Raw genomic sequence first — 273,075 nt, 5'->3', positions numbered from 1 at the left:
ATCTTCTTGACATTTTAACCCCCTCTTGAGCTTAATGCGATTTGAAAAAGAGACGAGACAGCAAGAGAACTCGAAGCAGACAACAGGTGAGTTCTCATGGGATACAGGCAGCACCTGACTTCCACTAAGGTCTACTCATAGAGGGGGGCATAGTGAGGGGCATGGTGCTGTTGTATGTCGAGGTGATAGTGACTAAGTGTCATTTACGGAGCACTTCCATTGTACTCCTGGCTTTATAGGCATCGTCTTATTAATCCTCGCATCAACTCTGTGAAATAGGTGCTGTTGCTACCCTCTTCTGCAGATGAAGCAGTCAAGCATTAGATTGGGTAACTTGTTCAGAGTCACTGAGCTAATGAGTAACAGAGCAGAGACAACCGCAGCAGGCTGACCCCACAGCTTACATTCTTAACTCCCACGCTATCCCCAGTCAAGAAGGTGTCAGCAGCTCCTGCCCTCAGATGTCCTTAACTTCTCTCACCCCAGGGAGTGTTTTCTGTTTTTGCCCCTTTGGCGTCCAATACCCCTTCTTTCCTCTGGGGACCATGGAGTTGGGTTCCATGAGTTTGGGTGGCCTGGCATCAACCCTTAATCCAGTGGTGAACTGGTGGCCCTGTTCTGGTCCATGAGATCATCAAATCCACCCAGCCAAAGTGATTGGTTGGTTAAGGAACGGGCACGGGGCCTGGTTAAGTCCACACCGCCAGGACTTTGTCCTGGGGCAAGGTATACAGGTCACAGCTGGGTCACACAGATATTTATAGTATCAGGGAAGCATGATAAGTACCATTCCCTGGCCCTCGGATGACATTTTAACATGAACTCTGTCTGCCACTCGTCTTTACGTGAGAGTCCTCATACTTATATGTTAAGTATACGTTGAGATTTTAATAGTGTACCTCCTAGGAAAGTTGCTTTGGAGAACAAGCAGAAGATCTGAAATATTAATTGCAATATAAAATTGGCAAACGCTGTTCTAATTTGACCAGTTCTGGAATGAGTTCACCAAGAGAAGTCTTGATGCCAGAACTCAGCAAGAACAGCTTTTTTTTTCCCCAGAGAGAGCGGTCACATGAGTTGGGGAGGGGCAGAGAGAGAGAGAGAATGCTAAGCAGGCTCCATGCCCAGCACAGACCCCAAAACAGGGCTAGATTTTATGATCATGAGATCATGACCTGAGCCAAAATCAAGAGTCGGACACTTAACCAACTGAACCACCCAGGCGCCCCAAGCACAGCTTATTTTTTAAATTCTGATGTCTGCTCTCTGTTCTGGACCAGAAGAAGCCGTGACTGGATCTCATGAGAACAAGGAAAGACCTCTGACAACACTCTTCCAACCCTAGCTGATTCAAGTCGTTACTTGGCCCATCCCAATGGTGCATTAGTGTTTAGACATTTTACCCCAGGATTCTCATGAACGACCCCCCAGTCAGTTGTAATAATTAAAAAATGGCAGTAAATCGTGCTTAATCATGAAGTAGAATTGGATGGTATAAAGTACTCCTCAGTTCAGAAAGATGTTCACATGCCTGGGGGGCCGCACCCAGACCTGTTCAACCATCCCATGAATGTGAGTCTGAGAAACTCCAGAGTCACCGAGTTCAGACCTCAGACCTTCACCTCCATTTGGGGTAGGGCTACATAGTTGGAGGCCCTGAAAGGGAGTGTGGGTGTATCTAATCAGACTCAGACACCTTGCTGCTGCTCTTTCTCCAGGATGTGCACACAGGTTTCTTGTCTCAGGGACTTCCAGATAAAGTGATTCCAGATCTTACAGGACAACCTTCATAGGCAAAGAGAGCACTCTTGGTCCACAAAAGATGATGTATTCATTTATGTATAACATTTAAAAATGTTCAAGGTTTTTTTCTCCTCCAAATTTTGACCATGGCACACCCCTGATCAAAAAACTTCAGAAGCTGTCGTGGCCTAATACAAAAAAGCACCCTGGCATTCGCGGTGTTTCCCAGTATGGCCCCAGGATCTTTTCTCCAATGTTCCTTTATGGATCTGTTGCCCCAGAGGCCCCAGCTCTTGATCATCTACGGTTATGTCCACATCCAGGTGCTAGGGGGCTCTCTGCTTGTGCTTCTGAGGTTAACTCAGGTTCAGGTGCCCTTTGCTTTTCCCACCCCAAGATGAATAGCTGTTGAGTTTGCCTGTTGGCTATCACTCCTTATTCTCCTTATTAGGATAGCAGCACCTTATTTTTTCGCTGGGAAGCCACTCCTCCCCTGCCCTCATGTTCCATGGGTTTGGATGGTTTGGCATCAAGCCTACATCCAGTGGAGGAACTGTGACCCTGGCCAGACTAGATCATCATCAAATGCACCCAGCCTAAATAACTGGTTGATTGAGGAGTAAGCCAGGACCTAATTAAGTCCAAGAACAACCAATTTCTGGATTTTGTAGACTGTTGTGATAAGATTCTTCTTTCTCCATCTGAAGCCATGAGGACTGTGGCCATCTCGTCTCCTTAGAGGGGGAGTCTGACTCGGAACTGGGCAGCCCAAGTGTGCGTGAAGAATGACCAAGAAAAGCAACATCCCATGTCGTAGGGCTAGATGCACTTGAGGTTTTCTGTTACATAAGCCAATAAATTCTCACTGTGCTCAAAACAGTTTGAGTTGAATTCTTTCACTCACAACTGAAGTTCTGAGTTCTAGATAAAGCTTCAGAGTGATTTCTTTGCATTCCTGTCTCCCACTTGATTATCTGATCCTTTCTCAGGAAGAAAGTGCCCTGGACTTGGAGTCAGAAGATCTGACATTAAATCTGGTTCTGCTGTTTCCCACCTTTGGGACCTTAAGGTAATCCTTATCTTCTCTGAGTATTAGTTTCTTCATCTTTAAAATGGATCTGAGAATGCATACCTTCTAAGGTTGTTTCCCTTCAATGAAATGACATTTTTTAATGTACTTGATAAAATTTCCTGTCCTCAGAAATCATCTAGACATTTGTTACATTGTTCCATAGCCATTACTGCATTAGGCTGACTAGTCCTGGGACAGCGTCTTCTGGCCCTGAGCTTCTGTCCATCACCCCTGTGAAGGACATCTTTACATATCATATATTCCTCCCCTCTTGCTTCTTCAGTCATGGCCATAAGAACTCCACGTGGGCGGGCACCTAAGCCAAAGTTGTCATAATGCAGTGTCCTATGACTCAGCTTGGCTCAAACACATGATGTAGGCCAATCGGAATTTCGCCCCTGTGAATTTGACCTCCAAGGCTAGTTGCCCTTAGAGATGTGTTCAGGAGAGGAGACATCCTGATGTCAAGCTGTGACCCGTGGCTGTGTTGTCCTGGGTACAGATTTAAAGACACCAGGAGACCTGTCTTCAGAGGGAGAGAATCGGTGCAGGGAGAAAAGCTGCCTCAATCCTGAACAGGTTTTTATCTTCCTGCAGCACCTGAATGTACCTTATGCCATTATAGAATCCCACATGATCCCTACGTCCTTGCAATGAACACATTGTGGTATTTGGATCAGTTTGCCTCTTTTCTGTTCCTGGCTACCAGTAAACCACCCCCCCCACCCCCCCGCTTCGAACCATGATGGGTCCCAGCTGGCACTGGGCATGACCAGAGGTTCTGGCAGTTAAATGAGTAGGCCCCATGTCACATGGTGATACAGAGTTTACAGCCACTGGGCTTTTACTCAGTCTGCAGCTCTTGGACCAGGGAACCCACTCAGATTTCTTCACAGCAGGAGAGAGGGTGGTGTGTGTACCCATTTCCCATTCCAGCAAGGGTTAGAAAGGATGGTTGAGAGCCTGGCATGAGCTGCTAATTCCACAGGCAAACTTAATATCTTGTTATTGTTCGCATTTCCTATCGCTTGTAAAACGCACACATAAAGCACTTGTGTTTCGGGGAGAGCCCAAAAGAAACTGCGACTTTCTACCTCCTGTGCCCACTTGTTCCCTCCACCAGTGTTCCCTCCGTTGGCTTTCTCCTCGGGGCAAACCTGAGGCCCCCGGAACGTCTGTGAAGAATCTCAAGCCCTCTGCCATGTTGACTTTCTCAGACACTAAGGCTACAGTGGACAAATCTTGAGCAGCAGGGGGACAGGGATTTCCTCAGAGGTTTGGGCTGACCATCCAGCACCAACTTGTCCTTTCTCTCTGTCATCCTTGTGGTGCCCACCCCTCCCTGCACAAGCACCCACTAAAGCTCATGAAATCTTATGCTCACGATTGTTGCTTGCTGCCGCCGGCTCTTCCCAGCTCACAGGAGCAATCGTTAGACATACAGGAATCCTGTGAACTGGCTGTTCAACTGCTGGTAGCTGGAAATGGGTCATGATGGGAGCATTCCCACCATGGAAATCTCCAAAGCTCCCAATCAGCATGTCCCCTGAAGAGCTGGTAATGAAACCTTGATTAGCACACCACTGCTTGGTCTCCTAAGAGGTGACATCGGTGATAGGTGACATCTGTATGTGGCTTCGCCTGCAGCCTAGACCGTCTTTCAGCCTGAGGAGGGGTGACGAGCATAGAGCTAGGGAGAAGCGACCAATACCCCATGTGGAGTTAAGTCAGTAACTTCGCAGTGATTTTGGTTTCGGGATACAGTAACGGTTCCTAAGTGCAGGCAGTGCTTGGTGAGTCAACAGCTGTTTTTTGTTTATTTGCACTGGTTTTAGCCAGAGCCTGGAAAAGGGGTTGGTTCCCTACCCCCTCAAAGATGCTTCTCAGAAGTTGGCTCATGGCTGCCAAGAACTATGTACAGATTGTGTATATCAGAATATCTGGTTCATTCCTTCTGCTGCCGGCTTCTTGCCAGGAGGAGGAGACAGGAGCCCACCCCAGGCTCATTCCTGAGGGCAGTGCAACTGGTGAATCCCACTTCCTGTGGTGACTGCTGAGGGCAAGAGGCAAGGCAAGGGTCAAGTGGCCCTGAGGCTGACATTGTTGCTTTGAAGCCAATATTGTCATGAGCCGCAGGAACAAAGCTTGGCCAGAGGCCTTGGCTCATCCATTCCTACTTCAGAGAGCCTCAGGGACATCTAGGAAGTTTGTCAAATCCAAAGGATTCTGATTTGGTGAGTCTAGGGCCAGACTCTGTGTTTCTAATGGCCACCTGTACGATGGTCAACCCAAGCACAGTGATGGAAAAAACCTATATTATGCAGACGATCAACTAGAGGGTGACTGTATAATGAAAGATCTCACCACAGTTTTCCTTTAAATGCTGGAATGAATGCATTCGGTTTAAGAGATTCAATTTTCGGGGCGCCTGGGTGGCGCAGTCGGTTAAGCGTCCGACTTCGGCCAGGTCACGATCTCGCGGTCCGTGAGTTCGAGCCCCGCGTCGGGCTCTGGGCTGATGGCTCAGAGCCTGGAGCCTGTTTCCGATTCTGTGTCTCCCTCTCTCTCTGCCCCTCGCCCGTTCATGCTCTGTCTCTCTCTGTCCCAAAAATAAATAAAACGTAGAAAATCTTATTAAAAAAAAAAAAAAAAAAGAGATTCAATTTTCAGTCACTCAATTACCATAAACCAAGAACAGCAGGGATTCTGATAAGATGTAAACCTCTAGGACTTCCCTGCTTTGGTGCTGGTTAGAATCAGGGTGGCTTTCGGCCACAACAAAAATTGTTACAAATATAGGGTGTTAGCAAAAAAAAAAAAAAAAAAAAAAAAAAAGAATGCCAGTGTCTCCTTTGACTACCTCTGACCTAAATAGATTTGAACAAATGGCAAAAAGACTAGATGCTTAAGTATCCCTCTTGCAGAAGGAAAAACAGCATAAAGAGGCAATGTGGTCAATGAAAACCAAGATGGGATTACAAACAGGCCTTCGAATGCTCATGACAGCTTCTGTGACAGGGCACCTAACCTCTCTGAGCCTGTTTTCTCATCTTCAAATAGGAAGGGAGGAGATAACTCTTAACTCCTACATGGCAAAAACATCAGGATGAGTAGGAGGGAAATATATATACATGTATATGTACATGTATACCAGGCATGTGACACAGAAAGTTTGGAGACCCCACCGATTAAATGCTGGAATTCATTTCTCAGAGCTTCAACTGCTTTGTCTGCAAAATAGTGGTCATAATAATCCCCACTGCATAGAGTTGTTTTAAGAATTCAGTGAGTACCTGACAAACATCTGGGACAGTTTGAGTATTGAAATACATACTGATAGTAAAGAATTCTAAAAACTGAATGAAGGAAGAATTCATGAGTCCATGCTGATATAAACAAATAAGACATATAAGAAAGTTCTTTTTTGTAGTTGAAAGCCAAGTAAGAATTGTAGAAGGAATGGCAGAATTAGAATGTAACCATTTGGCAACCATAACAATAATATTTGAGTCAGCCGAGAATCATCAATGGATGATTCATCATAGAGCTTTTGTATAATCTCATGGTATCTTAGGACAAAATAGTGACTTTACAGTGGAGAAACCCGGCAGACACTCCCTTTTACTGGGACTATTTGATAGCCTGTCCTTTCTATGAGGCATTAGGAAGAACTCATCATGTCTTCTGTGGAACTCCGAAAAAAGCGTGTAATCTGGATCTTGCCGTGAGAAAGACAAACCAAACTGAGGGGTGTTCTACAGAATAAGCTAGGCTGTTCATTTCAACAATATCAATGTCATGAAATAGAAAGAAAGATTCAGGAACTACTCCAGATGTCCAGAGACATGTCGAGTGAATGCAACACCTAGCTGCGGATTTTCTTTAGCTGGAAAGGACAATCTTGGAACAATTGGCAAAATCTGAGTAAGGGCTATCGATTAAGTAACTATATCGCATCAATGTTAATATGATTTACATAATTGCAGTATGGTTGTGAGAAACAGAATTTTTAGGCAGGCTTTTAGGAAATATACACAAATATTTAGTGATAAAGGGCATGACATCTATGGCATCTTAAATGATACAGAAAAAACGATTGATAGATCTAGAATGATAGATCATTCTAGATCAGGTTTAGAAAGCAAATACAGTAAATTGCTACCATTTGAGGTAACAGGGTGAATGGTGTCCAGAGATTGACTATTTTAGCAACCTTTCTGTAAGTCTGAATTATGTTTTTTAAAAAGGTGCCCAGCATGTAATAAATGATGAGTAGCTCTTACAGTTGTTATATCAGTTAACAATATTAATGGAACCCTGAATCTGTTTTGATGAGTTTAGAAGCCAAAAAGAAAATGTATACAAAAGCAACATGAGGATTTGCTAGAAAGCACTTTCTGGTCTTACAGTACAAAATGTAACTGCCCACCCGCCTTCTGTGATTCACTTCGTTTCAGTTCCTCTTGGCAGTGGTGGTCTAAGGATCGGGGTCCATGTGCGGTCTTAGAGGAAATGTAGGCTTCACGAAGTGCATCCTGCATGAGGTAGAGGCCAGTGGGGTATTCTCTAAGACCATGTCTTAGGCTCATAACCCCAGAAGGGACTGCAGTGTCCCAGATGTTGGGTCTACCTTCCAGCCCCAGAGAACTCTGTAGAAAGCCATTTCAGGTTAAAGGTTTAGTATTGGCCTCGTTTCTGTCAATTTGGAGACGTAAATGTAAGAGAGTGTTTTTAGCAGTACAAAGGGCCATAAAATACATCAATCTTACACATGTGCTGGGGAGCCTGTGGCTTTATGGTTAAGAGGGCAGCCTCTGGAGTCAGACAGACGGGTTCCAAATTCCAGATAAACCACTCACCAGATAGGCAATTTGGGGGCAGGTCAGTTAACCACTCTGCCCCCAATTTTCCTCATCCATAAAATGGGGATAATAACTGTAATACAGAACCAGACTCATAGGGATGGCATTCAGTAAATAAGAGAGTGCAAATGGCAGAGGTTTTATGTCCAAGCAAATGAAAGCATCTTCAGGTGCAAAATAATGAAGTTATTATGAAATTATTTAGGGGCACCTGGGTGGCTTAGTCGTTTAAGCATCCAACTCTTGATTTCAGCTCAGGTCATGATCTCACGGTTCATGAGACTGAGCCCCCATTTGGGCTCTGCTGACACCACAGAGCCTACTTGGGATTCTCTGTCTCCCTCTCTCTCTTTCTGCCCCTCCCTGGTTCTCTGTCTCTCAAAAGAAATGAATAATATTTTTTAAAGAAATTATCCAGGGGTGCCTGGGTGGCTCAGTCAGTTGAGCGTCTGACTTGGGCTCAGGTCATGATCTCGCATTTCGTGAGTTCGAGCCCCGCGTGGGGCTCTGTGCTGACAGCTCGGAGCCTGGAGCCTGCTTCAGTTCTGTGTCTCCCTCTCTCTGACCCTTCCCCGTTCATGCTCTGTCTCTCTCCGTCTCAAAAACAAAAATAAACATTAAAAAACAAGAAATGATCTAGAATCGGAACAGTTCTGATAAGGTTTGCTGGAGCCTCTCTCCTCCTCCGTTAGCTCTCCTGGCCGGCCTATCTTCTGATGATACCAGTCACCAGTAGTTTTCAGTGGTGATTTTCATGATGCCAGTAGGCCCTGGGGGCAGGGGGCTGCCTCCTCCCCTTCCTCTCCCACCTCATGCTTCCAGTTTGCTAGCTCAACCCAGGGCCCTTAAGACTTGTGTGATGTGCAGGAATTCATCCCGTGTGAGCAGCTCACCTGGAAAACATGGTTGCAGAGGGAAGTGCTGTGGGAAGGCCCCAGAGGTGTGAAACGTGTTTTCCCTTCACCTTCTGCCAGGGGCACTGGCCTGTGCAAATCCTGACCCCCACACGGAGTGAGGGGAAGAGAGCTGCCCCGCTGTGCAGACCGTGAGACCACACCCAGGGTGTCAGAACGGCACTTCCCCACAGGACTGTGTCATCAGAAAGATATTCCAGCAGCTCTCTGTCCCAAGCTCCACACCCGTGTTTCTGACTGCCCTTTGGACCTCTCTAGTCAGATGACCCACAGGCATCTCAGACTCAGCCTTTCCTAAACAGTACCTCACCCCTACTGTCTCCCCTCTCTTTGGGGGGGGGGGGAGGGATGGCATGAGCCAAGTCAGATACCTCACCGTCATTTTCCTACAAACCCTACCAAATAGGAGGTCCTATCCATTCCACATGCCGCGTCACTCCCTCTGATCTTCCTCATCATGCCCTCCCTGCTGATGCTCCGGCTTTGTGAGCTCGCAGGGGCGCTGTGTCAGCAGCACCCTGGTTAGTCTCCTTTCACCACCTCCCCCACCCACTTCACTCTGCTTCACTCTTTAAGGGCAAGGTTACCTCTGAGGCAGGAAACAGGATTACTCTCCCACATGGTGAGAGCTTGGGTCGGCCTCCCAATGCCTCAGGAGTGGCACCTGCACCTGTTACCACACAATCCCTGCTCACCCCTCCAGATTCATCTTGCCCTGAACACCGTGCCCTTGAGCATCTCAAAGTGCTCACCGGTGCCCTGCCTGGTCCTAACTCCTTCCCTGGAGGGCCTTTGAGCAAGGTCTTGTCCTGGCAGGCACTGTCCTTTCTCCTCCTTTTCACACTGTAAGATTCCTACCCACCCTTCACATTCAGCTCAGACATCTCCCTGTCTGCTCTCTCTTCGAGACTCCCAGAGCATGTCTTCTATGCCTTCATTATTATAACTTACAAGTCTGTCTTGTAGTTGTTTCTGTATTTACATGGTATGCTTTTCAAGATCCAGGATTCTGTCCTGGTGATCTGTGCTGCCAGCACTGAACTTGGCCATGGTGGGAAGGGATGGATATGATGTACCGGTAGTACCACAGAGTACCAGTGTGCCTGGGAAGCATTGCCCTTTGCTAGAGCTTTATAATTTTGCCTAAGTACTTGAATGTTGATTCTATGAAAGGGGGAGTTCAAGGTTCCAAATTCACCTTTGTCTCAAATGTCTTTCAGTTGAACTTGTATTGTTTCTTCACCTGTTTTCCTGGTCCCCTGCCTTCTCAGCAGATCTCTGAAGGGAGTCTCTCTCTCTCTCTCTCTCTCTCTCTCTCTCTCTCTCTCTCTCTCTCTCTCTCTCTCTCTCACACAGACACACACACACACACACACATTGTATTTTGGGTTCACTGACTGGGGAAATATACTTCCCAATGGGATCAAAGAGCTGATCTTGTTTAAAAGGCTTTACCTATTATCCTTCAGAGAGAAGATCCACTCAATAGAACAGTACGGTAAACACTATAAAATGCTGACATCTCAGGTGTGGATTTCCACACGTGGTCATGTTTTCTTATGACATTTAGAAGCAGGGTTAGGCTGACCCTGGCACTTACCAGCCTTCGTTCTAATTTCTTCCACGTTGCGTATTGTTCCAAGTTTCTGATCATTTCTACTTTGGAAGGTGACCAAGATCCTGGCAGTGCCCACGGTCACACCAACTCTCTGTGCCTCCTCTGCCATGGGGGCTTAGACTGCCTCCTGGTAGCTATGTTTTCTGGCAGGTGCGGCACATGCAGGGGTCAGACCCCACCGTTTGAGAAGATGGGAGCCTCCTGCACGGGACCTCATTTTTCTCCATCTGCACAGCCATTTGGGGCCTCAGGCTTCGTGACTCACACAGTGACTATCCATCTGCCCATTTACTTCAGAAAGGAAAAAGGATTTCTTCTCACACAGTTGGCCCAGATTCAGGCATGAGCTGAGTCATCATCTCACATGATGGTGGGAGCCACCTGTCTGACCCTAGATTGTAGCAAAGCTCCATCATAATGGGGCTCCCTATTACATGAAGGTGAATATTACTTGCAAACTAACCCCTGCACCCCCAAACCAACCTGAAATCCCAACCATGGGTCAGAGATGGCAGACGCTTGAAATTCCTGCCCCTAGATTTCCTCCCTGCTCCTTGTGGACATTCTCATTGACTGATGAACTCTTCTGCACTGAGCCCAGTGGCATCATCATCCAAGACAGCACCCCCAGTGACGGACAGCCCCTCACAATCCATCAGACTTGGCACCAGACAACGAAGCATACTGATACCTTAAGTTAGATCAGGAAGATGCGAATGTTTTCTGGATGAAGAGCGGAGTCTCTAGAAGGCTACTTTTATTTACCTGTATATATAGTTATTTTTTTAAATGTTTATTTTTGAAAGAAGGAGAAAGAGCATGCATGTGAGCAGGGGAGAGGCAGAGAGAGAGGGGGACAGAGGATCTGAAGCTGGCTCTGTGCTGACAGCAGAGAGCCTGATGCAGGGCTTGAACACACAGAATGTGAGATCATGACCTGAGCTGAAGTCGGATGCTCAACTGACTGAGCCACCCAGGCTCCCCTGTATATATAAGTACATATTTTGGGAGTGTGGGGGAAGTGGGAAGAAGAAAGTATACACACACACACACACGCCATTAGTTAATAGGGCTGTCAAAGTCTAGGAGTCTGGGATCAAAGGGTCAGCAGGGTGGTTTCTTTTGAAGGCTCTGAGGGACAGTATGTTCCATGCCTCTCTCCTGGCTTCTGGTGGCTTGCTGGCAATCTTTGGCATTCTGTCACTTTTAGAGGCATCACTCCAATGCCTGCCTTCTTGTCCACAAGGCGTTCTCCCTCTGTGCACGTCTGTGTCCACATTTCCCCTTGTTATATAAGGACACATCATATTTAATTAGGGCTCAACCTAATGACCTTATATTATCTTGATTAGCTCCATAAAGACCTTATTTCCAAGTAAGGTACTGGGGGTTTAGGACTTCATATGAATTTGGGGATGACACACTTCACCACTCATGTCACACAGGCATTCAAGTGTATTATCATTTTTCAGCAAATTTTTAAGCACAGTCTAAACATTCATCGGGATCTTTCTTAAAATTTTTTTAATGTTTTATTTATTTTTGAGACAGAGGGAGACAGAGCGTGAGCAGGGGAGGGGCAGAGAGAGAGCAAGACACAGAATCCAAAGCAGGCTCCAGGTTCTGAGCTGTCAGCACAGAGCCCAACGCGGGGCTAGAACTCACAAACCGCGAGATCATGTCCTGAGCTGAAGTTGGACGCTTAACCGACTGAGCCACCCAGGCGCCCCTGGATATTGATTTCTTAACTTGAATATTCTTGGGAATTTTTCTATATCAGTAAATACAGACATACCTGTCTCAGTCTTCTTAATGGCTACTTAGAACGGCATCATATGGGTTATTTATTTAACTTGTCTCCTGGTGATGGACATTTAAGCTCCTTTCAATCTTTTGCTGTTACAACAAATTTTCACTGGATGTCCTTGAACATGTTATTTCACACCTCAACTGCAAGTGTAGTTGCAATGGAGATCCTTAAACATGGACTTGCTTGTTCATAGGGTAAGTGCATTTTGATTTCATTATCTATGTAAACTGCTCTTAATTGCTGGAAGAAAGGGCAGAGGATTTAGGCTTATCAGTTTAGCTAATTGCCACCATGGATCCCTTTCAGGTTAAAATAAAGGACTTAAAAGAGCCCACAGAAGAAAGGAGGAGGATCTTTCTAAAATCGGTACTTGTTAAACACAATTTGAAATGACGCCCTTAGTCTGTGCCACCCAAAGTCACTTCTCTGCCTCTGCTGTAAGACTGTCTCCTCCCTCTGAGCACAAAGACTGGGGCTGGGTCCAGGGACTCCTGACCTGCCTGAGCCTTGAGCTCAGAATCCAGAGGAACACAGGCCGGGACAATGAGGGGGCACTGGAGGGTGGTGGGCAGAGCCCCTTCACGTCCCCTGAAGACCAGGCCCAGTGTGGATGCAATGGACATTATTGTTCCTCCCTGATACCCTTCCTAGGGAATATCTGTTCAGCTGTTGTGAAATGCTCAACCTCCAGTTGGGTTTTGGCCAGGAACCCTCCCCATTCCGGGTGGAGGGCTGTAACCCTCCTGGGGGTGTGAGGGCATCTGAAGTCAGTCACATAGATAACAGCATGGCACAATCTTGTAACATAACTGCCAGCTGGATACTTGGAAGCCTTCCCCTTTTGCTTACATGTGAAAGCCTGTCTTGTGGAGGTTAACTTGCTGTGGCCCATTCCTCATGGAGTCACAGGGCGTTAGCACTGTAAGGGAACACAGAAGCTTGGTCTTTAACCCTGGGGAAACTGACGCGCAAAGAAGTGAAGTGACTGACCCAAGTTTCTCTAAGCAGAAGCAGCAGAAAGTGGGTTATATATCCACCCACCCACCCAGACTTTCATGCACACAACCCATCCACACCTACCCGGCATTACTGCTGTCATTAAGCAGACCCTACCCCTGCTATCTTAAGAGAGCATAGCCCTGGAGACAAAGCAGCCGTGAACAAATGATTTGCATTCGTAAAGTGTGCACAAATACAGAAGTTAAATGAACAGAAATGAAAGCTTTGAGGGCTGGGAAGGAGACCTTCATGGTGCCAGGAGGGTGTGGGCATTGGAGACCGCTCCAAGGAGCTTTGGCCCAGAGGGGCTTTACGTATGAAGAACAGAGCTGCTGAGGGGCCTTGTCTCCATCATTCTGTCAGAACCAGCAAAGCACGACAGAAGCATTTCTTCTCAGGCCACTCCAGACTTAAAACACGAAGGAGAAAATTGCCCCAGAAGTCAGTCTCCAACTGCAGAAGCCTGTGCTGGCCCAGGAATACAGAGTCTTCCAGGTTGTGTAAAGGATGGTTTGCTGCAGAGGGCAGCTCTCCTGCCTCCCATCTGGGAAGGGAGTCAGAATACTTTGCTTCTATTGTTAAAAAAAAAAAAAAAAAAGAAAGCAGGTTTGTGTGGAGTTGGGGATACCAGCCTGCAGAAAGCTGCTAAGCACTCAGGCCTAACCAGTGCTTCCCACCTGCAGAGGGGAGGCCTGCCGGCCTCCTCCCCAGCCGGGGCAAGGGCAGTGCTGGGGGAGTTGTTCTCTGTGTTCTTCAGCCTGATCTTCTACGAGCCCTGTTTTGTGCCAGGCATAATAATTTATGCCTTTCCGGTAAATTTAAATGTAGCTCAGAGCCATGAAAAACGTTAGTACAGGTCCGAGACTTGGGATATCTGAAGTTGAGCCCAAGCATTACTGCTGACCAGGTCAGTGATCCAGCGAGTACCCCTTAGGCCTTGGTTGCTGGTTGGGGTAATTGTGAAGATGTAGGACAGGAACTTTGCCAAGAGTAATCTGGCTTTCTGATAACTGCAGTCCATGGACACTAACAAGAGAACCAGCCTCCATTTCACTTGGACTCCACATGAGGCTATGAGCTCCATTTTACAGATGAGAAAAGTAAGGCACAGAGTTACTTGACCAAGCTTACAAAGCCTGTAACTCCATTAAGAGCAGGGATGTGAACCCATATCTTTCAGATGCTGGACCTTGCTAGGTCCAAATGGCTCAACAGAAAAGAGATCTTAATAACAGTACTTTGCTCCATTCCTACCCACTCCTTATCATGCAAGGTAAGTCATTTCAGTAGTTCATTGCCCAGCAAGACACAAGGAAGGGCATTGGAAGAAATAGAAAGAGTAGCCTTTCTGTTTGGTTTGCAAGTAACCAAGGGTAAGAGTGACTAAGGGGAAAGATGTTTTGGGGGGATGGGAAATGCAGTGGGGATTTTACTGTTTCAAAAACAGTCATCTAATTTTGTGATCCAGGAGGGGTGAGTCTAGGGTCTAAGTCTTACCCTCATCAGCTTATGTGAAACGATAGCTGCTGGTGGTCCCCTAATTCAGAGACATCTGTGCACTGTCTTAGGAACAGTCCATGTAGCTTTTCAACCAAAAAAGCCCCTCTGGAAACACCCGATCTGAAGCTGGTACGTGCCAGTGTGAAGAGGCACCAGCCATTCTACGAGGTTTCTCCTTCTCCAACCCAGCTGTTTAGTTGTGTTTGAGACAAGGACCTGGTCTAAGTGCCACTATCTGTCTGGATAAAAATAGATGAGTCCTTTCAGCTGATTGATGTGGCTGAATCCTTAAAACATGAAAGCAGTAGACGGAAAAAAAATTCCCCACCTATATCCACAGCCAGCAGATAGCGGAGGACGTGGCAACAGAAATGCACAGGCCCACTGAGGGTTTTTCTTTCATGTTGGTCATCCATTTCACAGCTCACCCAGGCACTCTGCTTCTTATTCTTCTTGCCTCTCTGGACCATTGCAAAGCAGCTCTTGGCCAAATGTATTCTCTTCTCCAAGTCTCAGTTCCTTATGGATACATGGATTGACTGGATTGAGTCTCTCTGGGATCATATGCAGTCCAAAATCTATGGATGCTCTTCATCTCCTGTGTTTGCAGACTAAACCAAGGGGTGGAGAGTGGGGAGAGGGGGAGGGGACAGTGGGAGCAGTGTGCCCCGGGGCCCTGACACGGACATTGACGTGCACTGTCTATAGGAAATTTAAACGATAATAAAACCAACTAAAAACTGGTGTGCTTTTTTGTTATGATCTGGCACTTACACACAAAGTCCTGATAAAAAGCTCCTCTCTGCAGGGTGGTTTGTGGTACTCTCCTCCTCTTGGTATGCACCTGAGTGAGACTCTTGTCCGGTAGCGGTAGCAGCTCAATTCAGAAAAGGTTAAAAGAAGACTTTGTTGGCCTGCGTAAGTGAAAACACCAGGAGATACAATCACACCTTATAAGTAAATAAACTTAAAAAACATTTTTTAAGTATAATACATCCTTTACGTAACATATACACACACACAAGTCAACTCAAAGAGTTTTTTACAAACTGAACACACCCATGTTACCAGCACCCAGAACTGAGAAGTAGAACATTACCAACATCCCAGAAACCACCCCACCACCTTGCTCCTTCTAATCACTACTGCTCCCCAAGAGTAACAGCATAGATTAGTTTTGCCTGTTTTCAAACTTTATGTAAATCATACACCGTTTTAAAAAACGTATGATCGCTTGTTATTTCAAGTGATGGCAAAAGCATTGCTGTTTTTTAAGCATTTTGTAAATATCCTTTTGATGGCTGCAGAATCCCAAATCAGGGAGGTACTGTAGTTTACTTAACCATTCTCTTCTTGCTGCAAATTAATATTTGCTAGACCCAGGGTTTTCCTGCTGGCTAAGCAGATCTGGAATCTACAGAGCAGGCTTAACATGTAGCTTTTGATGTCCCCAAAAGTTAACTACTAATAGCCTACCATTGACCGGAAGTCTTAATGACAGATAACACAAAGAGTTGATTAACACATATATCGTATGCTATCTATGTTATGTACTATATTCTTGCAGTGAAGTTATGTAGAGAAAAGAAAATGTTATTAGGAAAATCAAAGGAAGATAAAATACATTTACATACTGAACTGCATTTATGAGAAAAATCCATGTACAGAGCAGGCCACCAGGAAAGCAGGCTGGAAATCTCGGGCAGGAACTGTCGGTCCACGGGTGGAATTTGTTCAGAGAAGCTTCTGTTCTGGTCTGCAGGCTTTTCAAACAATTCAGTCAGGTGCACACACCCCCACCTTCCCCAGCCATCTAGGATAGTTTCCTTAAAGCTAACTGGTTGTAGATCTTAATCGCGTCTACAAAATGCCTTCACAGCAACACCTAGATTACTATTTGATTGAATAATAATGAGACTACAGCCTCCCCACGATGACACGTAAAACTGACCATCACAAGGACACACAATCGATCCGATAAGTTGTTTAATTAATTCAAAGGTCCATCCTTGTCTCCTCCTCTGCAGTTGTCACCTTTAGCGTTAATCAAATACATTTTCTTACTGTCGTCATCTGTTTCTGGAATCTCATTTGCCTGTTCATCCATCCTTCTGCCAGTACCACACTATCAATATATTTTTTGGTTTTGAGAGACAGAGCATGAGAGCATAAGCCACATACAAGCTAGGAAGGGGCAGACGGAGGGAGAGAATCTTAAGCAGGCTCCACATCCAGCATGAGCCCGATATCGGGCTCGATCTCACAACAAGGAGAGCATGATCTCAGCCAAAATCAAAAGTCAGACACTTAATCGACTGCGCCAGCCAGGTACCCCAAGTATAGCTTTTATAATAAGTCTACACATCTGAGAGAGCAAGTCCTTCCATATTATTTTCGAGTACAGTTGACCTTTGAACAAAATAGGTTTGAACTGCATGGGTCCACTTTTACATGGATTTTTTTTCATAAATGCAGTTCAGTATGTAAATGTATCTTCGCTTCCTTTGATTTTCCTAATAACATTTTCTTTTCTCTAGATAACTTCACTGCAAGAATACGGTACATAACATAGATAGCATACGATATATGTGTTAATCAACTCTTTGTGTTATCTGTCGTTAAGGCTTCCAGTCAATGCTAGGCTATTAGTAGTAAAGTTTTGGGGAAGTCAAAAGTTATATGTTAAGTTTTAACTGCAGGGTAGGAGGAACCACTGGCACCTATAGCCCCCACGTTGTTTAAGGGTCAACTGTGTCATGTACAAATTATTTTTGAAGAACGATGTGCATCTTTTCAAGTATTCCATATTGAATTTTGAGACAAAATAAAACACCTCTGTGGTAATTTAGGCATCAGACTAACTGATTTGCATGTGCTCCTTGGATTAAAACTTCTATTATTATTATTATACATGTACTAGAAATTTTTTCCTTGGTCTTTTAAAAAACTGAGGGGTGCGCATCTTTGCAAATGTAAAATTATGCAAGCAAGTATATACTTGTATATATACAAGCAAGTATACTACCATGGCTCATATGTACCTTAATTAAAGATTGGTTAAGTTTGAGACAGGGTTAATCCCACTGCTCAGTGCATGCTGTCTGAACATTATATCTTGGAATGATATTCAGTGAAGTGATTAAAACTAGTCAGCTTTTCACAGTGGCAGTAATGTTATTATTGTAGTGTCAGTGTACATTTGAAATGCTCTGTCTCTGCTTTTTATATTAGTTACAAGAAATGGAAACCATAGGGTGGATATTCATTCCAATTCACTAAATTAGGGGTATTTTTAGGATTCAGTCTTTATTTTTTAAATTAAGATCCAGCTTCACATTATTTTGTTCTCTCCTAAGTTTCTGGGCCAGTGTAATAGAAGAGTAGCTTGAGGTTGGTCAGCAAGCTGTTGAAGAGAAACTATTATCACTTCACACATTTCTTTGTGTGTGTTGATTATTTTTGTTGAATTGGAACCTGAAGTTGATATGGAATAGAAGGTATCATCCCAAACTTACAAATGAAGATTTTTAAAATATGTTCATCCATTTTTGAGAAAGGGACAGGGGGCACCAGTGGGGGAGGGGCAGAGAGAGAGGGAGAGGGAAAGAATCCCAAGCAGGCTCCTGCTGTCAGCGTAGAGCCCCATGTGGGGTTTAGTCTCACCAACCTCGAGGTCATGACCTGAGCCAAAACCAAGAGTCCCATGCTTAACCAACTGAGCCACCGAGGCGTCCCATGTGAAACAAATGTAAACTTGAACTGAATGTAAACTAATAAAATACTATGCAAGTAGTTTTAATTTTGTATTATATATATATATATATATATATATTTACGTACATATATATACATATATATGTATGTATATATATATATACATATATATGTATGTATATTATATTTAAGACTTTTCATGACTTTGAAAAAAAGGGTCTGCTTGGGGCATCTGGGAGGCTCAGTCAGTTAGGTGTCTGACTGTTGATCTCAGCTTAGGTCTTTATGTCAGGGTTGTGAGTTCAAGCCCCACATTGGGCTGCATGCTGGGTGTGAAGCCTACTTAAAAAAACCGGGTGGCTCAGTCGGTTGGGCGGCCGACTTTGGCTCAGGTCATGATCTCGCGGTCCGTGAGTTCGAGCCCCGCGTCGGGCTCTGTGCTGACAGAGCCTGGAGCCTGTTTCGCATTCTGTGTCTCCCTCTCTCTGACCCTCCCCCGTTCATGCTCTGTCTCTCTCTGTCTCAAAAATAAATAAACGTTAAAAAAAATTAAAAAAAAAAAATACAAATAAAAAAGGGATCTGCTCCTAAAAAACCTAGGTATCTTTTACACTAGTAAAATTATTACTTAAATGGATAAGATACCATATGAGTTATTTCATTACTGTTTTTATTTTTTTATTTACTTAAAAACATTTTGAGTATAGTTGATACACAATATTATATTAGTTTCAGGTGTACAATTATATTTCCACTTTTAAACTGCAGAAGTAATGCCCAATCATTGTGGGAAAATTAGGAAATTAAAACCTCCAGACATTCTGCCACTTAATAAAGAAATGCTATTAGCACCGTGGGTTAATGTTTCCATATACACGTTTTGCACGTACTTGTGTGTGTCACATGGAAACAATACAACACAGTGTTAAAATCATGGGATCTAGAGACAGACTGTCTCAGCACTGCCACCTAACAGTTTTGTGATCTTGGGAGTGTTCGTTTTTCAATGCCTCATTATTCTAATCCATAAAATGGCAATAATAAAGGTACTTATTTCAGAGATTGTTGTAAGAATCAAATGCAAAGCACTCAGAATAATCCCCAGAGTATAATAAATGCTAAATAAAACTTTGTGATTTTGTAGTATTTCAGTATATATATGCATAGATCTACTGTTTAAAAAATCTGTTCAAACAGAGAGCCCAGAAATAAATCCATGCATTTATAGTCAATTGATCTTCCAGAAAAGTGCCAGAAACACACAATGAGGAAAGGATTGTGTCTCTAATAAGTGATGTTGGGGAAACTGGAGATCCACAGGCAAAAGAAGGAAATTGGACCCTTATCTTATACCTTATACAAAAAGACAAAAACCAACTCAAAATGGATTAAAGAGTTCAATGTTAAGCCCTGAAACTGAAGAAAACATAGGGAGAAACCTCCTTGACATTAATCTTGGCAATGATTTTTTTTTTTTTTTTGGATATGGACCCAAAAGTACCAGCAACAAAAGCAAAAATAGACAAATGGGACTGCATCAAACTACAAAGCTTCTGTACAGCCAAGGAAATAATCAACAGAAAGATAATCTACAGAATGGGAGAAAATCTTTGCAAACTTTGTATCTGATAAGGGGTTGATTTCTAAAATAGATAAGGAAGTCCCAGAACTCAATAGCAAAAAAAAATTAATAGCCTGATTTGAAAATGAGCAAGGACCTGAATAGACATTTCTCAAAAGAAGACACACAAATGGCTAACAAGTATATAAGAAGATGCTTAACGTTGTTAAGGGAACATCGTTATCAGGGAAATGCAAGTCAAAACCACAATGAGATATCACCTTACACCCATTAGAACCACTATTATAAAAAGTCAGAAGATAGTTGGCGTTGGTAGGAATGTGGAGAAAAGGGAACCCTCCCTCACGCACTGTTTGTGGAATGCACATTTGTACAGTTACTATGGAAAACAGTATGGAGGTTCCTCAAAACCTTAAAAATAGAACTACCATATGATCCAGCAATCCCACTTCTGGGTGTATATTCAAAGGAAATGAAATTACTATCAAGACATAATTTGCAGTCCTATGTTTATTGCAGGATTATTCACAACAGTTAAGATATGGAAACGAGCTAAGTGTTAACAATGGATGAATGCATAAAGAAAACGTAATATACATATACAATGGAATGTTATTCAGTCTTTTAAAAAGAAGGAAATTTTGTCATTTGTGACAACATGGATAAACTTGGAGTACATTATGCTAAGTGAGATAAGCCAGACACAGAAAGACAAATACTGCATGATCTCATTTAAATGTGGAAACTAAAAAAGTCTGTTAGAGGCAGAAAGTAGAGGAAATGAGGAAATGTTGGTCAAAGGGTATAAGGTTTCAGAGATGCAGGATGAATAAATTCTGGAGATCTAAACAGTAAGGTGATTATTGGCAACATTGTATTATAGTTTGAAATTTACTAAGATTACTTGAAGTTTACCAAGAGAATAAGTTTTATTCTCACAAAAAAAACAAAAACAAAAACAAAAAACAAAAAAACCCACTGTGAGGTGATGGATATGATAATTAGTTTGATTGTAGTAATCATTTCACAAAATATATGCATAATAAAACATATTGTACATCTTAAATATATATAGTTTTTACTGGTCAATTATACTTCAGTTAAGTAGGAAATTATATATATATATATATAAATTTATATAAGTATATATACACACCAGGGTCATCTATAGGTTAGATTTTTCTCATTGGTTTTTTAAAAAATCAACTCTATTGAGGTATAATTTACATGCAATAGAATGTACCCATTTTAGGGACCCAGCTTGATGAGTTTTGAAATAAATATATATATTCTTGTAACCACTACCACCACCACCACCCCAGTCAAGATATAGAGCATTTCCATCACCCCTGAAAATTCCCTCTTGCCTCACCCCACTTTCCACCACCCCGAATTCCTGGCCCCAGGAAACCACTCATCTGCTTTTTGTTAGTATAAATCAGTTTCCCTTTTATAAGATTTCAAATAAATGGAATTATATAGTATGTGTTTTTTGTGCCTGGATTCTTTCACTCAACATGTTTTTGGGATTTGTCCATGTTGTTGCATGTATCAGAGTTGATTCTTTTTATCACTAAGTAGTATTTCATTTTCTGAGTGTATTACAGTTTGCTTCCCCATTCACGGTTATTTCGTTTCCAATTTTCGACTATGATGAATAAAAGCTACTACGAATATGTATGTGCCGCCTTTATGAGGGCATATCTTTTCATTTCTTTTGGGTAAATAGGTAGATTTTGAACCCAGAACCCAGTAATAACTTGCTTCGTTGGGGGCTTCCAGGGAGGTACTGTCACAGAAGGGACCTGGTTCCAAAGTGGGCAGCCTCTACCTTAGACGGGAGCAGCCTGCCCACCTACGTCCTATTGGCTAATAAGAGGACTGTTTTAACCGTTGTCTTTCCGTTTGTTGAGCTGTACATTAACCAGAGAGCAGGTGCCCTTCCTCTTCTAGGTTCATGTACAGTTCACATGAAGCTAAAGGTGATTCAGGATGGATTTATTATGAAGGATTATAAGGGCTAACATTCATTAAACATTCTGTTTGCTCATCATCTCAGGTATGTTTTATTGAGCCCTCAAAACCACACCGTGAGATGGGAGCTGCCATTTCTCCATTAGGCAGATGAGAAAACTGAGGCCTGGAGAGGTTAAGCAACTTATCCCAGGTTACCTACCCAGTAAGTAGTAGAGACAGAATTTGAACACGGGTCAGTCTCAGTCCACATCCTATGCTCTTAACCCAAGTTACGCTCCATATAGTGTCTGACTCATATTACTAGCTTAGTCATATTATTGGTGGTCAATGCCTAATTGACGATAGGTTTCCCGTAAAGTCATTTTAGGTACATTGAGATGACTCTCTCTATTTGATTATGTGGAACCTAAATCAAAGGCAGCCTCACACCCCAAAGAAGAAAAAGCCGTCTAAAAAAGTGCACATATTCCATTATATTGTGGATTCAGCCATGCATTCATTACTCCAGCCATCCCTTCACCGACCATTTCTTTACCTAGCTCTTAGTGATAGACACTGTGATTGACTCTCCTTTCTTCCACCTGTAGAGTGGGCTTCTGCTCAGTCATGATTAGTGTGCTCTTCCTCCCCGCTTTCTGGTGGAGGGGTGGACGCTTGCACCCCAGTTTTTGAGTTCCTGCCCCAGTGCGTCGGGCACCTGCCCCACCCTGGCAAAGCGCATGTTGAGCCACAGCTGGGTCTGCCCACTTTCAGCCCTTCTGGGAGCTCCCAGCACCCATCCCCCTGCTGGACTGTAGGCTCCTCGAATACAGGGACACTCTCTCATGCATCTTCCCTTCCTTTGGACTCACCCAGCTGGATGCATGTGCTGAAAAATTGCTGGGGATGAAGGGCACCCTTCGGCAGTGTTCCGTGTGTGTACTTCCAAGGAGGGGGTTTACATTTTTGACTGGCTGCTCTCTGGGCTGGGTGTTTTATATGCATAAACTATTTGCACCCTTGCAACAATCCTAAGAGCCAGCAGTGTGAGTCCATCTGTTAGTCACAAAGAGGGAAGCCTAGATGAGTTGCAGGAGCTCGCACAGCCTGTAAGTGGTGGAGGGGGGCGGGGGGAGGCCCTCTCTGTGAACACTGTGCGATTATAACGGGGTGTGGTAGTGCTCCTTACACAGCACCTTCGTTATCAGAAAGTGGGTGCCACAAGCCACAGGAATCCCACTCCGCTAGACGCACGATCTGCGACTAAACAGCATTTGTCCTCTGCAGTCCTGCCTTGTGTTACTACTGTGTTTTTTGTTCTCGTGACAGTTAAGGTTGTAAACATATTTGCCCGGCTTGTCCATTGAGCCTGAGGACACCTGACTTCATCTCAGCCCTTTATCCTCGGGTGAAGAGTATAAGCAGCCCCTTCCTGCAGGTGGCAGCTAATAAAGCGTTTCATTTATCCCAGCTCATCCTTTGCCCTAGATGTTAGGGTTTCTATCATGTTGCTTTGTAGTTATTTAATTTGCTCTTGGAAGAGTGACTGTCAGATGGAAATGCTTGAGAATGGAGCTTGTGAAATGTGTATGAAAGTTCTCTCTCTATGCAACTCTTGAAGGTAGTCAGGCAAGATAGATAGGCAACATTGTCTTGAATTCCTGGTTTATGGTGGTGGAGGGTCAGTATTTCAGATGGTGGTTTTTTCAACATTAATTTAAGACATATTACTGGTAAAATGCTAATCATGGTGCTAAGCCCTGGGGATGGGTGACCAACCCACACGTAGGCCTTCACTCAGAAGTGCATGGTACAAGTGTCATCCATAAAGAGCCCCTGCTGTCATCCTAGATTTTGAATTTGGGGTGTAAGTAGTAAAGAAACAATCTTTTTTCTTTAAAGATGGAATGCTGGAGGGGCTCCTGGCTGGCTCAGCCAGTTAAGCATCTGACTTTCGGCTCAGGTCACAATCTCATGGTTCACAGGTTCGAGCCCCTCGTCGGGCTCTGTGCTGACGGCTCCGAGCCTGGAGCCTGCTTCGGATTCTGTGTTTTCCTCTGTCTGCCCCTCCCCTGCCCATGCGCTGTCTCTCTTTCTCTCAAAAATAAATACACATTAAAAAAAAAAAAAAAGATGGAAAGCTGAAAACATTCTGAGTGAATTTTAGGGTTCTGGCTACTTGGCCCTTTGTTGGCTCTCATTGTAGTTAGAGTTTTACCTCTCCCCTGAAGTCAGCAGTTCTTTTCCAGACAATCGAGCATTCTTGGTAATATTAATTACTATTCTTGAAACAGATTTCTTCCCAACTACCCATAACTGACAGAGGAAATCAAGAGCCCTTTTAGGATCATATTTATTGCAGTGCCTTTTCCCATGTTGCAGACACAGAACAAAATCTCTTACACAATACCTCACTGTGTCAGGAAATCTATATTCTGGAAACATTTAATTCAAGGTAAAAATAATGTTGAGATTTTCTTCCTGTGGTGCTGAAGGCCCAAAGGGAGATCTGTCTCCAGCAAAGAGTACTTGAGAAAAATGTTTTCTCAGCTCTTTACTTAAATATATATTTTTTGATGAATTCTTGGGACACATCGATCCTAAAGGAGATTTCAATAGATCCAATCTTTCAACTGAATCCCTGGCAGCTTTGTTTTGTTGTTGTTGTTGTTTTTTTTTAGAGAGAGAGAGAGAGAGCATGAGCAAGGGAGAGGGGCAGAGAGAGGGAGACACAGAATCCAAAGCAGGCTCCATGGTCAGCACAGAGACTGATGTGAGGCTCGATCCCATGACCCTGAGATCATGACCTGAGTTGAAGTCAAGAGTCAGACACTTAACTGACTGAGCCACCCAGGCACCCTGTGGCCACTTTGTTTTTGATAGGCGATGTCATAGCACCTTTCTCATTCAGTTTGTGATGTCTCAGTCAGTGTATCTTTGACTCGTGGCCACAAGAAGGTGTGTAATTTGCAGTCTAACATATTTAGGATACAGCTAAACTGTTCATGGCCTTCAGGTCACAAAGATTGTGCCTTGGTTAATCACATGGATTGCTCTGTTCTGACATTCTGTATTTTTAAAAATTGAGATATAATTCAACCTTTCAAAGTGTGTAATTCAGTGGTTTGTAGTATAGTCACAAAATTGTGCACCCATTACCACTGTCTAATTCCGGAACATATTCATCACCTGAAAAAAAGAGACTTTGTACCCATTAACACTCACTTCCCCATTCCCCCCTTCCCTCAGCCCCTGGCAACCACTAATCTACTTTCTGTCTCTATGGATTTATCTATTTCAGACATCTCTTATAAATACAGTCATGTAATATGTCATCTGTTGTGACTGGCTTCCTTCACTTTGCATAATATTTTCAAGATTCATTCATGTTGTAGCATGTCATAGTACCTCCTTCCTTTTTGTAGGTGAATAATATTCCATTGTATGGATGTACCACATTTTATTATCCAATCATCAGTTGATGGACATTTGGGTTTTGTCTACCTTTTGGCTATTGTGAATGCTGCAGCTATGAACATTCATGGACAAGTTTTTGTGTAACCATATTTTTTCTCTTCTCTTGGATATATGCCCAGGAGTGGTATTGCAGGGACATATGGTAATTCTGTGTTTAACTTGTTTTAACACTGTGTAAAACTCAACTGTTTTACACAGTGACTGCACCATTTCACATCCCCACCAGCAATGTATGGCCATACCAGTTACTCTACATCCTTGCCAACGCTCTTTATTGTCTTTTTTATTTTAACAATCCTACTGGATGCTGATATACTGTATTTGGCTGGTGGAAAAGGATAGCCCCCATATTTTTGCTCTTTCAGGATTAGAGGCCCATTCAACACAAATTGAGTGTTTCAGTCTAAATCTTTGTTTTATCTTTGACCTCCTGAAGGCTGCAATTAGAATAATTCTACTCTTGTATTTATTTATAGGTTAATCTTTGAGAATTCTTAATTATGGCTTGAGCTTTTGCCAGCTCTCAGTGGATTTTATTGAAAGTTCCAGCTATAGCTGTAAAAGCTCATTATTTATGTAGAATTTAAAAATTATCTTTAATTCCTTGATTATATTCCCCTGCCCCAGATTGTGTTTAATGCCCCAGACTCCTGAATAATATTACTGAAAAACCTGCTAACCACAGATTTTCAAAGGCTTTCCTAAACTCATGCTGTGGTGGAGGTCTCTGCTCTACTTTGTGAGCCAGAAAAACAGGAATATTTTTCTACGTTCTTGACAAAATTTTAAGCGTACATGTAGCCTTGTTAACTAGGCACAATGCTGTTCAGCAGATGTCTAGAAAATACTCGTCTTGCATAGTTGAAAATGTATGGCTGTTGAGTATCAAGTCCCATTTCCCCCTTCCCCCAACCCGTGGCAGCCACCATTCCTCTCTCTTACTCTATAACTATTTGAGATATGTAAGTGGAATCATGCAATATTGGTGCTTCAATGATTGGCTTATTTCCTTGAGTCTAATATTCTCCAGGTTCACCTATATTATTACATATTGCAGAATTTCCTCCTTTTTAAAGACTGAATAATATTCTGTTTTATGTATGTACCACATTTTCTTTCCCATTCATGTCCTCATGGACACACTGGTTGTTTCCACACAGGCTATCATGAGTTGTGCTGCTCTGAACATAGGAGTGAAGATACCTCTTCAAGGTTCTTATTTCAATTCTTTTGAAAATATATCCAGTAGTGGGGTTGCTGGTTCATAGGGTATTTCTATTTTTGATTTTTTGAGGAACCTCCATAATGTTTTTTACAGCAACTGTCCCATTTTGCATTCCTTCCAACAGCATTCAAGGATTCCAACTTCTCAACATCCTCCCCAACATCTGCGGTCTTTTGACTTTTTGACAATAGCCACCCTGACAGGTATAATAGAATATCTAATTATGGGTTTTATTGTCATTTACCTCATTACTGAAGCTAAGCATCTTTTCATATTCTTGTTGGCCATTTATCTATCTTCTTTGGAGAAATTCAAGTTGTTAGCCTTTTTTTTTTAAAAACTATTTAGAGTTATAGGGGTTTTTTATGTATTTCAGAAATTAACCCCTTCTGAGATAAATGGCTTACAAATATTTTCTCCCATTCCCTAGGTTGCCTTTTCACTCTGTTGATTGTTTCTTTTGCTGTGCAGAAGCTTTTTAGTTAGACATAGTCACGCTTGAATATTTTTTGCTTTTATTGTGTGTGCTTTTGGTGTCATATCCATCAAAGAGTTGCCAAGACAATTATCATGAAGATTTCCCCTAAGTTTTCTTCTAAGAGTTTTACAGTTTGGGGTCTGTTGAAACATCTAATCCATTTTGAGTTGATTTCTGTATAAGGTATGAGATAAAAATACAATTGCATTCTTTTGCATGTGGATATCCAACTTTCCCAGTACATTTGTTGAAGAAAAACCATCCTTTACCTGATGTATTCTCTTGGCACTCTTGTTTAAGATCAGTTGACCATGCATGTATGCATGGTTTTATTTCTGGGCTCCTTATTCTGTATGTCTGTCTTTATGCCATTGCTATATTATATTAATAACTATCTTTGTAATTCAAGAATACCTCATTTTGTTGCGCTTTGAAGTTAGGGTGTTTTGTTTGTTTGTGTTTTACAAATTGAAGGTTTGGTGAAACTGTTGAGCAAGTCTATTAATGCCATTTTTCTAAAGGCATTTTGCTCAGTTCATGTTTTTCTGTCACATTTTGTAATTCTTACAGTATTTCAAACTTCTCATTATATTTCTTTTTTTATAATTAAAAAAAATTTTTATGTTTATTTTTGAGACACAGAGAGACAGAGCATGAGCAAGAGAGAGAGAGAGAGAGAGACGCAGAATCTGAAGCAGACTCCAGGCTCTGAGCTGTCAGCACAGAGCCCGACGTGGGGCTTGAACCCAGAAACGGTGAGATCATGACCTGAGCCGAAGTTGGACACTCAACCGACTGAGCCACACAGGCGCTCCAAACTTTTTCATTATTTTTCTTATGATCTTTGATCTTTAATATTATTATTGTAATTGTTTTGGGGCACCATCAACCATATAAGATGCTTGTATAAGATTAGCAAACTTAATTGATTAACGGCTTGCATGTCCTAATGGTTCTCCTTCCAACCATTACCCACCTCTCTCCCTCTCCTCCAGCCTCCCTCTTCTTGACACACAACAATATTGAAATTAGGCCAATGAATAATACTCTGGCAGCCTCTAAGTATTCAAGTGAAAGGAAAAGTTACACATCTCTCACTTTAGATCAAAAGCTAGAAATGATTAAGCTTAGAAAGACATGTGAAAAGCTGAGATAGCCTGAAAGCCAGGCCTGTTGTGCCAAACAGCCAAGGAATGCAAAGGAAAAGTTCTCGAAGGAAATGAAAGTGCTCCTGCAGTGAACACAAGAATGATAAGGAATTGAAACAGCTTTATTGTTGATATGGAGAAAAATAAAGTGGTCTGGAGAGATCAAATCAGTCACAACATTCCCTTAAGCCAAAGCCTAATCCAGAGCAAGGCCCTAACTCTCCTCAATTCTATGAAGGCTGGGAGATGTAAGGAGGCTGCAGAAGAAAAGTCAGAAGCTAGCAGATGTTGGTTCATCAGGTTTAAGGAACGAAACCAGCTCCGTAACGGGAAAGTGCAAGGTTGAAGCAGCAGGTGCTGATGGAGAACCTGTAGCAAGTTTCTGGAAGACCCAGCTGCGGAAATTAATGAAGGTGGCTACACCAAACAGCAGATTTTCAGTGTAGATGAAACAGCCTTCTAGTGAAAGAAGATGCCGTCTATGACTTTTATAACTAGAGAGGACAGGTGTGCCTTCAAAGCATCAAGCTGACTTTCTTGGTAGGAGCTAATGCAGCTGGTGACTTTAGGTTGAAGCCAATGTTCCTTCACCATTCTGAAAATCCCAGTAATGTTAAGAATGATAGGAAAGCTACTCTGCCTGTGGTCTGTATACCAATAACATCATATCTGGTTACAATGTGGTTTACTGAATATTTTAAGCCCACTGTTGAAACCTGCTCAGAAAAAAAGATTGCTTTCAAAATATTACCGCTCATTGACAGTGCACCTGGTCACCCAAGAGCTCTGATGAAGATATACAATGAGATTAATGTTGTTTTCAACATTAACACAATACCCATTCTATAGTCCATGAACTAACGAGTCATTTTGACTTTGAAGTCCTGTTATTGAAGAAAGACATTCCATGAGCCTATTTAGCTGCAATCAATAGTGATATTTTGGGTGGATCTAGGCAAAGTAAATGGAAAACCTTCTGGAAAGGATTCAATATTCTATAAGCCATTGAGAACTTTCATGATTCATGGGAAGAGATCAAAATATCAACATTCACAGGAGTTTGGAATAAGTTGATTCCAACCCTCATAGATGACTTGGAGAGGTTCCAGACTTCATTGGAGGAAGTAACTGCAGATTTGGTCGAAATAGCAGGAGAACTAGAATGATGTGACTGATGAGCTGCTCTCTCATGATAGAACTTTAACAGATAAGAACTTGCTTCTTATGGATGAGCAGAGAAAGTGGCTTCTTTAGGTGGAATCTCCTCCTGGTGAAGATGCTGTGAAATGTTGAAATGGCACCAAAGGATTTGGAATATTCCGTGAACTTAGTTGGTAAAGCAGTGGCAGGGTTTGAGAGGATTGCCTGCAATTTTGGAAGTGGGTAGAATGCTATCAAATGATATTGCATGCTACAGAGAAATCATTTGTGAAAAGAAGAGTCCATTGATGTAGCAGACCTACTGTTTTATTTTAAGGTGTTGCCACAGCCACTACAGTCTTCAGCAGCTGCCACGATGGTTAGTCAGCAACCATCGTTGTAGAGATAAGACCCCCACCAGCAAAAAGATATGACTCGCTGATAGCTCTGATAATGGTTGGCATTTTTTGGCAATAATGTATTTTTACAGTGTGTGCACTATATTTTTAGCTATAATGCCATTGCACATTTAGTAGACTACAGTACAAACATAACTTTATATACACTGGGAAACCAAAAAACTAATTTGACTTGCTTTATTGCAGCGGTCTGGAATTGAATCCATTTTTTTTTTTTTTTGAATCAACAATATCTTTAAGGTATGCCTGTATATTTTAAAATCAGGAAGTATGATGCCTCAGCTTTGTTCTTTGTTTAGATTGTTTGGGCTGTTTGGGGTCATTTATGTTTCCCTGTGAATTTTAGAATTGTTTTCTCTTCCTTCCTCCCTCCCTTCCTTCCTTGGCTCAATATCCTCAGTGAACATATTAAAGAAAAATTTTTTTAACATTTATTCATTTTTGAGAGACAGAGACAGAGCACCAGCCAGGGACGGGCAGAGAGAGAGAGGGAGGCATAGAATCTGAAGCAGTCTCCAGGCCCTGAGCTGTCAGCACAAAACTCCATGTGGGGCTCAAACTCATGAACTGCAAGATCATGACCTGAGCTGAAGTCAGACACTCAACTGACTGAACCACCCAGGTGCCCGTATTTCTCCCTCTCCTTTTTTTTTTAAGTTTATTTTTGAGAGAGAGAGGGCATGAGAGCAGGGAGGGGCAGAGAGAGAGAGGGAGGCAGAGGATCTGAAGTGGGCTCTGTGTTGAAAGCAGAAAGCCCAACATGGGGTTCACACTCACAAACTGTTAAGATAATGACCTGAGCTGAAGTCAGATGCTTAACTGAGCGAGCCACACAGGTGCTCCTGTTTTTTCTCTATTTCTATAAAGAAAAATTGCCATTGGCATTTTGATAGGGATTCCTTTGATCTAGAGCATTTTGGGTTGGTATAGGCATTTTAACAGTATATAGTCTTCTAATCCAGCAGTCCGCTTTTCTTTTTTTTTTTTCCAATTTCTTTGTAGTTTCCAGTGTACAAATTTTTCACCTCCATAGTTAAGTTGATTCATAAGTATTTTATTATTTTTGCTACAATTTTAAATGGGATTATTAACCTAATTTCCTTTTCAGATTGTATGTTGTTAGGGAGTAGAAATGCAGTTGATTTTTGTATATTGATTTTGTGTCCTGCAACCTTACTGAATTTGCTTAGTCTGACAGGTTTTTTTTTGGTGGTGGAATCTTTAGGGTTTTCTATATACAAGATCATATCATTTGCAAATAATGGTAGTTTCACTTCCTTTTCAATTTGGACGGCTTTTATTTATTTTTCTTGCCTACTTGCTCTGGCTAGAACTTGTAATACTATAGTCCAATAGTAGGACTAGAAGTGACTAAAGTGAGTGTCCTTGACTTGTTCCTGATTTTAAAGGAAAAACTTTGTTTTTTCATCATTGAGTATGATGTTAGTTGTGGGATTTTTATATATGGACTTTATTATGTTAGAGTAACTTCCTTCTATTCCTAGCTTGTTGAGTGTTTTATCATGAAAGAGTGTTGAATTTTTGTCAAATGCACTTGTGGATAAGACTGTGTGATTTTTTTTTTTTTTCTGTTAATGTGGTATATTGCATTGGTTTTCATGTGGTTGAACCATCCTTGCATTCCAGGGATAAATCTGCTTGGTCATAATGTATGATCCTTTTAGTGACCTATTAATTTTTTAAATATTTATTTATTTTTGAGAGAGAGAGAGATTGAGTGGGTAGGGGCAGAGAGAGCGGGAGATATAGAATCAAAAGCAGGCTCCAGGCTCTGAGCTGTCAGCATAGAGCCCAACGTGGGTCTCAAACTCACAGACCTCGAGATCATGACCTGAGCTGAAGTTGGACGCTTAACTGACTGAAACACCCCAGTGCCCCTTAGTGACGTTTTGGATTTGATTTGCTAGTATTTTGTTGAGGATTTTTGCATTTGTATGCATCAAGGATATTGGCCTGTAGTTTTTGTGTTGTTCTGTTTCCCTTTCCTTGGGGTGTCTTTGGCTTTGATATCATCATCCTGATGGCCTTATAAAATGAGTTTGGAATTATTTCCTATCCTTTATTTATTTATTTTTTAAAGTTTGAGAAGGATGGACTTCAATTGTTCTTAATGCTTTTAATTCTTCTTAAATTCTTCTTAAACGATTGATAGACTTTATATTTGAAGCCATCTGGTCCTGGGCTTTTCTTTGTCAGGAGGTTTTTGTTTGCTGATTTAGTCTCCAAACTAATTATAGTTCTGTTCAGATTTTCTATATCTTTATGATTTGGTTTTGGTAAGCTTCCAGGAATGTATCCATTTTTTTAGGTTGTCCAGTTTGATGGTTTATAATTGTTCAAAGTAATCTCAGATATTTTTAATATCTGTGACATGATTTGTCACGTCTTTTATTTCCGATTTTGAGTTTTCTCTTTTTTCTTAGCCTAGCTGAAGATTTGTCATTTTTGTTTATGTTAAAAAAATGAGTCTATGGATTTCTTACAAGGGAATTTTTCCATGAATTATTAGTGTTTGTGGAGGTATGGAGGAGGATCCAGAGCTTTCTCTTCTGTCGTCTTGCTGACTTCGTAAAAATAGTAATTTTTCTTTATTACTACAAAAATTTATATAGCCCTTTAACAGTTCACAAAAATTCTTCCATAAGGTGTTATCACATTATGGTGTTTACATTACCCCTGTGAAAACAGATATTGTTAATTTTGTATATCTGGAAAGTATATGCCAAAAGATTAACAATTACCCAAGGTAATACAGCTAACGAGTAGCTCATATAGGCTTTATGATTTCACTTACTGATTTTTTTTTCCTTTGACAATACTCTGTTTTAAATATAGCATGATGTTTTAACAAAAACAAATGATACTTATGATGTTCTTAACAGTTGTTTTTCCTACTGCTTTAGTGATAAGAAAAAAAAGCATTTTATTGAATAAGAAGTTCTCGACAACGACTGTATTTACAAGTCTCTGACCCACCAAAGCATGCATCCACTTAGAGTGGAGCTAAGACCCTGGAGAATCAGAGCCAAATCAAGACATGGTACCTGTCCTTGAGGATATCTCAATTTAGGGAGTGTGAACAAGTGAACAGATTGTAACAACATGTGCTGAATGCTGTAAAGGAGGTGTGTGCTGAGGGAACAGGCTGCGAAGTCTTCCTAAGATGATATTTTATAGAAGAATCTGAGGAGAGAGGGCAGTTCAGGCAGAGGGAATTCTGTGAGGCAGATAGTACAGAGGCTTAGAGGAGATAGCAAGTAGAAATTTCAAGTGGTCTAGGTGATCTGATTTTTTTTAATGTTTATTTATTTATTTTGAGAGAGGGAGGGGGGTGGGGAGGAGTAGGGGGAGAGGGAGAGAGAGAATCCCAAGCAGGCTCCATGCTCAACATTCAGTCCAATGTGGGGCTTGATCCCATGATCCTATGATCATGACCTGATCTGAAATCAAGAGGCGGACGCTTAGCTGACTGAGCCACCCAGGAGCCTGTGGATGATGTGATGTTTCCGTGTGTTTCTATATATTTGGTTAAAAGTTTGTGTTGGAGAGAAAGAACAGAAAGTGGGCCTAAAGCAGAAGTTATGACTAATCTGAGAAGGGCCTTGCTTGACTTTGGGGTATTTTTTGCTTTTGTTACTGTTTAAGTTTTAATTTAAATTCCAATTAGTTAACATACAGTGTAATATTAGTTTCAGGAGTAGAATTCAGTGATTCATCACTTACATACAACACCCGGTGCTCATTACAAGAAGTTTAAAATTTATTCTATGGGGAAGCATCAGAAGCTTTTCAATGGGAGGCCTATGTGGCCAGATTTGGTTTAGGAAGATTATGTGGAAAGCAATGTGGAGGCTGGTTTGCAGTGCAGCGATACAGGGAGATCCATTAGAAGATTTTTGCTGTAATTCATATGAGGCGTAATTAGGGCCTGGATAGCAGTGTCACTGAGACTTAAAAAAAGGGTTTTTTTAATGTCTGTTTATTTTTGGGAGAGAATGAGACAGAACACAAGCATGGGAGGGGCAGAGTAAGGGAGACACAGGATCCGAAGCAGGCTCCAGGCTTCGAGCTGTCAGCACAGAGCCCTGCCGGGGGCTTGAACTCATGGACTGCAAGATCATGACCTGGGCTGAAATTGGAGGCTTAACTGACTGAGCCACCTGAGCGCCCCTAAAACAGGACTTTTGGAAAGGACTTCAAACCAGGTGTTTTAGTTAAAGAGAATATACATATGTTAGTGATGCTCATAGTTTCTAATCTGAGAACCTTTGTATGAACACTTTTACAGTGCCTAATGTTGTTTAAGAAATAATTTAAGTCTGTGTTTTACTTCCAGGGGCAGTTACATCTGTTTCTATAAGTTAAAGTTTTTTTTTCTTGTTTTTAAACTTTATGTTTATTGAGGCATCATTTACGTACAGTAAAATTCACCCTAGTTAGCGTACAGGTGAGAGTTTTGACAGACTCACACCGTGATGTAAGTGTATGTCAGTGCCATAGCCATCAAGGTATCACTCCATTAAGTTCTCCCCTTTGTTGTGTGGTCGTTTCCCTCTTCTTCCCAGCTCCTGGCAACCACTAATCTGATTTCTGTTGCTGTGGATTTGCCTTTACAGAATGCCCTATAAATGCAGTCATACTGTATGAAGTCTTTTGTGTTTGGTTTCTTTCCGTGCTTTTGAGATTCATCCAAGCTAGTGTATTTACTAATCGTTCATTCATTTTTATTGCTGAGCAGTAAGCCATTGTATGACTTAACATGATTTATTTTTTCATTTATTGATGGACTTTTTTTTATTGTGTCTAGTTTTTGACTTAACAGGTAAAGCTGCTATGAATGTTAATGTACAGATGAACGAATCTTTGGACATATACTTCTTTTCTTTGGGGTAAGTAGCTAGAAGTTGAATGTGTAGATCATATGGTAGGTATATATTTAAATTTTTAAGAAACTACTGTACTATTTTCCTTACTGTTTGTACTATTGTACATTCTCATCAGCAGTGTACGAGAGTTCTAGTTCCTCCACATCCTCACCAACATTTGGTACAGTAAGTCTTTTTAATTTTAATATTCTACTAGGTGTGTAATATTATTGTGGTTTATTTTATATTTCCGTAATACATATTGATGATCATCTTTTTATATGCCTATTTTCCATCTTTTTTTTGGTGAAGCATTTATTCAAATATTTGGCATTTAAAAAATGCCTATTGTTGAGGTTTGAAGAGCTCTTTACATATATATAAAAAAATCGGTCTCTGTGTAAATGTGGGTTTATTTGACTGTCTAGTCTGTTCCAGTGGACCGTTTGCTTCTTTTTATGCCAGTACCATGCTGTTGTGATGACTATAGTTTTATAATAATTTTTGGAATCAGATGCATTTAGTCCTGTTTGGTTTTTTTTTTTAATTCATAGATTTTTTTTTTATTATTCTAGGTCCTTTTTATTTATACATGATCTTAGAATGTGCTTGTAAATATCTGCAGAAACCTACTGGGATTTTTATTGTGGTCACATTGAATCAGTGGGTCAATGAGAATTGGTATCTTAAGGATATTAAGTCTTTTATCACACAGATATATCTCTATATGTTTTTAAGTATTAACTTTTATCAGCAACATTTTGTAGATTTCAGTGTATAGGTTTTTCGCATACTTTGGTTTGTCTCTTAAGTATTTAATTAATTGTTTGGATCTATTGGAAATGGTATCTTAAAAAACTATCAGTTTCTAATTGTTTGTTGCTGGTACCTAGAAATAAAATTAATTTTTGTATAGAGGTCTGGTATCCCAGGCATCAGAAAACTTCTGTGAAGGACTAGGTAGCAAATATTTTAGGCTTTGCAGGCCATATGTCTCTGTCACAAGTACTCACCTCTGCCGTTGCAGTATGACAGCAACATAGTTCGCCTATAAAAATGGGTAAGTGTATGTATTTCAAAACATTTTATTTACAAAAACAGGCAGTGGACTGGGTTTGGCCGTAAGCCGTGATTTGCTGACCCCTGTTGTATTCTGCAAACTTGCTAAGTTTACTTATTAGTTCTTGTAGCTTTTTTTTACTTATTTTTACTTTTATTTTTTTAATTGAAGTAGAGTTGAAACACAATGTGACATTAGTTTGAGGTGTACAACATAATGATTCCCCAGTTTTATGCTATGCTGTATAGTCACTGCAAGTGTAGCTACCATCTGTCACCATAGGGCACTATTCCAGTCCCATAGACTATATTCTCTGTGCTGTGCTTTTCATCCCAGTGACATATACGTTCTATAACTGAAAGCCTGTACCTCCCACTCCCTGTCACTCATTTTGCCCCCCCCCCCCACCCTCCGGTAACCACTAGTTTGCTCTCTGTATTTATGGGACTGTTTCTGATTTTTTGGTTTTGTTTTCATTTTTAAATTCCACAGAAAGTGAAATCATACACTGTCTGTCTGGTTTGTTTCACTTAGCATTATGCCCTCTAGATTCATCCATGTTGGCGCAAATGGCAATTTTTCATTCTTTTTTTTTATGGCTGTGTAGTACTCCTCTGTGTGTGAACCACATCTTCTTTATCCATTCACTCTTAGTGGACGCTGGGGCTGCTTCCAAATCTCCATATGGCTTTCCACTTTTTTCTTTTTACTACAAGTGGCTGCACCAATTTTGATTCTCACCAAAAGTGAAGAAGGATTCTTTTTCTCCGCATCCAGGCCAGCAGTTATTTCTTGTCTTTTTGATAATAGCCATTCTGACAGGTGTGAAGTGACATCTCATTGTGGTTTACGTTTGCATTTTCCTTACGTTTTGTGATGTTGAGCATCTCTTCATGTGTACAGTCATCTGAATGTCTTCTTTGGGGACATAGTGTTTTTTTTAATCCCCTGGTCATTTTTAATTGGATTATTATTATATTTTTTGGTGTTGAGTTGTCTAAGTTTTTTACATACTTTGGATATAAACCCCTTATTAGATATATTATTTGTAAATATTTCCCCCCATTTAGTGGGCTGGATTTTTGTTTGGTTAATGGTTTCCCTTTGTTGTGAAAAAACTTTTTATTTTGATATATTCCCAATAGTTTATTTTGCTTGTTGCCCTTGCCTGCAGAAGCATCCATAGCAAATGTTGCTAGGACCAATATCAAAGACATTAGTACCTGTGTTTTCTTCTAAGACTTTTATGGTTTCAGGTCTCACATTTAGGTCTTTAATCCATTTTGAGTTTGTTTCATGCATGGTGCGAGAAAGTGTTCTAGTTTCATTTTCTTGCCTGTAGCTGTCCAGTTTTCCCAGTACCATTTATTGAAGAGACTGTCTTTTCCCCATTGTATATTCTTGCCTCCTTTGTTGTAAATTAATTGATCATATAAACATGGTATTATTTCTGGGCTCTCTATTTTGTTCCATTTATCTTTGTGTCTATTTTTTGTGCCAGTACCATACTGTTTTGAACACGACAGCTTTGGAGTACATCCTGAAATCTGGGATTGTGACATTTGGAGCTTTGTGTCTCTCAAGAGTGCTTTCAAGAGTGCTATTCAGGGTCTTGTGTGGTCCACACAAATTTTAGGATTAGTTGTTCTAGTTCTGTGAAAAATACTGTTGACATTTTGATAAAGATCGAATTGAATCTGTAGATTGCTTTGGGTAGTATGGACATTTTAATAATAATCTTCCAGGCCACGTGTAGGGACTATCTATCCATTTGTTTGCATCATCTTCAATTTCTTTCATCAGTGTTGGATAGCTTTCAGAGTCTTTCACCTAGTTAGTTAAGTTTATTCCTAGGTTTGTGGTGGTTGTTGTTGTTTTTGGTTCAGTTGTAAATAGAACTGTTTTCTTTGTTTCTGCTATTTGTCATTAGTGCCTAGAAATGCAACAGATTTATGTGTATTAATTATTTGTACTGCAACTTTAAATTCATTGATTACTTTAATAGTACTTTGGTAGCGTCTTTAGGATTTGTTATGTATAATATGATGTCATCAGCAAATAGTGATAGTTGTTCTTTATCCTTACTGATATGGATGCTTGTATTTCTGTTTCTTGTCTGATTGCTGTGGCTGGAGCTTTCAGTACTGTCAAATAAAAGCAGCAGGACTGGACATCCTTGTCTTGTTCCTGATTTAGAGGGAAATCTCTCAGTTTTTCACCACTCTGTATGATGCTAACTGTCATCTGTGGCCTTTATTGTGTTGAGGTACACTCTGTCTAACCCCACTTTGTTGAGAGTTTTTCATTTTTAATCATGAATGGGTGTTGAATTTTGTCAAATGCTTTTTCTGCATCTGATGAAATGATCATATATTTATCCCTCGTTTTGTTAATATGGTATATATCATTTTGAATGATTATTGACCCACTGTAGGAATACTTTGAGGAGAATAGGTAGTAATTCTTCTTTAAGTGTTTGATAGAATTCCCCTGTGGATCCATCTGGTCTTGGACTTTTGTTTTCTGGGAGTTGTTGGAGTATGGATTCAATTTTGTTCTAGTAATAAGTCTGTCCACATTTCCTATTCTTCCTTATTCTGCTTTGGAAGATTATATATTTCTAAGAATTTATTGATTGCTTCTAGGTTGTCCAATTTGTTGGAATATAATTTTTCATAGTAGTCTCTTGTAATTCTTTGTATTTCCGTGGTGTAGGTTGTTAATTCTCCTCTTTTATTTCTCATTTTATTTTGGCCCTTTCTTTTTTTATTGATGAATCTAGCTAATGGTTTATAAATTTTGTTTATCTTTTCAAAGAACCAGTTCTCTTTGTTTTAATGATCTTTTTTATTTAATTTTTTTGTAGCCTCTATTTCATTTATTTCCACTCTCGTCTTTATTATTTCCTGCCATCTACCAACTCTGGGTTTTGTTCTCATTTTTTCAGTTCCCTTAGGCATAAGGTTATGTTGTTTGAGATTTTTGTTGGTTTCTTGAAGGAGGCCTGTTTGCCATAAATTTCCCTCGTAGAACTGCTTTTGCTGCACCCCAAACATTTTGGACCATTTTGATTTTATTTGGATTTGTCTCCATGTATTTTTTTAATTTCCTCTTTGATATCCTCACTGGCCCATTCGTTGCTTAGTAGCCTGGTGTTTAGCCTCCATGTGTTTGTGATTTTTATTTTTTTCTTGTTATTTTTAGTTTCATACCATTGTGGTTGGAAAAGATAACTTGCTATAATTTCATTCTTCTTAAATTTATTGGGATTTATTTTGTGGCCCAACATGTCATCTGTCCTGGAGAATGTCCCATGTGTGCTTTAAAAGAATGCATATTTTGTAGTTTGTGTATAGAATGTTCTGTATAGATCTGTTAAGTCTATTTGGTATAATATGCCAGTTAAGGCAGTGTTTCCTGACAGACTTTCTGTCTGGATGTTCTATTCATTAACATGCTTTTTTAAAAAATGAGAACAATTATTTTCTGTACGTTGAAGCAATGGTCTTGTGTATGGTTATCCACTGTGTAGACTATGTGCCTGGTGACTTTGACTCTGCTGGGTGGCTGGAGCTTGGTTGGCATGGGCTGGGATTTCCCGGGTACTCTGTGATGGGGATGCACTGTTGGGATGGCTGGAGCTGAAGTGGTTGTGGGCTGGCGTGATTCCAGGGTTCTCCATGCAAGAGGCCTCCTGGCCAGACAGCTGAAGCTGAAGTGGGTACAAACAGGGACCCCAGAATTCTTCATGTAAGGGGCACCTTAGTGGCTGGAGCCCAGGTGGGTTCAGGCTGGGGTGCTCTGTGCAAGGGATGCTCCATGCAGGAGTGCTTCTGGTGAGTCATCCAGAGCTGAGGCAGGCATGGGCTGGGAGGTTCTGGGCACTCTGTGCTGGGGTGCCCTAGTAAGTCATCTGGAGGTGAAGTGGTATGGACCTGGAATGATCTGGGGTGTGCTCTGTGCCTTATCATCTTGGTGACATGGCTGAAGCTATAATGAATGCTGGCCAGGAGTGTCCTTGTGTACACCATGCTGGGGCTGCCTTGGGATAGCACGGGATGGTATAGGCTAGTGGCCTCAGTCTCACTGAGGTGGCTGGCCAGCCGTGGTACCAGGCGTGTCCTCTGGTTTACACTATTAAGGTGGAGAGGGAGAGTAAACCATGGTGTTCGCCAGCGCCTCCCACTAGGAGAGAGTTCAAGCAGCATCCCTGACCTTTTGCAGGGTTCTGAGGCTGAATCTTTTATATTCTAGTTGCTCTTTTAGGCCGTGACTTTTTTTTCCTGTGCCCCAGAGTGTGCACATCTGCTCATGGTCCCTCTGTACTCTTTCTTTCCACTCTTTCTTTCCACTTACTATGTCTCCATCACTCTGTCTCTCTTGCCAGTCTCTGTGTGATTTATCTTTTATTGTACAGAAGCTGTTCAGTCAGCCCTCAATTATTCTTTAGGAAGAATTATTCTATAAATAGAAGTCGATTTGGTGTGTCTGTGGAGGAGGTGAATTCAGGGTCTTCTTATGTCGCCATCTTGGACCCTCTTCTCTAGTAGCTTTTTAAAAATTAACTTTTTGAGATGAAGTTAATATTACATAAATTTAACCATTCAAAAATAAAATATGGTGGCATCCAGTATAGTCATGGTGTTGTGCAACCACCAGTTCCCAAACATTTCCATAACCCCAAAGTAAAACTCTTATCCACAAAGTAATTTCTCATTATCCCCTTTCCTCAGCCCCTGGAAACAGTCAATATATTTCCTGTATTTGTAGATTTATCTATAATAAGTATTTCATATAAATGGAGTCATACAGTTTGTGACATTTTGTGACTCCTTTTTTTCATTTAGCGTAATGTTTTGGAAGTTCATCCATGTCGTAGCATAAATTAGTACTTCATTCCTTTTTGTGGCTGAGTAATATCTCATTACTTATATGTACTACAGCTTACTTATCCATTCATCCCTTGATGGGCATATGGGTTGTTTCTACTGTTGTGGACGGTTCTGCTGTGATGAACATGTGTGTATTGCCTGAGGACCTGTTTTCAGTTCTTTTGTGTAGATACCTAGGAAAGGTCCTAAGGTAATTCTGTACTGAACATTTTTGAAGCCTAGTTGCATTTTTGTACATTCCACAAATTTTTTTTGTGCATAGATGTCTATGAATAAAAATAGTTTTCTTTCTTTCTAATTTAAATGCTTTTTATTTCTTTCTTGTCTGATTGCATTGGGTAGAGCCTCCAGTGCAATGTTAAATGGAAATGGTAAGAGTGGGCATTCTTGTTTAGTTAGTAAAATTAGAAGGGAAATATTCAGTCTTTTCCCATTAAGTATGGTGCTAACAGAAAGTGTCTTCTAGATGCCCTTTATTATGTTGAGGAAGTTCCATTTTATTCTTACTTTACTGAGAGTTTGTTGGTTTTATTTTTCTTAAGGTTATTTATTTTAAGAGGGAGCACAAGCGGGGGGGGGGTGGTGGAGAGCAGAGAGAGGATGACAGAGGATCCCTAGCAGGCTCTGCACTGTCAGCACAGAGCCAAACACGAGGCTTAAAACTCACAAAATTGTGAGATCATGACCCAAAAGGAAATCAAGAGTCGAAAGCTCAACCGTCTGAGTCACCCAGGCACCCCAAGCGTTTGTTAGTTTTTAATTAGGAGTGTCTATTGGGTGTTACGCTTTGTCTGCATCTGTTTGGATAATCATTTGGATTTTTAGCTTTCTACTATCATCAGTTTTACTGGTTGATCTTGAAATGTGAATCCAACTTGGTCGTGGTGTCATCCTTTTAATGTATTGATAGATTTTATTTGGTAAAGTTTTAGGTAGAAAATTGTATCTATGCTCATGAGGGATAGTCTGTGTAGTTTTCTTAAATGTGGGGTAGAAGAGTAACAGGCTGGTTGCCTTTTTCTGTCAGCCTCCTTACTGACCAGGAAACACTCTGGATAGACCTCAATCTACACCTTCACCCTTCTCCTCTGGTCTTGACCGCCTTGGCAGCACTCTCCTGTTGGAAGTGGAAGACCCTTTCTGAAAGAATGGTCGCGTCTTCTGGGTCACATCTGTCAGGGGCTGATAGTTGGGAGCATGTGGCATAATGAAAATGCAGGCCGGTATCCTAACAGTCTCCCCTTGCCCTGTGTGTGACCCTTCTTTATTAGCGATATGCGAGGTTATGTGCATTTCTGGCGTTCCCATCATTCGTCATTCACTTTGACTTTTTCTGTACATTTTTGAGGAGAGCGTTAACAAATTCCCTTTTTAGATTTCCTTGAGGATTTAAAAACCAGCTACCATGTCTTGAGTGCTGATCGGACTGTAGGAATTGAGCTAAACACATTTAAGATTGTATCTCTGGGCGCCTGGGGGGCTTAGTCGGTTAAGTGACTCTTGATATTAGCTCAGGTCATGATCTCATGGTTTATGGGTTCAAGCCCTGCAACGGGCTCTGTGCTGACAGTGCTGAGCCTGCTTGGGATTCTCTCTCTCTGCCCTTGCTCATGCTTTCTTTCTCAGATAAACATTACAACAAACGAATATGGTACCTCATTTACTTCTCTCTTCCTTCAAGATGTTACTCCATTTTTCACATGGACCTAGAGTGCCTCTACAACTTCCCCAAGGTCTCAGATTTAGTAAATGACAGAAGCAAAACTTGATCCCAGACTTGTCTTATTATAAAGTTGTAGCTACATACAGCATTTATGCCACACTTTCATTTGTATTTGAAATGAGCATGTGTGCGCTTTGAGTTCTATTTTTACTTGCTATGTTTGCGATGTCTTTGCACATGGTGGCTATCTCAGGGTAAGTACAATGTATAATAAATTAAGCATTAGGGGGAAATCTATTACTATTAAATGAGTAACCCCTTGTTTGCACTGTTAACTTCAACTGATCCTTTAACACCCAGCACGGTGAAAACCTCTTCTGCTGGAAGGTGAAAAAACTGCTGCATCTGTCTTTATCCAAAGGACTTTGTATTGGCTTCTGATGACAGTTGATGCATTTGCTTCTCTGCATCTCACATATTTAAACTTGTTTAAACATATGTTTAACATATCACAAAGTTTACTCACTTTAAGTGTATAATCGATAATTTTTATTAAATTTACTGAGTTGTACAACCATCAGTATAATCCAGTGGTAGGACATTTCCATCTCCCCGTAAAGGTCCCCCGTGTCTGTTGTCAACGTAAGCCGTGTTGCCAACCCCAACCATAGGCAACCACTGATGTGCTTCTTGATCTGTGGATGTGCCTTTTCTGGACATCTCATAAATAACCTGTGGTCTTTTGTGTCTGACTTTTTACTCAGCATAATGGTTTTGAGGTTCACCCATGTTATAGCACGCGTGTCACATTTTTATTGCTGTCTGGTACCCTATTGTATGGATATGCCGCAATTTGGTTATGTATTCGTCAGTTGACCAACGTTGGGGTCTTTGGGCTTGGTTATTATGAATACTGCTATGAACATTTGCACGAAAGTCATCGTGTGTTCCTTTTGAGCAGACACAGGAATGGAATTGATGAGCCAGGTGGCTTTCACCTTTGACTCCCTGGGGGCAGAAACCTTCTCTTGAAGTTTTAGTATTTCCTTTGTGGTCTGTCTTCACATTGGCTCATCTAGCATGCCTGCCACATAGCAGGAAAGAAACTCATCAGAAGATAATTATGACACAGTCTTACCTTGTACGAACCTTTCTTTGCAATGCTAGTAAATGATCCTAATGGTTTTCGCTGGCCTAGATTCTTATTTCCAGCATAGCTGCACATGTACTGAGATGGTACTTTAAATTTTTTTTTTTTCAATGTTTATTTATTTTTGGGACAGAGAGAGACAGAGCATGAATGGGGGAGGGGCAGAGAGAGAGGGAGACACAGAATCGGAAACAGGCTCCAGGCTCTGAGCCATCAGCCCAGAGCCTGACGCGGGGCTCGAACTCACGGACCGCGAGATCGTGACGTGGCTGAAGTTGGACGCTTAACCGACTGCGCCACCCAGGCGCCCCTGAGATGGTACTTTATAAGACACGGACGCATTGGGGCACCTGGGTGGCTCAGTGGGTTAAAACCTCCAACCTCGGCTCAGGTCATGATCTCATGGTTCGTGAGTTCCAGTCCCACATCGGGCTCTCTGCTGACAGCACAGAGCCCACTTCAGATCTTCTGTCCCCCTCTTTCTGTTCCCCTGCCACACACGCGCGTGTGCACACACACACTCTCTCTCAAAAATATTTAAAAGAAAGAAAAAGACACATCATAATAGGAAAGCTTATGGCTAATTTACACTGTGTACACATTACTGATCTGCATCAGTTTTCATTTGTAAACAACTTTTTTCTTCGGTTTGAATGTAGTCTGTATGTTCCACATCCCTTGAAGAAATGTTTGTTGATTTTCCTGTGGCTGTTGATGAGACAGATTCTTTGTTGTGTATTTGACAAACTAAGGGGTAGTGTCATCTCTGGGCAGCCAGTGTTTTTTTTTTTTACCATCAACATCCCTGGGGGATAGGACACATGTTTTTAAGAGAAGGAAATGTCATTGTTAAATGTTTAAGTCAAAATTGATATGGTAGCAAGAGGGATTAGATTAAAATGAGATCATGTCACAAGGCCTGACACATAATACTCGGTATGGGTTCTTTTAATCTAGTTAGGAGCTTCATATTAATAATTTCTCCGTAGTGCTTAAGAGCATGAACCCTAGAGCCAGATGCCCATTTTTTTTTTTTTTAAGGTTCTATTTAACCACTTCAAAGCTTTGTGACCCTAGGCAAGTTACTCAATTCCGTAAGCCCCAGTTTCCTCCTATAAATGCAACGAAGTTAATAGTAATGCTTTGTAGTGTTTGAAAGCAATATTTCATAGCACGGCTATGAGCACTCCTATAAGGTTTGCTAAGCTTAAATGAGGTAATATATTGAAACATGCCTGGCATTCGGTTAAGTGCTCAGTAAATGTAAAACATTAATTTAAAAACATAACCAGTTCCCTGGGAGGCTTTTGGACAAGAGACGTGTTCTCTGACATGTGATAAATGGCCTTGCAGAGACTTTCCATTCAGATCTCAGTAAAAGGGGCGTTAGTAGCTATGAACCAGTTGCTTAAACTCTGAGCCTGTCTGCTGTTTTATAAATGGAGTTATTATTTTCCTCTGCATTTGTTCTCATTTCATGCATTCATTGGGTAAGGATAACCGGTATCATGTCAGCAACGGTGTTCTGCAACTTTAATAGTTCAAGTGGACGGTAAAGCAGTAATGTGTTTGCCTCCTAGTGCTGTACCTGGTGTCTTTTGCGTTGTAAAGCACGGGGAAAGTCTGGTAGACACACTTTTCCAATCACATATTTCCTTTTTTTTTTTTTTTTTTAATTTTTTTTTTCAACGTTTATTTATTTTTGGGACAGAGAGAGACAGAGCATGAACGGGGGAGGGGCAGAGAGAGAGGGAGACACAGAATCGGAAACAGGCTCCAGGCTCCGAGCCATCAGCCCAGAGCCCGACGCGGGGCTCGAACTCACGGACCGCGAGATCGTGACCTGGCTGAAGTCGGACGCTTAACCGACTGCGCCACCCAGGCGCCCCTCCAATCACATATTTCCAATGACTGAGGTGATGGTATTTTTCTTACTTCTCTTGTATCTGCGGTATTTATCACCTAGTGAAGTAGGTAGCAAATGCTTGGTATACTGAGGATGGCGAAAGCAAACTTGGTTTTTAAGGACAACAAATGATAAACTTTTTTTCTTAGTGAAGGAAGTCAGTGGTAAAGAAAAGAGTATTTCTAGGAAAACTGTGACATCATCCAGTTGATGGCTGGATCTGACCTCAAAACAAGACATTTTCGGAAAATACCCAACAGGTTGTTGAGAGGAGCTGGTTTACCGCTTTAGCCCCTTCTGTCTTTATTGTCAAGACTGTGCCACGTTGCTGTGAAATTTACCAAGTATTTATGCCCTTTTCTGGGAGAAAGAATTGGTTTTAAAATACGTAAGGCAAGAATTTTGACTAGATAACTTGGTTTCCACAAAACATTGCTTTTCCTGAGGAAGACTGTTCTAGAGCACGAAACCTCAGGCGTGGGTTCTTCCTTGCCTTAGCACCCTTTGCAGTAATGGGCGTAGGACCATTTGAGGCACGAGTGGGATAGTCTTTGGGTCTTTGGCGCCAGGGTTAAGCTCCCTTTGGACTTATGCCATGATTGCATGCAGACAGGTCCACACTGACCTGTAAATGCCCATTTCAGCGTCCTAGGTTTCCTGACGTGATGACGCTACCTTCTGTAGAGGAAGGAGAAAAAAAAAATAGGAAATCTGGGAGTGCATGAGTTCTACAAACGCATATTGGAGTCACATAATGAAAAAGCAGATTTTTTTATTATGATGTTTCTCCATATTTGGCATTGCTGTAAATGGCTAACTAACATTTACTGCCAATTCCATACAAATGTGTGGTTTGGTAATACCAGAACAGCAAATTTAAATGAAAAATAAAAGTTAAACATTTCCACACGAGATTTTACAGTCTGACATTTCACTGTGTAGGTAAAAAGACATTTTTTTTCTTTTACTACAGATTATTCAGCATGAATAAAAAACTACAACTTTTATTTTTAAACAGGAGTCACTGGTTTTAATTTTTACACATTTTTAAAATTACTGTGATAAAAAATAATGAAAAAGCTTCTTAATAATGCCATACACAGTATAATATAGATTTGTCCCCATTATATAGCATTTGTTTAATATACAAAATAGAATATTGACACACTTGAATCTATATGTAGTTAAGCAAGTTATTGGAGGAGGGTATTTTCATACAGCCTTTCATCAGAAAATAGAATCCTTTTTTCAGGCATTTTCTAGAGAGAAGCTAATCCTTTCCTGAAAACCTGGTCACTAATCCCTGGGGGACCAGGCTGACTGATCATAGTCTGGAAAATGATGAAACTTGCATTCAAAGTGGTTAAAGCATCCTGCTTACACTCCTATTCTCCCATCCAACTCTCAAACCAGGCACATGAAAACACATTCATTTACCGCTACAGCCTTGACGGCAACGGGTTAAGACTGAAATCTCACTGAGGGCTGCCATGGTTCTTGAATTTCGACAGATCAGAGTATAGTAATCTTGTTCATTCCACAGTGATGTGGTTTTAGGGTGTTTGACACAAAACGAAGATAAGGCTTATCAATAATAGTAAAATTATACAGAAGTAAAATCGGAATTGCCCCTCCCCTCCCACCCACCCACCCACCCACCAGTTCTGAAATGAGGCTGGCTTTCCTTTGCATGCACATCCCGAGCTCTCTGATGCTAATTATCAAGCTCTTCACAGACCCTGGTCATGTCGGTCTTCCCACTGGTGTGTCCATTTCTTTTTCTCTCCAGGAGAAGGCAGATATCTTTTAGGTTCCCTTCTCCTAGTTTTAGACAGTTGGCTATATGTACCCCACAGGCTACTTGTAAGGTCTCCCACGGCAAGGCCTTAAAACACTGAGAAGGTCCTATTTTTCTACCGCTAATGAAAAATACTTTTCAGGATCTGCGGTGGCCAGTTCTCACTGAAGTTAGTACAAACTTAATCTGGGATGGCAAGATACCACATACACAGAAAATGAAGTTGCTTTCAAATAGCACCATATCTTTTCTCCCTTAAATTGTTAATTGTACTCAAAGGTAGTTAAGATAACCTTCTTCTTTCCCACTTACTCTAAAAGGGCACAACTTCTTTTTCCATTTAAGGTACAGCCTCCTACTTCCACGGATGCCAGTTGATTTTTCTTTTCACAAAGTGTACATACCTTTTTTTTCACTGAGTTCTATTTTTTGAGAACCGAGATTGGGACTGAAATAAGATTAATGTGTGATGTGCTTTCTGGTTTTAACCATATAATATTCTATATTATATGAATAATTTACCTTTCATAAGCTCTTTTTGAAACTTAACACTGTCATTGATAATAATATCCAAGCGGTATTTCTTAGGCACCAAAAATTTCACATCCATCTGGGTTACAAACCATCTTAAAATACTCTGAGCTCAATTTAAACCATTACAAAAGGAACATTCCCTTTTAGAGAGCATTCAAAAAGCAAATGATTACACTTGTTTATTAAATAATTTCTCCAAATACTGAAAAATAACAAGTAACATTCAAAAAAAGCATTCAAAGAAAACACAGACGTGTACTCATTCTGTTTGGAAATGAACTCTTGTAGGATAGAAAGGAATTAGTGTATTATTTGGCAACCTAGGAGATTCTGCACTATTTACATATTGCTGGTACCTCTACGCATATTATTGCCAAACTTCTGAGGCCTCTGTGTTCATGACACCGCTGGAGAGGCTGTCTGGGAAAGGAACCGTGCGATCACGTGGTGCTCGGACTCGCGCGGGCACCACCTTTCTGTCCCGTTCGCTCGCACGCCTGTCCGCCAGGGGCCAGGGGAGACTTGGCAAACCGAACCGGCACTGACCGACAGGCTCCCTGCTGGAATGAGAAGGGCGGTGGTTGCGGGAGGCAGAGGATCCGAATGGGACGGAGCCTCGGCCACCTCCCCCGCACACAGGGCCGGTTTCCATCCCCCTCTTCCCCTAGAGCAAACCCGTTTGGTTTCTGAGACCACTGCTGCCTGTATGAATGCTCACCCACACTAGAAATCATATAGGTTATCCGTCGACATTTCTTTGACCCCTACAAAAAATATATAGCATGTCGTGATAAAACAATCTCATCTAAAAATCGTTCTTATTTTACACTATACAAGCTATTTTACAATCATTTTAATAAATTGCATGTAAAGCTGCAGTAGCCCTTCCCTTCCCAGATTAGTGAATACCAATATGATATATATCTGAAACTATAACTAAATATAAAAATATATTAGAAGTTTCGTATGTTTAATATTAGATTTTCAGTTTTCTATTACACAAATAATTTGGCCACTCTGAATAGAAATCAGCTTTCTTGTGGCTTAGTAAATAGAAGTTGAGTTTACAGAAAGTTGGTAAGGTGCACACAGAAAGGGCTACTACAGCTCCTACTTTGTTTAAAATGATCTTTCTCAACAGCGAGGAGAAGTGCACAAGACTTGTGTTAAACTCTATGGCACACGGAGGGATGTGAGGCATGTGGAGTTGCAAGAACATGGAAGTCTGACAGACGGTTCTAAATCACAAAAGTCAGTAGCTGAACTTTCCTGTACCGCCAGGAAAGGTAGACCAATTGGTGACGGATGGGAATGTGAAAATGGGTGTCTGGCTACTTTTTCCACATTGGAGATTTATTTTGGGGGTGAAGTTTAGTGACCGGAAATACCTGGTCTGATTCCAATCTCTCAGTTGTGTCTCAGCTGGTTCTTTGGAATCATCACTTTTAAGAAGGTATACAAACGACAGCGAAAGGTCCTGAAAGACAGTTTACCGACTTTCTTGCCATCTAACCATTGCAGAGACAGGCCCTTAAGTACAAACAGGGCCTCTTGGTAGTTTTCGTGTTTGGTTGTTTTTAATTTCTTTTGCAACCATCATCCACGGTTTAAGGAGCAGGTCACCGGACTAGGTGCTCTACGCCAGTTAGGACGGTTAATTTGCACAACCTATATATAATTCTCCACTGAAGCAGATATATACAAAATATGAGCTTTTTTTTGACGAGAATACTGGAGATAGGAGTCAATTTTTGTGGTCTTCTGATAGCTAAGTGCCATCAGGTTAGAAGCACCAACCCATTTTCACACAGATGATTAATGTTTAGAGTTTATTTTGGAAAGCTATGAACTAGCTGCCCATCTTAAACAGCTGTACAATAACTTGAATACAAAAATTATGTAAGAAAAAATGAGCAAGCGTAGTTCACTGGATATAAAGGAAATTGTTAAAACCAGACAGTAATAGCTATAAAAGGCACAGCTTCCCTTTTCTGATAGACACTTGTAAACTTTTTTTCAGGTTTCCATGCATAAATCAAAAAATGCTATCCTAACTATACAGGGGAAAATACACCAACAAAAAGTCTAGGAAATTTTGTCCAGCCAACTGTGAAAAGTATGAGCAGAAAGTTTGTCACGCAGACTTCGGGCACTGGCGGTTTAGGCGCCGTCCTTCTCTGGCAGGTGGGGGCTCCCCCACTGCGACCGCTGCTGATTCCCGGGACCCACCAACCATCACTCTCTACTTGGCCCACCACTGAAGAGTGATGGCCAAGGGCCTCTGTTGCCAAGTCTTGGCCCCTCTATAAACCACATGTAGTGCGTATTTAAAACAAAACAGAACAAAACCAAGGACCAGACGAAAACAAAAGAGAAAAAAATAAAACAGCAAAACTGCTACAGGACAAATTGATAGTTTGTACAACAAAAGCTATAAATTCAACTTTCTTTAAGGCAACCTTTCTTATTAAGGCAGTCACTTTTGATGAAACAGAAGTTTTTTGATATTTCCACTTGAATATTTTGGTATCTGATTGGTGATGATTTCAGCTAACATCTCTGGGAATTCAATACTCATGGTCTTATTCAAAAATGTTTGGAAGCAAAAGTTAAGGAGATTTTCAACCACCTGCAAGAGAAAACAGATTAACAGTTATTCTTCAACATTACTAGCAAGATCTCATGCTTGTTGGCTTCTAATTTTAAAAAACATATCTGACCTAGAGTATACCTGTCTTTGCTGGAATCCGCCAGATAAAGAAGTTCAGTTGGATAAAGTGAGCATTCAGGTTACCAAAGACATTTTGGGGTCTTTAAAACTGTATCTAGAATCATACGGCCTTTAGCGCATCACCGTGACCCACACAGCACCGTGACATGTGAAGGACACATGCTGGTTTAATTGATTAGTCATATAAAAGAGAATTTGACTTAAAAGAATAGTGCCATTCTGTACTGGCATCATGCTGTTCTATGCACGTGACTAGATGAAATATTTCATAACTGGCATGAGGAGAGATGTGTGCCAAAGTGAAGCTGTCACAACGGGAACTCAAACCATCACCCAAATCCACCAACAGAAAGAACAAAAACAAAAACAAACAATTGGCGTATAATTACATACACTAATCAGAAGTCCCAGAAAATGTTTCGGATATCTGGATTTCAGTTTGACACTTACATCATGCATGGAGTCCAAGAGTTTTGTCAGTTGATAAAACCGCTGCCAGTTCTGACTGGAGTTTCCTTCCCTCTTGACAATGGCTTTTCCTAGCTCTTTGATGTAGGTCATTCTAATTTCATCAAATAGCTCTTGGCTCTTCAAACCTTCCTTAGGAACTAAAAGGTAAAGATGTTGTCACATAAAGAATTTTCTTACGGTGACTCTGCCATAGGTGCCAGCAGGGCCTTTTATGATTAATAGCACGCTTCTTGACATGACATACATCGTATATACACTCTGAATATATTCCATGTAATTACAAGCATTTCACAGGATCACGAGAGTGCGGCCAAGAGAGGTTAGGGGATAATAGAAAATTGGAGGATTTAACCTGGAGTTATAAGCCTTACTGGGGAGCAGGTATCTGCCTTCCCTTAGGCACTTAGAAAATATGTCACGGATGCTATAAAATCAGTTGTTTTTTTATTACTCTTCAAAATGTTACTAGTAGGAAGGACTGTGAACAGAAGGTTAATCATGCTTTCCATTAATCTTGTAGAGATAGACTTTTGTACACTGCTCAATTTTCTCAAAATGTGCACCTAGGAACTCTGGTTCTGTGTGAATGGTTAGGGAAAAAAGGATTTGGTCAACATTGAAGCAAACCTAAAGGTTAATACAAAGTTAAGGAGATTTCTGGATTTCAGGATGTTTCAGAGCCAAAATTAAGCACTTTCTAGGGAGGGGGGTGTGTTGTTTCCCAAACTTAACTTCATTGTTGCTGGTATCTTAGAAAATGCTGGAATTCAGGAAGAGCAGTGGCTTTAGGAGCAAGAAGTTTTAATTTTTACTTGCCCTGTGGATTTGAGTATAACCTGCCTGAGCTGTGTTTCCTACTCGTTCTCACTGAACTGTTTAAAATTGGTTTACAAATTTAGATATAATTGACATATTAGTTTCAGGTTGTACAACATAATGATGAAATATTTGTATATATTGCAAAATGATCACAATAAATCTATAGTTAACATCCATCACCATATGTTACCATTGTTTTGGTTTGTGATGAAAACTTGTAAAATTTACTCTCTGCAACTTTCAGATATATAATATAGTATGAATAACGATAACCACCATGCTGTACATGAGATCCACATGACTTACTCATTTTATACCTGGCAGTTTGTACTTTTTAACCTCCTTTACCCATTTCTCCCACTCCCCACCCTCCCACCTCTGGAGACCACTAGTCTGTTCTCTGTGTACGTGAGCTTGTCTTTGTTGGGTTTCCACATTCCACAGAGAAGTGAGATTACATGTTTATTTGTACTTGTCTTTCTCGGTCTGACTAATGCCTTCTAGGTTGATCCATGTTGTTGCAAGTGGCAAGATTTCACGATCTTTAATGGTGGAATAATATCCCATTGAATATATACACACCACGACTTCTTTATTCATCCATCCATAAAGGGACACTTAGGTTGCTTCCACATCTTGGCTACTGTAAATAATTATGCAATGACTATGGGGCTACATACATTTTTTTATGTCGTGTTTTCATTTTCTGTGGACAAAAACCCAGAAGTGGAATTGCAGGGTAATGTACTAGTTCTATTTTTAATTTTCTGAGGAATCTCCATGCTTTTTTCACAGTGGCCGCACCAGTTTGCACTCCTACCAGCCGTGCACAGGGTTGCCTCTTTTCCACATCCTTGTCAACACTTGTCTTGTTTTTTATTATTACATATTCTTTAATGTTTGTTTATTTTTGAGAGAGAGAAAGACAAAGCATGAGCAGGGGAGGGGCAGAGAGAGGGAGCCACAGAATCCGAAGCAGGTTCCAGACTCTGAGCTGTCAGCACAGAGCTGGACGTGGGAGTCGAACCCACGAACTGTGAGATCATGACGGGAGCTGAAGTTAGACGCTTTCCCGCCTGAGCCAACCAGGAGCCCTTTATTTCCTGTCTTTTTGACAACAGACATTCTAACAAAGATGAGGTGATCTCTCATGTGGTTTTGATGTGCATTTCCCTGTTGATTTGTGATGACAAGCACCTTTTGATGTGCCTGTTGGCCAGACAACTTGCAAGTATTTTCTCTCATTCTGTAGGTTGCTTTTTCATTTGATCGTTTCCTTCTGTGCATAGTTTTATAGTTAGACATGCTGCCATTTTTATTTTTACTTTTCTTGCTTTTGCTTTCGGTGCCAGATTAAGAAAATCCCCGCCAAGACTGATGTCAGGGTGCTAACTGCTTATGTTTTCTTCTAGGATTTCTATGGTTTCAGGTGTTACGTTCAAGTCTTTGATTCATTTTGGGGTTAATTCCTTTGTATGGTGTGAGATAATGGTCCAGTTTTTTGCATATGTCTGTCCAGTTTTCTCAGGGTTGTTTACTGAAGAGACTGTTCTTTCTCCATTATATGTTTTTTGGCTCCGTCATAAATTAATGCTCTCCTATCTCTCATTCATCTATGTGTCTCTTTTCTTGCCCATACCATGTTGTTTACAGGACTACAGCTTTGTAATAGAGTTTTAAGCCAGGGAGTATGATGCCTCCAGGTTTGTTCGCCATTCTCTAGATTTCTGTGGTTTTTCTGGGTCTTTTATAGTTCCGTACAGAATTTAGGATTATTTGTTCTGTGAAAAATGCCATTGAAATTTTAACAGGGATTACAGTGAATCTGTAGATTGCTTTTGGTAATAGGGAAATTCTAACGATATTCTTCCAGTCCATGAGTATGGAGTATTTTTTATATATGTCTTCTTTAATTTCTTTCACCAGTGTCTTACAGTTTTCAATGTACAGGTCTTTTGCCTCCTTGGATACATTTATTAATTTTTCTGCTAGCTTGTTACTGGTATCTAGAACTGCAACAGATTTTAAATAGTGATTTTGTATCCTGCAACTTTACTAAATTTGTTTATTAATTCTAACAGTCCTTTTGTGGAATCTTTAAGGTTTTCTATATATAAAATCATGTCATCTGCAGTGAGTGTTTTATTTAGTCCTTTTAGATTTGGAAGCCTTTTATTTCTTGTCTAATTGCTCTGGCCAGAACCTCAATAGTGTGTTGAATAAAAGTGATGATAGTGGATATCCTTGTGTTACTCCTGATCATGAAGGACAAGTTTGTAGCTTTTTCACTACTGACTATGACGTTAGCTGTGGATGTGTCATATATAGCCTTTATTTTGAGACATATTCCCTCTATCCTAATTTTACAAGTTTTTTTCATAAATAGACATTGAATTTTGTCAGTGCTTTTTCTGCATCTGTTGAGATTATTATAGGATTTTTTACCTTTCTTTTGTTAATGTGCTATATCACTCTCCCTGGATTTTGATTAGGGTTAGGCCAAAGAACACATACGAAAACGTTCTGATTCTAGAAAGCACTACTTGGTACTTCTAAGATGTCAGTATTACTGTGAAAACAAAGACTACTTAAACAGGAGTGGTAAGAGCCTACCATGTTACAAATGGGCCTACGTCAATATATTACACATAACCTAATTATTGCTAATTTTTTAAATATTGAAATTTAATATTTTCATTGATTGCTTATCTTTAACTTTATCCTGCATGTTACCCAAATTCTAAAAGTAATTGTGGGTGGAGCCCTATTCACTGCTTATGTTTAAAAGAATCTCATCCATCTCAAATTACCCCTAATTATCTTTGTAGCTCCATCTATTTGCTTTATGTGGTTGGGCCATATATTTAGAATTACTTTCCTGATAAATAAAATGTTTTATTTAAAGAGTATCTTTACATAAAGAACTGTTTTTCTTTCTGCTTTACAGTCTGTGCTGACAGCAACGTAGCTGCTACCAATTCCTTTTAGTTTAAGCAGTGGTCAGCAAACCATGACCAGCAGCCTGTGTTTGTAAATAAAGTTTTATTGGCACACGGCCCTGCCTTCTCTCCTTACCTTGTTGAGGACCCTGTTCATGCTGCAGGGAGCAGGGCTGATTAGCTATGACAGGGAGTGTAGGCAAAGCTGAAAACATTTACCATCTGACACTGTCCTGCACAACTTTGCCATCACCGGGTTACTCTATGCATAGGATAGATGGCCTTGTATTTCAGCCACTCAGTATCTTTATTCAGGTACTCTCATGTAAACAGCATAACATTGGATTATTATTTTTTTAATCCAGCCTTGCACTTTTTTGTGTGTCTTTTCACCTTGGAGCCTTGTAGCTTTTATCCCCTCTTGATGTAACGAAATTGCTAATACATTTATTGGTACGATTTGTTACTTTCCCTTACCATGCTTATGCTCCCCCGCCCCCCTCCCTCCTCCTCATTCCATTTTTTTGTATTGCTTTTCCTTCCCATGTTTTCCTCAGCTGCTGCCACCCTGCGACTCAGGGCTTTGGTCCTTTGTGTAGTTTTTCCGTCTTTAACCATCATTACTGAAATGTAAACACTCATTCTTATCAAACTCCCCTTCTTGTTTATATGTAATTATTGTGTCCTTTGGTTCTGTTTTTTCAACCCTCCAAATTGCTGTTATTTTATACAGTAAATGTTAGCTTAAATGTATCTACATATTTTCCACTTTCTTTGTTCTTTTTTCCTTCTTAGAGATGGGATTACTTTCACTTATCCTACGTATATCCTTTAATTACTTCATTCAGGATCTATGATGGCAAACTTTCCTTTAAAAAATAGATTATTGGTACATTTAGACTACTGAAATGTAAGGTGATGTGTGGATTAATAGCTACCCTGTTTGTAACCGTTTTCTACTCAGGGCACTTGTTCTTTTTTTCTTTCGTAAGCTTCCCTTTTTTTTCTACTTTCTCTGGTTTTCACTGAGTATTTCATATGATTCTATATTCTTTCTTATCAATTAATACTCATTTTTAAAAGCTGTTTTCAGGGGCACCTGGGTGGCTCAGTCGGTGAAGCGTCTGACTCTGGATTTCGGCTCAGGTCATGGTTCGTAAGTTTGAGACCCGTGCCAGGCTCTGCGCTGACAGCACAGAGCCTGCTTGGGATTCTTTCTCTACTCTCTCTGCCCTTCCCTCATTCGTGCTGTCTGAAAATAATTTAAAAAAAAAACAACCACCAAAAAACTTTTCAGTGGTTGCCCTACCCTTCCCCCATACATAGACGACCAATCTACATCTCCTTTACATCACACTATTGTACTCGATAGGGAGGGCAGGTACCTGCCAGCAGTATTCCTAGCCCCTCCCTCCCACTGGTTTGAACCCTGCTGCCATTCATTTCACCAGTATACCTTACACCCATCCCGTGCACGGCTGCTGTAATTACTCCACAGTTGTGTTAAGTTACATCAGCGAAGAAGAAAAAGGAAATCTTATCTTCGTTGCTTCCTTCTCTGATGCTCTTCTTTCCTTTATGGAGATCCATGTTTCTGGCCTGTGTCATTTTCAATTCCTCTGAAGAACTGCCTTAAATGTTTTATGCAAGGCAGGTGTTCTAGTGACTAATTGTTGGTTTTCGTTTGAGACTCGCTGTTTCGCTCTCAATTTGGAAGGATAATTTCCCTGGATATATAATTCTAGATTTTTACTTTTTTAAGCACTAAATATTTCACTCGACTCCCTTCCTGCTTGCATGGCTCCTCTGTGGGTAAGCTGCTTTTTTTCCTCCTCGGGCTTCTTTCAAGATTTCTTCTTGATTTGGTTTTCTGCATTTTGAGTAAAACATGTCTAGATGTAGATGTTGTGGTATTTATCTTTCTTGGAGTTTGGGAGTTTCCTGGGTCCATGTTTTGGTGTTTGTCATTAATTTTGGAAATTTCTCAGTCGTTATCACTTCATATATTTCTTCAATTCCTTTCTTTTACTTTGGATATCCCCATTACTTGTATGTTACACATGTTGTTATGGTCCCCCCCCAGTTCTTGAATACTCTGTTGCATGTTTTTTTTTCACTCTTCTCTTTGCATTTGAGTTTGGGAGTTTGCCACTTCCGGTTTACTGATGAGCTAAATATCCCATTCCGTTACAGTAATTCTCATCTTTATAATCTCTCCATCATATAATACTTTTGTTTCTTTCCTAGAGTTTCCACTTCTCTGCTTACATTACCCAGGTGTTGTCACATGTTGCTAACTTTTTCCATTACAGCCCTTACCATATATTAATCATTGTTATCTTAAATTCTCTGATAATGACAACATCTGTGTCATGGCTGAGCTGGATGTGAAGCTTGACTCTTCAGACTATTTTTTCTTGCCTTTTAGTTTGCTTTTTTTTTTTTTTTGCTGTTGTCAGAACTGAGGTAATTATGCTTTTAGCATGAGGTTTGATGTTCATCTGGCTAGGAGCTGAGCTGTGTTTCATGCTAGCCATAGGTGTTTAATGGAAACTAAACCTGTTTCCTTGTTTTTCCCCTCTTGTCTTCGGGTTTCCCTAAGAACTCCTTCTCAGATGGCTGTGTTCTACAGTTCTAATCCAGTGGAGCCCTACTGATATGGTGGTAAGGTATTGGTGATGTGGGGTGTCTGATCCTTTTTGATTAAATCTGTTTTGTCCTGAACTTTAGAAGTGTTTCCGAACCACAACCTCCACCTTATATTCCTGTTTCCCTTGCCAGAGATACAGGAAGGAAAAGGGGGCTGCCCTGACCTATTTGCCCTTTTCCTCAGGTCAGATAAATTTCTTTTACAGAGGCTTCCCTCAGAGGGCAACAAACAGAGGGGATCTTCACTGTGAAAACCTGGTGGGGCTTATGCAGGTAAACCCCCAAAAAGTGTGGGGAGGCAACCCCCTTAGTTTTTAATTCTCAAGCTCTTCCTAGGTCTCCAGCAATTCATCAAAATTACAAGTATTCCTAACCAGGTACTGGCTCTAGAAGTTTCTTTTCCCAGTAAGCTGATCATGGCTGTGCTTCTCTATATCTGTCTCTACAGATTTTGACATGGTCATTTGCCTTGTGACCTCAATTCATTGATGGCTCCAAGAAAAGTTAACTGATTTTTAGTTCAGCTTCTTACTGTTGACGATGGGAATGGCAGTGTCCAAGCTGTTTACTTGTCAGAGATGAATGGAAGTCCACCTTCGTTTTTCAATATTTTTCCTTAGCATTACGAAAAAATCCTCCCATTGTCTTCACTCCTGCTACATAGGTTATTAAGTTGCTTCTCCTTTGAGGGTTTTTTTTTTTTTCAGTCAGTTGGATTTTACTTGTATATTAGGTAGAATTCATCGAACTGCCTGGATAGGGCAGGAGAGTTTTCAGCCATTCTTTGCATAGTTCCCTTCCCTATTCTCACTCCCTTTCATTTTGGATCTCTGGTGATTATGTGCCACCAGAACTTTTGTCAACTGGCATACCATGAATGGTCACCCATGTGTCAGGATACACATTTCATTTACTCTCAGTCTGCTTTACTGTAGAAATGCTCCTTTTTATGTTCATTAAAGCACTCTTTCAGCCCTCCTCCCTCAGTCACGCCTCTTGTTACTTATGTACGTGATACACACATATACATATCTATGCATTTAAAAACTTGTATTCTGGCTAATTTCTTCTCTCTCCAAATGGGTCTGATCTGCTTTTAGAGACATCCCTTATTTAAAAAATTTCACTTAGGTTTCCAACCCCTGTCTTTAAACTTATTAAATATACCCTCTTAGTACGGCTGACTTCTTTGGGTTCCTGCCTGCACTTAGTTTTTCCTGCTTTTAGTCTAGCGTTTTCAGTGGGAGGTTAGGGTACCTCTCCTGGTATTCTGATAGGCTAGAAGTCTGACTGTATCTTATGGTATCTATTTTATTCCTTGTGATTCTATTCCTTTTTTAAAAAAGAACCAGTGTAAGGCGCCTGGGTGGTTCAGTCGATTTAGTGTCATGATCTCAAGGTTCATGGGATCAAGCCCTGTGTCAGGCTCTGGGCTGACAGCGTGGAACATGCTTTGGATTCCTTCCCTCTGTTCCCTCCTCAGTTTGCACTCTCTGTCAAAATAAACATTTTTTAAAAATTGAAAAAAAAAAGGACCAGTGATATGTACTAGTTCAGTTTACTTTTTGTATTCTCTGCAATGAAGGATCTGGTATGTATAAAACTTAAATCACCAGTGTTTACAAATAGGATTGCTTAGTGTTTGGTGCTGATCTGTACCTGGAATTATGATCAGAACTTCAACAGTTTACTGAAATAACGTCAAGCTCATTTCTTTAACACATGTGCTGCATTAGGTAACGTCAAAAAGTCTCTAGCAAATGAGTTGTGGAAAATTCCTGTCTTGACTAAAATGTTAATGGATTTAAATATTAATAATATAAAAGAACTTTCTGTAGAACAAGGTAGTATGAAAGCATTAATGATAGAGGTGTCTTGGAAAAGCTGAAACAGATACAGTCACATGCAACATCCATCACTTCGAGTTACTTGGCAGCTTTGAAACCAGAATTACTCATGGAAAGACTTTTTGAAACCCTCAACTTTATTTGTATATGAAAGAAGGGTTCAGTCATCAACTTAGTAAACACTACCTTCATATGGGATTTTTATTGGTATTATACAATTTTAGCCTATTCCAACTATTCACACACCTTCTACTGGTTGTTGAAAATGCCACCTTTTTACGAATCAGATACGTTGTATTTTTCACAAGCTTTCTAGGTTTACTGAGTAGTGCCTTTGCCAGTCAAAAGTAGTCTCACTCAAGTTGACATACCAGTAACTTTATCTAAACTTTGAAGACGGTTTCATAAACTCTTGCTGCTGTTTTCCAGATAGAACACCTCTGTCCAACAGTCTGGCAACCGTGCTGCATCATGGGATGTTCTAACGGTAAGCGCGATGTACTTTTGTCTCAATTTCTTAGACATAGGAGTATTCCTTGGGTAACTAAGTTGACCAGGTTACAACAGAGCACAGAAACTAAAATCATTCTAGCTGGCTTTGTTTCTCCCTGTTTCCCCCGGGGAAGGAGGTGTGTACACATTCCAGACCCACAGAGGCTCCTGCGTAGCTCATGTACTTCTCTGTTTCCCAATGGTACCCAACTGTCTTCCTAATCTTAGCATCACTGGCTGGGCCTTTATAAAATGTTACATTTATGAACAGGCTCAACTATTTGAGTAGCAGGAAATAACCGTGGACTTGGTGCTATGTACACAAACAAACCTTTGTTTCTATATTTCCTATTTTTGACATACTTAGAAGTGAATTTTAAACGCAAATAGGTGTTCTACCAACCTGAAGAGAGAAGCAGTAAGGTTTTCATACAGAGATACTCTTCATAAGATACCTGAAGCCTGTGTAACTCAGAGGAAACATACATCATATGTTTACATTGTTCATACATGCAGGGTAGAGTCATTCTATGCCTGTGAAAGACAAATATCAGTGTTTGAGTTAGGAAAGAAATAGTGCTTGTTCCCCTGCCCGAAGGTAGACTTCTTTGTTTTTATTTTGAAAAACTATGAACTTAAAAAGGAAAAGCTAACTGTTGCTATTAATGCTAATTCCCTACAGTTAAGAACCACGACAGCACCTAAAGAGACTGCGGAACAATCTACACTGGAGAAATTATTCTTCTGTTGTGCATGCCACTTACTAAGTGTTTAGAATTGATTTATGCAGAACTTTACCAGTTGCTCCTTTAATTCAATGTTTCTTTTAATCCAAAGTTTTATGGCAGCATTTGCATTCAGGCCAGTTACACAAGACGGTTTTTCAAAAAGTTTTTTTTTTTTTTCACAGCATCACATCCTGAAAACAGTTATGTGTGATTCTGTTTATAGTTTTGCAGAGGGTCAGAAGTACACTAGAACTCAACTCTGGGATTTCTGAAGTTTCTTAACTTTTTTTCTTTTTTTAAAAAAACTTATTTTGAGAGAGACAATCTCAAGCAAGCTCTGCAGTATAGCTCCAACCCACAACCCTGAGATCATGACCTGAGCCGAAATCAAGAGTCAGACACCTGACTGACTGAGCCACCCAGGCGTCCCTGAAGTTTCTTAACTACTTTACTGTGCTTGGTTCATGGTTTTTACAATACCTCAAGATTTTTGTTTGTTTGTTTCTGACAGAGAGTGATCTTGGATTTAGATTAAAAAAAGGTCACTATTTTTTTCTACTGAAGATACAGTTTGTTTCTTTATAGGATAAAATAACTCTGACAGGAATGGTATGCTGTGACAGTGATGACACAGGAGCTCACAGGACTCTTCAAATTTAAAATCTTCTCTTCCCAAAGAGGTACCTTCCCAATTTCCCAACAGGAATTAAGCATAAAATCATTCAGTAGGCTGTTAAAAACTATTTTTTACAACGGTGAGACTACCTGATAGCTACACAGGCAGATTTGGGGTGACAGTGTACCTTCAAATTGTGCCTGTCAGACGATACACCAGGATGGAAACCAGCGGGCAGAGGGAACAGAGCAGCACAGACCCCAGAATGGGGAATAGTAAGAACGCCCTCTACAAAACCACTCTTCCCGTCTGCTGTCTGTCCTCCAGCATGGCGGAACCCTGAGAAAAAGTCTGCAATTCCCACCTCGTGTAACAAATGCATGCGGCACTCTTCAGGTTATGCTGTGACTGCTTACCTCTAACTTTGAGTGCCCCCCAAATAAAAACCCTGAATTAATTTCCTAAAATAGAAGGATAAGTTGGTGTTTCATAGAAGTCTCAGTTCACAGTTTTAAGCCCAATACTATGAGTTCAAATTACTTTTTTTGGGAAGGGACCGTAAATAGCAAATGTTGCCAACATGATGTTTTTAAATAACTGTGGTTGGATTCCCGAAATGTGCAACCAGTACTCATGGAGTTTTGGTGTCTGAGTTAACTCACAAGATTTCATGTATTCATTTGCTAATTAAATATCTGATCAAACAACCAAAACCTTGTTCATGAACAGCCCTCTTGCTGGCAATTGAAGGTGACGTCCTTCTCTGACACAGATTCCTAGGAGTGTGGATCTGTCCAGGTCTGATAGGGCCAGGGGAGGGGACATCTGGCCCCTTCTGGGAATACGAAGAGGTGGGTCACTGCATGTACATTCCCCATGCCTCCTGTCCTGTTGCTTCTCAGTGTGAAGCCTTGTCCTTCCCCTTTAGGTTTAACTCACCTCTAATTACACTTCCTCCCAGAAGCCATTAGCCACTTTATCTGAAATAGACCCCTCCAGTATAAACTATCCCAATCTGAAATTATTTTATTTGGTAGTTACCTGTATGGAGGATATAAGCAATACAGGTCGGGAAAGCTTGTCTGTCTTGTTGTCAGCTACTCTGTCCCAGGCTTATTAGGAATGAGGAGTCAGTGGTGTTCCCTCTCATCCATCCTCCACCATGTTATCCTGTTTGAAAGCCTCCGCTGGCCGCGGCTTCTCCTAGAATAACATCTAAACTCTGTTTCATGGCCTACAAGCCTCTGTTCTAGACTCATATGGTATTTCCAGCCTTTGCCCTCACTTCTTCTGTCTGCAGGGCCCCACCTTTCACACAGCTTGTGCTTCTGTACTGTGTGATGTCCACTCCCTGGACCGGTCTTCTATGGTCCCTAAATCTAAAGTAGCAGGTGCCTGTCACTGCTCCCTTTGCCCAGGCACACTTTTATACCATGGTTCTCTAAAGTAATTTTGGTTATCTATTTCATTTTCCCCATTGGAATGTGAGCGGGTGCCACATCTATTGTGCTCTCTATTACAGCTCAAGCTCCTAAAAGAGAGTCTGGCACTTGGTAAGGACTCCTATCACTGAGAGAATACTGTGCTGGAAAATAAGTATCACCAATAGAGAAAGAACACCAACTTTAACTCAGGATTCATTTCAGCCAGGATTTCTAGACTGGTTTTCTATGCACCTAGCTAGCCTGACGGCAGAAACGTGAAATCTCTGCTTTAGAGATTTCTGTCACAACACCCAAGAATATCTTCAAAACTACCTGGAGCTAGTGTCATCCAGTCTCCTCTAAAACACTTAAAATAATGTGAGCTCACCACATTGTAAGGCAGGCTCTCCCACTGAGTGCTGCTCAAATAGAGGTTTTTCTTGAGCTCCTACCCATTATTTCTGTGCCTGGCACACCCATAAGGCAAAACAGTATGTCTGTAGGCTGCCCTCCTCCATACCCTCCCTGTTCACTGACCAATGTCAATTTCCATTCTCCTTGCCCTCCTGGACATATTTAAAGTTGTCACTCCCAATTTTAATATGGCATCCAGTTCTTAACACAAACTGCTCACGATGGGTTGACTCATATAGGGTGCAATGGAATTATTCTAATAACAGGGTTTAAGGTTTACATTGATTCGTCTGACCCCTGGTCAAAAGCACCCAGAGCTCACAATTAAAGAAATCTTCATTTCTTACTCTGCTCTGACCATAGGTATGTGTGGGAGAACTCCCTGTTTTCATTCTCATAAAAGAGAGAGGCTGTAGGCACAAAAATTGTACTACAAGGTGGACAGTGATAAGAACTAGGGACATATAGCACAGAGGTCTTATAAGGTGCTAAGAACATCATGAGTTAAGGGTATGCTTGAGGAGCAGATCATCTGAGTGGGGATGCCGTGTCCATGAAAGAGAACAGTGAGAGAAAAGAAGCCAGGTTCTGGAAAGCCAGTAACCATGCTGAACATGCATGGCGTGGGCAGGGAGGACATCTGGGTGTTGCGGAAGTATGTGATGTGATCAAACTGTACCGTAGGAAGAAAAAAATCAGAACATGATGGAGGGCACATCAGAGGCAGAAAACTAGTCAGGAAAAACTGCAATGAGGTCAACAGAACAGACACCCGAAATATTTCACAGATAGAAGCATAGGCCTAGAAAAGCATAGGTGGCTGATTTATCAAATCCTACAAGTCCTAAACATGGAGTAGGCCTTGCCCTGGCAAGACAGTCCCCTTGCTTCTGGGTCTGTACCTCCCACCTCCTCGGCCAAGATGTCCTCATCTATAGTCGTCCCTATTGAATGTGAGATCAACTGACCCCAGAGATGCTCACTGTATTAAAAAGTACCCTTACATGTGTCCTGCCCCATGTACATCTGGTCTGCCAAAATGTACTGATAAACCGCTCTCTTTCAAGTGTGCCCTGTTCCAAGAAACCTGATAGAATGGATTCAGTTCTCAATGATCATGATAGCAATCCATCAGGAAAACATCAGCGGGATAAAAAAAAAAAAAACACAAAAAAACAGACTCCCAAATAACTTACTCATTAATAACCAGATCAGGAGCAAAACACAGCATGTTTGCACTTGATTGTCTATATGATCTCCACCCCAGGGCAAATGCCATGAGGAACATCCATGAATATTGCAGTAGGGTCATTTGGTCATCCAGGTGTAAGTTCCTGAATCCTGAATTAAGAGAAGTAAAGGTTATGAGGAAACACTCGGTGCTGAAGATCATCTCTTTGGGAACTGCCACAGACCAGAACCCCTAGGAGACAGAGGAAATGAAGTAACACCAAGGGGGCACAGTTCTCCTTTGTCATCCAACATGTCAAGACCAAAGCCTTTGGTGCTTTTTAACAGCATCCGGTACAATGTAACTTACTGTCACTTTTTCCCTATTTAAACAATATGAACTAAATAGTAAAACAGAAAGCCCAGAGTCCTGACTTGGTACATTACACAGTCAATGAATTCAATTTTAAAAATTCCCCCTGACAGTAACACCTCTTTCCCTCTTGACAGAGTAGAGATGATGGAGGTCAGGTGACTTCATTCTTGTCCTGTCTCTTTTCTGTGTGAACATAAGCTTATTGATTCTCCTCTAGCTGTAAAGTCTGGGCTGACACTAATGTTGACCTCTTATGTCCCATCTACATCAAGTTCCCATAGGGGGACTTTTATCTCATATGATCCTAAAAATGAGACTAATGAAGATTTACATTCAACATATATCATGTTACATAGTTAAGAGTTAAAAATCATTCTACTTTACCTTGAGAAAGGGTCACGACACCGGATTTTTACAGATTTTACAAATAACCTGATTTTTTAAAGTGACACACTGAAGGAAAAGCAACTGAGTTCTTACAAGTACGCATTTCCCCCCCCCCCACTAGACCTGGGTGTAAAAGGAATTTCTGAGTAAGTCCTGTGCCCCTAGTTCTGATATTACACCATCCTGCTTGAAACTGCTGTGAGTTGGGGCGCCTGGGTGGCGCAGTCGGTTAAGAGTCTGACTTCAGCCAGGTCACGATCTCACGGTCCGTGAGTTCGAGCTCCGCGTCGGGCTCTGGGCTGATGGCTCAGAGCCTGGAGCCTGTTTCCGATTCTGTGTCTCCCTCTCTCTCTGCCCCTCCCCCGTTCATGCTCTGTCTCTCTCTGTCCCAAAAATAAATAAATGTTGAAAAAAAAAAAATTAAAAAAAAAAAAAAAAAAAAGAAACTGCTGTGAGCAACAGTGTGAAGAAGCTGGGAGGAGCATACAAGTTTTATTATAAACTCTCCACTCCCAGCTTTTCCAGCCTCTCCCCTCGTTAGGCCCCAGAACTGAGGAAGCAGGACGCACAGTGGGAGCTGGCTGACAAACAGCCAGAGCGCTGCGTCTGTTTAAGACAATGCAAAGCTTTATACCTCAGCTGTGTCCTCCCCTGCATCTTACCTGGTATCGCCTTGGCCCATTTCACTGCTGCAATCACTTGCCTCCCGCCTAACATGTTGAGTGTGGTCATGATCCGCCAAGTCGAATCTGGCATTGAGCTATCATACCCTGCGTATAACACCTCGGGTTCGATGACCTCCAGCAGGGACACCAGGGTAGGGGTGAGCTGTGGTAATGTTGCAGGAACTACCGTTTTGTTAGCAGGGTTTTCAGAAGTTTCTTGGGACACTCCTGGGGTGGCCTGCTGAATTCCTTTTATCTTTTTCTTTGTTTTTCGAGCTGTGGGTGTTTAAAAAATATATACACAGAGTGAGTTTTACTGGGAAGGTCTGGGTGACAGAGTTTATTCAATAAGTATTTTAATTTCTGAAACTATTCAGCAATTATAAAGTGAAATAGAAGAGGAAAAAGCAGAGTCAAGAGGAACCCATTTGTATATGAAGCCACGTCATACCGGATACAAAATTGTCTTTTGGGGTGCCTGGGTGGCTCAGTCGGTTGAGCACCTGACTTCGGCTCAGATCATGATCTCGCAGTTTGTGAGTTTGAGCCCCACGTCTGGCTCTGTGCTGACAGCTCGGAGCCTGAAACAGATTCTGTGTCTCCCTCTCTCTCTGCCCCTCCCCCACTCACACTCTGTGTCTCCCTCTCTCTCTCAAAAATAAATAAACATTAAAAAAATTAAAAATTGGGGCGCCTGGGTGGTTCAGTTGGTTTAGCGTCCGACTTTGGTTCAGGTCATGATCTCCCAGCTTGTGAGTTTGAGCCCTGCGCCGGGCTCTGTGCTGACAGCTCAGAGCCTGGAGCTTGCTTTGGATTCTGTGTCTCCCTCTCTCTGTACCTAACCCACTCGCATTCTGTCTCTGTCTCTCTCAAAAATAAACAAACATCATAATTAAGTGTCTTTCAATGTTATGTGAAAACAATCTAAACAAATCGCTTATATGGATTCTTATATGAATTAATTTCTCACTCTCACTCCTAAGTGGAAATTCTCATCAGTTTAATAAGGCAATACTTTTACTAGCAGTTGAAAGAAAAATCCTAAGTTCCTAACAGCAGACTAGAAACTGTGGCTAAGGGTTCATCTACATGATGGTATCTATAATGAAGACAGGCATACTAAAACCTAGCATAAATTCCCCTTCTTCTCAAGGTAGTATTAAGATGACACTGCAGGTCATATGCTAGAAGCACTATTAATTTCAATAGCAGAAAAGTCCAGTTTTTACATTTATATGATGGATACTGCTTAGGTCTAACAACATCTGGGAGATGAAGAAAATAACTTTATATTTCTTTACATAAATTATCGGGGGGGGGGGATTTCCCTTTTGTAAGAGATTTATATTGATGACCTGATAAACCTAAAGCATCTACTTTGATATGATTACAAAGTATATACAAAGTAAAGATATCTTTCCATCTTTGACTTAGTCTGGAATAGTGCAATCAAATTACAACATGGATTCCATAGATTATTTAGTAAACATATACGTACTCTTAAACTTACATGTTGTATGAAATTACGTGTTTTAGTAACAAATAAGAATTTCTTTTTTGGTGCACCTGCTGCTGAAGGGAACACAGTATCGTTCAAAAGGAAGGTCTCAGAGATCCAAGGAAGGGCAATGAATATAATTCATATGAAAGAAGAAATGTACCTGCCTCACTTATCAGGGATACAAAACATTTTTGCTCAGAGAAAAGTAAATACTAATCACCTTTTGAAATAATCAGTAGATTCTTTGCCCTTAAAATGATAGAATGGTCTCATTATTGTGCATTGTGTTGAATATGCTAGTGAGAAATTAGAAATTTTTGTGTCACATCTCAAAACAGAGAAGGGACTGGGACAGGTCCATTCTTATTTTACCACGCTCTGTTGAAACACACTATGGTGTAGTAGTAAACAGCATAAATCTGAAACAATCATGGCTGAGTTTAAACCCTGGCTCTGCCATGCAGTAGCTGGGATCTCACAGTTACTCCCTGGGCCTTAGTTTTCCTCTTCTACAAAATGAGGGTAATATTGGTACCTTGCTCTGAGGGTGGTTGAGAATTCAATCAGTTAAGACACGTACAATGCTTAGAACAGGTGGTGGCACACACCAAGTGCTACGGAAGGACTATCATTACCTCAACTGGTGGCAGAATATGGCTTTAGAGTATTCTCAATGTAGACAGTAAAAGTACACAGAGGAGCAGTACAGTTTAAAAAAGCAAGTGCTACAATACATAAGGAAACACGTGAAACAACCAAAGGTTTAGGAAACCCACATTTCAAAATCCTGGCAAGTACTCCATTGAGAAGATAATGACAGAGAACATCCTTTCCCAAACCACACTGAAACAATAAGCTGAAGACCTCAATTAACCATGGCTCAGAACCTACACTCCAGAGAACAGGAGAAAGGACAGTGACAAACTGGTGGATTTTTAAAAATCTTCTGTGCTCAGTTGATAATTTCTTCCTGTTTAGCTATTGCCCGAAATGAGAGAACTAAGGCTTTTGAATAAAGCTCAAAATATTGACTAGAGCAAGAATGCGTGCTAATATGTTTTCATAGAACTTTAGCAAGAAGTTGTTAATTGAATTAGTTAAGCAACCACTATTTTCAAGCACTTTGCTAAGTTTGACTCCTTGGAATATATAGATTATCAGTCAATTTCTGATCTCTACAGAAGTGTTCAGAAGTCTGTGACAGTTGAAAACTTAGCTTAAGTTTTAAGTTTGGGAACATGTGGGTGGCTCAGCTGGTGAAGCATCCAAACTCTTGATTTTCGCTCACATCATGAATTGAGCCCCATGCTAAGTGTAGAGCCTGCTTACGATTTTCTCACATGAGCTCTCTCTCAAAAAGAAAAAAAAAGGTATGAAATCTGATAATGTCACAAACCTCCTTGCCTGTTAAGTTCCACCTGACTCTTCATACCAAAAATAAAACTAGGGGCGCCTGGGTGGCTCAGTTGAGCGTCTGACTCTTGGTTTTGGCTCAGGTCATGATCTCAGGGTTAGTGGGATCGAGCCCCATGTGGGGCTCTGCATAGGCTCTGTGGAGCCTGCTTGGGATTCCCTGTCCCTCTCTGTCTACCCCTTTCCCTGGTCACACTATCTTTCAAAATGGATAAACTTAAACAAAAAAAAAAGACAACTATAATTTGGAATGATTACGATATACTTTAAAATGAAGTTAAGAAAACATTAAGGATTACCCTTAAAAAACTTATCTGTACTCAAATGCCAGGAACTTTAAGCACCGAAGAAGGCTGCTTTATAGCAAATCTTGAGAATTACTTGGTATAGGAACAACAGTACCAAAATACACCACTTCTGGTATTAGGTTACATTTACGAATTTCATCTTTTTGCTACTGAAGTGCTATGAAAAAGTGAAGATGATGCTGTGTATGTGAGGTGAGGAATTAAGACTCTTCATAGCCATACCCATGAATCTACTTCATATTTAAAAACAGGTGCACACACGGCTTGTGCAGATCGTGCCAACGGTCAGTCCCTCTTTTACCAAAAGAGCCACACACTTGCTGTTCTCCCTCCAACATCGCAGTGTATTATTTGGATTACTTCTACAGTCATTCAATTGGTCTCTCTCTCTCTGAGATCAGTCTTTCTAAAATGTGAATCTGATTGTGTCCCACTTTGGTTTATACATAACTCCTTCTAACTCAGCTTTTCTAGATTGAATTTTGCTTCTTCCAAGGAACCGTTCTCAGCTTTCCAGGACAGAAGGAGGTGACCCTCCTCTTGCTCCTGCTCCAGTTCCTTCTGTAGTGTGCCACACCATTTTGTGATGGACTCTGCAACCTAAGTCGACAGTGACTCCTTAAAACAGGCACCACTTTATTTGACTGATATGCACCGCCTGCCTCCTTGGCAGGTTTGAGCAGGAAAGTGCTACTGTCACAGCAAATACGAAGCACATGTGTGATTCTGGCACCACCACTACCTTCATGGAGTTTGCCCTGTCAACTCAAGGAGAATTCCAAACGTTTTTCAAAGGGAAGTTTTCAAATGCTGAGACCAATGTTAATCATACAACTTTATATAAACAGGGCTATGAAACTCAAACTTACAACTAGCTTCAGGTTTCTTCTTTACTTGAAAAACAAAACAAACAAAACCCATCCAATACCTCCTTGAGGAGTTTCCCTCATCTGTCTAGCTATAGAGCCAAGTAAAAGGTAAATGATACAAAACGCACATGTAAGTACATCTGACAGAGACACATTTTCAACTCTAGGGAACAGTTTTGAGGCCGAAGAAAGGGAGGAGAGAAAGCTGTAAGTAATGTTGCTTCACGTGTTTAAGTTTCATTTTTTTACCTAATTTACTTGCTCAGTGGACAGTCTGGCTATAATGAATTCCGTGTGTGTAGTACGAGCTGGTGAAAAAACTCAAGTGGAATATGAAATATTCACAAAAATCCTACTTAATAAAGCAGTAATATAAAATGATGTTAGCCAAGCACATATATATTGCAACGACTAAATTATTACTTTTGCTCACTTATATCTTAAAAAGGAAAATGACAAATTTTTATATGATGCATAGACATTTCCTTTCAGGCGTTTACATTACCTTCCAGGTTCATTCCAGCCTGAAGACATTTTCGATAGCGGCATGCTGGACAGTTTTTTCTTCGAATCTTATCAATGATACAATCATTTCTTCCAGCACAAAGATAATTGTGCTGTCCTACACAGAAAACAAAGGCACTGTTAACATTTCCCAGGTTATAAGGGATCTTTTTATGGCGAGACTCATTGCCCTTTTGTTTTGGGCTGACCACGGGCAGGGACCACAGGCAGTGATGAAGAAAGATGTACTTGCTTCCACTCCCATTACAGAGTTGTGAGGTCACCTTAAAAATGTCTCTTTCTTATTCTGCTCAACAAATAAACATAGTTCATGAAAAATACTGCAGTATCCATACAGAAAAGTGCACAGATTGTTAAGTGTAGCATCTCCTATGTTTTCACAAACTCAACACCGCCATGTAATCGGCTCTCTGGTCAAGAAAAACAGTACCCCACCAGTAGTCCTCTAGGCCCTTTCCAGTCACTACCCTCCTCCAGGGTAACCCTGTTCTGCATTACAGGAGAAACTGTTTAAAGTACAGTTTGACAGGATGTCTGAAGTCACTACTTCATTATGACTTCTGACTTAATGCTAAGGAAGGTTAAACAAACAGGAAACTGCTTTCAAAATACTCAAAGAACCCCACACGGAAAATGACTTTCCCTCAACATTATGCCACCATATGCAAATGGAGCGTGCTCCCCCTTCAAGTCTAAGTGACAGGGAACAAACTTCATCTTGAATGTTAAGATTGCCAACAACTAGTTAGGGAAATCACACACCTAGCAAACTAACTACCGTATATAGATCTTACAGATATTAGTCCATTACGTCACATGCACTGTAGAATGTAAGTGTTTAAATCCACCACCGACTCCAGATATTAGACTGTCACTGTCCATACAATCTTCTGGCACCTAGTATTTAATAATGTGTGGTAAGAGGTACAAAGTGCAGTTTTCACCAGGCAAAAAAAATTAAAATGGAAAGACTGATACCCTTAACCACCCCAAAAAGCACATTCTTGTAGTTGTCTCTTAATCTGGCTATTGAATGTCAAAGAAAATATCTCAGGATCTGCTGGCCCGGCAGAAACTGAAAAGATCCCCCTGCACAACACCACTGTGGCTATGCACAGGACCACAACAGGGCATTTCTCTTCTCAAAAGAAATCGCATTCAGAGAAAAGAGAAAAATCATCCGCTCACTAGGTTGAATGTATCTTGTTCTGATTTCTGGGAAAAGATCCCTTCTGCACAGGACTGCCTACTACTTGGATGGAAGCAAACCGTATTCCCTTCTTCATAAGAGGATAAATCACAGTGCTATGAGGCGTGCATTTTGAGTAGATGGTTAGCTATATCAGGTTCAGTTCTTTGTGAGGAGTAGGCCACCGGGCTGACCGATGGCCTACAGTTGAGCTTTGTTCCGGAGCTGCTCCGCTCTCCAATGCCCAATGTCTTATACCAGCTGTTACTGCCCCTGGAATCCCAGCTCTACCACTTGAACTCTGAGCCTCAGTTTCTTTGATCAAATAGGATCAGAACAGCATTTAAGAGCTCATAGAGCCCTTAATTCAATGGTATGATGTACATAAAACATAATGCTTGGTCTATGGGACATTAAAGGTAATGGATGCCTATCATCATTATGACCCATCAACAAAGATTACATGTACTTTTGTGTACAGGAGATATAAGTAAAAGGGACTTGGTGGAAGGGGGGACATCACTGAACTAGTATACATGAAAAGACATGAAGCTACCCAAAGTTTTCTTCTGTATGTAGAGAAGTGACTCCCAGAATACAGACTTAAAAAAACTCAAGGTATCTATCCTTGATCTGGGTTGTATGGATAAAACTTCTTAAAAATTGTTGAAATGTTCAGGTATTTTATCCTATGCCAATTTGGGGGGGGGTAACCTAGTATTTCCAGCAGGTGCCAAAAATGGACTGCTAAGTATGATACAGACTTTAGAAACTACATCTCTGTAATGAAAACATCTCCATCCTGTGTAGAGAGGAAAAGTAGAACTGTTCTGAGTTAGGTTGTCAAAGGATTACAGAATTTTAGAGCTGGAAGGGACGTTGGAGAAAATGAAAGTCCAAATATAGGATTTACTTAACATAGTCCACAGTTAAACCTTCCCCTACTAATTATGTAATTGAGCCACCATACTTAACTGAAATACTTAAACGCTAAAAAAACATTTTGAAATGGGACAGCTCATATTCTATGAAATTTTTACCTAAAAACAAGCTTAAGAATTTAATTCTAAAGCAGGGGGTAAGCCCTGAGGGCATATGGCCTGCAGTGGTATTTTATTGGGGAGTTAGGTTTAGCTTTTTTTCTTTTTTTTTTTACTTTTCTTTTTTACTTTTTAAAGGGTATTGAAAGCTTTCAAAGTAAGCTTGCACTCTCTAACCTTCCTTGTCCCAAATGTCTTCTATTTGCCAGAAGGACACATACTTGGTCCGTATAGGCATTTACGTTTATAGTCCTGTTTTAAAGAATTTTTCATTCTCCTCCATTTTAATTAAAATATTTTTTTAAATACCCTCTTTTTTCTTCTAAGGTTCCACAGTCTTTCTGAATTTCACTTGCAGAAATTAATTTGCCAGTATTATTGTATATTGGATTACCTCTATCACTGCATTTATATCATGGAGATAACTCAGGACTTAAAGTGCTGTGACAGGGGCACCTGGGTGGCTCAGTCACTTAAGCATCTGACTTTGGCTCAGGTCATGATCTTGCAGTTCATGGGTTTAAGCCCCACGTCTGGCTCTGTGCTGACAGCTCGGAACCTGGAGTCTGCTTCGGCTTCTGTGTCTCCCCCTCTCTCTACCCCTCCCCTGCTCCCATTCTGTCTCTCTCTCTCCTCCCCCTCTCAGAAATAAACAAAAACATTTAAAATAAAGTGCTGAAGTAAACTGCAGACAAGAAAAAGCTTCAATCTCTTGGGTCCGTGGTGAATAAGGTCTACTTTGTTAGAGGCAGTAGAGTGTGCAGGGGTGGGCTTTCCTAAGCACTATTCAACAGTTGGGGGCTCCTACCTGGTCAAAGCATGCCTCCCTGTGCTCCATGTGGGGTAACAGGAGGAATTTTATAGTTTGCTCATGGATTAAAAAGTAATCCAAACAAAAGAAAATGACTCATCTAACTCTTAAGGATATGCAAACAGAACTTGAGGCAAATAATAATAATCTTTCTCATACTGTGGATGGATAATTACACTTCTTTAAAAATTAACATACTCAGAGCTTTAGGTAATCCATTCATGCGACACCACCTTCAAACAGCTTTATAAATAACTAAAGTACATGATTTTTTCCCAAGAGGATTTTAGAGTAATTTCCAACACTAATTTGCTATGGAATGAATTTCTCTTTAAGGAGTTGATGTGACTGCCCTTGTCAGCAGAATGAATCTATAACCAGGGTACAGTTTTTATTAGTATTCATATAGTGAAATCAGCTTCTCTACATTACCTTCTTTCTCTATCTCCTCGGGCTGTTTATCACTTGCTTCTTACTACCACCTCTTTCCTGGAAACTTTGAACTCCTCTCTCACTTCAAGCAGACCGTGACCACTCAGAGGGTGGGGACCACGTCTTATGTGGACTTGATACCACTTAGCACAATGCCTGGCTCAACAGGAAGAAAAACCCACCCAGATTTTCCCCTCACAGTTCTTACTGACCCTCATTCTTTGTCAGACTGGAATAGTCGGTGGTTTTAAAACCAACTTCTTCATGGGAGTTAAAGCCCATGATTCTCATACAGTGAATGCTAGGTTTGGGCAGTAACATAACACCATTTCCCACGACAGCACTTTCTTACCGTTACCTTCTGTTATCTGACCAAACTCCCTCTCCTTAATTTATACTTTTCTATTTTATTCTAGTTCTGCTTGTGTTGTTGTTTTATTCAAGTTAGTTAACATACAGTGTAGTCCTGGATTCAGGAGTAGAACCCAGTGATTCATCACTTACGTGTAACACCCGGTACTCATCTCAACAAGTGTCCTCCTTAATGCCCATCACACATTTAGCCCATCCCCCCACCCACCTTCCCTCCTGCAACCCTCAGTTGGTTCTCTGTATTTAAGAGTCTCTTATGCTTTTTGTGTGGCTTTTTAAAATCTCTCCATTTAGAAGGCCTCCGAGCCAACCCCCCGCACCTGACTTTACTGACTTCCAGCCTTAATGGGGTTCGCATATACCAGAAACTTCACAATCCACCTTGAGAGACAAGAACCAAGTAGAGGAAAAATAAAACTCTTCAAAACACACACTACCTTCCACTGCTCTTTTGAAGAATACTTTACAGCTTCCACAAGTCAAGACCCCGTAGTGACACCCCGAAGCTTCATCAGAGCACACAAGGCAGAGTTTGGGAGGTGGTCCCGTTGCCGCTGCAGAGCTGGATGGAGGAGAGCTTACATCTGGTCTCATTCCAGGGCTGAAAGAGGAGAGAAAGCAGTGTCAGGATCCACTGTCATGACCTTCAAAGAAACATCGAACTACAGCTCTCTTACCTCCTCACTCCCTAGGGAGCATGTTCACACTGAACTCTGGCTTCAAGTACTAGCAAGCATTACAACAGTCTATTCAAATATTTTCAAATCATGTTTTAATCTTCTTTTAGACAAAATTAAGAGTGAGGTAACTTTAAAAAAAATTTTTTTTTCAATATTTATCTTTGTGGGGGGGAGCGGGGAGAGAGAGAAGCAGAGTGCGAGTGGGAGAGGGGCAGAGAGAGAGGCAGACACAGAATCCAAAGCAGGCTCCAGGCTCTGAGCTGTCAGCACAGAGCCCGATGCGGGGCTTGAACCCACGAACCGTGACATCATGACCTGAGAAGTCAGACGCTTAACTGACTGAGCCACCCAGGCACCCCAAGAGTGAGGTAATTTCCTTTTAAGCATTCCCTAAAAAGAATGATGAATACATGCTTCACTTTGAAACTGTCATCTATAGTTGCATAGCATTTGTTTACATTCATGATCACCTTTATAAAGGGGTCGCTTCCATATCATTCACCATTTGTAAGTGAACCATTGACGAGTTTGGCTAAACGGATAGTAGTGCAACTACCACCAGGATCCAGAGATAGTGTAGACATCTGTCACCTCAAGAAGATGCGTCCTACCCCTTTAATTGTTTGGGACATCAAGTTAATTTTTGTCATTTTAAGACCTTGTACAGGCCTCTCTCTAAACTCAGTGTCTAAATTCAGTCAATCCACGTCCTCTGCTAGAGTCAAAACTTCATAGAGTATTTGAGTTTGGGCCTACATCTCTCAATCCCAATGCTGTCAGGTTTCTCATCATGGCCTACAAAGACTGATGCGAAACATCACTGTCTGTCACCTTCCTGTGTGGCTCACAGCAAGAACGGAAAGGGCAGTGGGCTTTCAACAGGAAGGAGCATTCTGTCCTCTGCACCGAGGCCGGGTGTGGCCTCAAGAAAAGGACAGGAATCTGCTTCTCCTACCCCATCTCGTGGTTCATTTTGCAGACTTCTCACCACAGTGAGTGCTGTTGTTGTGTCTCTAAAGATACTCTAGGCCCTAATTTGTTTTGAAACCTTTCAGCAATCCCGAAAGCTCCCCTAAATCCTGTCCTCGGATGAAGCTACTGCACCTTGCCAGTCTTCCGTTCGAGAGGCTTTGTCAGGTGGACAGTGTTGCCATCACCCCAGTTCTGGGAACAGGCCTCAGGGTTTTACATGTTTTCTGAACATGGCCGCAAAGTTCTGGATGCTTCCGTATCACAAGGTGTTGGTTCCCTGCTAGGTGGGGGATAGCGGACGATGGGAGAGGACAGACTGAAATGACCGTGCTGTAGGTCTGGCGTGAGCCACCCATGATGAATGGAAGCTTGTGACAAATGCGGAGGAGCTGCTCTAGGCAGTATTTTTACAGAAAGGTAGGAAGGACTTGGTGTGAGTGAACAGAGCGATGTGTCAGGGAAGCAAAAACTTCCTTGGCTTGTGGCCTGAAGATGCGCCTATTCCTGCTCAGCCCATCTCTGTCATCTGACATCTATTTTTAGGGACCAACCAGTTGTTTATGGAAAATGAGTATAATATTTAAAGATCTGAAAGGTTACTTCTGAAATGCTTCCTCAACCAATTATATATAAATATATATATATATATTTATATACAATACACACAAAAACATAGGCATATGTAAGTGTTTAAAAATTTTTTTAAATGGTACTTTGTAGTAAAGGCATACCTCACTGATACTACAGGTTTGGTTCCAGACCACAGACAGCAATACAGTGAATATCGCAATAAAGCAAGTCAAATGACTTTTTTGGTTTCCCAGTGCACATAAAAGTTATATTTACACTGCTTTGCAGTCTGTTAAAGTCTGTAAGAGCTTTATATTTAAAAAAGAATGTGTATACCTTAGTCTAAAAATACTTCATCTGTGTTTTCAGTGAGTCGGAAATCACAGATCACGCTAACAATAATGAAAAAATATGAAATACCAAGAGAATTACCAAAGTGTGACACACACACACACACATAATGAGCAGATGCTGTTAGAAAAATGGTGCTGACAGGCTTGCTTGAATTAGGGTTGGCACAAACCTTCAGTTGGTAAAAAACGCAAAGTGCAATAAAGGAAAGCGCCATAAAACTAGGTGTGCCTGGACTCTGTAGCTGTGAAAACACTTTCGTGAGTAAAATCTTGTCTAGCCGCTCACCAGCCCCGTGACAGGATGGTATCACCTCCAGATGAGGCCAACGCAGTAAGAGGAGGGTGATCGGGGCGTCTATTTGCAGTCAAACTGACGTGCTTCAGATCCCTGCTCTCCCCATGGAAAGTCTGTGTGACCCTGGGTTGCTGTCTACCACTTTGAGTTTCCTCATGAGTGGGAAGGACATCATCTGTGCGTGTGCTGTGAAAACAGGAGAACACACAAAATGCAGCATGTAGTTCCTGCATAGAACAAACACCCCATACATGTTCCTCCTTTCCTGTTTCAGAAAAAACTAGAGATTTTATGAGACAGCATTATGTAAGTAGAAAGTTAGTATTCAGTCTGAAACCCAGGATGGTAATCACAAATTCTAGCTTATAAATGAGAGCATTGGCAAAACGCATTCAGGCCACTCAACCATGAGCTACAGATGGCAGCAGGGAAAGCTAGGAACCAATGGACGGATACAAGTGTAGCTGAGCATCTGTAATTTAAGTCAGCCTTTTGAAATCCCTTCAGTCATTCCAGGCTCCATCAGATAAGAACGGAGTACATGGAAAACTGCCAAGTATACCACAGACATCGGTGGGAAAAAATCCATTTCTGTCACACAAACACGAGGACTAGGATAGCCTAGGAAGAACACCATTGGGGAACACGGATGAGCACGGCACAGTTTACAACCACAAATGTGACCCTGTGCTACTGCTGACGGGCTACAGGCCAACCAAACTGCTAGAGCTACAAGGAAAATCATATGGAATCACCATCTTTTAATAAGGATACATGGCAAATACAAATACTGTGAGAAAGCACACAGGAATGAGAGTGTATATGACATCTCCTTGAACGGAAAAGCTGAAAAGTCTGGGGTCTTCGATCAGTGTGTACGGATGGCTGTGCCAAACTTGGAAGACAGTAAGAGGTTCCATTATGAACTGACCGTATCCACAGTGAGTGGAGACTCATAGGAACAAAATGCCTTGTTCCAAGTGAACACTCAAATGCTGTTCCCCACTTACAGTGGACAGTGTGCTAAACACCAGCTTATTCCTGAGGCCACGGAGTTTACGTGAGAGTTGAGAAAGAAAAAACAAACAAAAAACAACACATTCAAAGCTGGGTTTTTCTGTCGAGTTCTACAAGAAAAGCAAGTGCTGAGAGGGGGCTCCCGGACGGATAGTCATGGATGGACTGTGAGAATTCATCCCACCCCTCGAGGAGCTTATAAAATGTACAGGTAAATGACATCCTTTCATTTAGCACGTGCTCACGAATCCGGATTGTCAGGTGTTGTGACGACACAGAAGTCATTTCATGTATGTAAGTCTTATTACGCGTGGAATACATCACTGAAATAACGAGCCTTGAAACTCTTGTCAATATTTTTTACCTGCCTCTTGTGACATGGGACCACCTGGAGGATCTCAGGTGAAGGCAAGTGCCATAAATACCCTTCTCTCTGAGCCAGCTGAGGGTTAATGATCCTCCAAGAGCTTGAGTTCAGGTAAATGTAGATATTCTTTGTGATTCTACCCCAAAATAAAACATTCTGGTTTTTCAAAAGGTCAGTACTGCAGTGCAGAATCTGAAACCCTATCAGTGAACTTTTTGAAACACTGTGACATTAAAATCCATCTGTCTGTCTTGCGCTTGGAATGGTCCTTTTACCCGTGCATGATTTTGTACTATCCTGCATTAGTCATTTGGAAAATATTGGTTCACTGAGTTGGGCAGATTTTCTAAATGTTGACCAGTCCATTATACAATATAACAGTCACATCTATCAAGCTCATAGTGGCAGACATAAGTCTTTCAAAGTTCTAAACTGTCTTCCTTGAAGTGATAAGCTCACTTCAATCATTTTTGAGATAACATCTGGCAAACACCAAAGGCTAAAAACCATAGTTTATCCATGGTATGTCATGAAAAAGGTGGCTTGTTCAATGTGCAACATAAACAGTCTTACACCTACTCCTCTTTGACACAAGCCTAAATGCTATGTGCAGCGTAAGTACGTAATAAGCTTCAAGCATCTTCCCATTTTGTCACACAGATAGTAAAAGGATGTTGTCAAAGGTGGAGATTTAAAAGAATATTTTGCTTCCTCAAGGATATCTTTTAAAAAAAAAAAAAAACTTTTTTTAAAGTTGAGAGAGAGAGAGAGAGTGTGTGTGTCTGTGTGTGTGTGTGTACCCCCAAGCAGGATCCTTGCTGTCAGCACAGAGCCTGACACAGGGCTCAAATCCACGAACCATGAGACCTTGACCTGAACAGAAACCAAGAGTCAGATGCTCAACTGACTAAGCCACACAGGAATCCCTCAAAGATATTCTTAAGTGGAATTGGCTTTCCTTAACTTGAGAGTGCAAGGCAGTGAGTACACTTACTACTGTACCCTATGAGGCCAGCAGTTTTACTCATCATTACTTTTGTACCATCTCTGCAAATGCCAACACAGTGAGAAAGGCAAATGAAGACTGTATATTTTTATTAATGTACCTCTGAAAGGGTCCTGGGGACACCCAAGTGTCCATGGACTACATTCTGAGAATTGCTGTTACAGAGAATAGTAAGGACTCTAAGTCAGGCAGGCTAGAATTCATAACCTAACTGCAGTGTAGTAGCTTGGTGACCTTTTAATCTCTCTAAATCTCAATTGCCCTATTTCTAAATGGGGACTGTAATGTACCTGGCAAGATGATACAGTATTGCTTAGTAGAGGCTTTCTCCCAAAGACAAAGAAGCAGAGACGATAAACATTACAAATCCAAATGGTGCTGTTGGTTTAGCCTCCAAGTTAAGTGAATTAAATAAATGAAATGCAAGGAACCCATTTGGGGGAAAACAAAACAAAACAAAACAAAACAAAACAAAGCAAAAAGGGTATCACCTCAGAAAACAAGTATAATTAACATGGGGAAAAATCCTGAAAATAAAACTGGATTAAATTTTATCAAGTACACATGGAACAGGTGTTTTCTCATTGGCCAAATATTGTAAACCAGCGGTTCTTTGCTCCCGGGGAAGAGGGGTGTGTGTAGGTGGGTGGGGGGAACGCTTGGTAATGGGTGGAGACATCTGTGATTGTCAAACTGAGGAAATGCTGCTGACAGCTAATGACAAAAGACTGGAGTGCTGGTCCACCCACATGCCATGGGTACACAGGACAATCCCCCACAACAAAGAGTTACCCAGAGTTGACTGTCAATAATGCTGAGGTTAAGAACCCTTGCTATACATAAAGCTTTAGGCAACACAGAGAAGAAAACAATCCAACAAGGTCCAGAAACAGATTTTAAAACCTTTGAACTATCTTTAAAGGGAGCAAGTGTCCTACTGAAACAGGCTTAAATATTCTTTGATTCAAGATGAGTCCAAAAAGAGATTCAAAACAGAGCTGACACCAGGGACTACAGAGGTCTAGTGATTACTTTGAGTCAGTAATGTATTTGTCCCTCTAGGGCTAGCCTGAAAACGTGGTTTTTACACATTAAAATCACCTGCATTTTTCTTATCTTTTTTCATTAGGCAAAATGTAAATACTCAGCTGCACACACCAGGTGATTATGTTTTCTGACTGTCCATTTATCCCTGCATTAGCTAAAGGATTACTGATTTGTCTGATAATAAGCTATGGAATAGTTTTTAAATCAAACAGAAAAATACTCTGAGGCAAGGCTTTCGTGATATTTCTGTTAAACGGTTCTACTAGAACACATGTTCTTGAAGAAGTCGAAGAAACACCGATTATTCTCTTTGCTTTGCATTTGTTCAGAGAGGTTTCTAACTTGTTTTAACTTTAGGTGCATATTAAGACAGTTCCCCCAAACCGTGCATCATTTATCCTCACTCATCTTAGGGACAAGGTTAGACAACACAAACTCTAGTAAGACAGGAACATTTTCAGTAAAGGGTAAATGAAGGAGGAAATGCCTTTTTCACATCTCTGAGACACCAAGGGCCTGCCACCTAATGTCTCTGGGCTTAGTTTCTGTCTGTAAAACGAAGGTCTTCCATCAATAGACTCCAAGAACTTGTCCACATTTCCCAAGGTGGCACAGGGGGTATAGGCAGGGAAGAATACATCTGGGCCTCTCAAAGGCTTCTTTGGTCCTGTGTATTTATTTCTATGAAGAGAGAACATGGTCACCTTATCTGAACTTGTTTTGTAAAGTCTGATCTAAAATGTTTCACAGAAGAAATGTATTTCTTTCTCTTTGGAAGGATCAGTCCTCAGTCTGGTCACTGTATTAGCTAACTTGAGACCTTAGGCTGCAAGTCCTCTGCTCTGTTTGCTCAGGCCTGCATTAGGGGACATGAATTTTAACAAGTACTGATGCTGTGAAGTGAGGATGTGTGTTCCTCACTTCTTGAAAGCACACAAGGATAATTATGGTTTGATACACACGGAGTTAGGAATGCCACATCTTTCAGGAATACAAGAACATGTCTGAGACAATGGTACGCTCACTACCTTCTTCTAATGTATGTCCCACTATATATCTAGGGGTGAAACTGATGGCTGTGGAGCTGTGGTTCTGAGCTCAAATCTCACCTGTAATGTTTTTCCATCTTTTCAAGACTTGATTTTTCACAGACGTTGATCCAGTAGGTATCCTCCATGGCAAGTCCATAGCTGAACGCCATTGTTATTACAATTATTTGTGACCCCATGTAAGCTTGAGTTTAAGCTGGTACCAGCATCTTTGGGAATTGTGTCGGGTTTCAGTAATGTACGTCTAGCTTGCAAGATTAAGTAGACTTTATCAGCTATGGTCTACCTAGGGTTTGTAGTTTAATTTAGAATTGTGGTAAACTGATGATTTGTATTTGTCTTCATTTTACATTAGTTTTAAGTATTTTTGATTATGGAATTTTTGATTATGGAATCTGGGGTTGCAATGATATACAACGAAAGGGAGCAAATTCCCTGTGAGGGCTTCCAATCAAGATCTGCAAATCCAGATTTTTGTCCAAGTAAGGGTTGCCAAATAGAGGGAAATAGGGAAAAACAGCTGCCTTCAGATTGTGCAACAGTGTATTGTTGGACTAAATTTTCAAATGATCCACAAATTCATACTTATCTCATTCTGTACAATGAACACAATTCCTAAATCCTTACAAAGATGTTTTGTAAAATCACACAAATTCAGAGCAGCTGGGTCCTTATTCAACTTTATATTAGTATAAAGGAAGGAACAAAACACTCAGAACCAACCTCAATTTGATCTATGGCCACACACTTCCTCCCTGACCTCAGCCAAAAGTCAAGGATTGCTTCTTCAATTCTCAGGTTCTTTTATTACTGTGAAAACGTCTTGGTTTCTCTGTCATGCCCGTCTACCCGATGAGAGGTTTTTTGGTTTTTTGTTTTTTGGCTATATCCATTTCCCTTGGGTTTTGGTGATGATGCTCTCACTTCACACCCTGGTTTCTAAACATCCACTGAAATAGCTTAGAGGAATAATTCTAAGTATTGAATTAATAGCAAAAAGAATGGGAAACTTATCTTCTGAAGAGGATGGAAGACAGAAGAAGTCTTATCAGGCAGGCAGATGGAAACTTTAAGACGAGAGGTTCTTAGGAGGGGACACAAAACACTCCCATCATAGTAATGACTACAGGGTACACTAGTTAAGTGATATTTTAATTCTACATGCCAAACTCCATGGCTAGGAACTTTAATAAATACATGACCTCTAATATTCCTTCCTCCTAGTCCATTTTACGGATGACAGTTAAACCATTTGTCTGCCCATAGTCACATGAGCAAAACCTGGATGTGAATTCAGCATTGCCTTATTCCAAAACCTGTGTTCCTTACCTTCCTAACTGTGCTGCCTGGCAGGGACCTGCAGGGTAATATCCATTCAAGCTTGACAGAATTTTTTAAAACTTGTGTGAGTCATCAAGTAGATCGTCTTGAGGTAGGGTTAAACTTTAAAAATAATTTCTGATTTTCTCTCTTCTATCATTACTATCACAGTAGAATAGTGTGGACCTAAGTCAGGACCTGCATGCTTAGTGGGGAGGCCCACAAGTGGGAGGGATATCACAACCACAGAGGCCTCACTGAAGAAGGAGGGGTCTGAGCCCCACACCAGTCTCCACTGCTCAGGCGAATGGCACCAATAATAACAAGCTTTGAAAAGCAATGGGGTTTATAGCCAAGGGAGCCAGAGGACAGTAGGAAATAGAGACTCCACTCTTTTTTTTTTTTTTTTATAAAGTGTTTATTTATTTATTTTGAAAGACAGAGCATGTGTATAGGGGAGGGGACAGAGAGAAAAGGAGAGAGAGAATCCCAAGCAAGCTCTGCAGCATGTAGCCCAATGCAGGGCTCCAACACACAAACCGTTGAGATCATGACCTGAGCTAAAATCAAGAGTTGGACCCTTAACTGACTGAGCCACCCAGGCGCCCCCAGGGACTCCACTCTTAAAGAGCATGTGTGCATTCTCACTTGTGTGGAAGCCCAGTGCAGAGGCAGCAGTTTGAAAAGCACCTGGGTTACAGGTGAAGGAAGTACTTTCACTAATGGCTGGGGTGTGTGCCAGAGAGACAGGGATCACTTGGAGCATTCCCCAGGGACAGTGGCCCTGGTGGGCACCATTTTGTTCTTGTCAATTCTACCGAGCTGGACCAGTATTGGTGGGCACCATTTCTAATACTTTCTATCTATCGTGCTAGCACCATAACTAGCACCTATGTTATACCCCAGTGTTTCTGGGGAAACATAGCCCCAGTGTTTCTCTGTGAACTCACTCCATCCAACCAACTTGGAGCCCTTCCCAGGAGGCTTACCACCCCACGTCTCCAGCAGGTACTACAGCTCTTCCCAAGCATCCTGCCCTGGGGTGCCAGCCCAGCAAACTAAAATACTTACAACAGGTGTAGCCAGCTGTGCAGGAGGCCTGCCCTGCCTACCAGCCTGGCCATACTGCTGCCATCGGGCATTGCGGTCAGCTCCTGCAGCCAGCCCCACACACATCAGCAAGTCCATATGGATTGGGACCGACCACAACAGGAGGTATACACAGCCCACCCAGGCATCAGTCCTTGGGCACCTGGGTCAGGTGACCAGAGCACCAGAGCATGTTAGGCTCCTGGGCCCCACAGGACACCTTCTGCATAAAGCCACTCCTTCAAGACTAATAGATGTAACTGATCTAGTACCACATAGAGAGGTAGGCAAAATGAGGACACAGAGGAGTATGTTGCAAATGAAACAACAAGATAGAAACTCAGAAAAAAAAACTTAAATGAAACAGAGATAAGCAACCTACCAAATAAGGAATTCCGAGTAATGCTTATGAAGATATTAACTAAAGAGATGAATGGATAAACACAGAACTTCAACAAAGAAACAGAAAACATAAAAAAGAACCATTCAGAGCCGAAGAATAACTGAAATGAAAAATATACTAGAAGGAATCAGCAGCGTATAGGATAATGCACAAGAAGGGATCATTGATCCTAGAAAGATTAGTGGAAATCACCCAACAGAAACAGCACAGAAAGAAATTTAAAAAGCAGGAAAGTTTAAGACTATCCTCTAGGATGACATCAAACATACTAACATTTGCATTGTAGGGGCCTAGGAGAAGAGAGAAACAGACAAAACCTATCCGAGGAAATAATGGCTGAAAACCTCCCTAACCTGGTGAAAGAAACCTGTATCTAAGTCCGGAAACTGACAATCCCAAATGAGGTGGACCCAAGAGACCCGTATCATGACACTTTACAGAGAATCTTCAAAGTGGTGAGAGAAAACTTGTTATATACAAGGGAACCCATGTAAGACTATCTGCAGATTTTTCAGCATAAACTTTACAGGCCAGAAGGGAGTGGTATTAAAATATTCAAAATACTAAAAGGAAAAAAATATACAACTGAGAATATTGTACCTGGCAAGATTATCATTCCAAATTGAAGATGAAATAAGGAGTTTTCCAGAAAAGCAAAAGCTAAAGACGTTCATCAACACCAAACTGGCCTTCCAATAAATGTTAAAGGGACTTCCTTAAGTGGAAAAGAAAAGGCGGTAACTAGGAATAAGGAAATTATGGGAAAAAAAAAAAACCCTCTCACTGGTAAAGGTAAATATATAGTAAGGGTAGTGGATCAACCACTTCCATAGCTAGTATGAAGGTTAAAAGACAAGAAGAGTAAAATCATCTAGACCTACAGTACTTAGTCTGACAGTGCAAACATAAAACAGAGATAAAAAAGGTAGTGTTTTAGAACATGCTTGAACTTAAGTGACCATCAACCTAAAAGAGACTGCTGTATACAGAAGATATTATATATGAACTTCCTGATAACCACAGACCAAATACCTACCATAGGTACACAAAAAATAAAGAGACAGGAAATCAAACATAACACTAGGGGAAGTCACCAAATCACAGGGAAAAGAACAAGAGAAGAAGAAAAGAGCAGGAAACTATCAAAACAACTGGAAACAATGAACGAAGTGGCAATACATACTTACTTATCAATAACTATCTTTTTTAACGTTTATTTCTGAGAGAGAGAGAGAGAGAGAGAGAGAGCAAGCGTGCCTGAGTGCCCCATGTGGGGCTCCAACTCACAAACTGTGAGATACGACCTGAACTCAAGTCGGATGCTCAATTGACTGAGCCACCCAGGTACCCCTATTAATAACTATGTTAAATAGACTTAATGCTCCGATCAAAAGACACAAAGTAGCTGAATGGATTAAAACAAAAAACAAAAAACCAGAAAGACCCATCTGTGTGAGTCCATGGAAATGGAAAGAAAGTCAGGGAGCAATACTTAAGTCAGACAAAATAGACTTTGAAACAAAGAGTGTAAAAAAAAGACATTACATAATGATAAAGGGATCTATCCAACAAACAGGTATAACACTTGTAAGTATCTGTGCACCCAACCGAAGGTCAGTCACCTAAAGAAACAAAGCAATTACTAACAGACATAAAGGGAGAAGTTGACAATAATCCATTAATAGTAAGGGAGTTTAACACCTTACTTACATCAATAAATAGATCACCCAGACAGAAAATCAATAAGGAAACAGTGGCCTTAAATGACACATTAGACCAGATGGACTTAACAGACAGATACAGAACGCTCCATCCAACACCAGAAGAATATGTATTCTTTTCAATTTCACATGGAATATTCTCTAGGATAGATCACCTGTTAGGCTACAAAACAAGACGCAATAAATTTTAAAAGACTGAATCATAACAAGCGTCTTTTCACAATGGTAAGAAACTAGAAATCAATTATAAGAAGAAAAGTGCAAAAAACCCCACAAACCCATGGAGGTTGAACAACATGGTACTCAACAACCAATGAATCAAAGAAGAAATCAAAGAAGAAATAAAAAACATCTTGAGACAAATGAAAATGGAAATACAACAGTCCAAAATCTATGGTCACAACAAAAGCAGATCTAAAATGTATATAGCAATACAGGACTACTTCAAGAAAAATTTCAAATAAACAATCTCACTTTACGCATGAAGGAAATAAAATCAAAAGAACAAATGAAGCTCTAAGTTAGTAGAAGAAAGAAAATATATTAAAGATCAGAGTGGATATAAATGAAATAGGGACAAAAAAGCAATAGAAAGAACAATGTGGGGTGCCTGGGTGGCTCAGGTGGTTAAGTCTCCAACTGTTGATCTTAGCTCAGGTCTTGATCTCAGGTCATGAGTTCAAGCCCCGCATTGGGCTCTACACTGGACATGCAGCCTATTTGATGACTTTTAGCCAGCATTATCAACATCAAAAAAAAAAAAAAAAAAAAGAGTGGAGGGCCCAAATAAAATCAGAAATTAAAGACGGTATGTTACAACCAATACCATAAAAATACAAAGGATCATATAATAAGAGTCCTACAAACAATCATATGCAAACAAACGGGATAGCCTAGAAATGTTAAGTCCTTAGAAACAATCTTCTAAGACTCAATTAAGAAGAAATAGAAAACTTGAACAGATCAACCACTGGTAACAAAATTGTTGGGAGGTTTTGATTATTGGTTCAAACAGAAGTCCAGAACAAGACAGCTACACAGGTGAATTCTACCAAATATTTACAGAAGAGGTAATACCTATTCTCAAACTCCTACAGAATACTGAAGAGGAAGAAATGCTTCCAAACTCATTCTATGAGGCAAGCATTATGCTGATCCCAAAACCAGACAGAGATACTACAAAAAAGGAAAATTGGAGGCCAGTATTCCAGAGGAACTTTGATTCAAAATCACCAACAAAATATTAGCAAACCAAACTCAATAATACATTAAAAGGATCGTACACCATGACCAAGTGGGAATTACTCCAGGGATGCAAGGATGGTTTCAGTGTCTGCAAATCAATGTGATACACCACATTAACAACAACAAAAGGATAAAAATCATATAATCATCTCAGTTGATGCAGAATAACTGTTTGATAAAATTCAACATCCACTTATAATAAAAATTCTCAAAAAAGTAAGTATAGAATAAAGATGCCTCAACATAAAAGGCCATACATGATAAACCCACACCTGGCATCATACTCAACAGTGAAAAGCTTAAAGCTTTCCTATAAGATCAGGAACAAGATAAGGATACCCAGTGTTACTACTTTTATTCAACGCAGTAATGGAAATCCTAGAGACAGCAATTAGACGAGAAAAGAGAATTAAAGGCAAGCAAAATGGAAAAGAAGTAAAACTGTAAAACTATCTGCAGACAACATGAAACTACATATAGAAAACCCTAAAGACTCCACCGAAAAGCTAATCAGAGCTTATAATAAGTGAATTCAATAAAGTTGCAGGATACAGAATTAATATACATAAATCTGTTGCATTTCTATATACTTCTTAAACAAGAAAATAATCCCATTGACAATTGTATCAAAATGAATAAATTACCTAGGAATAAATTTAATCAAGGAGGGGAAAGGCCTATATGTTGAAAACTGTAAGACACTGATTATGGAAATTGAATATGTCATGACATAAATTGGAAGATATATGGCGCTTATATCCTGGAAGAATTAATATTTAGTTAAAATGCCCATACTACCCAAAACAATGCAATGCAATCCCTATCAAAATATCAATAGCATTTTTCATAGAACTAGTACCACCTAATCCTAAAATTTGTATGGAACCACAAAAGACCCCAAGTAACTAAAGCAACTTTGAGAAAGACCAAAGCTGGAGGTATCTTGCTGCCTGATTTCAAAGTATACTACAAAGCTGTTGTAATCAAAACAGTATGGTTCTGGCACAAAAACAGACACACAGATTAATGGAATACAAAAGAGAGCTCAGAAATAAACCCTATGCTTATACTGTCAATTAATTTATGACAAGGGAGGCAAGGGACAAAAGATAATCTGTTCAGTAAATGGTATTAGGAAAACTGAACGGCAGGCGAAACCATGAAAGCAGACCACTTTCTTACATTATACCCAAAAATAAACTCAAAATGGATTAAAGACTTAAACGTAAAAACAGAAACCATGAAATTCATAGAAGAAAACATAAGCAGTAAGCTCTTGGGCATCAGTCTGAGCAACATTTCTTTGGATTTGTCTCCTCAGGCACATGGAACTGAAGCAAATAGAAACAAATGGTACTATGTGAAACAAATCCTTAGGCACAGTGAAGGCAACACAAAGACAAAAGTAAACAAAACAAAGACAGCCTACTGTATGGGAGAAGGTATTTGTAAATGATACACCTGATAATGGATTAATATCCAAAATATATAAAGAACTGACACAACTCCGTATGAAAAACCAAACAATCCAATTTAAAATGGATTCAGAGGACATGAATAGGCATTCTTCCAAAAAAAACATACACATAGCCAACAGACACATAAAAAGATGCTCAACATCACTCATAGTTAGGGAAACAAGTCAAAACCACAATCAGATATTGCCTTACACCTATCAGTTTGGCTATTAAAAAAGACAAGAAATAAGTGTTGGCAAGGATGTAGAGAAAGGACAACCCTGGGACTCAGCTGTCGGGAATGCAAGATGGTGCAGCTACTGTGGAAAACAGTATGGAGCTTCCTCAGAAAGTTAAAAACAGAGTGACCACATGATCCAGCAATTTCACTTCTGAGTATTTATCTAGAAAAAAAAAATGAAAATGCTATTTCAAAAAGATATAGACACCCATGTTCACCGCAACATTATTCACCATAGCCAAGATACGGGAGCAAACTAAGTGTGCAATGATAGATGAATGAATAAAGAGGCTGTGGTGTATGTAAATATGATGGAATATTACTCAGCTATAAAAAGAATGGAATCTTGCAATTTCCAACAACATGGATGAAACTGCTGATTACTATGCTAAGTGAAACAAGTCAAGGAAAAGACAAACACTATATGGTCTCATTTATATGCAGAATCTAAAAACCAGAATGAACAAACAAGACAGAAACAGACTCATACAGAGAATAATCTGATGGTTGACAGAGGGGCGGAAGGTAGGCACATGGGCAAAATAGGGGAAGGGGATTAGGAGACACAAAATTCAAGTTATAAATAAGATAGGGGGATGCAATGTACGGCATAGAGAATATACTTAATAATATTGTAACAACTCTGTGTAGTGACAGATGGCAGTTAGATATATCTTGGTGATCAGTTCAAAATGTATATAAACATTAAATCACTATGTTGTATATTTGAAACTGACATAATATTGTGTTCTAACTATAATTCAATTTTTAAACTATGTTTATTCATTTATTTTTGAGAGAGAGAGCCACAGCACGAGCAGGGAGGGGCAGGAGACACAGAATCTGAAGCAGGCTCCAGGCTCTGTGCTGACAGCTCAGAATTCATGAACTGTGAGATCATGACTTGAGCTGAAGACGGACACTTAACCGACTAAGCCACCCAGGTGCCCCTATAATTCAATTAAAAAAATTTTTTTAATGTTTATTTCTGAGAGAGAGAGAGAGACACAGCATGAGTGTGGGAGGCGCAGAGAGAAAGGGAGACACAGAATCCAAAGAGGCTCCAGGCTCTGAGCTGTCAGCACTGAGCCCGACGCAGGGCTTGATTCGAACTCACAAAATGTGAGGTCATGACCTGAGCCGGATTAGGAGGCTCAACCGACTGAGCCACCCAAACGCCCCTATAATTCAATTTTTAAATTTTTAAATAATTCCACATTACCTCCACTTTTTTAGATTCTAGTTGCATTAATTTAAATCTCAAATTAGCATATTCACATTCCAAATTGTTAAGATACTGTAACAGTAACCATTAAAGACTAAATTACCTGGCAAAATATTAAAAAATATGAAAATAGAAACAGAAGTGTTTTATATATTTGCAACCATGTATGAAAAATATGAAAATGATATGGGGCGCTTGGGTGGCTCAGTTGGTTGAGCCTCCCAATTCGGCTCAGGTCATGATCTCACAGTTTCTGAGTTTGAGCCCCATGTCGGGCTTTGTGCTAACAGCTCAGAACCTGGAGCCTGGTTCGGATTCTGTGTCTCCCTCTCTGTGTGCCCTACCCCCGCTCACACTCTCTCTCTCTCTCTCTCTCTCTCCTTCAAAAATAAACATTAAAAAAATTTTAGAAAATGATAGAAATAGGAATGTTATGCATATTTATAATACCATTCTTGCCCTCGGAGGAGTTTTGAAGACATTATGTTTTAACTTAAATATAGGAGACCTTAGACTGAGATATATTTCATTTTGTCCCAGGACACTGCTCCATCAAAGTATCCTGTTGGAGATACATGATGTCATAAATAGTAATTATCGTAGTTTTTGGCAAATGAGTAAGAGTTGCTTTTAGTAAAATGAACTTGTTATTACACTGCCTTAACTAGAAAGGTGCTATCTAGTCACACTACCACTTTTATAGATGGAAGGTTTATATCTATTGGCTAGAATAAATCATGGGTGTAAATTAAATTGTCAACCAATGTTTAAAAGACAAAACCAAAAAAGCTGTAGTTATTCAATTTAAGAGCACTAAAATACTGTAATTATATATTTAATTCAAGTTATATAATAACAGCTACTACTTATTTAGTACTTTTTAGGTGCTAGGCACTTTTGATATACATGGTTTATAATCTTCATCACTATCCTGAAAGATCTCGCTAATCCCATTTTATAGATGCAGAAATTAAGATTCACAAATGTAGAGAATTAGTCCCAGGGCCCTATAAAATACTAATGAAAGGGAAAGTCTAAGTTTTCAGGATTCCAAGTCTACTACTTTTTTTTTTTTTTTTTCAACGTTTATTTATTTTTGGGACAGAGAGAGACAGAGCATGAACGGGGGAGGGGCAGAGAGAGAGGGAGACACAGAATCGGAAACCGGCTCCAGGCTCTGAGCCATCAGCCCAGAGCCCGACGCGGGGCTCGAACTCACGGACCGCGAGATCGTGACCTGGCTGAAGTCGGACGCTTAACCGACTGCGCCACCCAGGCGCCCCCCAAGTCTACTACTTTTTTAGCGCATACCAGTAATAACTTTTGGGCTAACTATATGGTAGATTAAATTAGAGCATTAAAATGTTGGAGCCCCTGTTTCATAGAAACTAATGTCCAGTGAGGCCCAAAATAACAGTTATCCTAGATCTAGGATTAGTACTTTGCACCAATAGCCATTTATTATCTATGTATCTTGCGTTCTCCACATACAGATAACAAGACTGACTACATTTTTTAAAATACATGTGAATTGTTTAAATTCTGTACTTTCCTTACATCGAGAAAACCCCTTTGTATATTATACAATTACATGAGTCAAAACAAACTAAACGAAAAACATACTGGGGTAGTGCACATTGTGTATAGGTACACCAATTTAAACATATTTGTACACATGTATTTTCTCAACAAAATTTTATAAAAACAGTGATGAGCAACATAAGCTATCACGTAGTTCCACTTTTGCTAACGTTAGCAATAAAAAACCCAGCAAGCTTTGGTTTTCCACAGTCCAACTAAGTGTAGATTACTGTAGTTTATTCTAGAATATTCATTAGAAAAATAAGTTCTGTTTCTTTTAAAATGGTATCTTCTAACATTTTAGAAGCTATATAAGAATGGAAAAGAAACTTTGAAAGCAAGTGATGACATGATGTTTGTTGTAAAGTCTTGGGGATATTTGGAATGTAAAAATTTCAAGGGCACAAGCAGCACTTTTTGGAGGATGGATAAATGGTAACTACTGCAGTGGGAAATTTGCACTCTGGAAGCTTTGAAACTGATAAGCATTTATGATCAAATAATACTAGTTCTATTTATAAAATAATTTGCAGATTGAAAAACAACACCAATACTGTATTCTCTCAAATTTGTCTTAAATGCTCTGTCAAAGTTTGTATTTTCACAGAAGTGTTAAATCGTTATTTTAACGAAACCAAATCCCTTGCTTCAAAGAACTCGAATGTGAATAGTCAGCCATTAAGAAAGCATCTTAAAGTTGAGTTCTTATGTAAGCAGTCGGTTGTGTATGCAGGAAACAGAACCTGCTGAATACCACGCAGATTTGACATTCCCGTCAAAGGACAGCTCCAAAGTCTAAGAGAAACGCAACTTCTGAAACTAAAGTCCTCAGTTTAAAGTATCTAAGTAGTTTTCAGACTTGTTAACTTCAATGAAATCATCACTTCAAACAGCTTCACAATTCAACCAACAGGGAAATGGCCAGGTTTTGAGGAAGGCAGGGGAGAAAGCGAACCCATACAAACAATGACTTTGACAAAATTTTCACACAGTTTAAAACAAAACATACAAAAAAATCTATCTGCCAAAAACATCAATCACAAAATTGATAAAGTCATTAATTTATAGCATAAATATCTGACAATTCTGAACTGAGGGTTCCATTGTTGATAAAGGATTGTCAAATCCTGAAAGCTGACATGTTGTAGAGCAGTAAACAACACGTCACAATGTGGACCGTTGACTGTTGGTTAAGTAGATAATCAATGAGTGAGCTGAGCTGAATCAGGCTTATTTTAAGACTATTTGGACACACCCTGAGTGTTCATTTTGGTTTCTGTACTTTCTCTAAAAACCACAGAGTGAACTTTAACACCCGAGCCATAAGAAGTAAAAGTACTGAGAGAAAGATGTTATAGCCAATCTCTTGAAATTAAATGGAGGTAGTTGGCAAAAGAATGCCTAGTTAGCTGGAATAAGAAATCGGCACCTCTCAAAAAAGGGGACAAACGGGCACACACGAATAGTAGTTGAGAACATCTGTTTGAAATTTTAATTTTTCTCACAGTGCTCCAAAAGAGTGAAACAAAATAAAGTATAACTTTTTGTGATTTCTAAAATGTAGTATAAACCCTACACCTGTAAAGAATGAGAAACAGCCACTAAGGGAAACTTACAAGACAGAAAACAAGGAGGGTTCACACTTTGTTGCCACTGTAGTGGGTAGCTGACATGACTCAACGACTGTTTATGGGCCTGAGGCTCTCATTTGGGATAGGAAGCCATTCCCTTCTCTCCCTGCTAGAATGTTACCTACGAAGACAGCTCTAGATGTGGGCTGCCCCATTTTTCAGTCATGGGGAAAAGAATGTAATTATTGTTACCATACTGGGGAAAGCTCATTACCATGTCGATAAAGACCCAACTATTTCTGTCCTGGTTAATTTCTTTATCTCTAATCCATCACCAACTCCAAGATCATTGTTTTATAGTCCCTTAGAAATATACAAGTAGATATAATAAAAAGTAATCTGGCAAATAAAACAAACACAAGATATTTTTTAAATCATAAAAGTAATAAATATTTAGTTAGAAAATTTAGAAAACACTAGCAAACTTAAATTAGAAAATAAAACCATCATACTTTTATCAGAAAAAAACAGGAAATACTTTTATATATATCTTTAATCTTTAAAAAAATTATATATATTTATTCTGGGTATAGTATTCTACATAACTCTTTTGTATCCGGCTTTTTGTGAGGCACTGTGCATTTGTTGTTCATTACTTAACAACATTTTGAGAAGATTTCCTGTGTCAATAGTTTATCTCTTATTACATGATTCTTTGATGGTTACAAAATACTCAGCAGTAACTTCAGCATTCCCTCATTATTGGCTATTCTTTGTTCCTGTTTTTTTTTTTCACTATAATAAATTTGCATAAACCTTTGCAAACATTTTTGATTATTACTTAAGTTAAAATCTTAAAACGACAAGGAAAGCCAATAGACAGTTTTAGGACTTTCCATACATACTGTTAAACTGCTCACCCCACCTTGGTTCAGAAAAGGAGATACATGCATTTTCCCACATTTGTTCCTCACAGAAAACACATCTGGTCAACTATCACTTGATGAACACTATTTCCCTACTGGGGTGTTGGTCCTCTTTGGATTTATAAGAACATTTTGGACATTAAGTATTTCAACACTTAGTCCAATGAGGACATATCTACAAAGCCCTGAATTTTAAATCAAATTTTAAAATATTTCAAGTCTGATGAAATAGCCCGTGTTGTTCAGAGCCCTTAATTATATTGCTCGCGTGATACTTCTTTTAGCCACATTACTGCTTCAAGTGTTATGTGAGTTTGAAAACAAAATGACCAGCCACATGTAGTTCTGCTTAAAGATGGTGCCTGTAACACATGCTTTAATTTCCGCTTCCTCTGGGAAGTAAAACGAGAGTAATGACATTTGTTTTCCAAGGCATGAACCTCTAAGACTTCAGACAACAAGAGAAGTGGTGTTTTGTCAGCTAAAGCACAATAACACAGGAGGAAAAAAGAGAGATGATAACTAGCAAAATTTTACACTGGAATGAGCATTCTGGGGTCTATTAAGTTACCAGGGGGGAAAGCTAAGAAGCAACCTTATATGACCATTTTCAAAAGGCTGAGAAATTGGGGATAAAGGTAGGGGTCAAAATCAGGGGGAATGGTTCAAAGTCTGCTTAAGAACATTTACAGGTTTCTTTTTATAGAAATGACAGGCCAGGTTATGGGGGGCAACGTGCCTGTCAAAATTGAAATGTTAGCTAAAAAATGTATTTGAAAAATCCTTAAAAGCACCAATGTGCTGACAAAATGACAGGGTTTTAGGCTAAAATTGAAGGGAAAGGACCCTAGCCACCTGTGCTCTGATAATATTCACAAATTTAGACAAAAGTAGCTTTCAAATAAAAGGAAAGAAAACCCATTGGAAACACGGACAAAAATTATACAGCTATTTTAGGAACTAGAACTCCAAATGGCCAATAAACATACAAAAAGTTATTCAGCTTCATTAGTGATCAGGGAAATGCAAACTGAAACCACCACGCAATATCATTACACACCCACCAGACTGGCATAAATTAAACATTTGACACTAAAACGTGTCTGAGTTTAAAGAGCACATCGCCCTGGAAGACCGTGCGGCATTATCCAGTGAAAGGCAAGACGAGAATATCCTGCGATCCAGCAGCAACACTTGACATACACTTAAAGAAACGTATACTCTTTAGAAAAGTGATGTGTAGATACAGTAAAATGTGTTAGAATGACAGTTTTTGTAGTAAACCAAAACTAGAGACTAAGTCCAGTGTTCAAAACAATGGGAAGGATGTATCAACAGTGGTACAACTGTATAGAGCAGTGAACTACAGTTATATATAATAACAGGGATGAACTGTACGGGTTAGAGGGAAAGCAACAAGACACAAAATAATACATACAGTTTATTTCATTTCTATTCTATTTATTAAAGTTCAAAGCACGAGAAGTAAGCTACGGTGTTTAAGGATGTATATACAGGTGGTAAGGAAAGCAAGAAAATGATTATTCAGTCAGGATAGTGGTTACCTCTGAGAAGGGGGAGCAAAATGGGACCGCAATGTTGCAAGGTCACACTGGAGGCCTCCATGGTGCTACCACGTTATATGAATAGTTACAAGAGTGCTAGCTTTGTAATTATTCATTAAATTGTGTGTGTAGGTTATTCTTATGTATTGCTTTGTGTCACAAGTAAAGAGTTTTCTTAACTCTAAAAAAACCAATAGGAAAAGAAGCAGATAGCTCATCCCTACATTACCTTTCCTTTTCCAGTCACTTATGATTTCCTATACTGGTCCTCTAACTTTCTTATTTTCTCTCCTATATTCCACCTGTGTGTCTTTCTGCTCTTATTTCTGGGTTATTTTCTTACTTTTACTTCCCAACCCTTCTACTGAGCTTTTCATTCATGCTATAACCTTTTTAATTTCTAATAGTTTGGTTTCACTCCCTGAAAATTCCCTTTATATTTTTATTTTTTCTTGTCCTCCCTCACCTTTCCCTGAAATTCCCTTCTTTAAACACCTTACTCTTATTTGTGGATACACTATTTTTCTTATCTCTAAGCATAGCAACAGTAGGTTTGGGAGAAATTCCTTCTCTCTGCATATTTTCTATTGCCTCCAAGGTGGGTTCTTCTATTTTTTGTTTTGATCTTTCATTAGGAGCTATCCTTCCTTTCACCCTATCCATCCCCTTCTTCTAGGCAGAAGGCTGGAGACCTCTCTCTGGGAAGAGCAAAACAGAAGGACCCTGGACAAGAATGCCAGACACAGTTGAGGGTAGAGGTATCTTTTAAAAAACAGGAGGATTAAGTGAGCTGTTCTATATTCAGTATCAATGTAATTCATGTGGCCTGAGGAACAGAGAGGAAGAAAAGACTGAGGGAAAATTAATAGTACTTCAAAGACCTGAGAGACAATAATAAACCGCCCCACATATGTGCAAATGAAGTTCCAGCCGAAGACTGTGAGAAAGGAGCATGCAGATATTAAAAACAAAAAACAAAACAAAAAACTAAAAGGAAATTAGAATCCATGAATTCAGCATGGTCACTGGGCACAATCTTAAAAAAAAAAAAAAATCAACCTTCCTTCTAGATACCGCAAACAATTCAAAAATGATATTTCCTGTCATTCATGATAGCAGCAAAACACAAACACATATACACGTAAAACAGGAATAAATGGGGGGAGGGAAGGGATGCCAGAGCTCTGAGGGAAAACATAAAACACTGGTGAAATTAGGTAACGAAGATCTAAGCAAATGGAGAGACAGCCAACATTAGTTTTGCCCATTCTTCCCTGACCTGCAAATTCTATTACTGGTTATGATCCCAATAGGCTTTTTTGTGTACAGAAACTCACAGGCTGCTTCTAAAATTTACGGGAAATTGCCAAGACAGAGAAGATCTTAAAGTTTGGCTCTGTCTTCTGGGGGAGGTCTAAATGTCTTGAAAGATGGTATCATTCCTTTACCAAATATGTTAGAGTACCAGGCATTAAATATATACAATAATGCAGCTCATCCATGAAAACAGCAACAATTCTGGGGCACCCGGGTGGCCTCAATCAGTTAAAGGGGCTGACTTCAGCTCAGGTCACGATCTCACGGCTCATGAGTTCCAGCCGCATGTCAGTCTCTGTGCTGACAGCTCAGAACCTGGAGCCTGCTTCGGATTCTGAGTCTCCCTCTCTCTCTGCCCCTCCCCTGCTCGCATGCTCATTTTCCCTCTCTGTCAAAAATAAATAAAAACATTAAAAAAAGTAAGAAAAACTGAAACAATTCTTCAACCTGTGGGCATACGCAAACTCTTCTTTTGGATGTTTTTATATACGCTCTTAGAGTTTCAAAATAATAACCTATATTCCTTGGTTTGTTCAAAAGCCTGAAATATATTAAACAAGTCACTGCTCCAAAGAACCAGCAAGTGAATAAAGGAATGTTAAAGGAAAACCAACCAGCTTAAAAAAAAAACTTTTTTCTTTGCCAAAGGCTTAGTTCGATGTGTTAACTCAGAATTACAGGTATTCTCTGATTTATGAGGTTCTCATTTGAGTACTTTTAAAAATTGAAGGTAAATATTCTGATGCCTTACAGCAAAACGAGAGGCTTTACTTAAGCAGTCATTAGGACAATAACGAGTTGGAGAAAAAGAGGTGAAAACAGAAGTCAATACTCGGCAATCAGAATGCGGGGGTTGGGGAGGGAACGAAAGTAGAAAGAACTATATCCACCATTGGTCTTTCTGGGGTCATCTATATACACTGTTCACAACTGCCCTGAGGACCAGGACTTCCCCATGTGAGAAGTCAAGTCTTCTAGCTGCCAGAACTCTTTTGACAAAACACATGCATCACATCCTTTAGTTTTTGCCTCTAGTTATTTTGTTTTACAATTAGAATGTTAATAGTAAAAGGACATTAAATATTTAGTATAAGCCTGTTCTTAAATATTCTTAGATAATTTATTCTTTCATTATTAAAGTAGAAAGAAAAGATCTATTTCAAACAAATTGTGACAATACAGAATTATTCAGTGTGCGCAACAGGTAACATATGCAAATGCCCTCAATTTTTATTATGAATTGAACTGAAACGTTACTTCTATGGGCTTGACATGAATCAAGTTTGTGGCAAAGAAAACACAGAGAAGGAAGAGGGGAAAAATGAATGCCTTTCATCACATCATGTCCTGGCTCACATCCATTTGATGCCTGTCCAGGATGACGTGATTGTTGAGTCATACGCTATTCCACTGACGCTGTGTTCAAAATGACAAACCGGTCTCTCAGACCTTCAACAGGAATCCAGAACAGCCACAGTCAAAACATTATGAATAACAAAAAGGTGCCATGCAGGTGTTCCACAGGGGGGAAAAAAGCCTGAAACATACTATGTTTCAAGAATAACAGAACTTCTTTCCTTTTCATTACCTCACTTAATTTGTTAATTAATTTACAATTAATTGTTGCTGACTTCCATTTAATATGTGTCAGACACTGAATCAAATGCTGTATCACAATTATTTTGGTTACTTTCATCCTGGAGACATCTCTGAGAATGGGTTCTGTTACTATCCCCACTCTCAGGATAAGGAAAGAAGTGCAGGGTGGCAGCTCACAGAGAATGAGAATCCAGATTCTCAGACCTCTGGCAGAGGAGTTTCTTGACGGGATTCTGTTGCTGCTCTTTACTTTGATGACATATGGGTAACATTTCCTGTGGATACACTTTGAGGAGGTGGAAAAGCCATCAAAAGGCTCACAGCAGTAAGAGAAAATGTTAGCAGAAACCACGAGAAGGAGATGCTCCAAAATGTTTGCAGAAGGAACATGAATGTCCTGAGCGAGGAAGGAAGGATGGTAAACTAAGTTCTCAACCAAGACCTAGGAAATGTGCTGTGTACTTAGGATTGTAATTTTAAGATGGACAGACACAAATTAGGTTTTCATAAGGCTTCTACAGTCCATTATAGGAGAGACATACAAGGATATGGGCAGTTATAATACACTGATCACACTGCCATGGGAGAATACGGAAGGGTCTTTAGGTAGAGACAGCAATCAGGCAAGTCTACCTGGAGGAGATGGCATCAAATGCCAAACACTGGAAAGCTAAGCAAGAGAGGGAAGTTGAGGGAGACAGGATAACATGTACAGAGGGGTTTTGGTACACAGAGTAAGCTCTTCTGGGAAACTGAAAGGCACCAGAATAGGACCAACAAAAATATTAAAGAACATCAGAAAATTTTGTCCAACCAAGGTTCCAAAGTGACCTTTAAGTCATAGGTTAAACTTACAAGGTGCAAATTTAAGACAGCATCTAGGGAAGGGAAGGTAATAACATAGAAATTTTAGTAACACAGTGGTCCTAGCGCTATTTAGAATAGCACAGCATTCTAGCGCCCAGCAGACCCCCACCTCCACCCCACACTGACTAGAAATGGGCAACCAGAGAGACTTCAGATGTCCTACCACCAGCTCACTGGGGGACCACCAAGAGCTCACTCAGCATCCCTAGACTTCAAGATCCCTCTCCGGTTAATCCTAAAATAAAGACACTTACATTGCAGGGGACAGGATGCTGGACCTGGTAATTTTCTCAGGATTCTTTTAGTTCTAACATCCATGGTTCTCTAACTCAGTTACATGATGGCACATAACCAGGGACAACGACAATAACATGAGAACCAGTAACAGTAGCGAACACAACACGAACGACATGGGCATGAAATGCACGGTACCACTCAAGCATATTTTTTTCAATAAGTTCGTGTGAAAGTTTTTGGAGATTCACAACAATTTAAAGAAACATGGAGATGAACTGTAGGGTTTACAAATATCAAAACAATTCAGAAAAAGGGATGTCATGAATGCATAAAACATATGTAAATACCAGCCTATTTTATCATTTACTACCATAAAATATATACAAATCATAACAAGTTCAAATTTCTCAAATTTGAGAAATACGCACACGCGGACTTACAGCTCACACATGGTACCAATGAAAGTCGAGAGAAATGCAAACAAATGCAAAGATACCGTATTCAATCATAACTGCATGAAATTAACTGTAATTCATACTGTACTATCGTAATAATTTCACAGCCGCCTCATTTTGCTATTATCGTCCTAAAACACCATGTGCCACCCATCATCTCTATGTGAGAAACTCATCTCTCCAATAAACTGTGTGTCACAGTAGCAAGTGAGGTCTTGTGGTTCCCACGTATTTTTCATCGTGGTTTGTACAATACTGTAAACCTTGAATAACATCACAGAACCCATAGAGTACCACTAGCGATGCTGGAAGTGCTCCCAGGAAGCAGAAAAAGTCAGACATTGTAAGAAAAGTTGGGGACGCCTGGGTGGCTCAGTCAGTTAAGCTTCCAACTCTTGATTTCAACTCAGGTCATGATCTCACGGTTTGTGAGATCGAGCCCCACGTTGGGCTCTGCACTGACAGCAAGAAGCTTGCTTGGGATTCTCTCTCCCCCCCGCCTCTGCCACTTCCCCACTTGCACTCTCTCTCAAAATAAATAAATTAAAAAAAAAAAAGAAAAAGTGGAACTGCTGAACTATAGATTGAGGTCTACAGCTGTGGTTGCCTACCATTTCAATACACGCGAGTTCGGCATTAAGGACCACTGGAAAAAAAAAAAAAAAAAAGACAAGGCAAGGAAATTCATGAAGCTATCACTGCAGCTACTTCAGCGGGCACAAAAACCTTGTACTTTTTATGAAATGCCTTTTTATCTCATGTTGAAATGCAGCTTTTATGTAGGTTCAGGATTGCTACAATAAAGACATACCTATAGACCCCATTATGGTTCTGGAAAAAGTAAAGTCATTATACGACAACTTAGAGCAAAAGGAAGGTGAAGGATTTAAAACTAGAGAATATATATATATACAATGGAATACTACCTGGCAATGAGAAAGAACGAATTCCTGCCATTTGCAGCAAGGCGGATGGTACTGTAAGGTATTATGCTAAGTGAAATAAGTCAGTCAGAGAAGGACAGATATCATATGTTTTCACTCATATGTGGATCTTGAAACACTTAACAGAAGACCATGGGGGAAGGGAAGGGGGAAAAAAAAGTTACAAACAGGGAGGGAGGCAAACCATAAGAGACTTAAATACAGAGAACAAACTGAGGGTGGATGGGGGGTGGGGGAGAGGGGAAAGCGGGTGATGGGCATTGAGGAGGGCACCTGTGGGGATGAGCACTGGGTGTTGTATGGAAACCAATTTGAAAATAAATTATATTAAAAAATAAAAAATAGTTAAAAAAAAACTAGATAATTTAATGCCAGCAAAGAATGGTTTGATAATTTTAGAAAGAGGTTTGGCTTAAAAAATGTCCAGATAACAGAAGAAGCAACTTCTGCTGACCAAAAGTCAACAGACAAGTTCCCAGCACCATTAAGAAAATCAATAAGAAGAAAGGGTGTCTGCCTGAACAGGTTTTTATTGCAGACAAAAGTGTCCTATTCTGGAAGAAAATGCCAAAAAGGAAATGTACTAGTAAGGAAGAGAAGCGAGCATAGAGGATGCGAGGCAGGAAGGGGCAGGCCAATTCTACTGTTTGGTACAAATGCAGGGGGGTTTATGATCAGAGCTGCCCTTATCTATGCCAAGCCCCAAGCCTTGAAGCAAGAAGATAAACACCAGCAGCCAGTCTTTTGGCTGTGTAATAAGGAGGCCTGGACAATGAGAACCCTTTTTCCTGGATTTGTTCCACTGATGCTTTGTCTGTGTAGTCAGGAAGTACACCTTGACAGTAGGAACAGCCTCTTAAAGTTCTCTGTATACTGGACAATGCTCCTGGTCTCCCACAATCTCATTAGTTCAACATCAAAGATGCCTAAGTGGTATACCTGCTCCAAACACAGTAACTCTAATCCAGCCTCCATATCAGGGAGTCATAAGGACCTCTGAAGCTGATTACACAAGATACTTTATGGAAAAAATTGTCAACACTATGGGAGAGAACCCTGACAGAGAGATCACGACTCTTGTCAGTCTGGAGGACACCACGGAGGATGGCATCGTTGTTACAGAAAAAGCCGTGAGAGCCATCAAGCCCAAAACGATAAATTCTGGCTGAAGAAAACTGGGGTCCAGATGTTGTTATGCCTGACTTCACAGGATTTATGACAGCCAGTCAAGGAAAAAAATCATGAAAGAAATGGTGGATATGGGGGGGGGGGAAGGAGGGGATGAAGGGTTTCAAGATATGGATATTGCAGAAGTTCAAGAGCTAACAGCAGAGGAATTAACAGAAGACAACTTGCTGGAGATGAGTGTTTCCAAACCAGTGCCAGACAGTGAGGCAGAAGAGACAGAAGAAGCAGTGCCAGAAAGTAGACGGACGTTAGACAATCTGGCCGAAGCATCCTGATGATTCAAGACTGCTTTGAACTTCTACGACAAGGACCCTTCCATGATATAAGCACTGACACTAAAGCAAGTGGTGGAAGATGGGCTGGTATTACAAAGAAACACTTACTGATAAATGAAAAAGCAGAAGAGTCAGACAGAAATTATGAGGTATTTCCAGAAAGTTACACCAAGCGTGCCACGTCTCCTGCCTCCCCTTCTGCCTCCTCTGCCCGAGACAGCAAGACCAACCCCTCTTCCTTCTCCCCCTCCTCAGCCTACTGAACATAAAAACAACAAGGATCAAGAATGTTATGGTGATCCACTTCTGCTTAATAAATAGGAAACAGTCATCAGGCCGCACAGTTAATAAGCTTATCTGTTGTGCCTGTGAGTGTCCTGGTGTGGAAAAATCTAGTAACTGTACGTCAAGAACTGGAGGACAGGTTTCTGCAACATCATCATCACCACCTAAGTATTCAGTGTGGAGAACATCACATGTAAGACCTGTATGGAATTGGTTAGCCTATCCTTACATATAGGCATTAGGCGAGGGATACTTTTTTAAGATGTATTTGAAAGAGAGAGAGAAAGCACGAGTGGGGGAGGGCCACAGAGAGAGAGAGGAGCGAAAGAATCCCAAACAGGCTCCCCACTGTCCATGCACTGTCCAACACGCGGCTCGATCTCACAAACCTTGAGATCATGACCTGAGCTGACATCAGGTCAGAAGCTTAACCAAGTGAGCCACCCAGGCGCCCTGGCAAGTGATGTTTAATATACAATTAACAATGTGTTAGTTCTGTTACTATTTTATAGCTTTGCTTTCAAAGAACAGCATTAACATACAGTATGTGTCTGTCTCTTTCTCTCTTGCCATCAGAAAAATAGAATATGAGCCTATCATACAAATTTTTTTTAATGTAACGTTTCCAATACTGTGTTATGAATATGACTGTGATACTAAATGCCACTAAAATTTTATAACCAGTCATTCATTAGTGTGTAGGCTAGCCTACCATGAAGCAATCTTATCAATTACGCTGGCCTACTATAAAGACATCACATTGCTGCTTCTTCATTACCAATGCACTAATTATGATACATGTAAAGAAGCATGAATTTCTTTTTTTTCACATTAACTTTTCATTTTTATCGTGTAGTGTTAGTAACATATAAAACACCTACCTTGTTCTGTATCATGTAAGACAGTACTGACGTAGGTAGTGACAAATGATTCATCTTGTAAACAGATGATGTACACTTATGATATTGATAAATACAGGACGATATTGTAAATATGTTTTCTTAATTGTTAAAGATTTTATTTTTAAGTAATCTCTACATCCAATGTGGGGCTTGAACCTACAACCCCAAGATCAAGTCACATCCTTTTGATTTATAAAAGGTGGCTTATGCTTTATTTACCTTTATAAATCAGTAATTTTAGGCTAGCATTTTTCTAAATTATAGTTTTATGATGCTCTTGAAGACAAACATGAGCAATCTTTAAATTACTTTCCTGTGATATAGTACTTAGCATTTAAATATTATATTTTGCTACTTCTCATTTGGGGAATCCAGGCTTTAAGCAGACTAAGATAAATTAGACATGAAAGAAAGAAAAGCAGACTCCTGACACAGTCTTCTACATCTGTAATTGTATAAAACTCTGGTTTTCTCTAACATGAACTCATTTCTTTTTTTTTTTTTCTTTTTCTTTTTAGAGAGAGAGCACATGAGTGAGGGGAGGAGAGAGGCAAAGGGGTAGAGAGAGAAACAGAGAATCTTAAGCAGGCTCCACACTCAGCGTAGGGCCAGGGCTTGACCTCATGACCCTGAGGTCATGACTTGAGCTGAAATTAAGAGTTAGATGTTCAACCAACTGAGCTACCTAGGCCCCCCCCCCCCAACATGAAGCCAGTTCTTGAACTTCATTTCAGTATGTCCTGGTAGTGCATAGGCGAACCAAACAAGAACTACATCAAAATAGTACAATCAGTAATCAATACTAAGTATTTACTATGTGTTATACACCAGTCTAAAATACATTATAAGTATTAGTTCATGCTAATCCATAAAAATTCTCATTTTATTCAATCCTCACTACAACCACTTGAAGCAGATATTATTATTATCCCCCAACAATCAACCAAACTGCAAACTCAGAGAAATTACCCATCCAAGGTCAAAAAACTAATAGGTTTTGTAAGTAAGTTATAAATCTAGGAAATTAAAACCAATAGTTAGCTTTTTAATTTCTCATATGCTTTAGCCCCATTTTTTGGATGAAGAAATTTAGGCTCAAAAAGGTAAGAAAATTTTATGAAATAAAGCCACACGACTAGGAAACAGCTGTATCTGGATCCCAGATGAGGCAGACCACTGTGGATGCCAAGCTCTTAACGGCTATGCTAAACATATGAGGTTAGGCCTTTAATAAAAGGCAGATTATTGCAAGGCACGCTCTGCAGGCTGTCAGAATCCCGAGTCTGGATTATCAAAGTTACTGTAAAAGCTAGAGATAATTGGCAAGTAAGTGACAGAGCTATATCCACTAGGTTAAATGACCTACAAGCTGTGCTCAATCAAGGCACTGGGTCAGGGTCACTGCTTCACAGTTTCCTTTCCCTCTCCCTTACAATTCCATGGCATCTGCCATTTCAAACATGACACAGCCTCCTAATGTGTTCCTGCCTAGGTCCCACAGACCTCAGACCCTCCATCTGTACAGAGCAATCTCCAGAAGAAAAGATGAGACAGGACAGAAGAGAAAAATAGGCCCCTACCCAGCTACTTAATGAAAGTCAGTATTTTTGCCTAATTGTAGTTCATGATTTTCCCATCTATCATGCCATCAGTACTTGAAAATAATTTGACAAGAGGCCTAGGGCCTTGAAGAACACATAGGAAAAACGTTTTCTGTGGTTTTGTAAGGAAGTTATAAATCTAGGAAATTAAAATTTCCCAAATTCAAACAATTTCTGGATTACTAGGAAAAAATCACCACCAAAATACTTTTTCAGACCCAAGGAGAAACTAAAATGAAACACTCTTATAAGATGTTAATAAAGTACAACAGCAGGGCGCCTGGGTGGTTCAGTGGGTTAAGTGTCTGACTCTTGATTTCGGCTCAGGTCATGATTTTGGCTCAGGTCATGATCTCACGATTTTTGTGATTGAGTCCCATGTTGGGCTCTATGCTGACAGTGTGGAACCTGCTTAAAATTCTCTCTCTTCCTCTCTGTCTCCTCCTTATGCTCTTTTGCAATCTTTCTCTCTCTCAAAATAAATAAACTTAAAAAAAAAACAAATAAACAAACAAACAGAACATATGGTACTAAAATGTAGCTTTTATGCAACACCTGAAAAACCAAGAGCTTTATTTTGTAGAGGACAAAGTCTCAATTTCCTCACTTAGCAAACACAGCTCCCCCCAGTCTGTGCACAGTGTGCCTCTCCAGGTTGAGCTCTTTCTCCTTTAAGTACACACTGCCGTGTCAGCTTTCAACCTCTGTCCTCCAGCCAGGTTATCTGAATCCCTGTGTATCTTCTGCCTTGTGGGTCTGAGGCCTGGACCCTCAGAATACAGGTTGCCTGACAGCATTACCCTGTACACAATTCTTCAGTATTCAACTCTAATATCAGGGCCTCCGTGAATGTTTAAAATTCACTTGTAACTCCAACATTAATACGTTGCTTTTTTCGCCATGTGTGGGGAAGCACAGAGTAAGAAAAAAACTTGACTTGCCTGATGTGCATGCTCCCAGCTGTGGTCAAACAAAGTGACATTATGCCTTCTTGCTTCAGTTCTTATACTGTAAACAAGTGTCCTTTCAGTGGTACATATAGGGCCATGTTGTTTGCATTTTTGTGCTTTTTGTTGGTGATTTCCCTCTTTACAACGGCCCCCAAGCACAGTGATGAAGTGCTTCGTATTCCTCAGCAGAAAGAGGGTTTCATGAACCTTAGGGAGGAGGTGTATCACACAAGGTTGGATCAGGCATGATTTAGGGTACTGTTGGCTATACGTTCAATGTTAATGAATCAAGGATATTTATTAAATAAAGAATCTTTAAACAGAAACACATGAAACAAGATTGTATAAAGATGGGCTGGCAAAACTACTATGACCAGAGGCTCTCAGGAACCTAACTTCATATTTCCCCTAGGAACAATAGCTCAGTATTTACTAATTCAACATTCACTGAGGTTACTGTAGAACATAACAGAGTGAAAAATGGGAACAGCCTATATATCCGTCTGATGAATACTGTACAGTACCTATTAAAAAGGATGATGTGGGTTAGGGGTCAGCAAATTTTTTTTTGTAAAGGGCTAGGTAGCACATATTTTAGGCTTTGCGAACCATGTGTCACATTTTTTTGTTTCTTTGTTTTTACAACCCTTTAAAAATATAAAAGCCATTCTTGGCTCATGGCTTCTGAATGGCTGGGTTTAGCTTGTGGGCATTAAGTTGCCAGCCCCTGATGTGGTACCTAGATGCATTATCCCTATCCGTCCATTATCTATATCCATTATGTTTATCAGTGCATCTATTCATAAATAATATATATATATATATTTTTTTTTTTGCAGAATAGTAATTGCTTTTCCTTTTAAAAAAATTCCAAGAGCTCAATTTAAACATTTTATATAAGTATAGAAGGAGAATGGGTCTCACTATATTTGTACATATTTTTATATAAATGCACCTTGGAAAGTATCCAAATAATTACTTTTCTCTCCATACATGCCATCCTAGTGAAATTTTATACAAATTCCTTATTATTGCTGAGTAAGTGGGGGTTGGGTGGGGGAAGAAGCCTCGTAAGTTTTTCTCTTCTTAGCTCTCCAAATCCTTGCGAAAGGATGGGGAGAGTCAAAAATGATTATACTGTCTTTCTGTGGTGTTGGTTACAAAATGATAGTACAGGTTTTAAAATTTTTTTTTAACATTTATTATTGAGAGACAGAGCGTGAGTCGGGGAGGGGCAGAGAGAGAGGGAGACACAGAATCCTAAGCAGGCTCCAGGCTCTGAGCTGTGAGCACAGAGCCTGATATGGGGCTCAAACACACAAACCACGAGATCATGACCTGAGCCGAAGTCAGATGCTTAACTGACTGAGCCACCAAGGGGCCCTGATAGGAACGTTTTCTTTGGTTGCACTGCTCTAAAGAAGACCCGCTTCCCCACTGGCACAATTTCCCCCACAACCCTAAAGATGGCTGCTCCTCTAACTACTTCAGTCTGAGAGACTCAAAACCAAGAAGAGGGATCAGAAATCTCCTCCCTCACACAACCACTGCTGTTACTCTCTTCCCATGGTGCATCACCCCGCAGGTGTGGGGTCTACACATGCAGTAGGTTCATCTTCCCATCCCCTAATTCTTCCAGCTGCCATTTCTCACTTTAGAGAAGTCTGGAACCTGACTCTCTTCCTCTCCATCCTGGTACTCATGACTATCCATTCTTTGGGGATTCTACTCACACCCAGACCTCGGTTTTTTGCTTCACATATAGTGGTCTAAAATACAGTGTTTCCTAAAACAAAGTCAAGTATTTTTTCACCTCCTAACCTGGGCCTTTCCTACATAGTCTTGTTTCCTTGCCTTCAAACTTCATCCCTCACCATTCCTTTTATTCATACATTTAACAAATATTTATGGAGTACCTATCCTATGCCAGGTTCTGGGTTTAACTCTGTGAAAAAGATAGCCATGGTCCTCTACTCTCAGAGAACGTCTAGAATGGAGGGACACAGAGACAAGTCAACAGGTGGTTGCACTACAATGAGATAAATGCTAGGATAAGGAAAATGCTTGGTGCTGAGGAGAGGCCTGTAACCCAGATGCTGTGGCGGAGGGAGGGTTTCAAGGATGGGCTTGCTTGGGGATATGATGTTTTAGTTGGGCTTTGGCTACCCAGGAAGAAGAGCTGGCTCTACAGGTGGAAAGGTCAGAAGTGGGCTGAAATATAGGCAACAGCATTATGCAAAGGCACAGAGACAACAAACAGGGAAGGAAAAGCAGTTTGGAAAGGTTACACAACGAAAAGCTTACCAGGTCATCAAAGTCCTTATAAGCCACAGTAAACTGTTAGACTGTCCACAGGCAGTGAGGATGCTGAGGTGTTATAAACAGGGGACTGATCTGATCATTATCTGTATGTCTGACAGCTTTAGCTGCACTACAGAGTGCAGACTGAAGATGACAACAAGAGAGTCAGTCAAGATGATGTTGCACTTAGCCAACTACAAGGTTACAGCAGCCGGAACTTAAGGTAAGAAAAGGGAAGATATTACGTAGATGGGTTTGTGAGGTATCTGTCAGTCACATCTACAAGCCCTGACAACTAAAATATGGGGTTAGAGGGGAAAAAGGGGTAAGTGGGGATTATGTCCAGATTTCTACATTGGGGAACAGGACTGACCAAGTACTGTACTCAGGAAGCATGGCATGGAATAAGCTGATGCATCACTTTGGACATGGAAGACTTTGGAAGATACTCAGTAGCTGATTGGAACTAAGGGTCAGGATGTCAAGAGCACATGTCTGACCTAGAGATACAGAAAATACGGGCGTCTGGTGCATACAGGCACGCTGTAATGGATGTGTCAAAAGAGGGTAAGATTATTCAGGGAGAGGGAGAAAGTGAGAAGAGAGCCCAGGACAGAGCTCCGAGAAACTCTAAAAGGAAGAGGAACTTAAAGAGGCCAGAAAGGTAGATGGAAGAAATCTCAAGAGTACTATGTTAACAAAACCACAGGAAGAAGCCATTACCAACAGGATCCTGGTGTGGGCTGCTACACAGTGGGTCACTGGACGGGTCCACTGAACTCAACAAGAAGGTATCTGGTAACCTTGGAAAGAGGTCAGTGGAGTGCAGACAGAAACCAGTGATTTTCCAAGCTCAAACAGGTGCCTCGTATCTTCCAAATGGCTCGCACATCTATCCCTAGATTTCCTTCTCCACTGCTACCATTCCGGTTCATGCTTTTATTCCTACTTGCCTTGACCTTTGCCAATGGCTTATATACCTACCTTACTATGTAGTCTTTTTCTGCAACGTCCTCTTCCTTAAATAAAACACAGCAATATTTAACATGTTCTACACATGACTGCCAGAGTGATTTTTTTAAGATGCATCTTCAAACAAACCAGTCCTTAGCTCAGAAAAGCAATGGTTCTCCTTAGCAAGGGTACTCCAAGGGTACTCCTTAGCATGACAAAGACTTCCATTATCTCTTTCAAATCTGTGCGTCCAGCCATCTTGCCTACACTTACTTCTAACAGCCCATGCTCCACACACATGACTTTAAAAAATGCTAATCCTAAAAACATTTTTTTTAACATTTAAAAAGTCAACAATTATGGGCATGTAGGTGAGAGTAATTTCTTCTTTATTTAAAAAAAAGAAAAGAAAGGTCCACAGTTGTCCTTCATTTTTCCTCCACGAGTAACATCTGACAAAGAACTGTCATGTAACACAGATACTTCCTGTTGTGTTATGGCATGAAATACATAGCTTAAAGAGAGAAAAATGCATTTTATAAATACTAATCTTTTATAGAAAACATATCCATCCTATTATCAGCTTACTCATTCAATTAGGTTCTTAGCTAAGTAAAATGACAAGGAAAGAAGACAAGAGATAATGGCTTTGCTTTTTGTTTTGTTTTGTTTAAGGATTCCTCTTACCAGCCTTGCAGAAGCTATCCAGGGGTTTCTAACTGGAAAAGGGAGCTTGTACATACAATGTCCCCCTTATCCACTGTTTTGGTTACCTATGGCCAACTGCAGTCTGTAAGCAGATGATCCTCATGCTGATGTAGCATCAGTAGGTCAACAGCAGCCTAACCCTACTGCATGATGCCTGTGTCATTCACCTCACTTCTTCTCACGGAGGCATTTTATCCCCTCACATGATTGTAAGAAGGGTGAGTATAGTAAAGTAAGGTATTTGGGGAGAGAGAAAAACCACACTCACATAACTTTTATTATAGTTTAGTGTTATAACTGTTCTTATTAATTGCGGTTGTTCATTTCTTACTGTGCGTTATAAATTAGACTATCATAGGGATGTCCCTTACAGGAAAACATTCTTTTAGGGTACCATTTGCAGTTGTAGGCATCCCCTGGGCATCTTAGAACACATACACTGGGGCTAAGGGGGGACTGCTGTACTGCACTAAGCCAGCAAGTGTCCTAGCTTTCCAGTTATACACATGCTTATTGCAAGTAAGTATATGGGTCAAAAGCCATTTAAGATTTTCAGATTAGTTTTAATCTAAACAGATCACAGAGGGCTGTGACACATCTGAATGATATGTTGAAGATGACCCAACACATTGAGCAGGTTATGTTCTTTTAGGCAGAGCTGCATCCATCACAACATTCCTGTTCCTTTTCGTTGTTGTTATAGTTTTCTAAGATTTTGCACAATCACATACATGGACAAATAATGCAATGCAGTGATGATAAAATATGCTTACCAAAGATGTTGCCCTTTTATAATTTACCTGCTAGCTTTGGTACTACATTATAATACATGAATAACTTATATGTAAACATATGTGTGTGTATTATATGAGGATATATAAGTGATACATAAATGCAATAATCCCAGGATCAATCATCAAAAGATTACTGTTCACTTAATAAATCCTACACCCAAAATAAACGGTATTATGAAGAATTTTACTAAGATTGATAAAGAAAAATTTACCACTGTCAACTTAAAATTTCAATTACAGTTAATATTTAGATAACTTCTGCCCCCAAAACTAGTAATAGCTTGTTGACCAGAAGTCTTACTGGGAACATAAAGTCAATTAACACATACTTTCTGTATGTATTATATATTATATTCTTACAATAAAACTGGAGAAAAAGATACTGTTAAGAAAATCATAAGGACAAGAAAATTTATTTGTAGTATTCCACTGCATTTATCCAAAAAAAAACCCCAAACAAACAAACAAAAAAAAAAACAACAAAAAACCCCTGCTTATAAGCAACCTGCTCAGTTCAAAACAAGTTATTCAAGGGTCAAGTGTAGTAGCGTGAGGTGATGAGTTGATTATCCCAGACACATCTTTCATGTTTGTGGAGGAATGCCATGAAGTCTGTTCCCCTTCTGTAGTTGTAATTTACCATCGATCCTAGGCAAATGGAAGTTAAAAAAGTTTAGGGCACCTGGGTGGCTGAGTCGGCTAAGCATCCGACTTTGGCTCAGGTCATGATCTCATGGTTCATAAGTTCAAGCCCTGCACCAGGCTCTGTGTTAACAGCTCAGAGCCTACGGCCTGCTTCAGATTCTGTCTCTGTCTCTCTCTCTGCCCCTCCGCTGCTCACTCTCACACACACACACACACACACACACACACACACACACAGTCTCTCTCAAAAGTAAATAAACATTAAAAAAAAAAAAAGAAAAAAAAAGAAATTAAAGAAGTTTATCACCACTAAAACAGCCTTAAACAAAGGGCAATTCTTTAAATGGAAAACAAAAGGCCATAATTAGAAGAAAATTATGGAAGGAAAAACTTTCATGAGTAAAAGTGAACATACTGTAAAGGCAGTTGTGTTTTAGTAAAGACAGACGTACAATAAAGGACTAACAAAGCTATTATGAAGGTTCAAAGACAAAAGTAGTAAAGTCAACTATACCTAAAAAAAAAATTAGTCCAGGGGGCTCACAAAATAAAAAGATGTAAAACAGAACATATACATAAAATGTGGAGGGGGGAGTAAAAACAAAGTTCTTTTAGAATGTGTTCAAACCTAAATGACCATTATCTTAATACAGACTGCTGTGTATTTACGATGTTACATAGGAGCTTCGTGGTAACCAGAAAACAAAAACCTGTAATAAATACACAAAAAATAAGGAGAAAGGAAGCCAAATGTAACACGAAAGAAAGTCATCAGTCATAAGAGAATAGGGAAGAGGAAAGGACAGAGAATGACGAAAACCAGAAAACTATTAACCAAAAGGCAGTAAGTACATGGCCATCAATAAGTACTTTAAATGTAAATGGTCTAAAAATGCTCCCCAATCAAAAGACAAAAATAGAGAGTGGGGAAAATGGCAGGAGTAGATGATCCTGAGCTCACCTTCTCCCACAGACAACTAGGTGATAGCTCCGTATGTGCAACGGACAATATCCTGAAGCTGCCAGAACAGACTCTCCACAGTAAACTGAAGACAAGAGACAGCACGGAAAAGGGTACAAGGGCTGGAGACATAGTTAGGAACCAAAGCCCCAGTTGGCTCGGTTGGTTAAGTGTCTGACGTTGGCTCAGGTCATGATCTCAGGGTTCAGGAGTCTGAGCCCTGCACTGGGCTCTGTCGTCAGTGCTGAGCCTGCTTCAGATCCTCTGTCCTCCTCTCTCTGCCTCTCCCCTGCTCACTTGCACACGCTCGCTCTCAAACATAAATAAACTTTATACATAAAAAAAAAAAAGACTACCCACAACCAGGAGGAGCACCATAAGCACAGCGAAGCAGGAGGTTCAGAACCTACACCAGGCACCCCAGGTACTGGAGACCTGTGGTGGAAGAAGAGTCTGCATAGCATCTGGCTTTGAAAACCAATGGGTTTAACTCCAGGAGCTTTTAAAATCATCAGGACTTAACTGCATGTACTTTAAAAATCAGGATGCTCAATGAAACAGAATATTGACCCCAGAAATAAACCCACATGTACATGGTTCATCTATCACAAGTGAGGCAAGAATATACAATGGGGAAAGACAGTCTGTTCAATAAATGGTGCTGGGGAAACTGGATGGCTACATGCAAAAGAATGAAGCTGGATCACTTTCTCAAACCATACATAAAACTCAACATGGATTACAGATCTAAATGTGAGACCTGAAACCATAAAACTTCTAGAAGAAAACATAGGCAGTAGTGTCTTTGACATTGGCCTTAGCAACATTTTTCTAGGTATGTCGCCATGGGCAAGGGAAACAAAAGCAAAAATAAGCTATTGGGACTACGCCAAAATAAAATGCTTTTCCACAGAGGAAGAAAACCATCAACAAAACAAAAAGGAAATGTACTGAATGGGATAAAATATTCACAAATGACATATCTGATAAGGGGTTTATACCCAGTATATATAAATAATTTCTACAACACCCTCCCCCGCCAAACCAAACAGCTGGCTCAGTTGGTAGAGCATGCAAGTCTTGATCTCAGGTTCATGAGTTCAAGTCCCACACTAGGTGTGAAACCTACTTAAAAAAAAAAAAAATAGGGGCGCCTGGGTGATTCAGTCGGTTGAGTGTCTGACTTCAGCTCAGGTCATCATCTCGCAGTTTGTGAGTTCGAGCCCCACATCAGGCTCTGTGCTGACAGCAAGCCTGGAGCTTGCTTTGGATTCTGTGTTTCCCTCTCTCTCTGTCCGTCACCCACTCACACGTTGCCTCTCAAGAATAAACATTAAAAAATAAATAAAATAAAAATTTTTAAGAAAATTTAAAAAATGGGCATAGGACTTGAACATTCTTCCAAAGAAGACACACAGATGGCCAACAGGTCAATGACACTATCGGGGAAATACAAATCCAGACCATAATGAGGTGGTATCTTACACCTGTCAGAATGGCTAGTATCAAAAAGAAAAGAAACAAGCACTGGTGAGGATGGAGAGAAAGGGAAGCCTTGTGCACCACTGGTGGAAATGTAAGTTGGTGCAGCCACTTTCCTCAAAAAATTAAAAAAAGAATTACCATATGGGTCCAGTAATTCCACTACCTGGTATTTAACCAAAGAAAACAAAAACACTAATTTTTTAGTGTGTAAACACCTCTGTTTACAACAGCATTATATACAATAGCCAAATATGGAAGCAACCCACATGTCCATCAGTAAATAAAGAAGATGTGTATACACATACAATGCACACGTGCATGCACACCCATGTGCGCACGCACGCGCGCGCGCGCACACACACACACACAGAAATATTACTCAGCCATGAAACAGAATGAGGTGTTGCCATCTGCAACAACATGCACAGACCTAGAGAATATTATGCTAAGTGAAATACATCAGACAAGGAAGGACAAGTATCATATGATTTCACTTACATGTGGCATCTAAAAAACAAAACCAACACACCAAAAGCAGAAACGGACCCATGATTACAGAGAACAAACTGACAGTTCCCAGAGGGGGTAGGCTGGGGGTTGGGCAAAATGGGTGAAGGGGAATAGGAGGTATATGTTTCCAATTACATGGGTATGAAAAGTACAGCATAGGGAATCTAGTCAACGGTACTGTTACAGCATTTTGTGGGAACAGGTGGTAGCGACACTTGTGGTGGGCATAGCCCAAATATGTTGTATATATGAAATTAATGTAAGATTGTGTCAGTTATACTTCAATTTAAAAAAAAAGCATGCTCTCAACTAGAGAAAAAACATTTCATTCAGATTGCTGAAATCTCAACATCTTCTAAATATACATTTATCTCTTTTATGTGCTGCTATGTGTATTTTTCAGCTATGATATATTAATATCAAACTACGATAGTGTACTCTTCTATTGTCTGCAGCTATCATGTTACCAATGGTTCTCAGATGCATTTGGAGGGCTTTATCAAAATATAAACAAACAATTCCAACCCCCAAATTCAGATTCAGTAAGTCTGGGACGAAGCCTGAGAGATGATTCTGATTTGCTGATTAGTACCCATTCTGTACTCATCATAGTCTTTGTGGCAGTCCAAGGGGACAGAACATGTAATTTATGTATTACATACTTGGGGGACACAACATAATTTCTATTTGGAGCCTTTGTCATTGCTAATTCTTTAGTTTAATTCAAAGATGAATGTGTTGGCTTAAATGTTTTTTGGTAAACTGCCATGGATACTTTTTAGAGATAACAGCCAATTTCTTAGTATTGTTTATATAATGAACTGTCCTAATTTTTAGCCTGGTGCTATAATTTAAATTAAATAAAGCATCACTGTATGAAATGGCAAATGTTAATCCCAGTTTTGACTTCCTTTTTTAGTTTTCACGAAGAAAGGAAATTCACATTGAGTTGCTTAAACACTGATAAAAATAGAGATATTCAAACCTAAACTTTATAGGTTTTATTCTGTCTGCAACATAGAAAGCACCACTACTTACTAAGTTCAACTAGGCCCAAAGAGTTTTCCTCAATCATAACATTAAAATATTACAAGTATGTGTGTTTCATGCATTTTTTTTTCCCTTGGGGAAAAAGCTACTTTCATGGTCCAAAAAGCTTAAAAATACCGACTCAGGAACCAGAATTGAACACACAAAAAATTATTTTCCTATTATAACAATGAAAGAAGGGCAGGCTATCGAAAATCAAATGTCCTTCTGTTTTTGGCTTGCTATCAGTTTTAAACTTGCTGAAGGAACAGACAGGGAAACACATGTCAACTCAGTAAATGTCTTTTGCACCTACAAAAAATTTACATTGTCTTAATCATAATCAGGTTTTACATCATGCAGATAAACCCTCCCCTGAAAGACTTTCAGATATGGAAAGGTATTTAAAGACATAAACCATTATATTACTGTATTCTCAAGTGACAGTATATAAAGTTTTACTGTTAAGAAACAAAAACATTTTTCTTACAATTTTTAAAATGAATTTTAATTTGGATAAAATTCCCTTCTTCATATAATTTACAAGTAAATAAAAATCTTCAAGTATCATTTAGAAACCTTCTCCAACCAGTAATCTGACCCCACAAAACTGTTCTAATCTTAATAAAGGAAAAAAAAAAAACCCTAAACACAGGCATTTGAGTTGTGAATACAAAAGAATACTTAAGAAGACCTTTAGGTCTCGACCAGTTTTTCAATAAAAAATTGTACAGAATTCGGCGGCCTCCAGTCCTCATGCAGGGGTGACAGCTGGCTCAGGTGGTTCAGTGATTCACCAGCTCCAAACAAATGCTTGGGGCAGAACACACACTGAGAGATAATATATTTTCTAAGGATTTTTTTATCTTATATAAATTAAAAAATAGAATAAAAATAATTCAATTTTAATATCATACAACATTTTTCCTGCAAACAGTGTTGGACAGTAAATACTTTGAAAGTAGGTCAGAGGAATTCCCAAATATAATCTCAAATAAATCAGACAAGGTAAGGGCAAGCCAGTTTGAAAAATTCCTTTTAATTTAATTAAAACTGTCTTTTAAAAACTTGTCATTATTATAGGAAAGTCCGGGATATCAATACTAATGAAATAGCACTAGTAACTTCTGGGGATTGCTAAAAGATTTGTAAGCCCTAAAAGATCTTATGCAGTCCTTAATAAGTGAGTATAGCTGTGCCTTTTTTCCAAGCTTAAAAGAAACGGAAATGAACAAGTTAAAAGGCATTTTCCTAACCCTGACTGCGAATCACAAGCCTGATGTTACTTGAAGCCAGCTGGCATGGTGCCCATTTACAGTAAGTTGTTTACTCCCTGTCCACCAATCACAATCACATCACAGAGAAAAAGTGCCTCCAGCCACAGTCAGGGTGTCTTTTCAAGACAGAGCGACAGAGAAAGAAAAGTTTATAAGCTTTATTAAATTCTTAGAGGTATTATTTTTAACGCTGTTCCCAAATATTCCAATCCAATTTCCATAACCTCAGCATTTTCAACTCACATAATTGTCTCTCCACAGCCAATCTGAAAATCACAGTTCATCAGTGGAATGGGCAGTGTCTTCTTATCATTTTTAAGTTCCTTACTAACTTTTAAAGGCCACAATATCTCCCTTAAAGTGGATTTTAATTTAACTAGACTGAAACTTTTAAATGAGCAATATTTAGCATAAAAACTGAGAACAGTAAAAGAAACAATATCCAGGGGAACAGAAAACAGAAAGAGTGAACTCTGATCATCAAAAGAGAAATGAAGAAAACACAATGATCCAAGTAAGTGATGCCTGGACTGCCCCCAGAAATCACGTTTGGTGCTTAGCCCTTGGAGAGCCTCTTGTCATCCATGCTGGCCAGCTCAGGGGAAAACTAGGTAGTAAAATACCTATTTTCATGGACCAAACTTGTCTGCTATAGCTGTTCCCTAAATGACTTCCTAAGTGACATGCCGTCACTGGTATCAGCTGCTCTGAAAAGTTCAGAACCTACCTTCCACTCAGTGTGTTCAATGAGTGTTCAAATGAGCAAAAGATACAAAAAGGGAATGTCTCAGGCTTTCTCATCAACATCTACTTGATCCTAGAATCAAGTTGAGATCCTTTTTTTTTTTTTAAACCAATAGCAATATGATTTTATTGGAATATGAAATGTAAACAAATATTTTCAAACAATCTAACCTCATAAAAATGTATGGCATTACTAAATAGTTAATAAAGAAATCCTGAAGTATGATGTGGGCAGACACCTTCAGCTCCAGCCTAGCTGTGCAAAGTCCCCAAGGCTGTGGCAGGGCTCTGCAGCTGGGGGGAGGGGGCTGCTTGCAAACCACCTGGTGACAAGTCCCCAAAATGAAATCAGCCCTATTTTTCACTTTTTAAAACAGAATCTAGCTTCCTTTGCTAACGTGAATTTTGAACAAAGCTCAGCTCAAAGGGCACTAGGAACCAAAACTTCTCTTTAAGCCACACATCTGGGTTGTGTTTCCCCCCACCCCTTGTGTTAAGTCCGTTATGCCCAATAATCTTGGACTTTTAGTTGCTGCAATGTTTGCTTGTATAATTAGTATTTCTTCCGTTACATCTTTTACTTTTGTGTATTTCTCATAATTCCTATTTCTTCAAAAAAAGAGATGACGTGCATATTCTATCAAATAAATTAATAAATTATCCTATACTACTTTTCAAATCTATTTTTGGGGGTGGAGGTGCAAGTTCAATATTAATGATCATCACACTTAGTTTAATTTTCTTTTTTTGAAGCCCAAACAACAAAGAATATACACAGTACTGGGAGTTGTTACAGGTCAAAGGGCATGTTATTTCTAAGGGTGTAAGGTTTTAATTAGACTTCATTCGGAAAGTAAAGACCAAAAATAAAATTCTATCTTTGTTAGAGCAGTTAAAAGCTGGAAAGGTGCCAGACTCATGGCCTTGGAGATTATTATACAGTTTATAAGGAGGATTTCAAAATAATGCTAAAGCAGTAGTGCCTTTTCTCTTCCTTAGTCACTTTTGGGTCCAAAGGGGGAAAAATCATCAACTATTCATTAAGTTGTAAGTTTTATTCTGTAAGTGTAATGTATTCCTAGAGCTTTTGCTACAGGAAAGCAAGTTGATTTGTCAACACAATGTCAAATATCTTGAAAGTAAGATTATACACAGTACTGACAAAGGAAATTCAAATTTAACAGGTTGATAACGGTCATAAAATATAATTAATAACTATTAATTAATAAATTTTACAGTAACAGTTCCATTTCTCAAATTTCCAACCTCCACTTTTCCTTTCAATTTTAACCAGTAAAAAATACAAAAACAAAAAGCACTATTTTGTTAGTTTAAGAAAACTATTCTATACAAAATTGAGCATCAAAGCATGAGAAAGGTGAACTCCAAGAAAACCAAAAGATGCTCATTCTACCTGTTAAATGAGAATTCTTGAATTAAAAAATTCAAATGCTCGGGGCGCCTGGATGGCTCAGTCAGTTAAGCATCCCACTTCAGCTCAGGTCATGATCTCACGGTTCATGGGTTTGAGCTCCGCGTTGGGCTCTGTGCTGACAGCTCAGAGCCTGGAGCCTGCTTTGGATTCTGTGTCTCCCTCTCTCTCTGTCCTTCCCCTGCTCATGCTCTGTCTGTCTCTCTCAAAAATAAACATTAAAAAAATTTTTTTAATGCTCAACACAATATTCCAAACCAAATTCAACAATACAGTAAAAGGATCATATACCACAATAAAGTGGGATTTATTCCAGGGATGCAGGTAGAACATTTGCAAGTTAATCTATGTGATTCATCACATTAATAAAACTTAGGATAAAAATCATATGATCTAGGGGTGCTGGGGTGGCTCAGTCAGTTAAGCGTCCAACTCTTGATTTTGGTTCAGGTCATGATCTCATGGTTCATGTGATCAAGCCCTGACTCGAGCTCTGTGCTGATAGCGTGGAGGCTGCTTGGGATTCTCTCTCTCCTCTTCTCTCTTCTCCTCTGCTCACGTGCATGCGTCTGTGCACTCTCTCTCTCTCTCACAATAAACATTTTTTTTTTAAAACAGTATGATCATCTCAATAGATGGAGAAAAGCATTTGACAAAATTCAGCATCCATTCATGATAAAAAGTCAACAAACTGGGTAGAGAGGGAACATACCTCAACATAATAAGGGTCATATTTGACAAAGAGCTAACACCACACTCAACCATGAAAAGCTGAAAGTTTTCCCTCTAAGATCAGGAACAAGACAAGGAGGCTCACTCTCCCCACTTTTACTCAATATATCAACTGAACTCCTAGGTAGAGCAATTAGGCAAGAAAAAGAAAGAAATGGCATCCAAATGGAAAAGAAGTAAAAGAGTCAATATTTGCAGTTGACATGATACCATATATAGACAACTCTAAAGACTCCACCAAAAACCTACCAGAATGTATTCAGTAAAGTCCCAGAACACAAAATTAACATACAGAAATTGGTTGCATTTCTAAACACTAATAAGAAACTTTCATAAAAAGAATTTATGAAAACAACCCCATTTATAATTACGTTAAAAAGAATAAAATACCTAGAAATAAATTTAACCGAGAAGGTGAAATACATGTACCCTGAAAACTTTAAGACACTGATGAAAAAGTTGGAGATGACACAAATAAATAAAACGATATATCATACCCCTGGACTGAAGAATTAATATTGTCCATACTACCCAAAGCAATCTACACATTCAATGCAATCACCATCAAAATGTCAAGGTCATCTTTCACAGAACTAAAACAAAGAATCCTAAAATTTGTATGGAACCACAGAACATCCTGAATAGCATAAGCAACTTTAAGAAGAATAGGTGGAGGTATAACAGTCCCAGATTCCAAAGTATACCACGGAAGTGTAGTAATCAAAACAGTGCTGGGGCGCCTGGGTGGCGCAGTCGGTTAAGCGTCTGACTTCAGCCAGGTCACGATCTCGCGGTCCGGGAGTTCGAGCCCCGCGTCAGGCTCTGGGCTGATGGCTCAGAGCCTGGAGCCTGTTTCCGATTCTGTGTCTCCCTCTCTCTCTGCCCCTCCCCCGTTCATGCTCTGTGTCTCTCTGTCCCAAAAATAAATAAACGTTGAAAAAAAAAATTTTTTTAAAAAAAAAAAAATTAAAAAAAAAAAAAAAAAAACAGTGCTGGCACAAAAACAGACACATAGATCAGTGGAACAGAACAGAGAGCCCAGAAATAAACTCACACAAATATGGCCAATCAATTTATGACAAAGGAAGCAAAAATATACAGTGGAGAAAAGATAGTTTCTTCAATAAATGGTGCTGGGAAAACAAGACAGCTACATGAAATAAATAAAACTGGCCCACTATCTTACACCATATGCAAAAATGAATTCCCAATGGATTAGACCTGAATGCAAGACCTGAAACCATAAAAACCCTACAAGAAAACACAGGCAATAAGCTCTCTGACAGTGGTCTTGGCAGTATTTTTTTGGACCAGTCTCTACAGACAAGAGCCACAACAGCTAAAATAAACAAATGGGATTACATCAAACTCAAAAGCTTTTGCATGATGAAGGAAACTATCAACAAAACAAAAAGGCAACCTACTGAATAGGAAAAGATACATGCAAATCACACATCTAACTATGGGTTAATATCTAAAATACATAAAGAACACACACACAATATTTTTTAAAAAACCTTATAATAAAATTGGCAGAGGACTTAAACAGACATTTTTGTAAAGAAGATCTGTAGATGGCCAATAGGCACATGAAAAGATGTTCAACATCACTTGTCATGAGCGAAATACAAATTGAACCACAATGGAATACCACCTCACACCTGCCAGACTGGCTATCCTCAAAAACCCAAAAAAAATAACAAGGATGTAGAGAAGAGGGAACCATTGTACACTGGTGGTGGGAATGTAAATTGATAGAGCCACTGTGGAAGTCAGTATAGAGATTTCTTAAAAAACTGAACACAGAACTTGCATATGATCCAGCAATTCTACTCCTGGGGATATATCTGAAGAAAACAAAGTCACCAGTTCAAAGAGATATATGCAGTGTAGCATTATTTATAATAGTTAAGATGTGGAAACAATTAAAGTGTGCATTGACAGATGAATGAAGACAATGTGATATATATACACAATGGAATATTATTCAGCCATAAAAACTAATGAAATCTTGCCATTTGTGACAACAGTGATGGACCTAGAGGCTATTATACTAGGTGAAGTAAGTCAGACAGAAAAAGACAAATACCACATGATTTCATTAATATGTGGAATCCAAAAAACAAAACAAAAAGCAGAAAAAGATCCATAAATATAGAGAACTGATGGTTGCCAGAAGGGATGGGGTGGGGGATAGGCAGAATGGGGAAGAGGAGTGGGAAATACAGGTTTCCAGTTATGGGATGAATAAATCACAGGGATGCAAGGGACGGCAAAGGGAATAAAATCAATAACATTATAATTTTTATGGTGACAGTAACTAGACTTATGGGGGATTACTTCACAATGCCTAAAAATACTAAATCAGTATGATGTACATGTGCAACTAATAGGATACTGTATGTCAACTATACCTCAAAAAAAAACAAAAAAATTTTTCTTTACTTTTTAATTTTTTTAAATGTTTGTTTATTTTTTAGAGGGGGCAAGCAGAGAGAGAGGGAGACACAGAATCCAAAGCAGGCTCTAGGCTCTGAGCTGTCAACACAGAGCCCAACACGGAGCTCAAACTCATGAATAGCAAGATCATGACCTGAGCTGAAGTCAGATGCTTAACCAACTAAGCCACCCAGGTGCCCCCAGAAAAAAATTTTAAAAGCATCCTGTAATCTTCACCTTGTAGATGAACTGAGGAAAGGTAATGTAGGTAGACACCATGAACTACAAATAAAGGAATGCCATGCTTCCTTTCCTCCCTTTTTCTTTACCTCTTCCATTATTTTTTTTTTAAGTTTTCCAGAATAGTAACTTAAGAATGGCATTTTTAACATTCAGTAAAAAAGAAAATTCGATGGCAATATATTAGTTGCCCTCGCTAATATATAACCTTATGATTTCATTGTCCTAAGTTGGTACTTCTATTCATCTTTTTTTTTTTTAATTATTTATTTTGAGAGAGAGTGTGAGAGAGCTTGTGAGCATAGGCAGGGGAGGGGCAGAGAGAGAGGCAGAGAGAGAGAGAGAGAGAGACAGAAAATCCTAAGCAGGCTCTACATTGTCAGCACAGGGCCCAACACGGGGCTTGAACCCCCAAATCATGAGATCATGACCCGAGCTGAAACCAAGAGTAGGACGCTTAAGCGAATGAGCCACTGAGGCACCTCTGGTACTTCTCTTCCTCAAGAATCCTCTCATCTTTCCCCCATTCCTCACCATCCCATACACAGTTGTTACACTTCCCAAACTAAAACTAGCTCTGAAATTTTGGTTAATAGTTAACCGAAAAACCTGAGGTAAACAAGAAAAAAAACTTAAGCAGATATTTTCTTGAACAAATATCTGGTCAAGCCAAATGAACAGTTCTTTCATCCAAAAACACTTAAATTAAGATGTCTCAATCTTTAGGTTATTACATGCTACTGAACAGGACATTTATTTTCACTGAAGTATGTTAGGACTTGACTAAACGGGTCTCTGAGAAAATGAAGGTAGGTATCTCTTCTCTTCACATCCTCTTTGACCATTCCCCATACCAGCTCTTCCCATTCCCCGCCCCAGTAAACAAAACCTGTACGTAACTGTTGTTTTGCTCTTTCCTCTTTATTCATCCTTTGAAATGTTTTGCCGCCATTCTCCAAAAGCCATTATTATTTAACATTTACTATACAGAGAACTCTCCACCACAGATGTTTTTCTTAATCACATTCAGTAAGACCCATGTTAGCTCAGCAGTGTACAGGGCCCAAGAGGATACTAGAAAGAAACAAAGGTCTGGGGACATCAACATTAACAGCAAGTATGCCAAACAAGTTAATGATTTAGTTCTGAAGGGGAAGAGCCTTAATGTCACTTTGATCACGAGTCATGAATATGATACCTTGGCCATTATAACCATCTAATATCAGATACCAGGAATTTTACCATGTAAATAAATGTTGGCAAAGAATTCCAAACACAAGAGCCTCCTAACAGTTTTCTTTGCCTCAAGTTTTAATCTGCTCTAATGAATGTCTTCTAGCAGTTTTCAAGCCCTTAGCAGCAAAATCCTTTCCTTTACGAGATTAAAGCTTATGCAGAAACCTCCAATACATGAGAAAGATAAAGGGTTATTATGCTGGGAAAGCGTACCTTTCAAACACATACTTACAATATTAATTTTGTATAGGAAGCAATCAGTGAGATCCGTAAAGTTTTGATGAAATCAGTGAAACTGAAATTGGAAATGTCAAGCCTAACACCAAACTTTGTATTTTACACAGAGTTTGGAAACCACTGTCCTAAACCCTCACTTTATCCCCATTATCAGCCCGAAGCCCCGTTTGCAAACTTTAATCAAATCTGACAAAAACCAAGCCCAAAGGTTGACAAGGCCCACCCAAAACTCAACTACAACATTATCCCTCACCAATTTCTTGCAGGAACTGTCTTCCTGTCAGTATGTTTTCTCAGTGTCCCTCAGTACACCAACTTCATTCATTCATTCATTGACAAATATGTTCTGTGTACCTTTAATGGGCTCTACAATTTTGCTCATTCTGCCCTTCACTGCCTTAGAATCTTCCTCAACCATCCTCAACAAAAGCTTTCTCCTCTTCTTTCTAAAATACTCAATGATTCCTGCCACTCAGAAATCCTGAAGTCACGGTCTTTAATGAGGAATAGGCCACATGGTATACAGTCACGACCACTAAGGGAGGAATGTAGTAAAATACACAATTGTTTCCTCAGTTTGGATTTTTAAAAACCAAGCTATTATTTCTACTGAAGAAAGTAAAACTCATTTCTGGCCTTCAAAACTAAAGACTTCAGTCCTATGTATTTTATAGAAAAAGAATAAATGAGCACACACAATTTAAGTTGTATTTGTGGTTTCAGTTTTTCCTGTTTAATCATTAAAAATTTAATTTTTTTAATGTTTATTTTATTATTGAGAAACAGAGAGAGAGCATAAGCTGGGCAGAGAGAAGAAGAGACACAGAATCCAAAGCAGGCTCCAGGCTCTGAGCTGTCAGCACAGTGCCCGACACGGTGCTCGAACTCACAAACCATGAAATCATGACCTGAGCCGAAGTTGGACGCTTAACCAACTGAGTCACCCAGGTGCCCCCAAAATTAAAAACTTAAAGGCACAGTTTGGCATACAGAAAAGTTCCCAGGTTGGCGTTGGGCAGGGGGGGGAGGCACATTTTTCACATACATGATTAAAGAATAATCATCTCAAGTGTTTTTCACAGCATAATATTTGACCAGAATTTTGAAACATACTAAATGCATGAATTCTGATCTCTACCACTATCTATAAACTTAGTAAAACTACTTCTATTGGCTTGTATATGGTTCAGTTTTGAGAGATGTTTAAGTTCTTTCTTTGCAACATTATGTACCTTCAAGCTTTAAAAAAAAAAAATTCACAAGTGAGCCTGTGATATGTTTCAGAAAGGACTTGAGTCAGCTTTAAGAGATATACAAAATTCAAGATGATAATTTAAAAGAGGAAGAAATTTTCAAACTTCTCAATTACACTACTATAGGAAAACAATACTAGATCACTGTGATTTGCAAGCACAAAATATTTGAGATATCCTCAGACTTTCACCTTTCTTTACGGATTAACTTAAGCCGAGTCTACAGTTTTCAACTGCTACATAAAAGGAACAATGTCAATATAAGAATAAAGTAATATGGATGTTTCATCACAATGATGCCAAAATTAGTACTAGGCTTTGCCTTACCTATAACATTTAATGAAACATTAATGACACTGCTCCACCTACTGACGTTTCTATGGTTTCTGTTATCTTATTAAAGGACTCCTGTAAAGCAACTGATAAATAGTAAGCACAGCGACTTCCAAGTTACATACGTGTAAGTGCACAGCCTAGCTCCATTCTAAATTGTCTCCACTCTAAGCTGACAGCTACTGCTGTAGGGAATCCTTTAACGTTTTTTCAGAATCTATGTACTGAGAAAAAGAAGTCAACAAAGCACACCAAAGTTACAACATACTGAACACAGTTTAAACTGAAAGAAAATATTCCACGGGAGGAGGAATGGGAATGAGGAAAAATAATCATGTTGCACGCTTGTGCACTGAGCAGACTTACAGCAACTGGAGAGTGTACTGGGTACTAGTTTGAAAAGAATTCAAGGTCATTTTTCTAAACTTAGGCAATTTCCTTTTTGACTGTTAGATTAAGCTAGTTTTAATTACTGTAAGTAGGAAGCACTGCTGAACGACAGAGGACAAAATAGAGAGCAGCAAGACAGGAATTAACTTCAGTGGATTAAAACCTTGCTCTGGATTACAGCATAACTAAAAAGTGTTACATTTTAATAGCTCTATAGAAGGAAAGGAAGTGAAAGGTTAATTAGCAAAACTTTTCTATGAATTATTTCCTACACAATGGAGAGTCTTGATTCAATGATAAATGTAGGCATTCCCTACCGCTATAAATGACACATTCTTAAAATCACTTGTGACAAGCTTACAAGGAGAGTGGGGAATGTTCTATTCCAAGAAGAGTTAAAATACATTACAGAATCCTTCTGTGTATTTCATGCTGAAGACAAAATATTCGGTGATGCACTTCTATACTTCACAGATGTTCTATGAGCTTTTCCCCCTTTGTTACTGGACAAACATTCCACCTGATTAAGTGTATGGGAGCACAAAGGTGAAACCAAAGATTGACTGTTTGGTGCATACTCATAATTTGTACTGCTATCCTAACTGTATTAAATATAGGAACCCAACATTAATTTTTCTATTTCCAATGAATTTCTCTAAAAACCATATAAATGCAATAAAATATAACAAGTAGCATTTGAATTAATTTTTTCAACCCCAGAATGCTTTCTTCATAGAAAAGCATCGCTGGAAATGTGGTATATAGTTAAGAGCTGGATACACTAAAGTTTCCAGTTACACTAAAGTTTCCAGTAGCTCTTCAGAGTCATCTGAAAACCACTGTAATAAAATCATCACTTGCTCAAATGCCACCGTCCAAATAAAGATGCATACTACCGAAGCTGTTGGCTGGCAAGTAGTACCATACAGTGACTTGAAATGTTTGTCAGCTGCTGTAAGAAATTTCTAGATTTACTATGAAAAGTGTTTTTGTGGATAGCACATCAATATATGCTTTTCAAACAATCACAACTTCGTTACCAAGAAACTCATTTGTTCCGAAGTTGAACTTCTGACAGTTCAAGACCACCTGTACGTTAGACAGTATGGTAAGACTCAACAGATTCTGAAGTTAAACAAACAGTCAAACAGTCTGCCAAAGCTCTAGTACTGGGTTTTAGCCAATATGAATTCATTTTCCAAACTAAAGGGCCATAATAGTATTTTTCATTATTCAGAAGTGGAGAGACTTTGGAAAGAAAACATTTGGGTTTTATAAAAAGTGCTTTTAATATAAGAGAGTAAAGTCAGCAAAAATGGTGGAGTAAGGAACTCCAGATTCCACCCTTCCATAAGAGCAAAGCCAAAGGTAAAAACTGTCAGAATCAACTTTTTTGGAACTCTGCAAATCAACCAAAGGCTTGCAGCAACCCAGAGAGTGCTTATTCCATCTAAGACCCCCTCCATTGGTCCCCAATACATACACTGATTCTTGGTAAGAACAGTGAACTTTGTGGTGTTTTAAGTAACTTAGTCGTAACCCCTACTCCCCAGGCTCAGCAGTAGCTATTAAACTAAGAGCCCACATTCCTGGTACCAGAGGTAGCAGAATGAAACTCACCTGCAAGGAATTATAATTAACTATTTGTCTCTAGAAGACCACCTCAAGAAGAGCGTCTTGATTTTGCCTAACTCAGAACTGGCCTAGTGGCAAAGTGCTATACTTTTGGGGTGGGGTGGGGGGTAATTTTGTTAAAAGCATTCATGATAATACCTTAGTTTGCTGCTGCCTGAGGTGATGGACAGACGTACAGTTGGGGGCAAACAAGAGACTAACCAAAAAGCTTAGGAGGAAAGGCTGGAGCTTTGAAAAGGTCTCACATGTTCCTGGGAATCTAGAAGGCCATAAGCTGAGTAGCACTGAGTATGTGCTCTGGAAAGATCTAAGAAGTCACTAGGCTTTCAACTCCTGTTGACCTTGAGGTTCTATTCGAGCTGAAGGTAAAGGCTTAGGCAGAGTTGCAAACTGCAGGGATGAGAATTAAAGACCTGTCCTAACACACAATGAGCCCCTGAGCAAAGACTGTGAAGATATTCTGGCTTCCCGATATTTAATAAAATCTCATTGTAACCATCAGCTGACCACTAAGCCAATGGAACAGAGCCTTCGGGATCCACATGGACAATGAATATAAACTTTACAGAATTACTTCAGAAAAGTCACACAACAAAACAAACAACATTCTATAACACACGACAACAAACACTTCAGAGAGGGGAGAAAATCTGATTTCCAGAGTTGTTACATTATAATATTCAAAATGCCCAGTTTTCAACAAAATATTTGTAAGACACGCAAAGAAGTAAAAAAGCATGGCACATGCACCGGGAAAAAAAAAAAAAGCTGCTGGAGGAAGCCCAAATATTGTGCTTTCTGGATAGACTTAAAATCAGGTATTTTAATGTGCTCAGTGATGTAAACAATGTCTTAAGAATTATAGGAAAGTTAAAAATAAAGTCTCATTTATTTGAGATTAATAGAAATATATTCTAAAACTAAACTAAAAAACTTTGGTGGAAAAGTACAATAACTTAAATGAAAAATTCACTTGAGAGAATTAACAGCAGAGGTGAGCAGGCAAAAAAATCAGCAAATGTGAATATAGGTTAATTGAGATTATCCAGGCTACAGAATTCAAAGAAAAAAAAAAGAAAAACCCAGAGTATCGGAGACCTATGGAACACCATCAAATATACCAACATATGCATAATGGGAGTCACATAAGATGGAGAGAGAGAGAGAGAGAGAGAGAGAGGGAGAGAGAGAGAGAGGGAAGGGGGCAGTAAGAATATGTCAACAAATAATGGTCAAGAATATGCCCAATTTCATGCAAAACATCCAAGAAACCCAACACATCCCAATGGGAGAGATTAAAAAAATTCCAGACCTAGATACCATAATCAATCTAGTGAAAGATGGAGAGAGAGAATCTTGAAAGCAGCAAAAGAGAAGCAACTCCTTATGTACAGGTGAATTGTTAATAAGACTAATACATTCCTCATCAGAAATTATGAGGGACATGGGGCGCCTGGGTGGCGCAGTCGGTTAAGCGTCCGACTTCAGCCAGGTCACGATCTCGCGGTCCGTGAGTTCGAGCCCCGCGTCGGGCTCTGGGCTGATGGCTCAGAGCCTGGAGCCTGTTTCCGATTCTGTGTCTCCCTCTCTCTCTGCCCCTCCCCCGTTCATGCTCTGTCTCTCTCTGTCCCAAAAATAAATAAACATTTAAAAAAAAAAAAAAAAAAGAAATTATGAGGGACAGGCCAGAACACAGTAGAATGACACATTCAAAGTGCCAAAAAAATTAAATGTCAACCAAGAATTCTCTCTCTGGCAACACAATCCTTTAAAAATGAAGCGAAAATTAATGCATTCCCAGAAAACAAAAACTGAGGTAGTTCATCATTAGGAGACTTACCCTTCAACAAAAGCTAAGAGGAGTCCTCCAGGCTGAAATAAGATGATACTCGACAGTAACTCAACTTCACACGAAGAAATAAAGAACACCAGGAAAGGCCACTCACTACTTAAGTAAATGCAGGAGACAGTATAAATATATCTTTTGTTTTCAACTCCTTTTTCCCCCTATGTGGTTCAAAAGACAATTGCATAAGTAATAATTATAAATCTAGGTGGATAGGCACACAGTGTATAAAGAGGAAATCTATAACAATAAGAGCGTAAAAGGGAGGGAGCAGAGATGTATAGGAACATTTCTGCATACTCTGAAATTATACTGGTATTAACCCAAACTAAAGTATCCTTATTAAGAGGTTAATGTAATCTCCAGGACAAACAGTAAGAAGTAATTCAAAAAATACAGTAAAAAAAAAAAAATAACAAGGGAATTGTAATTGTCACATAAACACTATTTAATACAAAAGAAAGGAGTAATGGAGTAATTTAGGAACAAAAAAGACACAACATCAAGAAAACATACAGCAAAATGTCACAAGTCCTCCTTATCAATAATTAGAGATCAATGGATTAAACTCTCCAGTTAATAGGCAGAGACTGGGAGAACAGATTTTAAAAAAGAAGAAGAAAACATGGTCAAGCTATATGTTCTTTAGAGATATTTACCCTGGATTTAGACACAAATAGACTGAAAGTAAAAAGATGGAAAAAGATATTCCATGCAAACAGTACATAAAAGAAAGCGAGAGGAGCTAAACTAATAACAGATAAAACAGACAACACAAGGATCACATGGGTAGCTGAACTGGTTAAGTGTCCAACTCTTGATTTTGGTTCAGGTCATGATCTCATGTTCGTCAGATCCAGTCCTGCATTGGGGTCCACACTGGGCATGGAGCCTGCTTAAGATTCTCTATCTCCCTCTCCCTCCACCCCTCCCGGGCTCACGTACATTCTCTTTCTCTAAGGAAAAAAAAAAGACAACACAAAAATCATTCCGAGACACAAAAAGGACACTATAATATAACGATAAATGTGTGACTATGAGATATAAACATATACGGAACTAATAGCAAAGCCCCAAACTATATGAGGTAAAAACTAAGAGAATTAAAAGAAAAAAATAAACAATCAAATAACATTAGTTGGAGACTTTAATACTCCATTTTCAGTAAGAGAGCTAGATAGAAAATCAGCAAGGAAACAGGAAACTTGAACCATATACCAATTGGATCTAAGACATATCTATCAAACACTTTGCCTAACAAAATAAGAATACTCATTCCTCTCAATTGCATGTGGAAACTGTCTACAGGGGCGCCTGGGTGGCGCAGTCGGTTAAGCGTCCGACTTCAGCCAGGTCACGATCTCGCGGTCCGTGAGTTCGAGCCCCGCGTCGGGCTCTGTGCTGACAGCTCAGAGCCTGGAGTCTGTTTCTGGTTCTGTGTCTCCCTCTCTCTCTGCCCCTCCCCCGTTCATGCTCTGTCTCTCTCTGTCCCAAAAATAAATAAACGTTGGAAAAAAAAAGAAACTGTCTACAATAGACACTGTATTAGGCCACAAAACAAATCAAATAAAATTTAAAAGGCTAAACTCATATAAAGTGTGTTCTCTTGACAAAACGGAATGAAGTTAGAAATAATAACAGAAAAAGATTTGGAAAATTTACAAACACACAGAAATTAACACACTCTCAAATAACGAATAGATTAAAGGGAAAAAAAATCATAGGGAAATTAGTAAATATCTTGAGACAAATGAAAAGAAAATTACCATACACCAAAAGTTATGGGATGCAGTGAAAGCAGGGATAAGAGGGAAATTTGTAACTATAGATGTCGACTTACCTTCTAAGGAACAAAAAAACTCAAATCAGTAACTTTATTTTTCACCTTAAAAAACGAGATGAAGAGCAAGCAAAATCCAAAGCAAGTAAGAAAATAATACAGATTAGAGGGAAATAAATGAAATAAAATAGATAAAAGAGAAACAATAGAGAAGACTGACAAAATCCAAAGTGACTTTATTAAAAATTAACATAACTTTAGGTAGATTGACAAAGGAAAAAAAAGATAGAGGACTTAAATTACCAGAATCAGAAATGAAACAGGGAACATTACTACTGATCTTGTAGTAGTAAAAAGGATTATAAAGAAATACAATGAATAAATGTGTGCCATAGATGCAATGGACACATTACTAGAAATACATAAACTACCAAAGCTGTCTCCAAAAAAAAATGAAAAAATTAAAAATGAAAAAAAATGAAAAAATTACCTATAACAAGTAAAGACAATGAATTTAGTAATCAAAATCATTCCAACAAAGCTCAAATGGCTTAGCTTGTGAATTCTACCAAATATTTAAAGAAGAATTAATAATAATCCTTTACAAACTCTTCCAAAAAATAGGAGAGGAGGGAACACTTAACACTTTCTAGCTCAGTCTGAGGCACTGTTATTCTGATATCAAAGCCAGACAAAGGTATCACAGTGAAACTAATGACCAAAATATCTTATGAGGATAAATGCAAAAATCCTCAACAGAATACTGGCAAACTGAATCTTAAAAGTACACAAAAATGATTATAAACCATGAGAAAGTGAGATTAACCCCAGGAATACAAGGTTGGTTCAATGTACGAAAATCATTTAATTTACCAAGAGATTCAAAGACAAAAACCACATGATCATCTCAACAAATGCAGAAAAAGCATTTGGCAAAATCCAACACAATTTCATGATAAGAACACTCAACCAATAAGGAAAAGGATATTTCAATCCGATAAAGGACATCTGTGAAAAAACCAAAGCTAACAACATACTTAAACTGAAAGTATATCCCCCCAAGATCAGGGCCAATATAAGTAGGCTTCATTACTCTCACCGCTGTATTCAGCATTATAGTGGGGATTCTAGCTGAGGCAATTAGACAGGTAACAGAAGTTAAAAAAAAAAAAAAAAAAAAAAAAAAAAAACAACAACCCAGATTGAAAAGAAGAAAGTAAAACTACCTCCATTTGCAGAAGACAAGATCTTATATATGGAAAATCCTATAGCATCTACCAAAAAAACCTATTAGAGCTAATAAATGAGTTTAGCAGTTTAAGGATACAAAGTAAACACACAAAACTCAGGTGCAAAAAAAAATCAGTTGCATTACTGTGGAGGAGCAATGAACCATCTGAAAACGAAATTAAGAAAACAATTTTTTAATAGCTTCAAAAAGAATAAAACTTCTTAAAATAAATGTTTGTTTAGGAATAATTTTAGCCAGAGAAGTATAAAACTTGTACTCTGAAAATAATGAAACTACACTGCAGAATAAAATTAAAGATGTACACAGATGGAAAGAAATCCTGTGTTCACAGACTGAAATACTTAATATAGTTAAAGACTGCAATACTCCCCAAACTGATCTATAGATTGAATGCAATCTCTATCAGAATTCCAAGTGCCATTTCCCCAGAAAAAGAAAAGCTGAACCTAACATTTATATGGATTTGCCAGAAACACAGAATAGCCAAAATGATTCTGAAAAAAGAACACAGCTGGAGGACTGACATTTCCCAATTTCAAAATGTAGAATGAAAATACAGGAATCAAAGGAGTGTGGTACTGGCTTAAGTTAAACATATACACCAGTGGAACAGAATTGAGAGTCCAGAAATAAACTCATAAGTTATGGTCAACTAATTTCAGAGAAGGTATTGAAATCATTCAATGAAAACAGAAGTCTTTTCCACAAATGGTGCTGAGACAACCAGCTCTACACAAGCAAAATAATAAAGTTTGACCCTTGCCTCTCACCACATACAAAAATGAACTCAAAATGGATCAAAAAACAAGTGTAAGAGCTAAAACTTAAAAAATTTTAGATGGAAAGTAAGTGAAAACTGGTGACACCGGATGAGACAACCTTTTTTCCCTTAAAGATACAATACCAAAAGTACAAGCAATCAGAAAAGAAAAAGATAAATTGGACTTCATTAAAAATAAAAACCTTGGAGTCAAATAACACTCTCAAGAAAGTGAAAAGACAACCCTTAGAATGGAAGAAAACATCTGTAAATCTTATCTGGTAAGGTTAGAAAAACCCAGCCCAATTAAAAAATGAGCAAAGGATTTGAAAAGACATTTCTCCAAAGGTAAGCCAACGACCAAGAAGCACATGAAAAGATGCTCATTATTATTAGTCACATGGAAAATGCAAATCATATCCACACGGAGATATCCACACTCATTCAGACGGCTATTACAAAAAGAAAGATAACAGCAAGTATTGGCAAGGACATGGAGACAATGAAATTCTCACACGTGGCTGGTGGGACTGAAAAATGGTACAACCACTATGTATAACAGTTTGGCAGTTACTCAAAAGGTTAAATGTATGGTTACCATTTGACCCAGCAGTTTCCCTCCTAGGTATACCCACAGAAACACCGGTATATGCATGTTCATAACAGCATCATTCATAATAGCCAGGGAGTGGCAACAAGCTAAATACCCAACAGCTGATACGTGGATTAAAAAAATGTGGTGTATTTATACAATGGGATATCTATCATTCAGTCATAAAAAGGAATGAGATACGGTTAAATGAGACAACACAGATGAACCTTTAAAACATGTTTACTGAAAGAAAATTCCAGAATAAATGAATCCATAGAGACAGAAAGATGAATGATTGCCAAGGATGCTACCTCCTACAATGGAGCCGAACCTCCCAGGATTACTGAGTTCAAAATGTCAATGGTGCTGAGGTTGAAAATCTCTGTTCTAAGGTGAAGTTCAATCTATTAAATGGGAAAAAATAACCAATCTGGTAAAATTATATTCATATAATTTTCGAACACAGTACTCCAAACTTATTAGAGCTGTAGATCCTTGCTCATTTTGACAATATGAAATAGGTTGGTGAATGAGTGTTCTCTTCTGGGGGCAGTCTCAAGTTTAGCGTGTACCTTAAAAGTTGCCTATTTTAAGACATCTTTAAGATCTTGCAATTCAAATAAATTTCTTTTCTGAAAAGAATTCAATCAGATTAGGTAAGAGGATTTTGGGAAATCCAAATGTCATCACAATGTTATGAGAACCTGTTTTAAGGATGTTTCTTTTGTAGATACCTCCTTGCTGGAGTACATTTACATCCAGTCACTGGAGAAGATGAGATGACGGCTTTTGAGACTGGGATCCAGGTCTTCAAAAGCGGGTTGGACATATAAGGTCAGGTGTGTTGCTGTAGATGCTCTACACAATAATGTGTGTAACTGTTAAGAAAGCTGTGAGCATGCCGGTACTTGTGCGTCTTTTCTGATCTTTTTCCCAGTACTGGAACCTGACCAATCACTAGTACTTTTATTCTTCTTTGAAAGATGAGATAAAAGGTGTCATTCACAAAAGCTTTCGAAGGGGGCGCCTCGCAATTGAAGGTGTTTGAAAACCAGGAACATGGGCAGAAGTGCGTTAATTTACAAACAGATGTGCTTGCAAAAAACAGGAGAAGTCAACATTCACAGGTCTGATTCCGGGAAGCAGAAAGCACTGAAGTACAGTGGGAAAAGGTACAGAATTGGAAATCATGACCTAGTTTCAAATCCTGTCTCTGCTGAATTAACATCCAAGTCACTTAAGCTCTCCGGACTTGTTTTCTTATTCCAAAAAACTGGGATAATTTTATATTTGCCCTAAGTATTTCACCAGATTAGACAATCAAACAATAATAACATTTGTAACACAATTTGTATTTACCTAATAAAAAACGCATTTCAATGTAGGTTTTTTTTTTTAATGAAAAAAATAAAAATTCATGGAAGAGAAAAGAGATGGAATCTGGGTCTTCAGTTTATTATAATACTGAAGCAGCTCAATGGATCTTCCTAAGAGTAGTCCCTCTGATCCTTTTCTCCCAATCCCTAAAACGATAGTTTCTGGTATCTCTTAAAAATTAAGAGCTCCAAATAAGAGCTCCAAATAGCTCTGATCATCTTGAGGATGCTATCAACTTATCAAGCTTACTCTTTTGAGTGGACTTTATGTCATCTTGGGCTGGCAGCCAGGGGTCAAAAATAAGATGGTTCCCCTTGCATAGCCACCAAACAGAGGGAGCCTACTGAACTTTTGTTTTTTAAAGACCTGAAAATGTTAAGTCTGAGGAATAATGTGCATTATCATATTTCTTCTCGAAAGCCACTGACTGTAAATATATATTATTTAGCCAGCTTTACTTAAAGTGAGGGGATAAGTTAATTTTGAAAATCTCTCTTCTGGGGCAGAATGGTAACTTGAATTTCTTAAGCTGTAAATTTAGGGAAGGGAGTCTTGAGACATGACACCAATATGTTGAGAACACTGGCTACAGATCTGTATATTACAACACCCTGGTCCTCCCAGGCTTTAGCAGTGACTGGCATTTAGCTGAGGGTGTACCGGTCTGACTTTAGGTTATTACTGGGTCTACCCCTACTCAAACACCTACCTCGTTAATAGAGTAACTGAAAAAGAAAACCTAAAGTGTAAAGAAAGTGAAATGAGGTCTGCACAAAAGGAACTTATCAGGAACCAATAAATGCTTGGAAGCTTAGTATCTGATAGTGAAAGCAAAGTGACACTAGAGGTGAACAACTTAGAATAAAGCTATTAAGTGTGTGCACGGATTCTTTAGACCACAGCCAAATGAAAAGTGAAGTGCAAGGCATAGAGGGCTATTAATAAAAATAAACAAATATAAGAAACTAAAGTTTTCTAAGAGTCCCACTCTGATAATTAAATGAGATTCTAAATGACCAAAGGCCAGAAAGGGGAAAACTTAAGATATCGTAGTAGTCTCTAAAAATATAATGTTTGGTGGCGGGGGGAGGGGGGGGCTGGGTGGCTCAGTAGATTGAGCATCTGAGTCTTGATCTCGGCTCAGGTCATGATCCCAGGATGGTGGGATCGAGCCCTGCACCCTGCGTTGGGCTCTGTGCTGAGTGTGGAGCCTGCTTAAGATTCTCTCTCTCCTCTGCCCCTCTCCCCTGCTCCCTTGCTCTCTCTAAAAATAAAATAAAAGATAAACAAAATGTTTGGTTTTCTTCCATTATGTGGATAGCCTCAATTACTTTAGGTGGCCACCTGACGTTATCAGACAAATTAGCCATACCTTAAACACCAGAATGAAAGAAGGAAAAGGGGAGTTTTTTTTTTAAGAAAACCCAATTCGAATTTTGAACATTACATGTCATTTCAACTCTCACGTTTTTATTGTTATGAAAAGCGCCCTTGCTTTTGACTGACAACAAAGGTAGATTCTTAGTACACAGTCTAGCATTCCACAAGAAACCATTTTGATTGTGTCTTATTTCATATCATTCTCTCTCGCTGTTTCCTAAGACTGTGAGCTCCTGGGCAGGAATCTGGCTTCCTCATTTTAGTCTTTAGCAGGCCATGAGAGTGTTCAGAAGGCTTGCTGGACAGACGTTACTCTGATAGCAGACACTGCAGCTGTGATTATCCGGAGGCAGCAAAGTATGAAGCAAGTTCTGGGGGCGTGGCCAGAAGAAACCTGAGGACACACTCCATCTGTGTCACTTGCAAGATGGGTGTCTTTGGTCAACCTGCTTCACCTCTCTTACCTTTGCCTCTTTATCATTAAAGCAGTAGGTAGATGATACTTTTCCTCAAGCATTATCATTCAACAAGATCACAAACGGGAATGTTCTGTAAATGTTAAGAGTTCTGTGTGACTGTAACTTACTATCTCTGCTTGCTGTTGCTAAGGTAAAACACAAACCCCGTTTTTTGTGTGCTTTCCCAATAACTGGTTGCTTACCCTTAAACTGCGGAAGTGACCCTCTCCAATGCTTTTTCCACCTCTCTTACTCAGCCTTCTTTCAGCAAGCACTTACTTAACAGTAAATCTCAAAATTTCCTACACAAGTTCCTGATGTTCTGTCACAGCTGGTCAGCATCACACTCATCTAACATGAGTCTTTTAACTCAGGGGCAACCACTGGCATACAAAAGTTGGGGAGACTGAAACTGACCCACAATTATCTCTAGTACAATCATTCAGAAAAAGCTTACTGTCACTCTATTCAACAAGCCAGCACAAAAACTGCTCTGACTTTCAAACCACACATGCATAATTTAGCACACTAGTTTTATTCACTGAGGCAGAGTAGCTCCAGAAAACTGAAAAAATTTTCCTTTTAGGCACTTTTGTAACCAATGTTTATTCCAAGTCCTACTCTCAATTTCTACATTAAAACAAAACAAAAAAATCCTACTTTGATTTTTAAATATACATATATATATATATTTTAAATCGACTTAAAACAGTACTGTGAAAAACCGAAATGTAATTACTTGACACCCACCACATTGGCACAAAAGGAAGAGCAGCACCCTACCACACTCTGGTGAGGATGTGGGGCAAAAGGAACACTTCTAACACTGCTTGGTAACAATTTCACATTCTCTGGAAATTGTAGGTACATGCATATGCCTTATGACCTGATTATTCCACTTCTAGATTTAATTCCCTAAGAAAACGCTCTTACAGTATACACTAAGAGACATTTTCAGAGCAACGCTGTTCAAAATAGCAAAACAACAACAACACCTGGAAACAACCCAAATGTCCATTAACAGAAGACCAAATAAATGTGTGTACTACTATATTCATTCAGAGGCATTGCACAGATCTGTATTAATAAACTTCAGCCTACATGCATCAATCTTACAATGCTGAGTAAAGAAAGAGAAAAAAATAGGCACTCAACATGAACAATTATGTGAAGTTACAAAACATCTGGAACGAAGCAGAGTGATATATATTCAGTGATATATTAAAAGGCAGTCAAGTCACAAAACTAGGCAAAAGAAAGATCAAGACAAAAGTCAGTATTGCAGCTCCCACAGGTTGGGAAGCAGGGGACGTGCTGGGAAGGGACAGACGGTGAGCCGCGGAGGTAATGTAACAACCTCTTCCTCACGTTTGGTGGTGGGTGCAAGGAAGTGCCTATTTCATTATTAGGTAAATCATGTATGCAAGTTATAGATATTTTCTATGCGTATGAAATAATTCATTAAAAAACACGGTGCCTATGGTAGAACGAGAAAATGTGTTTTCAAAATAGTTCATCAATTCACTTTCTCTTTCCTGTCTTTCGGCTTCTACAACTGTCTCATTCAGCCACTCTATTAACATATAAAACATGCTACTGCCTTTATAGGATGTTCCCTATTCGGTATTTATATTGTTTACCTTCCCATACTCTAAACTGTTAATAATCAGCCTCAGCCTCATATCAGCCTGGGGACTATTTTTCAGAGCAATAAATGAAAACCAAAAGATGAAACACTGAGGGACTGAGGGAGAATCACAGAGAAGAATGGAGCTGAACTGGGGGCCTGAGAGTTGAATTCTCCAGTCGTGATTTATTTAGTATGTAGATTATGCTAGCTTCTTCTCTCAAGCTCCTTGGCTCCATACCCTATCTTCACAGGTGCCATCTTGCAACCTGGGATGGTTACCGTTACATGAGGAAAACCACAAATCTCAGCAATGGGATGTGGGCACGCAGGCAGTCGCTAGACTCAACACCCTGCCTCGCCAGACTGCAGGCTTACATCACGTCAGCAGCTATATTTGCACACCCGTCTCCAAAATTCTTCACAGGCCCTCACTCTTTCAGTAAGGAAGCCTAGTCAGCCCACCTAGGCTTAAATTGAAGATTTCGGGAATTTTACCCAAAAGTACTGAAAGCCAGTCACATGGATAACACATAATTTTAAGTTTATTTATTTATTTATTTATTTAGAGACAGAGGGAGTATGAGCAGGCTGACGCACTGCCAGTGCAGAGCCTGACATGGGGCTCAAACTCACGAGACCATGAGATCAGGACCCGAACCAAAATCAGGAGTAGGGTGCCTCGCTAACTGAACCACCCAGGTGCCCCAGTGTAACGCCAGTCTTGATGGATTCACACTCTGGGACTTCAGACTTTCAGGGTTTGGAAGCAGTGGTGGTGTGGAAGACTGGAGATGAAGAATGGCCAGGGGAAGAGGAAAGCAACAAGCAGACTTAGTCGGCTCCGTGAGAAAGACAGGGAGAAGGAGCTTCACGTTTATGTGAAGCAGGTGCCGTGACTGACCGACACGGGGAAGGCTCTTTTGCCTCAAGTTATCTGACTAGCATTTTTACTAAAATAAAGGAAAATGTCTTAAATCCCACCACTAGGATTTCACTCCTTCGTTAAAGTTGTGTCATTTGGTAAAATACAAATCGCCCTCAGTATTAAATTTTCGCTGATGGAGCTAAAATTCATTTGCTTCTTTTTTAATAGGTCACTAAAACAAAGCAGGTTTGAGGGCAGCACCATATCCCTTGTTCTGGAGCGGGGGAAGGAAGGAGGCGCCCCCACCCCCCCTAAAGGCCATGACTCAGTGTGGTGGATTTTGCCACGTGCCTCAGGCCAGCTTTAGGGCTGTATCTAGAAGCAGCTGTGTGCCTGGGACAACACTTGACCCGCAAGGAAGGAAGGATCTGCGTAAGCAAGAACCAATGATGATGTACTAGGATGACCCTTCTCCCACACTTGCCTGACCAGTCTGTGACCTCCTAAAGATGCTTCAGCACCTGTCACAGCTAACTGTTTCTTAATTATTTCATGGATCTGGCACCATGTCTCCCCAGCCAGATGCAAGCTCCTCTGAGATCAGGAAGAACGTATGATTTCTCTTTCCTCGCCAGAGCACAGACTGCCACACTCAACAGGTGGAAAGTCCTCAGTAATACCTTTGTTGACCTGCCATATGAGCAGGTGATACTGGGGAGAAACACTCTTCTACTGCCATCTTTTGATGACCCCTCCTTCTGAGCACTGAACTTTACTTGTCAAATTTTTCTCCTTTCCAATTAACTATCCTTGTAAACTAAAGTTCCTTTCTCAGCACGATCTATTTTTATTGGTTTTTGCAAACATGTAGGAACATGAAATTAGCACTGCACATTCTGGGAAAATATCCCTGCATTTCAAATATGTTTGGAGAAGATGAAGTTCACCTTTTTTTATAGTTGAAAATGGTCTTTGTAAGGAATGGAACGGGAAATGTTGATCAAAACAAAAACAAAACAAAAAAAATGCCACAAAAAACGCAAACAACAACAAAGATTGAAATCCATAAAAACCAATATAATCTTTAAAAAAAAACAAAATCACTAACGGCTTCTAAGCCACAGACTTTTACTGTCCATACTAAAATATCTTATCATTTATCAAAAAAGTGTACCCAACCTTTCTGAGAATAGAGTATAATTATCAACATGAAAGGGAACTACGGGGCTAATAGCAACTGACTTGCTTGGGTTCACACAATTAGCTAACACCAGAGATGGTTCAGTCAGTTCTCAGTTCTTTGAGAACACTTACCTAGGACCTCTCTGGAGAGAGGCAATAAGAACTCCAGTTAACATTTCTGATTACCTGAATTCTGGAATATGAGGCTCTTTGTGTGAGTATTGTACGTGACCTTTTCCATTTCCTACTAGGAGGATGGAGAAAATTAAGTGATTTCTAGGTGTGACAAACCCCCAATCTAGTGTTAAGGCACTTAGTATGTCTAAGAGGGGCCAGAATTCTTAAAAAAAAAAAAAAAAAAGACAAAATCTAGATTTGGATTATATCTTATGTTTCAACTCTCATCCCATGAAACATAGTGAATCCTACCCAAGGAGACCCAGGCCTTTTTATTTCTTAATAAAATGGGTCTCCGCCATTCTTTTCTTACAGGAAAATACCCAGCGAGGAGTCAGTTCATTTTGAGGCCACTATTAGTCAATTTCTCCTCTTTCCTAACACACTTTTCCTTTCTTTTAATTCCAAGGAAGGGACTGAGTCTTGCACCTTGACTGGGGGGGGGGGGGGGGATAGGAATAAAAGCAATTTCTTCTATTTTGCATGAATAAAAGCAATTATTTACATACTTAACAGAGGCCTAGCCCTTTCTTTTCAATAAATTACACATGAAGAATCTGAGGTTCAGGCGCAACAACCATTATGAAGTGCTTACCAGGGAGGTTAAATAACTTGTGCAGAAATAAGTGATGGAGCTGGAATGTGAACCCCAGTTAGTCTCTAAATTCCAAGCTTTTATCCTTTTGGTCATACTGACTCTGCTTTTCCACCCTAGGAAAGTTTCATAAGCAATCAGAATATCAACAACTAAAAGGTTCAGAATTTCAAATGCACCCAATTCCTATAACTACGGTGACAGATGGCCAAAAAAAAAAAAAAAAAAAAAAAGACGCCCCCCCAAACCCTCCCAATAGTCATGCCTTTGCCACTCCCTCCATCTCCTGAAAGCAGACTGGTTATGTGACCTGCTTTGACCAATGGAACCTGGTGGAAGTAAGACTTGTTCCAAGCCTACATCTTGAGAAGCTTTGCATGCTTCTGCTGGTTCTTTTGGATTCTTGTTGTGTACTGTGAACAAGCTCTGGAGAGCCTGCTGAAAAATGACACGTGGCTGTCAGCCTTCACCTCCACGGTCAACCAGCCAGCTGCCACAGACACACTGGGCCTAGCTGACATCAGGTGAGCCTCGCCAGTTCAGGAGAACCACCCAGCTGACCTGTAGACTCAAGACGCATACTAAACGGTTATTATTTAAATCTCCTAAATTTGGGGGTGGTTTGTTATAAAGCAAATACTACCTGACACAACCACCAAACACTTTGAACAAATGGAGAAAGTTGAACAAAAAAAATTATTTCTAAAAGATGGGCCTCAACATGGAAACTCCTGTTGATATTAAAATACAAGAGATGTAACTGAGAACTGAGGGTTGATGGGGGGTGGGAGGGAGGGGAGGGTGAGTGATGGGTGTTGAGGAGGGCACCTTTTGGGATGAGCACTGGGTGTTGTATGGAAACCAATGTGACAATAAATTTCATATATTGAAAAAAAATTTTTTTAAATAAAAAATAAAAAAAATAAAATTAAAAAAAATAAAATACGAGAGATGTTCAACGAATCCTTAATTACGTGACTTAAATTTGCAAAATAAGGTTGAAATATGTGACTTGATCAATTCAAGAACTTGCAAGGCACTTCAGTCACATGTAGCAACTTCAGATATGGACACAAACAATTGTGTATTTGAAAATCTACATCCAGAATGTCCTTTTCATGGTGGGATTTAATTCAGACTAAATCATAAAAAAAAAAAAAGAAAGAAAAGAAAAAACAACTAATTTTGAGGTCCTTCTGTGAAGAGGTAGAAACTGTGTATTGTAATAGGACTCTCAGAAAGCTAATGTTCTCTTTAAGAAGAAGCCAACGATAAACAAAGAGATCAAATAGGAGCAATGAACTCATAATACCCCCAGAGTTTGTCAAAAAATAAGATTGCTCCTCTTCAGACATTGACTGCAATTTACCTTAATCAAGGTCCTAAGGGGTTCAAGTAGTAGAACAGGAACACTGGTGAGGATGCGGGGGCAGGCAGGAGTGGGAGAAAGCCAGACAGGAAGCACTCAGGAGGCTTCTTAACAAAACATCAATCACGTACGCATTTTCCAGTTCCTCCTCAAACTTATGGTCAAAAAAAAAAAAAAAAAAAAATCTGATAATGGTTCCAGAGGTTAAAGTCTCCATTACATAAGCATAATTACTTAGCGTGAAAGATCATGATGAAGCCAGTTAAAGAACTATCAGTTAATGGAAAAAAAAAAAAAAAAAAGCTTAAGAATAGGGTGGTATGGGAGCACTTGGGTGGCTCAGTCAGTTGAGCATCCAACTTGGCTCAAGTCGTGATCTCACGGCTCGTGAGTTCAAGCCCCATGTCAGGCTCTCTGCTGACAGCTCAGAGCCTGGAACGTGCTTTGGATTCGGTGTACCCCTCTCTCTCTCTGCCCTCCTCCACTCATACTCTTTCTCTCCTTCAAAAAATAAATAAACCTTAAAAAAAAAAAAAGAATAGGCTGGTATGGCACAATGGACAGAGTTCTTGAGCATCAACTTTGACAACAAGGAGTTATCTCATCCTGTAACTGCCAGACACCTGCTAAAGCAGTTTATATACATTATTTCACTGTCTTCATTTCAAAGGTAAGGGAAACAAGGATTTATAGGATTATGAACTTGCTCAAGGTCACAGAACTGTTAAACAGATTCATACCCAAACACACTGACTGCAATTCCTAATTATGACCCACAGCCAAGTCAGAGAAGAGAAAAGCCTCCAGAAGCCCCACACCCCTGCACTTCCCCATCCGCACATGCACACCTGTCATCTGCCCGCAGGGCCCCTCAGGGCGCACCCCCTAGCCTCTCACCCAGGCACTGCATGCAAATACCATGCTAGCTGCCCCTTCCTGACATGGGCACCCCTGGCCCTCCCCCTTCTCTCACCTCCTCTGCCCGTTCGGAGCACCACCCCCCCCCCCCGGAGAGGGGGTGGGGAGAGTGAGCTTAGCCAGGAGCAGGGGGGAGGGGTGGTCCCAGAATTCCCTTTCTCCCCTTCCCGAATAAAGATGAGGGTGCTCAAGTTGTCTTGGTTTTTATTTTTTTCCTTTTTCCAGTATACTAGCTTGTCTTTTAAGAACTGTACCAGGCCTTAGTTTCCACAGGTGAAAAATAAGGATGGGATATCAAGATTGGCTCCAGTTAGAATTCTAGAATTCTGTGACAGGGACAGGAATACACTCCTTAGTGGTTTGTGTGTTGGATAGCAAGTAGGATTGCCACCTTTTCCTAAGAAGGAATATGCTAACATTAACCACTCTATTCCCCTTTGCTTCTATACACAGGTACAGAAATGGTTTGGGAAACAAGTCTGCTATGCACAAGCAGTTACCCTGGTCCATTCGCCACCTTGCAACAAAGGTCTGGCTGCCCCTGGGCTTTCTGTTAAGTGCCCGGCCGAGCAGGCATTGAACAAATGGATAAATACTCCATAGCCTCTGTTGGAAAGAAGCTGAAATCCCTTACCACTGTTTTAATGTAACCTACAAATCTTTAAGTGTAACATCCACAGACCAGAAGGTCTGCAAGGACAGAGACAACACAGCCTTGCGCACTGCTCCATCCTTTGCAACTTGAATTGAGCCTCACATCTTGTAACAGCTCAACACAAGGGCTGTTCTTATTGCTGCTACAGGATTCTTACAGTTCCAATTTGCCCTTAAATGGCTAAAATATATGATTAAAGGCAAGGCCATGCTATTTGCTTCCTCTTCTGTAGGAGTTCTTTGTTCAAAGAGCCAACCTAAATTGAGTATCTTAAGTGCCAGTGGTGTGGTAAAAACAGTCCTTGTCCTTATGAACAGATCTAGTACAAGAGTTCAAGAAAAAAATACACAAGGAGAGGTGCCTAGGTGGCTCAGTCAGTTAAGCAGCCAACAACTCTTGATTTCAGCTCAGGTCATGATCTCATGGTTTGTGACATAAAGCCCAGCATGGGGTTCTGTGCTGACAGCACACAGCCTGCCTGAGATTCTCTCTCTCCCCCTCTCTGCCCCTCCCCAACTCATGCACATGAGTGCTCTCTCTAAAGTAAACTTTTTTTTAAAAAAAAAAGAAATATACAAAAAAAACCAGTATTAACAAATATTTATTGTGTATCTACTATGTGCTAATCACAGTTAGGTATAAAGAACTGTATGGTGAGCAGTATATAGCACACAGCACATAAAAGTGTAGAAAGTGGGGGTTAAACTGGTCTAGAAGGCTACACAGTGTTAAAAGCAGAGAGGAGGACTCTGAATTTCAGGCCACAACAATCCTCAGTTCCATCATACAGCACACTGGTATGCTGTGATCAATTTTAGGATTTGTGGCAAAAATGTTAGTAGTAATCACTTTTGTATTTTCATTGCAAAAAAATATATATATAAATGCTGCCAGTTTAGACTGTGCTTTGCGGTAATCCCTGTGAAAAGCAATTTAGAGATAAATATATACGGGGGGCGCCTGGGTGGCTCAGTCGGTTCAGCATCCGACTTCGGCTCAGGTCATGATCTCATGGTCCGTGAGTTCGAGCCCCACGTTGGGCTCTGTGCTGACAGCTCAGAGCCTGGAGCCTGCTTCGGATTCTTTGTCTCCCTCTCTCTGACCCTCCCCATTCATGCTCTGTCTCCCCGTGGCTCAAAAATAAATAAATGTTAAAAAAAAAATTAAAAAAAAAAAAAGAAAGAAAGAAATATATACACCACTGACTCTGCAACCAGACCTTGGTAGAAATCCATGCTTCGAAACAAAGTTGCTACATGTTAAGTATTCACAGAAAAGGGTGTTTATTGGAGTCCTGTTTGTAGTGGCAAAAAATCTTTAAACAACCTGCATGGAATACTGCACAACGATTAAATACAACAGGATCCATATCTGATCTGGAAGGAAGTTCAGGGTGTACTGCTGGGTGAGCACAGTAAGCTGCAGACAAACTGGTGTGTGAGGATTCTGTACTTATTTACCAGCAAACAACCCAGAATACCTTGCATGTGTGTGTTTATGCTTCTAAGATTACACAGACACGTGCCAGATAAGGGGACACAGGCAGGATGGGAGGAAGAAAAACGAAAGAAGAGGTGATAGAAGAAGTTTATTTATCTATCAGTGTTTTCTTGGTATAATTTTACTCAAGTTAATGAACACAATTTCACAAATTTTGGAAGGGCTTTTGGAGAAACAATAATGACTTTTTAAAGTTTATTTTGAAAGAGAGCAAGGGCAGGTGAGCGAGTGGGAGAGGGGCAGAGAGAAGGAGAGACAGACTCCCAAGCAGGCTCTGTGCTGATGGTGCAGAGCCCGATGGGGGGGCCCAAACTTAAACTGTGAGACCATGACCTGAACGGAGATCAAGAGTCAGAAGCTTAACTGTACCACCAAGGCACCCCACAAATGATAATAAATAAAAACTATTTAAAAAGAAGCAGTCCACAGACTCTCCCTGTGAATTCACTTACTTACACTCAGATATGCTTTCCTGGAGAAGACAGAAGAGCAGAGTTGTATGAAGCTGTGCATAACCCAAATCCTCCAAGGGTTCTGGAGTATTCTTGTGGCTCCTTGCCATGCACCACAATTGGCATAAGGGTTGCAGTGGAAAGAACATGGGGAACCACTAGGCCATGAGCAACAGAACCACAGACATTTTTGGCTTAGGGGAATAATACTGAAAGCAGTGTTGTAGGAATAATCTGGCAGTACTGATGCTGAATGATTGAGAAGGGAGAAGAACAAGAAAGCAACTAAGAGACTATTGAGGTGATAACAGTTCAAACTAAGGGATGGCCAGATTTGTGTTCTGTTGTGTTGGCTTTTCAAAGTTTATTTATTTGGGTGGGGAGGGGGGGCAAAGAGAGGGGGAGAGAGAGAATCCCAAGCCAGACTCCATCCCACAAATTAACCGACTGAGCCACCCACCCAGGTGCCCCTGTTGTGCTGATTTCTTGGGGAACACAAACTTAAATTTCTTCCTCGTTTCCCGCCTTCGTGTCTTACCCCAACCCAGTCTTAGGGTCTCTGTGGTCTCAGAATTATATTTATTATCCATTTCAATATGTTAATCTCAATTCCAGAAACTGATTGGGCTCTCCAATATAGGGTTTATTCTTTAAAACAAGAAAATTACAAACTAATCACCAGCTCTGTTGTTCCATTTAGGGTTTCACAGATTCTCTTTGACTTCTCAGAATGTTTACATAATTGCAAGATGGGCTTCAACAACAGTTTCTGGCGTTTAGGATACTCTGTTCTCTCTCCTGTACCACAGCTGACTTGACAGCAAGAACTACTCTGTTCCCACCCAGATTTAAACCTGCTGCCTCCTAATTCTCAAGCTATTCATTCACTATCTTTTGTGCCTGCTCTCTTTGGATGCCTTCCAGAGCCCTGTCCTTGGTCCTCCTCTCTTTTTTTCCTAAACCCTGAAGCTGTTCATTCTTAAATGACCTCATCTGATTTTCCAGCTTTAGCTAATAGTACTTACCTTGCATTTTCTCTTTCCTGTGACTGTCTTGACCATATTAGGCTGAATTCTCCTACAACTCTTAGAAGGGATAACTAACTCATCTTACTAACCTTTTGAATGGCTGAAATATACTACAGGTAGAAGTCAAAACTATACACACAATAAGTCAAATCTAAAACATAAATACGCTGGAGAAATGGAATTTAGAATTCAAGCAAAAATAAAGTACCTTTCAGAGTAGTCAGTAATTACACACACTTACATGAAAAATGGGCAAATCAGTTTCTTGCCCGACTTTCTGGATGATCAACACAAACGTGTATGCTAGATATCTGCTGGAATAAACCCAATTCTTATACAACTGAAAAACATAAAGAGGACAGCTTCTGCTATAAATGGTTACTATCTTGGGGGTACCTGGGTGGCTCAGTTGGTTAAGGTTCCGACTTCAGCTCAGGTCATGATCTCAGGGCTCATGAGTTCGAGCCCCAAGTCGGGCTCTGTGCTGACAGCTCAGAGCCTGGAGCCTGCTTTGGATTCTGTCTGTCTGTCTCTCTCTCTCTCCCCAAAGTAAATAAAATAAACATTAAAAAAATGTTAAAGGTTACAATCTTGAACAAGATAAATAAAACAAAACTAAGCCTCAAACTTTATTGCCAAGCTTTGGCTACCCTAAATTGTTCAATTGTAAATGTACCAGAGTTTTAAGAAACTATGAAAAGCAGTGCATTTCAAAGTCATAAAACAAATTTATAGGATGTCAACAATTAAAAACACATTTGCTTAATGTACTCTGACTCTGTGTATACAAAAACACATGTCCATCTTAAAACCAATTTCCTCTTTGGAGGGGATAACGTGTACAATTCCTTTTAGTGATACTCACTGTCTGCTGATACTTCCTTTTCTCTGCAAAGACAGAGGTGCATTCCATCACCACACATCATCTTGGTATATGTGTCAATTTTGTTTATTTATATATTCAACACGTATTTGCTGAGGACTCACTATGTGCTAGACACTCTTCTACTTGCTGGGATACAGGAGTAAGCAAGACAGACATTATCACTGCTCTCCTGGAGCTTACATTCTAGCAGGTGAGCGGACAAGACACAATCCGTCTCATATGGAAGGGAAGGAAACTGTGTGTGAAAGATGCTACTATTTCAGATAGAGCAGTCAGGTGGTGTCCTATGGAGTTGACATTTAAGTGGAGACCTAAATAAAGCGAGGGTATGAATGTGATAAATGACCGTAATAAATGTCCACATGCACAGATGTTCGCTGCTGCTTGTCAGCTGGAAGGATCTTAGAGGTAAGTAAACCTCCCACTCCACTCATCTTCAAGACCTCCTCTCCTAGAACAAGCCTTTGCAGTTCCTTTTAACACCATGTGGCTAGGCTGCTTATTTAGGATTTCCCAGGGCTCATACAGAGACACCCGGGCCCAGAAATTTAACCGGAGGCTTGAAGTGGGATGGAGAACTTTCATTTTCTTTTTCCATGGGTTTCTGAATTCTAACTTTTCCTCCACCTTCATTTACTGTTTTCTCATTTAACTATGTCTGTGGTAGCTCCAAAGCACTGTGTATACAGTTCTGTTAAATGACATTACCAATTAAAGGGTCACTCATGCCTCATGTATGAAATTAGAGATTGTTTCACCTACTTTTCTTACCTTCCCTTTAAGAATACTTATTATATTTAAAATCTAGTACCCATAAACTTCACAGACACCAAACCTTAGTAACTGCTTAGTAGTAAGAAATATTTTTTTACCTAATAGGAAAACAGAATGTAACAGGATGGTTATAAAAGGTATATACCCTATTATGAATTCCACTGCATAGATCTTTACAAATTCAAAGGCCGGGATCTATTCCAATCTTAGCATTTTGTAAATAACAAACACCGCTAAATTTAGAAAATAGTGACAACCAAAATTCACTTAACTTTTTTTTTTTTTTAATTTTTTTTTTTCAACGTTTATTTATTTTTGGGACAGAGAGAGACAGAGCATGAACGGGCGAGGGGCAGAGAGAGAGGGAGACACAGAATCGGAGAAACAGGCTCCAGGCTCTGAGCCATCAGCCCAGAGCCCGACGCGGGGCTCGAACTCACGGACCGCGAGATCGTGACCTGGCTGAAGTCGGACGCTTAACCGACTGCGCCACCCAGGCGCCCCAAAATTCACTTAACTTTTTAAAGTACTTTCACTTCAGGGGGCACCTGGGTGGCTCAATTGGTTAAGCGTCTGCCTTCTGCTCAGGTCATGATCTCATGGTTCCTGAGTTTGAGCCCCGCATCGGGCTCTGTGCTGATAGCTCAGAGCCTGAAACCTGCTTTGGATCCTGTGTCTCCCTCTCTCTCTTTCCCACCCCTGCTTGCACGCTGTCTCTCTTGGTCTCTCAAAAATGAATAAAAGTTAAAAAAAATTTTTTTTTTAAAAAAGTACTTTTACTTCAAGCAAGACATTTCTTTTTAGATTATAAGGAATAAGAGATAATATGTAAATTAATATGTGAATCTTACATTGGAGCTTTAACTCTCTGTTGAACTCTTTTATGGGTGTAAATAACTGTAGTGTACTTGGAGTTGTTCTTGCCATAATGATCGTCAAGTAGTTAATTCCTTGATACACTGAGGACTAGAATGAGAAATTAAACCTTTGGGGAGATGAGCAATTACATGTAGGAACTTACATTTATTTTATATTTCCTGTCATCAAATTCCCTTCAACTCCAAGGGAAAGAAAGGTACCTTATTTGAACATAAATATGAAAAAATCAGGCTTACAGGTGAGTAATATCTTTTTTTTTTTTTGGTACTATGTCAAGAAAAGAGAACATAGAAGCTGTTAGAATAGAACAGAAGAGAATATAGAAGGCTCTTGAATAGCTTAAAGAAAACAAATCTTAACTGTAAAGAAAACAAAACACCTTAACCACAGAGCACCATCCACTTCAGACTGGTCATTTGGGAAGCTAGGCATTTATTCCAGGGATATTTGAGACACATTTAAACATCTATAGAAATACCTACATGGGTTCTTTTAAATAATCTCAATGAAAACAAATGTTATAATGTGAGAGAAGATTAAATTTCTAAATTTCTGGAAATACTGAAATCGTTTGGAATCACATAAATAAGGTAAAAGGTAAATGATCAAGTTAACGAATAAATACATCTTCTGATTAAGAAAGAACATTCAGGCATTACCATACTGTAATGAGTCCAGTTTTCCTTTATGGCTTACAAGGTGCGTCTGAAGGCAATTTCAATAGGGGAATAATACATACGCTCTTCAAAGGTAGAAACTTACAAATACAACATTCATTTTGGTTTTCTGTTAAAAAAAAAAATCAATCTATTTTATAGTCACACTTTGTCCTTAACACAACTCAGCTGGATTCCAAATGACAAATTCCACATAAAGTTCTAATTAAATTTTTTAATGTTTCCCTTAAAAAAAGCTGCCTATGAACTTAAGTTATATTTTACACTGGTATGTTTACCATTTCAAACTGCCATTTAACTTGTCTCTGTACTTGGTTCTTTGTGATATAAAAAAAGTTAATTATAACTTTGGTTTAATTCATCAAATTTGTTTGTTTTACCACTTGATCAATAAAGAGTTATTAACTGTAGTCAAGTGAGTTACATAATCCAAATTTATGCACTTAGGATAAATTCTGGTATTCAATATAGTCAGAAACTCTTTTCACACAGCTTTGCTAAATAAATGTGAAAAAAATTAATGCTAATAACTTCATTCTCATTTTCAGGAAAATTAAAGTTTCTTAATGAAATTTTAATGAGTCTTCACATGCTTGATTTTACAAGAATACCAGACAATAAAATATCAAGGGGGCATTCTACCATTTATTAATAAAAACCTAACAATGTCGCTGAGGTTATCAATATGCTATTAAATTTAAATGACCTATCTAATTAACAAAATGCGCTGACAAGCTAACAAAAAAACAAAATTAAAACTAAAAATAATAATAATGTAAATACAATTATCTTGGCCCTTGAAAGCTTTAAATACAGTAGTCCTTATGAAATTGGGATCCATGACCCTTTAAGGATCTCACACAGTAGACACTGTAAAAGTCTTAGAGCCTGATGAATAGGAAATACCAACACAGGCACAGATGTCCTCATGTACTTAGCCAATGAGGGTCATGCTGGTTTGAGCTCAGGAGACTTGGCAGAGCTTTAAAAATCCTCCCTTGAATTTTTATAGTACTTTTTAATTTTCAAAGTAAACATCCACGCACAAATCCTGTCAGGCAAAAATGCTGGGTGTTCTTACTGTTTTACAGAAGCTGAAACTGTGACAGAAAGCTGTAAATGACTACACAAATACGCACAGGAGAGCAGAGGCTTGATCCCATTTCTCCTATATATATTGTTTAAAGAGTCACAGATGACAAATAAAAACTCCTAAAGACCCATGGGAAATTTCTTACACAGTATTAAACATTCCCCTTCAGATGAGTATTAAGTTTTTCTGACTATTCTTTTCTCTCTCAATGTCTCATTTTCCCACCTGTAAAATTAAGTTAATAACACCGGTCTTCCACGCTACATAGATAATGGCACAGTCAGTAATTTAATACAGAAACTACAATGACAAACTTCCACGGGTTGCTCAGAGGTTTAAATGAGATGAACGTATATGAAGCCCTTAGCATGGTGCTGCCACATCATCCATGTTCATCACCGATGGCAGAGAAGAGAGTTAAACAACAGTTAAGAATATGGATAGTGTACATTTTTTCAAGGCTGAGCTAGGTGATTCACAGCAACTCTTATAAAACACCTGGCTAATCTGTATTAAGTGTCACGTCTCTAGAACTAGAGACCGGATGTTAAGAGAAGCCTGCGAGGGAACTCAGACAACTGAGAATTAGGATAGTCCTCCCAGCAACACAACTATTTCTGCGATGTATCTCTAGACATTTCCTATGGGTCTCATTTCCTCATCTGGAAAAAAAAGAGTGTGGGAGCAGATGAGCTCTCAAGAGCCTTTAAGCTCTAATCTAAAATCACTGTACCCAACACATACAACAAGCTCGGAGAACTCAAGAGCCCCACCTTTCTAGCACAACCAACAACAGTACTGACACAGTATTTTCTCTTCACCACCACTGACATTCTTACAAAAATACCAAATCCAGGTCCATTTTTCGTCTTGTATATGACAGTGAACACAAAAAATCAAATGACCAAATTTAGTGCACTATTCCCTACCCACGGTGATCGGTTAAGAGGAATGTAGAATTTTAGAAACAGAAACACACACACGCATGTTATGAAAATAATTCATATATAATTATAGGGAAAGTACTTTGACTCCACAATATCTAATCACTAGAGGTCAAAGACTGGCTCTGCTCAGCCTCAGAATTCAAGTCTTCTCATTCTAAGTCTAGTTCTTTTCCACGATTTCTAACACTAAATAATGCAATCAAATTGAAAGGAATTTGAGTGTTTTTTTTTAAGCCACAAAAATGCAATTTAAGTCATTTTAAAATTAAAGAAGCCCTAAATCCCCAATAATTACAAAACAAAACAACAGAACATGAAAACAACAATAACAAAGTCTGTCCATAACAAACTGGTAGAGCTTTAATGTTTGACATGTGATGACCACAAGGTCACAAGTCACTGCATTGCCCCAATAGCATGAAATAATAAATCATGAACTAGATGCCATTTCACAACAGCTTTAAAAAGTTGGCTATCAAATATGTTTTCAGAATAGCCAGTTAAATACTATGGATAATTACGAAAACAACTAGAATAGAGGCTCTATTTATTATAAACACGGACAAAAGGTAACATTTATTGCAACAAACTGTATGTTATAAATATGGCATACTCAAGTTGAATGCCAAAATGTTAATTATAAAAATAAAATTTCCTGGGGCACCTGGGTTGCTCAGTCCGGTAAGCATATGACTCTTGATTTCGGCTCTGGTCATGATCTCACAGTTCATTAGTTTGAACCCCTAATGGCGCAGAGCCTGCTTGAGATTCTTCCTCTCCCTCTCTCTCTCTGCCCCCCCCCCCCCCACTCTCTTGCTCTCTCTCAAAATAAATAAACTTAAAAAATAAAACTTCAGGGGCGCCTGGGTGGCGCAGTCGGTTAAGCGTCCGACTTCAGCCAGGTCACGATCTCGCGGTCCGTGAGTTCGAGCCCCGCGTCGGGCTCTGGGCTGATGGCTCGGAGCCTGGGGCCTGTTTCCGATTCTGTGTCTCCCTCTCTCTCTGCCCCTCCCCCGTTCATGCTCTGTCTCTCTCTGTCCCAAAAATAAATAAACGTTGAAAAAAAAAAAAAATATAAAAAAATAAAACTTCATGTAAGACAATAGTGCTAAATAAACATCTGCAACTAATCATCATTAAACCTTTCTCTTACCATATATACATAGACGTGGGTATATATTTGGTGCCTTATACCATGAACTTTTAAAAGAATTCTAAAATAAAGAGGTACTTTGCCTAAATTTACTGCATTATTAAACACTATCAATCTTATAATATTTTGAAACTGGCTCAAAAAGTATTTGAAAGCACTAAAAATTAATATTTGAGTTACTCTGGAAAAGTATGTTTAAAACATGCAGCTCTACCAAGATAACATATTAATATTTAAATTAGCCAAGAAATAAAATTAGGGGATGACACACTTCCATTCAAAATAATTAGCTTTAAGGACTATATTTGCAATATAAATAGTTTAAATGACTAGCAATTGCAAAACCCCATAATTTATTCTATCTATGTACTGTTGAATAAGAATTTAATTTCCTCAATATTCCAGCAGAAAAACACACAGCCCCTGAAAGTACATTACTAAAACAAAGGGTTGCATCCCTTATCAGATGACAGTGAATGTACAAGTGTACTAGTAAATACAAAGTGGTTTCATCAACCTAAGATCATCATTATTTCAACTCTATTGTAGTAACTAGATTTTCATTGATTAAAGAGATTAAATAAAAACGGGACAAATATGGACTTCATCTTAGCTGGAATAATGTAAATGGAACTAAAATGTCTACTCCATACCTTTTTTTTTTTTTTTTTTTTTGGTAATAAAGCACAGCAAAAGACAACAAGGTAACCCTTAAAGAGTTAGGGCTATATTGCTATACTTGGCTCCAGAGTTCTACCTCAAATAAAGAAGCTAAATTGTAATTCTGATTAGTGCCCTCCCTTGTACATAAACACAACCCCAGATTTCTCTTTTTTAGTCCTCTGAATTTCATGACAATTGATACAAACTTCTGATTTTCAAAATCGTTCCTGATACTTCTAAACTTAGCCTCCACATTCCACACTTCTTCTGATCCTCCCTCTCCTGCCCTCCCCACCCCACCCCCAACCCCATTAATTCACAAACTCCATGGGAAATCCTGCATTCAAGGGACATTTGTGAGGACAGTTGGGAATAAAATCAACAGCGTATATTTTCTAAAATATACACCTTAATGTGTGAAATGAAGGTAAAAATCACCATTAAAAGTCACATTCTAATCCAGTTCAGCATAGAAATGATCACACACAATTCGAAGGGAAAATGGACCTTTTCTTTCTTTAAATGAATAAACCAGAAGAAAAGAGCAGTTGGATCTCTGAAACTACAGAGACAAGGAAAGCAGGGGCTTTTAAACTCTTCTGTAAGATTCAATAATCAGGAATTTGTATTTTTTCATTTACAGTTTAGTTCAACAAAATACTTCTTGAAAACTCTTATGCAACACACTTCACCAATATATGTTTTACAGGACTCAGAAATATGGAAGCAGGTGTCCATTAATTTGCCAAATACCTGTAAATACTACGTTGTACAATTACCAGGGTGCTAATTAAAATTAAAATTAGGTGTAATCTTTTAAAGTGAGAAAAAATATGTTTTAAGAAATATGCCCCAGACTTACGGTAAATCTAATGTAAATTAAGATTTCCTAACAACTAGGCTACTTCAATCACCTGCAGGCCAGAGTGGATTAAGACTTATATAACCAACCAATTAATACAGATGCTCTTTCACATTAGATACTCATACTAAAATAAACCCTTTTGATCCAATCTCTCCACTAAAATCTCAAAAGGCCCCTACAGTAATCTCCACCCACACACGAATTTCATTTTTAATACAATTTGCACTTAACCTACATTTATGCAAGGTATGTTTTAGAGGAAGTTTTTCATAAAATGTATAAACATTCAATGATGTATTCCAAGGTGTTTGACTCAAATATCTGTTACAGCCATAGACAAAACCAAAACAGCATCACAATACAAATTATGTCAGCAATTGTACAAATATAATGGAATGGCCGAAGAAACATAAGAAGTTATTTCAATAAAACCTCACCACATGCTAATCACACATTTCTGTATCTGAGGCCTTCCACACTAAACTGACACACCTGAATACACAGTGTGTTTTATCTTTTTCTTTTACTAAGACAGCCATAACAAAGTACAGCGTTAAAAAAAAAAAAAGAAAAAGATATTTATCATAAAGCTAAAAATAACTATGTAAACACCTAAAGCAAATCTCCTTTAACGTACAGGAATCAAATTCTATGAGTAAATATTGGAAATATTAAACCCAAAAAAGACCATGAAATGCTCACCGCCAGAACTTTCATAAGGAGAAGAAAAACAGAAGATAGGAAGTAAACCAAGTATCCATTAAAAAAGGAGTAAATCATAACCAAAACAAAATCTCTTCCTTATGTCCCTTCTCTGAGAAAACATGCAGCATGGCGTTCATAGGAAAAAAAGAGAAAGGGGCAGAATTTGCTTCACTCAACCTGTGCACAGATCTTCAATATCATTATGTAAATACAACTGGACGCAGATGCAATTAAGAGATGTTACAATCTACATAAATTTTCAGAGCTTTGTAAATTAGAGCCCTAAATTGTCCCCAAGCCTGAGTTTACAAATTAATCCTCCATCATTCTCTCTCTTCAATAATCTTAACCCTCAAAAAAATGGTCAACTTTTTAACACTCAAGTTTCAACATAATCCCAATAAAAACTCTAATTCCACCTATAACCATTCACTCCCCTCCCTCTCTTCAGAAGTTTCACCATTAATGTGTAAGTGAAACAATGCTGAAAATCAAATTATGCAGAAATGTGTTTTCATCAGCATTACAAGTGTATGCTCAATTTGTCTAATTTCAGTATGTAAGAAGCGATTTCAGTTAGTAACGCTAGTTTGTTTTACTTAAAGAGTATCTTTGAATGTCACTAGGTTTTCTCCTGTTCCACTATCATTGAAGGAACGTAATTCTTAAAAAGAAAATACTTGATTGACTACGCTCAGTCAGGACAGTCATAATTTTACAAACAAATGTGAACTGGGTATTAAACTATGTTGACACATTAGGAGTGACCGCCCCTGGCAAAACAGAGTATAAAACATATTTTTTAAAGCATTTTGAGAAAAAGCAATTTTAAGTGACATCTTAAAAAGTCAATTTATGCTTTCTTTTTTTTTTTTTAAATTAAAAAGGAATGCAAGTCAAGTTATTCGTGGCATACAGCATTTTTATACCTAAAGTCAGAAAGTCAGGATTCACTACAGTTGTGATCTCAACCTGTTCATCACTTGGGTCACTGCTCACAGTTTGGCCAGAACCATGTAACATATAAAGGAGAGAATGCAACCAATTTTAGTTATATCAGGGCTGTTGTTTGCAAACAATAGACTAATTCAGTGATGGTGAGAAAAGAAACATTGTTTGAATTTACTTGGAAGAAGCTTTGTTCTGGGTAATCACAGTTCCCCGTGTTAAGTTAATGCCGTAAGGTATAAAGTTTTCAAATGTTAGCCAATTATCCTGTATATGACACCTTTTCATTAGGACACAAACTACTGGTTGTAATTACAAATCACACACCAGCATAAAAATAATCATTTCAATGGTTATTAAAGAATCTCAAAAGAACCACATCATCACTCCTTTGCTAATCGCCATAAGGTTGTCATGAGGCTCAAATTAAAAATAAGTGAAGGCACTTTACATGTCATAAATTCCTATAAAAGGCATTAAAATGCTATTTAATGATTTAAAGTCACCTATGTTCATCTAAGACTTATGCTCCAGACCCCAGAGTTTACAAGGCTTAGTGAAAATTCACTATTAATGAAAAATCGGTAAGTCTTGTTCTATGTTTTTTTACAGTAAGAAAAATGAAAACAGTACTGTGGTAATTGCTAGAACAAAATGCATTAATAATCCCCAAGAGTTTCCTAAGATATATTATGCTTCTTTGTACAATTACATTTTATAATTCAGTAATAGTTTCCTACAGATAACTTAGTCAAATCAATAGCACTCTTTAAGACAACCAAGCACCCCGAATCATTACATTGCCAAAATTTTGATACTGAAAAATTTAAAACACAGCATGTCTTTTAACATTTAGACACAACTAACGCATTAAGAAATATCTCAAATTTCCTTACTGAAAACCTGTTAAGCCTTCCATTCAGAATGACAACAAAAAGTTGAAGTGGTATTCTAAAGGAAAGATTATTTACATAATAGATTAGTAGGCAGTTTACATGAAGGCATACAAGAACCAAGTGAGCCTCTTAAAGGAATAGAACCTAGCCTAAATCTAGGTCTGAATTTTTTCCCCAACGAGAAAACCTTCCTCCTTCAAGAGGATAGAAAAGAGACAAACACCATTGTTAAGATAGATCTTTAACAGAAAAAGTGTTTTAAAGAGAGTTTTAAATAAAATCTTCAATGACTAATTAGGAGCAAAGAAAACCACCAACATTAAAAAAACAAAAAAACAAAACAAAAAACCTTGAAAGGCTCATGTCCAAGTAAATCACTGTCTACTCTGCCTTTCAAACAAAACAAAACAAAACAAAACACACCACTGATTAATCAATCCCGTGTCTCTACAATCACATTCTTGTATTTCCTTCACACCTAAAATGTGACATACAATCTGAATTGGGGACAGGGATACAGGATAGAGACCTTAACCCCTATCAATAGATCCATCTCAGTTTAGAACGTTTTCCTGTTAATTTCATTTTAAGAGACCTTTTTGAGGTCAAAAGGAAATGTCAGTATACTTATAAATGTCTGAGGAAAAAAGGGGAACAAATCAAATGACAGGTGAGAATTGAAGCCATCAGGTGTCTCTTTGAGAACTTGGAGGAACTCTCTGGAAAGGGAGGTTTTGTTTTGCACCATTTTGGCACCAATTCCTTTCTTAAAAAGGCTGAACAGCAGTCCCACCTCTTAGGGCTATGGTCAGGTACACTGCTCACTGCTTTAGCAATCTCCAAACTCAAATTCCTCCACAGAAGCTTCAGTCTGGAGAAAAGGCTCATTGTTAAATCTTCTAATTTTAACCCTTAGATCTCCTCAAGCTACTATTTTACAAGTGTACAAACCCAGAGCACAACTTCTGATTTTGTGAAATATCAAGGGTACATTTTACTCTAACATAACAGCGTACTTCAAAGCACACACAAATATTACATATGAAAGCCCTCTTAAGTTTATGTAATTTTTACTTAAGATACCTGTTAATGAGCAAAATTATTTAGAATTTTTTAAATAAAATCTTCCACTACCGGCCAGTGGGATACTGAATGCCATTACTTCAAAGAAAACTTGAAATGCTTATATACAGATACGTCACTTAGGCATGATTGAAAGACCACCTACTTTCAAAGGACCACTTAAAATTTAGTCACACGAAAAAGCACAGGAGTCGTTGGAAGACAAACACAAATTGTTGAATATTGAAGTCTATCCATCCATCTTACGTCCATTCCGAAGAGACAGAAAACCATCTGGCTTACCTTGAATAGCCATTAGAAAACACTGATCGGCCAGGGAAGTTCAAAGTCCCCAAGGAAGCCAAGTTGTCATCTCCAGATGCTTGACACCTATTCCAATTTTCTGAACCAACAGGAATTGGTGGAATGACATTGAAAATAGGCTTCTGATCCTGTTGTTGCGAAAGGGATGCTGTATTCATGTCATAGTGGTACATCTGGCCCCCAGAGGTACTCACGCCATGAACAGAAATGGCAGACATTTTATTACCAATTATATTTGCCCCAGAAAAGCTTGCCTGACAATAAACTGGGCCCAGTTTCTCCTGCTTAATTACCCCAGGGGTGCAGAGTTCAATGAAATCTTCTTTTTCTGTTTTCACTTGGGGCAGTGACACACTGTTGGGGCTTGATAAGATCAGATCTCCATTATCCTTAATTTTAGGTTTAGTGTCCGGTAAAACGAGAGGCTTACAGTCCTCATTCGAGTTCCCTTCCAAAAGGAATGGATCATCCTCTCCTGCCAAAGGAGAAAGCAAACAGTTTTCATCTATCAAGAGGTCTGATCTCCAAGGACTCTCACTTGTCTCTTTATCTGGGGACCCAGAAGAAAATTCCAAATCCTGGAGTTTTTTCCTCCAAATGTCAAAGGTGCTTTGGTCTGTGGTATACAACTTCACATTGCCCCCGTTGGTGCCAGTCTGGCCCTTCAAATTTTGCTGTTCTGAAGAGACATCAGAGAGTGTTTTTGGAAACTCCTCTGTGGGGGCAGCAGTAACAGCAACGGTCGCTGAGCTCTTGGGGTTCTCGGGAACACTGGTCGACCTATTGAGGTTTGCGATGCTTTCTTCCAGAAGCTGAAAGTCTGTTTCCCCAGAGGAAAGGCTGATTTGGCCCTGCTGTGGGAATCCCAGCTCATTTCCCATTACTTTTGTTTCTGTTTCTCCCATATACAGTCCCATTGACAGCGAAACTGCCTTGGACAGATCCGGCTGCTGTGCATTGCTTCCTGAGCCTTTTGGAAAATCCACCAAAAGTCTTTGCTGCTTGGAGTCTGACTGAGAAACAGCAGCCAGTGACGGTGAAGATGCAGAAACCTTCACAGAAGCTCCTCCCCTTAGGGTTTTATAGAAGTCCATCACATTTCCCCTCTCCCGACCAAGCACACTGCTAGAGATTTCTTCTTTACTGGGGGGGCTTAATGATTCCTTGGAGTCCATCAGAGAATATCATCAGCTACCAGGGGGAAAAAAGAAAAAAAAAAAAAGAAAGGTGGGGGAGACATAATAAGCTATAAAGTCACATTATCTCAGTGATCTGATTAGTAAGAGCCAGTTAAATGAACCTTTTAGTTAACTCCGACTCTTAACTCCTTGTTTAAAGTAGCTTCTGTCTTCCAGAATAAAAAATCCGCATCCCCTGCCCCCATTCAGTGTGGCACATTTAAAAGCACAATGCAATTCAATTGCACAGCGGAGGGCAAAATTGTATCAAACTAAGCTTGGCTATTCATCCTGCCACTCACAGAACTGTAACTTTGTTAATCACAGACATTATAACTCATTACATCTGATTATCCTAAAGGTTCAAACTGATGTCAAAGTATTTAATTTAAAAAGAGTATGATCATTAAAATTCCTACTTCCTTTCAATCAGTCAAGGCTGTTTGCTTTTCTGAGAACCCATACACATAAAATTTGGTAATTACTATGTTAGAATTCTCTCTCAAATCGCTCCCAAACTGGCCTCCTACCTGCTAGTCACACATCCAAACCTTTCAGTACAATCTAGGATGAACCACGCACATTTAAAAACAAAAAAACAAACAAAAAAAAACAATGATGATCTGCTCATCTTCCAATACCATAAAAAGGACACATATATTTAACCCATATTTCTTACTAAATGTGTCTGTTTCAAAGTGCCTGCCTTCTTCAAATTTTGGACACAGGAAATGACATATGTTCTATACAGGCCAACTAAAATTTGGATTTTAAAAAGCAAAAGAAAGTGCAGCAGCTTCTCGCTACAAGTTTAGCTTACTTAAAAACAAATATAACTCTCTCAACCCTTACAAAACAATAGACGCCTAATGAAGCTTTTTTTCAAAATTGCTTAAGACCTTCAGTAGGAAACACTATTTTATCCCTAAATTAAGATTTTTTCCCTTTCCATATAAAGAGGTACTGAAACAGAAAAAGCAACTGTGAAATCACGTTCATATAAACGCAAATAAAATAATACCCAATGAAATGCTCAGAATAATTTTCTCGTGTTCTAAACCTTCACCAATCCCAATTCGGAAGCTGTTCTCGAGAGTCTTGGGTTGCTAGTATATTGTTTCTCATCACGATGTTAACAGGCAGCCCAAGACTTTTATAAGTAGATCTGGGACATTACAGTCAGATCCTATGCAATGGAAGGAAACTTCTGCTGTGCGGAGAGACCTTAAGCATAAACTTCAATGGCCCTCACGGGAAGTGCAGTGTGATGAAGGTGGAGACGGGGCTGGGGACCTGCCCCTACACATCTTGAGGGTAAACTGCTCATCTCCCCGCCCCTCCGCCGTGTTTCTCGGATAAGGATCTGTAAACACAAGGTATCAAATGGAGCCTAATGAATTTCCACGCGGCTTTGACAGCTGCCTTCCAACTCGAAACCAAAACAATACTTCAAAAAAAAACCGAAACAATCCCTCAAACCACTTTATCCCCCAGTTTAAATTGCAAGTAACTGTCACATTCACCGGCCTTAATGAACCGTGGCAAGGGGTCTTAAGTGGTATTACAAGGAGGCAGTTACCAAGCCTGCAGCCCCAAACGTCAAACTAGCGCTTGACCACAGAAGGATTCCGGCTAGGGAAGGTCTTTTTCTAAAAGGGGCCACTTAGAAGCGTCAGGCGCGCAATGATGCCAAGCACTGAAGAACAAACCCTCTCCTGGGGGAGAAAAAAAGTGCAAGGGTAAAAGAAATGTGTCCAGACCTGTTGAGTTCTTTCTCCGACACGCCCACTTCTACCAGATAACGCCAGCCCTGGCCGAAGTCTCCAAGTTGCAGGCTGTCAGCCCCCTGCGTGTGTACACTCACACACACACGCTCTCTCTCTGCGCGCGCGCGCACACGCGCGCGCACACACACACACACACACACACACACACACACACACACACATCCCTGCGCGCCCTCCAAAAGGAGACGCACTGGAGCCTCGACAGAAACCCTGATCGCGCTCGGGCGCACTAGGGTGGAGTGGAAGTATTCGGTCGAGGAGCATTCGGACCCGGCTCGGTGTTCACCGAAAAAAAGAAAAAAGAAGAAGAAAAGAAAAAAAAAAAAAGGGAAAATGACGGGTGTTTGGGCAGCCCCCTGGGAGGGCACGGAGGGGGGACTTGGGGCGCCGGGAGTGGAGAAGCCAGAATTCCGCGCCCGGAAAGCGGAGCACTGCAAGCCGGGGCAGCTCGGAGAGGCTCCGCTCGCACCGAGCTCAGGTTCCTCCCCCTTCAGCCCGACCCAGGCACGGCGGCCGAGGGAGAGGAAGAGGCCAGCGCTGTCACCCGCGCGCTGCCCTTTCGTCACCGTCACCCGGCCCTCGCCAGCCCCCACCCCCACTCCCCGAGGCTAATAAAAGTTTGCAGGCTCCCGCCGCGGCCCCCGAGCCGGCCTCGCGTCCCCGGCCCGCACCTCGGGGGAGCGAGCCCCGGCCCTTCCCCACCTCTTACCTCTGGAAGAGGCGCTGCTCACCCGCCACCGTCCGCAGCTCCCACCGCAGCCGAGATAAACAACTTAGCGTGTGAAAGCAGGAGGAGCAGGAGGGAGAGATTTTTTTTTTCTTCTAAAAAAAGGAAGTAAACAGCCGCCCCCTTCTCCATGGGGGGGAAGGGAGAGCCCCTATTTGAGAAAGTCTCCCATTTCCCGGCTGACAAGCCAGCCCCCCGCCCCGTGCCAGTCCCCGCGAGCCGGGCTCCCAGGCGCGCGTCCTCAGTCCCGGCGCCCCGCCGCTTCGGCCGTGGCGTCTCCTTCCACCCACTAGAATCCGTCCCCGACGGGCGGGCAGTGACTCGGGCTCCAGTCACAGACTCGAGCTCGCAAAATGGAGGAGGAGGCGGAGGAGGAGGGGAGGGAGCGCGGACACGCGAAAGGGCCGCCCGGCCGCGGCGAGCGAGCGGGACCGATCGGGGGGCGGGCGGAGGCGGCGCCACGGCGCGCACACACTCGCACACACACGCGCTCCCACTCCACCCCCGGCCGCTCCCCGCCCGAGGGGCCGCGCGGCGGCGGGGAACGGTGCAACCTGTTGGCGAAGCTCGGCAACTGCAGGGGCGGCCGCAGCCCCCGCCCCCACGCCCTCCGCTCTGGCCCCCGCCACCCCGGCCCCGACGGCGCCTGAACGCCTCCGACCCCCGGCATTGCCCCGACCCTAGCGGCCGGCCGCCGCCCCCCCTCCCCGAGCGCGCGGGACTTCTCGCGCCCCCACCCCCCGAGAAAAGGGAGAGGCGGCGGCAGCGGCCAACCTGGGCTCTCTAGGGCGCGCTTGGGAGGGAAGCCGAGTTTCTCTAGTTTCTCTTCTCGATGCCTCCTTCCCGCCCCCGCCCAGCTCCGCGACTCCCGACCCACTCCGGAGCGGGCCCAGTCCCCCAGCGGCAAGAGCCGTCAGCGCCCCTGCGGGTGACAGCGGGCTGTCTGGGGCGGGAGGGGGGGGCCGCCCGGGCGCGGCCCGCAGCAGGGCCGCGGGAGTGGTCCGCGCCGCCGTCTCGGAGCCGAGTTGCGCGAAGTGTGTCACTTAGCACGGGGCTTACGAGGGTTGCAAGGAAACGGTGCCGCAGCGTCTCGGCCGCGCTCGGGGCCGGACAGCCAGACACGCCCTCTGGGGAGGCTTAAGGAAGGGAGGGCAGAGGACGGGGTCGGTGCGTACGTACTCTCGACTCGGAGGTAGTCGCGTGCCGGCAGGTCCCCCACCGCTGCATCGTCTGGGCGGCCCCGTCTGCAGCCGCCGCCGCCGTCGCGCTCTCCCACCGGGAGAGAAGTTGCAAAGCAGAACCCACCCTCCCCCGCGCTCCGACCGTCCCCCACCCTCTTCCCCGAGTCTGCGAGGCGGCGGCGGCGGCGGCAGAAGGAGGAGCCGCCTGCCAAGTTCAACCCCCACCCCTCCCTCCCTGCTAGCGCGCTCACACTTGAAGGAAGTTGCACGCCAAATGCAAAACCTCCGGCGTGCTGAATTTCTTTGCACTTTTTATTATTATTTTTAAGGAAAGCAGGGGGTGGCAGGCCTAAAAGCAAGTTGCAAGCGAAACAGTAAGTTGCTTGCAAAGTACGCCCTCCCTCCCCCGCAAACTCCTGACCTCTCCTTCTACCCTCTCCAGGACCAGTGTCCAAGTTTCCCGTGAAGGCCCCTCACCCGAATGTTGACATTTGCTGCACTCCACTCAGTGCGTCGCCCACCCTTTCATGTGCACGGGACCCCTACCCCTCCAAACAAAACAAAACACACGCAGCTTTAAAATGTCAGCATTTAACTCCCTCCAGCTGTTCCCGTTACGCGCCTCCCCCTCAGTCCGAGGGAAACACGTGGCCTGTCCCCAAGGAGAGGGGCGTGGGGCTAGGGGAGTCCGCGCGGGAGACGCCCGCCCCAGCCCCCTGCCCCAGCTCGCCGCGTCCGAAGGGCTTGGGCTTTGCCCGGACCGAACTTCCTACCTTGTGCGACACATATTATGATTTTTGTGACTCGGGGAAAGGTTGTGCTGTGTTGCTTTAGGGTTTGGGGCGGTAACTTTTGCGCCCCCACAGGTGACAGCGCTTGCCAGCTCCTGACGGGGGCGGAGGCTGCCGCAGCTCCACCTAATCCCTGCCCCGGCGCTCGGCAGCAGCCACTCACTCCTCAGGCAGCGCTCAGACGCTATCCGTGGCCACCTCTGCTCTGACTTCTTGAAGAGGATTGGGGAAACGCGAGCCGGAAGCCGCTCCCCGCCATCTTGGTAAAGGACGGTGACGCCTGCCCGGCCTCGCGTCCACCATCTTGGCAAAGGTTCTAGATCGCGGGCTCCGGAAGAAGCCCTTTCTGTGTTCTGAAGGGTAGAAACTGCCCCATGTGTTGTCCGTCGTGAAAGGAGAGAACTAAACATTTTAGTTACTCGCTTGTTCGGAGACGACCTACTCGGGCCGCCTCCAGACCATTCTCAGGCCGCCATCTTGGAAAAGAAAGAGCTGCCCTCTGCCTCAGAAAAGGGGACCGAAACCTTTGCCAACACAGAGCCCTGAGCAACCCAGTTGTTAACAGAACCCCCTTATGTATCTAGAAGAGATGACTCCTCTTTTCTTTTCCCTTGGCGCAAATCAGCTGGAGGGAGGCCCTTGCCTTGGGTGCTCAAAGGGGACACAATTTACTTCAAGAACGCTACTTTGCCTACTTGGAGAGTTTTTCCACCTTAGAAGCCCCAGTTACTAAAATCAAGGTTCTTGCATGGATTGGTCCCCAAATCAACAGTTTCATGGGGAAAAAAAATCCAATACCCAAATTTAATATCGTATGCGTATTTTAAAAGTGGGTTCAACAACTCATACCAATATGATTATCCTAATACATCTACTTAAAAGTTACGCTAGGAATTGTATATATGAATACCTTATAAAAATATAATAATTTGCATATATATGTAAAGAGACAGTAACAGATACCTAATAGAAAACTTCTCCCCACTACATAAACCTATCTCGATTGAATCTCTGCTCTAAGATAACAATCCACTTCATCTCTTACCTCTTTAAATTCGGGTTAGGTATTAGGTTTTTAAATAATACTTGACCGTACAGGAGTCCCCTTTAAGTTTCTCCCCACTCATTTTGTCTGCAGGTCCAGCAGATCATCTTGAAATGGAAAAGGACATTGTTTTAGGTTAAACATTGTTACTGAAAACCCTTTCAATTGGGCAAAAGGGTGAAATTTTCAGTGGTTTAAATATGTCTGTTAATTTTGTAATTTCATGGAAAAAAATTCCACATCCTTTAGCCTTTCACATTCATCTGAAAGCATGCATAAACTGTAGATTAGCCTAGTGTCTGTCATGGTTAGAACTATTAAGCTTTGTGGCTAATGTTTATTGACCATTCTGTGCATCTTTTTTTTTTTTTTTAAATCATTCCCATTGAAATAATCCAAACCTGACTTCCAGATTACTCTTCCAGAACATAATTACATCATGCCATGTTCCTGCTCAAGTATCTACAATAATTCCCTTCCATTGTATAGAGATCCCAACTCCCATTTTGAGATTTAAGACCATTAGCTTTCACCTGCCCATTTCTTGAAGGCAAAGCCTCTTAGCTGATGCAACTGGACTCATATTTAATTAAACTAAAAATTCAGTTAAAGCAGAGGAATTATTTTTTAAAATCATACTTGCAAATGTGAAGTTTTAAAACCTAAAACTGAAAATTTATGTCGTACTTCTGTGAAAGCTTTTGTGAGCCCACTGACTGGAGTTCCCTGTCTTCATTTGTGTATAAAATGTTCCCAATTGCATCAGTACAGCACAGCAGTTACAAGCAGACTGGCTGGCTGACCTCCACCACTATGAGGAATATAACCTTAGGCAAGCTAATTCTTCGTGCCCCAGTTTCCATCATCGGTAAAATGGGGATGATAATAATACTAACCCAAGTTACTAGAAAGATCAAATGAGTTTCAAGTATGTGAAGTGCTTAGACAAATTCCTGGGACATACTAAGTGTTTAATCAGCAGCAGTCATTAATATATATTATATATATATTAATATATATATATATATATATATATATATATATATTAATATATATATAATATATATTACTAATATATATATATATTACTATTTTCTCCAGTTTCCAAATTGGAGCAAGAAATTAAAAGTACTTACAAATATATGTGAGTGTAGATTTCTAAATTTGTATGATTTAGCCCCCCTGACCTCACCCCAATCTGTTAAAATTGGCTTGCATACACCTGATTTGACAGTGATTGTTTATATAGCATCTTTCCATTTAGATTTTCTAGAACAACTACTTTTTTAATCCTAGTTCATCATTTAATGAATTATTTAAATTAACTAATTATAATAACAAGCGCAAATGGAATAAATATGTTTTGGGGGAAAAAAAACAGAAGGAGCTGGTGTAAACGTATAGGTTAACTGGAGGGAGCAGAAGAGTGGGGAGTACAAGAAGTAACCTTGGCTCCAGTGTTCAGCATTCCCTAGGCATCAGTCAGTATGTTTTCCAGGGAGAATGGAGGACTTGAATTAGTTGAGATGAATGCATTGAGTAGTGTCAATTAAGAGGAATCCATCCTGTTGAAGAAAGGGCATGGCATATACAACATCCATTCCCACCTCTATCATTGTTTATCACATATATTTCCTTTTACATAAGGATACCTCCTACAGCCCATGAGTCTTTGTCATGGCTCTATTTTCCACCTATTCTGTCTCTTCTCCCCCACCCAACACACACACGCACGCACACACACATACACACACACTTTAACTCTATAATAGTAAATGTAAATTGGCATCAAATAAATACTTATCACATTTATGTGTATTAATAATTTTGAATATGATTATTGCATACGTTAATTTTATATTAAGGCAACACAAGCAACTTTTGTGGGTTGTCAGAACTTTAAAAAATTGTTTCGGCAGCTATCATAGCTATTAGATGCTTCTTTACAATAATATCTTGACTTTTCTTACAATAATAGTTCTATTCTTGTTTAACTTTGTGAGGTAAGAGGTACAAGAGAAAACTCAGCTAAGCTTTAAATGTCCCATCTCTTTCTGCCTCAGTATTTGCATTTTACACCAGACATGTCTGTTATAAACAATTCACACTTAGTACAGCAAGTTCTTAATCATAATGAATTCCACTTTGGTACTTCTCTTTGTAATTGGAATTAACATTCCCACATGAACTGGGAAATGCTAAATTGTTACCAGCATCCCTGGTGTTTTGCTGCTTCTCATAATGCTTTCAATGATTTCATCATAAGCAACCTAAAATATCACAATTTGTGTTCATAGGCATGACATGCTCTGTGGATGTCCTGTTAAATCTATATTCTTTATGCTGACAGAACTTAGTTTGAGTAGTACCTGATTCAAGAATGAGGTAAATATTGGCAGATAAATGAGGGAGATGTTGAAATAAGCAAGAACCTCATGTTTTTCGAGTTTGGAGACATTAGATCAAGCACGGTGAATGATTGTAACAAATATTATGTACTTTGTTTTGCATTGTGGCATTTGTGGCTGGCCATTATGTCATTAGCTTTCTTCCTCTTCTGATTTAATCTCCTTTTCTGTCCCATGTTCCTTTGGTAGAGGTTGTTTCAATCTGCTCCATTTCTAGGTGGAATCCATCAGTGAATTTTTGAGAACCTACATTTCCATTTTGGTGCTTACACGTTATTTATTTATTAGGTCATGCTGGGTTATGTTTTGTTTTTAAGCTAATTCAGAAATAGTGGAGTTTAAAAGATCAAAACACCCTTGGTATAAGAATCCCTTAACAAGATATGAATGTATTTGATATCAGACTCTGGAGTGTTACAAAAGACATTTGTTACATTTTTAGAAAACTTTATCTTGGTATTATTCAATTAAATTTTCTCTAGCCCCCTGTTTAATTTTCAATATAAGACCTGGGTTTGAACTCCTGTTTTGCCACTTAACTGAATGAGCTGGGGCCAGTCATTTGCTCCTTTGTTTTTCTATCTGTACAGGAAGGATAATAATATCTACCCTACCTATCATCTCACAGGAAATCTGTAAGGCTCAAATGGAATGATGCATACAAAAAGGGGTTTTTAAACATCAAGTTTGGTTCAGAAAACAGGCAGAGACTTGTAGAATTTTTGCATCATCAGTTCATCACAACAAAAATGATTACTAATTTTATTGAGAAATTGTCATTGCCTCTCACATTCCCCAGACAATCTGTGCAATGGGCAGCTTAAAAGTTTAAGTAGAGGAGTGACAATTCAGTAGAGAGCTGGCCCAGCTGCATGAGCTTGCAAGAGGCGACTTCAATTTTCAGGAATTTTTCAGTCACTTGTTCTAGCCAACATTAAAAACTAAACTATTTATAAACTTACAGTTAAATAAAATATTCGAAAAATGAAGGTAACAAATGCTTAAAACTTCATTTTGTAATTATTTGACTACATTTTGCTACTATGATTTAAAGTTATCTCCCTCCGTTCTTTAAAATGAATGTACTATATAGTGATAGGATACAGCATATCTCATCCAACTCTGCATTTGGAAATGTTCTTTTGACAGTTTGCAATCAACCATGATGGAGTATTTACACTACAGAAATGGGAAAACTACAAATCAGAGCTCGATTTATTTTGTTGATTGTCTAAGCTTAAGAAACTGATAGGAAAAATTTTAATAATAAAGGTTAATTTTTAAAACTGTGAAAAATGCAAAAAATTAAAGAAATATTTTTCTAGAAGTTGCAAACTGTTACCTGATCAACAAAGTAGTCTCTCCCATCGTGGACAAACGAGTATTGTCCCCATATACATCTTTGTTGTTTCTCTTTCGTCTTGCTTGTTAATGTAAAAAACATCAACCGGCATTCATGTTTGAGCTTCAGTGTCCGGAATGACTTCTTTGTTGAACTGGATTTTAATAAAATATTTAATTACGGTCTGCTTTTGCCAAACATGGTTGAATTCCGACTGTGGGTTGACAATGGCTGCGAGAGTTTGGCAAAAGTCGCCGAAATCGTTCTGTGAAAATCAGTGGGCAATATAGAATTTATGATAAAGAGTGTTACCTCTTTTTTTTTTTTTTTTTTTTTTGGTAAATTGTGTGTTACACATCTTTTCTATCAGCAAAATGTGTAATGTATAGACACATAGATACGCCCATACTCCCTCCCGCCCCTTCCCTGGATAGCAGTTGTTAAACATTTATCCGTGTGCTAATGGACATAGTTTACTATTTGTAAAGATCACTCTGCAATGTGGAGCCTGGGTGGTAGGAGCTCAGAGAGGAGGCAGGGAGAACAGTGAGGAGGCAGGTGCATAGGTCCAGAGAAAGAGGGAGATTCGTACTGGGTGGTGACAGTGGAGGTGAGAAGCTAGGATCCATTGGATAGCGGGAGCATTTGGAGGCCAAAGGCAGGCAAACCAGTCATTCAGTAGCTCTGCGGAAGTCCTGCCCCCTGCCCTGTTAAAGGAAGGCCATGTGGTGAAGACTAGGAAGCCTCAAGGGTTGAAGGAAGGGAGTACATAGAAAGCCATACCTGAGAAAAGGAGCTGGGTGCTGGATGTAGAAGGAGGAAAGGAAAGAAAGGCAGTTCCAGCGTTTAAGTAAATATCTTTGAAGCACATAGAGAAAGTTAGGCTTGATTGCCTTACAGCGGGAGTGGGGAGGGGAAACCCCAAAAGACAGTAACATGTCATAACTGGAACTCACAGACTCAGAAGTTTTCTTACTTCTCTAGACATTATATGAAGATTTTTGCCTACATAGCGGGATTATTTGTTCATCCCAATGCCTTGATCCTATCCCAGTGTTCGGTAGACTTTTTTTTTTTTCTTAGCATATGTCCATTTTAATTACAAAACTCTCACCCAGTCACCCTGTGCTGCACAGACAGTGCTGCCTCTTTTATGCTTCTGATGACCTTGTTCTCAGTTTTTCTTTGTTATATCATACATAAGGACATGACCATAAGGCACCCTGCTGTATTGCCTGCGAGGTAACAGTAAGCTTCTGGCTACCACTGCTCTCCCTGCTGCTTCCTTTGCAACAGACAACCGATACTCCACATTACAGGTTGTATGTTTTGGTTATAACATTTTACAAGAGAGGTTATTACATTTTATGGAATTTCTAAAATGGTAAATGTTTTTGCAAAAGAATGGACTCCCTCTTCCCATTCACCAACCCTGTGGACCAGAGAAAGGAAAAATTCTCAACAGCTACCGACAACGGACACTTTGAGGCTTCAATTTGGATATAGTGATTTGGTTTCCTTTGCGTCTTCCCTATCTACCTGTGTTATTGATGGTTTCAATTCATGGAATCATTATTAATAGAAGGGACTTTCTGAACTCATTTTCTTTCCCATTCATTCTTTTCTTCAGCAAAATACAATTCCATCAACAAAATAGCAACTACTACATATTAGGCCCCAGTATAAGGCAAGAGGGATATAAAAACCATGAAGTACAATATTTACTTTGGAGGAAATGGAGACAGATACAGTAATAAGTCATTCTCAAACAATGCAGACTTGTGTGAGCAATGTAGAGATGTGTGATACATGCATAAAGTACTACATATGCACCAAGAAGTCATCTGGGTGTTTAAGAATAGGGAGGTAGGTGTGGATGTGGAGATGGTAATCGGAGTGCTTTGGAGTAAGCATGACTGATTTGAATTATGAAGGGTCTCTTCCAGGTAATTTGGTTATTTCTGATAGAAGCAATACTTACAAAGAAAGCTTGTCATTAGTGTTCTAGCATGGGGTTTTGGTGCATTTAAAAGAAACCCAAATGTGAAAGCAAAAAGGAAGTTCATTGATTTACTTAAAAATCTAGAGGTTGTCAGGTTCAGGCATGGCTGGATCCAGGGGCTCAAATGATGTCAAAGGGTTTGGACTCTCTCTTAGCTTTACTTTCCTGTTTGGGCTTTATTCCTGAGAAGGCTATCTCCACCTGATAGCCTACAGAACCTTGATTTAAAACTTCCTACCAGCTTAGTAACTTCAATAGAAAGAGAATTCTTCTTTTCTACGAATTTTTGTGCATGCTTCTGGGAGGGCCTTCATTAGCGTAGTTTGGTCACATGCTCATCCCTGCACCAATAACTATGACCAAGTGATGTAAGGGTTGTATATAGTCTGATCAGCAAAACCTAGGTGGCGTTCTCACTACTGACATTTAAGAGTGGGGTAAAATGAGAGAGAAAGAGAGAGAAGAGATGCTCACTACAGTAGCTATTTATCAAAATATTACCAGTGATATAAACATCATATTTTATACTTTAAGGGAGTTACTAGTGACTAAAATGTTTGTCAGCAATGGAAAGAACTCTGAAAGTTAGGCATAGCTGTTACGGGTCTTCCTGATTTCCCTTCCTGACTTTAACAGAAAAAGAGAATGCAGATTTGTACTTTAAAATTTTTAAGTAGTACACACATGGATTGACTATTGCTTTACAGAAATAGTACTTCTACTTAATTGGGCCCTTTTCAGGTGATATAGTGATGTTTACAACTTTGAAGCTCGTTTCATAATCTTTTGCAGAAGGAGTTTGTCTTGCCTGACGATGATTCTAACAAACACGATAGCATAGAGAAGGCTGCTGTGAGCCTCTGCCTACTTATTTTGCTACTTCTATCTTGACAATCTGAATGTCACGCAAATGTCTCCAGCCTGGGCACTGGGCAGGCAGGAAGCCAGAACCAGTAATAGAAGCAGGAGGCACTCTGTGAATACTTGCTGATTAATTTTAGCTCCATAGGCCTGATGGGTTTTCCATCCCTATAATTACCATCAGCAAATAGTTGTTGAATGATGTCCAGCATATTTTTATTCCTCTTTCCTTGGTCCTGATTTTCATTTTCTATTTTACCTCTCTGTGATTTCATCCCATGTGCTTCTGTTCATCACACCAACAGAGCCTCTTTGATCAGTTTCTAATTGCTTAATTGTATTCCATCTATGAGATATCTCTACCTATCTAAATTTATTTTTTTATGAGATAATAATAAGTTCTCTCTGGAACTAGTGAGGGGATAAACTGTGAAAAAAAATAGGTTACTAAATGAATGTTCTGGTAGTATGTTTCATACATGCTTTATAAGTCAGGTTTTTTTTTGTTGTTTTTTTTTTTTTCAACGTTTATTTATTTTTGGGACAGAGAGAGACAGAGCATGAACGGGGGAGGGGCAGAGAGAGAGGGAGACACAGAATCGGAAACAGGCTCCAGGCTCTGAGCCATCAGCCCAGAGCCCGACGCGGGGCTCGAACTCACGGACCGCGAGATCGTGACCTGGCTGAAGTCGGACGCTTAACCGACTGCGCCACCCAGGCGCCCCAAGTCAGGTTTTTTTCATTATATTATTAGAAATAATGCCTAATACGGTGATATGTCCTGACTAGGTCACTCTATAGAGCAAATGGAGAACAGTGAGGAGTGAGGGTATAAGCTTTGAATATGACAAGGGGGAAAGATTTTACAGAAGGAAGATCAGGGGCTTCCAAGAAAACTGGTTATCACTGTGTAGATAGCATTAGAAGATGGAAACATATCTTTAGATAGATATTACTTCTGTCTTAAAAAAAACTTTAAAATAATCCATGCTAAAATATACATGCTTATTTTAAAAATCCAACCATTAAATGAGAGTAATGCATAAAGTCAAAAGCGAAAACCCCCTCCCCCACACAATCCCATTTTGCAGATATAACTATTTTTGAGTCGGTGTGCATCCTTTTAGAACATTTTTGTCTATGCATGTATACACACACTATTTTTTAAGTGGGATTTTACTATGCATATTTCTCATTTTTATTCATCAAATGTTTTTGGACATCTTTCCATGTCAATATTTTCCGGTAATAGCAGCATAGGTATCTATTGTTGGCTATATTATAATTTATTTAAACTTTTCCTTGTTGATGAATATTTGTTTCCAGTTTCTCACTATTGGAAGCCATGCTGCAATGAACACCCTTGTGGCTATATCTTTGCACCGTTGTGAATGTATTTCTGTAGTATAGAATTAAAATTACTCAGTCAATTGTAATTGATAACAAATCATCAAGTACCCAAATGTGCCACATTAGTGGGCTTATTGAAAATATGCTTGTCCATTACCAGCTCATTTTCTACTTTCATATTCCTTTAGACATTCTAGAAAAATTCAATTAGAGGAAGAGTCATGGATAGCTGTGCCAAGCAGGCTTCTACCTGAAGACCCTCACGTGTTGCTTAGGGACCCAATTTTGCTAATCCATCCTTATGCTAACTGTATTATAACTTCAAGAGGATTGGTTTATATATGAACTGGGAAGAGTCACCTGAAAGGGATCATTTAGAGATACCACAATCATTGTGATGACCAACCTCCTTGCTCTGTGAGTGTCTTCTATGTCCTCTATGAGGACCAGATGGTACGTAGATATTGTTTTGCCCGCCATGCATCTACTCTCCACATATGGTACTAGAACTTCAATTTTCCTTTGGAAAACTATCCTTTCCCCAACTTCACTCCATATATTTGTGGTGGGATTAGCCCCATCCCAAACTCTATGGATGGGTCAGGCCTGTCCTATCAGAGACTAAGTTTAGAGATGGGTACTTAACAGGCAAAAATGAGTCTTCCTTTTAGGTCCTTTGGGACTATTCAGAAACATGCCCTTTTCAAACTGATAAAATGCAAGCTTGGAGAACTGTATTGTACCACTTAGAACTTCCAATACAGTGAGGGTGGTAAAAAAAAAGGGGGGGGGTGGGGGAACCAAAGAGATCTGGAAATAGATTCCCAATAATAAAATTTGGATGTCCAGATCCTGAGACTAGGGCTACCCCTAGACTTCAACATTACACATTCTGATAAATTCCTCCTCTCCTTTCTCACCCTCCCCATTCTTCTGTTTCCTTTTTTCTTCTCTTCCCCTCCCCTCACCACTACTACTTCTCCTCTCTCTGCCTCCTCTCCTCCTCCTCCTCCTCTTCCTCCTCCACCTCTTCCTCCTTCTTCTTTTTCCTTCTCCTTCTTCTTCCTCTTCTTCCTCTTCCACCTCTTCCCCTTCCTCTGCTTCTCCTTCTCTTTCTCCTTCTCCTTCTTTTCCTCCTTCACTTCAGCCGGTTGGAATGACCTCTTTAACACTTGCATCTGAAATGATCCTGACATAAAAATTCAAGGTCTAAAACATGGGTGCTGCTACTTCTGAAACAAAGACATAGGCTAAGGTTACAGGGCATCTAGGGTGACCCTAAAAGAGAAGGGGAGGCCAGAGAGAGAAGCCAGTTGGATGTCTAAAAATAAACTTTACCTTCTTCAAGAGTTTGGCTACAGCTTCCTGTTAATGATTGACTAGGTGAGATGGCCAAACTGTTTCTTTAAAACGTATGTACATAAGTGAGACTATCAACCTCAGTTCATTCTGCCTCAAATTTTCATTTTCAATTAATATAGAAATTGCTTCTCTATTTTAGGCTATGCTTTAAAAGAAAAAAAAAAAAAACCTCAGTTAATACTCCAAAAGAAATGTTTTACTTAGTTCCTCTTTAGGACAGCCTAAATTATTACTCTGCTTTCCATATCAATGCAGTCTTATATTTTATTGCTTTATTTATAGTAGACTTGATAATATATTAACTTAAATACAGTTTCTGTAACTACAGTCTAGTGAAGTATGTACTAAAATATTTTAACGTCTTCTTATTTGTTTTTGATACTCAAAGCAGATAGCTGAAGAAAAAACTCTAATATAAAAATATCAATCCCTTAGTTGAATTACATCCACAACGCTTAACACAAATATTGCTAATGTTTTACATATATAAGCTTTACACTTCTCTTTCATCCATTTCAGGGAAATAAGGCATGAATAGGAATATCATTAATTTGATTCAGTAAACATTTATTTAGTTATTAATAGCTCCAGCTCAGTCTGAAATAGACTTGAGACCCTACCTCTTAGTAGACATGTGTCTTCAGGCAAGTTACTTAACCTCTCTGAATCTCAATTTCTTTATCTGAAAAATAAAGGTAATAATAGTATTTGCTTTGTACAGATTAAATAAGCTACTCTAAAAACCCATAAACTCTGACATTTCATAAGCGCTGTTATATTACATGATTATTGTCACTAAACCCTGTGCTAGGAACTGGCAATGTAAGGAAACCAACAAATCACAATCTCTGCAGAAAGTGAAAAGGACAGGTAGGCATACCCCAATTAGAGAACACACACACACACACACACACACACACACACACACACCCCAGTAGGTTCCTTTAAACTAAACCACTTTCCTCTTTATATGATGAATTGCAAAGTGAGACTCACTGAGCACCTGCTGGGGTTTTTGTAAAAGAAATTCAGCCACTACCTGGACATTTTCACTATATGATTTATCAGGATCCCCACAGCTCTGGGGTCCTATAATTCTATAAACCACACAAGTTACATATCCCTGTGGGATCTGATCGTTATGAAACCCAAGAGAACCATAGATTTTCCATATCCAACTGAGCATGCTCAAATAAAGAAAGACATTTAAAAGCGAGGAGGTTGATCTCATGCTCTTTAACCAGCAAAATTCTATAGCCAAAAGAATGAAAAGCACAAAGAAATGGAATGATTTGTCTGTAGTGTGACTGACCTGCCAAGGAACCAAAATGAACATGCAAGCTTTCCTAACTCCTAGCTGAATTCTCTACACACTAAACACAGTGATATATTAATCTTCACATGTCAATATTGACTTTTTATGAATTTATTGCTGGTGATGTGTCAACCCACAAATTCATTTGTTTACTTATATCCATGCCATCAAAAACCCTTTCACTTTGCCATCAAAGTTTGTATAACATACTAAGACAAAGCATGGAGCGAGGCAGCAGAAGACTGGGTTTTGATTTTGGCTTTGGGATTCTTTCCTGCTCCACACCCCCACTACCAGGGATACAAGTGACTAGCCACCTGATGTTGGCTTCTGCAGCCTCTGAGGGGAGAGAGCCAAGTGCTCTCAAAGTCCTCATAGTATTCCTAACACTCTTACTGGGGCTGGGCCAACAACAGGAGTTCAGAAGGGTGTGTGTGTTCGTTTTGTTCAACTGAGAATGTGCTTCAAGTAGCTTTTCTGAATTACAACATTAATGGGCCTCATCCTTCATTATCTTCCATCTAGAAGCAGCATAGTGGTTAAGGGTACCCGCTCTGGGGCCAAATTGCCTGGGTTTGAATCTGGTTCTCCACTTGTTACCTATGTGACCTTGATAAACTTCCTAACCTCTGTGTGCCTCAGAGTCCTTACCTGTAACCTGAGGGAAGACAATAGTACCAGCCTCAGGAATGTTGTGAAGACTGAGTTCTTATATATAAAGCGCTGAGAACATAGCCTGGTGATGATAAGCAAAAATACATGCTAGTTGTTTGTCTTGTTTTTGTGGATCATTCATTTGCTCATAGGATAATCTTTTTTTTTGTTTTTCATTTTTTTAAATGTTTATTTTTGAGAGACAGAGAGAGTGAGCATGAGCAGGGGAAGGCAGAGAAAGAGGGATACACAGAATGTGAAGCAGGCTCCAGGTTCTGAGCTGTCAGCACAGAGTCCAACGCAGGGCTCGAACTCACAAACTGCGGGATCATGACCCAAGCCGAAGTCGGACGCTCAACGGAGTGAGTCACCCAGGTGCCCCACTCATAGGATATTCTGAAGTAGACTTTAGGTATGATATGGACTTAGTAAAAGGTACATGCATTGTATGCAACACAGTCACAGACAGGACCAACTGGGAGCCAGTGGTTGAAGTGGTATTGGTTGCTTGGTCCATTCTCCTCCTTGGTTAGACTACAAATAGCTTGTTTTTCCTACCCGCCACCCCCCACTTATCTTTACTAGTATCCAGGTGTCCCTTACTTTTCCTAGCTCCTCCTTCCAAGTATGACATCTCACCCAGTCTTCCCTGCTTTGACCCTCCCTGGTGTTTTATTTGGACATCCTTTATAATGTTGTTTCCAATGGAGTTGTCCATGAAATCATTTGGTAATTCATTTAAAGTACAGATAACTGGGCACCACCTCAAACCTACTGAACCAATCTCTAAATGGAGAGCCCAGGGATCTATTTTTATTTTAGTCTTTAGTTGACAGGTAGCATGGTGTGTTTTTCAAGAAAACAACCAAGGAGCCGGGCTGCCTAGGCTACTTGCTAATTGTATGACTTTGGGCAAATTATTTAATTATTTGTCTTACTATCTTTAACTGTAAAATGGGGATTATAAGAATACTTGTAAGGTTGCTATGAGAATGCATGAGATAATGCCTCTTAAAACAATGTACGGAACTTTATAAACATTTAGTAAATGTTAGCTGTTTCTTTTCTCTTTCTCTTTTACTTTCTCTTCTCTCTTACCTTCCCACCCATCTTCCCTTCTTTGATCATTGCCTTCTTTCCTTCCAACAAACACACATTGGTCATCTACTCAGGGCATGACTTTGGGGACCTAGAGATGAATTAGATGTGATTCTAGTCCTTGATGGGGTTATAGTCTAATGGGGGAAATAGACACATAAACAAATAAATATAATTAAGTGTTCCAGGTGCTCCAACAGATGTATTTACAGAATATAACATATTTACAGAGTTATTTTCTTAGAAAGGAGAAGAGGTTGAGGAGAGGCTCCAAACAAGTGACTTTGGCATTCAGAGTTGGAAGAGAGATAAAATTAATCTATTCCATGCAACAAGCATTTTCAAAAGTACCTACTAGGGGCACCTAGGTGGCTCAGTCGGTTAAGCGTCCGACTTCGGCTCAGGTCATGTTCTTGCAGTCTATGAGTTCAAGCCCCACGTTGGACTCTGTGCTGACAGCTCAGAGCCTGGCGCCTGCTTCGGATACTGTGTCTCCCTCTCTCTCTGCCCCTCCTCCGGGACTCTCAAAAATAAACGTTAAAAAAAAACAGTACCTACTACATACCAAGCAGAGGTCACAGTGCCTTTTTGAAAGTGTCTTCCCTTAGAGAATTAACTTGATGTTTTAAAGTTATTAACTCAGCACAGCAAAATAATCTTTAAAAAGAAGAGTAAATTCGGAGGGCTCACAATTCCTGATTTCGAAACTTACCACAAAGCTATGGTAATCAAGTTAGTGTGGTACTGGTATAAATCTAGACATATAGGTCAATGGAAAAGAACTGAAAGTCCAGAAACCCACATGTCTGTTGTCAACGCATTTCTGCCAAGAATGTCAAGACTATTCAATGAAGAAAGAATAATCTTTCCAACAAATGGTGCTGGGGCAACTGGATGGTCATATGCAGAAAAATGAAGTGGGACTCTTAACTCACACCACATACAAAAATTAACTCAAAATGGATCAAAGACTTAAATGTAACATCTAAAACGGTAACACCCTAAGAAGAAAACATAGGTGTACATCTCTGTAACCTTGGATTAGGTAATGGTTTCTTAGGTATGACACCAAAAGCACAACCAAACAAGGAACAAGTAGTTGACAACCTGGACTACATCAAAATCAACATCTTTTCTGCTTCAAAGGACATTATGAAGAAAATGAAAAGACAACTCACAGAATGGGAGAAATATTTGCAAATCATAAGGTAGATCCAGAATATATAATGAACTTTTGCTGCTCAATAATAAAAGGACAACCATATGCTTTAAAAATGGGCAAATGCCGGGGTGCCTGGGTGGCTCAGTTGGTTAAGCGTCCGACTTCAGCCTGGGTCACGATCTCGCGGTCCGTGAGTTCGAGCCCCACATTGGGCTCTGGGCTGATGGCTCAGAGCCTGGAGCCTGCTTCCGATTCTGTGTCTCCCTCTCTCTCTGCCCCTTCCCCCACTCATGCTCTATCTCTCTCTGTCTCAAAAATAAATAAGCGTTAAAAAATTTTTTTAAAAAATAAAATGGGCAAATGACTTGAATAGTTTTCTAAAGAAGACATGCAAATGGCCAATAAACACATGAAAAGATGCTCAACATCATTAGTCACTAGGGAACTGCAAGCAAAAAACACACGAGATATCACTTCATACTCACTAAGATAGCTATAACTTAAAAAATGGGAAAAAAATAAGTGTAGGTAAGAATGTAGAGAAACTGGAACTCTCATATATTGCTGATGAGATTGTAAAATGGTACAGCCACCAGAGTTCCTCAAAGAGTTAAACACAGAGCTGGCAATTCTACTCCTAAGTGTCTATTGAGGAGAAACAAAGAAATTTACTTATCCACAGAAAAAACTTATACACGCATGTCCTTAACAGTATTATTCTTAATAGCCTAAAAATAGAAATGACCTAAATGTTCATCAGCTAATGAATGCATGAACAAAAGCATATCTATACAAAAGAATACTATCCAGCCATAAAAAAGAATGAAGTACTAATTGATACATGCTACAACACGTATCAATCACATTATTTCAGTAAAAGAAGACAGACACACAGGGAGCCTGGGTGGCTCAGTCGGTTGAGCGTCCGACTTCAGCTCAGGTCACGATCTCGCAGTCTGTGAGTTCGAGCCCCACTTCCTGCTCAGTGCTGACGGCTCAGAACCTGGATCCTGCTTCTGATTCTGTCTCCCTCTCTCTCTGCCCCTACCCTGCTCATGCTCATGCTCTCTCTCTCTCTCTCTGTCAAAAATAAATAAACATAAAAAAAAATTTTAAAGAAGACAGACACAAAAGGTCACATGTTATATAATTCCATTTGTATTAAATGTCCAGAATAGTCAAATCCATGAAAATAGAAAGTTGGTTAGTGGTTGCCTGGGAATTTGGGAAAGAGGGAGTGGGGAGTGACTGCTAACAGGTATAGAGTTTATTGCTGGAGTGATGGAAAAGCTCTGGAATTAGGTAGTGGGATGTACAAAACTAAGAATACACTAAAACCCAGTGAATTGTATTTTTCTTTAATGGTGAAGTGTATATCATATGAATTTGATATCAACAGCAATAATAAAAACAGAAAGAAGTTATTAAGGCCAGCATACGCTTTCTGTTTTGTTTGGAATATTGATACATTGTTACAATTCAGCTGACTTAAGCAAGCGCAACAGTTAGGCCATTGCTATTTGTTTTGTAAAGATATGTATGTTCCACTGGAGGTGGGAAGTTAAAGTTCATCCAGATTATGATCAAGAGTAGGCAGGGGCCAAGGGAAGGCTGAGTTTAAAGGATCTGCTTGTTGAGACTTCTTTGACTAACTTCTAAACTCCCGTATGATAACTCGTGTTCAAAGCAGCACTTTGAAAAAACAACTTTGATTAAAACTTTATGGTACACTAATTATTCGGTCAAGCCTTGTCTCAGAGGTACAAGTGAGACATGCCTGGATATGTGCAAGCTCTGTGGCTCACTATACAGCTGTTTATCTGGGGCTAACCCTGGGGCTCTGGTACACTCATTCATCCTCTCAACCTGTCTCTCTGCAAGACCGCACCAACTGTATCTGCTCTCTGTTCCTCACATGTGCTTTCACTTTTCTCATTCTTTGGGCAGAGCATCCATGTAAGTGGATGTAAGATTTGATTTGCTCTTGGGAATATAATTCACAGCTCATATGGATTTAGTCTTGTCTATTCAAGCAGATCCTTCATTCATTTCTGTCTGCTTTTTTAAAGGAGTTCAAATGCGAATTCCCTCTCCTCAGTGAACTCCTGAGCATACCTAGGCAACTGTTAATATTTCCAGTCCTTGAGGTGGAGCCCTGGTGTACACATGTAGGAGGAGGGTAGGATTTTCATTACTTAATGTGACAAACTGTTTTTACTGATGATTACATCCCAGATATGGCTTTTTCCCCCCTCTCTCCGATGGAGATACACATAAGGATTCTGAAGCAGTTTGCAGTCTTACGAGGCAGGGTTAATCTATCATGTTGGGGACTCCCTGGGGGTGGGGTGGGACCAAGGGAACTACCCTTGGAGTTTAATTATGAAATTCACATAAAATGGATGCAAAGTCATCTAAAGACACAGAAAGGCAGGTAAGATGAGACACAGAGGCAAAAGGGAGTTGCTAAAGCAAACCTCAGCAGTATTTCCTCCAGCCCCATCCATAGATAACAGGATTTGGGAATTCCTGTCCCAGCAGATAGGCCACCTCCTGGGGTGGAGGTGGATAGAGTGTTGTAAACCCAGGACTGTGAGCTGAGGACTTGCTGGCAATGCCTTTCTTAAGGGAGATGAATTTCTTGGGCCATGTGAGCCTGATGACCGTAAAATTGGATTTCCTTGCCTTCCTTTTCCCCACGGATTCGATACACTGGCAACTTTCCGAACATGTCTGCCTTCCAGGGGACACCATGCTGTAGTGGTTAAGTGCCCAGGCTCTGGTTCACACCACGTGGGTTCAGCTCCCGTCTCTCACACTGACTCGCTTTGTCATCTTACAAGTTACAGAATCTCTGACTTTCTCTGTGAAGGGGGCTTAACCACAGTTTCTACCAAACAGGCCTCTTGTGAGGATGAAACTAGGTAATCATATAAAGGGCTTTGCACCATGCCTGGCACATTGTTAATAAATGCTAACTAACCACTGTGATTGCTGTTATGTTACTCAAATGTAGTCAGGTCTATGGGGAGTGAATAGGCTGCTTTGGTTTTTGTTGATGGTTACTCAGCTGGGCTTCTGACTTAGTATGTTAATCACATGGATTTAGTGTTAGTGATTCAGACAGGAAGAGAGGGGTGAGGGACTGAGATTCAGGGTTCTGATCCTGCCTGAGGATTGGAGCTAAAGCTGTGGCAACATGATGCCACCTTGTGAAACTCCTTGGGGCCAGCCTGCCAGTCTTGCCTTGAAGTTACCAACTTGATCAGGAGCTTGCTTAGGAAATTCACAGAAGAATATTTAAATGGGGTCAGTGGTTCACATGGTGATTGAAAGCTGAAACACTCATCCACTGGGCACTGGGTTTATATATATCAGGCTAAACATCTTTCTAAAACCTTCTGAAGCCTTCCCTCCTGCTCTGAGGATAAAAGCTACGCTTCACACTAGGGTCCACAAGGTCCTTCCCGTCTGTCTGGCAAGTTCTGTCGTCCAACCACTTGGTATAACCCTCCTTTGCTCCCCATGCTCTAGTCCGGGGTGGGGGGGGGGGGCAAACTACAGCAAAGTTTTGTGAAGTTTCATTGGAAAACAGCACACACATTTGTTGACATATTGTCTAAGGCTTCCTTCACGCTGCAATGGCAGAGTTGGGGGTAGGTGAGACAGACATCATATGGCCCACAATGTCCAATGGTAACGCCTAATTGCACTGCACTTGGAAAATGAGGTCTACTTGTGCTTCCAAGATGAAGAAATGATTTTGTTTGTCAGCTAACAATTCTTGCCATAAGAACAAATGTATGGCGGCCCCTGGGTGGCTCAGTCAGTTAAATGTCTGACTTCAGCTCAGGTCATGATCTTGTGGTTCGTGAGTTTGAGCTCTGCGTTGGGCTCTGTGCTGACAGCTTAGAGGCTGCAGCCTGCGTTGGATTCTGTGTCTCCCTCTCTTGCTGCCCCTCTCCCTCTCACGCACTCTCTCTCTCTCAAAAATAAATAAACATTTGAAAAAATTAAAAACAAAACAAACAAACCCCCACAAATCTATGTGCTGGGGGTCCTGAAGACCTAACCGCCCTTACCATTCTGATTACCACCCCATTCCCCATCAGAGGTCCCTAGGGCACCCTCTACAGAACTTATTACTTCAGGGCAAAAATTTTGAAAGACACTGACCTTACTAATTTGATTTGTCACTTTGAATAAAGCTACTTTGTCACTTTGTAACTACAAATACCACCCGTGCTTTAAAAACATTTAACAGGAAGCCAGAGACAGTTTCGCATTGAGTCTAAATTCTCTGCTTAATAATAAGTAACAACAACAATAATAGTCACTAACACATGATGCACACTTTAAGGATCTTACCTAATCCGTACCTATGAGGTAGTGCTATTCTCATCCATTTTAAAGATGAGGAAGTGGAGGAAAAGAGAAGTTAAGTCACTTGGGCGAGTTACATAATAATACAAAATGAATGACAGATATAAGATTCAAAACCTGCAGTCTGACACCAGGGCACTGAGTAATTTGTGTTCGCTCTATAACCACATTATATGGTTAAACTCATACCTCATCCTTGCGTAGTTTGCAGTTTACAAAATCAATGAGCTTATCCTCATTTTCCAGGTAAGTAAACAGAGGCGGGACGAAGTTAAGTGATTTGATCAGGCTATGTCTCTACTCTCAGGCAGAGGAATATTGGAAACTACTGTCAAGATTTCTCCCATCAGGAACAAAAAGCTGAAGGGGCACTGAATGGCATTGCCTCCTCTTTGGCACAGTCACACAGCTGGAACCTTCTGGGCACGCAGTCAGAACAAAGTATCTTGGATGCATTTCAGCCGTATATATTAGTAGATGCCAAATACATACATCCCTTGAGAAAGAAATTCTGCTCCTAAGAATATGTTCTTCCTCACTGATAGGGGAGGCAGTGTAACGATAGTAAGAAAATGGAAACCACCCTAAAACCAGCCAAAGGGAGAACGTTTAAATTAACTATGCTACTTCCAGAAGACAGAATACTGCCCTCAAAAATTGTGTTTTTCTATCTGGGAAAATGCTCACAAAAAATATCTGTATATTCTTATTTATACTTATTAATATCTACTTATACCTATTTTACACATACATATACATGTGTGTACCAATTGTGTGTGTATAAGACGGCCTTTGCTTTTGACATATCTTTATGTATTTTATTCAATGATATTAGCTGTTTCCTAAAATACATTAATTTATCTTAAATGCTTTCACAGGAAATGCGTTAAAATATTAACCATGGTTGTCTGTGGGAAGTGGATGATAGTTGATTATTATTTTCTTCAATATATTTTTCTGTACTTTTCTACTTTGTCCCATGAAGATATTTTACATGTATGAGAGGAAAAGCTTCACAACGCATGTTATTTTAAGGAACGGTGCTGGCACTCTGTACTTCACAGCCTGCCTCCTCAGTGAGGTCCTGCCCTATTTGGGAGCCTTGAGCATTTAAATGCAACCACTCAAAAAACAGATCCCTGCTTTGAATCAGTTCTGAATTGCACTCAGAAACTCCCAGTTAAGCATCAGTACCAGCTAAGCGTGTTGTGAATTTAATCATCTGTTTCTTGCTGGTGCAGAGATACGAGGAGGGAAGGGGAGGTTTCGATCTTTGTGGTTTCATGGGATGTACTGTTTGGGGTCCCTTCAGAGCAGAAGAGGGAAAAGGTGCAGATATGATGTAGGACTGCAGAGTGCCAGGACTAGGTATGGCCCAGGGCTCTGGAGCTCCTGGAAGTGGGGGTGGGCCATGCCTGTCTACATTCACTTCTTCTTTTTTTTTTTTAAACTGTTTATTCCTTTATTTTGAGAGAGAGAGTGCATGGGGGAGGAGCAGCGGGAGGGAGAGAGAGAACCTGAAGCAGGCTTCACGCTGTCAGTGCAGAGCTCCACGCAGGGCTCAAGCCCATGAACCCTGAGATCATGACCTGAGCTGAGATCAAGAGTTTGGACACTTAACTGACTGAGCCACCCAGGCATCCCCCACCCCCGCCCCGACCCAACGCATCCATTTCTATCTACTGAATTTCAACAGGGCTTACAAGCCTCCTGAGAAAAATCAAAATCTTGCCCACCGATGTGCAGAAACGAGGTTACTCCCACACGGAGGACAGATTGCTCAGTGGAACAGGTACCTCCAGGGAAGAATGAAACATGATCAAAGTTATCATTAGTGCAGAGTGGGGTTACAGATAGTATCTTAGCTGACACCAGAACTTTTCCTCACCCAGTCACCTCAGGGGCTTGTCAGCAGCCTTGGGGAACAAAAGGCACAGTGGCTGTGATATGGAAGAATGTTAACTCTGTAACAGGAGTAACACATTGGGGCTCAAATAACTTTGCCGTGGTGGCTCCCGCCAAGTGTGGCATGACACTGGCTTGGCAATCACAGTTATAGTGGCTTGGGCATGGACGTGACCATCCCTGAGGTGTGGCTGCTAGCTGCAAAGATGACAGGAGCATTGTTTACACCTTGGAGGAACAGTACTTCCGGAGCAGTGTCAGGGAATGGGGTGATGACTTCTCTGCGTGGCCACCACACCTCCAGGGAGAAAGTCCTGCCACGAACCGCCATCACATCCGAGGTTGAACACATCTGCTGTGGAACCCCCTCAGCAAGTGTTTAGCTCTCGCTTTGCTGCCTGGGAAGGTGACAAGGGTCCCCAGCTTCCCTGGCAGGTGTTCCAAATTTACCAACATATAGGGCCTGCAGCATTTCCAGGTGGTGGTCACGGTGACAGCAGCAGGAACTGGGGACAGACCTCTAGTCCTGAGGGACATCTTTGTGGGAGCATTGGAGCCCAGGTCCTGTCACGGTGGGGACACTCAACAGAATTATTTTCAATCACATGTTAGCACCCCTGGGCATTTCCAGAAATATTTAGGGGACAGGGACTCTTTAAAGGCTGAGGCAAAGAAGGGACACCCATAATTAAACAAGTGTGCAACGGGGACCAGTTTATTCATGATTCTCCATGAGTTCTATATTTTTCTAGAGCAATTTGGCTTCTGTACCTACTTGTTATAATTATTTCAAGGAGATATGCTTCTAGGACTTCATTTTTATTACATGAGAGAAACACCATGATGTCAGGTAAATCTGGACATTTTACTGTAGGTACAGTTTATTTTTGGAGGCCACTCTCCCAATGAATCTTCTTCATCTGTCCACAGTATACTCAGCAACCCCACAACAATTGCCTTCTCTGCCCCATTTATTCCGCCCATTCTCCCATTCCCACTTAAGTTAGCTATGATGGCAGAAAAGCAATCTGATAGGTTTAATTCATGTAAAATGACAAATGACTGACAGTAGGTCAAATTAAAGTTTCTATTTTAAAGGAGGATGTCTGAGGTCCACCATGCCTTAACAGAAAGGAATCAGGTTCATTGTGAAATTCTTTCATCATGACAAACCGTTGGAGGGAGAATTTGGGGCAGGGGAACTTCCTAGAATCTATTAATGATACACCAGAGGCAACTCAATTGGCTCATAAAGCTAACTCTGATGGTGCTGATGATGGAGCTTATAATCCCTAAGCTTGTACTGCCTCAACTTTACAGAGTTTTGTTCAGCATCCTTTTGAAGTAGGAAGAGCGGACATGATCATCCCTGATTCACAGCTAAGCCACTAGGGAGTAGTGGGAGATACTCAGCTTGCCCTAGCCTCTCGGATGGTAGCAGGTGGAACCAGGACCGAAGGTACATGTCATCTTGTTTAGGCCAAAAGTGCCCAAGACAACAGTGTTTTCCAGGGCTCTGATGGGGATCCTGCAATGTTAAGCTGGGAGGAACTTACGGATCGGCAAGATTATCTGATCTGTAAAACTCTCTCTCTCATTTATCATTTCTAACCCTTCAGGAAATCCCGTTGGCTTTGCATTCAGAACGCTTGCTGCGAATGACCACTTTCCACTGCTTCCCACCGCCACATGCCTCCCCAAGTCCTCACCGTGTCTCCCATTAGAGGATAGCAAGCTTCCAGGGTTCTCTCCCTGCTTCCCCCCCCTACAGTCTGTTCTCCTCATGCCAGCCAGAGGGATCCTGTGAAAACTAAGCCAGGTGCCTGGCAGTCCTTGGCTCTAACCCTCCATAGCTCCGCATCCCGCTAAGAGTCGAAGCCAACATCTCCACCCCGGCCCGTGGCTGCCTTGCTGGCCCAAGTCTCCGGGCCTCTGCCCCGGGTTCTCTCTGGCCACGCTGGTCTTTTTGCTGTTCCTTAAACTTGCCAAGTGTTTTCCTCTGTGAAAGCCTTCTTCCTTGCTCTTCCCCTACCTGGAGTCCCTTAGAGGTCCACATGACCACATGACGTGCTCTGTCATTTCATTCAGAGCCCTGTTCAAACCTCACCTCCCCAGAGAAGCCCCTGCCCCACGCCATCCAAAACAGCACCATCAGTCACTCTACTCTCTTGCTACGTTTTTATTTTCTTCATAGCACTTTCATCTAGCACATTAGACATTTCGGAAGTGCATTGTCTGGCTCCCCTATCTAAATGTAAGCCCCATGTGAGGTTTGTTTTGTTCATTGCTCTATCCTCACTGCCTAGAATAGTGTCTGGCTCTTACTTGCTGAATACATGAAACTGAGACACAGAGCAACACATTTCTTTTTAGATAAGCCCACACACAAAAAGTGTTTTCTTCCTTTTCAGTTTAAACTACCCAGAGTATGACATAGTCCTGTGATCGTTTCTTTTTTCTTTCTTTTCTTTTTCTTTTTTTCTTTTTCTGATGCTCTGACCTCCGGGTGACCTTTAGCAAGTAACCTGACTTCAGTAGCACTCACTTTACCCAGCTGGAGAATGGGAATGAAAATAGTACCTACCTTCCTTAAACGAAGCAGCCTCTGAAAAGCCATCTTTGCTTTTTAGAGAGGGAGCCAGAGAGATGAAAATTCTCACCCTGAAGTTACAATTAAAGCCCCAGGAGAGTAGGAGCTATGCTTTGCTGCTCTCCATTCCTGCCCAGAGGAGGCATTCAGTAAGGACTTATCAAAGTTAGTATCTGTGGGACGCAAACTGCACCTACTTCTGTCTCAGTCATCACGGAAACCGGCCCCCTTTCTGGGCCAACGCTCTGAGAGCAGCGGACGAAATCTAGCTTAGAAGTGACGCAGATTCCTTTTTTCCAGAAGAAGCATGACACTTGGTGGACAAAAGCTACTGCTTGTGTGTTCTGTGCTTTGAACATGAAGCAGGGAATTTCACAAGAAGAGAAAGAATTCAGATCAGAGGATTCTTTCTCTCAGATATAACTTGTTTCAGAGTGACCCTGATTAATACAGCAACTCTCCTAATTTTGGTGCATTTCCTGGTTCAGCTAAGAGCTACTGAGTCAGCAGATACTCCCCGCGGTCAGACCTTTGTGAAAACTAACTTGTAAGATCTGGTGCTGGGAACTTTCTGATGTTTAACAAAGGATTTGTTCAATAGATGAGTGTGTGAATATTCACACTAAACAATTTGTTTCCATCGTCCCCTCTTTCTTTCTTCCCCAATTCCCTTTCTAACTCCTTTCCGTTCCTTTCCCATTCTGCCCCTGTGCCTCTCTCGGACATGCAGGCATTTTATGGTTCTACTGGGCTTCAAAGTTCACTGATCCTCTAAAGCCCAATAATTTGGCGTCTGAAGATCTGAGTTTCCTCCTGGTCTCTACTTAAAGAAGTGTGTTGTAATTTCCCCAGCAGAAGTGAAAGTGATCTGCATCTCCTTGAATATCTGCATAGGCACAAGAATGAAAGGGGGAGGCAGCCAGAGAAAAGGAAGAGGGGACTTTTGAAGGGGCGAGAGCAAACCCTCACAGGCGTTCTGACCACCCTGTGGGAGGAAATGAAAACTTGTCTTCAAGGGCAATTTTGCCATTGATTATAATTCTCTGTCATCAAACAGGTGCCAGGAAAAAAAATTTCATTTAGATTTTTATACGTTAATTTTAACAACTTATTTGCCTGAGGAGGGGCTATACAAGGACACATACTTTAGAGTTAATTTGAAGATGAATAAAATATTAACATACCTTTTGTTTCCCCTAGAACTAAACACCTAAACCAGCACAGTGCCCTGATCACTATCCCACATGTGCATTTAACTTGTAAATTAGCTCCGTTTTAAGCACATTTATTACAGTTGAGCAAGTTGAGAAATGCATTACGTGGCCATGTTGATACTAGTGATGGTGACCTTCAGAATTCTGCTAGCCCCACGAACACCCACAGCACAGCCAATAATCCTGGCTTCTTTGGCCCCAATCAGAAGGTTTCCATCTAGTGCGTTTGGCTCTGATCACAGCAGAATCGTTCAAATAGATACGTTTCCAGAAATCTTGCTTGACACGGGTCAAATGGCAGAAGTTACAAAGGATGTCATTGTTTTACATAAAGTATCTGTGGAAATTACACCTAGAAACTGTTGCCTTTTTATCCTACTAGCTGGGATAAAGAAAGTGACAGCTAGGTCAAATTGTTACCACAGTGGCAAGGATCATTTTATGGTACATTTGTGATAGTTCTAAAACATATTAACTTGAAATGAAATTTACCAGAATTAACTGGTGATGTTTTTTGCTTAAGAAGTGGAAAAGATGAGGGATGCCTGGGTGTCTCAGTCGGTCAAGCATCTGACTCAATTTTGGCTCAGGTCATGATCTCATGGTTGCGAGTTCTGGCCCCGCATTGGGCTCTGTGCTGACAGTGGGGAGCCTGCTTGGGATTCTCTCTCTCTCTCTCTCTCTCTCTCTCTCTCTCTCTCTCTCTCCTTCTGCCTATCTCCCTCTCTCTCTCTCTCTCAAAAATAAATAATAAACATTTTAAAAAGAGGAAAAGATGAAAAATTTATTAAGGACATTAGAAGACCTAAGTGTGAGACCTGAAACCATAAATCTTCTAAAAGAAAACTACAGGTTGGGGCGCCTGGGTGGCTCAGTCGGTTAAGCGTCCGACTTCGGCTCAGGTCACGATCTCACGGTCCGTGAGTTCGAGCCCCGCATCGGGCTCTGGGCTGATGGCTCAGAGCCTGGAGCCTGCTTCCGGTTCTGTGTCTCCCTCTCTCTCTGCCCCTCCCCCGTTCATGCTGTGTCTCTCTCTGTCTCAAAAATAAATAAACGTTAAAGAAAAAAATTAAAAAATAAAAAGAAAACTACAGGCAGTAATTTCTTGGACATGGGCCTTCGCAACACATTTATGGGTGTGTCTCCTCAGGCAAAAGAAACAAAAGCAAATATAAACTATTGGGCCTACACCAAAATGAAAAGCTTCCGCAAAGCAAAGGAAACCGTTAACAAAACAAAAATACAACCTATTGAATGGGAGAAGATATTTGCAAATGACATATCCAATAAGGGATCGATATCCAAAATATAAAAAACATATACAACTCCACAACAAAAAACCAAAACAATCCAATTTTAAAAATGGGCAGAGGACTGAATAGACATTTTCCCAAAGACATACAGATGGCCCACAGACACATGAAAAGATGTTCAACATCTTTCATCATCAGGGAAAAGCAAATCCAAAATGGCTAGCGTCAAAAAGACAAAAAAAAAAAAAAAAAAAAAAAAAACACCAAAAAACAAAAAGCAAAAAACAAAACAAAAAACAAGTTTTGATGAGGATGTGGAGAAAAGGAAACTCATGCACTGTTATTGTATTTGTTGAAAGAATATTGTCAGGGTCTTTATCTGATGTGTGTCTCCATAGAACATAGTTTCTTTAGATTTTAGTCTTAGCTCCCACCATACTGCTGGTTTGTTTTAATCTTACAGAAACTGTAGGTTTTTATTCATGACCATATTTTCCTCTTTGCTTTGGTTGGCAAGAAGCTCAAAAACAAATTTACAGACTATCTCTAGTGACTCCACAGAACTTTATGTTTGTACACCTTTTTCTTTCTTTTCTGGAGGATGAGTGGGATTACACTAATTTTACCCTTGGCTTTATTTTTATTACCAATATTTTCTCTTCACTCTTATTTTTGCGAAGGTTTTCCTTCCTCCTTTTCTACTGTATATATTCTTAAAAGCTGTCATGCAAGGAGATGGAGCATGAGCATGTAATTCGATCTGGTCTCAAGGCAACACATGAAAGTCATCCAAAAATCATCATCTTGGTGCTACTCTTTGTCCCATCTCACTATCTTTTTAGGACACACATTTAGAATATTGTCCTTCTTGAAGTTATAAAAACAGTTTAATTCTTGTTTTGAGTTAGCATATACTGAACACGGATTTTCTTCCTAGTCTTCTAAGTTTTGTTCTCTCTTTTTTTATCCTTTGCCTGAGTAAATTGGTATGAACTACGACCTTAGGTTCTATAGTCATTGATTTGGGGAAGACGCTATTGGTATGCTTTCCAGTGAACATCTCATCTTTTTCTGATAGTTGGCGGGGGGGGGGGTGGTGGTGACGGATCTACTGTAACCTCTCACGTTCTTTTGCTCTGTCTGTCCAGTGATGGTTCTCGCATTTATTTCTTCACTTTCCAACTCAACTAATCCACTTATTATTTGGCCATTTTGTAGTCTCTGTCTCTCTTGATCCCTTCTTTCTTTGTCTCTCTCTTTCCCTTTATGTCTTTCTCCTGTCCCCCCATCCATTCTCCCCACCCTGGATATGCTTCCCCAGAAGTTTAAAAGTAACAACAAAGGCTCATATGGTATCAGGCCATTAAAACAGAAAGAAAATTCTAGAAACCATAGAAAAGGAAGAAAAAACAAGTACAGCAGAAATCCAGTTATGAGTATAGTCTTTTTAAAAAATTTAAATCCAAGTTAGTTAATATATAGTGTAATAATGAATTCAGGAGCAGACTTTAGTGATCTATCACTTACATACAACACCCAGGGCTCATCCTAAGTGCCCTCCCTAATGCCCATCAACCATTTAGCTCACCCCCCTACCCAATATCCCTCCAGCAACCCCCAGTTTAGTTACAGTCTTAAATTCAGTGTGAACTTGGCTAATTCCTGCAAAGGGGAAAGGCAGAATAGGTTTTGTAAGTTCCAGTGGCACACAACCTGTATTAACATATTGACAGCCAGTACAACTGGACCTGGGCGGGTAGAGGTAGAGAAGAAGAGGATTGTGGTGAACAGTGGAGATTTATTTGAATATATAATGGCATGGAGATAATTGGATCCATTTTGGAATCATCCCGAGTCCTCTCTTTATTTCATATCACATCTTATCCGTTAACAAATTCTATTATTCCTAGTCTCCAGATGCATGTGCATTTGACTTCAGATACCAGGGTGCATCTGACATATACTTCTTCTTCCACTACTGCTGTCCCGTGCTGGTCATCATCATCTCTTGCCTGGGCTGGCATAGCCTCTTTTACTGCTCACTCTGCCCTGCCCTTGCCCTTGAATATACTCTTCTCCACCCAGCCGCCAATGTGACCATGTGAAATCATGGATCACGTCCCTCTGCTCAGGCATCTCCTATGGTTTTTCTTTTTCATCTCATTCAGACTTAGAATGAAAATCCTTCCCATAGCTACTTGACTCTACAAGATCTGGACCTCTGACCTCTCTGAGCTCTCTCCCTGCCTCCTGGTGCTTTGGCCATGCATCTTGAGTGGCTGTCCTCAGGCATGTTCCCCTTGCCCACCAAGATCCTTCAGTTACACCTACATCTCACTCCTTACCTCTTTCAGGTCCTTGTTCAGGTGTTTTCTCATCAGAGAGACCATCTTACCTGAATTCCTTTTTATCCCATCTAAAATTAAGGCTCTTCTACCCCTGCCCTCTCTATGCCCTTGTTTAATTTTTTTTTTCCATAGCACTTATTACTACCTAACATACCGCATATGACTGTGTCAACTTATTTATTGTCTATCCACAGGCACCCATTAGAGTAAAAACTCTTGTCAGGCAGGTTGTTGCTGTTGTTGTTATTGTTGTCTTTATGTGTATTGTTTATGCTGTATGCCCAACACCCAAAACAGTGCCATGTGGGTGAGTGTAGCATAATAAATATTTGTTGAATGAATAAATGAATGAAAGTAAATACTCTGGCCTCATTGGCACAAATTCTAAACAGCTAAGCTAATACAGCAGAATGCCGTCCAAAATAAATTAACAGAATGAAGCAAGTTCCCCATTGCCAAAGTAAAATAGAAAATTAAAGCAATAACCAGTTGGTTAATTAGGGCACAGGGATTTTGTACTGTTACAGGATCTTATAGAATCTTCCTTCAGGAGACTGAAAGGAAATGTGAGTTCTCTCTCAGCCCTGCCTCCCGACTGCAAGAAGGAAAGGGCACATTTCGCATTTCCATCACGCAAAAGGGGATATTCTTGGTGTTTAAGTGCATCTGGAGAAACACTCTCATGTTCCAGTCACTCACCATTTTTCCTTTTGATGTTCAACAACTCACTATCCACCTCCCTTCTTAGGGAAGTCAACCTCCACCTCAAATCCCACTCATTAAATGAAAAGCCGACTGTGACAATGTCAACCTCCTACTTCTCCTTATCTGGCCTCAAACAGCAATAAGAAAAAAATACAATGTTCCTCAGGTATCAACGGGAAATAAATCAAAATTCTGCTAAACAATATTGAAGACTGTAGCCTTTTCTTTCGGTAATTTCCTTTGAAATACATTTTTCTATAACAAGTTACAAACAACTTCTCTCTCTTTATCTCTCTCTTTTTTTTTAAATAGGAAGAAACCACTAGCTCAATTGTCTTTTTAAAGTTTACACATTGTAGGTCAAATTCAGTTATAGTAATGTGCTGCAGTTAAAAAAATTCACAGGGGGTAAGATTTTCTGCTCTAGGAGAAGGCCCATTTTTGGAGCTCGTCTGACTTACGTTAGATACTACTTTAAGTCAGTTTAAGTCAATCGCGAGTTTCTGGTGAAATAAAAAGTGTGAGAGAAGGTAAGTTAGACTGGAAATTGGAAGCCTGGGCTGGAATTTGGTTCTCATTCTGCTGTGAATGTGCTGTGTGAGGCAGGTTACTCAACCTCTCTGGGCTTGAATTTTTTTTTTTTTTTCTTGTAAAAGAAGAGCTTTGGATTTAAAGAAACTGTATTCTCTTTCATCCCTAGGATTTATGATTCTTTATATGGTTAAAATGGATTTGGCCTTACATTTTTTTTTCATTTTCTCCTTCATTTTTCCCTCCCTCCCTCTTTTCTTCCTTCCTGCCTTCCTCTCTCCTCCCTCCCTCCTATCCATCCATCCACCCATCCATCCATCTTTCCTTATATTTTGATTCTCTACTTTCTTTCCACCTGTTCTTTCTCCTTTTTAAAAAAATTTCCTTTTCCTTTCAACCACTTTCTTTCCTACCTCTTTTTTTACCTTTTTACTTGTCCTGTTTCCTCCCTTTTCTTTTATTCTTTCCTTTTCTCTTAGTTTTTGCCCTCCCTCCTTTCTAGTGTTATTTTGTCCTCTTTCTTTCATTCTTTCTGTCAGCAGCAAATCACCTGACATTTCAACAAATCCATAAAGTAGCAGTAGTTTTACGGGCTGGTGTTAACACCTATTATGACCAGCCAGGCATGGCAAACTGATGTGAGTGCTGATAGAGTAGCTCTAAGGCATTGCGTGGAAAGTAGCCAAATCAGCACATGGCTATTATTTAATGATGCCCGGAGACTAACAGGAAACTTTTGGCAAATTGCCTCACAAATTATACAGTGGCTCCCTGCCTTCTCGTTACTGGCATGAAATTGATTTGTGAAACTGGGTTTGACATCCAAATTCTTTCCTTGTCACTGGAAGCCTCAAAGCTACCTTTTTAAACCTGAATATGAAAAGTAACTGTAAACAGAAAACGCCATAAACAAACAAAGTATAAACAACAAACTTGGGAAATATTTACAACATAATGACAATCAAAAGGCCTAATTTCCATAATACATAAAACATTCTTGCAAATCATTTGTATATACACGAAGAGATTTCTACAGAAAAAGGCTAATTTTATGAATAGCTAATTTGCAGGGGAGATAATAATGGCCAACAGACAGAGGCTGCTCAACCTCAACAATTAAAGAAGTTCAGTTTTTTTTAGATTAAAGATATTCAGTTTTAAAAGGTAATTTTTTTGAGGGGCACTTGGCTGGCTCAGCCAGAAGAGCCTGTGACTCTTGATATCAGGTCGTGAGTTCAAGCCCTATGTTGTGTGTAAAGATTACTAAAAGAAAATAATAATAAACTTACAAAATTAAATAAAAGGTAATTTTTTGAAAGAGAATTTATTTTAAGCATGAAGTATAATGCTTTAAACTTGCCTGAAGAGTAGTAATATTTGTATACCTTTTCTCTTCCTTAACCTCTAATCTCATCATGCGTACCTTTAGAAGCGACTCGAACAAAATCTCCCAATAATTTGGCGAAATAACATCCTTTTACTGTTCTCTTAAAAGTCTAGCTTATAGGGGTGCCTGGGTGGCTCAGTCGGTTAAGCGTCCGACTTCGGCTCGGGTCATGATCTCACGGTCGCTGGGTTCGAACCCCGCGCCGGGCTCTGTGCTGACAGCTCAGAGCCTGGAGCCTGTTTCAGATTCTGTGTCTTCCTCTTTCTCTGACCCTCCCCTGTTCATGCTCTCTCTCTGTCTCAAAAAAAAAAAAAAAAAAATTAAAAAAAAAAGTCTAGCTTATAAAGACACTGGGGGCTATTGCTCTGAGGGCTGTTTTATTTCGGGCCCCATCCCTCACTCTGATCACTTCCGCTGATCTCCTCTCTGCTTCCCATCCCTAACTGAAATACTCAGAATATTAGTTATCATCGCCATTTTTCAAATGTATGTTGGAAAGAAGCTGGGCCATCTTTGAGAACCCATTCACTTTTACATCTTCCTTAGGACGGGAGAAAGCTAACATTATAGGACTCAGGATCAAACCAAACCTGGGTTTCATCTTAGCTCTGATCTTGAGGACCGCGTGCCCTTGGATAACTCACTGTCTTGAGCCTCAGTGTTCTCATCTGTAAAATCGGACCACTACTAGCACCTCTTTCATAAGGTGTGGTAAGACTTCAGGGATGGAGTGCACATGAAGTCCTCAGCGGAGTCCCTGACCCAGGACCAAATAAACAAACTCCTGAGATGTGATGGGGATAGTGGTGGTGCTCATGAGTAGTGGAGGAAAGCTTAAGAAAGTGAGAGAGTTGATTGCACTCATGAGGGCAACTCCACCTGGTATCCCCACAGTTAGAAAGAGGAGGCCAGGCTCACCTAAGTGCTAAGAAAAGAACTTTGCAACTTATTCATGGCTTGGGGCTAAGTCCCTCGAAATCTCACTGAGTCAGCGTGAGACACAATGATATCTCATTCTGGTGAATAGCCGAGCTGTAAAATCTCTTGCACATTTAAATGCAGTAGAATGAGGGAAACAGATCAGGAAAGAGAGTGAGTAGAGTGGAAACAGGAGGAAAGGCAAACACACATCCAGGTCTCTGTATAATTCTGACACAATATGGGTCAACATCTAATAATATTCCAAAGATGATGAGAGGTAACCTTGACAACCCAGCTGGTGCAGGCACTGAAAGAATAAGAGGTTCACAGAGAGATGCAGGAGAAAATCTGGGCCATTTTCTTGGTTCACTGATGGCTCATAGCTTTTACTTTGTAAAACAATTTGCTGTAACTCATAAACCAAAGTCTTCTCTTACTTAATCAATGAGCATCAATTAAATATTTGTAATATGCAAAGACATTGGTTTAGGCGTTGGGGATATAGAGACATTGCCTGCCCACAGGAAGCATCTCAGGGAGGACATTCCCATTTATAGCCAAATAGGATGCAACTTACCCCACACAATAACCCTACAGGCCTTGGCTTTTTATTGGTGCCATTTTACTGGCTGAGGAAATGGAGGCTCAGAGAAAATACAACTAGAAAGTGTCATGGCTGATATTTAAATCTCCCTCTGCCTGGGTTCATTACTCATGCCGACAGAGACAAAAATGGAGAGATTTATTTTGACTAGGATAACTCAAATGAGAGTAAGAACAGGCTAGGTTTTGCTGCAGTGACAAACCATCTCCAAATTTCAGTGGCTCATCACAACAAAATTTTATTTCTTTTTTTTTTAAGTATTTATTTTTGAGAGAGAGAGAGAGATAGAGACAGAGCGTGAGTCGGGGAGGGGCATAGGGAGAAAGAGAGAGACACAGTATCCGAAGCAGGCTCCAGGCCGCGAGCTACCAGCACAGAGTCCTACACAGGGCTCAAACTCAGGAACCGTGAGATCATGACCTGAGCCAAAGTCAGACGCTTAACCACTGAGCCACCCAGGCACCCCCCCAAATTTTATTTCTTGATCATGCTACATGTTCATGTACGTTGGCAGGGGACCCTGCTTCACATAGATACTGAGCTTCACCACCTACCTCAAGCAACTTCCTCAGCTGCAGAGGAAGATGGCATAGAGAATCCCTGGGTGCTGTGGCTCTCAAGTGTCCCTTCCAGTGCCAACTCACTGGCCAGAACTTGACACATGGCCTCAGCCCTGCTGGGCATAGGTAAGAGGATGAAAACACCTGGTGAGAAGTCTAGGAAGGCACTGGCTCTCGGGGTTGTGCAAGTGCAGGATTGACACTTGTGTGACCTTGAGAGCCAGTGGCTCCTTAGATTTTTTTCACCGTAGATATGTTTCTGGTCTCACCTTAGTTGGGGCCCTGGCCCTACCTAACTGAAAGGGGGCTAGGAAATGTAGTGTTTTCAGTGTTTAGGAGAGAGAGGTGGGGAGGACATTGGAAAATACTAGGAATGTCTAGTTACCTGGGCTTGAAACCTCAGCCTCGCTGGTGACACTGTGTCTGTTCCTTTTCCCCACACCTTCTGATCTAGGCAGTCACCAATCCTTGGGCTTTTAACTAGATACAGCAAAGGGCTAATGTGTCGGCATCATGCATTGTCCTGCGCATGCTTCCGCTCATCAATTTATTGATGATATGAATCACTTATTCATAACTCACAGCAGCTCTATGAAGACGTTCCTATTACTAATCCAGTTTTCAAGTGAGTATACTGCGGCTTAGAGAAATTGAAAAACATGCCCCAGGTCATGGTTGATAAGAGTTGCGTAAAATTGTGATTTGGACTCCTATCTAACTACAAAGGCTTTCCTCCTCTGAAGTCTTAACTATATGCCACTCTTCCTCATGGGAACTCACTCATTTTGCGTTCCATATTTTTGAAATGAGATCAGCCCAACCCATGGGATAGCTGGAGTGAAAAATACTGACTTGGAATTGTTAGGTGGGTATATACAGATGGTATACCATCATCAGTGATTTCAAGCTTATGTCATTGATAAAAAGTGATGGCATTTTGTCATTTCGTTTTGGGTTTCCACATGAAAACTCAGGGCCATCTGTTAGTAGCGAGAAGTAAGGGATAGATTAAGGCCTCAGAAGTCTTTACTAATCAGACGGATGAGTAGGACACTTACCTTCCTCTGGGTTTTGCCGCCTATCAAATAGGGGGCTGAATCAGACCCCCAGAGGTCACCTCCAGGAATGACTTTCCAAAATTCTGTGGGGATGGTAGAGATAGGTAAGAGCATAAGGAAGGAAACATATTTTTAAAGAACATAAAAAAAATTCTCTATCGAAGTTGAAAACACTGCTCTCTCCAACAAAATGGAGAGACAGTGCCTGACTGCTAATACTGATGCAAATTGATCCCAATATTTCCACACAGAATCACTCCTTAATCAGATGAAAATGTGAGATGAATTGGACAGATCTCAGCTGCTTTACATGTCCATTTGCAGGGACTGCGTTTTCTTTTGTTGGACGTTCAAGTACTTATTTTGGGTTTGTTGCGCAGGACACGCAGAATGAGTGACGCTGCGGCCGAGCGTCTGAGCCCTCCCGAGGGCATGTGCGACCATCACACATGGCGGGAACACTGAGAGACTGGGCAGACAGAGACAATAGGTGTTCTTTACAAAGGAACTAGGGGAGAACTAATTCTCTTCATTAAGAAGGAGGAGCATTTGGAAGCAGTCATTAAAGATGACGTCATATGCCCCAGTGCACACAAAAAAACTTTGCCTTTACATTTCTTTTGTGGAAACATCTGGCAAGAACATGTTGAGGAAAGAAAACTTCTCTGTTTTGTGCAGCAGGATCCTGATGAAAGATGAAAACTTGAGCTAATTACAGGATGTCTGCAAAAAGAAAGGACTAGCTTTATAGTTTAGACCCATTTCTCTCCCTACAGGGTAGATTGTCTAATGTAAAGGCAGTGGTATGCTGTGGAAAATAAATATGGGGTAGGACACAATGAACTGTATCTAATACATAATACTGTACCATAAGGGTTATTAAAATAGCATTCAATTTTACTTGCTTTCATAAGCGTGCCATGAGAAAAACAGACAACTCTGAAACCCATATGATAAACGCCACAGCGTTGTACCTTTTCTTGTGTGTAAAATGTTGCAGGCCTTTTCTTAAAAATGTCCCAGATTGTCCTATATAGAAGGAAATAAAGCACATGCCCAAACTCTTTTCTAAGACTACAACATGCCCAAACTCTTTTCTCCTTTCTCAGGGTCCTTTACCTCTTTCTGCCCTTCCCTGTAAGCCTACTACTTCATTTTGTTCCTTTTCCAGAGTTTTATAGACTATTCAGTCTAAAAAGGCAAAATAATTAAAAAGAAAAGACAAGACAAGACAAGACAAGTTGGGGGCAGCTTGGTTCTAATCTCTCTTGAAGCATCCTGTGTGACCCTGTCAAGATTCTAAACATAGGCATCCAGGAGGTTAAGACCATTCCCAGCCATGTAACAAATCCTGTAGACAATTAGCCATTCTAAAAGGATTAGGATCTGATCTAGGCAGAGTGATGTTTAATCCCATTGGCTTCTTCCAATAGGAAAGAGATACTTGAAATCACCCAGAGGGGCATTTTCTGAAAGTCTTATCAAATTGATTGAATAAAAAAGTTTATTTTTTTCCCCATCTGGAGAATTTGGGTGGATATTTTAAAAAAGTCTTGGGGTACCTGGGTGGCTCCTTCGGTTAAGCGTCCACAATTGATTTTGGCTCAGGCATGATCTCACGAACCGTGAGATTGAGCCCTGGGTCGGACTACGTGCTAACAGTGTGGAGGCTGCTTGGGATTCCCATACTCCCTCGCTCTCTACCTCTCCCCCACTCATGCTCTATGTCTCAAAATAAATAAATTTGAAAAAATAAAAATAAAATAAATCTTTATAAAGAGCTAGGCTAGTCACTATCTACCTCCAAGATGTGTGACATCACCTACACTGACAAGTCCTGGCTGAGTCTTGGGGCTCGGGCACCGAGGGAATTTAACTCCTGTAGCCCAGGCTCCCTTGTAACTGCACACCATCCTCTGTCCATTATAAACACCCCACCGTCAAAAATCCTCTCTCAGAGCCAGAAAGTTGAAAACCATATGGAGAATGTGCCACCTTTATCATTCAATAGTGACATCCTCCTCCGTAGCTTCCCACTCCAAACACTTCCCACTGCCTAAAGCCGAGACCATGGCTTCTTCCTTTACTGTTGTTCTTGCAATGTTGGTTTTGTTAAAGTTGAGGACTATTTCTCCATAACTGAGTGTCTATCATAAGTGAAAAAAATTAAAGAGGTTGTTAAAAAAATTAAAATTAAAATTAAAAGGTTGTGTGGCTGCTCGGACATCTGCCTGTTCCCTGACAGCTTTTGATGTGCAGGCTTTGTAATAGGCCTGTCATCTCTATGAAGGTCGTGACTATGACTTTTTGTGCTCATCACTGTTCCTTCTCCTAGACCCTAGGACTGTTTCTGGAAATGTGTAGATGCTCAGAAACTTACCTTGTCAAGCACAGTTATGAATGTACTCACTCTGGCCATGCACTGTGCTAGGGGCTTTGAATATAGATATGAATAAGGTAACACAGCCTGAAAGAGGACTAATCTTTTAAACACACCTATCAATGCTGTGGGCTTTAAGCAAAGCAATTTAAATGGAAGTTCCCACGAAGGCTCTGGTTTAGAGATCCTAAAGGAAACTCTGCTCCCAAATGTTTCTCCGATGCATTAGCCAGACAGCACGTGGTACTTACTGTATTTATTAATAATGACAACAGCAATGGCAAACATAACTTATGAGTGCTTATTCTATGTTGGACATTTGTACAAAATGTCTTGCCTATATTCCATAATATAATTCTCACAATCCCCCCGATACAGGTATGAGGATCACTTTATTGATGACAAAGAGACAAGTTCAGAGAGGTTATATGTCCTAGTTGGTAAACCACCCAGATGGCTGGTAAGTGTGCTTTCAGCTCTGGCTTGCCAGATTTCAAAGCCCAGACCCATAACATGCTCTGTTCTGCCTCCCACTTCTTCGTTAAGGATACAGTAATTTTATCAGGAAAGGGTAGTATATGGAAAGGCATTACTTGGCCTGACTCTGTCACTTATGCAAAACAAAACTGGATAGGCTTTGATTTGATTCTTCCAACCATTCACTGATATGGAGGCCAAGTATTGTATTCCTACTGTACCCATGTGGAACTTGGAGCTCTCCTTTGGTCATATGGACCTACTGACTGCTGGTCAGACGAGATGACCATGTAGGATTTTCCCCATTGTGTGTGGAGGGAAGGCTCCAGGGATTCCAGAAAAACATCTGTCCTACATTTTCACCAAGGGATTGCACTCCATGAGGTATTTTTGCATCTGAACCAAAGTGGAGTAAGGAGACCAAATTGATGATTGGCAAAATATATGACCAAAAATGCCAGTGAGAGTCTTGCTTCATTTATGTCTGCCTTTTTTGAATGATAAGGAAACAGTCTCCACCTGCTAGTCGCTACCAGCCTCTAAATCAGCGGTTCTCAATCAGTGGGTTGCCCCTAGCGGTATTTGGAAATGCCTGGAAACTGTTTTGATTATAATAACGGGGCTGGGTGGGTGGTACTGGCATCTAGTGGGCAGAGCTGGGGATCTGTCTCACACCCCACAATGCACAGCACAGCCCCCAGCAAAAAAAAAAGGCTTTTCTGGTCCAAAAACATCCTGCTTTGTAGTAATGTTCTGCCTGTCCCATTAAAAGAAATCCCCATTCTTCCAAAAAGTATAGAAGAACAAGGCAGTTCAACAGCAAGGACATCCAAATGAACCATATAAAATGCGAGATGTGTAGGACCAGTGAAGAGAAGGGAGAGATTTAGCTTATTTATTTATTTGAACATGATATTCTTTTTTTTTAAACGTTTTTTAATGTTTATTTATTTAGAAAGAGAGAGAGAGAAAGTGGGAGAGGCGCAGAGAGAGAGGAGGGAGAGAGAGTCCCCAGCAGACTCTGCACTATCAGCATAGAGCCCAATGGGGGTGGGGCTCCAACTCACGAACTGTGACATCATGTCCTGAGCTGAAATCAAGACTTGGACGCTTAACCCACTGAACCACCCAGGTACCCCAGAACGTGATGTTCTTAGAAAATATTCCTCCCACTCCCAAGAGGCGTGTACAGTATTCTAAAAAAAAAAAAAAAAAAAAAAAAAAGCTAGTATTTTGAATACAAGTTATTATACAAAAAAGAATAAAATATCAATTGGGGTCCTTTATCTTTCTAAATAACTAGAACAGAAGAGAATAACAAAACTAAGCTTTAACACTGGCAGAGAAGTGATGTGTTGATATAAACCTTTAATCCACTGACTCCTTTAGGAGGCTTTGTGAAGCGTTCCATTTAGAAATGATTCCGCTTATGTGGCACATAATCTGTGCTTCTTTGCCTCTGCTGTCTGTTTCGGGGACATATGCGGGTAACCAAGGATTCGCTATTAAGTTCCTGCAACAGGAACCGGGACAGCAGAGAACTGTCATTGCCAGTGGCTTCGGGTGTAACTGGGCTGAGGGCTGTCAACTTAGAGGCGGGTGTCTCCAAGCCCAGGGACACCGACCTGCCTTCCGAAGCTGGACTCTTCATTTCAGTCTCCTCCGAGGAGGAGGCTGTGTCCTCGGCAGAGTAAAGCCTTCTTCTCCTTAAATCTTTTAAAGAACACTGATTTATTTATTTATTTATTTATTAAACATTTTTTTAAAATTTATTTTTGAGACAAAGAGAGAGAGAGAGAGAGAGTGAGCAGGGGAGGGGCAGAGAGAGGGAGACACAGAATCCGAAGCAGGCTCCGGGCTCTGAGCTGTCAGCACTGAGCCTGACACGGGGCTTAAACCCACAAACTATGAGACACCTGAGCTGAAGTCAGATGCTTAACTGACTGAGCCACCCAGGCTCCCCAGGAACATGGATTTATTTTTTGATGCAAACCAGGTACTGTGTGAACACTGAGAGTGTGCACAGTGACAGAAAGATGGACATGGTCCTGTTTTCATAGAGCTTATAGACCAGCAGGGGAGACAGAGAGGCAACTGATAATCTCATGAATAACTGTTTAGTTACAACTATGGTAAATACTGTATGCTAATTATACTTGAATTAAAAAAAAACTAAAAAAATAATAATTACAACTGTGGTAAGCGTGACAAGGAAAATCACATAGGATATGATGAGAGAGCACATAGGGACCCTGACCAAGTTTCTGAATCTCGGGGTAAGGGTGGGGCAGAGGGTGAAGATAGGGTTGTTTAGGTGGGTTTCTTTTCTTTCTTTTTTGTAGTGTTTATTTAGAGAGAGAGCGCGAGAGCGCACATGTAGGCAGAGGAGGGGCAAGGGAGGGGCAGGGAAAGAGGGAGACAGAGAATCCAAAGCAGGCTCTAAGCTGTCGGCACAGAGCCTGATGTGGAGCTCGAACTCACAAACTGTGAGATGGTGACTTCAGCCCAAGTTGGATGCTTAACCGACTGAGCCACTCAGGCACCCCAGGGTTAAATAGGTTTCTCGAAGGAGGTGATGTTAAAACTGAGATCCACAGGATTAATGAGTGGATTGGGGAAAATGGGTTCCAGGCACAACAAGCTGCCTCACAGCCTCTGCTTGCTTATACTTTTGACTCAACAGTAAATTTCCCTTGCATGTGCGTCTTCGTGCCTTTTCAGCTGCTGCTACTTCTGCCTGTGGTGAGATTCTCTGATGGTTGCACCTTCACATTCGTAAGGGAGGGGAGGTGATTAGGTCAGATCATCTTTTTACCCCTGGCTTGAATGACTTTTAAGTTATTCCTGTTTCTGCAACCAGAGTCACATTTCTTCTTGGCAGAAGCCAGGGTCCCCAGACAGACAACCTTGCTTTGCGCGCTCTGGAATTCTTCTGGCCGTTGCCACCATGATGGTCCTTTTTTCATATGAACAAAGATGGAGTTTTGGACCATGTGGTAATGCAATGCTTAGCCTATTCCACTGCCTAATTACTGTTAGGGGCAGGAAGGAAAGCATAAGATATTCTTTGACATCTTTATGTCTTTCTTTCCAAAACATTTTGGGTATGGGGTACCTGACTGGCCCAGTCAGTAGAGTCTGTGACTCTTGATTTTGGGGTTGTGGGTTTGAGCCCCATGTTGGGTGTTGAGATTACTTAAAAATAAAATCTTAAAAAAACATTTTGGGTACAGAAGAGAGAGACATGCTACCTTGTCCCCTACCCTTATCCGTCCCAGCTACTGTCTCTCCTGCACTGAGCATGGCTGGTAATGGACCTCTCTGTCTGTGCTTCCTAAAATACAGTACGATCTTGTTTGGATTTCTTACACAATTTAAGAAAGAAACCTTATAAGCAGAAGGGTGAGAAGTAATATGGATAATATCTTATTATTACTTAATATTATCTTGAATAGCAAATGAAAGGGACTTTATTGAAAAACGCTTTTGGATGATTCCTGTCTTTTAGAGTTAAGAATTTTTCCCTATGTCTTTTAAAAGAATTACTTCAAATTACTTTAAATTAATTAATAATTACTTAACTTATGATAACCAAGGAGAAAAGAATCTCTTACTTTAAGCATGAATTACCCTAGAGGAAGGAGGGATACCCCCGACCCTTCTTTCGTATTCACAGTGTACAACAGAGGTGAACAGAAAGTGATGTTAAGAAGTTAACTCCATAAAAGTTTGTTTAATCATTCAGTGAAGGACGGAAAGCATGAAGTCTTAGCCCTGCCTAACTCTTGGGAATATCATCACCATCTTGCCTGGGACATTTTTTTTTCATTCTTCTGTTGCAGCACTTATCATATTATATCATCAAATTATTATACTGTCATCATCATTGCCAACACTCATTTTGAGTTGCCTGCTAAGGATTGTTATCAAGGTGGCCTTGGCTAGCGTTTAGAAGCTTGATTGTCATGATCCTTCATCTGTCCATATGTCTGTCCATCCATCCACCTAAACATCTATCTAAGCTTGATTGTCTCATTCATCTATCCGCCCAACTGTTTGTCTTCCCATTCATCTATTTGTCCATCCATCCATTCATCCATCCATTACCTATCCATCCATCCATCTGTCCATCCATCCATCCATCCATCCATCCAAGTGTCTATCCATCTGTCCAAACACCCAGCCCTTTAAATAAGACAGTCATGCCTTATTGACAGTCTAGTAGTCTATGGTTTTGTGACCATAAACATCCACTTCTTAGAAGTCTGAGTTCTTAAGCTACACATGGGAGAAGAGAGTAGAGTGGGGGATAGGTGAGAGAGAATGTGTACGTTGTTTGGGCTTCACGAATGTGAGTAGACTGAGGAGTGAGGAGGTACAGGTTCATTCAGCAGCTACTTTTGAAATAAGAGACCAATACATATGTTAAAACTATTTTGGAGATTGATATGGCTTCCCTTGGGAAAGGACCAAGGTCTTAAACAAAGACCTTTCATGAGAAGCCACAAATAATAAAAGCCACTCATTTAAAGAAAGCATGCAGAGAGAGAAGAGACTAACCTGAGGGAAATGCTGAGAAAAAGGGAAGCCCTGAGAAATAAGGAAGGACCTGAGTCAAGAGAAAGGGCAGTGGGGGGTGGAGGGGGGGGACAAGTAAAACCTATCATGCTTAAAGAAATTAGCATAACTGTCTTAGTTCTTTGCCAAGAGTAGTCTCAGGGATTGAGGCAGCTAGATGGAGTTCAGAAGGATGAGGGACCATGATTTTGGCCCTAAAAAATTCCTTGCAGTTCCACTAGACTCTCCCCACTCCCACCCCACCACTCAACAGCACTAAATCTGATTTTGCTTCTCTATGAATCCCTCTTTAACGTCTCAAGGCAGAATAAGGCACAGTCTCATTTTTACCCCCATAATTCCTACCCTCCTCACTCTTTTAATAAGGATTAATTATTTTATTCCATGTTGCTTGCTTGTCTAACCACAGCTAACCTGGTTGTGGACTTATGGGTAAAAATTTTGTTTAGGTGCTCTTTTAATTTCTAGAGCCTGGTGCAGATATCTTGTTGATAATAAATGTCTAAGAAATGGAGGAAGAATAAAGGAGGAGTTAAGTGACTATTCTAGTTACTAGATAGAAAGAAACATTTGGTGAGACTTCAGACATGCATTCATTCATTCATTTACTAATTCATTCACTCATTCACTCATTCATTTAACCAACCAACAAATACCAGCATTTACTAAATGCCAACCACTGGAATAAGAAATGATCCTAGCTAGCCCTTAAGGGTTGAATCCCCATCAACAGGCAAACAAAATGCAGTGTGACATAACGAGGTGCATAGTGGTGATGAACATACATTCTGAGTGTAATTAATGTCACTGAATTGTGTACTTAGTAATTGTTAAAATGGCTGACTTTATCATGTATATATTGGATCAAAATAATATTTAAAACTGTGTATCACATACTTAATGGCAGTCCGATGACTTGCAAACCAACCTATAGTCCTGGAAATCAGAGTGTAGGTGTGGGATTGTGGGATTTTTATTGGAAAGGAGTAACAGTAAACCTTTTGGGAAGAAGAAAAGTTTTTTTTTCTGTTGTATACAATTATGTGTATACAACTATCGAAACTCATCAAACTCAACATTTAAGATCTGTGCTTTTGATTGTATGTTAGCTATTTCCCAATTATGAAGGAAGGTAAAACAGAAAAGGAGGTAGAAGAGGAGTTTATATGAGCAACAGGGTGGCTGGGCACCAACTCCCAGGAGTGGGTACGAGTCAGGGAAGGCTTCTTTTTTTTTTTTTTTTTTTTTTTTGTCTTGTGGGGAAAAGAAAAAAAATTCTTTTATTTAGAGTTCTATTAGTGATACTGTAACACTGAATACTTACCCCTCCCCCCCACCCCACACATACATTGTTTTATCTGATTGAGGGCATAAGAAGGGAGTGTAGGTGCAAGGACATTCTTTCCCATCTCTCATAATAGGAATCATGCGTAACTAGCCATATGAATCAAGTTTAGGGAAGGCTTCTTAAAGGACACCGAGCTAAGCATGTGCAGCATCAAGGAGATGTTTACATATTTGAAGAAAGGAAAGAGACTCAGAGATGGGAAGTGACATGTCCAAGGTCACGTCGCTGACTGATGGCAGGGCTGGATATAAAACCCAGTTTTCTGATTCCCAACCCAGGGTTCAGTCCCTGAACCTGTTGTTTGGATTGTCATCTAATGTCTTTTGGTCTCATTGTGCCATGTTCTGCTCTGTGATCCTGCATTTGCCAGACACTAGACCTTCAAACTGGGTTCTGTTAATGGGAGGCAGCAGTGGAAAACTGGAAGGCAGGAGGCAGGAAGAGAGGCAGCATGCAGCTCCAGATCCACTGTTTCCTGGTAGTATTCCAAGTTATCAGTGACAGACATCCGTTAGAACACCAGCCCTGCAGCGTCCGCTGAGAGCATCAAATATTGACTACCTAGCGAACCCACGGAGGGTTCCCGGGGCCAAGCCCCTAACTTCAGAGGTGTGGGTTCAGGCAATACAGTCCCCCTCAGAGGTCTGAACTGAAATGAAAACCTAAGTCATGATCTGTTCCCCCAAACTGTCCCTTCTCCCAGTGCTTTCAAGCTGAGTGAATGACATCAGGTTCCCCACATGGCTATCCTTGACACCTCCCTCTCCCTCACTCCCTCACTCCCTCTACCCCAACCCCACACCAAGTCCTGGCCATTTTGCTTCCTAGAAATCTCTTAGATATAGTCACTTCTCCTCCCCACTCCCATCCTATGCTTCCCTACCATCATCTCTTGGCTTCTATAATAAACTCCTAACTGATCTAGCATTCACTCTGGCTTACATTACTGACTATCTATCTCCCTTTGTTTTAATGTGGTTTTCAGGTACCCAATCAGGAGACTTGGTGTCTACCCACAGCTCTGTGAGTATCCAGTACAGTGGTGAGCAGGTCAGTTAATTTCCCTAGTTTTTACTTTCCTCAATTATAAAAGAACAGGACCTATATATGCACCAGCATTTTTACTGGTCAAGGAAAGCTTTACAGAAAGCACCACACCTGGACACTGAAGGAGGAGAAGGATTTTGACTTGTGTTTCAGGCGAAAACTGTAGCCTGTAGAAAAGGTATTGTGCCCCTGTGTGTTTAGGAACAGCACAGAGAGTGCAGAGAGCCGACAAGTGAATTATAAATCTGACACGATGAGATGCCCCAGAATGGCGCCTTTCCCCAGTCTCCCTCATTTTATTAGATGACACCACCAACTATGAATTGCTGAGTCCAGAACCTAGGCATCATCTATGATTCCTCTCTTTCTCTCCTCTGACCCTATGGCCAAATGCAGCCACATTGCTTCCCACCTCCCACTGGTGTCCTCTGCTCCTGGATTCCATTCCACCACTGCAGTAGCTTCTTACATGCTTTCTCTTCTTCCACATTTGTCCACTCAAAATGTGTACACAAAGTGGGGTGCCCGGGTCACTCAGTCCCTTGAGTGTCCGACCCTTGATTTTGGCTCAGGTCATGACCTCATGGTTTGTGAGTTGGAGCCCCACATCGGGCTCTGTGCTGACAGTGTAGATAGAGCCTGCTTGGGATTCTCTCTCTCCCTCTCTCTCTGCCTGCCCCCCCCCACCCCGCACTTGTTCGCTCTCTCTGTCTCTCAAAATAAATAAATAAACTTAAAAAAAGAGGAAATCATATTTAAAAATATATACACAAAGCAGCCAGACTAGTCTTTTTATTTTTAAAAAAATAAAACAAATTTTTTTTAAATTTATTTTTGAGAGAGAGCGCGAGAGAGATCGAGCGAACATGAGCAGGGGAGGGGCAGAGAAAGAGGGAGACACAGAATCTGAAGCAGGCTCCAAGCTCTGAGATGTCAGCACAGAGCCCGACGTGGGGCTTGAACTCACGAACTGAGATCATGACATAAGTCAAAGTCGGCCACTTAACTGACTGAGCCACCCAGGCGCCACCCCTTCCCACCCCCCCCCCCCCCGACTAGTCTTTTTATCAACGTTTATTTATTTTTGGGACAGAGAGAGACAGAGCCTGAACGGGGGAGGGGCAGAGAGAGAGGGAGACACAGAATCGGAAACAGGATCCAGGCTCTGAGCCATCAGCTCAGAGCCCGACGCAGGGCTCGAACTCCCAGACCGCGAGATCGTGACCTGGCTGAAGTCGGACGCTTAACCGACTGCGCCACCCAGGCGCCCCATCGACTAGTCTTTTTAAAAAGATCCATCAGCTCATTTGCTTGCTTAAAACTCTCCTTTGGCTTCCTCCTGCACTTGGAATAAAATTCTGATTTCTTCCCAGGACTTAAAAGGCCCAGAATGATGTGACTCTTACCATGGGTGCTGTGCTTTGTGTCCAGGTTCCCTTCTGGGGCAGAAGGACTTCTTCTCTCAGCTGCTGGGAATGCTCACTTCTCAGCCCTGGCTGTCAGGGAGTAGCCCATGTCCACTGACTGACTGCTCACATTGGGACATGGACTGTCTTCCTTCTCCCAACACTGAAGGGCCATCCAGTTTAGAACTCCCTGCAGGGCTGACTGAAGCCTTCTTATGACTGCATCACAGCCCAACTTCCCCCTCCGCCCAGCCTTCCTTCCTCCTCTTCTCCCGTGGTTGGTGATCCCAAGAGCCAGAGAACCCAACCGACAGCGGTCCCTGTGTAACTTGCAAGCCACTGTCCTCCTCCAACAATCACTTCACAGTTCTTCCATCTCCTATGCTGCACCATGCTCCTTCTGGCCTCAGCTCCATTGTTGTTATTTGTTCCTTTGGTCTGGAAATTTCTTCCTGTTCTTTGCCCGATAAGTTCCTACTCAACCCTTCCTAGTTGAGTTCCCAAGAGACTTCCTCAGGGAATTCATCCCTGATCTGTCAGACCAGGGCAGGGGTCCCAGTTATAAATTCCAGCCACACCCTCTACTTTTTCTTGGCACTTAGCACTTGTCACATGTGTGAGATCTATCTTTTCTGCTGGAATATAAACTTCAGGAGGATGGTGATTTTGTCCGCTTTTTCACCATGTCTGCTCAGTACTGAAGCAGACTGTCTTACATTCAACAGATGCTTACTCTGTTGATTTGTTGGATAAGTGAATGAATGAACGATTTAATTCCATGGTCTTATCCCTCTGTGATGGGCAGAAAAAGGCACTAATAAGGGCCTCTGAGTAACTGTGGCTGACAACAGCTTGTTTTTCCCACTCATCAGAAAAGGAAACAAAACAAAACAAAGCAACAGCAACAAAAGAAACAAAAGCAGCAACTTAAACAGAAGTCTCTGGCCCACATCCAGAGTGAGAAGCACACGTTCCTGGTTAGAGCCGTAGTCAGTGACGGCTGACTGGTAAAAGCCTCAGCCAATGGGATAATGAAAACATAATAACCTCGGGAGAGATTAACAAAATCCCTTCCCTGTGTCCAGTGTGGAGCTAAGGGTGTCCCCCAACATGCACAATGTGCCAATTAAATTAGACTCAATTCAAGAAGCATTCTTGCGGTTTCCATTTTTACATTGTAATCATCGATCTTTTTGGAACGTGGTACAATGAAACAGCCAACTTAAAAACAAAAAACATATGAAGGCCCTTTAAACTGTGACTCAAAATCTAGAAGCCATAAAATAAAAGATTAATAACTTAAACTGTATAAACATTAAAACAATTTTGGAAGGCACGAACTCCATAAGTAGGGACCAATACAAACGACACACTGATTAAAAAAAACTGTATTTCATATTAGAAAGTATTTATTTATCTTTCTGATATATAAGGAATGACTTGAAATGGATCAGCAAAAGACTAGCAACTGTGCAAAAGAATGGGCAGGGGATGGGTACAGATAATTCACAAAGAAGGCAAAATAAATGGTGTCTAAACATACAGGATTCTATTTCACTATGAGAGAAACCACATTGAGACACCATTTTCTACTTATGACATGAGCAAAAGTCCAAGTGTTCAATCACTGATTCAATGGCAAGGCTGTTGGGAAGCAAGCACCTTCATTCATTGCTCATGGATGTGTAAATTGGTAAACTCGTAGGGAGGCTGATTTGACATCAATTAGCGATGCACATATCCTTCATCCCTGAAATTCCACTTTAAAGAATTTATCCAATAGTTGTACGTGAAGGGTCTATATAAAAAGTTATTCATTACAGCAGTTTGTAACAGCAAAAGATTAGAAATAACCTATAGTGCATCAATCGCGAGACATTTTATGACTGATTTCTAAGTAGTTATTTGCAAAGAGGTTCAAGACGTGTTGTTAGCTGAAAAAAAAAACCCGCAAAATGCACAAGTGGTATAGTAGCTACCTTTTATGTAACACAGAGGGAGAAATAAGAATATATATAATATTTTCTTAGAGAAATATGAGAATTTTTTCCCCTCTCTTATTGTGGTAGTGGTGAGGGGGGTGGGAACCAGGTAGAAGAAAGAAAGGTTGGGAGTTGGCTCATCACTGAATTTCTTTTATCATTTTTAGTTTTTTTACAATGTGAGACTAACCACTGAATATTCCCCGTTAAACATTGGTACTACCTACTCACAAATGACATAATAACACAGAGAAACACCTCACACTCTTCCAGGGCTGGAGATAGCAAAGATAGCTCTCATCTCAAAGAACTTGCAGTCTACTGTGATCATATTGAAGCCCAGGAAAAGGGGGAGAGGACCAAAAAGATGATGATTATCAAAATGCGAGGCGAAGAAACCAAGCGTGATGCAAGAGAAGAATTAACAACAAAGCAGGGAGGGCTGGCTGGTTTAAGAGGCTGAGTTCAAAGAAGAGAAAGGAACAAGGTCTTTAACACAGAGCATGTTTGAGAAAGTGTAGATCAAGCCAGGCACTGTGCTGAGTCCTTTCTAGGGGGCCACATTCTTTAATCTTCCCAACGACCAGGAGGAGATCAGTGTGGTTACCATCTCCATTGTTTGATGGGAAATGAGAGGTTGGGACACTTAGCTTGTAAGTGGTAGAGCAGGGATTCACATCCACATTTTCCTTCAGTGGCACACCCCCTTTTTTTTTTTTTAAATTTTTTTTTTTTTCAACGTTTATTTATTTTTTGGGACAGAGAGAGACAGAGCATGAATGGGGGAGGGGCAGAGAAAGAGGGAGACACAGAATCGGAAACAGGCTCCAGGCTCTGAGCCATCAGCCCAGAGCCTGACGGGGGGCTCGAACTCACGGACCGCGAGATCGTGACCTGGCTGAAGTCGGACGCTTAACCGACTGCGCCACCCAGGCGCCCACACCCCCTTTTTAAAAAAGTATTGTTTTTAGGGAGGTAAATTTTACATGCAGTGAAATGCAAAGATTCCGAATGCGTGTTCATTTGGGTGAGTTCTGACATATGTGCATACTTTGGTCACCAATACTCCAGTCAAGAAAACTTTCATCACCCTAGAAAGTTCTGCCATGCTTCCTTCCAGTCAATCCTTGAACTGCCATAGAAAACTACTCCTCTGATTTCTATCGCGGTAGATTAGTATTAGTAAATTGTCTATGTTGTTGAATATATTGGTTCTGTGTTCATTTTTACTGCTCAGTATTCCATATATTCTACTTTATGACATTCTATAATCTGTAATTCTATAATCTACTTCTGCTGATGGATATCTGAGTTGTGATCCTGTTTTGGATATTAGCAAGAGAGCTGGTATGAATATTCTTGTACAGCTCTTTGTGTGGATGCATGCTTTTGTTTCTCTTGAGGGAGCACCCAGGAGCGGAACTGCTGGGTTACAGAAGAAACGTATCTTTAACCTTGTAAGGAATTGCAAGATTTAAAAAGTGGCTATTCCACTTGGCAATCCCATCAAAAACGTGTGAGAATTCCACCTGCTCAATGAGCTCACCAAAATCTTGTATTGTCTTTTTGATTTTTAGTTGCTCTAGGGGATATAAAATGGTTTATCTCATGGTTTTAATGAAAGGCACTGAGCACTTTTTCATGTGCTGTTGGCCACTCAGACATCTTTTAAAGTATCCATTCAAGTATTTTGCCCATTTCTATTGATTCTTTGTTGTTGTTGCCATTGATTTGCAAGAGTTTTTATATATTTGAATGCAAATCTTTTTTTTTTTTTTTTAATTTTCTTTTTTTGAACGTTTATTTATTTTTGGGACAGAGAGACAGAGCATGAACGGGGGAGGCGCAGAGAGAGAGGGAGGCACAGAATCGGAAACAAGCTCCAGGCTCTGAGCCATCAGCCCAGAGCCCGACGCGGGGCTCGAACTCACAGACCGCGAGATCGTGACCTGGCTGAAGTCGGACGCTTAACCGACTGCGCCACCCAGGCGCCCCTTGAATGCAAATCTTTTATTACACATATGCATTACAAATATTTTATCCCTATCTTTCAATGATCAGAAGTTTCACATCTTCACAAAGTCTAATTTATCATTTATGATTAATGGTTTTTGTGTCCTCTAAGAAGTGTTTGTTTATCCCAAGCTCATGCATGTATTATCCTTTTTTTCCCCCTAGAAGTATTCATGTTTATGCCTATAGTTTAGGATTTTGTGTTTAGTTCTGGGATCCATTTAGTTCTAGGATCTGTATATGGTATAAGGTAAGTGTTAAGGTTCTTTCTTTCTTTCCTTGTTCCTATATGCTTATCCAGTTTTCCAGGACAAGTCATTGAAAAGATATTATTTGTCCCAACACATTGCCTTGGATTTATTATCATAAATCAATTAAAAATGCCTATAGGTCCATTTCTGGCCTCTGCATTCTGATTCATTGATCCATGTGTTTACACTTATGCCACTGCCACTCTGTCTTGATTCCTGTAGCTTCTTGGTAAGCCTTGCAATCAGGTAGCGTGAGTTTTCCAAATTCGCTCTTCTAGTTCAAAATTGTCTTGACTGTTCTAGGTTCTCTGCATTTCTATAAATATTTTAGAATCATCACATCACTTTCCTCAAAAAACCTACTTGCCTCTTACTAGGAAGGTAGTGAATGTCTCTCAAGGAAGGACAAATGACTTCCAAGGAATTTGTCGAATTAATCTAAGTTGTTAGGTTTTATTGGCATAAAGTTGTTTATAATATGTCCTTATTACCCTTTTAATGTCTGTGGGATCTGCACTGACATGTCCTCTTTTGTTTCTGATATTCATAATTTGTGTTCTCATTATTTCTTCATTAATCTGTCTTATTAGGGGTGTAACAGTTTTATTAATATTTTCAAAGAATAAGGTTTTTAATTTGTTAGATTCTTTTGATTGTTTTTCTTTTCATTTCATTTCCTTGAATTTTGCTCTTTGTTTATTATTTCTCTCTATTTACTTTGCAATCTGTTCTTCTCTTTCTAGTTTCTTTCTTTCTTTCTTTCTTTCTTTCTTTCTTTCTTTCTTTCTTTCTATTTATTTGGGATTCTTTATATTTATTTGGGAGAGAGAGAAAGAGAGAGATAGTTAGCCAGGGAGAGGGGAAAAAGAGAGAATCGCAAGCTTCTTCCATGTTCAGTGTGGAGTCCGATGTGGGGCTTGATCTCACGAGTCAGACACTCAACAGACTGAGCCACCAAGGTGCTCTCTTTCTAGTTTCTAAAGTAGAAACAGAGATTACTGATTTTTGCCCTTTTTTCTTTTCTTTAAAAAAATTTTTTTAACATTTATTTATGATTGAGAGACAGAGAGACACAGAGCGTGAGCAGGGGAGGGGCAGAGACAGGGAAGACACAGAATCTGAAGCAGGCTCCAGGCTCTGAGCGGTCAGCACAGAGCCTGACGCGGGCTCACAAACTCACAAACTGGGAGAGCGTGACCTGAGCCAAAGTCGGTTGACCAACCAACTGAGCCACCCAGGCGCCCCCCTTTTTTCTTTTCTAATATGATCATGTAAATTTATAAATTTCCTTCTAAATGCTGCTTTAGCTGCATTACATACACTTTGCCAAGCTGTATTTTCTTTAGCACCATTTTAAAATATTTTCTGATTTCCCTTGTAATTCCTTCTGTGATGCACATGCTATTTGAAAATGTGTCATTTAGTTCTAAAATACTGGGCATTTTTGAGATTTCTTATTGCTATTAAATTCTAACTTAATTTCATTGTGGGTAGAGAATATGCTTTTATTTCAATTTTTTAAAATTGATTGAGACTCATTTTAGAGCCCAAGATAAGGTGTATCCTGGTGAATGTTCCATGTCCACTTAAAAATAATATATATTCTACAGTGATTTCACATGGTTTATAAATGCCATTTAGGTCAAGGTGATTGGTGGTGTTTGGATATTCTATACACATCACTTGCTACTGTTTACTTGCGTACTTGTCCTATCAATCACTGGAACAGGGAGGTTAAGATGAACTATAACTGTAAATCTATCGAATTCCGCCTTTAGTTTTGTCAGTTTTTGCTTTGTAGATCTGGAATCTCTGTTTCTAAGTTCATACACATTTATAACTGCTATGTCCTCCTGATGAAATGGCCCTTTTGTCATTACGAAAAGTTTGTCTTTATCTCTAATGTTATTCCTTATGAAATCATCGTTGATGTAATATAGCCACACTGGCTTTCGTAGGCTCACAGTTTGCAGGGTCTCTTTTTTCCATCCTTTTGTTTTTAACCTAACTTTATATTTAAAGTTTATGACTTACAGACAACAAATAGTTTGGTCTTGCTTTTGTATCCAGTGTAAAAATCTCTGCCTCTTAGTTGGAGGCTTAGCCTATTTGCTCTTAATGTAATTGTTGGTAATGGAATGGTTTTCAATTTTTAAAAATTTTAAAATTTTATTTAAATTCAAGTTAATAATTATTATAAGGTTGTTTTTAAAAAATGTTTATTTATTTTTGAGAGAGAGAAAAAGAGAGCACAAGCACGGGAGAGGCAGAAGAGAGGGAGACATAGAATCCGAAGCAGGCTCCAGGTTCTGAGCTGTCAGCACACAGCCCGATGGGGGGCTTGAATTCACAAACCATGAGATCATGACCTGAGCTGAAGTCGGATGCTAAACCAACGGAGTCACCCACCCAGGTGCCCCATAAGGTTGGTTGTAAGTCTACCATCTTGCTATTTGTTTTCTATGGGTCTACGTCCCTTCATTCCCCTCTTTGTTCTTTCCTGTTTCCTGTTAGGCTAATCAAATACTAAAAAGAAAATATTCCGCCTAATTCCTTAATTGACTTTTTAACCTTTTCTCTAGGGATTACAATAGGCAGTCTATATGAATCCCTTTATATAAAATACTTAGAAAAGGGTTCCATTTTCTCTATGTCCTTTGTGCTGTTCTTGTCATGTCTTCCATCGGATACATAGCAGAAACAAGATAGATACACACTGAATGCATGCATAGCAGGTCAGAATAAAATATCTAAGAAAAGGGAAGTGTTGCATTATAACTTTGACTGTGGTCAGTCCTGCTACATTCCCTATGTCCAAGATTGGTAGTATTTTTATGGATTCACTGAGATCATCATCCTCAGTTCACTGCTTACTGAGTATCTAGGGGGTGCAGTTGTGACAGAGTAGAAAGAACAGTAAACTTAGAGTCAGGACCTTTGTTTCAAGCTATAGAAACCCAAGTCAAAGTGCCGGAGTTAAAAGCAAAAAGGAACAGGTATTTATTAACTTTAAACATTGACGAGTTTAGGAATGCAGCATCAGGGACTCAGAAAAATTTTGATTAAGCCTCCCTGTATCTGTCTCTCTCTACTCTCTCACCTCTGTTTCTGCTTCTCTTTTGTGCACCGGATTCATTCTCTCCACTAGAGTTAGACTCTCCCCACTTTGCAGGACAGATAATTTCTGGAAACCCGCAGCCTATATTTTTTCAGCTTAGCAAAGTTACAGGATTCATATTGGCTCAGCTTAAGCCACATGATCTGTACTGAACCAATCATTGTATACCAGGGAATGTGACTGACAAAGACTGAGCCCTGAGCTCTCTCACTAGTTGGTCAGGGAATCATTGATAGTCCCAACAGGGTCTCATGGAATGAGAGATGAGATATTCAAAGGAATCTGGACAAAACAAATGGGAAAGTCTGTTGGCCAGAACAAATCTGGTCAATAATGTCTTTTAAAGTCCTGTCTCCATGATTTTCTGTATGACTTTAGCCAAATCACCTCCCTTCTTTAGCTTCATTTCTCATCTGCATAACGATCTCTGATAGTTCTTCTGTCTCTAACATTAGAAGCAATAGGACTGTCCTTCAAAAGTGGAATGAATAAATTAAAGAATATTCAGATAATGAAATACAACACAGTAACAAAAATTAATTAACTAAAGTGAACTATTTCAACATGCGTAAATCTCAAAAACATAAGGTTGATCAGAAGTGTAACTTGAAAAAGGCTATGCTCAATATTCTATGCTTAAATAAAACTTTAGAAGACAAGATAAAAATATAAAAGCATGATTCACTCCCAATTTGGGACTGTAGCCATGGGTGTGAAGGGGAGGATGGGGATGGGGGTTGGGTGAGTACAGCGGGGGCTTTAACTCTTTAGTATCTGTAATGTCAATTCTTACAAAAGATGGGAAAAAAGTACGGCATCATATTATGGTTTGATAAAGTTGAGTGGCAGGGGCATGGGTATTTATTACTCTATACACTAAGACTCTCTGTATGGTTAAAATATTTCAAAACAATAACAATGATAGCTACTGATACAATACTATTTATCATGTTGTAGGTATTCATCTAATTACATAAATCAACTCGTTTAATCTGTGTATTAGTTACCTGTTGGATGGTACACAGAATGGGTAATTCTGAATCACTGCACAGGGAACCAGTGGGAACCAACTCCAGAACTATGGGATGTGGTAGACTGATGGAAGCTAAGAATACTAGCCCAAGGCTGAAGATCTAGAAAGATTTCAGGGTGGAGAGAGGCATCTGAGAGCTAGGCTTTAGGAAGAGCAAGGGCAAACTGGGAGATCAGAGGGAGGAGCCCAAGAGTAGAGAAAGAGCCAGAGGCTCCCCCCAGCAGAGAGGGCATTAGCCTGGTGGCTGAGAGGTGGGCGAGTGGAGATGGACCGTGTTTTGTTTATTCCTCACCATGGCCTTGATGGGTTAGTACTGTAATGCCCATTTTGTGGATGAGGAAACTGAGTTCCTACTGTGTACTCTCTGAGACTTAGTTCCTGACAGTGATTCCTTCAGTTATGAAAGGGAAAAAAAATTATGACCTTTACTTTCTGTTGCCTCTTCCCAACTTGCACAGTTTCTGAGAAGCTCTGGGCAATGACCTAAAAAAAAAAAAATCTTCCTTGCTGCTAAATATAGATGAGTGAAATTACTCATTATTAGATAGTTCTTGCCTTAAAAATATGCAAATAGATTCCTGGAATGGTGGAGTAGGGAAGAAAATAGCCTTATTTAAAAAAAGAATAATTGGGACTATTAGAGGTGGCTAATGCATTCAAGTTTCACAACGAGAGTAGACTCCAGGTAAGACTGTGTCATCAGGAAGTTTGCTTTGGTGGCGCTCTCCCTCTCTGCCCAGGCACTCCTAGGAAGAGAGGTGGACTTTATAGGGGTTCTCCTGGCAGTGAGTATCACCGCATTTAGTGAGGACTGAGGACCAGCAGGAGGCCAGGCCCGGCATGTAGATGCGTGGGACAGGTCTGCCCCTCAAGGTGCTGACAGCTTAGTAGCAGTTAATAGCAGGGCACAGAAACCCTTCACAACTTCTGCTCCTAAAATTAAGTTTCTGTCAGTTTGCCTGTCATCTCATCACAGGAAACAGCTGGATGAACTTTTACGAAATCTGGAGGGTATGTTTGGGATAGTCTGACATAAAAAGTAGCCTCTCAGTGCACAAAAATTAAATTTGAAGGAGTCCCAGGAGGGCGTTTCAAATGGATGACCAATTGCCCTCCAGTGCACCTGAAGCTGAACAGGACTGCAACTGGGAGGAGTGCACGGCACATGCTAACACTATTCAGAGCAGCTGATGTTTGTTGAGTGCGTACTATATATTAAGATGAAGTGGACAGAGAACAAAACAGTGGTTTTATATACAAGCCTCAGTAGGAAAGTCACTGAGGGCAGATGCTCCCAATTGTCAACACTCATTAGCAATGATCTAGTTGCTTCTCACCAGGGTGAATAATATATGAACCGGTCCAGGATGAGTAGCAGCAAGGATTTATTTATTTCACTATTTTTAGTAATTCTCCTGAGCATGGCAGGGAGGCCAGTTACTTCTTTTATTACTACCATTAATAATAGCTACCATTTGCCATGTGCTCGCTATGTGCCAGGCAAGGAGCCACATTGCTATTATAGGGGTTACCGCTCCATATTATGGAGAAGGAAGTTGAGGCTGAGTAATTAACCACCAACATGTGCTAGACCGCCATGATTACGATAAAATATTCTCATACCCAAATCAGACCTATGGGACGACAAAAAAATTTCTGGGTGAGTTGCACATTTAAAAGAGTTTTAGCAAAATATAAAAATTCGCCTGTACTTTATTCATAGTAACTCCCTTTTATTGAAAATATTAAAATGATATCAAATCAACACCGTCCTTGGAAAGTTCATTTTGGAGGAGTCTTGGTTTGGGGGACAGAGGAGGAAATTATTCCTATCACAGGGGTCAGATCTGGCACTTGACTCCTCTTGGCATCAGCTCTGTGCTGTTTAAGCCTTTCTACCCGGATTTCTAGGGCTGCCACGAGTCCCGCTTCCTTCCGCTGCCAGTCCTGACACTCAGATCTAATCACACACCTCTTCTACTAAGAAACCTTTAACACTTCATGGTCTCCACAATTAAACCCAGACTCCTTCACACAGCTTCTGGGGCTCTCCACAGTCTGGTCACAGCCTGAATAATCAGTCTCTATCTAAATCTCTTACCAAGAATACTTCTACATGTTAAAAAGATAATTGAATAACTTCAATTAAAAAGAATCTTAAACGCAAAAATAATTTTGTTTAAATAAAATCATACTTAAACATTTATATTTGTAACGCACATCGGAGTTTAGACAGTAAGCTCACATCCCTCGGGTCATTTGATATTCATGACAACCCTACCAGGCAGGCAGGTGTGAGCATCCCTGGTTTTTAACATCAACTTTAGAGGCTAGAATCAGTTTACAAGTACAGAAATGTTCACAGACGGTACAGAGAGTTCCCAGTATGCCACACCCGGTTTCTGCCATTACTTACATTTTGCATTAATATGGTGCATTTCACACCTTTATGAACCAGTGTCGATATATTTGTGTCAGCTGAAGTCCATACTTTCTCCAGAACCCCTTAGTTGTTACCCACTTTTGTCCTTTCTCTGTTCCAGGAACCCATCCAGGAAGCCACATTGTTTAGTTGCCACGCCTTCTTAGGCTTCTCTTGGCTGTTGACAGTTTTTCAGACTTTCCTTGTTTTTTTTTTTTTTTTTTTTAAATGATTTTTACAGTTTTGATGAGTACTGGTGAGGTATTTTGTAGAATGTCCCTCAACTGGGATTTTTTTTTTTTTTTCCCTCAGGATTATACTGAAGTTCTGAGGTCCTCTTTCTTCTTTCTTTCCATACCGTGTTCTTTGGAAGGAAGTCACTACACACAGCCCACACTTAAGGGGCAGGTAACTATGCTCCTCCTTTCCGAGAACATCTACTTAACTCTGGAATTCTTCTGCATGAGAGATTTGACTCTTTCCCCCCATTTACTTATTCACTCCATCACTATATCACCGTGGACTTAAAGAATATTTGTTTTATACTTTGGGTTCTAATTCATCACCATTTTACTCATTTGATTCCCCAAATGGAGCCGGCTTTGGTGGCTGGGAGCTCTTTCAGTAGGCTCCTATGCCCCTTTGATGGGCTCCTCTGGCATATTTCCTGCCCCAGTTGTAGGATTTGTCAGTTCCCTAAGCAGCCCTGGTACCCTTTACTGGAGAAGGATATTAGAAACCAAGTTCTAGTCACTGAGATATCATCGTTCCTAGGCCCTCTCAGCTGACATTACCAGTTACTCCTACTTTGTGTCAGAGAACAGGAGATTTTCCTCATTTCTTGAAGATACCCAAAGCTTCCTATAGTCTCGCTGCCTTTGAACACCTCCTCCTCACTATTCTGTGTAGTGAAGTAAATTCTGTGGTCCATCTAGTGAGTTTCCTGCTCTGAAACGCTCTCTCCTCCTCCCCACGAGAGTTACTCATTCTTCCCCCTGCCCCCCACTGTACTTGGTTCACACCATGAGGTGCACTCATCACAGCGTATGTTAGAGTCAGTTAACACGTGCCTGTTCCACTGCCCTGTGTTGCTCATCTAGCACATCTAGTATGTGCTCAGTAAATACACACATGGATAGTGTTTGAACTGGAACATAAAGAATGAGCAGAGATAGGAAGAGGATGCCTCGTAGAATGCCTGAACTCACCTTACCTCTGCCCTTCCCACTTCCCATTTAGAGTGAGTTCCTCCTTTTGGTTAAGGTTTATGGCATCCTGTGCAGAAGACAGGATCATTGGGTCCTTGAAGGTCATCTAGGCAAGGTTTTCTTGGTCTTAGTCTCAGAGCAGTTGTTCCTAAACATGACTGCACATTACAATCACCTGGGAGACTGTTAGTAGGTGGACTCCCTTCCCCAACCTCCACTCCAGAAAACTGATTAAGTCTGAAATGGGGACTGGAGCTCTGTATGCAACATCCTGTCTCTGAAAAAAGAAAGTCAGTAAAACCAAAGCACGCAGTCTGCAATCTAATCATTTTGGAGTTTTGGAGAAACATAGCCTCTCCAATCCAATCTGTAATATTTGAATTATTAAAAAAAAATTAAACTGGAATCTGGATCTCCTCCCATTGTGGACACACAGGGTAGTGAAAATATATAAACGTGAGGAGAGAGAGATTGTCTCAGAGAAGCCTCTTGGAGACTGTTCAGTGTTATAATGTTAAAATTCTCGTTACAGGGTTAAACTGGGCCAAACCAAGTTTAGAAGTGACAGTTTACAGTTTGGTAACTGGGCAGCCTCCCTTAATGGCTCATGATTTATTTGGAGCTCCCTCATCTCGTGCTGTGGTTCTGAGAAACACGCTACTGAGAACAAAGAACTGAGTTAACATTACAACTTTTCCAAAGTTGCTCAGTAATGAAGCCTGGCTCATTTTCTGCAAACAAAGATTGTTTTACAGTAAACCTGTTTTCTAGCAAATATCTACTTTTCAAGTAAATGTATGAAAGACTTTTCTTTATTTTCTCCTTTCTACCTTTCCCTCCCCCCCTTCCCTTCCTTTTGCTCCTTCTCCCCTTCTATAGTCACAAAACTAATTTGTTTAAAATAATTGCATCGGTTGAATAGGGTAAAACCTGAATTTCATAATATAGTAAAAAGAATTATAGTTTACAGCTTTCAATGACTGTATATTTAGTAACACAGATGAAGCTGAAAACATATGGACAGAAATACTGATATGATCACGTTTTCCAAAGTTCAGGATTAGAGCAGGCACCTGACTGGCTCAGTTAGCGGAGCATGTGACTCCTGACCTTGGGGTCCTGTGTTCAAGCCCCACGTTGGGTGTGAGGTCTACTTTTAAAAAAATGGCAAAACAAAACAAAAGAAAAGAAAAAAAACAATGGTAAGGCTCAAAGAACAGCAAACTTGTAAATAGTTTGAGTGTATGGTTTCCGGTTAATTGTTTTTACAGAAATTAATGTTGCTGATGTCTTAAAAAATTGTTTATAGATGTATAGGCCTCCACTCACAACCTTGTTAATTTTATTATGTCATGTAATAGGATGATTTTCTTTTCATACTCAGGAAAGGTAAACATTTTAGTCCTGCCCTAAATGACCACACATCATACTAATTTTTGTGATGCTAATGATGATGATGACGACAATAAAAGTAGTCACTGGCTTTGGCTGCGTTCAATATGCCAGTCACATTGCATGCATTATCTTATCTAACCCTCGTATGAACTCTCTGAGGGAGACAGATAGTATTATTATCATTGCCATTTCCAGAGAGGTTAAACAGACTGCCTAAAGTCAAACTAACAAATGGAATATTTAGCTTGACTGTATAGTACAACACATCATGCTTTTGACCACTACACTATAGCATCTCCAATGCCTCCTAGGTGCTAGAGCTATACACATTGATATGATGACAACAGTGCTGATGATAGAAACATATTCATATTCTGGGAGGTAGGAGAAGCATCCTCTCTACAAAATATCTAAAGTTTTCTCAAACTTTCACTGAAGAGTAACATCAACAAGATGGTGGAATAGGAGTTTTCAATTGTCATCCCCCCATAGAACACAGATTTGATAACCTCCAAGGATGAAATTGGGTGTCCAGGAGTCCAGTGGAAAAGTTCCAGAATACTTCTGCAGCAAAAAAAATCCAAGGGTAGACACATCCAAGAGTGTAAGAACAATAGTTTCATGTTACCCACACAACTGCTCTCCTGAGGTGGCAGAGCTTGATGCCAGAAAGATCTCCCAGGTCCTGATTTCTTTCACAGGGGAAAGCAAGAGCATAGTGAGTAAGTACCCAGCTTCCCAAGATGCAACCCAAGACTCCCACTGCTTTCTCTCTCACCCAGAATACTGAAGGGATAAGTATGGCTGAGTCTGAGGAGCTGGGAGCAGGGAAGAGGGGTGGGGAATCCTAGCAACCAGGATTCAGAACTCAATAAGGGGATGTGGGTCTTATTAACTGCTATACAGACATCAGGAGACCAGCACTCAGGACGGCTTGCATGTGGGCCCCCCAACTGGTCCATCCACAGCTCTAATTCTCTGGTGTTCCCTCTGCACAACGGCTGTCTCCCTGCACGCTCCGCCACTGTCGGTGACACAGAAGCTCACACGTCTGCACACAGCTCATGAGCAAGTGCAGAAAAGCTGCTCAGTGCTGTGGGACTGGGAGCAGGTACACCAATGTGAGCATTTCAGGACACTGTGCTCAGGAAAACAAATGGGAGCCCCCTTGACATTGGCCTTGGCAATGACTTTTTGAGTTTGACACCAAAAGCAAAGAGAACAAAAGCAAAACAAAATAAAACACCAAAATACAAAAGAACAAGTGGGGTGAAAAGTGCACAGCAAAGGAAATAAGCAACAATGCAAAGGCAATCCGTGGAAAGGGAGAAAATATTTGCAAATCTTACATCTGATCAGAAGATAATATCTAAAATATATAAGGAACTCATGCAACTCAGTAACGAAAAGAAAAAAAAATTAACCTAATTATAAAATGGCCAAAGGAACTGGATTGCCATTTATCTAAAGAAGATATACAAATGGTCAATAGGTATATAAAAAGGCGTCAACCATCACTAATAAAAAGGGAAATGCAAATCAAAACCACAATGAGATATCACCTCACACTTATTAGAATGGCTGTTATTGAAAAGTCAAAAGATATTGACTATTGGTGAGGAAATGGACAAAGAGGAACCCTTGTACACTGTGATGAGAATGAAATTGGAATGGCCATTATAGAAAACACTATGGAGATTCCTTAAAAAAATAAAAATATAACTACTATATGATCCAGCAATCTCACATCTGGGTATATCCATGAGAAATAAAATCACTACCAGGGCGCCTGGGTGGTTCAGTCGATTAAGGATCCGACTCTTGATTTTGGCTCAGGTCATGATCTCATGGTTGTGAGATTGGGCCCCAAGTCCAGTTCCGTGCTGGGTGTGGAGCCTGCTTAAGATCTTCTCTCTCTCTCTCTCTGTCTCTCTCTCTTCCCCTCTGCCCCTTCCCTGTGTGTGCTCTCTCTCACTCTCTCAAAAAAATCACTACCTTGAAGAGCTATCTGAACACCTACCTTCATTGCAGCATTATTCACAGTAGCTAAGATATGGAAATAATCTGTGTCCATCAATGGATAAATGGATACAGAAAATATGATATATCGACATACACACACATATAAAATTTATATATTTTATTTATATATATCTTATGTATTATTTTATACATACTATATTTATATTTATATTTATATATTTATGTTTATATGGAATATAAAATATATTTTATATTCCATAGTATAAAAATGGAATATTATATGCATCATGGAATAGTCTGTGTATGTGCACACACACACACACACACACACACACACACAATGGAATATTATTCACTCAAATATGGTCAATCATGCCATTCACAACAACATGGATAAACCCGGAGGATGTTACCTCTGATCTCACATATATATGGAACCTAAAATGTCAAGCTCATAGAAATAGAGTGGATTGGTGGTTACCAGGGACTGGGAAGTGGGAGAATTTGGGAGATATTGATCAGAGGGTATAAACTTGCAGTTTTATATAAAATGGGTAAATTCTGGAGACCTAATGCACAGCATGGTGATATAGTTAATAATAATATGTTGTATATTTGACATTTGCCAAGAGAGTGGATCTAAAGCACACACATGCACACATACACATAAATGGTAATTATGTGAGGTGATGGATATGTTAATTAGCTTTATATTGGTAATCATTTCACTATGTGTATCAAAATATCATGGTGTACACCTTAAAAAAAAGCTTTAGGGAATTTAAAAAATCTTTAGTCTGGGGACTCATAATTAAGTAAAGTGTGTTTCTCTTATTATTTTTTTTTCTTCCATACTAGGCTAACTTCAGAGTAATACCAGTAAGGGGTTAGTTAATTTTGACAAAAACTACTGCCCTTTGCAAATCCACTATTTTTAACCAGTCATAACTCTGGCACCAAGTCCCCTTGAGATTGTAACTTTCCATTCTGTGAAACATCTCCCCTCTCCAAGTTCTGGTTTCAACATGCTTTTGAAAGGTTCAAATAACTCAGAGACTCAGAAACCTAGCACAATGTTTTCCCAGTCTGTGTTGACTCAATGGAAAGAGAGACGAAACCAGTCACACATATAGTGCCCATGGGTTGCTGTCTCCCTTCTGGTACCAGCATCTCCTTTCTCATCTACTGGACTCTGAACACTCCATGTAGTGGAGAAACGTGGTTTGCAGAAATGTGGTTTTCCATGTTTTCTTATTGCTTCTGGAATGAAAACAGTTTCCGTCATTCATTTGGCTTCCTCTTGACATAAAACATGTCTCTCTTAATTTTACATTCAAGAATGGTGTGGGGAGAAAGCTGTAGTCCAACAATATCATCTCATCAAACTTCTTTTTACAGAAGAGAGAACATGTTTACCAAAACCACACTGTTCTCAACATCAAGTGGCTAGGGGAGTAATTTGATAACATGCCTTTTTCTACCTCACATGCAATTGCCATTCTTTCGTCTATTTGGTCAACAATATTTGTGGAGTACCTCCTTATGGTAATAGTCACCGTTTGGTGACTTGATAGACTTGATCTTTGCTCACATCAAGATCACCATTTACCACAAAAGGCATGAAAAGAGAACAATAAAGTTACTCAATTTTATTTACTGACAAATCATGATATGCCTGAAATTAAGTAAATAAGAGAATAAATGTTTTTGTTTTGGGCTTTTATATGGATGGAATGGCCTCCATTTCAATTTGGGCTAGCTGATTTTATTTGTCTTTTCATGGAGCATAGAAGTAGCTCTCTCATCTACCATACCTTTTGCAAAATACGTTTTCTTGACCACAAAGGGCCTGCATAATGGTATACAGATGGATGAATCTGCACTTATCCTGATTCCTAAGCCAAGAAGTGAAGGGGTGTGTTCCATGGATGATTGATAGCACAGCAGATGGCTTATCTATCATCAAATACCACTGGATTGCCTCTTTATCGTGCCTCTTGCACACTTACTAATAAAACAGAGTGAAGTATAAGTTAAGCATGGAGAAATAGATAATCTCTGGGTGTCTTCTGGAATTAAACAAGTCTCGTGCAAAGGCTTTGAAGTTCAAAAGGAAAGACACTTGGTTTTAGCATTGGACAGAAATATAACACTTTAATTTGTTTGTTAAAATAATTCCAGTCTTTCATTCTGAAACAACAAAAATAAATATTCATTCATTCACTTTTTCTCTCCATAAGTACTTTTCACATTCCTATAACAGGCCAGAAACTATGCAGGTGTGGCTGACAGAGACACAAAAAATATTTGGTCCACAACTTGAAGTATCTTGAAAACTGGAAAGGGAAGCAAAAATATAGGTGGGGTGTGCAATTCAGGCCTCCTGTGGATGGGACCTGAAGGCCAGTCAGGGCCCTGAGGTTTGGACAAGGCCTCAGAAAGAAAACCAGGCTGTGACTGAGTTTTGAAAGATATGCAGATTTTTTTTTCAGGTGGAGGGAGGGGATTGAGGACAAGCATTTTAGGCACAGAAAGAACAGCAGGTGTACTTGAGAAACTGAGCAGTTTAGGAGGCTGTGGCATACATAGCATGGAGATTAGTAGGGAGGGTAGCCAGGGAGGGATTCACCCAGAGTAAGATATAGCTCCTGATGGGAGGAAGTAAAGCACATAAAACACGCCCTACAGCACATATTTGATGAAAGAGGTTTGCAGTCTGTTGTCTAAAAGACCTCTTAGAGAGGAAGATGTTTGTGAAGGTAAGTTGAGTTTTTTCCTCTTGGCATCAGTTTCAAGCTGTTTGGGTTCTCTTTTGCTTCCACTTGTACAGCCTTTCTCCTACAGCGTCATGCGAGCTCACTGTTGTAGTTTTATGTTCTTGACGGTAACCTCTCCAAGCAGGTCAGAAGTACTACAGCAGGAAGGAACACTTAGAGAGTCCAGCAACTTTGTACCTCAGATCAGAGAGAAAATTCAGTAAGGGACTGCCAAACTGGCAGCTTTCCTGGTGCTGAATTTGGTGTGAATGTGTTGAACTTTTTGCAAAGAAATTTAAAAACATCAGAAATTATGTAACTTGGCTTTGAGAAATATTTTTCTCCTTTGGGGGGGTATGGGGCCTCTCCTCTCTGCCTAAAGAAATGTGACCATCTGACTCTAGCCCAGAATGGGCCTCACACCTTACTCCTGGCCCCTCACCCAGGGTAGATTTTTCCTCTAGAGAAGCTGCTGGAATGATTTCTGTAGCCATTACCTATCAGTAGTAGCAAAAACCTCTGTGCAGCTTTGTGTTCAGATGTGAGTCCCACACACATAATTTAAAATTTTTTAGTGTGCACATTAAAATTTAAAAATTTTTTAATGTGTGCATTAAAAAAGTAAAAAGGGACAGGGGAAATTAACTTTAATAATATATTTTATGTAATCAAATATATCCAAAATAGTATCATTTCAAAAGGGAATCAGTATTAAAAAGTTTATAAGATATTTTACATCCACATTTTGAGTCTTCAAAAGTGGTGTGCATTTTCACACTCATAACACATCTTGATTTGCACATTTCAAGTGTTCAAGAGGCACATGGGGATAGTAGCTACTATATTGGACAGACTGATTCTAGATTTTATATATGGACAGAAGCTGAGGGGATGGGCCCTGGGAATGCTTTTCTTCCTTTGGTGGCCAGACCCATTATGTACTGGAGAGGGGGCTGAATCAGGGAGAGAGACTAGAGAGAGCCCAGTTTCAGTGTGGCTCCTACAGAGCATGTCTTCGGGTAGCAGGAACTAACTGCCCTTTACAAAGTGGGAATGTCTGTAAATTGGCAATTGACAGAGCCTATAAATATTATCACACATTTCCTACGAACATTATAGAGTAAAAGTCTATGATCAAAGTGAAAAACATTCCATCAATGCAGCTATTGCTTTCTTTTAAGGATAAAGATGGAGATCACAAGAGTACTAGGAACAGATTACTGGCACTTAGAGAAGATTTTAGAAGAAATCAAAGACTCCAGAATATCAGAACTGGATGAAGCTTTGAGGCCACGCTTATGTGTTTGGAAACTAAGACCTATAGAATTTAAGGGGCATTACCAGCCAACAGCTGGGTAGAGACAATGCCAGGTAAAAGGCCTGGTTCTCCCAAATCCTTACCCTAATAGTGACACCTTGGCCCCTCTATCACTCAGTGACACAACATTAGTAATGCTACAACATTAGAGGAATATACAGCTAATTTTAAGGCTGCATCTATATATAATAGAGTGGAGACCTAGACGTCACTTGGCTAACCTCATCTGTGGGAACAAGCAAATAAATTCTTACCAATCATTTTTTTTTATAGGGTGGGGTGGAGGTAGGTATTGGTTTCCTTCCTCAAATGTGCTTATTTTTATCCTGGTCAATTTACTAAGCAACAGTTATTTTGCTCTATACTATGGAGGAAAAGAGAGAGAGAGAGAGAGAGAGAGAGAGAGAGAGAGAGAGAGAGAGAGAGAAAGAGAGACATAGGGAAAGTAAAAGAAAGAATAAGTGCAATTATTTGGGTAAATGAGGCCAAATAAAACAGTCATGTGAAAACTGAGGCTGTATTACAGCCAGATGGCTGCCCCACCCCCCCCAATTTTGCTGGACTTCACAACCTTGAGGGTTTCCTTTAACCTCAAGAGCTGGGGGGTATAAGATCTGTTTGACACTGGCTCCCAGAACTAGGTGGGGAGGGAAGGTTTCTGGTTCCAGTAATTTTTAAAGGGGAAAACTATAAGTAGATGATTTAATTACCAGCCCTTGAACCAATTTATTTTCGGCAGCAACAGCAAAGTCTTACAAACCAGTGACACGAGTCAAGTGATTACTCTTTAAATGTGAGAGATGAAGAAGAGAGAGAAATTAAAAAAAAAAAAGCCTCTGACTTCATATTATGGCTTTAGGCCAGACTGCAAAGAAGGAATCTGTGAAATTCAAGGTCCTTGAGTCTATTATTTCTCTTTGCTATTATTTCTGAAACAAGACCTGGGCGAAATCAATTCAGGTTCAGAAAGAATATTACTTTAATTTTCTACATAAAATTGTCAGGAAGTCTGAGTTAGAAGAGGGGAAAAGACAGATGACTATCACCCAAGCAGAAATTAAATGAATAAATTAAATGAAGTAAAGTACATTTATATTACCAAAACTCTGGTCATGAGACAAAACACATCTTTTGGCACAAACTCCTAGGGGTTTAAAAAACAAACCAGCAACACCAATGATGAGGTAATGTCCCTGAAAATAAACTCTCTCTTGAGTGTTAGAAGATCAGTACTAGATAAAACAGAATTAATTTTATTTTGATGCAAATGTATCTTTAAGGCTTTTAATTAGACTTCATCCTAGAATATGAGATTTTCATAAAAATTTAACTTCTACTCCCCCTTTTCAAGCTACTGACATACAATTTAAAAAAAATGGGAAAGCTCTTGGGGACATTCTGCCTAAGAATATGATGAAATACTAACTCTCTTGTCCTACTTTCAGAGTGGGTTTTCCTCTCACCATAAATTCAATCTGCCTCTAATTCAATCTCTACCAGATGTTGAAAGAATAGCAAGGAATCTGAGGAAGCTGGTGATAACACTTGCATGAGCCTTCCCAGCAGACACTCAAGTAGCTCACAGTCTAGCGGGACCACTTCACTGCTCTTAAGCTTTTGGTATTTTAAGGGACCTTAGTTTTTACTCTTTACATATCCCCCCCTTCCCTCTTGGTTAGCAGAAAGCTTTCCAGAGGCTGTTCAGGCTGGATTGCTGGCATGGTGAGATCAGTTAGGATAGTCCATGGCTGTTTGTATGGTACAGACAGACATTTTTTTTTTTTTTTTTTTTTTGATTCTCCCCTTACTGGGTAAATACCAGTCCATTCTCTGGGTGGAGAAGCAGATGATGTTGATTTTTGGCATTTGGTTCAACAAAAATGTTGAGCGCTTACTCTGTGACCAGCCATGCTAGGCACTGTGTCTATGACTAGCCAAATGTTCTACATGGTGAGCTTACAGTCTGGAGATAAAATAGCTCTATTTCACATCACTCGGTTTTTTCTTTGACACACACATTAACCTTATTTCCTCTGAGGGGTACAAAATTCATGGGCTGCCGAATTTGGCCAGGCATATCTCCTCTTGGTTAGGATTTATTCTGGATTTCTGTCCCCCAAATAAAAACTGACCTTCCCTAGGTCTCATTCTCTCCTGATTTTGCTCTCTAGTGACAAAGGCTAGTTGATCCATGATCTTCCAGAGCTGGAAGGAATCTGATAACCCACACAGTCCAATGTCCTCATTTTAGATATGGGAAAATGAAGTCCTGCAGGGTTTAGTTCAATAAATATTTCATAAGTATGTCCTTGGGGCCAGTGAATGTGCCAGAAGCTGGGGCTGCACCGCATAGTAAGACAAGATTCCTACCATGATTATTTTGCTGGAATATATTTATATGTAGTTAATTCGAATACTTTAGGTGCAAAGAGTATGGTATGTTTAGTGTGTTATGGTGCTCATAGGGAGATCACAGGGAAAGCCTTTTTGGATATGGTGTCTAGGCCACTTTGTAAAGGATGAGGTAGGATTGGAAAGCTAAAAGCTGGGTGAGGAAAGTCAAAAGGACGTTTCAGGGAAAGGCATGAGCCAAGTCATACATAGACTCAACATGGTGCATGTGAGTTTAGAACTCTGGTCTCTTCCTTGTAAGCCTAGCATTCCACCCACCACATCATAGACTCGGCTGGAAGTAAGTGCCTGGAGAAGGTCCTAAATGAATGCCTTGATACTGTGGACATCTGCTATTTTTGCCAGGTGGGCATCCATCCTTGATGATAACAACACTTCATTTCTTTTTTTTTGAGAATCTCTATCCCATACTCAGTTGGAGTTTTTATGGAATGATGACCCCTGCCCCAAGACTCCAGGGATTGGTGCCTGACCCAGCTGTAGCTAGTCAACATATTCTATCCTCCTGGGAAAATGACTGGTGCAGCAATGGACACATGAACCAGCTCAGGCCAACGAGACTCAGTTCTACCACAGAATTTTTTTCAGTTATGTGAATCCTTCTTTTGGCTTGAGATTCTTTCATCATCTATTAGGAGGTCCCTAACAAGCACATCAAGAAACATTTATGAAAGCTTTCTATGTCACAGGCATTATTTTAGGATAGAAGTTACATGGAGATTCCAAATGCCATGGCATGGGCATAGGCCAGAATATTTGGGGGCTTATATGTAATGGATGACTATTTTCTACTCTGGTCAATCCTGAAAACTAGCCCTGACCTCTAGATCCAAGTGACCATGGCACCTAAACTTATTAAAAGGTTAGTCTTGGGGCACCTTGGTGGCTCAGTTGGTTAAACATCTGACTCTTGGTTTTAGCTCAGGTCATGATCTCATGGTTTGTGAGTTGGGGCCATGTCAGGCTATGTATTGACAGTGTGGAGCCTTCTTGGGATTCTCTCTCCCTCTCTCCGTCCTTCCCCCACTCATGCTGTCTCTGTCTCTCTCAAAATAAATAAATAAACTTAAATGTCTCTCTCAAAAAAAAATAAAAATAAAATATTAGTCTCGTGAAATTATTGGTTTCCTCGTCAGGGGGATGAGTGGTAAAACATACAAGGGTGAGGCTTAGCCACCTCAGTGGCTCCTGTGAGTGTTGACCCATTTTTCTCTTCTTATCTAAATCACAGCCCTTGGTAAAGAGAATGCCACTCAATGCTTACTGGTTGAATGGAGGCTGAGTGAGCCCTGTCCTTGGTCCTTCTACGTTGTCATTTGAGATCTTAAGGAGCAGAGTGATTGTCTTGAGAGAAAATGGGTCAATAGAGGCTGAATCTTCCCTCTCAGATTACCCTGGTCATCAATGATGCTGAGCAAGGGAGTTTGGGGATGTGAAAACTAGGTGGGATAGGACCCAGCACCAGCCAAGACCTCTAGAAAGGCAGTGGAGGCTGTATTCTTGTCCACTCACTGACTGCCGCTAAAGAAACATTTGGAAACCCCGGGAAGGGGGAAGGCGTAAGAAAGAATAAAAATGTTGCCACAGTCCCACTCTGCAGAGCTAACTTGTGTTAACAGTTTTGTGTGTATTGACTTCCAGGCTTCTTTCCCATGCAAATACATTCATGTGCACCTCTAAGTATATGAGGACACAGGGGCACCCGGGGCACTGGTTCCTGCCTCTGCTGCTCTATCCCTGGCTTTTTCTAATGCACAGTGTATCCTGGGCATTTCCCTCATATGCAGAGTATTCTTAAGCAGGCTGGATTAACCTCCAAACAGTTCCAAGATGCCCTTATCTGACTCCCACGTTTCTAAGTATGTGCCAGCCGCCTGAAAGCAGTTTTCTTTTGGCCACTATTTCAGGGGAACATCTGCCGGCTGCCTCTTTCTCTTCCTTCTGCAGCAGCCAAGCAATTTATTGACCCCGGAAAAAACCACAGGGACAAGATTAGGGACAAGCTCTAGGGAAGGTGGGTGGGGGGGGGTGGATGGGGAAGTGCCTTGTTAATTCCAAACATGTATGGAGAGTTAGTTGCAGTATCATTCATACTGTTGTTGTTGACAATAATGATTCAAATACACGTCTGACCTCATTATCCACCCCCCTGCTTAAAAATGCTCCGTGGCTGCCCATTGCTTTTACGATAGCTACCTAAATCCTTACCACTGGGGGACCCTGAATGGTTTGGTCCCTGGGGACCTCCTGGCACCGTCTCCTCTGCCTGTCCTTGTGTCCTGCCTGGACTTTCTTCATTCCTAGCACTGTTAGTCTCTTTCAGGCCTCAGGGCCTATGCTCTGCCTCTTCTGACTCTCTTCCTAATCCTGGTACTATTTAAAGTCCTAATTATCCTTCAGCTCTAGCTCCAGCAACATTTCTTCAGGGAAGGTGCCCTTAGGATGGGCGTCCTCGTTTTTTGGTTCCATGCATCTGTCCGTTGCTGCACTTACACTGCACTTGTATTTGCAAATGCGTATCAGCCCAGGTGACTGCTTGCTTGATTCTCTGTGTGTCCTGTTGGACTGCAAATTTCATGAGTGTAGGGATGGTGTCGACGCTGGGTAATCCTTGGTGCTTGGGTCAGTACTGAGTATATAGGTTCTTTTTTTTTTTTTTAATTTTTAAAATTAATTTATTTATTTTGAGAAAGAGAGAGAGAGAGAGGCAGAGAGAGAGGGAGAGAGAAATCCCAAGCAGGCTCTGCACTGTCAGCAGAGAGCCCAATGTAGGGCTTGAACTCATAAACTTTGAGACCATGACCTCAGCTGAAACCAAGAGTCAGACGCTTAACAGACTGATCCACCCGGGCATGCTGAACATTTAGTAAGTTCTTAGGAAATCAACGAAGGAAGGCACACTGTAGTCATTATGGTCATTTGGGTGGGAGGGCAAGATGGGAGGCACACAGACAGGAGTCAACTTCGTGGCTGCCCCCTCTTTCTTCTCAACTCTCTTGGCCTGGCACCAACTCTGTTGATTTTTCCAGCACCCCCTCTCCCCCTGAAAAGTCCCAGAAAGGACTCCAACCCCCCTTGATCTCGCTTCCCTTCTCTATTTCCTTGCTAGAAACAGGAAGCAGGAGGCGAGAGGGGTCAGGACCACAGGGTTTTGCATCTAAACACAAAGATGGCCCAAACTGTCCAGAGGGCCCTGAGTCTACAGGAGCAAGCAGAGACTTCATACTTGTCAAATTAACCAAGGTCGTGAGGCAGAATTGATGAAGCTTCTGTTGTGGGAACCAGGTCAACTCAACTCCTTGAACACAGCACAGCCCATCCTTATAGAACTCATCAAGTCAGAAACCACAGGAGGAAAATAGTTACTATTTTTCCATTTTTGGTCTGGAGCTCGGGTTTCCTACTCTTCTCTTTGGAAAGGTGATGGCCATTGCTGTGATAATAACACCTTTCCCATCCATGAGGACAGGGCAGTGCAACAAATCTGTCCGCTTAAATGTATGCTTTTGTCCTTTGCGGCTGAATCTCAGCCTGAAATTTGTATTTCTGAAGTGTGTCCCGACCCAGTTACCAGAAGGGGAACATCTTCCATAACTACTGAGCCTCTGTTGTGACCATACACAGTTGCTTCTAGGCTCAGAAACCACCAATGACTCTTTTTTGTTAGAGAGAAAAATCCAAGTTCTCTGCCAAACATGCAGGCCCCACCTGACTCAAGTTTCCTCTGCAATGTCCCCTTCTGGAAGGTTGCTATGCAGGGGAGTTCTGCTCAGACACACATCGTTCTTTGACTACTACTTCAGTGTTTGGGTTTTAAGTACCACGGTGGCTCCTTGCCCAGAATGCCTGTCTTCCTTCTGCCCATGTCTGACCACCATCTCCACTGGTTCATTCATCAGCACAAACCCTGCCGTCTCCTCCACAGCTCTTTTCCAGCTACCTCTCACCAAAGCCAACAGCCCCCTGTATCCTCATTCACTTCACTGTCAGTAGTATTCACCTCTTCTGTTGACCTCTCTTGTCCCCTTCATCTCTGTGATACCCATCTGTCCTTGTCTGCCTGAGCTGTGGATACATCTTTTTCTACCCAGACATTAAAGATGGCATTTCTCCAACCGTGGATCTAGACTGTCTCATTTCTCACCTATGTGCAACTGACTCACAAATTTGTATCTCCATCCTAGATATAGGCTCTGGGTTCTAAACGCTTATATCCAACTCTTAGATTCTCTGCAGTATCTCACTCCCCACGGGTGTGCAAGACAAATTCATGATCTGCTCCTCACTTCCTCTACCTTCAGTCTTGTCCCTCCTAGGTTTCCTTTTCACAGTGACTGGCATTAGCATCCATCTAGGCATGCACACCAGAGCTCTGGGAGTCATCCTGGGCCCTCTTCTTACACACTTCTTCATGCCTACTATGTGCCAGACTCTGGCTCTCGCTCATGTGTGTCAGACTCTCTTGGTTCTCTGTATACACGTGACCTCTCTGCTTGAAGACTGAAAGTTCCTGGAGAGTGGAGATTCTATCTCTTATGCCTCATGCCAGGCCCTAACTTTAGCATACGGCCACATTCCTAGCAGGCACTCAGTAAATGCTTACCGACTGCTTCAGCAGACAGAGAACAATCTAGGATTCACAACCAAGACAGATTGGCAGAGGCTAAAAGAGGACTATTCTGTGATTCTTTAGTGCTGCCTAATACCATATGCCTGATTTGAGAAAACGTAAGAGTTTTAAGTTCTCTTTGTGCTGTTAAACCTGTGATTCCAGAGAGGTGTGCTTTTTACTTAAAAAAATTTTTTTTAATGTTCATTTTTGAGAGAGAGACACAGAGCGTGAGCAGGGTAGGGGCAGAGAGGGAGAAGAGACAGAATCCAAAGCAGGCTCCAGGCTCTGAGCTGTCAGCACAGAGCCCGATGCGGGGCTCCAAGCCACAAACCGTGAGATAGTGACCTGAGCCAAAGTCAGACGCTCAACTGACTGAACCACCCAGGCATCCCAGTGTGTTTTTAAAGCAACAGAGAGCCTAATTTCAAGCATTAAGCTTCTAAGTTTTCAAATGCACAGATGGCAATGGAAGGGCTAGATTCAGAACAATAATTTTGTTCCGTATAGAATAGTCTTGGAATAGGAAGCAAGCATTTCTTCATTGTTTTTTCAAGTATTGTGGTGCAACACATCAGGTCATCTGCATAAACAAATGGTTGAGTCCATCCTGTCACAATGTGAAGGGTTATGTAAGGTGAAAAGGCTAGAAGGGAAGTGATTTATGAAACTAACCACAGGAAACTAACCCATAGGAAAGGGCCAGATTTACGGCATTTGGTAAACAATTACAGGCATTTTAATATGAAAATCACTAGATGGATAGAAATTTTACACATAATTTTGAGGGATTTTTTTTTTTTTTTTTTTTTTTTTTTTTTTTTTTTAGAAAGTAGGGTCTTGACTTAATTAAGTGATATGCTGCACTTTATAAAATGTCAAGGACTAGAGGAGGACCTGCCTAGTCCAACCCCTTATCTAATCTCTACCCCCTATACAACAGGTTTGCTGTGTAGTTAATCAGGCTGTACTTGAATACCTCTAGTGCTGGTGTAGGTTCACTACCCTATCTTTGAATATATCTGATTATTGGAAAGTTTCAGTCATGTTTGGGCCAAAGTATTTCCACGTAGCTTTTATGTGTTTACATTCAGTCTTCCCTTTAGAGCTATCCAGAGTAAGTTTGAGGACTTGTTTACACAAAGACTGCAGAGAACAGCTCCCAGATTTCTTAGAATTGCGTTTATTTGTTGTTCATTCATTCAACAAATTTCTTTTTTTTCCCTTTTTTGTTTTTAAATGTTTATTTTTCAGAAACAGAGCGAGACAGAGCATGAGCGGGGGAGGGGCAGAGAGAGAGGGAGACACAGAATCCAAAGCAGGCTCCAGGCTCTGAGCTGTCCGCACAGAGCCTGACTTGGGGCGCGAACTCACAAACCATGAAGTCATGACCTTAGCCGAAGTCAGACTCTTAACTGAGTGAACCACCTGGGCGTCCCTCATTCAACAAATTTCTTTATGTTCCACACATAGTTGAAGAATTGTAGAGACACAGTAATATCTCCAGGGCACCCATCTGTGTCTCCTGTGCTTCCAGTATCTGATACATACTAGGCATTCAGTGGATATTAACTAAATGAATGGTGGAGGCTGTGACTCCTTTTTTTTTTCCCCCGTGGTTGTCACTCCTAACTAGAGATGCTTACAATCTAGTTTGAGAGGCTCACAGTCACAGACAGATGCTTTACAACCATGTTTGTATTCTAGCCATAGCTGATTAGATCCCATGGATACCTAATTAGGGTGGACCAATCAGATTCTCTTCTTTTACATATACCTGAAATATTTTTTTTTCTAAAAAGGAAAAAAGGGGTGCCTGGGTGGCTTAGTCGGTTAAGCATCCGAGTTCAGCACGGGTTATGATCTCGCAGTTCGTGAGTTTGAGCCCTGCGTTGGGCTCTGTGCTGACAGCTCAGAGCCTGGAGCTTGCTTCCGGTTCTGTGTCTATGTTTCTCTCTGCCCCTCCCCTAGTCATGCTCTCTCTCTTTCTCTCAAAAATAAACATTAAAAAAATTGTTTTAAAAAAGGAAAAGGAAACAATGGAAATTCTGACAGTCGTGTTTGGCTGAACTATAGCTATTGATAAATTCTTTCTTCCTTGCCAAATACCTTCCCAGTCTCTCTTGCATTAAATGTGGCCATGAGACAGTTTTAATGAATGAGATATAAGCAAAACTCTTCTTTGACTTTTCTCAGAAGGCTTTTGCTTTTCTGATATTATGGTCAAATCAAGCTAGTGGCACTTCTCCTCTCCTTTTCCCTTTTTTGAACATGGATGAGATGTCTGGAGCTCTGATGGCCAACTTGCAACCATGAGGAAAGGTCAAGAGAATCACAGAGATGCTAACTTTAACATCATTGAACCACTGACCCAATGCCAGGAGTTACCTGTCTCTAGATACCTTGCTATATAAAAACAAACAAATAAGCAAATCTCTGACTGTTTAAGACCCTGTAGACCAGTGTATTTTAAATCCTTTTTGTTCTCATGGTATGCTGTAAGAAGTATTATTAAGTCCCACCATATCCTGTTCCACTTTGCTAATATCTCTTTCAGTGAGGCACCTCAAACTGAAGCCAATACGCCAGGGGGGTCATATTTATATCTAATAAAGGAAGGCTGTGACCTGCCTCATTTTAATTTGTATTTACTTATATCATTACTATCCAAGATCAAGCTTGCTTTTTTGGTAGGCTCATAACACTGGTGATCCAACTTAAACTTATAGTTAAGTCGAGTCCTAGAACCTTTGATAAGTAGTTTAAGGTTTAAAGAGCAGTAGGAGGTATAATTCATTTTACTGATGAGCACAGTCTCAGAGAGGCTCAATTATTTTCCCCAAGGCCTCACAAGTCACAAGGTTTCCTTTATCTTTTCTTCTTCTGAGATTTTCTCTTCAGTCTGCTCCAGTAGGTCCCCATGTAGCCAAGCTTGCATTCTTGCTTCTAGCTGGCAGGCTCAGGGGTGGATACCTGGTTGAAGCTGGGCCAGTGAAGTATCTCTTTCGGATGCTTTCAGGACTGAAAACTGGCTCTGATTTCTAAGAATTTAGTGGAATGGATGTGGTGAGGGACTCAAAGCTCAAATATTATTTCAGGAACATGCTAATCTGACAGAGCTGGTATTCCCAGGTTATCAGGGATCAGAGCAGAAAATGCCTCCTGCAGAGATTGGTCCACTCCCTGACACTGTGCCCACACCTGACCTGATCCAGTGCTGGCGTCCTGGCCCAATGCTACTCTGGCTTAGGCACTGTTCCCTCTCGTTGCCTCTCCACATGCAACCAAATATTCTTTTTCTTTCTTCCCTTGAAAGAAGGACATGCTATAACATCTCTTGTCATGGGGTGAGAAATGCACGTTTTCTTGTAAGTGCTATATATTCATTCTCTCTCTGTGTTCATCTATAGTAAAATCTACAAAATGAAAGCAACAGAAAGAAATCATTCTTCATCCCAAGGTAGGGAAAGATTTAACAGACTACAAGCTATTAGGAATTGATGATATTTTTCCTCCTATGGTTATTGAGGGTTTTGACAGTTTTCATGAAAAGCAGAATTCAAACATTAGAAGGAAAGTGATTTTAGTGCAAGGGCCTCTTTAGTAGAAAAGGGAGGGCACCTAGGTCTTGGCCTTTTTCACATGCATGGGATTGGCCTTGAGCATTTTGGGTTTATGCAATAACTTGGGTGTATCTTGTACTTTCATTCCTGAAGAGTTTAGTGAATTTTTCTTCTGAGAAAGCCTAGAGTCAAGTGACATGTTTTAGATCACAAGAACCCTCAAATTTCATTTTTAATAATTAACTGAAACTATCTGATCTTTCTTTGTTCTAGAATCAACTGTTATTTCTCTCTTTCTCTCTTCCTCTTTCTTTCCTTCCTTCTCTCTCTCTCCTGTCCTCCCTTCCATCCATTCTTCTTTCTTTTTTCCTTCCTTCCTTCCTTCCTTCCTTCCTTCCTTCCTTTCTTCCTTACTTCCCTTGTTTCTTTTTTCTTTTGAAGTAGAAGGTTTGAAGAATAATGATTATTTCTGAAGAATAGTCTTCAGGAAAAACAAAATAGTGAAGGTAATTTCCATAAAGACCCCTGTTCACGGTAGCAACCCCCACTGATAATTAAACCCATTGAGAGAGATGGGTATGGAATTCAACTAACATCTTGTTTCTCTGCAGGAAATGTTTACATAGCTACCATATTGCTGACCATCACTTGCGACTAAGAAAATTTTCGAATGTGAGGGGAAGATAGAAGAGACTTCTTGGAAGCAAACAAAACAACCTATTACGTCAAAATGATCATACAGGGAGTCCCTGTGCATTTTGTATGAAGCATAACTTTATGGAAAATACAGATTGAGGCAATTAGGCCTTTCCAACTTTATGCAAGCAGTAGCAATGGGAAGTATGCCAAGAGGGATGATTAAGGATTAAACAACAACATGGGAACTTGATCAGAAGCTCCAAAATCTTGTTGCCAGCATCTGATATTCTTATATCACCTCCTCCTTGATTGTGAAAGGCAGAGGCCCTTCTCCTGGACCCCACCCCTTAGTCTACTTACTGCTCAAGGGAAAGTTGGGGAAGAGAAGGATTCTGTCTCAACCAACTTCTAAAAGGGAACCCAGCCAAGGCAGGCAGGAAGAAGCATGCTCATTTCCAACCTTTTTGGCAAGCTCAAATGGGAGCAAAAGCCACTGCCAATTCTATTTTTTAATACAGATTTAAAAAGGGTTTTGTCCATACATGCAAAGGGAAGTGCACATTGCGCTGTGTTAATTTAAGCAGCCCAACATTTTTTTTTAATTAAAAAAAAAAAAGTTTAAACCTTTTTCTGATTATCCAGGTACTTGTGTTTCATGTGGTAGATACAAATCGGGTAAAAGCCTGAAGTGCAGTGATTTCTTCTCTAAGTCATGAGGAAGCCACCCAGCCCGACATTTGATCTCCCCACCTTCCCAGGCTGGCCCAGAGACCACCCCTGAGACTCTACAGTCTGAAACTAGGACTAAAAATCTCTTTCCTTGTGGCAACAGTGTTGAGTTCCTAGATCTGGCGGACCCTGACCAGAGCGTCACTTTGATGGTTTGAGTTGGAAAGATCTCCAGAGACAAGAAGAGAACAAGAGACAGTGAGCCCTAGAGAATCCACGAGACCCCGTTCTCCCTGCACAATCAGCAACTATTCCCACAGCCTGTATGTTCCCCAACAATATTTCAAAAGTTTATTTGACATTTCCCATGAAAAATGTGTGCTCAAAAGATCATACGTAGAGAAACATTCATTTATTTATTTTGTAACAAATGTAACAGCTTTTTAATATTCTAGTTCTTTTTCACTGCAACATTTGTTGGTCTTATGCCATCACAAATAATGGTGCGATGACCATCCTTCTATGCATGCCTTATACACTTGTTTCTCTTTCACTCAAGTTCTTGGAAGTGAAGTCGTTGGTAAAGGGTGTTTTTATCTCTTTTGAGTGTCCCACAATGCTCAACCATGCTCACTGAGTAAAGAACACATGGTATGTGCTAAACAGGAGACAGTATAGCATCATGATTGGAGCACCACCTCTGCAATCAGTCAGTCCCAGCTCTGTAACTCATGGCTCATGTGACCTTGGGTAAGTTATTTCACCTTTCAAAAGCAGAATTTACCACCTATGAATTGGAACAATAAATAGTAACATCTCGAAGTACCTATGTACCAGGTACTGTTTTAAGCACTGGACTCATTGACTTCTCAAATAACCTTATAATGCAGATACTCTTAGTATCCTTTTATATGGATGAGGAAACTAGGCACAGAAAAGTTACCAACTTTGCCCAAGGTCACACAGCTAGGAAGTAGTGGGGCCAGGAAGTCTGGCTCCAGCGCCCATCTTTTAAATACTTTTTCAGGGGTGCCTGGGTGGCTCATTCAGTTAAGCATCCAACTCTTGATCTAGGCTCAGGTCATGATCTCATGGTTTGTGAGTTTGAGCCCCGTGTTGGACTTCTCACTGATGGTGCGGAACCTGCCTGGGATTCTGTCTCTCCCTCTCTTTCTGCTCCTCCCCTGCTCTCTCTCGCTCACTCGCTCTCAAAATAAATAAACTTAAAAAATTTTTTTAAAAATATTTTTATTTATTTTTGAGACAGAGAGACAGAGCATGAGCAGGGGAGGGGCAGAGAGAGAGAGGGGGACACAGACTCCGAAGCAGGCTCCAGGCTCTGAGCTCTCAGCACAGAGCCTGACGCAGGGTTTGAACTCACAAACTGTGAGATCATGACCTGAGCTGAAGTTGGATGCTTAACCGACTGAGCCACCCAGGCACCTCTATAAATAAACTTTAAAAACCCCACTTTTTCATAAGGGACTTCCATATAATGATGAGAACTGATAGTGAAAAGATAGGTAGATATGTAGGTAGGCAGGTAGGCAATGGAGAGAGAGAAAGAGAGACAGAGATAGAATTTAATATGATGGTGTGTGGCATTTATGAATTCACATGGCTTCGCTACAACAAAGGTACAATGTCAATCCCTCCTCCTGCAAGGCACAGCCTCAAAGGATGGACAAGGATGGCCTGATCAATTTCTTTAAGATTTCATTTCTATGAAGAGGAAGGCTGGGAACTGAGAAGCCCATGACTCTGAAGAACTTCTGGAGTTGAATCTTTTAGCACAGAAATCAACAGAATTGTGGAAATATGTATATTTCTTAGATTGGAATCAAGTGTACTGATTAGGAACATTGTAATAACTATAAGAAATTAACCTTCCAACTGCACAAGCGGAAACAGGGATGGAGCTAGCTAGGAACTTGACCCCGGTAAGGAACAATGGACTGTCAGGTCAAGCCATTTGGGGAAATTTCTTCTGACCGAGTAAAGTGTGATACTCCAGGGGGTTCAGCGGGGTTCCTAAAGGGCAAGGCAGGTTGTTCCTGGTTAAGTGCTTTTCATTCATCATCTTATTTAACCCTCATACTAGCTGTTTGAGGAAGCAGAATATTGTCCTTGTTTGACCAACGAAGAAGCTGAGGCACAGAGAGGTGATGTGACTTCCCCAGGAGTCTGCTCTTCTCCATCACAATTAGCTTGAAGAGGATGTGGAAATTTCTCCCATGGAGAGCACAGTCAGGATGACAGAGACCAGGGTTTGTGTCCTGTGTCTGCCACTAACTAGCTGAGTGACCTTGGGTAGCAAACGTGGTAACTCCACATCTCTGTGTTCTCATCCCTAAAACGAGGGTAGGAGTTGTGCCTAACTTACAGATGGTGGAATAGATGAGGCAATTCATATAGAACACTAAACACAGTGACTGGCACATGGTTAGCACCCAAGAAATCTATCGAGGATGAGGAGATGAGTACCGAGTAATGTATAGAATTATTTTTTATTTTTTTTTTCCGCCAGGGGAATTCGTACTTTGTTTTATTTTTTAATTCATTCTCAAGTTAGTTAACATACAGTGTTAACTTTGGCTTGGCTTTAGGAGTAGAATACAGTGATTCATCACTGACATATGACACCCAGTGGTCATCCCATCGAGTAATGTATAAAATTGTTGAATCACTATCTTGTACACCTGAAACTAATTTAACACTATGTTAATTACCCTGGAATAAAAAAAATAAATACATTTTAAAAAAGAATCAGGAAATACAATTTTATTACTATTATTTTTCTGGTGTCAAAAATCACAATGTTTACCGATTAGGCCCTTTACATCTAGACTGTAACTACTTCATAGAGTAATGAGTATTAAAGTGTCTCTTGCTTAGGAAGTAGAATAAATACGGTGTATACCATATGTCAAGAGTTCTAATGAAGTCGAGACTACTGTTGTGGATTATTTTTACCAGCAACCTGCCAGACTCCATGTGGCTTCAGACTTGCCCTCTGTGGGACTGAACTGTGCTATCCGTGAGGTAATGATCCAGCTATAATCTGTAAATTATTAACAAAACTGAGAAATCTAAGGAAAATTCACAAAAATAATCACCCTAGCATAAAGAATAAACCCTTGCCTCATCTTACTAGAAAGAAGAATTTGTCTTTGTGGTAAAAAGCCAGGTACAGGATAGTTTTTTTTTTTTTTTTTTAAGAGAAATGGTATTTCATTGTAAAATAATGATAATACTCACTGTTTAGAAGCCCTAACTATGACTTAGCCTAGGCCATATTGCTGACACCCATCAGTTTATTCAGTCCTCACAACAATCCTAAGAGGTTGACAGTGGCATTTATCTCCTTAAAAAATTTTTTTTTTAGATGTTTATTTATTTTTGAAGGAGAGACAGAGTGTGAGCAGGGGAGGGGCAGAGAGAGAGAGGGAGACACAGAATCCAAAGCAGGCTCCAGGCTCTGAGCTGTCAGTGCAGAGCCAGACGTGGGAATGAAACCATGAACCATGAGATCGTGACCTGAGCCAAAGTTGGATGCTCAACCGACTGAGCCACCCACGCGCCCCAAGTATTTATCTCCTTTTGATTAAAAAAGAAGCTAAGAAGCTCAAGAGAAGTGACTTGTTGGATTTATCACCTTCTCTGTTATCCCCCTTTCCCCAAATCTTGTTAATAAGAGATATATTGTGAAGAGCTGGACTAAATAGCCGACAAACTTCTGTAATGGATTATTTAAAAATTGCTCTACATATAGTTACAGTTTTATTGTATGACATGATGACATGTGGTAAGTAGTTTCTTGGCTTAGTTCAAATCACAGACTTTCTCAATTATGGGCTATAATGAGCTTTAAAAATGAAGGGCCCTGCTTGTTTTGAAACCCTGAAGAAAAAGGATGGGGAAAGTAGATTTCCTGACTTTCTATGCCCCTACCAAGAAGGTTCCCTCCTGTGCGGAGTTGACCCAAGGCCAGCTATCCCCTCCCACAACCTGAGGAAGACTCCTTCAGGAGGGCCCCCTCACCCTCACCTCCTGCTGTGAGGAGCAGGGGCGGGGGGGGGGGGGAGATGATGAAGACAACTTCAGTATTGAAGTTGTTAAAAGAGAAAGCATATGGGGAAAGACTGGCCTGAAACTAAGAAGCTTGGTGTGATCCCTCAAGTCAGGGTCAGCAAATTTCAGAGCTGTGGGCCTGGATGGAGCCTCAAGCATGACTTTTCCATCAGGACAGCCCTAATGCAAATAGGAAACAGATGGGGTGAAGCCGAGGCTCTCTGAGGAAGTCTCCCTTGTGGACACCCCTTCAGCCTGAGAGGACCAGGCTGTGGCAGGGGATGTAGGCTGGCTCACCATGGTACCAGTTACTCTGGCCTTAAATGGGCTGCAATCAGGTACAGCTTTGCACAGAATTTCCAGTTCCTCCCTCATATTTCCTTGCACGCCCCTCACAAGCTTCCTGTGTCAGAAGTCATGACCTGTGATTTCCCCTGTATGGAAATTTCTTTCCTCAACTCCTACTCCAGGCCTCACCTCCTGAGAGCTTTTCCCTGCCCACCTTCCCTGAGGAAGGTCTTTCCTGGTATCTCGCCTTCCTTCTTGTTTGTTCCCTTAATGGCATGTGGTGTGAGTTTAATTCCAAGTCTTCCTCTTGGTTCATCTGTTGAGTGCCTGTTTCTGCCATCAATCTGTAAATCTCACAAGGGCATAGCTGGCCGTTTAAGCGTTGATTCCAGTGCAGAGCATAGAGCTGAGATTAGAGTAGGTGTTCAATAAATGTTTGCCAAATAAATAAAGAAAGGAATGAAATGCCCAGCCACCCCCTAGGCAACAGATTTGGAAGAAAATTCCAATATACCCATGGAGCAAAGAATTATTAAAAGCCTTTGGAAAGAGGTTAGTTCAGTTTTTAAAACATTCTTGTAGAAGAATCCCAGGAGTAAAAGAAACATAAATAAGTTGGTTTGTGGAATTTCCTGGACATGTCCTAATGTGATCGTCCATCTGACATACAAAAGCTGTGGGGATACTGCCTATTTCCTAGGCTGCCTCTTTCCAGTTGTATTTCCAACAGGATTATAATGACAAAAGTACTGAGAAAATACAGGAATAGTTTGGTTTTCAATTATCCTGAGAGTACATTTACGGCTTTTGAAGGACTGTCATGGCAAGGTTGACATCTTGGCCACGTCACTACTGCTCAGCATGAAAAAAAAAAGCGTATAAAATCTGGATATTTATTAACAGTTCTAGTAAAGATGTGGGAGGAGATGTTGTAAAAGTTATTGGCCAATGTTACGTACCAATTTTACCTCAATAAAAAGAAAGTTATTGGCCGGACTGAGGTTTATATTACAATAGTAAATTTCATTTATTTAAGATGTTCTTCTGCCTCACAACCATGGTCTAAACCTGGGGGTATCTGAAACGGAAAATGCAACTCCAGATTGACACAGTGGTGCTACTCGCTATGATTGGCTGGGGTTAGGTCTGGACCTGGTAGAGTCAATTGCAAGTTGCTTCACTGACCTGCTGGTTGGGAGCTTACTCTAAGCTTCCAGGCCATTATTATTAGGGCTAGCGAATTAACTTGAGCACAGAGAGCATATCTACTCCTTGGAATATGGGCATCCAGATGGGGGAGAAACTATGGCAAATCACACTGGCAAGGGAGGAAAAGAATATCCTCTTTCATCCCAGTGTTTGGTATCAGTGAAGCCCAATTAGAATTCGGTCATTCACTCACTCACTCACTCACCCATTCATCCCAACTTAAAATTCTATCTGTGTGAGTATGTGTGCTAACTGACTGCGTGATAGCCCTTTTCCCTTCACACAGTATTGCAGGACCGTGAAAATTGCCATGTAGGCTGACACCATGCAAAGTGATCATCGTTACCGAGGGGAAAAATTATGGTTGTTCCGTGACCTTTGAGAACTCTCTGTCAGTCATAAATGTACAGGGAAATACAAAAGATAGTAAAACTGTTATTTATCTAGCATGCTGTAATTTAAAGCATTAGAAACATTGATAATTAATGCAAAAAAACTTACCAAGAGTCATTTGAATAGGGCTTGCCCTCTCCATCATATAACAATACAGTGCAGACACCCTACCAATGTCTGGGCAAATTATCAAACTCCTTTCTTTTTTTTTTTAAAATTTTTATGTTTTATTTTATATTTGAGAGAGAGAGAGTGGGAGAGGGGCAGAGAGAGAGAGGGAGACAGACACAGAATCCGAAGCAGGGTCCAGGCTCAGAGCTGTCAGCACAAAGCCTGGTGTGGGGCTCCAACCACGAGCAGTGAGATCATGACCTGAACCAGAGTCGGACGCTCAACTACTGAGCCACCCAGGCGCCCCTATCAAACTCCTTTGTAAATGTGGATGAGCGTCCACCATTTTACCCTTTTCTTCTCTGTCTGTCAATGTGAGGTATCACCGAGAGTACCTTTGATGTGAATTGGTCTGCCAGCACCGCTTCTGCAACGTCATCATCCTTTTGGTCACAACCACTTTGCTCATTGCTGTCGATACATTTGCCTTTACTAAGTCCCTCTGGCCATATATCTGGATTATATCCCAGTGGCATGATGTATACATTCCCTGGTCAGCTATTTCTTCTGTAACTCCGTTTACATTCAATTTGAATTTGACTTCCAGGGTAACCACATTTCATTTCTTTGCTGCACTTCCATCTTTTCTGGCTAATTTCCCCTTTTGACTATCCATATCTGTAAAATGTCACATGGGTTTATCACTGGGAGACAAAGAGGCAACACAATTACCGCCGTCGCTGCCTGCACATGAACTAACAAATGTGCAGTGACCCATCACCAACACACTTTGGAAGGAGTGACATAATTTGTCACTGATCGTGGTGCAAATCTGTTTTTCATGAAGTGATTTGATAGACTGAAAAACAAGCAGTGAAATTTCTCCTTTATGCAATTAGAGTTTACCTACTGTGGTAATTAAGTTTGAACCCTGTCGTTGGAGGACTGATGTTATATGACCACATCGTGGTAAGCAAAGTTTGTTTACCAGAACTCTGTAGAATGAGGACTGCGCACACAAGAGAGACAGCTAGGGAACATCATAGAGGCTTCTGTGAAGCCTGTGGAGTGAGGTAACGTTTCTTGGAGAAGGTGATATGCGAGCTGGGACCTGAGAAATGAACAGGAATTAGTCTGATGAAGGAAGAGAGTAGGGAAGACTTCCAGGCAGCGGTTAGAGTAGGTAAAAGGCCTCTGATGTAGGACAGTGCACAGGGCGTAGGGTGGAAGCTGTGGCTGCTTCAGGCAGGATGTGGGATGTAACCCTAGTCCATATCTGAGCTGCCTCCAGCCCTGCAGGCTCTTGCTCTTGGTTACCAGGCATCCCTGGCTGATGGGGGTGGGAATCTCAGATGCTCTGTTTTGGGATAGTCACAGTAGGGCACCCTGCTGCCTTCTCCACTCCAAGGGGCTCTCCTGTGGCAGCTGAAGAAGTCACCAGGAAAACAGAACCAAACTAAACAAATTGAATGTAGATACTGGTTTGTATACATGATAGAGCAAAAACCAATAATTCAGATACAAATGATCTAAGTACAGGATGGTATAAAGCAGAAAGAAAATCCCTTTCACAATCACAATTCAGAAGGTTGGTTCAAACTTTTAAATGATAAACTGCATTTCTAGTCAAGGCAAATACAGAGTACAGTATCTTTCTTATTCGATTTGGCTAAAATCTATTTTTTATGTTTATTTTTGAGAGAGAGAGAGTGTGTGTGTGCAGGATGGGTAGGAAGAGACAGAGAGAGAGAGAGAGAGAGAGAGAGAGGATCCGAAGTAGGCTTTGCAATGACGGCAGAAAATCCCATGTGGGGCTTGAACCCGTGAACTGTGAGATCATGACGTGGGCTTGAACCTGGGAATCATGAGATCAAGCCCTGAGCCAAGGTTGGACGCTTAACTGACTGAGCCACCCAGGCGCTCCCTGTTTGACTTACATCTAAATGGTTGCTATGAGTAACTGGCCCAGGCAATGCACTGAAAATAATCTCATTTAATTTCCACAACACTTTTAGGATGCAACTATTATTACCCCCATTTTACAGATGAAGAAACTGAGGTGAAGCCACCATAAAGTCACAGAGCTGGGATCCAAATTCTGGATTTATTCCAAAGCCTGTGATTTTAGCGACTACCCCACGAGCATATTTAATCATAATTAATGAAAATAAACACCATTGTCAAATTTGTGATGAATGATTATTTTACGTAAGATAAACAGATCAAGATGAATGCGGGAGAACAGAGCAAGAATGTTCCATCCTTGTGGAAACGTTGAGACGGAGAGAATGCCTAAGATGAACAGTTTTAAGAAAAGTTTGGTGAAAATGAGTGGAATCCCAGGCATGAGTAATGAATTCAAGATTCTATTAGGAAAGCAAAACACCGAGATTATCTCGAATACTGAGTTAACAATGAGATTTCACCATCTGCATTCTAGCCATGAGTAAGACATTTATTTGAATTAGATAAGAAGATATAATGCCATTTGAAGGAGGCCCAGTAAATTTAATAACAGAGATAAATGAAACTGACAATGATCTCACACTTTATAAATCTAAACATGGGACCAAGGTTAGACACAGAGACCCTAGTGGTTGATGAATGAGGTTGGATGCTGCTTTTTGCACTGTCTACTGCACACTGGACATGATTTTTGTGTTTCTCTCTTCTAACCAAGGAGATTAGGAAAGAATTAATCCAATTCCCTTTAAACCAGACCACAGGAGCCAGAAGCAACCTTGAACCTCTCTTACTCAAATAGCAGCTCTGTTGGTAATTTAATCACTAACTGAGTTGTGTAACTTGCCTATGACAAATTGTAAAATACCTACAATGTGGAAACTTGCCACAGCAATTCATTCGTAGGAAGGGGAGGGAAGCCCCAGCCAGCTCACACATTCTGCCTCCATGTCTCTTGCTCCCTGCCCTCGCTTGCTGACATTGCTTCTATTTTAGGAAAGGATATGGGTACAGTTCTGGATCAAGCAAGAGAGTGCAGTCACTGAAACATGTCAGGATGCTCTGCTTCCCTGCCCTCTCCTCCCCACCCCCACTTTATACTTGCCAACGTGTAGCCCCACATCAGGCACATCACTGGCGCTCCATCAAGTTAACATGTTTGCAAGGACAGACCTATAAATACAGAGAACTCATGCTTCCCAGAGAGGAGACGTGTGAGAGATGGGCAAAATGAGTAAAGGGGAGTGGGAGATAAAGGCTTCCACCTATATTACAGAAAGAATAACCCACAGGAATAAAAGGCACAGCATGGGGAATACAGTCATTGGTATTGTAATAGAGTTATGTGGCGAGAGTCAGCACCTACACTGGAGGTGAGCAAGGCATAACGTATAGATTTATTGAATCACTACGGGGTACACCTGGAAGTAATGTAACATTGTCAGCTATACTAAAAACAAGTCCTCTTGAGTAGCAGTGTAAAGACTCCTGGATTCATAAGATACTCGGCATGTAACAAAATAATAATAAGAAAATGTTAGCAAGGAGTGAGGGTGAGGTCCCGTCTGATCTGGCTCCTACTCATTGTCCAGCCTTATCTCGGGCCACTTTCCACCTTGCTCACTCTGATGCTTAGCTTCAGACACAGATATTTTGAGTAGAATTAATGTGGGTTATTCTTCCATTTCCTAATAACCAAAACGTTTCATTCTTTAGTTTCAGTTTGAGCTTCATATTCCCTTGGAAGCTTTCCTAGGTCATTCGATCTATATTAGCCTCCTGGTCACAAGCTCCCGTAGCTCCTGTGTTTCCTAGCACTAAACATGCGTCTGTCTCGTCTGCAGGACTGGAGGGTCTGAGGGCAGGTGCAACGCCCCTCCTGTCCCCCGTGTATTCCAACACCCAGCACAACGCCTGGCATGCCACCTGCCCTCAGTCAAGGCTCATAGAGTGAATGGTTGCTTTCTTCATTTTCATTCTGAAAAAGGTATTACAAGATATTTAAGACATGCATCAATGCATAAAGAAAAATATCACAAAGCCCCGGTATCGGTTACAGATGCAAGTGTTAAGTCCCTGCTTCCCACTCCCTGATCACACTCTGCTCTCTAGAGGCAATGAGTAGTCTGAATTTAGTTACTACTATTTCTATACATTTCTTAATACTTTCGTTAAACATATATGCAAATGTATAATACTGTATTTTCATACTTTAGTGTCGTACTCTATGTATCCTTCCGCAAATGGCGTCTTTCGTTCAACTTTTAAAAAAAAGTTTATGTATTTATTTTGAGAGAGAGAGAGAGAGAGAGAGAGAGAGAGAGAGAGAGCGGGAGGGGCAGAAAGAAGGAGAGAGAGAGAATCCCAAGCAGACTCTGCACTGTCAGCGCGGATTCTGATGTGAAGCTCGAACTCGTGAACCATGACATCATGCCCTGAGCTGAAACCAGCAGGTGGACACTTAACCGACTGAGCCACCCAGGCGCTGCCTCCTTTCAACTTTTTGTTATTCATTCCTACCACTGCATTTGGCTAGAGGTTATTCATTTTCACCGATGTGTAGTATTCCATTGCATGACTACCCTACTATGAATCCGTTTACTTACTGATGGAGTATTTTCTAAATTCTTGCTGTTACAAAGTGCCACAAGTGTCCTTGTCCTTGTACTTTCTTCTCTTAGTATGAAGTATGCATACTTCTTCCCACCAGTATGCAGGATCTTTTCATTTTTCATTGTCAAACTGACCTGTACTTGGTCTGTGAAAGCCATGCAAGAGGCAGGGCACTGGATAACCCAATTTATGCTTGTGTGAGATGCCTATGAACGGACCTCTGAGGGGCAATGTGGAAGAGTGGCAAGAACACTGATATGGGAGTCAAGCAGAGGTGGTGGATCCCAGGACCCACTCAACTCCTTAGCAGCTGGGCTACACTGGGAAGACAAAGTCTCAGTTTTCATTCTGTAGAAATGGAATAATAGCCTCCCATCTACCTATCTTATAAGGTTGCTACAATGATCCAATGAAATGGCATTGCTGAAAGGGTTTTTCTTTTCTTTTCTTTCCTGTTTTTTTTTTAACTTTTTAATGTTCATTTATTTTTGAGAAGAGAGAGAGAGAAAGAGGCAGAGACAGAGCATGAGTGGGGGAGGGACAGAGAGAGAAGGAGAGAGAATCCCCAACAGGCTCCAGGCTCCGAGCTGTCAGCACACAGCTGGACATGGGACTTGAACTCACAAACTGTGAGACCATGACCTGAGCCGAAGTCAGATGCTTAACTGATGGAGCCACCCAGGTGCCCCAGGATTTTGGAAACCTGATGTATTATGCAGCATCAGAGCATCCATAGCCAGATTTCATTACTCAGGTGTAATATAGCAAAAGAGTTAAAATAAAACATTGCAATAAGAATATAAAATAATTTATCACTTGTATAAATTTGTTATCCTCTACACACATTAACTGGAGTGTTCTAGGAATAATACCTTACTCCCAACGAACAGACTGTGGGAAAATCAGACTCTTGAGGGAAATCTGATTGGACCCATGGGTTTCCACTGCCTATAACATTCTACTGAGGAGACAGTTGAGTTGGTTCCAGAGTTGAAACGAGTTGAGTTGGTTCCAGAAAGGTATTTGTTGCAAGGTTGTGTCTTCATGCTCAGATGCATGATGAAGTAAGAGAGGTGTGATGGTTCAAACGAGAGGTTTGGAATTCAAAAGACATGGGTTCAAATCTTGACTTTACTTCCCTTTAATTAGGACAATACATAATCTTGTAGGACTGCAGGGAAGATGAAATGAACTCACGTATGTAAAGCAGCACACTTAGCGCTTTCAGCATGTGGCTCAAAACCAGGCTCAGTGGAAATTTCCCAAAAGGTGAGACAAGGTTGCTGGGCTTTTGTTCCGCTCACGTGATCTCAGCTCAGTTTAACTCCCCTTCATTTTTTTTTTTTTTCAAGTGTTGGTGCAGGCTTTCTGTCAGGACCTTCAGCTCTCATACTGACACTTTCCCCAAAATGACCAAGGTATGCTAAGAGCAACAAAGAACGCAGCCACTACCACCAAGTTTTGACCTGAAACGATTGACTTCTGGTTTGCAAACTGACAAAGAGCCGCCTTGTTCATTTGTCTGGTTAATTAGCAAGGCACCAAAGAGAGGGTTTCCAATTTAGTCATACAATCTTGGTCTCCTACAAATGCTAGTAACAGACAAAGTTAAAAATTCAGGGTCAGAACCCTGGATTCCTACAGAATTGTTGCTATCCCTATCTGCTTCACCAGAATCCTACTGTTTTATTTTTATGGACATAATGAGTCAAAGAATGGATTTATTTTGTGTATTACACACTGATGTCTGGGTTCCTGGGAACTGGCTTGCTTTGCAAGCACACATTTGTTTCTACCAATACATCCCCTGTCAAGGTCTCCCCAGGACTAGGAAGGAGGTGAAAAAGCAGGGAGGAGGGACACAGAACAATGTCCTTTCTATTCTAGTAATCTGGGGAGGCTTCCTGGAGGGCAAATGCCTGGAAAAGATGGGTGGAGTGAGTGGATGGAATTTCGCTGTCATAGATTGCTTTTGTTGTCCTCTATCCTTCACTTGTTCACTCAAAGAGGTTTATTAAGCTCCTGCTACCAGGCATTGTAGCTTGGGAGCGGGTTTAAATCCCAGTTTTGCCACTGACCAGGTGTGTGGTCTAGGACAAAGTTTTAATTTCTCTGTATCTCAATTTCCTCATCTGTAAAACAGGGATAATAATAGTACTTGTCTTATCGGGTCACTGGTGGGGTTAAATAAATTAGTGTTCTCTACATCTACCTCGATATCTTGAAACAGTCCTCGGGGCCATTGCAAGAATTCAAGAAATATTACCTGCTATTATTACTCTGCTAGAGACTGTACTGGTATTAAAAAAAATTGTCCTGTAAAACTTAAAGACAGAGCTTTTCTGATAAGCTCATCAGTTCTTCAGGGTTAAGAAGAGGCTTTTTTTTTTTTTTTTTTTTTTTAAAGTAAAGCAAAAGCATTGAGGTTATAATCTTCTTGGCCACGGTAAACAGCTCAAACTTGGAAGGCTGAAGACTCGAAGTGGTCTGGGAGGCAAAGGCACCAAACTATGTTTAATGGCAACTAAAATAAACGCTATTATGTATTTGCTAAATAAGCCATCCTTTCCAAATGGAAAACATCAGTCATTTTAGTTTGCCACCGAGCTCGGCCAATGCTGTTGGAGAAGCACAAATGGGACGTAATATAAAAGTATACACATGATGTACTGTTCTAAATTCAAAAAGCGCATTTCTCTTACATGGCTATTCCCCGAAATTTTCAGAGATGATGCATAGAATGAGGTGGTTATTAAGCTAAAAATGAACAACAGTAAAACAGAGAATGGATCCAGAGAGCTGAAAGAGTTGAAGGGAAACCATTAAATAGAGGTAATAGGGGAGGACGGGGAATGTAAGAAATTATGTTCACCCTCTTACCTCAAGGAAAGACTAACCCTACTGTAGCTTGGAGTTCGCAGACAAAAATCTTTAAACAAACAAACAAACAAACAAACAAACAAAGGATGTCCATAGAAGGACAACTTACATGTTTGCTCAATAGCCCACTGTTCAGAAATGCTTCTAAGAAAATGACTTTTGTGTAACCTAAATTCCTCACACTGCGGCCCAAGTCTGTCTAAAAGTTGCTGTTGCGACTATAGAAAAAAAACCAAAAACTCACATAACTAGAATTCTTCAGAATGGATTGCTTTTATTGTTGCTGTTTTTTCTGTTCTGCTTAGCTTGGCCTACGAAGAAAATTTATTTCAAGCTTTCTGTTCAGACTTTTTAGGAGGTGCATAGAAGCCATGGAAATACAGTAGAGGGAAAATATCTTAACCTTCTTTGAATAATTCAGGACTCTCCAGGGCTTCAGGGCTGCTTAGGAGGAAGATGATTATGACTGGGCAGGCCTGAAGATGCAGAAAGTTGAGAAGACAGGACCTAACCATCATTCAAATACATCCATCTTGGAAGAAGTACCTTTTACGGGAGGGGGAGGGGCAGAAAGACAGTAACAGAGCCTTTCCTTAGGAACCGAGAGTAAAAAGGGAAAAGAAAAAATGCTGTTCCAGTGAACTTGAGGGTTATGACACTACTTCTAGTACATATGAATTTTAAAATATATATATGAAATATAACTTACATACCATAAATTCACCTATTTAAAGTATACAGTTTGGGGCACCTGGGTGGCTCAGTCGGTTAAGCCTTCAACTTTGACTCAGGTCATCATCTCCCAGGTCATGAGTTCAAGTTCCGCATCAAGCTCTGTGCTAACAGCATGGAGCCTGGAGTCTGCTTCAGATTCTGTGTCTCCCTCTCTCTCTGTTCCTCCCCCACTCACACTCTGTCTCTGTCTCTCAAAAAATAAATAAGCGTAAAAAAATTAAATTTTTCTTTTTTTGAGAGAGAGAGTGAGCATGTGTGATCAGGGGAGAGACAGAGGGAGGGAGACAGAATCTCAAGCAGGCACCACACTCAGCACAGAGCCTGATGTAGAGCTCCATCTCACAACCCTGGAACCATGACCTGAGCCAAAATAAAGAGTTGGAAGCTCAACCGATTGAGCCACCTGGGCGCCCCTATGTATAAGTTTTTATGTAGGCATGTGTTTTTATTCCCCTTAGGTAGATACCTTGGAATCTGTACCCAGTTGAACTGGTGGGTCACATGGTAGTTCTTTGTCTACCATTTTGAGGCACTGCCAAGCCATCTTCCATTCCCACCAGCAATGTATGTTTCAATCTCTACATCTTTGCCCAACATTTGTTATTATGTCTTTTTCACTATGGCCACCCTAATGAGACTGAAGGGGTATCTCATGGGGGTTTTGATTTTCTTTTCCCTAATATCTAATTATGTTAACTGAGCATTTTTTCTTGTGCTTACTGGCCATTTGTCTATCTTCTGTGGAGATATGTCTATTTAAATCCTCTTCCCATTTAAAAATTGGGCTCTTTGTCTATCGTTGAGTTGTAAGAGTTCTTGTTATATTCTGGATGCGTGTTCCTTGTCAGGTAGATATGATTTACCAATCAATATTTTCTTCCATTTTAAGGGAATGGTTTTTCAATTTCTTAATAGTATCCTTTGAGATAACTCAAACTATTTGTAGTAAACCATTTTTAATAATCATTCTTAAATTTGATTAAGTTCAATTTGTTTACTTTCTTGATTGCTTGAGCTTTGGTGCCATATGTAAGAAACTGTTGCCTATTCTGATGTCACAGAGATGTACACTTATGTTTTCTTCTAAGAGTTTTAAAGTTTTAGTTCTTAAATTTAAGTCTGTGATCCATTTTAAGTTAATTTTGTGTATAATGTAAAGGAGGAGTCCAGCTTTATTCTTTCACAGGTTGATATCCAGTTTTTCTAGCATCATTTGTTGGAAAGACTAGTCTTTCCTCATTAGTTCCTATACTTTAAAAAATTATAGCTAAATATTGAAGAAATCAGCTACAAAACCTATCTGTACATATGATATCTGATAAGAAAAATTGATTTATAGATTCTTTCCTCCCTAGTTCATTGTTTGACTTTGGATCAAACAGGTTTCATGTCCACTTGTCCACTTGTTTTATTCTTTATCAATGATGTGTAGAAACTCTATTGGGCAACACAAGGCACATAGTGAGGAATTTGATAGTGGGTGGATTTAACCTGAGGCTAGCTTCTCTCTTGGTAGAGAGAATAACACAAGGAGGTATGAGAGAAAGGATGAGGACAGTGGATGGTTGTTTCAATAGATTCTTGTATCTCCTGTTATAAGAGGACACATCATACCTTTCTAATGCCAGTATTTATCCAACATGCCAATATTTCTTAATACATCAGGGTCTTCAAATATGCTGTTCTACTCAGTCTGAAATGCTTTTCCCTTTTCTCCTTTCCTGGTAAGCTATTACTCACTTCAGCTCTAAAAGGAATGATCACTTTCTTCAGGAAGATTTACTGATTCCCCAGGTCAGCTGCTCCTGTTCGACACATGCACAGGGGACTCTACTTCAACTAGGTAGTACTTTCCGTCTGGGTAATGAAAGAATTAATTGGGTAATTAGTGGTTTCATGTACATCTCCTCTGTTGTTGTGAGAGCTTATTCAGGGTGGGTACTGTGTCTATCTTTTCCTGCTCACTATTACATAGAACTTGAGAGAGCAAGCTCCAGAGTCAACAGACAGGCCTGGTGAGAAACCCAGCTATAGTTAACCACTATGAATCTATATTTCTCCATCTATAAAATCAGGATAATACTGGCACCCACCTCACAGGGCCTTTGGGAGAATTAATGAATAGCTCCTGGAGTATTCAGCATGTTGCTTGGCACATGGCAAGCACATTCAGGTGCTTGGAATCTATTGGATGAATGAAGGCATCAGCCCCGTGGGGCAATCTGCCATACCCAATGGACCCAGGTGGGAAATGTGCACTTCCCATAGAGGCTGGGGGGAGAAGGCTGAATGAATGAGTGGCACAATGACTCCTTAATAATATTTTAGAATAACAAACATTCCCTCAGTGTCCTGGGTGGTCAAACCACTCTGATTAGAAAGGTATGATATCTTTCAGAAGCATAGTCTGTACAATCATTAAAAACAATTAGACAAACTATATTTTTATATTTCCACAGCATACCAAGCAACCAATCTGCCTAATTTAAAGAAAGATTTTTTTGTGCCAACATTATTGTAGCTTAGTGTTCAACACAGTGCTTAAGAAGGGATGCTCTGGAGTACAATTGGCTGGGTACCCACTCTAGCTCCTCCATTTAGCATTTAGGCAAGTTATGCAATCCCTGAGCCTCATGTACCTGATCTGTGAAATGGAATTATTAATCATATCTTGATTATAGGGTTGTTGAGAGGATTCAGTAGGGCGGTGTACTTAGCTCAGTGCCTGGCACATCCCACAGGCTTGTTAGTTTGGAAAGGCTCTGGTTTCTGGTTAAGAAAGATCTAAATCCCAAAGTATTAGTTTCATTAAACTCTTGACAATCTTCCAAGGAGAATGAGAAACAAACAGCATATAAAACACCCATTTAGTGCTATTTTATTGTGAGCTACAGTTAATCGGATTGCCAAATTTTCCATTCATTCCCAAGAAGTCATAATTAGGAAAACAAACAGCGTATGTATGTGGTGTGAGTGTGTGTGTGTGCGTGTGTGCGTGCGTGCGTGTGTGTGTGTGTGTATTACTTGGGGGTGGTTAAATTCAGCCAACTTATTTTTGTCTGAGTTTACAGAACAAGAAACAAATCAATCTCTTGAGTATTTCAATTGTTCCAAATTAAGGTAAAAAGTCAGTTTCTCTTTACACTATTCCTGATCCTCAGAGAAATTTCTTTTGCCTTAGGCCTTCCATAGTTATTCTTCTTTCTACCCCAGAAGAAAGCTAAGAGCTCTGTCCTCCTTCCTTCTTTCCTTCTCTCTCTTTCCTTCCTTTTCGTCCTTTTCTCTCTCATTTCCTATAAAGCGACAGGATTACCTCTCTGTGTCAAATGGGGATAGTTAAAACAATACTGACTTCACAAGGCTGTTGGGAGAATTCAGCGAGACATGTTGATTCCTTAGTGCAGCATGTAAAAGCACTTCTATGTGCTACTTACGATTGTTAGTACTATTTGGAAAAAAGCAAGTTACCCCTCTTATTTCTTTCCTCTCCATTCTTCTGACTTTGTTTTTCAAACTCCAAGTCCTGGGAACAGTTTGCCTGCATTTCTTCCCCTAGTTCTTTCCATTGAGGCTGGTTAGCAGCTTTCAGTAATGGCAGAGAATTGCTAATAAGTGATCTGTGTACGAACTCTTTAGGAGTCAGGCATCGGGCCAGCACCTCAGACGGGAATTGGTTCCCAGCTGGGATGTGCTTGTGGTATTGGTTAGTGTCTGCCTAGGGCCTGGCTACCACGGTCATATTCGAACTGTCTGTCCCAAGAGTGCTGGGGGCAATGGCCTTCACTGTGTGGCAGACAGGCAAAGGCAGGCTCAGAGGCAAGAGGTGTTTCCATAGGGACCAGTCAATACCCCCAGGATCAATCGGGAGTGCCTGCAGCTTCATGCGCCACATTAAGTAGCATCGCATGGATCCCTGAGGTTCAATGTTCTAAATTAATGCACACAGAGGGCACAAATTCAATTCCTCATCTGCCAGTTGTGCAGCCTGTTGGAGAGGTTTCTTGTAGTCTGCCTCTCTGACCCTACAGACTGGGGTGATAGGAAAAGTAGGAAAGATGCTGGTGTTCCCTTTTCTGATTCTGCCCCTGAGCCTTACTAGGGATAAGAGTGGCTCTCAAACTATAAAGAGCATACGAATTGCCTTGTTAGATACAGATTTCCAAGACCTGTCCCCTGAGATTGAGACTCAAAGTGCCGGTCTGGTGGTCTGTTTGGCCTCCCTCCAACCCTGTGGACACTGTTGGAAGGCAGGATCAGGTCTACACTGCTTCCTGCTGTGGCCTGCCTTTGAGGAAGGGAGTGAAATATAGTCCCGCATCTCTCAAGCTTCAGTATGCACACCAGTCACCCAAGCTTGTTAACATCTTGACTGTCATTCATTCATTCTGCAGTAAGGTCTAACAGGCTGCATTTCTAACTGTCTCCTGTTAGAGACAGTTAGAGACATCTAACTGTCTCAGATGCTTCAGGCTCTGACACTCTGAGGAGTCTGGGTGGAGCCTCTAAAGACTACAGTTGGGATCAGACCACCTGGATTTGAATTCTGGTTCCACCCCTTGCTAGTGGGGAGACCTAGGCTGCTCTCTTTTCCTATAAAACAGGACCAATGAGAGGACCTTCCTCAGAGGGTCCTTTTGGGGTACCTAGGAGGTAACAAATACATGGGAAGCATGTAGCCCGATTTATGGTGAGGGCTCAATTAAGATGAACTCTTCTTGTAACTGTTATGACTAATGCCAAGAAGTTAAATCTCAAATCATGAGGTTCTTGGGTGGCTCGGTCAGTTAAACATCCAACTCTTGGTTTTGGCTCAGGTCATGATCTCATGATTCATGGGTTTGAGCCCCGTGTGGGGCTCCGGGCTGACAGTACAGAGTCTGCTTGGGATTCTCTCTTCCTCTCTTTCTGCCCGTCCTCTGCTCATGCTCTCTTTCTCTCTCTCAAAATAAACAAATTTTAAATCTCGGATCACAATTTAAGAAACTGGCATCTCACTTGGCATTATGGTCAATGAACAGAGTCCAGCATGAGCTGCATGTGTTTGTGTCCTGGCTCCACCAATCATTAGTTGTATGACCTTGGGAAAGCTTCTTGAACTCTCTGTGCCACAGTTTCCTCATCTGTGAAATGGGCACAATAGGTGGCACCTGCCTCCTATCGTTACTGGGAAGACTGGACAAGAAGATGCATCTAAACTCCTCATTCTGGTGCCAGGCATCTGGGAGCCCCTTTTATGTTATTATCGATCAGCTGTAGCTGGAGAGTTTTGGCATGAGGTTGTGAATTACTGGGACCTCTGGCCCATCTAATCCAAACTGTTGGTCAGGTGCATCGAACATCTTGGTCTAGCTAGAATGTGTCAAAGCAGCTACCACCTGTCAGCTATTCATTTATGTCAGCTATGCATTTATCAGCTGTGTGCCTTTGGAGACTTATTTAACATCTGTGGACCTCAGTTTCCTAATCTGTAAATAGGAGAAAATAATAGCAGCTGTCTGATAGTATTATTATAAACATATGAGGCAAAGAATAATTAAAATAAAGTTTGGCACCTGGTTAGTGTTCAATAGATGTTAACTATAATAGCAATTTTTGTTGTTGTTAGATTATCATTACATTACAATATGGTGAGCAAAGTAGGTGTCAGCTATGTAAATTACTATATTATAGTGTACTTATATATTATATAAAACATGTTATTTAATACAATAATTAATATCAGATGCCAATACTTATAATTAGGCTTAATAGTTTAATTATTTTGTAGCTCAAAACATCTCTATTTTGCCTTTAAAATCTAAAAACTGTGGTAAGATGCACATAACATAAAATTTAGCATCTTAACCATTTCTCAAATTTTTTTTTGTTTAACGTTTATTTATTTTTTTGGGACAGAGAGAGACAGAGCATGAACGGGCGAGGGGCAGAGAGAGAGGGAGACACAGAATCGGAAACAGGCTCCAGGCTCTGAGCCATCAGCCCAGAGCCCGACGCGGGGCTCGAACTCACGGACCGCGAGATCGTGACCTGGCTGAAGTCGGACGCTTAACCGCCTGCGCCACCCAGGCGCCCCTACCATTTCTAAGTGTATAGTTGAGTGGGACTAAGAACATCCACATTGTTGGGTAACCATCACTACCATCTATCTCTAGAACTCTTTCTCATCTTGCAAAACTGAAACTCTATACCTTTAAACAATAACTCTGCATTCTCTCCTCCCCCCCCCCCCCGCCCCCTCCACCCCCCCCACCAATGCCTGGTAACCACCATTCTAATTTCTGTCTGTGAATTTGTCTACTGTAGGTACCTCATATAGGTGGAATTGTAGAGTATTTGTCTTTTGGTGACTGACTGAGGCCACTTAGCATAATGTCCTCAAGCTTCATTCGTGTGGTAGCATGTGTGTGTCAGAATTTCCTTCCTTCTCAAGGCTGAGTAACATTCTGTTGTATGTACTCCCTACATTTTGTTTATCCCTTCATATATGGATGGACATTTGGGTTGCTTCTACCTTTGGGTCATTGTGAGTAATGCTTCTGTCAAATGGGTGTGCAAAGATCTCTTTAAGATGCTGTGACTTCTGTGGTCATAGAGTTCTATCTGTTCTTACAACTTCTGGCCCCAGACAGACATATTTCTCCTTATGCTATCATACCCCATGTTAAGGAGAAAGCCAAGAAACAAATAAGCAACAGAAACTTCCTTCATTTATTTATTCATGCTCCTATCTACTCATTAATGACTGATATTTCCTGATATTTCTTAAAACATCCACTATGTGCAAGACATTAGGCTAGGTGCTGTCGGACTTTGACAGTGACCGATATTCGATTTGGCTATTGTGTGTAGAAAAGTTACAGTGACTTTTATTCTTTCTCGAATGGCTACCTGGGCGCTTTCCCTGGTATCTGGAGAGAATCCAGCCTCAGGCACGCTTGGAAACTTTGCCTGAGTCCCAGATGGAACATCCCTCTCAGATGAGGCAGTTTTTCTACCTAAAGGATAGAAAATAGTCTCAACTGAGACTTTGCAAGAATGGGAGCCTGTAGAGGTAAAACCTGTTAAAAATTTGTAGAAGTAAAAAACCTGTGGTCATACTTTCTATCACTGAGAAGCATATTTGGAGATTTTGGTGGTGGGGGCAGGTTTATTTTGATTTAGCTTTAGGTAAACCATAGACATGAACTTTTCCACAAGAGTACTTTCCAATCCCCTGGGTCTTAAAACTTCTGTGGTGAGCTACCCTGCGGTGGCAGGACCCTGTGCCCCGGGAAGGAGCAGTGTGAACGCTCAAGCCAGGCTGCCTGGGTAGAAAACCCAGCTCACTTACAGGATGTGAGGGCTTTGACTCAGGACTTAATATCTGAGTCCCAACCTCTCTCATTTGCAATGTCCCCATTAGTAAAATGAGGTGAACCACAGTCCCTAGCTCATAGGATTGCTGTGCAGATTTAATGAGCTAATACTCATAATGGGTCTGCTTGTCACAGGGCCTGGCATAGAGTAAGTGCAAATTAATGTTGGATATCCATCACAAAAATGAATGTGCTCCATGCTCCCTGCCTGCAGCTGCACAGACCATTTTTTAATCCCTCAGATACGCCAGGCTCTCACTCTTCCGCTGGACCTCCGCCCATGCTCGTCCCTCTTTCCTTCTCTCCCACTCTGGCCCCTGTTGCCTTTCTAACCCTATTCATTCTTCAGGTCCCACCATTGATATTTACTCTAAGCAGACACTTCACCCCCCAAGATTAGTTACATGTTTCCTTCTTGAGCTCCACAAATACCCTGTATATATCTCTATCACGGCACCCATCACCCCGTACTGTCACACAGTCCAGTTGCCCACTTAACTAAGCTGTGAGCTCCATGAGGTCTGGGCCTGTCCACCTTGTCTCTGTAGGATCTCAAGTGAAAGACATTAATGAAACATAGATTTGCATGCGGCATAAGCTTCCACTGAAAGGACCTCTAATGTGGACACTCAACTTCAGGCACCATGGAGAGATCCCCTAGTGTAGCATACCTCCTGACCCTCCCTTATAGCATGTCCTGGAAGGGTTTTAGTTCCCATGTAAAACGTCTACCTCCCCACGCACCAGGTTGTTGCCTACCAAAGGGCAGGCACATGTAAGACAGGACTGATCTGGCTTCTCAGGACTCTGATTCAGCTTTTGGGTGGAATGGTGAAGACTTTCACAGTACGTTCTTGTCTGGGGCCACCGGCCAGAGGGTTCTGTCCACAGCACACTAGACTGATCTGCCTTTTCCTCAAACCACTGTCTCAATCCTCATTAGCAATTTTCTATCCTAGTTCTTACAATGGTATGTTTGTCTCTGTTTCATTCCAACTGAATTGTAATTAGTGATTGGGCTTGCTGGGTAGCTTATTTCTCAAAAAGGCTATGTTCTCAGTGGTACGACACTTCTATGCTATTTCTATGCCATCCTTCAACCTTCCTGCCAAATCAATTCCTCTTGGATTAATGTAAGAATCATGGCTATAATAATAGACATTTATTAAGTGTTTCTCTATGTCAGGCACTTTGTGAGTGCTTTACATGGATTACCTCATTTAATTTTTACAACAACCCCGTGAAATAGAAACTGTTAGCATCCTCTTTGCAGCTGAGGAAATTGAGGCACAGAGAGATTAAATAATGTGTTAAAGGCACACAGAAAGAAAGTGACAAAACAGGAACTGAAACTCAGGTCTGCATAACTTCAAAGGCTGTGCTCTGAGCCACGAAGCTCCATCACTGCCCTATAATTTTCAGTTATTATAATGTCCTGATTTGAAAGCACCAGGTACACTCAAAAATATACACTTTGTACCCAAAGTGACTTAGCTACTGTGATCTTACTAAACCCATGCTTTTCATATTACACCCTAGCTTACATTTTGTCTTTTATTTGAAAGGTAAATGGGACAGAAATATTTCATTTTTTCTTCTTCTTCCTTTTAGAATCAGGCACTGTTTTGTTTGTTTTGGATGAATGCAGAAGGTTATGAGATTGTCAATGGATGGTTAGCTGGACTGGTACCCAGCCAAGCAAGATTAATCTGATGATTGTGTTTTTATGGGAGCCACTTAGCTCCTCTTTGGTTCCAGAGCTGACTGGCAGGCCAAACTCATACCAGTCAGTTAGCAAAAAATATTCCTGGATACAAGAAAGGTAGAAGGGGCAGTGTGGATAGTTTTGTGTGCAAATCCACTTCAGTTGCTGAAGAAAATATTATAATATGCTCTCTACACTGTCTCCATCATTCCTGTGTGTGTGTGTGTGTGTGTGTGTGTGTGTGTGAGCACGTGCTGTGTTTTAAGATTAAGAGTGGGGAAAGATGTAAGATAGGAAATCAGTAACTCCTACTTTTGCTTTCAAAAGTTCGGATTTGCTAAATTCAGAAAATCAAGTTCAATAAATAGAGCAACTTGTTCACTCTTACTCAAATTGCTTTTTATGTAAAAACTCTGGTAGAAGAAGAACTTAATACTTTTCAGAAAGAAACAATAGGGAGTAATTGTTTAAATTTCATTTTCATTCATTCTTAATATACTTACTGAGTATTTAATATACATTAGGTACCATGCCCAGCACTGGGGTTGTGGAAGTGAATAAGTTAAAACCCCTGCCTTCACTAGATTTATGATCTGTATACAAATTCTTAGAGGTGATGAATGAAATCAATTTGACATTGGAACATAAGAAAGCAAGAAGAGGTATTATTGACACAAAGTTGTTTGACACCCTTAGCTGATGGGTCAAGCAGTGCTCTCTTGCCTTTGGCCTATATAATCTGTCATTAGGAAAGTATTTTCCACATTTTTCATGTGGTTTGGTATGAATAGAAACCACAGTTGATCTTCAATTGCTTTTTTCCCTATATACCTTGATAAATTATTGATTTATTTTTATTTTGTCAAAGTATGGGAAAAACCCCCAAGAGCTTACCATTGTTTTTCCTGTTACCAGCAGGCCACTGGTTGATGATGTGGAAAGGATGAGAACCTGGTGAAGGTGAGCCTGCCATTAAGTGAGGAGATTCTAGGCACTCACATGTGTGTCTCAGGTTTTGGGAAGATGGCTTTCAAATGACTTGGGTAGGCTTGTCATAGGCAGAAATTCTAAAATAGATCTAGCTCAAGACACATGTAGATATTAAAGACTGTAATTCTGACTGTCCACTGTGAATAATTCTAATGAAGAGAAAAGGGAACATCTAAAGCAGGAGGCAGAGTGAATAGATGTAATCTCAAATGCCAACTAGATTGATTGGTAGCAGGAGTTGGAACACTATTTGAGAAGGATTCTGAGCCTTATCTAGAATACCAGTGATAGCTGACTAAACACTAAACACACTGACACTAGATTGAAATCCTCTTGTATAATGTAACTCCACTGGAGCATTTGACTGAATCAGGATTCAGAATAATCTTGAAACACTAAACAATGAATCAAAATCAACAAGGTGAAGGCTCATAAAGATAACTGTATATTCCTGCACTTAACTTCAAAATTCAGTGATGGGATACATTCTGGGATTGGGGAAACTTGGCTTAATAGCAGTCCATGATGGGGTACCTGGGTGGCTCAGTCAGTTGAGTGTTGGACACTTGGTTTTGGCTCAGGTCATGATCTCATGGTTTGTGGGTTTGAGACCTGCATCCAGCTCTGTGCTGACAGCTCAGAGCCTGCTTGGGATTCTCTCTCTGCCCCTCCTGCATGTGCTCTCTCTCTTTCTCTCAAAATAAGTGAATAAACTTAAAAAAAATAGCAGTCCACGAAAGAAGGTTCAACCCTAAGCTCCATATGCATTGACAGGATGGTGTGGATACAAAACATCCTATAGCGATGGTGGCCTGCTGGAGTTGAATAGAGAAGCCCACCATTAGCTACTCCACTGGAAGTGAATTTCAGTGTCTCTTTTTTCTAGTGTGTTGCTTTGCTGTTAGACTTGAGGGTGTGGGTACAGTCTGGGCTTTTGGAGTTGGACATTTTCTCTCTCTGAGGATAGGAAGGAATGTGCTTATGTAGAAAGAAAGTGCAAAGGTGCCTAGAAAGACCAGGAACTCTTTGTCTTTGAAATAGGCCAGATTTGGAATCAGTAAAAAAAAAAAAAAAGTACATCAAATGATTTTGCAAATAATGGGTTTTTGAAAAGCTTGAAATGTGTTTTGCCCCAAGCACTCTACCCTTAAACACACCCACATGCATTTCAGGAAGAATTTCATCCATATGGTATATACATTGCTAGTTAACTCATCAAAATCACTGTGGTGTCAGAGCTATTTGATTTTCAACTTGCCATTTAAGTTGTTCCAAAAAAGCTCCTGAAAGCTTATTTTCTTGAGTTAGGATACGGAGTTTGGTCAAAGGAATAAGGAAAGTGTGCATTTTTCAGCTTCAATTTAGTACAGACAGAACTCTCAAGAATCTTAAGCTTATTGCAATCTGTTCTTTTAAAACCAGGCTGGCCTTTGTCACCCTGTTATAAAGATAATGATGATGATGAAGATGATGATGATGACGGCGACGACGACGATGACGGTTATTTGGCTGATTGGGTTTGGGTTCTTTTCTGATTGTTCTTGGAACAAACTTTTTCCTAATAATTGTGTAAAAATAGAGAAGGCAAAGAACTGGAAGGGAAAGTTAGAAAACAGGGATGGTTGGGTTAAAAGCATTGGAACACTTAAAGGACATTAACTTTGAAGGCAGAAAATCTAATTTGTGACTAGAATTTATAAGGAAATGACATCTAATTAGCTCCCATTTAGTCTCGTAGGAAGGCAAGTTCCAGATTGGGAAGTCAACAGTTGGTTGGGTAACTCCTATCCAGAGACCATCTGTTTGACATCCAAGTCACAAGAGGACATGGAGACCTGGCTTAACCTAACTTAAGAAATGCAGGATGGAGCAGAAGGTCCCAATGGCTGCATAGTAAGTATTGCTGTTTTTTGACTAATTTTAATATTCTCCTCATTTAATTGCCTTCCTATCAGGGCATGAAGAAAGGCTAGAAGGGAATTTTTAGGCACCCTGTATAGTTAAGTAAAATTAACTCATGGGTATATTTGTATCTACTATTTTGGTCTTATTAAGACATGCTCTAATGATTGGTCAAGTCCTGTTTTCAGGTCAGTTTCCCAGCTACCTTTTGACTCAACAGATGATGATTGAGAGGGGTAAGTAATTTTACTTTATAATCTTTGAATTCACTTCTTTCAACTGATACTTAAGGAGAGGGCCGTGAAGAATCTTCGTGAAACTGAGATTCATGATAAAAATTCCAGAATTGGTGCCAAATAAGAAGGAAAGGTGAAGGCAGTTGTAAATGAGATCAACTTGGGTATTTTAAGTGGGTACATAATGAAGGTCCATGGAGTCATGTTTAAGTGTTGGATAGCAGGGAAGAGAAGAGGATTAAGCATCTTTCATTTTAATCCTGCATCCTCTAGAAGGCATTATTTGTTCTGTAATATATATTATTATTCCAGAGGAATAGTTAGCTTCAAACAGGCCATGCCTCATCTCCTATGCCTTTTTTAGCCAAGGAACTTCGAACATTTTTTAGCGACAAGAAGTCATCACTGTAAGCTGTAAGATATAATAGGCACAAGCAAGTTGCAAGTTCATGGCTGTTAGGTGTTCATTTTCCCAAGGATGCCACAAAAATACCTATTACCCTAGCAACTCTGTATAATATTCTAGTTCAATGCTCCTTTCTGAGATTCCAATACTTTCCTTAAAGGCCAATGAAACCATTAAATTGGCTCCAACATTTGTAAGATAGCAAGGGTGGTTTTGATTTCAAAAACAAAAGTGTAAGTGTGCTGTTCAAGGGAGGAAACAAGACATTTTTAGATGCTCTAAGACTCACTGTCTCAGGAAGAAGCTTCCTAGGTAGCGGGCTAACCCAGACTTACTTCATGAACAATTGCTAAGAACCATTAGACTCAAGCTTTTCAAAGAGCTTGACTTCTATTCATACACGATGGGTCCTCTCATATTCCATCGGTTTGGTCACTGATTCCAACCACTTTTGGGCAAAGCGTGGTAAATGAGTAGGGGAATGGAGAAAAATTTTGGTTTAACATTCTATCCAACCATAAAAAAATCAGATTTCAAAGAGCTGGATTTTCCCACATCATTTACTGAATTCTCTGACCAACATGCTGCTATTCTTTGAGTAAACAAGGAGGATTATACTGTTTTTAAGAAATTACAAACCATATCATAAGGGTAGAATTCAGTTGTGTATGTGGCTGATAAACATCACTTTCTTCGGCAAGATCTTTTTCTTCCTTTTTCTATTTTAACGTTTAAAGAGTTTGCCTTACTTTCCTTTATTTCTTCCCTCTCTGTCATTTGTAAGCCTGATTTTAAAAAGTCTCAGATATTTATCTCCTGGTTATTACTGATTTTTATTTGTATTTGTCTTAAACCACTCTTTGAAGTATACATACAGCCACAGAAAAGGAAACTACAACATATCCCCACAGAAAAGAGTTCTCTTTCCTTGATCACCTAGTAGGTGCCAGGCACTGTTGTAGGTGCTGAAGACTTTGGGGTAGACAAGAGAATTAGGATCTTTGTGCACTTGGACTTGACTTTCCAGTGGAGGTAGGCAGACAATAAGCAAACCAGCAGAGAATGTTGTGTGGAGGACTACAATTAAGTAAGGTGATGCAGTAAGCAGATCACAGCTTTAGATTGGGAGGTCAGGGAAGCCCTCTTCTGTGGTCATTTAAGCTGAGGTCTTATTCTGGTTACTATGGCTGCATAATGAATTACCCATCAACTCAGTGGCTTAACACAACAATTTATTATGCTTTTGGAATTCTCTGGGTCAGGAATTCTGAGAGTGCATACTGGAGACAGCCTGTCTCTGCCTCACCATGTCTGGAGCTTAGCTGGAAGATTCAAAAGGTTGGGCTTGGAAGAATTTCAGGGTTTGTTCAAGCACATGGCTGTTGGTTGATGCTCACCGCCAGCTGAGAACTTAACTGGGACTGCTCCTTGCACACCTCCATGGGGTCTGTCCAGGTATCCTGGTCTCACAATGTGGTGGCTGGGTTCCCAGGGTGAGTGTCCCAAGCTAGAGTGGGCCAGGTGGAAACACTATTATTTTTTATGACCTAGCCTGAAAGTCACATAGTGTCACTTCTGCTGCATTCTGTTGGTTAAGGTAATTGCAAAAACTGACCTAGTTTCAACAGGGAGCAACATAGACCCCTGTTTCTTGATGGAAGAGTATCAACCTCACATTGTAGAATATATATTGATGCAGTCAACTGTGGAAAACCCAGTCTGCCGCAGGTCTGAACAACAAGAGAAGTCAGGAATGTGAAAATTGAGGGGAAGAATATTCCAGGCAAAGGCCCTAGGTAAAAGCAAACTTGACATGCATTTGAATCATAAATAGAAAGCCAGGTGTAGGATATAGAGAAAAAGGGAAAGAGTGGTACAAGATAAATTTGGGAAGGCGGGTGGGGGCAAAAGCCTGAAACACTAGGAACTATCTTCACTCTAGGCAAAAGGTGGAAGGAGACTGGGTTAATCTTGAGACTCATTCATACCTTCTTTGGGAAATCTCTTACTTGTCCTTTGGGTCATTATTTAAGTTAGGGCCTCTGTGTCTCTAGATTCACACAATACTCTTCTTAGCAGTGTTCTAATTTGAAATCCCCCAAGTCTAACTTTCTCTTTTCTAGATACTGGACACTATGGGGTGGGGAATGAAAAAGAATCTTTCATTTCTCCAGGCTTTCAAGTTGCTTTTAATCTGGTTGTAAGGATTAACACACACACACACACACACACACACACACACACACACACACACACACAGATGTTAGCTAAAATACAACTCAGTAAAAGTTACATGTCAAATACATGGTAAGAATCACATGGGTTCTAGGAGTCAGAAAAAGGGATCATCAAATGTCTAACTAGAACACATATATTCCAACGGTTATATGTTGGGGTGCCTGGGTGGGTCAGTTGGCTAAGAGTCAGACTCTTGATCTTGGCTCAAGTCATGATCTCACAGTTCATGAGTTCAAGCCTTGCATCAGCACTGACAGTGTGGAACCTGCTTGGGATTCTCTGTCTCCCTCTCTCTCTGCCCCTCCCCTGATCACTCTCTTTCTATCTCTCTCTCTTTCTCTCTCTCAAAATAAATAAACATAAAAAAATCAATTTTTATCCATGTATATTTATCTACATAAATGAGATACTTCTAAATTGTAAGAAATGCCATACACAAAGTAAAACGATAAATAACAAGCTAGGAGAAAATATATGCTGCACATGTGACAAAGGCTATCTTTAGAGATTGTATCATTCACTGCACAAAAGAGAAAAAAGTAAAGACATGAGCAAAGATTACAAAGAGGAAGATTGCAGAAAAAAATACAAGTGACTAATAATCATGAAAAGAGGTTCAACCACGTCATAATAAAAGAAACACAAAGCAAAGCAATTATAAGCAACTAAACTGACAAAAATAATATAAAAATGAATGATTTTTTAATGAAATTAATAAGATTAAAATGTTTGATAAGACTCACTGTTGGTGAAGATGTGGGAGATTTATGGCTGCCATTATACTGAATGGCATTGAATGCTATTAAGTATGAATGGCATTCTACTGAAAAGCATAAACTGTTTTGGTAAAAATTTGGCAATATTTTCAAATTTAAAATGTATATTTTCTTTGTTTTAGCAATTCCACTATTTGAAAACAATCTTATGGATATACTTGTGGATATAGGCCCTCATATGCAATGAGATATGTTTGAGGATGTTGACTTCTATATTATTTATGAGAGCAACAAATTAAAATTATCCACATACCCATCATTAAGGGACCATATTTATAAATTATAGTACATTAAAAAAATTTTTTTACGTTTATTTATTATTGAGAGACAGAGCAAGACAGAGCATGAGCATGGGAAGGGCACAGAGAGGAGGAGACACAGAATTTGAAGGAGGCTTCAGGCTCTGAGGTGTCAGCACAGAGCCCGACGCAGGGCTCGAACCCACCAACTGCGAGATCATGGCCTGAGCTGAAGTCGGACGCCCAACTGACTGTGCCACCCAGGTGCCCCTAAATTATAGCACACTTAGAGGAGGAGGGACTTTGGAAGTACCATACAACTATTTAGAAGAATGTAGAAGATTAAAAAAATGCTAATTTTGAAAGATGCCCAGAATGTATTAAGTAAAAAAGTAAGGTAAAGACAATATGAATAAGGTGATATTATTTGTTTGAATAACTTTTATGCAGAATCATATATACATATATGTCTGTCTATCTATCTATCTATCTATCTATCTATCTATCTATCTATCTACCTATATATCTATCTATCCATCCATCCATCCATCCATCCATCCATCTAGTATACATTACCCAATTTCTGGAAGGACATACAACTTATGAAACATTAATAGTAATTTAGGAGTATGGAATCAAGGCTCAAGGGAGTGGAAACAGTTTAGTTTTCATTGTATACTTTCTGTAATATTTTTTCTTTAAAATCTTGCGCATGTATTAATTTTAAAATTAAAGAGTAATACTAAAAACATCATGAGCATGTCTACTAGGCCCATAGGTAGTGAAGTTAATGGTGGGAATTTTAGGAGCTGATATGTTGTCATATTTTAGGCCCTTTGGTGCCCCTCAAATTATACTGTTTGCCATCCTTGTTGGCTGGGTGTGAGTCATAAACCATTGTTCCTGTCTCTTTGACTGCTATTACCAAATCTTAAAAGTTTCCACCCTCAAGGAAATTATACTCCAGGGTGCAATTGCAAAAGTCCCCTGTTCTATTTCAGTGGCAGACTTTTAGCTCACAATTTTATTCACTCATTTTAGTTTGGTATTGGAGATGTGGGGCTGGTATGGGGTGGACTGAAAGCACCATCTTATTCAAGAAAAGACAGTAATCTTTTGGGTCTACTTGGGTCTTCAACACTTGCAGATGTCTCTCCCTCGCCTTGCCATCCTTCCAAGTTCCACCATGTAACTAATACACTGGGCAGAATTAGAAAGAACTACCTCACCTCAGTGAAGGGATAGTTCACAAATTGCCCAATGAAAGGGATGCTTTACTAGACTCAACAGCTGGCTGTCACGCTGCTTCTAGCAGGAAAAGAGTGGAGACTGTGTGTAAGTTTGTTAATAAGAGCTTACAATTCCACTTGTATAAAAGCCTGCTGTCAAGTCAAGCAGAAACGCCATGCCACAGGTATGTGCTGTGGCCGCCAACTTGGCGGGCACACAGCAGGCACACATCACTATAGTAACGACCTCTGAGCGCGAGGTGAGGAGTCAGGTAACCGAGTGGGCAGCCCTGCTCCCTGTCAGGGGAGGTGATGCGTGGGTGGGGATCTA

General features: G+C 40.5%; 1 protein-coding gene across 8 annotated transcripts; it reads right to left on the bottom strand.

The window, feature by feature from the left end:
• Positions 1-45,969: 45,969 nt before the first annotated feature.
• NR3C1 (nuclear receptor subfamily 3 group C member 1) lies at positions 45,970-210,155 on the bottom strand. Of its 8 annotated transcripts, none has more exons than XM_086701513.1 (9): positions 210,036-210,155; positions 159,057-160,268; positions 74,169-74,335; positions 69,871-69,987; positions 65,272-65,550; positions 63,873-64,017; positions 59,898-60,028; positions 50,728-50,885; positions 45,970-50,175 (listed from the first exon to the last, which is right to left on the bottom strand). In XM_086701513.1, the coding sequence occupies exons 2-9, from the start codon at positions 160,250-160,252 to the stop codon at positions 50,023-50,025; spliced, it is 2,346 nt and encodes a 781-aa protein (XP_086557639.1). In that variant the 5' UTR covers positions 160,253-160,268; positions 210,036-210,155; the 3' UTR covers positions 45,970-50,022. The 8 variants fall into 8 exon arrangements, with proteins under 8 accessions (XP_086557639.1, XP_086557620.1, XP_086557600.1 ...); XM_086701494.1 differs by lacking the exon at positions 210,036-210,155 and adding an exon at positions 164,724-164,875; XM_086701474.1 differs by lacking the exon at positions 210,036-210,155 and adding an exon at positions 163,949-164,092.
• Between the last annotated feature and the right edge of the window lie 62,920 nt (positions 210,156-273,075).

The sequence above is a fragment of the Puma concolor genome, chromosome A1, assembly GCF_028749965.1.
Source record: "Puma concolor isolate L17-30 chromosome A1, mPumCon1.1.hap2, whole genome shotgun sequence".
Classification (NCBI taxonomy): Eukaryota; Metazoa; Chordata; class Mammalia; order Carnivora; family Felidae; genus Puma; species Puma concolor.
The sequence above is the reverse complement of the archived record's forward strand: the minus strand, read 5'-3'. Positions and strand labels throughout refer to the sequence as shown.

Bases quoted from the DNA above. Each gene is read 5' to 3' on its own strand.
- NR3C1 (XM_086701513.1), bottom strand. From the start codon at position 160,252: ATGGACTCCAAGGAATCATTAAGCCCCCCCAGTAAAGAAGAAATCTCT. The intron at 74,336-159,056 runs GTAAGCCAGATG...CTCCTCTTTCAG, and splicing joins TTTTCTAATGGCTATTCAAG to CCCTGGAATGAGACCAGATG. The intron at 50,886-59,897 runs GTTGGTAGAACA...TTTACCTTTTAG, and splicing joins CTTACTGCTTCTCTCTTCAG to TTCCTAAGGAAGGTTTGAAG.